The sequence below is a fragment of the Gopherus flavomarginatus genome, chromosome 3, assembly GCF_025201925.1.
Source record: "Gopherus flavomarginatus isolate rGopFla2 chromosome 3, rGopFla2.mat.asm, whole genome shotgun sequence".
NCBI classification, from domain to species: domain Eukaryota; kingdom Metazoa; phylum Chordata; order Testudines; family Testudinidae; genus Gopherus; species Gopherus flavomarginatus.
Window position 1 is genome coordinate 81,389,084 of NC_066619.1, and position 258,912 is coordinate 81,647,995.

Genomic DNA, 258,912 nt, shown 5'->3' on the forward strand with positions numbered 1-258,912 from the left:
GCTCTATGTTCCACTACCAATTTTCTGAGCCATCCACTCCTCTTAAACTGTGATACTGTTTACGTGGGGGCAGAATGGGAGAAGGAGGAAGATTCCCTTTCAGAAATTTTACACAGACAAGTCCTGTTGCAATGGTCACGTACCATTCAACAAGCTATGTTCATAGAAAAAAACCTCTTTGAAAGCAAGAGAAACAAAAGAAGCCAACAGATTCCTTCACAGATACCATGACAAAAATGATTTAATACTCATTGTGTAGCTTGGAGAAAGACAGAGCCTCAGCTCTCTCGAACACCCTTAACAAGAAGATTCTTATTGACACTAAACTGATAACACAGAAACATCAATAAAAACTTGATACATCCAGTCGCTAGCAAACTGGACTTGGGTTCATCATTTGGGTATCGACATATACAGCTGACATATATGAAAAATTGAAAATGAAATTCAAAAACTTTTAAAGTGGAGGTTTTCACATTCATTTCCATTCTTTGAAAATGGTCCAATCTTGTGTGAAATTTTGTGCTAGTCCAGATTCACTAAGAATTTTGTGAGTGTCAGTTGCTGCGTTTAGGGTAAGGGAGACTAGGATGTTGGTTCTAGGCCTCATTTTCTGTGCCTGAGTGGCACTGGCATATTGACAGTGCTACATTAATATGCTTAGTTTGACATGTACTGGCCTTGTGTATGTGAGTGTGTGGTGTTTGTCCCTCAATGGCTGGCCTGCAGAGAGTCTGCACCGCAAACTAAGCCCGGGTCTGTGGACCCAAGCTTCTGGACTCTGTCTCCAAGTCCATGCTTGAGCCACATCTCTCAGCCATGCTAACGTGTCCATGCTGTACTATATAGACCTTCTGACTCAGGCAGAGGTGGATTACAGTTTTGTGGGGCCCTGGACCAGAGCAAGTGGAGACCCCTTCCCCACCCCTTCCACCTGCAGTCCCCTCTGTCGCTCCTGCTGAGGAGCTGATGCTCAAGGCCCCATTGCCTGACCCCACTCCCCAGCAGGAGCACCGGGCGGGCAGAGCATATGGGGGTGCCCATTTTCCTGGGGCTCCCGAGCACATGGCCACATTGACCCAGTGGCTAATCCAACACTGGACTCAGGTCTGCAGCTTGACTTGCAGCCACACTGCAAAATGACGGGACTCAATTCTGAGTCACAGTGGGATTTGAGCTCTGACCCACTCATCTAGCAGGTGTGGATGGAAATGGGGCTTGGGCTCAAACCTGAGCCATAGCCAAAGCTTAATGTGCAGTGTAGACATACCCCATGAAGCTAATACTAGTAGTATATAAGGCCTGAGTTTTCTGGAGATGAAAGTGCAGGTTTTTAGTCCTCCTTTCCCCATGTGTGTAGATAGATGGAGTCAGAGGCTTAGCTTATGGGAATGCATGGAACATCTCATTTGTTAAAAATCTGCCCTTTCATTACAGACCAGACCCCAACATTTTTTTTAGTAGGGGAAGGAATCTGATAATGAAGATAATTGTATTAATTTAATAGAACATGGCAAGCTTACCAAGGTTCATTGGCTCTCTTGACCAGCAAGAGGAAACAGGAAATGGCCTGTGTAAAAATAAAGGGAGTATGTGTTTCAATGAGTGAAAATGTAAACTGATATAGGAAAGGATTGTACTGTACTTGAATTGTTTATTTTGGCAAATGTTGCAGAGAATATTTCAGTAGCAAAATCAAAGGTTAAGTGCAAGTGGCAGCAAGTTATAAAGGTGAATAACATAATATTGGGGTGAATAAAAGCAGTTTATGACTTTGTTGATTGCTGTTGATCACAGTGCTTTGATGTGTTATGTATGTATGAAAGAAGTACTACAATCATTTTATGGGGGTAACTGATCGGGTTTGGAAGACAGGTTTTTGTTTTGTTTAAGTATTGATAAAACTTAGAATGCAGCTTTACTTGTTTTTCATTTGGGAATATTGCATATTTGATTGACCTTATCTGCAGAACCAGGAGAGATAATGTGCCCTGCCTAGTGAAACATAAACACCTTTTGAAATTTATCTTCAACACATAACTGTGTTTCGAAGCTTAACTTAATCTATATGTGGCTAATCTTGTCCAAACACTCATTTACAGGGTGGCTGGCAGTTCTGCGGCATGGGGAAGCGTAGTGAGAGGAATATAGGCAGTTTGCACAATATATACACACCTGTTGCATCCTCTGGAGCATAGCTTCATGGGCAGTCCCTCCACTGCAGTATGTTGGGGATGTTGAAGGGGCTGGGTCATGGCTGGTGGGTCTGGTCTTAGCATGGCAGATGGGTCATAGCAGCCTCACCAAAGGCTCTTACGTAAATTAAGCTGTCATGGGATAAAAGGGAAGGTCCTTTCATGGATTGAGAACTGGTTAAAAGACAGGGAACAAAGGTAGGAATTAATGGTAAATTCTCAAAATGAAGAGGGGTAACTAGTGGTGTTCCCTAAGGGTCAGTCCTAGGACCAATTCTATACAATTTATTCATAAATGATCTGGAGAAAGGGGTAAACAGTGAGGTGGCAAAGTTTGCAGATGATACTAAACTACTCAAGACGGTTAAGACCAAAGCAGATTGTGAAGAACTTCAAAAAGATCTCACAAAACTAAGTGATTGAGCAACAAAATGGCAAATGAAATTTAATGTGAATAAATGTAAAGTAATGCATATTGGAAAAAATAACCCCAACTATACATACAATATGATGGGGGCTAATTTAGCTACGAGTCAGGAAAAAGATCTTGGCGTCATGTGGATAGTTCTCTGAAGACGTCCACGCAGTGCGCAGAGGCGGTCAAAAAAGCAAACAGGATGTTAGGAATCATTAAAAAGGGGATAGAGAGTAAGTCTAAGAATATATTATTGCCCTTATATAAATCCATGGTACGCCCACATCTCGAATACTGTGTACAGATGTGGTTTCCTCACTTCAAAAAAGATATTCTAGCACTAGAAAAGGTTCAGAAAAGGGCAACTAAAATGATTAGGGGTTTGGAGAGGGTCCCATATGAGGAAAGATTAAAGAGGCTAGGCCTCTTCAGCTTGGCAAAGAGGAGACTAAGGGGGGATATGATAGAGGTATATAAAATCATGAGTGATGTGGAGAAAGTGGATACGGAAAAGTTATTAACTTATTCCCATAATACAAGAACTAGGGATCACCAAATGAAATTAATAAGTAGCAGGTTTAAAACAAGTAAAAGGAAGTTCTTCTTCACACAGTGCACAGTCAATTTGTGGAACTCCTTACCTGAGGCGGTTGTGAAGGCTGGGACTATAACAATGTTTAAAAGGGAACTGGATAAATTCATGGTGGCTAAGTCCATAAATGGCTATTAGCCAGGAAGGGTAAAGAATGGTGTCCCTAGCCTCTGTTCATCAGAGGATGGAGATGGATGGCAGGAGAGAGATCACTTGATCTTTGCCTGTTAACTTCACTCCCTCTGGGGCACCTGGCATTGGCCACTGTCGGTAGACAGGATACTGGGCTAGATGGACCTTTGGTTTGACCCGGTACGGCCGTTCTTATGTTCTTATGAGTTCAAAAGATGTGAAACCTGTTGCAGCCCTGAAACTGCAATAGTGACTACAGAGTAGTCATGCTACTTTGTAGCTTGAGGCAGAAGATTCCGTCCAACTGTTACCATCACAGACCACCACCATTACCCTATGCATGGCCCATTTAATTCACCTATGCACTGTATATAGGATTTGCCCCTATGTAATATAAAGAACACTATGCATGAGTGTTGCATCTTTGCTTTTATTATGTAATTTCATTATGCAGTGTAAATACAGAATTATTATCAAGCTAGTATGAATTGATATGGGATAATTATTCAAACCTTTCAGACCAAAGGTATTCAAAGTGCTTTTAAAAATGAGTGAGATCCTGCTCTTAGAACTGAGAATCTTGCCAAATAGATACAAGAGAAATCTCACCTGCCGCTTAAATGCAGTTGCATCTGGTGTGGAACATAGCAGTTGTTTAACAGTTTAGAAGTGGAAGGAAGGATTACTCTATCTAGGTGAATCTGCATAGGGAATTTAGGTAAGCAAACTGTATATTAACTAAACTGAGATGTGGCTAGGATGTTGGAACTAACCCTTCTATTACCATGAAAAGTGCCATGGAATCTTCAGTCACTTCTAATTATTATTATTATTATTATTATTATTATTTATTATTTACTTAGGAGTCCCAATTGTAGACCAGGACCTTGTTGCAGTACTGGTCAGGATCTCAGATTTATGTCTCACTGAAAGCAGCAAAGAGTCCTGTGGCACCTTATAGACTAACAGACATATTGGAGCATGAGCTTTCGTGGGTGAATACCCGCTTCGTTGGCTCATGCTTCAATATGTCAGTTAGTCTGTAAGGTGCCAAAGGACTCTTTGCTGCTTTTACAGATCCAGACTAACACGGCTACCCCTCTGATACTAGTCTCATTGAAGGCATCTAGCATTGTGGTAGAACATTGGTTCAGTACTTCCTTAGATGAAAGGATATTCTCTATTGAATCACCATTACCAACATTGCTAGTACTGGGAAGTGGGGGAGAAGGGAGGTTGTAGATCCTCCATCTGAGTAATGCTTAGATTGGCCTCTTTTTGACTTGTGAGATCATAATCTGAGGTAGCATACTGGCCATGCAAATATTGAATTTCCTGGGCCATATGCTTTCATATTGTAATTCCATATTTAACCTAGAAATGAATTGGGCCCTCTGTGATCATAGGCATAGCCATGTTGTAATAAAGCAAAGCAAGTGAAATGACAAAATCAAACTGTTTTCAATATTTATACAACATAATTTGAAAATAACCACAATACAAGTTGCCATTTGTTTACTTGTAGAAAGGTAGTGATGTCTCACAAACAGCCAATTCAAGTTTTTTTTTATTCACAAAGATTCCAATACATACATTTAAACATGCTAGTTGTGTATTGTCTTTATAGTAAAAGGAATGAACCATAAGTAGGGCTTTGATTTAGTCATGGGTATTTTTAGTGAAAGTCATGAACAGGTCATGAGCAATAAACAAAAATTCACAGCCTGTAACCTGTCCATGACTTGTACTATATACCCCTGACTAAATCTTAGTGGGGAGGGGGGGACTGAGAGGGTGGGCACTGCTCTGGGGGGACCAGGGGGAGCAGCTCCTGGGGACGGGATGGGGGGCCAGCTGGCAGGGGTCACCGAGCAGAGGCTGCTCTGGCTGCCCGGAACTGTCCAAGCAGCGTCCAATGCAGCTGGCCCTGGGGTCAGCCACATCAGCCGCCGAAGAAGTCATGGAAAGTCACAGAATCCATGACTTCCACAACCTCTGTGACAGAAATGGAACCCTAACCACAAGTCATTTGGGGCCCAATCTTGTGAGGCTTCTGAGCACCTTCAATTTCCATTGAAATAGGCATGAAATCAGTAAGAATGAGGAAGCATAACACCCTATATAGGGACAGACTGAGATACCCTAACTGTCACTGAGTAGTGCCTTCCTCTTCTAGTAGGCCCTTGAAATGGTTAGGACTGTGCAAGGAATAAGGTTATACTCAATGTGAGTAAGGTTATTGCAGTCTGGCCATTAATCAGGCATTTATTTATAAATTTATAAATGGAACATGCACTGTTTGGGAAGATAACCTTATCTTTTTGTCCCTGTAAGGTAAAAGAAAACACAGTAAACCCCATGCTTAGCTTCTACAGAATGACCTTGCTAATGCTACTGACCAAGAGACCCATTGTGAATTAGTTGGTTTTGTGAATTAGTTTGTCACTAGTGTGGCTAACTTTTTAAAAAGAGGCTAACACATCACAAAATACAATTTGTTCATCTTTATTTTGACATAATTTAGTTTGTTGTTCATGGTCACTATACTGAGGTATATTTTGCAAACAAAAAACCTCTTGGTAATCTGAGAGCTCACTCTAGAGAATCCTCTGTTTATTAGATCTTAGCTAAGAAATATGAGGAGACCCTTTTTTTTTTTTTTTTTTTTAAGTGAGGGGAGGATTGTGTGTATGTGTGTGAATGATAAAGTACTCCAAGTTAAAGACATGATGGCTAAAATGCTGGTAACCGCGAACTTCTAGTCTATATTAACATTTCCACCATTGCTAACACTTGTAGACCTTTACACTAGCCACAATGGACAGAAATTTTAGGAAACTTGGCTAGCATAGACACAATCTATACATTGGTGATGCAGTAAAGTAGGTGGCACTATCTGATATCATGGAGATTGTCCTAATAAATATACATAAGTAGAACAGACCCTTTTGAATCAGTACTGAAATGTAGTCCCTATATTATGCAAGGAGGCATCACGATGCTAAATTTTGCTTTATAAAGTTCCTGGCCAGGTGTGGTTGTTAGAAATGGTGCTCTTCATAAAGTAAAGCTCTCAAACTCAATGTCGTGGACAAATTCCAAGTCTGGTCTGAGTTGCTTTATCACATTGCTATGAGCTGTAACAGCAGCCTGGATTCCTGCAAGGGGATCCTGCAGAGCTCTGAGCAGAACCAGGCTCTCAGGCATTTGCCATCTGGATGAAGCAATCATATATAGATTGTTAAGCACTCTGGGATTGAAAGGGCTACACAGTTAGTAAATAAATGATTTATTGTGTATCTGAAAACAGAACTTAGTAGTTTATCATGCTATAGTATAAGAGCAGAGTGCTTTTATAAAATATTTTTCATTATTGTCACTGAAGCTGGCCAAAACTCTGAATTTTGCAGGAAATCTCAATATTTTCAAATTTGATTTTGTTCCGATTTGGACCAAAATCAATTATTTCTTGTGAACCAAAAATTCCATGAAATTTTCCTTTTGGAAACACTGACACACAGTGTTTCTGAAACTATATATTCTCTGCTGGATCCCAGCAACTGCAGTCTGAAATTGACATGATGCTTTTCAATTTCACCGTAACTATTCATTCAATTTAACTTTGCAACTGCCAGTGCTTTCACTCCAGAGTTGTGCAACTCAGGAATCCAGCTGGCCTGGGAGACTGCAAGTCCTGGGGTCCCATGGCAATCCACGTGGCAGGGTGGCCCCAGTGTCACGGACCCCCCTAAGAGCCTGCCAGGAAACCAGGAAGTGTTCTACCATCCTCCTCATCTGTGATTTGAGAAAAGTTTTTGAAATTTAAGCTCTTTCTGTGAAACATTTCAGGTTCAAAGAATTGACATATTCTGTTGAAACTCTGTTTTGTCAGAAAATTCACAACCAGCTATAACAGGCACATTATGTGCATTCAAATCTTGTTTTCTTTCACCCTGTCACTCACTTAAGTTCACCTTTTGTGTGTTTGTTTTTTTTGGGGCAACTTATAACTCATGCTTATAAAGGCGGGGCTGGGAAACTGCAAAATTGCTTCATATAGCATTTCAGGTAGCTCTCTGCCCTAGGGAAAATGGAACTGGAGTGGAGAACAGCTTCCTAGCCACTCATTAAGCTGTGTCAGTGCACTGCTAACTCTAATATGAGCTGAGGCAGCTCTGGGATTTAGTTTTAGACTGCACCTAGCAACAGGATATGTTTCGAGCTACTGGCTAAATTCCTCTTATGTTTACAGACAAGAGTTTAAAAAAATCAAGTGAATTCTAAGTGAACTGCATTTGTGCTGCTCTCTACTTTTTCAGCCTTTTGGTGAGGAAAGGCTTTTTTAGATTTATTTATTTATTTTTTATATAGGACCTCATCCTGTTAGCTCTCTAACATATGGAACTCCTGTAGGACTGAGCCCCAATTGTTTATTCCGGAGTTTATTGTAGCTTGTGATACAAACCAATAGAAGCTAAGGCTCTGTGTCCCTCATATTATACACAGGGGACTGTGGCAAGACATATGACCATCCCACTGACAGCAAACCTAACCAGCATCTCTGCACTCAGGTAATGCCAATTAGGCATACCTGCAGAGCATACGCTGCTTGGAAAACAGGAGCTTAGAGGTGAAGCTGGCCACAGGTGATAATTAGACTCACAAAGAACCCTAAGAATGAGCCCAATTCCTGCAGGGAACAGTGAGTTTGCCCAGGAGGAAGGGTTTGGAGAAACCCAGGGGTAAGAGACATGAAGAGATGATGGCTGAGCTCAGGCTGAGAGCTGGCAGACTACAGGGACCTTCTGCACATGGATCTTGCAAACTCCAAGTGGAGGTCACTCACTTCCTTAGTGGCACCATTCCTTATGGCACATTTTTCCCTTTTCTGGGAACTCTCAGAGGTTTCTCTGTGAGTTGGGAACTGCATAGGAAGCAGGAGGCCCCAGACTGTATTACCTTCTCTGCAAATTTCAGAGGTTCAGATAGACTCAGGTATGAAACTGGAATTATTGCTCGTTGTCCATTCAGTTCAAGTTATCTGCATATTTCAAAGCAGCCAAATTGCACAGAATGGGTCTTTTATGTGTATTTTATGTTGATGGTTAGACTGGCCAAGTTCATGTTCAATTTTAATTCTATAACCATGGGCCTGATTCTCCTCTTATGCCAATTTTACACTGGTGTAAATCCATTTACCTCAATAGATTTACTCCTGATAAATACTAAGGTATTTTAAGAGGAGAATTTTGCAATAAGACCAAATGTGCTGAAGCACCAACAAAGTTCTTATTTTTTTTATACATATATTTTTAAATAATAATGAAGAGGAACCAAAAATTAAAAAGTAGCATCTTGTTTACAGTATGGTGATAAGACAAAATACAGAACTGAACGGAGTTGCACATTTGTTAAGCCACGAAAAGAAACCTAATCAAAGAAGATAATGCCACAAGGTTGCGATATAAGAGCAAAGAGGCAGAAGCTCCAGATACAACTCAACAATTCATTGTCACTCTAAATCTGTTGTTTATTTTCTTTGTTGTACCTATCCATGGAAGGCCCTTTTTATGATTTTCCACAGTGGAATTCCCTATCAAATCGGATTAGAAATATAGGATTTCCTACTCCCCACCTACGGATTTCCTGATTATCTGGCAATTCCAGATGCAGCAAAAGCTGTAATGGGGGAGTTTCATTTAGGGCATGAAGCCAGCATATATTTCCAAGTTTAGACAGTATGTTTTTGACCCTGATAGACTGTGTTGTTGTGATTACAGCTGGAGGACTAGTGACTGACAGCAATAATTATAGTGACAGCCATTGTCTGAGTATTTCCATTAGAACCATGGTTTTCAGACTCTCATAACTTTTCAAAACTTTCACCTTGGTCTCTGCTTGAAAGTAAACTTTTTGGAAAGTTTGAGCAAACTTTTATTTTTTTAATATGAGAAAGGAAAATAATATATTCTAGTGCTGAAGTAGCTGAGGGGTAGAAAATAGAAATTTGGCAGAGAAATATCTATCTTCTTCTTCATATGGCTGATGTTTTAATTAATGGAATAAGTTGTTCTACTAGTTATGCCAGTGCACCACGATAAAAAAATTTAGTAACCTTTTGTTGAAATCATTTGTTGCATGTGCTCAATAGCTTCTGTAATTCAATTAAAGCTTGTTTCCAATACACCAAAATTCCCTAATCAAGACTATGGAATGCAACACTTTAATTTTTTTTGAACAGTTGTTTCATATTTGTGAGAGCACAAAAATATTTTGTTGTCTTTTTTTAACAACACTGACATTGCTTAAAGCAACCAAACTTTTATTTGAGGTTTTTACCAGGTTTTTGCATGCAACTCACCATCTCTGGAAAAAATTTGAGTTGCTAAGGAAAAATGGTGGTAAATGCCTTAGCCCTGACAATTGTTTTGTCTCTTACTCATTTGGGGAAAGAAAATCTTTGAAAAACAAGTTAGGGGCTATAACTGACTTCAGAAGGACTAGTCCGATGAGTGAAGCAAGAAGAATGACTCCTAATACAAGCATTTATACCCAATACAATTGTTACGGTATTTTCTCCATTTTTTATAAATGACAGCCCTCAAAGAGTCTGCATGTTTTACACAAGCCTTTCTTCAGCCTCCTGAAGGTGCCCTTGCGTCTAAGTTGATGCTATTTGCAAATTGAACTGAACACAACTCTAATACCAGGTGTGTACTTTTTCTTTCCTCGGGGGTCTGTTTTTAATGCCATGTTTCTTCTTGCATTTACAGAAACCGAGAGATGCTAGAGAAGTGAAAAAGCTATGGGTTGACTTGGCACAAGCTAAGCAGGACGCTTCCATCACTGTTCTGGAATTAAAGGAGAAGATAAAGATTCTCTGTGATGGAAAGTTAAACCCCTAGAGGTCAGTATAACCATAAAAAGAACAGGAGTACTTGTGGCACCTTAGAGACTAACAAATTTATTTCAGCATGAGCTTTCGTGAGCTAGAGCTCACTTCTTCAGATGCATAGAATGGAACACACAGACCGGAGATATTTATACATACAGAGAACATGAAAAGGTGGAAGTATGCATACCAACAAGAAGAGTCTAATCAATTGAGGTGAGGTATCATCAGCAGGAGGAAAAAAAACTTTTGAAGTGATAATTAAGATGACCCATAGAAAGTGTGAGGAGAACTTAACATAGGGAAATAGATTCAATTAGTGTAATGACCCAACCATTCCCAGTCTCTGTTCAGGCCTGAGTTAATTGTATCTAATTTGCATATTAATTCGAATTCAGCAGTCTCTTTTTGGAGTCTGTTTTTGAAGTTTTTTTGTTGCAAAATTGCCACCTTCAAGTCTGTCACTGAGTAGTTAGAGAGGTTAAACCAGCTATAGCAAAGAAACTCCTAGTTAAACTACACTCTGTCTTTAATTAACCCCTACAGCAGGGGTGTCTGGAAGCCACAAATGTTTCTAGGTAGGAAAAGCGATCACTGTGTTATGACACAATGTGTTGTGAGGTTGCTAGGGTGGAAAGTGAACCCTGAGGTTTGGCTATGCGTGGAGGAAAATGCAGGAATGAAATGGACAGACTGACTCATGGAGGGAATGAAGTGCGCAAGAGCAGATCAGCTGGCACGACAGGGAGTGGAGTATAACACAGAGAAGTAAAGTGGGATGATAGGCCTTGTAAGGTACAAAAGCCAGTGTAGAGGGAGCCAGCCACTGAGATGGAAATAGACTGGTTACGGACAAAGTGGTGCTGGTGAGTAGAAGGAACTCGGGCCTATCAGAGTGGTTTGAACAGTTTGACAATGTTTGCTAAATAAAGTGGGCATCCTTCCCTATTAAATGGCTAAAACTCCATTCAAGCAGTGACAGCTGCTGAAGGGCTAGTCACTGTGTCTGGGTGTTGCTTACATAGTCTGCAAGTTAAGGGCAGCTCTCTCATATGTTTTAAATGAAAATGGGTTTCTCCTAGAAAATCTTTCATTCTGAAAGGAGTGAAGTGACTTGCATTTATTCCTCAGTACTCCTGTTATAGAAATGGAAGGTGAGCATTCATTGACAAACCTCAAAAAGAGCATAGGATCAAGAATCGTAGGACTGGAAGGGACCTCGAGAGGTGGTCTAGTCCAGTTACCTGCACTTGTGGCAGGACTTAGTATTATCTAGACAATCCCTGACAGGTGTTTGTCTAACCTACTATTAAAAATTCCCAATGATGGAGATTCTACAACCTTCCTAGGCAATTTATTCCAGTGTTAATTACCCTGACAGGAAGTTTTTCCTAATGTCCAAGCTAAGTTCCCCTTGCGGCAATTTAAGCTCATTGCTTCTTGTACTATCGTCAGAGGTTAACAAGAGCAATTTTTCTGCCTCCTCATTGTTACAACCTTTTATGTACTTGAAAACTGTTATCATGTCCCCTCTGTCTTCTCTTCTCCAGACTAAATAAAGCCATTTTTTTTAATCTTCCCTCACAGGTCATGTTTTTTATACCTTTAATCATTTTTGTTCTTCTCTGGACTTTCTCCATTTTGTCCACATCTTTCCTGAAATGTGGACACAATACTCCAGTTGAGGCCTAATCAGCATAGAGTAGAGCATAAGAATTACTTCTGGTGTCTTGCTTACAAGACCCCCTGCTAATACATCTCAGAATGACATTTACTTTTTTTGCAATAGTGTTACACTGTTGCCTCATAGTTTGCTTGTGGTCCACTATGATCCCCAGATCCCTTTCTGCAGTACACTTCCAGGCAGTCATTTCTCATTTTGTGTGTATGCAACTGATTGTTCCTTCCTAAGTGGAGTACTTTTCATGTGTCCATATTGAATTTCATCCTATTTACTTCAGACCATTTCTCCAGTTTGTCCAGATTATTTTTAATTTTAATCCTATCCTCCAAATACTTGCAACCCCTCCCAGCTTGGTGTTGTCCGGAAACTTTATAAGTGTACTCTCTATGCCATTATCTAAATCAGTGATGATGATATTGAACCGGTTCCTGTGGGATCCCACTCATTATGCCCTTCCAGCATGACTCTGAACCACTGATAACTATTCTTTGGGAATGGTTTTTCAATCAGTTTTTCACCCACCTTATAGTAGCTCCATCTAGGTTGTATTTCCATAGTTTATGAAAAGGTCATGCGAGAAAGTATCAAAAGCCTTATTAAAGTCAAGATATACCACATCTACCACTTCCCCCCCATCCACAAATATTGTTGCTCTGTCAGAGAAAGCTATTAGTTTGTTTGATGTGATTTGTTCTTGACAAATCCATGCTGAATGTTACTTATTGCCTTAATATCTTCTAGGTGTTTGGAATGCTCCATAACATTAATTGCATTCTACAGAATGTGCCCAATTTTCATTTATGACCACTCTGCAGTACACATTTCCAAGTTTGGGCTGTGAACTGTAATAGATTGATCCAAACCCTGTTATAAGCACTTTAAGGAACCATACAAAATCCTGGGTGAATTCACCATTATGTGAGTTGGGGCAGCTTCACTGAAGGACAAGGAGTTGTGCCTGGTTATGCCATTGATGAACTACACCCCTGGTCTTTACGTGGCTTTAGCAGCATTCATAACATGGTTATTACAGGATTTAGCCTCCTCCACATGGATGATGAAAACACATCATAACAAGTTTGAGGCACTCCTGTGTTACAATATGCTGCCCAACAGAGCAAACTTCATTGTGTACAAATGTCAGAACTTTACGATAGCCGTCTTCGCTTTGCAGACTGTGTGCAAAATTCATGTTGGATATGCTCACCCAAAGGCTATTTAAAATGTGATTGTAGGTGTACAATGAATTGACCAAAGTGCAGGGTTTATTTGGTTTGCAGTAGGTGAGGTGGTAGAGCACATAAGGTATTTGTAATCCCTTACTGTTCTGATACCACAGTAGTACTGAAGCTCACTGGGAGCAGGTTACAGTGAAAGTAATAAACAGCTTTCATCATCCTTCCTTTTGTTGGTGTGTGTCACAATCTTAAAGTTACCTAAACACATTGGGTCTCTGTGTTAACTTCATTTAGTTTTCAACCCTACTTTTGAAAACAAGGGAAAATAAAAAAAAACAGATGATGTAAGGGCATAGATAACAATGGGTCCAAGAGAGAACCTTGGTCAATGCCTCGCCCCAGGCACATCAATAACTTTCAAGAGGAGACAAACGGTTTTTGTTTTTGTTTTTGTTTTGTTTGTAACTTTTGCAGGAAGTTTGCTAATGGGCTCAAACCGCACTTCAGCCTGGAATGAACTTGCAGAGCAGAATTATAAAATCCTTACAACAGCAGCAGAAACGCACCACCACCAATCAAAAAAGCAACCAGGATAGGATTCTGATCTCATACAAGATTTACACTAGTGTAAAGCTATTGACTAAAATAGTTGCTCTGGTTCAACTCAGAGCAGAATCAGGCCCACTGAGTTGATACTGGGAACATAAAAACCCATTCACATCTCATGAAAATTTTTGAACATAATTCTGGTTATCCATCATACAACTTCTGTGTTGTTAGAAATTCTTACATAAGAAGGTCTTTGGTGCTTAGGAGTAGTAAGGAGTAAATTTCCTTATTTAAAGTGATAATCCTTTTTGTGATATCATAATCTTTTCCATGATAACATGTTGTGATGTCACAAAGTAATATTATCTCAGTTGAGGAACGAGCTGTAGGAATAGACAAGCACCAATCAAATACCCTCAAATATTATTTTTATGGACAATGCTGTTTTCACAAAGTAGGGGTTACTTTATATCATCTTATCAATAACAGTAAAATTGTGTTAATGATTAGAAACTCCTTAGGCTTTTAATCTAATTTTATTATCTTTCAATTTCCAAATCCAATGTTTTGCACACACACAATAAACCATTCAAGTAAAAATAGACTGTGCTAGACTGTGACATATCCTATTTAGTCAATGGGAGTTTTGTATGTGGCTTAAGTGCAATATATGACCCTTTGTAACAGCATATTATACAGAATAGTCCAACAACACAGTAATTCACATCTGCTGTCAACAGAGGCCACTTTCTATATACAGTGAAAGAGTTATTATTATGTTAGATCTTCTGACAGGATTATGTGGTAAAATGCAGAGTGGGAGAGAAAGTGAATTCAAATCTTTACTCAAACTCTATGGATGATTAAAGAGCCTATGAACTCAGGGTAAATCTCTTCCAATAAACTGCTGCTAACATTATATCAGTCAAACTATTCTGAGGAACATCTGAGATCTGTGGATCTAAGCCCCCTACAGGGCTTCTCTCCACTGGTAACCTCAACCCTTTCCACTAGCATCATCATTCATATATGGCTATTAAGAGAGGATTTAGAGCTAAATATGTATTTAGGGTGAAAATTAGAGAGTGGCTCAAATCAGAGGAGGCTAAATTGTGTAATTTGCACACAGTTCTGTGTAGGGGAGGTGAAGAGCCCTGCTGCTCCTGAGAGGGCAACAGGAAAGACTATGCCTCAGGATAGTGCAGACTGCTTCCCCAATATGCTGGCCCTGCATGAATTGGTTCTCCGAGAGAGGCAGGTCCAAGTAGTTCCTGCTTACAGCAACTGCTAATGTGAGCTGCCCTTGAGTCACACACATGTGAGAGGAGCCCTCCCCATAATCCTTGTGCACCTGTGCAGGAGTAAATCATCATCTGGCCCAGAAATTTAGATCCAGATTCTAATCTGAATCCAAACATCACCCAAGTATTGAAATGTGTGTTGGATGCTGGCTCTGGCCCCATTACTAGGATAAATGAGTGTATTATTGTTTCTAAAACAGCAATGATTCTTGTGCAACTTTGGAAAAGCCATTTGCCCTCTAGCTCATGCATGTTTCTCACTCTCCTTTTCTGCAAATTGTTTTACAACAGGCTTTGCCCTTAAAAGAAGTGACAAAACACAATTCTAAGCACTTTTGCTATACAAGAAATCATACAGCAAGCATTAGAGAATTACATACAATATGCACAGAATTGTTGTTATTCACAAGAAGAAAATCCTGGTTTGTGATTGACTGAGAACAGATATGTGACAAACTAGTAAATGTTACGTTGCTTGTCTCATCAGAGGTCAACAATATTGAAGGCCAGTGCCAGAGCCAAGAACAACACATAGCAGTGAAGATTCCCAGTCTAACCAGTAAGTGATTAAATCCTCTATGCACTTTGAGTAAACATGCTGGGAAAATTTTTCTGTGTATTAGGACAGTTAAGCTCTGGAATAGGTTTCCAAGGGAGGATTTTAAGAACAGGTTGAGTAAACACCTGTCAAGGACGGTCTAGGTTTACTTGGTCCTGCCTCAGTTCAGGGGGGCTGGACTTAAACACTTCTCGAGGTCCCTTCCAGACCTACATTTCCATGATTCTATGTCAACATTTTTGTCCTGCAGTTTGGGAAGCTGATCCAAAGACCACTGAAGTCAATGGGAAACTTTCAGTTGTCTACAAATGGGGGTTGGATGAGGCCATATGAGCCCAGAATATAAACCTTGAATTTATAGACTTAATAGAATAGCGCAGCACTCATGAGTCTCTTATGAATCTGTTCCCCAGCTTTGAGTAAGATGTAGTGGATTTTACTGATTCATCAGTGTTAATAGATCAAACATCTGACAAAGATAAGCCGTTGCATATGCTCCTCTTGCCAGCTTTTCTGAGCTATGTTTTGTGACCTGCTCAGACAAGGAGAGGTTTAATAGCCTCCTACTCTGTTTTCTCTTGCCTGCTCCTGTTTCATTTTCACTTCATCTCTTCTAACACACACAGAATGGTATGTTGGGGAATGGAGAAGTACTCCTGATCTTTGCTTCGGCTGAAGATTTGCAGTAACGCTGTAGATATAGACTAGCCACCTGCATTTTTACCACTTGTTTGTCCCCACTCTGAGCAAGGTGGGAAGGCATGGTGGTAAATACACCGTCAGCCCATCTGCACTAGCTCTCCAACCATCTTTAGCACTGATGGAGCCATGCTACTACTTGAGCAACAATGGGAAAATTTCAGAAAATCCACACTGTTGACAAGGCCTTGAATTTTAGAAATTGGGATTTTTCATTTGCACTGCACTGCAGCCAGTAGCAAAGGTCAGGGCCTATGAATTAGGCTGGGGATGAACTAGATAACCAAGGCAAGGAGAATTTTCAGTCTGATGTCTGAGTCCCAAGATGGGATGCATTAAGGTTTAATGTTGGTATGTCGGTCTCGTTGCTGTACTGAATTAAAGAAATGATGGAATAATCTCCTTTTATGTTCCTATGACATGACTGCTTTCAATCATATCTAGTTAGCTTCAGACTTTTGGCCCAAGAGCAATTTCTCAGGACTGGCTCCAAAATCTCAGGACTTTCAGTGAGGCCATGATAGTGACTGAAGTTAACTCAGGTGTGTAAGTGATGCTGAATAGCCTGGAGCAGTGGTTTTCAACCTTTGTTCATTTGAAGATCCCTACAAAATTTCAAATGGAGGTGCGGACCCCTTTGGAAATCTTAAACATAGTCCGCAGACTCCTACAGGTCTGCGGCCCACAGGTTGTAAACCACTGCCCCAGAGAAGGAAGACAGAGCCCAGGTTGGTTGCAGGGAGAACAGTTATTGAGATGTTGAACTAATTGTTGTCTGGATTTACTTAAAGTAAGAGAAATAGTATTTTCCTGATATATATTTTAATCTGAAAATTATTCATTATCTGGGGGCTTGGTTTTTGTTTTTCAAGCTTCGTGGAGAAGCCTGAAGGGGGAGGAGGGTTTGAGGTTGTGTCAGCTGAGGGGAAAATATCAGGATGCAATTTTCCATTATGTGGTAAACTGCTATGCTGTAAGTGTGCACGATGCTTAAAAATTCACACCCCCCCAAAAAATGTAGTGATGAAGCAAAATGATACGAACTATGCTCTTGCTGTTATGTTGCTTGCTTAAAGGAAGGGAATACTTCTTTTGGGCTATAACTTAAGTTGTGCGACAGAAGTGAGAAACAGTTCTCTCCCTGCAGTACCTGAATTTTCTCATGGTGCAGATGCAAGTAATGTGGCTTTCCTGTGCCCCAGCTGCAGTATAGGAGTTATATCAGACCTAGGGAATGAGATTGCTACATGGCCATCCTAGCCCTTTGCTCCTGAGTATGCTGCAGACTTGTCAGCCAAGGACCTGAATTAAGTTTGTCTAGAATCTTCCTATAACAAATTTTCAAAAATAAGACCTGGAAAAGAAGAACTCAGCATGGTAAGAGATTAGTGAATCCACCTCAAATAGATTATTTCCAACCTATCAGCAGCAAGCTGTGCTGGAAAGCTCACGGTGGTGAAGACCTGAAGAAAGGTCAAAGCATGACACTTGAGGACATGACCATCAGTTACTGGCAGATAGAAAACTAGTGGGATTGTCATCAGATATTACAGCACATAGAGGAGTAGGGGGCAAGAGCTTTCTCTGGTTTGGTTTGAATGACAGCTCTGACTGTCTTGGGGAGAGTCACTAGCCTTCTCCTTTTACAAACTTGCTCTTCACTTTAAATACTCTATGTATTTTCTAGTGAAATCACATTTCAGGAATTTGGGGAAACAGCATTTTAAAGTCCCAGTGCCCATTACTCTAGGCCTAAAGGAATGGACAATGAATGTTTAAAATCTTCCATTTAAAGAACTCCAGCAGTGTTAGGAAATAATCTTAGCTGACTTCAGTTCCAGTTGCTGAAAAATAATCTGAAAATTGGTGCTGGGCAGAATTCTACCAGTCCAGGATCTGGGCAGAAGTAGCAGCGCAGGGGTTCAGATGCTTATTGAATCCTTCTCCTAATGTGTCTGGTTTGGAAGCTGAGTTGGAACTCTCACAAGAGTAGAGTCTTATGAGATTTCCATGATTTCCTAGTTTCAGCTGTGAAAGAAGAAAAATAGGTAGTTCGGTATTTCCACATGCATACCCTGCTGAAGCTAATCAACGAAGAGGCACAGTTTTTTAAAAAAAGTTAACTGCACCCTTCTGAACTTGTTCTCATTCTTCTGCTATTCCGACTGCACATTATTTTGATGAATTCACAATTGGCATGTATTCTAAACAACACAAGGGAGGCTCCTGAAGGAGACTCAATGTGATTATTTTAATTAATCAGATCAGACCAGAATCCCAGTCTGAGATCAAGGTAACTTTAAAAAAAAGTGTGTTTTTATTTGCTATTTAATTAGTTTGCCATAAAATAAATGATTGGGAGGCAAACCTAGAGTATAAAACTGGCACAACAGGAAACTAACTGAAAGGCTCAGTTTTGTTTGTCAATTTCATTCTGTGCAAATAAGAAACAAGTGGTTTCTGTAAGGAACTCTTCTGCAGAGACATTTTAGAACCCTAAATGATCTATTTAAAACATGGCCCAGATTCACTGGGGAGCATCTAAAAATTCTCATAGATTTTTTTTGTTGAAAGGGACTAAGGAACTTCAGGATCAGATCTGTCCCTCCTCCATACATCCCCCCCCCCCCACTGCATAAGGTGGCTTAAGTGTCTCCATGGCACCCTCCCACCTCCTCCCTCAACCCCATGAACTCGCTCTGCATAGACCAGAATCAGTTCTGGAGAGGAGTTGGAGATGAGTGAGCCAGGGTAGAGGGAACAGGTCAGGGCTGGGAAATGTGTCCACTTTGTCCCCACTCTTTAACCCCACAGATATTACCTTGAAACATGGGTCCGGGATGTGCTAACTTATTTTGCATAGCCCTTCAGAGTCCTCAGGAGCTTCTGTGGTAATGAGGCTATATTGAAGCTGCAAAGCCATCACCTATCATGGATGCCCAAGGATCAACCAGATTTGGAAGGTGGCTTTTCCATGATGAGGAGAAGGAGGAGAAACACTCCAATCCCAAAATTGGATGATGTAGGCTAATCTCTGTGAGGGAATTCTCCTGGAGATTCTTTTGCAAAAAGTCCCCTCCTGTGGCTTTTAACATGGGAGGGCCCTTTGTCTCCTGCAGTGATCTTATAGTAAAGTTTGTGGGCTAAATTATTTGGCTGAGAGATGTGCAGTCATAGAGCTAGTGAAGTGAATGGGAGCTACATGCATACACCCTTAACAGTGTGGTTAGGACTATATTAATCTATACATAGGCTGTATTTGCATTCATTGAATATCTAAAGGGTATGATATAAAAACTGGAAAGAAATCACTATATATCAAATTTTTAGAATCCAGAGGAGCATTAATACAATGCTGTCTCTATATCAATAGGAAATCTGGAGCAACAGAGAAAGTCTTGCCTCCAGTACAAACTTTTGTTTAGGACAGAATGCCATTTGGGTGGGAGTTTGTAATAGGCTTTTTATTCCTAAAAATATTTATCCTCATAAACCCATACTCACCTGATTTTATTTTAGTTCTTTCCCATGGTACCTAATATACTGTTTAACTCTTCTTTGAAAAGAGAACCTGAGAAAAGACAGGCATAAAGTACTTATTTAAACTGACTAATAATAAAAAGGAGACCTGGCTAGTAATCAATCTGTGACTGATTCTTACAGTTTCTTACAAATGAGAGAAGTGGCACATATTGGCATAAAATTTTTCCAAGTATAGATTGGGGGGATTGGACTTACTTCCAGATGTCTTTTAACTGTAAATGCACAATATTTACAGATCTATCTAAAGTACTGCATATATATACAGAGCAAAGTTATGCAAAATAAGGTAGTTTTACACATTTCTTGAGAATATGAAATTGTTGGGGATTTCAGTTTCAGTGCAATGCAACCCAGAGCTAATTTACAAGAGGTGTGAAGGGCTTGCTTTCAGCTACATAATTTACATGGATCTGAGGTATGATACTGTGAGAGATGCTATTAAAATTATGTTTCAGTAAATTGGCTAGCATGGCTCCACCTAGTTTGTCCACATGAAAACTAGTAATATATGGATTAGCTGAGATAACTATAAAATAGATAATTATCTAAAGAAAAATTGAACACTGACAATTTCAGTAGTGCAGTGGCAGAGCTATACTTATGGTTGGGATGAAAAATCAGGAGTCCAATACTTTACACTGTTTCTTTAAAAAGTATACATGCTGTAAGACACCTTCATTTGCTAAGAATGTAGTGTCAGTGTCCTTGAGGACCCGATGCTGTTTGAATGTTACTCTATCACTGAAATCTTTTCACTGATTGCTGGAAAAATTTCACACTGCTTTTAAAGTACTGTTTATTACCTGTAAGGTTCTTAGAATATTTGTCTTTAGTTTATTTTCTTTGTATGTTACTAATTGCTCTGTCAGGCCACAACCTGATGATGTATTGACTAGTCCTCCACATAAATTGGAAAAAATTGGAACTATGGCATTTGGAATCTAGTCTCCTCGGTTATGGCCTGCCCTTCCATATATATTTCAATAAACACAAGCAACAGGTGATTTATTTGTGGAACAAAATCCACAGTAAGTATCAGTGTTTGAGCCACAGCATGTTTGATCATTGGAAACACTGATCAACCACTACTTAATGGCTTCTTACTGGATACAGATCTCAGGATACTGGGCACAAGTAAGGGATGCCCTAAAATATAGATTGTACAGGACAGGTGTTGTCCCTACCCACAATTATAGAACAAGCTTCCAATTCATGTTCAGAACTCATAATTTACTTTGATTCTGGAATAGGCTGTCAGTGTTTGTCTGAACCACCCCCCTGTTTGCACATGTTGATCCTGAGGAAAAGAATTAGGTGGGTTCTGCTGTCTGACTGAGCCAGGAGGTTTCTTTCCCCACCCAAATGTAAGGGAGGTGCCAGTGTCTAGGTGACAGAGAGGAATTATGCAATCTGAGCAGTTCTGAGATAAGAACCCTGAGGGCATACAGGCCTATGGAAAAGTTTGAACTGAACTCTTGTATTGTTGTTGAAGCCAAATCTCAGGAGAGGGAGGGGGTGAAGTGTTGACTACCTATTTTAAGACAGCCATTCTGGCTCCAATTCATGAAAGCACTTAAGCATGTGGCTCTCTCTCTGTCATTGACTTCACTGGGACTTAAGTATGTGCTTACATGCTTTCCTGAAGAGGGATGTTGTCTTGAATCAGGTCCTTTTGTCTCTGCCTTTCAGAAAATATGTGGGGAATCTCAAATGTTTCTGAAAAACATTATCTTTTAAAAAAATGAAAGGCAGATTTATTCCTGGGAACAAATGAAGTGCCTACGTTATTATCACTAAATTAATATTTGCTCCAAATTGTGTGTGTTTGGTTTGCCTTGCTTTGTTTTAAATATGAGGTCTGGAAAGGTTACCTTGGCCTTAAGAAGCAGAAATATCTGCTAGGATAATGAGTGGGTTGTTGATTGAGCTCAGCAGCACCCAGGGAGGATGTGGTCTGACCAGCTCTGCCCTAACCATCAGGCGTGATGGCACTCAGTGAAAATCTTTATACAGCAAGGAGTCGTCTCAGGTGACATGATGACTTGGAGGTAACTTGCTCTTTCCAAAGAGCATAAACAATCCAAAGAGATGCATCATTAATCAAGTGTTCACTTTAATTCACAAAAACATTGTCCTCAACCATGTCAGCAAAATGTCTTTGAGCCCTCTTTTTATTTAAATAATTTAAAAGTCTCAAATCCTAAGGCAGCTGAGATTCCCCTGGAAAGTGATAAGAAAATACTCAACTTTTTGCTAACATGAATGCAAATAAACAGCTTTCAGAAAATCTTCTGCCTCTCAGCTCATCTGTGAGAGTCTGGAGGTATTGCAAATATGCAGCACCTGTGATATCCCACTCATGATTGCACATCAGAAAAGTAGCAAACTTTATCAGTTAAAATAGTTTTTGTTCGGGGGAAAATTCTCATAACACTAAAGACTTAGGGGCTGTTTACCCGAACACCCCTGAGGATTGCTTTGTATACATGGATGAAGTCAGATAGCAGTGAACAGTAGTAAACAGACACTTCTAGACGTGTGTACTTGAGAGTTATGCTCTACAATGCTGTGATTGAAACTCTGCAAATGGCTATGTTGTTGCTAAAATAGTCCCTTTGACCATGGTGGGTAGGAATTTGTTTTTCCCCAAGACTTGCTAACCAACCTACACTTCAAGCTAACCTCTAGCCAAAAAAAGACCTGTCTATACTGTAACCATGCTAAAAGTTTTTGCTAGCTGAGTCTAACCATAATGTGGAGAGAGCCCTGTGGACAGATGCTTAGAAGCAGTTCTGTGAGCTACAAAATGGAAGACCAAAATCAGGTGGTCTTGCTGTCTGGATTGCTGGAGACCATCTGAGGAGTGGGGCCTACAGTACAGGTTGTAAGCAGCATTTTTTCCCCATGGAAGGCAGAGGGAAAGAGAAACCCAGCCATCAAAATAAAGAGAACATTGTAAAAATGTCTCCTAGGAGCTGAGAAAAAATTGTTCTGTGTGCCGTGTTATTGTTTTGCATTATGGTGGTGCCTTGGGGCCCCAGTCATTGTCGTTGTCTTAGTGTATGCGCAACATGCCTCAGGTGGCATGTGACCAGGATTCATCATGGATCATGACTCCATTGTACTAGACGCTGTACACAGGCTAATAACACAGAGATGATCCTTCCCCAGAAAACCTTTACTCAGTTCTTAGAACAGAATGGGAGTTGATGAGCTTTCCCTGCATAAGGAATAAAAAGTGAGTAAGGGTAACTTCAGAATTTGAGGTGAGATGGCAGTGGGTGCGTAAGCCTTAGGCTGATTCTCTGCACAGCAGTGAATTTCATTTGCCCTCCTTGCACAATGTCAATGTCAAGGGCAACGAAGTAAAATGAGGAAATATTTCTTGTTTCATGTTTTTTAAAAATAAAAGGTGGGATGAAATGACTTTGCTTTCCATCATTGCTGTGATTTCTAAACTTGGCACAGGAGCTTGTGAAAGAACAATTGGTCATTTTCTAAAGAACATAAACTTTCTTTCAAAAAAAAGAGAAATAAGGGGAAGTTTTAATCTCCAGTGATTTACAGAAGACATAATAGGGGGAAACGCTGTAAAAAGCCTGCATTCTTGAGTCTTGAACTTGAAGATCACAATGTGAAGGTAAAAAAAATTCTTCCCACCCTTCCTCAAACAGTGTTTGTGAAGTCCTCTTTGTAATCTGTTTACACAGACTCACCCTGTGAGAACCCTCTCTTTCAGTATTGATCCTTCCCCATTTATGAAATTTCACACTCTCTGAACATGCATCATACTTGGCAGTGAATGTTATATCAGGGGTATGGCTCATTTTTAAGCTGTCACTCTTGATACTATAATTATGTCTGTTGAAATTTTGCATACTGTCTATTCAGGGAGAAAAAGGAGACAAAGGTGATGAAACCAAATGCCCTTCAGTGGTGTCTGGTAAATTGTATTTTCCCTGTTTGTACAGTGTTCCAAGAAGTGGTCTGTCATGGTTTTATGTGAATTCAGATAATAATCCTTAGTCTTTGTAATGTTGTTTTCCTAATTGTTTACACTGAAGGCTCCAGACTATATCTAAACAATATTAGCTAGTATTTGGATCTTATACCAATTACATAATGAATCATCTGGCAAAATTTAGAGCCCAGAGTAAAGTTCTGAAGGAGATTGTCACAACTGATTATTGATTGGTCAATGACACAGTAGATATTAGTGCTCTTGCAGAATATAATACTTGTGTGAAAAACTGCAGCCAGGCACTGTTTATTCAGATAAACATATCCATCAAAGCCATCACAAAATATGTTTTTTGAAAAGCTATATAAAGCTTTAGCCTGGAGAAAGAAAACCAATATTTGTACACAAAAAAGAGAAGGTTTAACTCAGAAACAATGTTGTTGTTTTTCTTCTTCTTATTTCCCCAGATACCTGGAGGCATATTGTGGCATAGTTACCTTCACCACAGGGACTAACCACAGGGATAGTAATTTACACTATGGATTAAGGGCCTGCAGTTTTTAATTTTAGGAATAATACAAAGATGTGTAGAATTTTAGAACCAGAACCCTGATTCACTTTCTTCAAACTGCATGATTACAGGACAAATTATGCTACTGCTACATTGCAGAACACACTATAGGAGATTTTCCAAAATTTACAACAACAAAAAAAGTGTGTGAGTGTATGGGGCTAATTCTGTTCTACCTGAGTAAGAACAATTCCATTAAATTTAGTAGAAGGGCAGTTTTTCCCTGAGGAAGAACTGCAGCATCTCCTAGTTATGTGCTGAATAAATATTTACTAGATATGAATGATAAGAGTGAGGCAGTACTGTTAGAGCTCCAATATTGCTAACATTCAAGGCTTTATTTAGTCACCAAAGATGCCAAATATAGGACGCTGCCGTTAACTACAGATGGGAGCTGTTGAGGAGTGTTTAGATTTGAAATTCTTATAGAGCCCAAAGGCTTATGAATGGAACAGAGACCTATTGCAATTAACAGGTATTTATTTGTCTTTGGATCTGTGTGCAACATCGTAAGGGGTAAAATTAAACCACCACCATTCACACTCCCTCCTCCTTTCTCTATACAAAGCCTGAGTTAAAGGATGCATGAAACTACATGAGGGTTGTAGTGAATGGAATTCATCCTCCAATCTCCAGGCAGATGCAGTTTCAATGCTTTCTGTGGAGCAACAGACAGAATTTAAAACTGCCCTCCCTATCACCACTACAGCCCTTCCAGGAGATGAAGACCCTCCCCCAGCACAGGCTCTCCCCACTCCAAAAATTGAAATCCCTTGCAACTGCTAGGAAGAATCTGACCCATCGATTGAAAATTGCTTCTTGAATTTTGACAGCTGATTATGATATTCACTTTGTACTTTTAAAATGATGTATTATTCATAATGCTTTCAAACATGCCTTAATCTGCATTTCTGTAATAGAGTATAGCCAGCTGTGAATAGTCTTTAGTTCTGCTTCAAAAAATAGCCAGCTTGTGGCGACAGTTTTCAGCAGTGTATAGACACAGTTTATGGATGATTTTGATTCAGATAGGCTAGTTACTGACCAAACTTATCTGTTATTTTTCTGTACTATGTTGATTGTGTCCCCTCTTCATAGGATGTGTGGTAAATAAGAAGTGCAGTGTTTCTGATGTACTAGAGAGAGAAATAATTACCCATCTTTCCTTTTATCTTGTCTCCCACCCAATATGACCCCATTTGTTCTTTATGTGTGTGTTTGGTCTTGTCGCAATCCTAGATTGTGAGCATGTGGGGCAGGACTGTCTATTTAATTTGTTTATACAGTGCCTAGAGCAGTGTGATCCTAACCTCTGATTGAGGCTTCTTGGTGCTAACATAATCTACTAGAATTTAAGCAGTTTTTTTTTTTTCATTTTGCAAAATACTGTAGAAGTCAAGCAAACATCCCATTAATCTAAAATAACATTTGTTATGTTCTGTTTTTAGAAGCAGCAGTCTGCATTCCAGGGAGAATACTTAATGCATTATTTGTCTCTACTTGCGGATTTTTATCAAAAGTGTCAGTAATGCATGCACAAGTTTATTAGTGACTGGATACCATATTCATGTGAAATAATAGAAGATTTCCAAATAAGTTGGAGGAAAAGCCTTCAAAGAATAGAACAATTCAAAATTACTCAACACCGCCATCCTCTACCCTGCAGAGCATAACATTACTTGATCAAGCCCCCTGAATGTAATGAGCATCATCAATTTTTTCCATTTCCTAGATCTGTCCCTGTATTAGAGAACTGAATTTTTATTGATTTTTTTTTTGAGGCGTCATATACTAGTAGAAAGAAAATTTGTCTTGAGAAAATACCACAAAAACATACTGTGGCTGAATTTTTTGTGCTATATTTCCAATAAAAATAACACTGAGTTGTTCTTCTGAAAACCCAGAATACCAACATTGTCTTCAGCCTTTATAATTTGAAGTGTACTACTATGAAAATTTTTTTTAAATGGCAGCTTCTTTTTAAACTTGTGTAATGATTCATTTCTATTCACTTTAGGGCCAAAAATGTTTAGTAGAGCTGATTGAAATATTTCAATTGTAACTGTTTCTCAACAGCAAATTGGATTTTCAATTAATTATATATATTTTTTGGAAGAATTTTGTCTGGATTCCAAGGAAAATTCCAATTTCAAACTGAAAAAATTTCTGATTCTGAAATGCCACCACAGTGCCTCGCAGAAGCTGCAGTTCAGGTAACTCAGGCTCCTATTCTTCTTAATGTGCCAACCTTCCCACCTGGACTTAATCTCTTATGCTGCAGGGTGACCATATGACTGACATGGTGAACCACCTCCCATCACCAAGAGGGAGGACTGTGTTGCATGATGGAAGATGTAGTCCAACCAGCAAGCCCAGCCTTAAGAGGAGAATTGAAGCATGTGGCATTTGAAGTACAAGTCCCACAAAACATCATGGCAGCATTTCAGAATTGAAATATTTTGCTTTTCAATATTTTGCCAGAAACTCTAAACAATAAATCTCTACTTGTAAACTGAGCATATGTGAGACGGAACAATGAAAGACAATAAACAAGCTTATTTTTGCAGAGCTGTTGTTCAGAGCAAAGTCCCTCTTTGTTAGCTAGGTAATGCACACAGATAAGTAGTATACGACACTTTTGTGACTAGAACCTGATCATGAAATGAAAGAAAAAATGTTTCTCACTCATCCTCACACTATGCTTCTGAAGTTCTCTTTTAGAACACTGTTTCAGTATTTACACTCCCTGATTATCTGTGGCACAAATGTACTGGGGGAAGGGTGCAAGAAACCCTTTCTGTGCCCCACTCTTCCTGTTCCTGGACCTCTCACAAGGGCCAGGTGTAGTCTCAATTCTGACATTCAGTGGAGCAAAGGAACTATTCCCCTTTTGCACCCTTGCTAGTTCATCCTCTCCAAAGGAGAAGGTGGGACCATGTCTTCTGCACCAGCTAGAAGAGCTGAGAAGATGCAGCCTGCACACTTAACACATGTGTTCAGGTATTTGGAGAGAAATTATCCCTCATTCCCTCCATTTACTCCCCCTGGATTGGTCTGACTCTACCCTGTCTCCAAAATTGGCTGATTTTGTAATTTACATAATCTAACCTGTAATTATCTGAAAAACTAGATTTATTTACTAGTGTTGCCAGCTCTTATTATGAGTGTCATATTTGGGTTTTCCTTAAAAGCTGCAGCTCCTGAATCAAGTGGTTAGATGAGACTCCCAACTTTTATTTAAAAAATAAAATTAGCATCTAGCCCTCATGAAGCTAGATACTGTGGAGAAAAGTTTGAAAACATGACCCAAATGTACTGTAAAAGCTCAAAAACAAGAAGGCAAAGGGAAATATTGCAAAATGTGTTGCTTTTTTTAAAAAACTAATGACTTTTGAATGTTTGGGATTGGCAATACAGTTTCTAGGCATATCAGGGGTATATGGCCTTTTGGAGGTCATCTGGAAAGCATGTGCAGTAAATGGCAATCTGTGACTCTTCCTGACACTGTTGCTTACAGACACAAAAGAATAAAAATGATCAAGAAGTGCAAACAGATCATAAGAGCAAACTGTCTAAAGCCTTGTTTAAAAATCCTTTTTCCCAGAGTGACAAGGCCCTTTCACACTTCCTCTTGCCAAAAGCCTGGTTAAAAGAGCAGCCACTCCTCAGAAAAATACCCTATATTTTCCTTCCTTCGTTCATTATTAATGAAAATATTTGGATGAAAAAAGGATCTTTGTTTCTCAAGAGATTTTCTATTTATTCTCTACCTGTAATCATTGTCCTCTGCTTGCTGGCAGCACAATAATTTCCACAGGAGCCCTACAGCAATGTCACAAACAAAGGATTAGCATGTCAGATGGGTAATAAGTAGAAAAGGCAGATGAACCCTTAAGCAAAGATTCAATTTTCATAAAAATATCTTTAGTAATAGAGAATGAGAAGAAAAAAAGGAAATATAGAATAAAGAAGCAGAATTGTTTCAGAACAAAATAGGTTTGTTGTTTTTTTTTCAAACTTCTCCTATGCAGTAACAGCTGCTCTTGAAGAATTTCCACTGTGTTTTTTGTTCATTCTGTATTCTCCATTAAGGTCTTGATCCTGAAGTTCTGCCAGAAAGAAAACCCTCATCAAAGTCTTAAATTTCAAGGTATCAGTAGGACTTTTGCAAGGCTAAGGACTGCAGGAGCACACTCTGAAGTGCTAGGTTCTGGCCCCTGCATGTCATTCTGGCAGTGTACAAGGACCATAAAGGGGCTTCAGTGAGTTGGGGAGAATTCAGCCAATACAGGGGCAGTCTAAGTCCTATATAAAATCAGATTGGGAGATGCAGGGACCTGCTCATAGCTCTCAGTATTTCTTGGATTTGGGGTTGTACAGAATCTCACAAGTAGGTCCAGGGAAACTGCTCTAACTTATGCCAGAGGATGCACAGTTGAGTGCTGCCAACTGGCTTAAAGACATACTTAGAATCTAGTTAATAATGTTTTAATTAAGTTTATCATGGAGTAATTAGAGATGATGATAAATGGAAACCTTCAGGGTAGAGCTTATGTACTTCTGATATAAACTAGAATAACCATTAATGGCCTAATTTTTGCCCCAAAACTTTCCCTGAATAGTTGTTTATCCAGTGCATAGCCCCACTGAAAATAAGTATGAATAGGGATGGCAGAATCTGGCCCTAAACTGCCACCAGGAACTGACCAAATGGTAAGTTAGAACACTGAAATATTACGAGAAATATCTCCACATTATTTCCATGACTATGTCACAGCTGTGGAGTTGGATCATGCAACAGGGGCAAGAGAGGTGTATTTCATTATTACTAGAACATCCAAGTCCCAACATTTTACATGACCCCATAGACCAAAGGACTGTACTCTTCTGCCAAACTATAGCCCTTTGGGAACATGCACTTGTGGTTGATTAAAGTAGTGGCTTGCATGAGAGACAAACAGTAAATCAGGATCTAAGAAATTAAGTAGGGATCTGATCTACAGCCTGTTAAGTCAATGGGATTCTTACTATGGAACATGAGTGACATGGGATTTTCCTTTTACATATGCTGTGATGATTTAGTTTATTATAAGCTTGATTTAAAAGAATATAAGGATCCTGCTTAAATTAACTTAGCAGATAGGAACAATTCATGGGTACTGCAGTTGTGCATAAAACATCCTCTTTTCTCAAAAAGTGGTTCACGTACAATTCCCTATGCCAAAGTACCCATTTTCTTGAGAGTATACACTGTAGATAGATGCTTGGAGGCTGATTCTCCTCTTACTTATACTTGGGTAAATTGAGAATCAGAGGAGTTTTATCAATGTAAAATTGGCGTGAGAAGAAAATCAGGTACCCTACTATTTTGGTGCAGTACTGTGTGCAAGCAAGCTAACAAAGACAGCAACTGTTACGATAGCTTGCTGTGACCTCAGAGCTGCTTGCCTCAACATATTCTCTTATTCTGACTTAAACCCTCAGGGATTCATTTTTGTCCAGAGCTGGGGGTCATGCAGTACCATGTTGCTCCACCAGGAGCACTCTAGATGCCTTTTTCAGGCAGAAGCTTCCTGGAGCTTGCTGGTACAATGAGGATGTGCACATCACTTACCCTGAATTGTTTATCTGACTGCATTGGGTGTCTTTTTTTTTTTTTCTTATTTTGGCTTTAGAAGATAAGATATATATAGTGTTGCACACCTGATAACAGAATCTTTCTCTGGACAAAGTTCTAGGTTATCTAACAGAATTGGAAGCTAGCTTTGACCTTAACTATACAGACACTAGTGTCTGTACATGTTGACACATTTTCAAGACTATTTGTAGGTCTAATTTGGGCATGTAATTATCATGATTTTGTGCTCATTTGTGAATGCAAATAGCCAATTAATGTGTAACTGGTCACTGATGCATACACAATCATAGTAATTACATGTGCAAATTAGGCATGCATTCATGTATACATATTGTGTTATAATTGCGTGCAGTGTTCTGAATATTTATCTCATTAATTCTCTTATCTCATTAATTCTCTCAAATACTATCTCCTTATCTACCTGTCCAGTTTGTATAAGTCTTTTTCTAGGTGAGTACTTCATCTTGTACTATAAGCTCTCGAATCACCTTGGTTTGATCTACACTAAAAAATGTGTTTTCCTGCTCTGGGATGTCTATCAGCAGGGTTAGATGCAGGGCCAGTGCAAGGATGTTTCAAGCCCTAGGCGAAACTTCCACCTTGTGCCCCCCCCCCACATGTGCCCCTGCCATGAGGCACCCCCCTTGTGACAGCTCCCCACCTCTGCCCTGAGGCACCCCCCCTGCCCCAGCTCACCCCTGCTCTGTGCACAAGCATGAGCACCCTAGCATGCCATCACTGCTTCACTTCTCCTGCCTCCCAGGCTTGCGGTGGCTAAGCTGATTGGCGCCGCAAGCCTGGGAGGCAGGAGAAGTGAAGCTGCCACTGCATGCTCAGGGAGGAGGTGCGTCAGGGGTGGGAATTCCCCTATGTGCCCGCCCCCATACTTGCTGCAGGCGGCTCTCCCCACACTCTCCTGCCCCAGCTCCCTCCGCCTAAATGCTGGCTGCTACCAAGGCGGCCGAAGATCCGGCCACCGTGGTTGCTGCTGAAGAAAATGGCGCCCCCCAAATCCCAGTGCCCTAGGTGACCGCCTAGGTCACCTAAATGGTTGCATCGGCCCTGGCTAGATGACAGAGTAATAGCAAAACACTTGTGACTTCTCTCCACTACAGCCTCCATTGTTGATAGCACTCATGCAAAAAAACCAAAACACAAAAAACACTTAGATTACACTGTGCCTTGGAGACACAGCCCTGTTTTTTTTTTGGGGGGGGGGGGCAGTGCAGAAGTGCATTTCCCCAGAAGGAGCAATGGAGCCTTTCTGCCTCAGCAGCAGAATGCCTGCCAGAGGTCACCAATGCATGGTGATGGGACAAACCTCTGCACTTCTCTAATGGGTGCAGCATCCTCTCCTTGGCCTCACCTGGATGGCCAGCTTTCCCGGCTGGTGTAGGGATGATGTGGGGGTCAGAGCCCTTGCTTCACTGACTTTCCAATACTCCTGTTCCACTTCGGAGCAGCTTTGTGCCATGGAACAATGAGGCAACCCAGGATCCAGCCTAATACACTCCACTATTTTCAGTGTGTGTAAGGCCTTCAGGCGAAACCTTAAACACCAAGATTCAGTCTGCTCAGCTTGGATATTAAAGATATCATGGCATTTATCATAAGAGAAGGGATTTGTTCTAGTATCCATGCCAAAATTTTCCCTCCCCTGCTGTTGCGTTGGGTACATCTGCTGACCCCAGAAGTAACTGGATGTCAGTGGTGCTGTTTGTAGGTTTTAAAAGTACATTGGGATGAAAGTTGCCATATAAATGTTAAAATATTATCTTTTAAAAGCTGCTGAGACCCCCAGGGATAGGGAATAACAATAGGTCTATTAAACTGGAATCTGTCCGCAGCTTCTCTTGAGGAAGTAAGCTGAAATTCCTGCATGCTGGACAGTTCTCAAAACCTTCAGATGACTTAGAATAAGGAATAAAGCTGCAAGGCAGAAAGGAGTTATTACATCTGGCAAGTCCAGAATTTCTTTATTTCCTGACTGCCGAGTGAGTTGGTGGGCAACCACAGGAGTTGGATTTAGTTTAAGCATTCCTATATCAGCATGGCTGAGAGCTTGTTTTGGAGCACAGTCTTATATTTGTTTGTAACTAGATTAATCAGAAAAAACTTAAGGCCAGAGTAACAGTATCTGAGAACTCAGAGAGAGAGGATCCAGAAAAAGGGGAGGATTTCTCTGATGCTGAGACCTGATATGGAAGTATTTGAGCTGCAGGGCCCTCAGCTCTAGAGGACTACTTGAGCAGACTGGGTATAGTTGATTAAATTCTTACATTGTTTCACCATGTAACTCTTTTTTCCCTCCATGAAGTTATGTTATATTATTGTGACTCTCTCCAGAAGGGTCTCCTCTGTTCCTTTAGTGGTAGGTTTGTCTCTATGCCTCTCTGGTATTTGTGTGTCATGATTCTTTCCTGTAGTGGATCATTAGTTATGTCGCACTTCCAAGAGCAAGCATACGTAAAACAAGGAGACTTGTAGGATGTATAGTCCATGATTTCATTTTTTACTTTGAGGAAAATTTACATGATACTGGTGTCATAACATTTTTTCCTAGATCTGGACCTTAGCGTCCAAAATATGGGTGTTAGCATGAAAACCTCCAAGCTTAGTTACCAGCTTGGGCCTGGTACCGCTGCCACCAGCTAAGAATTATACAGTGTCTAGCTCACTGTGGTCTCTCCAAAACCTTCCCTGGGGGACCCCCCAGACTCAGATGCCTTGAGACTTACAACAAAGGGAAATAACCCCCTCCCCTTGTTTCCTTGTTACTTCCTCCCAGGCTCCCCTCCCTGGACGACCCTAGGAGATTCCCTGCTTCCAGTCCTGGAAACACAAAGTACTGAGAGATCTAATCTCTCCCCCTCACCCAGAGGGTATGCAAAGTCAGGCTTAGTGAATCTAACACAAAGAGATTTTCCCCTTGACTTCTTCCTCCCACCAATTCCCTGGTGAGCTGCAGACTCAATTCCCTGGAGTCCCCACTAAAGAAAAACTCCAACACTTCTTAAAAAGAAAGCTTTATATAAAAAGAATGAAAAAACGACATAAAATGGTCTCTGTAATAAGATGACAATATACAGAGTCAATTGCTTAAAGGAAAAAAATGAACAAACAGCCTTATCCAAAAAGAATACAATTTAAAACATTCCAGCAACTACACACATGTAAATACAAAAGAAAAACAATGTAAACCTATTGTCTTACTATCCTTGTACTTACAACTTGTAATTAGAAGATTAGAAAGCCTGGAGATAGAAAAATCACTCTCAGAGCCGAGAGGGTCAGACCCAAGACAAAGAACTCACACCCAAAACTTCCCTCCACCTCGATTTGAAAAAGTCTTGTTTCCTGATTGGTCCTCTGGTCAGGTGTTTCAGGTTCCCTGTGTTAACCCTTTTACAGGTAAAAGAACATTAATCCTTAGCTATGTGTTTAGGACAACTGGTGATCCAGTATGTTGTATCTTATCTGCTTTCTGGATGCTGGTTGAGGTACTTGGTGGAAGGCAGACTTGCATGACCAGTATGTTCGTTTATAGGAGGAACAGCCATCATTTTTAATTTTAATTTGTAGGAACTGCATAATCTTCTAATTTCTTGCCTTTTCCATAGGGATAAATAGTATGTGACTTGTAGCCACTGTCCAAATCTAGCTTCCATGGTTATTATTTAATAACTGACTGTATAGACCTCAGGCTGTCCTGAAAACTTATTAAAATGAGATAACAATCACTATGTGTTCTAACTCATATTGAAGCCCTTGGGGATCTCTTTCACTATCTTCAAGGGAGCTGGACTGGGCTAGTAGGATAAACCCTGAAAAGTGCTTAGCACCTGAATTTCTTCTTTTTTTTTTTTTAACTGGGATTTGTGGGTGATCAACACTTCTGAAATTTTGCCCTTACCAAGTACAGTCCTGATGTAGGGAGTGCTCCTGTTGGTAAGAGAGAGGTGCATATTCTGTGTTGCTTCATTTATAGAAATAAACTGATGAATCAATAGACTGTGACTGAAGATTCAAGTAAAAATGCAGGGTGTGCTTTCATACAGTGGCTTCCATTTGCAACTTTGAGCATGCAAATACATCTACACACACTCACATCTGCAAAATGCATGTCCCCATTTGGACAAATGGGTTTGCATGTGTAGATGTTAGTATTCATAAGGTTTATATAAAAGTGCTCACACAGATAAAGGCCCCATTGAGGCTCTTGAAATTTTTGGACCAGACTATGTTGCTTTTATAAGGCAGTACTATGGAAAGTATTAAGTGTACCTGTAAGTAATGCTCGCAAATACTTCAGTGTAATCATCTAGCAAATAGCATATAGTTATGGGGCTCTCAGTGTGATCTGCAGAAAAGCTTAATGCCTCTGAAACTAGTAATTTTGCACCATGGAAATAAGTAACTTTTTCAAAAGAAAACAGCAGGAAGACTGAGCCTCAAGGGATAATCTGATTTTAAGAAGGTGAGATGTGTATTTGAGTAATTTATTTCAGCAGCCTATAGTACTGAAATTTTCACGTGCTCATTATAAATTTGTATGGAAGTACTGTGGGGTTGGGCATGAGTTTTGCTACAAGAAATAAGAATGACCACTGCATGTGCTGACATCTCTTATCAAGAACGCTGTGATGAAAGATTAAACAAGACCTTGCCTAATATCCTCAGTAGCATTAGGAAACATCATACACAACAGTCTCACCAGTAACAGACATGCCAGGGTCATGCTTCAAGACCATTTTTTTCCTGCAGAAGTACAATGTTGTAGGAAGTTATGTGATTATTTAATGCCGAATCCAGCCTGTGTATTTGCAGCTTCAGAGCTCCCCCCTTTCAATGGTATTGGTGTGCTTCTACTACACAAGACAAGCTAGACTGGTTGGGCTGTGCAGGGATGTGTGAACCTTTCAGTCACTAGCTACTAGCTTTGCACAGCTCCCTGCGTGGCAGAGTCCAGGGCAAGGTGCAGAGAAGAGGTGTAGACTGTCAGCAGAAATAGAATGTTATATTGGAGGATTATTTTAGAAATATTAATCTATGGCTCATTGGGAGGATTCCTTCCTCCCCCACCACTACCAGAGACACCTAGACCAGTATTGTTTAGAGGACAAACAATGTTTCTGGGAAGCAGTTGTGAAGTTAAACATTGATTCAATCACATCATTAGGGAGAGTTCCATTTATTCTGTTCATTTCAATTGTCAACTCTTGGGGCAGGGACTGCCTTTTTGTTCTATGTTTGTTCAGCACCTAGCACAATGAGGTCCTGATCCATGACTGAGGTTTCAAGATCCAACTTCAATACAAAAATAAATAGCCATAAAAATTTACTAATTGGCTTCAAAAACAGAAAAGATCAAGGGCCCAGAAACTATTCAACTGCCACAGCTGACGAGTTACTCTCCTTTAGGTTATTAAAAGATTTTTACTCTTTTTATATTGAACAATCATGACTGTCTTACTATGCCATTAATGTTCCTCACAGCTAGGAAGGCAATATCTATGTAAGTACAGTATTGGTGCCAGAGGTGTCCACAATATCTCCAGCTCCATAATATTCTTGCCTCTTCATAGGTTTAGGGTGCAGCCAGCTTCTATTATGCAGCCCTTATTTGCTCTTCTACAATTTTGCTTTAGAAAATTAACCTAGCCTGAAAATTGCCAGACTTACTCTAAAGGCAAAGGAATTTTCTTCAGACTTTGCAGAAACAAAATTATAGACCATTTAAAAAAAATCTTATTTCTTTGACTCCATCTCATTTAAAATGGATGATTACTATCCCTTCATATTTTGCATATATTTAAATTTCCTTGAATATTTGTGTACCCACTATACTTGGAGATGTCCTAATCTTAGATTTTCCCCAGAGTATTAGCAATTTTTGGTGACAGTTTTGGGCCTGGTTCTGTTCCTATTGATGTCACTGGGAGTTATGGGCTGTAGAAGGTGCTACCATGGCACTTGCCCATTCCACCAGCCTTACAGCTTCTGTGTGCCTAGATACCAATGCAAAGCTGCCATAAAGGGTGTGGCAAAGTACCTGTTTCTCCTCAGCAGGCTCAGTCCTTTTTAGCCTTGGAAACACAGGCTTGGGCAAAGGCAAATCCTTCCAGGTAGCACAGGGTCTGGCTGATCCTTCCCTCAGTCAGTCCCTTGTGCTGTTTTTCTCCCCTTCTGGGGACAGAGTGCAGCCTTCCTTGCTGGACAAGATCAGAGCCTTACTGCCTCCTAACTTGCTGGCAGCTACTCTCCTTCTCTCTTTCCCTGCTTCCATGCCAGGGAGGGTTTAAAAAGGTCTCCAGCAGTTGGGGCCAGCTGAACCTAAGTAGTTCCCTGGTAACTCCTTTTCCAGCTGAACCTTATTTCCCCATGGTTGTCTCCCCTCAGTGGATAGGGAGAGGCCTTTTAACCCTCTGGGACTAATTACTACCCCTTCCTTTGTAGCCATTTGTCCTGGGTTGCCACATAGGCTAGAAAATGTTTCTTCATTTACTTATTCTTTCCTCCTCCCCAACACTCACTCACTCACTCAGAAGGTTGTTTTAAAATAAATAAGTAAATACAAACTTCAGAAATTCTAAAATCACAACACTTTGTTTAAAAAACTAGTTATAATCTCTAACGGCCAGATTTTTAAAGGCATTTAGACAGTTAAGGGTGCAGATAGGCACCTAGTGGCATTTACAAAAGCAGCTAGATTCCTAACTGCCATTAATTTAGGTGCCTAAATGCCTTTAAAATCTGTCCCTTAGTGATGATGATGTACTTGCCTATCGTATCACTTATGATAATCAAGCACTTAAGAACAAGGAAATGAATAGTCAAGGAGTTAATCAGTTTTAAATTTCCCACATAAGATAAGGACAGTGGCCAAAACTTTCAAAGTTAGGCTTTCAGATCCATATCAAGGCACCTAAGTAAAGGCCTGATTTTTTTTTTTCTCGGAGTTACTGAGTATCTATAAATCCCATTGTAGTCTGCGAGAACAGGAGGTTCTCAAGATCTTTGAAAATCAAGACTCATTTACTTTAAAGCTGAAATTCAGGAACCCAAGTTTGAAAATGTTGGCCATTAATCTTACCAAGTACAAATAAATCTATATTTCATCACAGTATCACAGCCTTAACTCTGTCCAAAATACATGTTGTTCTTCCAAAACAAGAAACCCTTTTGAAAAAGAAACATCATGTTATGTGTGTGCACATTAATGATATGCATTGATCTGACTCAGCTGGAAGTCCACATACAAAGTCTGCCACAAATGGATGGCTATATGCTTTGCTTGCCAAACTACAAATAGAGTATTATTCTCATGGAACATCCATTTAAGATATTTTACTCACAAAAAAGCCCCAAACCAAAAATCTCTCACTTTATACATACATTATATTAATGTAATAATTAATAATACAATAGCTCATAAACCACTATATTTAACTATATATTAATGTATTTATCAAAGATATAATCTATGGATATTCTATATGAAAAGGTGCCTCTCTTCCATGTGTGCCTTTGCAAGTCTCCCCCTTTACGTCCATTGGAGAAATTGACAAATCCTAGAATGATCAAATTTCATTCTACTGTACACATTAGGGATTGTTAGAGATCAATTACAAACATCTTCTTTTCAGCATCATTTTGGGGGTTAGCAGCGTGCAATAATAGTGATGATGTCTTCACATACTCACAGCCAAAATATTCAGTGGTAAATAATTATTAATCAATAAATAAACATCAGTCGAAATAGTTTGGTGTAAGTTTAGCTGCAGCAATGTGCCAGGAAGATTCTAAAACTGTCAGAGCCAGCTGTAACTAACCCATTTTTCACCTTTTTTAAGAATGTGAGAAATGTGGTGATTTGATGTAAAGGAAATGTCTGGGCTATGCCAAGTCAAATTAAAATTGATAAGACCCTTTTCTTTTTTCTTTTCTGCTTATTTTAGAAGAGGGCTCTGCGAAGGAGCTCTTTAGTGATCTCACACCAGTGGGAGAGGGTGGCTGTAGGCTTTGTTTGATTCTGGAGTTGTCTGCTCAAGTTTCACTGTAGCATGAAAAGATAAAGCAACTGGAACAAGCTTTAGACCACAGTGAAATAAAGATACAGCAGCTGGTAGCACAACTTAAGTCCTAATCTATTTTGGTTGCTAAAATCCCTCAAAAGTATTTAACAGAAGTACCAAATGACCATAATGTCAAGATAAAGGCTGCTGAGAAACTGGAGAGATTCCGTGACAAAGAAAGTTCACTACATGTTGTAAACTATGGGTGAGGGAGACAGGCAGGCTTAGTTAAGCAGTGAAAGAATGGCAGAGAAGAAGCTGCAAAATAAAGAGGAAAAATATTACAGGCTTGTAACTAAGCAGCTGCATTTTGAAAGAAAAAATGTCAGGCACTGTGGGAATTCTAATCAGGGAGTGCTAGCAGGTTACTTCAAAAGTCTGCAGGACTATTGTTAATCAATAAATAAGCATGGGCCCTTTCTTTTGATGTCCTCTCAAGTTTCTTTCTGGCATGCATTTTATTAATGTTTAGTAAACGTTTACAGCAATTAAAAAAGGCAAACAATCTGGACAAGCCACTGTGGGATAGTTACAGTTAAACAAGAAAAATTCCCCATGGACACTAAGACAGCAATCCATGGGAAAAAGCAAGATCCTTACTCTTTCACAGCTGGGGCTGAGTCAAAAAGGAAATGGAAAGATCCATTAATGCTCCACCTTGGACAGACAAGATGATGAAAATAATTGGATGAGGAAAGAGGAATTGTACAAAAAGAAAGAGAAATGGTTACAAATTTAGGGCCATATTGTGGTTGCCCTTTGCTCAAATTCATAAGAGGATCGTGAGAACGCTGAAGGGGCGTGGAAAGCTGTATGTGGTGTAGCCATAGTTGTTCAAGCACTTTCCTGGAGCGCAAGCACTGTGTCCTGGGCATGCAAGCCATGCCAAACAGAGCACAGCAGAGGCAATGATACCATTCCCATCAACCCACAGAGCTGGCCAACCACAGAGAAGAACATATGCCACACCTCGCTAAAAGAGAATGTATGCCACACTCTCCCTACATGCCGAGGAGCTCTGCTCCTCTAATATGGTACAATGCCATTAGTATAGGCTTGTGCCTTAATAGCACAACTTAGAACATATTAAGATACAAGGCCACACTTAATATAATGTAATCCATGAAAGTAATTCATTTCTTCGCGGGGAGAAAGCAATTCTTCCTAAGACTTGATGCAAGGCCCCTTGCTTACAAGGACACCAGGTCTACCATTTGAACCCTAGAAGAATCTGTATTCGCTACCATTCATAAATCCACCTCCAGCCACTAGTTGGTGAGCTGGAACATATTCCTTCACTTTACAAAGCACTTGACTACAGCACCCTGAAGAGTTATGTCAGCACAGTGCATACTTGCCAAGGGCCCCATTTTATTGTGCACATACAAGGCGACATCAGAAAACACATTGGGAATCAGACCATTAATGGGACGCCATTCACATGGGGCTCAATCCTGTAAGATGCTGACCACTCCAGTGAGGTGCTGAGCGTCTGCAGCTCCTACTGTCTTCTAGGGGAGTTGAGGCTGCTCACTACCTTGCAGTGTCACTGCATTGGGTACAACCTGTAAGCTCTGGCTGACCATTAGAATGACTTTTAAAGTCTTGTAAAACAGCCAGTTACTGTATTTTGTGACTCTCTGATGGTATGTCAGATATTCATGCCAGAATATAATAAAGTAATTACCATAAACCAAAAGCAAGGGCAGAGCCAGCAAGCGAATGCTTTCCCCTTTCCTGCCCACCCATCCCCTACCCACATCCAGCAAGGTACATCTGGAGCATCTTCAAAGCCAGTGTCAACATTTTAATTAGAATACTGCATAGCATATATGCAAAGTTACATGCACATGCTCTTACTAACAAACAACTGAATCCTGATGGCCTTATTCAGTCAGAACTTCCATCAGTTTCTCTGCAAGTTCTGATGGAGGAAGGCACCAGGATTGGGCCCAATGTGAACAAAAAGGCTTTGAGCAAATCAATCTTAACTGGTCTAAAAACACACCAGTAGAAAAATAAACAGAGTCAGAGTTAATATTCCTCAAAAGAGTGCTCTAGAAAAGGAAAATTTCAGTACAACTAAGCAGTAGTAACACTTTACATCAGGGCAATCAATTATTTTTTGTCAAGGTTCAAATTTCTTGGTCAAATATAGTCAAGGTCCAGACTCTAGAGAAAATCATTCAGAAACAGTAATGATAATAAGTAAAAAGATTTCATGGTCTGTGCAAAAGTGTCTGGTGGTCAGGATTTGGCCCATGCTCCACCTATCCCTGTTTTCCATACCTTTCCAAAGCCTTGCAGACATTGGGACCCCAGTCCTACTCCAGTGGACTTCAGCTGGTGTAGGATCAGGTCTTTTAACTAAATAATCTCCACAGCCCTCCTGTTAGGTATGTAAGAAAGAAAGACTTTTATATATATATATATATATTAAGCATCTAAATTCTCCTCAACTTCAGTCCTGTTTTTCTTTAAATAAAAGAAACGTTTGTTGGTTTTCTTGGGACATGTAAATGTTTGTCCTCCCAAATTAGCACATGGTCTAGTAGGATACTCCATATCAAATCTGGTTCTCATATCCTGCAAATAATATTGTTCATCCCAGGAGCTCTAAGTGCTTTACAAAGATAGTGCGGTAGTCGTACTTCCATTTTGCAGATGTGGTTCATAGGGGTTCCATGGCTTGCCCAAGGTTGCACAGCAAGTCAGTTCTAGCCCCCAGGTCTCCTAACGTGCATTCAAATCTCTCCTGAAAAATCCATTTCTACCACAGCAACTCCAAGAAATCAGCTGACTAATAATGACAGGGTTGAGCAGTCATCGGGGATAGACGCTGTTTGTGTACATTTGTACAAAACCTAAGTCTGTCATCTCAAACTATAGAAAATAGTGAATTATCAAGAGATGGCCAGTGATCAACTACACCTTGATCAAGCAAAGCACTTAAACAGGCTTTAAACCAGAAGCTTTTCTCATATGTGTGCTCCTTTCTCCTACCCTTTACTTTAAACGGGTTTCTGGATGGGAAACAGGATAAGAGCTGTCTAGATCATCTCCTCACATACTAAACACCACAATGGTGCATAACAGAAAGGTTTCTATAAGTATAGAGTTAGCCAGCAACACAGAGAAGCACATCATTTATTCAAAGAGTTCATAATACTGATCCAAAGTTGTACTCATATTGCAGTATCAGAGAGATAGCCGTGTTAGTCTGGATCTGTAAAAGCAGCAAAGAGCCCTGTGGCACCTTATAGACTAACAGATGTATTGGAGCATGAGCTTTCATGGGTGAATACCCACTTCGTCGGATGCATGTAGTTGAAATTTCCGGAGGCAGATATATATATTCAAGCAAGAATCAGGCTGGAGATAATGAAGTTAGTTCAATCAGGGAGGATGAGGCCCTCTTCTAGCAGTTGATGTGTGAACACCAAGGGAGGAGAAACTGCTTTTGTAGTTGGTTAGCCATTCACAGTCTTTGTTCAATCCTGAGCTGATGGTGTCAAATTTGCAGATGAACCGAAGCTCGGCAATTTCTCTTTGAAGTCTGGTCCTGAAGTTTTTTTGCTGCAGGATGGCTACCTTTAAATCTGCTATTGTGTGTCCAGGGAGATTGAAGTGTTCTCCTACAGGTTTTTGTATATTGCCATTCCTAATATCTGATTTGTGTCCATTTATCCTTTTCCATAGGGACTGTCCAGTTTGGCTGATGTACATAGCAGAGGGGCATTGTTGGCATATGATGGCGTATATTACATTGGTGGACATGCAGGTGAATGAACTTGTCATGATGTGGCTGATCTGGTTAGGTCCTGTGATGGTGTCACTGGTGTAGATATATGGGCAGAGTTGGCATCAAGGTTTGTTGCATGGATTGGTTCCTGAGCTAGAGTTACTATGGTGCGGTGTGCAGTTACTGGTGAGAATATGCTTCAGGTTGGCGGGTTGTCTGTGGGCGAGGACTGGCCTGCCACCTAAGGTCTGTGAAAGTTTGGGATCATTGTCCAGGATGGGTTGTAGATCCCTGATGATGCATTGGATTAGTTTTAGCTAGGGACTATATGTGATGGCCACTGGAGTTCTGTTGGTTTCTTTCCTGGGCTTGTCTTGCAGTAGGAGGCCTCTGGTTACACGTCTGGCGCTGTTGATCTGTTTCCTTATTTCCTTGTGTGGGTATCATAGCTTTGAGAATGCTTGGTGAAGATTTTGTAGGTGTTCGTCTCTGTCTGAGGGGTTGGAGCAGATGCAGTTGTAGTATATTGCAGTATTCATCAATCAGTATCCCATGTAAATAGTGCAATACACTTGATTGTCTGGTCCTGCAAGGGATGAAGTACCCTAAAATATCATTCTTCATTTGGAGCTAAAGGAGATGAACTCTTCTCAGATGTTCAGCACCTTAAAGGATAAGGCCTGGTAGAAATACCTTGCTTTTAAAAAATTAAAATCTTGTACCTACTATGAAATTTCTCACAATATTATAAAATCAGGTTACAAGATTCTATGTAAGAAGAGGAAATGTTTTGCTATTGAGATGGAAACTAGTGTCACATTTTGTAAAGTCTGAGAAAAGTTTAACAGGATAAGCTAAATGTTTAATCAAACATACACTGTTTAAAAAATGCATAGCAAGTGCTATACAGATATACTAAAAATGTGATTACAAACAAAAAGTGATGTTAAGCAAATCTAGAGAAAAATATTTACAGAGCAAGTGTGTAGCTTTCAGCTAAGCTCAACATTTCTTACAATCAAAAGTACTGAAACCACTCTTTTATTCCATTTACATTAACAGCTGAATATGTGCTCTGTGTGCCTCTCTCTCTCTATATATATATATTTAGAACAAATAAATGTGATGATTTAACACCAACCTTTGTCACTTAGTTCCATTTTTATATGTTGTTGCTTCAGAAACTTACATTGTGAGATGAGATCACCCAGTATGTGCAGACTTGCTAATAACTAATTTCAACACTGAAGGAAAGTAAATCAGAGGTGAAAATACTGCACAAACACAAAGGAGTTTGTGCATTTCATCTTTAATTATAGCAGTATAACTAGGAATAGATTCTGGGGGGGTACCTTGCTTTCCTGCAGCACTTGGCTTATTACCAGGATGTTTCCTCAGTTCAGTTTTATTCCACTTTGGATACAAGTGGATGAGAATGAACTGTGAACCAGGAAATAAATTAGAGTTTCATTGATTAATGTTTCAGGTGCATTAAAAATAATAAGCTTCATTTCTCAAAGAGGCAGGTAGGTAAACAATATACTTAGCTGTTTTTCCCACTACACACCCTAAAACACACAAGCAAGGGAGCATGAAATTAAAAATATGTTGGTTTACAACTCCCAGAAACTTAAACTATCACAAATGAAAAATGAGAGTGTTAGAAGGAATTTTCAAGTATCAAAGTAGTACAACAGTGTGGCAGATATGGAAAGACTGTAGAGAAAGTAAATGATTAAGCTTTTACTAGGCAGTGAATAAATAAATTTCTCTTTTGTGAAGATTATGTCGTCGGAAGGAGATGTTTATATAAGGGTGCTGATGACCTTGAACTAACTTGGCTATATTTTCGTTCCTTTTAAAGAAAAACAAAGTGAATAATTTCCTGGTGCTCCTCTCTGACCTGTCTAAAATACTAAATTCCGATTGGTGGGATTTATGGGTAACACTGTTCATTGAGTGTAATGGTTTTAACTGTTCAGGCTGCAGAATCAAGCACTCATAAATTAGGAAATGCCTGTATTAAGGGTGCCTCTATAATCTTAACTCTGCTCCCTTGTATACATACACTATGGTAGTCTTAAATTACCTGAGCACATACTGCTTTTTCTCTAGGCCCCTTGCTTCACTCAGTCTGCAGATGGATAAGTGAGAGAGGTAGTGAGTTGCAAGAGGAACAAGGAGTTCTCTTGGGGCTGGGGCACTGGACTGGAAACCAGAATAATTTATTATATTCCTGGCAGTACCACAAACTTCTTGTGTCATGTTAGGCTGGACTATTGTATCATAACAATGGCTTGGCTTTCAATCTCTTGTCACGTCACTAGTCCTTCAGTTACCATAGTCCTTCAGGGGAAACAACCTGAATTTCTAATGCAAGAAATGAGCAATAAATCTTTATTTTTATCCCCTTCCAGTCTGTCTATGTTGGAATGAAGTAAAAAGGGGCAGAAGCCCAGTATTTCTTTCCCTTTTGCAAATCACCTTTAACTCTCAGTCAGGCTGTCCCTCCCATACACAGCCCTCAGGAAGAATGCTCCAGGGAGTGCTGTCTCAAATATTGCCTGTTTACTTCCAATACCACAAATAACTCTCTATCTCAGCTAAGGCTCCCTGCACAAATTAAAGCTCTTACTGTCCAGTGAGGCTGCAGGCAGAGACCCGCCCACCAAGGTGTTCACTCTACATGTCACTTCTTCCTTTGAGTTAGTACATTACACTTCATCACAGGTCAGTGCATGCTACCTCTTGGAGCATGCAAGAAGGCAGTGCGTTCCTCAGAGGAACTGCTCTCCTGCCTGGTTAGGCAATGCCACATTTCTATGAAGCGACAAAGAGTCCCGTGGCACCTTATAGACTAACGTCTGTTAGTCTATAAGGTGCCACAGGATTCTTTGTCGCTTTTTACAGATCCATACTAACATGGCTACCCTCTGATTTCTATGAAGGTTCCCTTAGTGAGGAGAGGGCCTAAGAAGAAGTATGTAATGGTGGGCCAGGTGCTGCTATTCATCATCTCCCATGAGCCACAAGCAAGGCAGGCAGCATATTTAAAACTGTGCAGAGGAAATGCTTTTTCACACAATGCACAAGTGGCCTGTGGAACTAGCTGCCACAAGATATCACTGAAGACAAATGCTTAACAGGAGTTAAGAGGGATTAGACATTGAGATGGATAAGAAGACTATCCAATTAAACTTAATATTTTAAAAGCTCCTGTGGTGTTTGAAGGACTCTAAACCCTCCTGCCTCAGGGGATGAACCAGCCTCTAACTGCAGAGGCTGAGCTAAAGACTTTCCCTGAGTGGAGCTAGCTCAGAGCTGCCTGCACCTTCCTTTTGAAGCAGCTATTGCTGGCTACTGCTGGGCCCAGGCTATTGGGCAGGATGGACCTATGTCAGATCCAATGTTCTTTACACAGAAAAGGACAATCTGACAGAATGCTCCCTTAAAAACAGCTTCCTTCTGTCTGCTCCAGGGTTTTACATTGACACCCCTCCCTGTAGTGCCTCAGTGCCCTGAAATCCATTTCTTTAGGAATATACAGCAACAGCATGACCTCATTTTTACTGAGGATGGTAGGTCCATTTGAAAGAGAGGCTGAGAACTTCCTCCCACCTTCACTAAGAGCTGGGTATTATTATTTTAAACTGAATTGCTTATTTTTATTAAAGGAACTGGGACTTGATGCGATGCCCACTGACAGGGCCAGATTAAGGCAGGGGCTCTAGAGGCTGCAGTCCGGGGCCCTGCAGAAATAAATCACAGGCAGCGATCTCCAACTCCAGGCTGCTAAAAGTCCCACAGTGCAGCAGGGTGCTCAGGCAGTCTGCCTTCATGCTGTGGCCCCATGCTGCTCTCAGAAGCGCCTGGCTGCCAGCACGTCTCTGTGGCCCATGGTGGGAGGGAGGGAGAGGTGGCTCCGCACACTGCCCCTGCCCCCAGCACTGTCTCTGTAGCTTCAATTGGTCGGAAACCGACCAATGAGAGCTACGGGGCAGCAATTGTGGGTGCAGACAGTGCACAGAGATGCTGTCCCAATCCCTCCCACAGGCCACAGAGAGGTGCTAGCAGCCAGCCGCTTCCGGCAGCAGCATGGGGCTATGGCAGGCAACAGGCAGGCAGGTAGCCTGCCTGAGCCCTACTGCGCTGCTGTCCAAAAGCCCACCTGTGGTAAGCGTCTCCCAGCCAGAGCCTGCACCTTGCACCCTCTCCTCTACCTGAACCTCCTGCCCCAAATCAGAATCCCCTCCTGCACCCAAACTCCCTCTCAGACCCTGCACCCCTTCCTGCACCAAACTCCCTCCCAGGAAAAAGACTTGTATTCAGGGGTGCCACAAAATCTAACAGCCCCAGGCTCATAGGAGAATTAATCTGGCCATGCCCACTGAAATCAATGTATAGGCTCTTTCTTTTTACTTCAGTGGACGTTGGATCCGGCTCATAGAGGATATAAGAGCTAGTAATGGTAAACTCATGATACCATTTAGAACCTATGGCAAACAAAGGCTACTTCCTATGAAAGAAAAGCGTAGATTAAAATGATCCCTTCAGCCTATATACTTTATTGGCAAGATCCCTGTTTTGAAAGTGACACTTGGCAAACAAAGCTAAAGAACACATAAGAGAAAACATTTAGTCACACTGGATAGCATCGCAATCTTTTCTTCCAACTGTGGCTCAGTGATTGACTCATTACTATGTGTTAAATGAGAGCAAAATTTCTTTCTATAGGTGAACTATCAAGGTTTAGGTCTTGGGCATTGAGCCTTCACCTGATGATTGTGCATGAATTTAACTTTCCAGTCAAATAGCAAGCTAGCACAGATGTGTGACAGCTGGAAATTGAAATTTATATATGCTCCTGAAATAACAAGGAAGTTCTGAACTTCGTCATGCTTCATCCGAGAATGCTACCATGAAGCCTAATGCACTCCAGGTCAAACAGATTAGAATGCTGCATGCTTGTTCACAGTTAAATCACATTGCTTTTATTTCTCTCATTAAACAGATAGAGAAAATATAACATTTTCATTGTAACAAGATGAAACATTGATCTCATTTGTTTATGTCAAAATGCATTAGGATATGTTAACGCTTACTAGTGCTAGGGAAGTGAATTACACCTCTTTTAATTTTTTTTAAGTTAATGTAATTGCTTATGAAAGTTACTGGATTCACAGTGCAAAAGAACAAGGAGAAGGGCCAGAAGAGGAGCCTAGTGTATATGGCATAAGAGGAGTGTCACTATTTATTGTTTATTTCCTTGAGGTCAGGTAGTTCATTTTGCACACATATACGGTCTATGTCCCGTCTTTAGTGACTGCTGACAAAGGAGCCAATAATGCAGGAGTGGTCTAGATAACTAGTTGTATTAACTTGTGGCCACTATCAATCCAGGGTGGATTTCAAGCTAGGGCTGAGACCATAAAACTCCTCTTGCTTTGAAGTACCCAGTATTGCCAGCTCCAAGCATTCAAAAACAATGAATCAGAATCTAAAAAGTCATGTGATTGGTTTTGAATGATGCTATTTTAAAAAAAATAATAAATATTATGTTCTTTTGATTTTTGGCCTTTAGGATTCATGTTTTTGAGCTCTTTTCCTGCAGTCACCAAAACATGGGAAATTCCATGTAGCTTCCATTCTCAGGAAACCTCTCACCCGCAAGTGATGACAACAATTAATACATAACCATTGTGCACTTCATTATAAGGAATGGGGCCAAATGCTTTGACCTTTAGCTGATGAGTGTGCTGTTTGCTTTGACTCTGCAGAACTGCCAGTAAATGAAAAGCATATTGTCTGAAAGAGTCTATAAACCCTGATCAGGAGATGTACCTGAAAATATTTGCACAAATCTCCACGGTGACCTGGTACTGCCAAGTCACCCATTCGGGAATAACTCACAGACAGAAATTATCATAACAGAGGGCCCCCTCCACACTGTAACACTATGTCCCTGGTTGCTTGCAGCGTTAGAATGAATTACTGGAAGGTGCTTGTTTACACTACAACTAGGTCAGAGCTAAAAGGGGCAGCTCTTAAATGGACACTTAATATCTAAGGGATGTTTAAAAGGTCCCAAATCAGTGACTTCTGATATCCCTGGACTCACAGATTTTATATGGAGAGTGTAAGCCTCGGTAGACAGAACAGAGCAAAAGTTCATCTCCTCACTTCCAGCTATCAACTACTTTGCTCCTCCAATGGGAGCGGGAATTGCTAGCAAGATCATCGTTCCAAGAAGAGAGGCAATGAAGGAATCCAGCCCAGATGATCTTGAAATTCCTTATTAGCTATGGCCCTAATGATTAGTTCTGTAACTGAATAGCCTTTTAAATGGTCTTAAGTAGAGTTGAGTGAAAATTTTTGACTTAGGAAGTTTTTTTCAGCAATGTATACTCAATGACACCAAAATATTTTGCAAATTCATATTGATTTTGCCAAAATGTTTTGGTAAAAAAAAAAAGTTTCATTTTGATATTTTGTAAAAGAGAAACATTTCGCTTCTGGGTTGTAATGACTTTTCATTTCAAAATTTCCTTTAATTTTATTTTTTTTTAAATCAAAAACAATTTAAAAATGGTCAAAATCAAACAATACTTTGCTGGACCCTAAATAATATTGTTTATGACTTTTTGATTTCACTTAAAAATTCTTTCATTTTCAGTTCAACTCAACACAATTTTTTCCCATTGTTTTGGAATTGCTAGTGAATCAAAAAACCCATTATTCATCCAGCTCTAGTTGCAAGGATAGGGTTATGAGTCTCTCGAGCCAAACTGGAAGCAGAATATGCAGCCCATTGCTGGAGCTGCTTTAAGCTGACTGCCGAGCTGAGCCTAAACATAAGCCTGAATCACATGAAAACAGGTAGGCTGGGGAATTTCTGCACAGTGTGCTGCTAAAGGAAGCTCTGTGCTGATTTGGAGGTGGCACCAGGAGCTTCATAACTACACAGCTCCAGTGACCCCAACACCTTATGTGGATGAGCATGACTGTTATTCTCAGCCTGTGGAGACTGCTGTACTGTGGCCTGACTGTAAGGTTTGAGGAAGGGGGTGGAATTCACTCCGTTTCTTCACCTAATTGGGCTTTAAGGGACTGCTGTGAAGTAGTGTGTGCCATTGTATGTACGTTCCCTCAGAGGCCACTATTTCTTTTCTTCATGTATATCCCTTTTCACCCAATGAGAGAGCAGTCGACTTGTCTGATCACATCCTCATTTTGTTTCTCATTCCCGCATGCTTTCTGGATCCCCCAAGCGTATACAAAAGAGCCAAGTAGTTTAAACTGGAAAAGGGACCCATTTATTGCAACCTTTAGAGGCAACCCCAGAAAAGCATCTCTAAACATTTCACAAGGAGAATTAATTAAGCCTCACAACATCTGTGGGAGGGAAGTAAGTAGCATTATCCCTGTTTTACACACGAGAAAAGTATAAAGGGACAGAAAAACTTTCCCAAGACCACACAGCAAGTCAGTAGCAGAACTGAGAACAAAACCCAGGAGACCTGACTCCCAGTCCTCTGCTTTGACCAACAGGAAATATAGAAAAAATTCCAGATAATCAGGCTACCCTGCTGTTTTGGTAAATGAATGAAGTGATGCAATTTCCTGATGCTAAAAGTGGCTTTAACCGTACTAAACTAAGGACCTTTCCTAGAGATATGAGATAAGCAACGTTCCACTGGTCCCATCATAAAACTGCTTGTCTCGGAGTAACCTTATTTGATTAGAGGACATTTTCTCTCAGACATGCTATATAACTGAGCCACCCAATCATGGGAAACTGAGAGAAAAGCCCTCCCCCTAACTCACTGTGGGAAGTGTCCTTTTTGTTACTACCATGGCTACTGTATGTAAGCCAAGGTCATATTTTGTTTTGATTGTGGCTGTACTAAGCCTGTTTTTTTGAAACTGACAGCTGCTGCATATCAGTGAAGTTAAATCATATTTGTGGCAGACAAAGTATAGGCTTATACTAATTCAGGTACATCATGCCAAAAAGTGGTATCTCAGCCTGGTACAGAGATACTTCAGTCTTGTCTATGGACCAATCACTGATCTCCATTATTACACTGATGTAAATTCACAGAAATTCCTTTAATTCTTTCATGTAAATTTAACAGGATATTAATAATTTGAAATGAACTGGTGGCTATGGGAATAATTTAAGTGTGCGTGCAATTGCTAATTCTTTGCCTTATTTCAGAGATACATTTTCTAAAACTAATGACATTATTGCAGGCGATCTGTGCTTGTGATTTTTCTAAGTAATGTCAGTCTCTAAATTCATTAGACTCATACTGGATTGAACAGGTGTCGAACATCAGCATACAGTTTCCAATGTAACATCAGCAGGAAGTATGTGGCATATATAATTACCCTTCTCACCTTAATTATAGAATTTACTTGGCTAATTTCGTGTGTGAATTTTGCGTGTCATTTCTGTTGAAATTTCCTAACAAGAACAGAAAGATGCTCCCAAAGATATTTATGTTTCTGGATTACTAGAAAGTATTTGTTGTGTATTTTAATTGTAGCTTCTAAACCAAAGTCCAGATCCTTAGGTGTGGCTAAGCCTTAGCATACTACCCAAAAGGGTAGTACAGGTGGATTTGTGCCATTTTTCTGCATTCCATGCACAATCCTGGGGCCAGTGAAGTTCACAGTATTAGTTAAAGCAGCCTCAGCTTCTAATATATAGCAACTGCAAAAGCCCCCCAGGAGGCATTTCTACTAGCTTAGGATCACAGAAGCACAAAGCACTCCATCCCCATCCTCACATCACCTCTTTCTTCATCTGTGATATGGAGGAATAACATTTACCCACTTTTCTTTCACATTTGAGCTATATGAATAAAAAAGTAATATGTAACTGCGAAGTCTTAATTATTATGTATTTTATTTACTATCTGTTTTCAGAAGGTGCTCGTCAGATGTAGACTCTTGTAATCCATTATGATCGCCATACCTCTGCCAAAATGATCAGGAGTTCCTGTATATAAGAAATATTGCCAGCACATGTGCAATCTGCCGCAGAAAGATTTCAATAATACTTCTGCATTATGCCCTTCAGAGATTTTGAAAACTGTTTTTACCTTTGCAATTTACATAGTCATATTTCGCTTCAGCATGTATTTAATATCATTAAGCTCTAAATCTCTCCTTGTAAAAACAATTAGACACATATCAGTAAAAATATATATATCCACTGTGTCATATGGAGAAGCACTTCATAGATGTTCTTAAATGCTCCTATAACCTTACTTAAACATTAGAAATCAGACATTTCTTTTATTCTCTGTAATTTGCATTGACAGTGAGCCAAACAAGCAGAGGGAGAATCCCTATCTTGATATGATGTTGAAAGGTTTATTTAGCATATCATTTTTCCAGGACCATATTATCATGTTGGTTTTGGAAATGAGTGGAGTAGAATACTTGTAATTCCAAATGGTTTTCTGGGTATGAATCAATTTTGGCTCCAGAGTCATTGCACTCCATGATTTCCTTTCAATAATATTAATCTGTTAGTGGGATGAATACTTGATGACAATTCTTTGAAAATATTGCTCACAGGAAGATGGAAAATGAGTCAAAAAAATCTCAGGAAAAAAACCCAGTCATCTTCCAGGTATCTGATCCATTGTCCCAGTTTTTCCAATTTCAGGCAGACAAAGAAACAGGAAGTTTGTCAATGAGAGGGACAAGTAATACAAATTCTTTACTTTCCTCTTGCTTGTGTAGCAAGCAGTTTCTTCTTATACTCAGTACTGAGGGGAAGGGCAGGGGCCACAGAGGTCTGTTTGGCTTTCCTCAATGGAGCAAAGGTTCCTGGAGGACCAAACACTGAATGGAACTTGAATAAACAATTTGCTCTGTCTCTGGTGTGAAAAAACATCAGTAGTATTGGATTCTGCACCACTAGGAACACTGAATGCAGCCACAGCTTTTCATACACAGGTATATACAGTGACTCTATTTTTACTAGCAAGGAGAGAACCAGAAAGGTCCGTGATGATAATTACCTGTTTCTGCAGTTAGTCTTACTAGGAAAAATGCAGAAAAACGTAGGGGGCTGGGGGACAACAACTCAGACACTAAGAGCTTGTCTACACTTGAAATGCTGCAGTGGCACAGCTGCACCAATGCCGCTGCACAGTGCTGCTGTAGTGCTTCACTGAGGATGCTACCTACACCAATGGGAGGCTTCTCTCATTATCACAGATACTCCACCTCCCTGAGAGGTGGTAGCTGTGTTGATGGGAGAAACCCTCCCATCCACATAGCACTATCTGCACTGAGACTTTGGACAGTATAACTGCGTCACTCTGAGGTATGGAAAATCCACACCCCTGAACAACACAGTTACACTGACATAAAGTTACTCATATAGACCAAGCCCAAGTAAAGCAGAAGCAAGCTTAAGCTTAATTATTGATCTCTCATTTCTCCCATTCACTCAGATAGGAGGGACAAATATACGGATAAGGGAGACATTGTTTGGATGTAGATATTTTAAATAAACTGTTTTCACAGTTCTGGAAAATGTAGGAGCCCAGTATCTTCAGCCTCTGTTTTCCCTTGGCATGACTTAACAATATCATGTGTTGGTATTGAGATGATGTCCATCTAGGTTCTTGTCTGCTACCATCTCATTAGTATCTGAGTACTACCTCTAGTGAAATCTCATGCTGTTTCTACTTAGATTATAAGTACTTTGGGGGGAGTGACTGTCTTTTTGTTGTTTGCACAGCTCCTAACACAATGGGCTCCTGGGCACTATGATAATAATAATAAGGTCAAGAAGGCAACACTCTGGTTCCTGGTCAGGATCTTCCTGGGGGGTAAGGTGAAATATGAAGATATCTTTGTAAATGTGATTTATTACTTACCGAGAAATGAACAGAGTGAACAAGAAAATTGTTGGGTTTGTGTTTTTAGAAGGCGACTTAGGTTTGCATTTTTTCATGTGGGCGCAGCAGGGGTATTGTAGGTTAAGAGCTTGTCTAGCTTCGAAAGCAGAGCAATTGCTCCACTTTATTCTGGAATAGAGTATCCACACAAGAGAGTTCTGCCAGTATAACTATAGCAGAATAATTGTTCCACTGTAATGGCTGTCAATTTCCCCATATAGACAAACCCTAGGAAGCAGAGAGCAGTTTTAAGGCCTTGTCTTGATTAGGAAAAAGGGTATACCTCAATTGAGCTAGCTTAACTCTCTTGCAAACCCCACTTAACAGCAATGTAAACAGTTTGTAACACCTTTAGCTCAATTTTAGCAGCTCAAGTTACAGCCTGTCTATGCTGATGTTAAGAGGGGTTTCACTCAAGTTAAACCAGAGCTCAATGGAAAAAAGACTTTGTTCCTAGTCTAGATAAAGCCCATCAGGAGCTTTGCTAAAGCATCCAGAGGAAGCACTCAATCCTAAAACCCTACGCTTAACACAGCAAGCTGTTTGAAAAATGAATTGGTTTCTTGCATATAAAATTCTTGGGGGTGGGGGAAAGAGGGAAGAAGCTGATTGACTAGGAAGTTAGTTTAGTCAAACTATTTATGAGGAGTTTGACAGATGCTCAGAAAGGATAGAGCACATTAATCCTAAGGTTTCATATTTGCAGAAGGTCTCCTTCCCTTTTGCACCAATAACTAATTTTCATTGTAGCCTGGGTGTGCAGACATCAGCAGTGAAAGCAGTCGGCACAAAGGCCTTTCTAAAGGCCATTCTAAAGAACAATGCATGCCTTTATACCAAAAAATACGAACATGATCATGCCTAAATAAGGCATTTTGTGATATAGGTCAACACTATACTTTAATCTTTTGTTTAAGATTTTATATGATGTTATCCCTAAAACCAAAGTCAATAACTGGATCACACACATATATAAGTAACAGCTCCTCTCAGACTAAATCAGGATGATTATATGCTTAAAATCCCACACTTCTTTTATGAGATGATTTCAGAGGATAGGCAAATTAGTAAACAAAAAATTAACTTCATTATAAATATTCTGTGTTCTATTTTTCTACTCCTATTTTACTGTTCTTTTTTCAAAGAACACACACACATAACAATTTTGTAACAGATTTTAAAGTACACAGACACATATGCTTAAAAAGTACATTAAATGAATGTTTCAGTTTCAGAGTCACTCAAAAGTTAAGAAATGCCAGAACTAATATAGCCCATGCAACTTTAATTCGACCCCTTAGGGCCTGTGCATTACGATATAGCCTCTAATTATCTGATCACATGCCCTTCTCTTCCCCCCCGCACCCCCTTCCAGGACCCTTGCCTCATTCACTGCACAGGATAAAAGGTGTTCATTAAATGGGTTGCTATTCAATGTTTTTATCCTTATCATTAATGTGTGGTCCTGTGCACTATTTACAGCACACCATCCAAACTCTGCACTGAATACAGAATTACTCATTTCCCCATGGGCATTTTCTGTGGCACTGTCATTGTAGTGCCCCGGGGACAGAGTTTTAAAGTTATTTAGGCACCTAAAGATGCAGATAGGTGCCCAGTGGGATTTTTAAAAGCTCCTAGCTGCCTAACTTCCATTGATTTCACATGGGATTTTCAAAATTCCACTGGCCACCTATCTACATCTTTAGGTGCCTAAATACCTTTACAAGTTTGTCCTTTAGTTCTTTACAAGCATTAATGACTTTATCTTCACAACACCCCATGAGGTGAGGTGCTATTATTATCCCCATTTTACACATCAGGAACCGAGGCAGAGGTTAAAGCATTTTAGGTGCCTAATTTGGGATGACTAGGACTTGATTTTTCAAAATATTTTGCATTTTATAGCACTTTATACATTCAAAGCACAGCTTCCAGTGACCTCACTTGCATTTGTGAGCGCTCAGACTTTAATCAAATCAGACTCAAGTTGGGCACCCAGAAAATGAGAAACATATAGTGGTCATCTGTAAACAGTTTGTTTACCCTGACTTGCCCAGCATCACATCTGTGGCCGAAGCAGGGATAGGATCCAACGAGGCAGGGTGGCTTTCAACTGCCTTAAACCTGAGACCATCATTTTTCTTCCTGCATTTCCCTGCTTCATTCCCTACACACCTTCAAACTTCTGCCTCATAGTAGTTTAGTGACTGCACATCCTTGATTCATTCCCTGTTTGTAGAATGAGGCAAAAATCCTGGGGTAAATAATATGTAATATATGTATAAGCAAATATTAAAAGTAATATTTGATGAATGAACATTTTGGCATCTGTAGGCTTTGGGCAACATTCACAAACTAGTCTCACTCTTTGTTAACTTTTTCAGTATTGGACTATAACAAGCAAATAAATGATTGCCTATGGATTGGCAAGTGATGGCTATTTGAGCTGGAATGCCCATATTCAACCAAATCATGCAGACCTATTTCTAAGATATGTGAATTCATGAATACCAAAAGGCTTGTATGTCTTTGAATTGAATCAAAGCACTAGTATTCGTGTAATGTTTGCTATTTTAATTCAAATGTTCTACAGCTAATACTAAAATAACATTATGCTGTCTTCAGTAAGGTGGCCAATAGAATCATAGACTTTAAGATCAGAAGGGACCATTATGATCATCTAGTCTGACCTCTTTCACAACGCAGGCTACAGAATCTCACCCACCCACTTCTGTATCAAACCTGTGTCTGAGCCATTGAAGACCTCAAATCATGGTTTAAAGACTTCAAGATGCAGAGAATCTTCCAGCAAGTGACCCGTGCCTCATGTTGCAGAGGAAGGCGAAAAATCCCCAGGGCCTCTGGCAATCTGCCCTGGAGGAAAATTCCTTCTCAACTCCAACTATGGTGATCAGCTAAACCCTGAGCATGTGGGCAAGGCTCACCAGCCAGACACCCAGGAAAGAATTCTCTGTTGTAACTCAGGGCTTGTCTACATCACAAAGTTGCAGCGCTGGTGAGGGGGTTACAGCGCTGCAACTTAGGAGGTGTACACATCTGCAGGGCATCACCAGCGCTGCAACTCCCTGTTTGCAGCACTGGCCGTACTCCCGTTTTGTCTCGGGTGTAGAGGATCCAGCGCTGGTGATCCAGCACTGGTAATCAAGTGTAGACACTTACCAGCGCTTTTCTTGACTTCCATGGAATAAGCAGGTATCGCAGCATACCTGAGGAAGCCTCTCTGGTAATCAAGCAGGTCTCCTTCCCCGGTTTGCTCTCGCGTTCCCCGAACCCCCGAGCAAGCAGGTCTCCTTCCCTGCGGTTTGCAGGGGGGTTCGGGGAACGCGAGAGCAAACCGCGGGGAAGCAGGTCTCCTTCCCGGTTTGCTCTCGCGTTCCCCGAACCCCGTGCAAGCAGGTCTCCTTCCCCGGTTTGCTCTCGCGTTCCCCGAACCCCCGTGCAAGCAGGTCTCCTTCCCTGCGGTTTGCAGGGGGGTTCGGGGAATGCGAGAGCAAACCGCGGGGAAGCAGGTCTCCTTCCCCGGTTTGCTCTCGCGTTCCCCGAACCCCTGTGCAAGCAGGTCTCCTTCCCCGGTTTGCTCTCGCGTTCCCCGAACCCCCCTTGAAGCCGCCCAACAGCGCTGCAGTGTGGCCACATCTAACACCACTTGCAGCGCTGGTTGCTGTAAGTGTGGCCACTCTGCAGCGCTGGCCGTATACAGCTGTACTAATACAGCTGTAACAACCAGCGCTGCAAAATTGTAGATGTAGACATACCCTCAGATCCCACCCCATCTAACATTCCATCACAAGGCATTGGACATATTTACCGCTAATAGTCAAAGTTCAATCTTATTATACCATCCCCTCCATAAACTTATCAAGCTTAGTCGTGAAACCAGATATGTCTTTTGCCTCCACTACTCCCCTTGGAAGGCTGTTGCAGAACTTCACTCCTCTGATGGTTAGAAACCTTCATCTAACTTCAAGTCTAAACTTCCTGAAGACCAGTTTATATCCATTGGTTCTTGTGTCCACATTGGTACTGAGCTTAAATAATTCCTCTCCCTTCCTGATATTTATTTCTCTGATATATTTGTAGAGAGCAATAATATCTCCCTTAAGCCTTCTTTTGGTTAGGCTAAACAAGCTGAGCTCTTTGAATCTCCTTTCATAAGACAGGTTTTCCATTCCTCAGATCATCCTAGTAGCCCTTCTCTGTACCTGTTCCAGTTTGAATTCATCCTTCTTAAACATGGGAGACCAGAACTGCACACAGTATTCCAGATGAGATCTCACCAGTGCCTTGTATAAGGGTACTAACACCTTCTTATCTCTACTGGAAATACCTTTCCTGATGCATCCCAAGACTGCATTAGCTATTTTCACATTGGTGACTCATAGTCATCCTTGATCAACCAGTACTCTGAGGTCCTTCTCCTCCTCTGTTACTTCCAACTGATGCATCCCCAGTTTATAACAATAATTTTTGTTATTAATCCCTAAATGCATGACCTGCCACTTTTCACTATTAAATTTCATCCTATTACAATTACTCCAGTTTACAAGGTCATCCAGATCTTCCTGTATGATACCCCGGTCCTTCTCTGTATTGGCAATATCTCTCAGCTTTGTGTCATCCGCAAACTTTATTAGCACATTCCCACTTTTTGTGCGAAGATCAGTAATAAAAAGATTAAATAAGATTGGTCTCAAAACTGATCCCTGAGAAACTCCACTAGTAAACTCCTTCGAGCCTGACAGTTCCTTTAACCAGTTCCTTATCCACCTTTCAATTTTCATATTGATCCCCATCTTTTCCAATTTAGCTAATAATTCCCCATGTGAAACCATATTGAATGCCTTACTGAAATCGAGGAAAATTAGATCCAGTGCATTTCCTTTGTCTTAAAAATCTGTTACTTTCTTAAAGAAGGAGATCAGGTTGGTTTGCACGATCTACCTTTTGTAAAACCATGTTGTGTTTTGTCCCAATTACCATTGACCTCAATGTCTTTAACTACTTTCTCTTTCAAAAATTTTTCCAAGACCTTGCATACTACAGATGTCAAACTAACAGGCCTGTAGTTGCCCCGGATCACTTTTTCCCCCTTTCTTAAAGATAGGAACTATGTTAGCAATTCTCCAGTCATACGGTGCAATCCCTGAGTTTACAGATTCATTAAAAATTCTTGCTAATGGGCTTAAATTTCGTGTGCCAGTTCCTTTAATGTTCTTGGATGAAGATTATCTGGGCCCCCCAATTTAGTCCCATTAAGCTGTTTGAGTTTGGCTTCTACCTCGGATGTGGTAATATCTACCTCCATATCCTCATTCTCATTTGTCATCCTACCATTATCCCTAAGCTCCTCATTAGCCTCATTAAAGACTGAGGCAAAGTATTTGTTTAGATATTGGGCCATGCCTAGATTATCCTTAACCTCCACTCTATCCTGAGTGTTTAGCGGTCCCACTTCTTCTTTCATTGTTTTCTTCTTTTTTATATGGGATTTAGAACCCTTTACTATTGGTTTTAAATCCCTTTGCAAGGTCCAACTCTACATGGCTTTTGGCCTTTCTCACTTTATCCCTACATGTTCTGACCTCAATAAGGTAGCTTTCCTTGCTGATCACTCCCATCTTCCACTCCTTGTAGGCTTTCTGCTTTTTCTTAATCACCTCTCTGAGATGCGTGCTCATCCAGCTTGGTCTACAACTCTTGCCTATGAATTTTTTCCCCTGTCTTGGGATGCAGGCTTCTGACAGTTTCTGCAACTTTGACCTGAAGTAATTCCAGGCCTCCTCCACCTTTAGATCCCCAAGTTCTTCAGTCCAATCAACTTCCCTAACTAATTTCCTTAATTTTTTTAAGTTAGCCCTTTTGAAATCAAAAACCCTAGCCACAGATTTATTTTTGTTTATCCTTCCGTATAGTTTAAACTGAATTAGCTCATGATCGCTTAAATCAAGGTTGTCCCCTACAACCATTCCTTCTATGAGGTCCTCAATACTCACCAAAACCAAATCTAAAATAGCATCCCCTCTTGTTGGTTCAGCAACTACCTGGTGAAGGAATCCGTCAGCTATCGCATCCAGGAAAATCTGAGCACTATTATTATTACTAGCACTTGTCTTCCAGTCTATATCTGGGAAGTTAAAGTCTCCCATGATCACACAATTCCTATTAGTATTTACTTCATTACTCCAATGCAGCAGTAGGCCCAGCAAAGTTAGCTTTAATTTTTAAAATCAAAACAAAAACAGGGAAGTCACTTTATTTACAGATATATTTCAGTGTTTAATCACAAAAGAAGTGCTTATCACCAGGTGAACTTTCAGACTACTAGGCTGAGCACTATGGGTACAGCTTTCATTTTAAGGGTCAGTTGCTGTTATAACTCTTATTTCTCAGAGGTTACTTTGCCCTCTGAATTCACATCTGGCTGAAACTTGGCAGTCAGGTTCTTAATCCAGTGCATATCTTTCTTCCTTCTACGTCATTTTTAATTCTAGAATGAAGAGATGGAGTTCACTAGTTACTTTTTTATACTCTTCTACCTTAAAGTTCTTTTTAAAATCTGAGATTTTACATGTGCAATCTTATCTCAATTTTCCTTTTATAATCCTCATACTTTTACTTCCCTTATCTTTGACACTTCTGTTATCCCTTGATTTGTCATCTCTTGTTATATTGTTATGACTAATTTAGGGGCCAATCCTGAAATACTTGTTTCCATGTGAGTAGTGCTTATGTATGCAAACAGTACCCTTGACTTCTGCATATGAGTAAGGACTACTCATGTAAAGAAAGGTGTTCAGGACTGAGTCTATTATGTCATCATTATCATTATTTGTACAGTGGAACCACCTAAGAACTCCAGTCATGGACTAGGGCCCCGTTATGCTAGGCATTGTACAAACAGAACAAAAAGATGATCCCTCCCCCAAGAGGTATGTCAAGAGAGAATGGGTGGTTATCTGTTATAAATAATAAAAAGAAAAATAGTTTTGCTAAGGAACTGAACCAGGGCTCATAAGATCTGCATTCATTTCATAGCTTTGCCAGACATTTCCTGTGCGATCCAAACCCAAGTCACTTAATCTTTCCTTGCCTTATGTTCCCCATCTCTAAAATGGAGATTATAATCCCTTTCTCCTACCTTTCATCTGTCTTGTCTATTTAGATTTTAAGCAAGGACTGTCTTTTACTATATAGTTGTACAGTGCAGCCCGCATCTTGATTAGTGCCTCTTGGTGCTTTTGTGATGCATCTATTTAATAATAATAATGATTAATAAGGTACTCTGGTTACACTTAGACTGCCTCTTTCTCTAATTTTTAGAAAGTGGCTGTACTAATTTTTCATAATTGATAGTCACAAAGAGATTTATTTTTAAAGGATATTTTATTTTACTTTTATTGTGGGGCCTCTACTCCTTTTCTTACTGGTTGCAAAAACATCTTACTCTCTGCTGCTGCTGTCACAGAGAAAAATCTTGCTGTTTCCTGTAAGGAGCATTGCTATGGAAGTAGTGAGGGAAACAGTACATGCCTGAAGAAAGAAGACTTATGCAGCTGGATGACCCCCAGGGGTAACAAGCGTTAGGTGAGAAGCAATGCTGGTCCTTCCAAAAGACCAACAGCCATTCACAGGGAGTAGTCATGGGGAAATCAACTGATTTTACTCCAAGCATTCAATATTGCTGCCTAACTTTAAATTTACCCTGACGTACTTCTTCATGTCTGCTCCTTTTGTGCTGCTGTCTATCGCACCTATTGAATTTAAAAGGAACATTAAGATATTTCCCTAAAATAACATGCACAATGTCTCTGCAAATATCTCACATGGTCATATTAAGAGCTGTTATAACTTATGTCAATATAGTCTTATAGTAGAGATGCATGTACTTTTGGTCCAATTCATCTCACACACATCAAGGCATGAACTAGTGATACATCACCTGTGTTAACATTTTCCCTAACATGGATCAACAATTTCCATGAATAAACCAATGTTTCAATATTAGTTCCACATAACTACAGCAGCTCAGCCTCAAGATGGCAGCTATTTTCCTCTTTCCAAATGGTCCAGAAAAATCTGTGCATGCTTTTAAAATTATAAGGATATAGAAACTGACTGCAGCTCCCCAAGTCTCTCTCTGGCTTGGAGTCCATTTCAGGAAAAAAATAAGCCTGGTTACTTGGATTTCCTGCAAAATGAGGGCACCAAAATAAATACACTACATGGTTCACAAAAGTCCACTGCTTCATGCTTTATTGTGCCTTTTTCACCTTACAGGAGCACAGAGTCCACACAGAGAGATGACATTGTCCTTTTGAAATCAAGATGTTCTTGACTTAAAAGAGAAAATGTTTGATTCCTTCTGACCCTCTACAAATGAAGTTATTAAAAAAACATTAGTTTTCAGTGCTTGTGCACTGAGTTAAACCTGCTCTAGGTCAATAGAGCAAATCATCTGGTCAGGTTGAAAGTGTTTGGCCACAGGTTGTAAAGAACAAGGCACATTTCTAACACAGAAGAGTCTTGAATTGCATTAATTAATTCATGAACATGTCACATTTGAAGAGAATGTGTCTTGTTCATTATTCTTGGATGAGAATCAATGGCTTTGCTATTCTACCATATCAACTTTCTAAATATCAGCACTATGACTTTCATTACAGGGAACACAACAGAGTACATATAGCAGAGCAAAATATACCCAGGAAGCTATTCACCTAGAATAAATATATAATCCTTGAAGGAAAAGCTGGTCGTTAAGTAAGGCTAACTACAGAAAAGGCATGAAGGGCACACTCATAGACTCAGTTAAGAATCATGGTCTAAGTCTGACCTTGGACATTGAAGTTGTACTTAATTGGGGTGCAAAACTGAGACTGCAGTATGACAGGCTGCTTTAGTTTTGACTTTTTAAATATAGGTTGTAGGGAGAAACAGATAAGAGCTGTGCTCAAAAATAAGACAAATATAGAAATATGTTGTGCAAAGAGCATTTTGTTTACTACTTTTCTTCAATGAAAAATGACCTATTTTTGAAACTGGAAACTTCTGCAAAAAGCTACCATTTTACAAAAAATATGTTTTAACCAAACGGATTTCTGGTTTTGACAATATTATTTACCTTTTCTCCTGCTTTGTCTTTCAACCCCACAGAATAGAAGAAATATGTGACATACATTTAGTTTTCTTTCTTTGGGGTTTTTTTTTGTTTGTTTTTGCATTTCTCCCTTTGTAACTTTTCAGAAGTGAGGGCAATTCTGAAAAAGTGGCCAAATGATGAAAAAGAGTAAAAATAAAATTCAACCAAGACATCATTCATTCAGTTGTGTTCTGAAAAATAGGTGTGTTTTGGAAAGGAAATCAGTCAATTTTGAAAATTTTCCCAGCTCCCCCATCCCAACTAGCTCTACCTACTCAGAAGTGTGTATCTGAGCAGAGTACTGGAGTCTACAATAATGTAGGAGTGTTTTCTCACAGCCTTTCCATGCTTTTTCCTTACTTCTTGTTCAACTAATAATATTTTTCTAATGTAAAGGAAGCACTGGCAGTTTGCTCCCAATGGATTGAAGAGTACCAGAGTGACTGCACATGCACTATACATAGGGGCAACTCCTGGCCTCCTCACCTTGTGCAACACAGAAGACCCCAATTGTATCAGAAATAGCATAGTCCCTTTCTGCAAGGGACCAGGATGCAAGGGGTGCATTCTGGTGAAGCGTGCAGGGTTTCAGTATGTCCCAGCACACACACAGGTTTGGGAAGGGGCCTCTGACTCTGAAATAACCTAGTTTCATCAGCTATTTATCCCTGTTCCCAGTGAACAGGGCACAGCAGGTTCAGGAGCTGTAATCTGTAGGGGCAAGTATCCTCGTCACAGTCTCTGTGAAAATCCTAAGTGCACAGCAGATTTACTGGACTATGTACTAAGAGAATTATTTGGGCCTTCGAGGGCAGAAATAATTCTCTACATTCATGGGATGGGTCAAATTCCTTCTCATTTTCTATTGCATTCCACAGAGCTTTTCTTAAGGAAAACTCAGAGGATTTTAGTTCTCTTTGAAATTGTTTGGTTGTGTAGCAGATCGCTGACTCACCACCACAGAGTCTCCTGCTGGTTGTCCAGGAATTAGCTCAATTCCAGCACACAGAGCATCCCTGCTGGCTGATCTCTCCTGCCTCAGGCCCCATGTCCCTCCTGGACCCAGGTGCCCTTTACCTTGGGGTTCTGCCCACAGCAGTACCCCCACACTCTGGGTCTCCCCTCCAAGGGGAACCCCCAACCCTCTATGCCCACCTTGCCTCAGTGGCTACTGCCAGTCATCATCTAGCCCCCTTTCTCTGGGGCAGACTGCAGTCTGTAATGGTGACTCATCACTGGAAAGGGGGTTGGACTTGCTGCCTTTCTAGGCCCCGCTGTCTCCCTGCGGGCCCAGTACCTCCTTTGGCCTTCATCAAGGCCTCAGCCTGGGGACTTGCAGGCCAGAGCTCCCCAGCTCTGCCTGCCCTTCCCCAGCACTGTTCTGCTTCAGATACCCTGTCTCTCCCAAGCAGTTAGGTCCTTCTCACTCCAAAGCTGGAGTGAGACTGAGCCAACTCCTCCCTTAGCCCTTATATCAGGACCAGCTGTGGCCTGATTGGATGAGGCCACAGCTGTGTCTGCCTCCCCAATCAGCCTTTAACGTTCCCCCTCCCGCCCCAGGAAAGGGGTAACTGCCCTGCTACAGGTGACTTCAGATGGAGAGAATCTTTTTTCCGTATAGCTCATGCTACTTAAAAAGAAACAGTTGGCCTGTTGCTCAGATATGTAAAATGAGGTTTCAAAAGATAAGAAGCACTTCTCACCATGAATATCCTCATGAACTTACTGAAAAATCCATTTTATTTTATTTATTTATTTTTTACTTCAGATTCCTGGAATGAAAAAAAATGGATACTAAGGCCATGGCTACACTTACAGTTCTGCAGCGCTGGTAGTTACAGCTGTGTTCGTACAGCTGTGTAGGGCCAGCGCTGCAGTGTGGCCACACTGACAGCCACCAGCGCTGCAGTGTGGCCACATTTGCAGCACTTGCAGCGCTGTTGGGAATGGTGCATTGTGGGCAGCTATCCCACAGAGCACCTCGTCCCATTTTGGCGCTGTGGCTTGTGGGAAGGGGAAGGAAGTGTGCGGGTCTTTCCGCTTCCTGTTCCAACGCCCCCTGGTGCTTTGCTACACATTCCGAGCAGTTTGGCGGCATTGTGAGTCTGCAGCGCGATTTCTGTTACAAATGGAGCCTGAGCTGCTGAGGACCTTGCTGATGAATGTTGCCAGCACATCACGCATGGCAGTGGAGCTATTCCTTCAGCTGCAAAGTGACAGTGAGGAGTCAGACGATGATATTGAAATGCCTGACGCTCAAGACACTCAATTGCTTGTGGCAGTAACAGACGTGCTCAGCACCATGGAACGGCGCCTTTGGGCTCGGGAAACCAGCACTGAGTGGTGGGATCACATCGTCCTGCAAGCCTGGGATGACGAGCAGTGGCTGCAGAACTTTCAGATGAGAAAAGCCACTTTCATGGGACTGTGTGCTGAGCTTGCCCCTACCCTGCGGTGCAGGGACACGAGATTGAGAGCTGCCCTGCCAGTGGAGAAGCGGGTGGCTATTGCAATCTGGAAGCTGGCAACTCCAGACAGCTACCGATCGGTGGCGAACCAGTTTGGAGTGGGAAAGTCCACCGTTGAAATGGTGCTGATGCAAGTTTGCACAGCCATTAATCGCACCCCGCTAAGAAGAACTGTGACTCTGGGGAATGTGCAGGACATTGTGGATGGCTTTGCACAAATGGGTTTCCCTAACTGTGGAGGGGCAATAGATGGGACGCATATTCCTATTCTGTCACCACCCCACCTGGCATCAGAGTATGTTAATCGCAAGGGGTATTTCTCCGTGGTTCTGCAAGCACTTGTGGATCACTGTGGGCATTTCACTGTCATTTACTCAGGATGGCCCGGGAAGGTGCATGATGCACGCATCTTTTGGAACAGTGCCCTGTTCAGGAAGCTGAGGGCCGGGACTTTTTTCCCAGACCGCAAGATCACAGTAGGGGACGTCGAAATGCCCACTGTGATCCTTGAGACCCCGCTTACCCCTTAATGCCTTGGCTCATGAAACCGTATACAGGGAAGCTTGACAGGAGCAAGGACCGGTTCAACTACAGGCTGAGCCGGTGCAGAATGACTGTGGAGTGTGCTTTTGGCCGTTTGAAAGCCCGCTGGAGGTGTCTTTATGGGAAGCTAGATTTGGGGGAAAGCAGCATCTCCGTTGTTATATCCGCGTGCTGTACCCTCCATAATATTTGTGAAGGGAAAGGTGAAAGATTCAATGAGGAATGGACTTCCGAGGTTCGACTCCTAGAGGCTGAATTTGCACAGCCAGAGAGCAGGGCTAGTAGAGAGGCCCAGGAAAGGGCTTCAAGGATTAGGGATGCCTTAAGGGAGCAATTTGATACTGAGAGCCAACAATAATGTTTGGTGCCTTTGCTGTGCTCCTTTCTACCTTGAGATACAGTATTTACCACTTTCTGCAATAATAAAAAATATTGTAAAAGCCATAAAATCCTTTATTCAAAGTACAGTACATAAAAGGCCAGGGGGGTTAGGGTGGTGGACTGTACATTCAGAGGTCTGAATATGTCCTGTTTGGATTGCTGTTCAATGTCTGCTGCACTTCAAGATTACTATGCTGCAGAGTAATGGGGGTGGAGTGCACAGGGTAAGGATTGTAGTTATCAGGGCTGGTAGGTGATTGTACAGGTGTTGGGGGCAGCTGGGGGTAATAAGAAACTGGCTGCTGGAGAACGGTGTTTTGTGCAAATACTGGGGAACAAGAAAGAGAGCTTTGGGAGGGTTGTGGGTTACCACGGTACAGATCTGCCTGCATGGCTACGAGAGACTTGGAAGAGTCAGTTTGGCGAGCCAGGAGGCTTATCATGTGCTTTGATGTTTTTTTTGGTAGCCAATTCCTTTCTCCTGTTTTGTGTTTGCCTCCACTCATACATTTTCTCTCTTCATTCCTGCGTCTTCCTACTTTCTCTGTTGTAGTGATTCATAACTGCTTTGATCAATTCTTCTTTTGATTTTCGTGGATTTTTTCTCAAGTTCTGCAAGCAACGTGAGGCTGGTGATCCGGCTGCATTAGTCAAGGTCACTAAAAAAAACATAGATAGAAACATGTAATACACAGAGGCTACATTGTTTATTATCACACAGTGAAGGAGTTTGTAGACTTTTTGTAGCATCATTCCCACATACCTAACATAACACAGAGAGGCCAGGGAAGCGAAGGCATGGCGAGCAATGGGGTGAGTGTTTCTGCCCCGACTTCACCTGGGAGGGGGAACTGACTGATGGCTCACTGGGGTTTATCTGCACTGCTGGTGGCCTGCACAGGGGACAGTAGGGAACATGAAGCTGGAGAGCTGCTGGAGGGAGGGCGGTCCGCGGAACTGCCAGCCTGTTACGGGGGGGGGGAAACGCACCGCGGTGCTGGCTACCTGCTGCAAGGCGGGTGGGGAGACCGGAACGCACAGCGGTGCTGGCTACCTGCTGCAAGGGGGATGGGGAGACCGGAACGCAAAGCGGTGCTCGCGACCTGCTGGCGGGGGGAGGGGGGACCGCGAACCTGGTGCCCTGCACTGAAGTATCCCTAAATTCTCAACAGGATTTCCTACTGCCAGATATATCACTGCTGCGTGTTACCTGGGAAGAGAGGGAGGGTCTTCTACAGCAATGTGGATTCCGCCCTGGCCCCTATGCAGCTTGCCTGTGTGCAGCCATGGTACCCCCACCCCTCGCTGCACAGTGGATCGGACGAGTTAGCCTGACCGGGACAAGGACCACGGTGGCTCTCCCTATAAACTTGCGAAAGCACATTGCCCACGCTCTGGCTGAAACTTTTCAAGAGATTACCGAGGCCGATTACAGAGACGTGATAGAGCAAATCAATGGGCTATTCCACGTTTAGGCATGCATGCAGGCAGCCATAACCCAAACTGTCCTATCCCAAAACATTAAATCTGCTTACCCCGAGCACGCTTTTCTGCTTCTTCTTCACCAGCAACTTCCCGCTGCTGTGACTGGCTTGAGCTTGAGAAGAGCTCCTGGCTGCATGCCTCCTGGGACTCTGGGGTGTCTCCCTCCACCCCAGTAGCCTCACTCTCGGCTTCCTCTACACCCTCCCCCACTTCTCCCTGCTCTGAACTCTCCATCGTGCTCCTAGGATTGGCAGTGGGGTCACACCCACGTATGGCATCCAGCTCCTTGTAAAAACGGCAGGTCGTGGGGGCAGCTCCTGAGCGGCGATTTCCCTCACGGGCTTTGCAGTAAGCACTGCGCAGCTCCTTAATTTTTACCCTGCACTGCAACGCGTCCCGTTCATGGCCCCTTATCAAGAAGGACTGTGATATCTGCCCATAGGTATCATAATTTCTCCGGCTGGAGCGCAGCTGTGCTTGCACAGCTTCCTCACCCCAAACACTGATGAGGTCCTGCAGCTTGGAACTGTTCCATGCTGGGGCTCGTCTGGGGCGTGGAGGCATGGTCGCTGATTGATTGATTGATTGATTGCACCCCACACCTGGCTGAGCAAACAGGAAAGGGATTTTTAAAATTCCCGGGGCATTTAAAGGTGGGGTCAGCTGAGCCCAGGGCAGTGGAGTGTGCAGGATTACCAGAGAGGCTTAAAAGGTATGCTGGGATACCTCCTTATACCCCGGAGGTCAATAAAAGCGCTGGTGGGTGTCCACACTTGCTGACCAGCGCTGGATCACCAGCGCTGGAATCACTATACCCGAGGCTCGACCGGGTGTACAGCCAGCGCTGCAACCAGGGAGTTGCAGCACTGGCCATGCTTTGCAAGTGTGGCCACATCCTAAGTTGCAGTGCTGTAACCCCCTCACCAGCGCTGCAACTCTCTAGTGTAGCCATGGCCAGAGTTCTTTTAATTCTTTTAAAAGTCACTTTGTGAGAGGATCAGCATGGCAATTATTTATCTAAAATATGAAGAAGGGTTGCAAAATTCTGTCACATGCATATCAGTGAAGTGAAAGGCATATCACACACACTTGATTGTTGACATACCACCTCGGCAGCCTGTCAAAGGACAAGCTACAGTACCATGCATGTGCCGCTGCCTGTGAAGTATATCAGAACTGAAAACAAAGTACCAGGCCATTAACTTAATTGCTGTACTTACTGCAAAATATTAGTCACTAAGGTTTGCTTTATGAACTTATCAATCAAAGGAGGAGAAATTGGAAAGAAATGGAAAAAACCATAAGGCATACATTCCAACTACAACCTACCATTTCCTTCCAGCCTCCGGAAAAAGTCCCACTTTGAAACAAAGGGTCCAGCCTTGAGAATAGAGGGAGGAAGGGTGAGGTTGATTTTAGTGCTTTAAAACAAACTATTTTCTTATCAGCTGGGGAGTATTAGTTTATAAAAGGTAGTGCTGATAGTATAGACAGTCCCTTAGATGGACTATTCAAATGGTCCAATTTAACCCTTGGAGCTTATTAGCATTAAGGGGCCCGATTTCCAGTCTTAGGTACCTAGGATAGGATTTTCAAAAAGATATATGGGACTTTGAAGTGGGAGTTGGGCATCTAACTATGTTAGCAGCTTTTTAAAAATCCCACTTCTAATTTTTAATTCAAGGAAACTCATTTTATATTGTAGGCACTGATGGCTGAAAACTGGGCTCGTGGTGAATAGGGTGATGAGATATATTCATATCTTTACTATTGTTATTGTTAATCTGGAGACAATTTTCTGCAAGACGTGAAAAGGGAAGCAACTGATCAGTTAAATCATTGTTGCTACATCAATACATAAGACACATTAACTGAGAGTCCTATTAATAAATTACTTAAATAGCAATAGAATAAAATGTATTGTCTTCAGAACATTTGTATAATTTAGGACAAAGTAACAGAAAGGGTTACAAGGAACAGTAGAAGTCTCAAGAGAAGTATTTCCTTGTTACGATTATAATTTATATTTATGTCACTTAAATTGTCACTGACTCACAAAAGCCAGAGAGGTGAGTCATCCTGAATAATAGCCCGAATCTCCAATACACAACCTGAAAAAGATCATCTCTTATGGAATGTATATATATATATTAAACCTCCACTTTTTATTCATTTACCCAAAAAGTATTCTTTGACGTCCAGATGCTTTCATGCTGCAAGAGTCTAATTATGCAAGGTAAATAATATATAACATCCAGGTTTTCTCGTGTCAGCCTTTCAACACTATTAGCCTACAAGCCTTAAAAATGTAGTAGTCACATAATTTACAGTATGTAAGTGGCCCAATATACTCAAGATACAGCGAAAACTGCTGGATTGACAAATTAGTTAAACTTCATATATCATTCTTATCAACTAATCCCAGTAATTTTACCTATTTTAGTGTTAAATTAATGTTGGTACAGCCACAATAGAAGCTGTTTTATAAACTGGCCTGGTGTTGATGTACCATCAAGAAATTTATAGAAAGCCCAGAGTTTTGTTACATAATACACTAACACCATATCTCAGTAGACCTGAGTTCAAAATATAATTTTAATATGCTGTGAACAAGAGTTTAATGATCTCATATTAGTCTCTAAGTATTAATCTCTCATTGAAAAAAACTTGAAGGATTTCCAACTGCTGTCAATTACACAATGCAGTCCATCATCAAAATTATCGGAGATAGTTTAAAAGTGGTTTCACTGGTTATTAGCAGAAATAATGTGTTTAAGCCACATATCCGGGGTTTGGTAAAATGTTTGCCAGATTAGTAACAAAAGCTGCATTGTCAGCAGTATGTACCAAGTTCCACAGTCTGAATAAGCGAGGTGACGCTGGATCTAACTGACAATGGAGCATTGCAGTAAAACGAGCTTATGAACTACTGTATTCTTTTAGAGATTATATTGGCAAATATTTAAGTATGTAAAGTGCCCTTTCATTAACAGGCTGGCAAACAGGTTTCTAGAATCTCATAATCTTTTTTTTAATTACTGTATATTTATTGGATTTTCACACAGAATTGCAAAACATGTCTCTGATAAACTAAATACGATCAAACATATCTCCGGAGAACATAAGAACGGCCATACTGGTTCAGATCAGTGGTCCATCTAACCTAGTATTCTGTCTTCAAACAGTGGCCAATGCCAGATGCAGAATGAACAGAACAGTCACAGCTTCTGGAAGGCAGAGGCTTAAGGACATCCAGAGCATGAGGTTGCATCCCTGACCATCTTGGCTCATAGCTATTGATGGACCTATCCTCCATGTACTTATCTAATTCTTTTCTGAACACAGTTATAGTTTTGGCCTTCACAACATCTCTTGGCAACAAGTTCCACATTGTGTGAAGAAGTACTTCCTTTTGTTTATTTTAAGCCTGGTGCCTATTAATTTCATTGAGTGACCCCTGGTTCTTGCGTTATGCGAAGGGCTAAATAACACTTCCTTATTCACTTTCTCCAGACCATTCATGATTTTATAGACCCCTTTAGTCGTTTCTTTTCCAAACTGAAAAGTCATGGTCTTTTTAAATCTCCTAATATGGAATCTGTTCCATACCCCTAATCATTTTTGTTGCCCTTTGTTACTTTTTCCAATGCTAATAATATATCTTTTTTGAGATGGGGCAAGCAGAACTGCACACAGTGCTCATAGTGGGGGTGTACAATGGATTTAAATAGTGGCATTATGATATTTACTGTCTTATTATCTATCCCTTTCCTAATGATTTCTAACACTCTATTACCTTTTTTGACTGCCGTTGCACAGTGAGTGCATGTTTTCAGAGAACTATCCGCAATGACTCCAAGATCTTTCTTGAATGGCAACAGCTAATTTAGACCCCATCATTTTGTATGTGTCGCTTGGATTATGTTTTCCAATGTGCATTATTTTGCATTTATCAACACTAAATTTCATCTGCCATTTTGTTGCCCAGTCACCCAGTTTTGTAACTCTTTATGGTCTGTTTTGGTCTTAACTATCTTGAATAATATTTTATTTTCTGCAGGCTTTGCCACCTCACTGTGTACCCCCTTTTCCAGATAATTTATGAATATGTTGAACAGCACTGGTCCCAGTACTAGGGACTCCGCTATATACCTCTCTCAATTGTGAAAACTGACCATTTATTCCTACTCTTTGTTTCATCTTTTAAGCACCTGCCTTGAGCCATCAATAGTGTTAAAGCAGTATTTGTGTAAAAGAAAAGGAGACAAAAAGAGGAATTGTAAGCAAAAACAGTCAATGTCCTATTTTATACAAGAAAAATATACTAATTCAAAAATAAATGCCAGACATTCTAAAATAGCAGATAAACTCCAAGTAACATTTCAGCATTACTGTATCATCCATGAATGGTTCCTGCATAAAGGGGTATCTTGATCTAGAGGACTGAGTGTATAACAAGGAGACATGACACATGAGTTTTCATTTGTGTTATGAATGATGTGTTATTTTGGGCAAGTCTCTCCCGTAAAATAGGAATAATAATGCTTACTCATCTTTAAAATGTGCTTTGACATCTAGACAAGGAAAGTATTGTAAAAGTGAGAAATATCACTAGTTCAGTAGTTTTATAGTTCAACCACTGCCAAAAAAATCTATAAACTAGCACTTACCATAAAATCATCAGCATTTATGTTGCAACATGCTATGATATTGAGGGGGTGAGCCAATTCGTTGCATACTGTAACAGTACAAAATATGAAGTAGACACCAACTCTGCCAAGACGCAAACACAGAGAAACCAATAGAAATCAGGATTTAATGAAACTTGTGGTAGTTGTCACTAATCTGAGTTGAACAAAGCATTCCTTAATAAAAGTGATCAGAAAAGTATATGACTCCCCACATGACAACTTGAAAACTTACTCCTTCCCCCCATGTTCCAGCACTGCAGCTACTGTGGCATAGTAACTCAGAAAGTGAACACTGTGAGTTACATTTAAGAGTTAAGAATGCTAGCAAGGACTTATGATCTATGTGCAGTCTCCAGGGAGAATAAACAGACTACTCCATGCCAAAATACTCCTAAGATGTCCTGCCAATAAGCAGCGTTACAGGAAAAGTACCGGTGCTGGAAATGGAGAAGGAGCAGAGAACAGTGGAGGAATAGAGAAATGCTTCCCGTATTTCACCTGTTATATTTGTTTCTCACTCTTTCACTGGAATATCTTTTCTGTTTTACAATATAGACATCTGAGGAAAATTGTCTTAATTTAAATTATTACTAGGTTGAGTCTTCTGCAGGTAGAAGCCTTCCATGTAACTATGAATTTGGCAACATTCTGATAAAGACATTTTCTGTTTCTTTAGTACTACGAATGAGGAATCCAGGTCTGAGTTCATTTTCATAGTACCATCTTTGTTGTTGCTCTGTGACTGATAAACAAACAGTTTTGGTTACCTTTGCTCTTTCCTGCAGAATAGTGCTTGTCAGGCTGTAATTAAATACAAAAGTTAAATCTTTCTATGTGTGAAGATTTGTGAAAATGTTTGTCTGTTCTCTTTGCCCGGGTGGTAATCCAAAAACAAAGACCTCTGGGATATTTTTTCTTACAACAGGATGCAGATTGTGATAAAGTTGGTGCGATGTGCAAAGATTTACAAGATTACAAACTGATTCAAATCCAGATTCTCATAATCTACATCATTGGGATTAGCTATTTAGAAACTATTAATTAGTCATAATATCTGTTGCACACTAGTGTATTCAATAGGGGTCAACACAACCTTGAACATGAACGAGGTATTGTTTTTCATTGTACAGATCTTTCCCACGAGCAGTGAAGTAGAAGCATTTTGCCAACCTGAGGAACAGAGGAAAAGAATTCATGGGGGAGAGGATTTGATTGTATTGGCCTAGGGAAGGGCCATGACGACTTCATCCAAACAGCCTTTTCAAACATAGCAGTACATGTCCTCACTTGCGTAGCAATTGTTTGCATAAGGTGTGTGAATGAGATGTATCTTTGTTGAGAGATATGAGCATTTCTGAAGTGTTATGTAATAATGGCGTTAGTGTGCTCCTCTGCATGCATAATCTCAAGTAAAAGCAGAACTGAGTTTGAAGCCTAAGAACTGAAGTTGAGGGAGGATGGAAAGAGCTTAAAACTCAGCTATGATCAGCAAATTACATTAGTTAGTTGAAAAACTGCTTTGTAATATAACTCTTGACACTTCTGTAGTATCTTCCATCCAAGAATTTCCAAATATTTTCCAAATATGTATTAATTAAGCCTCCCAAGAGACATATTATTATCCCCATTCTACAGATCAGGCAGAGAGATGTTGAGTGACTTGCCAAAGATAAAATAAGAAGTCCATAGTGGAGTCAGACTTATATCTCCTGACTCCCTGTAGTTTAGCCACAAAACCATCTTTCCCCTCTCTTAAAAATATAGCTGTTCTCTTCTTTATACTTATGCCATCAGCAAAGAGATGCTGATAAAGCTTTCATTTCTAGTCTCCCCCTTAAGTACTGGGATCTTACAACAACCATGATTTAAAGATGCTCAAAATTAGATTTCCAACCTAATGCTGCAGAAAAATTATAAACATCCAAACATTTAGGGGATTATCTGAAATGATCCTATAGACTTTCTGTGGTTTTCTCATCAGTGATACAATCATGGCTTGGAATCCTCATCACTAAAATGGGTTAATTCTTCCTGCTAGTCTTATAACGCAGCACAATGCATAATGACTAGGTCAGGGGTAGGCAACCTATGGCACCTATGCCAAAGGCGGAACGCAAGCAGATTTTCAATGGCACTCACACTGCCTGGGTCCTGGCCACCAGTCCGGGCTGCTCTGCATTTTAATTTAATTTTAAATGAAGCTTCTTAAACATTTTAAAAACCTTATTTACTTTACATACAACAATAGTTTAGTTATATATTATAGACTTATAGAAAGAGACCTTCTAAAAACGTTAAAATGTATTCCTGGCACCCAAAACCTTAAATCAGAATGAATAAATGAAGACTCAACCACTTCTGAAAGGTTGCAGATCCCTGGACAAGATTAACCCATGATGCTTAAGAAAAGAGATGTTGCAGTCTACTGAATACTGTCGTTTCATAGCAATTCAAACACAAAGTTATTTAATGTACTGTAGGTGTTGCTGAAATTGTGACACACTGGGAAAATTCTGGGTTGAATGCTCCTCAGACTCACTCTTCTAGCTGTGCAGTTTAGTAGTACGGTGAGTGCAGAAACTCACTTAGCTCAAAGTCTGCTAAAGGTTTTTTTCTTCTGTCAGTTCTTAATCTAGGTCTGAGGCCTTGTTTTTGCATTTTAAAAATATCATATTTTTTAAAGAGGCAATATTAGTTTTATTGTTATTTATAATCTGGAAATACCTTACAATGTAACGTGGTGCATTGCTAATGAAGTTACATGCATATTCTATTATTAAGTAAGACTGAATCTGAATGTCAGAGTATATCTATAAATGTATGCAGTCTTGAATTTTGCTGAGTGTATTAAATATATTGATTCCAAACTGCAGCTTAGCATCTATTTATAAAATGCATTTTCTTTTTGTTTACTGGATGTATTAGGCAAATCATTAAACAAGGGAAATTAATAAGCAACTGTGAAATATCCAGGCAAAGAATGGTAACAAAGACATACTTGCTAGGAATTTTGCATATACAAAAGACCACTAGATGCTAACTACTGTTTGGACACCCAATATGTCTGAAATAAACCTGGCCAGAAAACAAGTTGAAAAATTTGGATGTTTCAACATTTGCTTTATGCAAACAAAACCTAGACCTTTTGAAATGGATGAAAAAACAGAGTCGGATCCACTCCAGTGGTTAAGGCACTCCCTTGAAAAGTGTGGTAGTTTGGTAGTGCCATTATTAGGTGGTGCTAACTTTCCTACACCCCCACTGAAGCCTACTATAGTTTTCCTGTTGTGCATCATCTCATATTATCTGTGATAATAACTTAAATGAAATTTATCACCTTGGCCTCACACTTGTTTGAAAAGGGCCTTCCTTTTCCTAGATGGAGGCATAGATCATTATTAAAGCTAATGTTCAAAAAATTATATAATATATAGGTTGAGAAAAGAGTGTCTGTACATCTGGGGAGAGTGCTTAGATTATCCACAAACATACAGTTTGTTTTAGAAGTCATATGATACATAGAGCAGCAAAGAATCTTGTGGCACCTTATAGACTAACAGACGTTTTGGAGCATGAGCTTTCGTGGGTGAATACCCACTTCTTCAGATGCATGTGGTGGAAATTTCCAGGGGCAGTATATATATGCTAGCAAGCAAGCTAGAGATAACGAGGTCAGTTCAATCAGGGAGGATGAGGCCCTGTTCTAGCAGTTGAGGTGTGAAAACCAACAGAGGAGAAACTGGTTCTGTAGTTGGCAAGCCATTCACAGTCTTTGTTCAATCCTGAACTGATGGTGTCAAATTTGCAGATGAACTGAAGCTCAGCAGTTTCTCTTTGAATCTGGTCCTGAAGTTTTTTTGCTGCAGGATGGCCAGCTTAAGGTCTGCAATAGTGTGGCCAGGGAGGTTGAAGTGCTCCCCTACAGGTTTTTGTATATTGCCATTCCTAATGTCTGATTTGTGTCCATTTATCCTTTTCCGTAGAGACTGTCCAGTTTGGCCAATGTACATAGCAGAGGGGCTCTAACCCCTCAGACAGAGACCAACACCTACAAAATCTCCACCAAGCATTCTCAAAACTACAATACCCGCACGAGGAAATAAGGAAACAGATCAACAGAGCCAGACGTGTACCCAGAAGCCTCCTACTGCAAGACAAACCCAAGAAAGAAACCAACAGGACTCCACTGGCCATCACATACAGCCCCCAGCTAAAACCCCTCCAACGCATCATCAAGGATCTACAACCCATCCTGGACAATGATCCCACACTTTCACAGGCCTTGGGTGGCAGGCCAGTCCTTGCCCACAGACAACCTGCCAACCTGAAACATATTCTCACCAGTAACTGCACACCGCACCATAATAACTCTAGCTCAGGAACCAATCCATGCAACAAACCTCGATGCCAACTCTGCCCACATATCTACACCAGCGACACCATCACAGGACCTAAACAGATCAGCCACACCATCACTGGTTCATTCACCTGCACATCCACCAATGTAATATACGCCATCATATGCCAGCAATGCCCCTCTGCTATGTACATTGGCCAAACTGGACAGTCTCTACGGAAAAGGATAAATGGACACAAATCAGACATTAGGAATGGCAATATACAAAAACCTGTAGGGGAGCACTTCAACCTCCTTGGCCACACTATTGCAGACCTTAAGGTGGCCATCCTGCAGCAAAAAAAACTTCAGGACCAGACTTCAAAGAGAAACTGCTGAGCTTCAGTTCATCTGCAAATTTGACACCATCAGCTCAGGATTGAACAAAGACTGTGAATGGCTTGCCAACTACAGAACCAGTTTCTCCTCTGTTGGTTTTCACACCTCAACTGCTAGAACAGGGCCTCATCCTCCCTGATTGAACTGACCTCGTTATCTCTAGCTTGCTTGCTAGCATATATATACTGCCCCTGGAAATTTCCACCACATGCATCTGAAGAAGTGGGTATTCACCCACGAAAGCTCATGCTCCAAAACGTCTGTTAGTCTATAAGGTGCCACAGGATTCTTTGCTGCTTTTACAGATCCAGACTAACACGGCTACCCCTCTGATACATGATACATAGAGTACATAATCAGCAATAACCCACATTTAGGTGAATAGATTTAACAATACAATTTAGATATTAGAATCCAAATACTTGGATATATCACTCATGAAAGGTTGTATGGAGATTTGGTTGTGGAAAGCAAAATATATCAATGAGTGGAGATTGTCCCTCAGTAATTGGTTGTTCATTTTAGAAAATGCAATCCACGAGGAAAGTATTCGTTACCTTCCTGTCTGCACTTCTCATCGGCACTCCAGCTCATCCCTCCTGGTATTGCCAATGTCCAGTGATATGTTCTATGTAGATGTCCCTCGACCACCTCATGGCGTTCGGCACCATGAGTTGCCACATCAGCCTAGTGTAATGTTGACTGATTTGGATTCTCTCAGCACTCGCTCGTTACTGGAGTCCCATGTGCCTAAGGCTCCGATAATCAGTTTGTGTGGCTGGACCTGGTAACCCTTAGCTTTTGGCGAGAGTTCAGGCATCGTGGAAGGCCAGGGTCCAGTTCTCAAATGGCACTGTGACATCCACTATGATGATCTTTTTCCGGTCCTTGTTGGTGATGACGATGTCCGGTCACAGTTGGCTGTCGGTTCCAGGGATGGCAAATTTTGCGGCAACCTTTCCCAAGGGTGGCTGGATGGCTCTGGCCAGGTGATCTTTGATGGTGTTGTGTCGTAGCTGCCAAGCTCTCGAATGCAGCTACACAGGACACGGGGTAGCGTCTCATTGGCGTAGCCACACTTCCTGCATTGCTTGTCCCGATTCCCATGGCGGACGGCTCTGTTCAATGGGATGTAGTTGAGCCAGGCCCTGTGGATGAACCTCCAGTCGGCAAATCGGGTGAAACTGTCCCTGGGGAGGAAGTGGTTGCTGGCAACCCACTTACACATCACGTTGAATGCTTTGCCCTGGTCCGGCTTCTGTTTCAGGTTTTCCACATATTGGGAATGGATGGCATCCTTCAGGGTCCTCTCCAGCTCCTGGTGTTCCTTGTACCATGTCCAGTGGCAGTCAGTATGCTTCCTCAGTCACGACGTAGCATTGCGGGCATGAGTCCAGAGCGAAGCAAAGTCTCCTGTGTCTCTTCCAAATTCACCTTTCAGTGAGCCACTCCACTAGGTGGTGGCATCTTGGTTGGAGGGGGTCCTGGCTATTTGCTTCTTGATGGCATCCTGCAGAGCACACTCTGCAATGTTCCTTACCGTGGCATCTGGGCATGTTGGAAGGTGTGAGTGATCATGGCAACTTTGCACAGATCACCCATTCAAAGGATTTTGATGCCACCCTGCCTATGCAAGATGTACACCAGGTCATTGCTGACCCCCTGGGGGAGAAACATCCACTTCTTCACCAGCTGCTGAATGGTGTTGTCTGCCTTCACCATGGCAGATCCCTTCAGGATGAATGAGATATGGGGATCAGGAAGGTGTTCAAGGCATTGATCTTCTGCCATGGTGCCAATAGGGAAGAGTTGAGATATACATTATAATTTATAGGAATAGGATTATTTACTTTTAAATAGTTTGTGAGCTCTGTTTTAGGAGTGGTGCTTAAGGCACTGTGTATTTTAGAAGAGTCCAGAGACTAGTCAGAGCAGCCTTGCATGTTTGTATATAGTTAATAAACATTGGTATTTAGAGCCCAGCTGTGCCTGCAGGGTTTCATAGACCATCAGGATTGGAAGGGACCTCAGGAGATCATCTAGTCCAACCCCCTGCTCAAAGCAGGATCAATCCCCAGACAGATTTTTGCCCCAGATCCCTAAATAGTCCCCTCAAGGATTGAACTTGCAGCCCTGGGTTTAGCAGGCCAATGCTCAAACCACTGAGCTATCCCTCACCCTCTTCGTATCCTTGTTGTTGGGTAAAAGGCAAAAGACACAACCTTCTGATTCATGGCTTGTGTTCCTAAAATCTCATATTTTAGGGCTTCAGTTGGTCTCCTGTAGGTGTTTGGAAGGGAATTGTGTATTCTGGAGGGTTTTTTTTCTCCTGCCTCTGAAGTATCAGTGATTCTTATGGTGGGACAGTGGACAGGGTGGGGTGGGGCTCTGAGGTGGCAGTGAAAATTCTCTTTCTCAGGTACTTGCCTGCTGAGTCTTGCTCACATGCTTAGGGTCTAACTGATCACCATATTCAGTTGGGATGGAATTTTCCCTAAAACCAGATGGACAGAGACATTGGGGGCAGAGATGGGTCCACCTTCCTCTGCAGCATAGATCATGGATCACTTGCTAGGAATATCAGAGTAGAGCTCACTAAATTAATTCCCTGACATTGGAAAGGCCTCAGGCATTGGTGCATCTTGGCCTTTCCTGTTCTTTGCCTGTGGCACATAATAGTCTAGTTTCCTGTAGGCTGTAATATTTTGGTCTAATTCTGGTTGCTGGGCTTGGTACAGGGGTGACTGGATGGTGGTTAGTGGCCTGTGATACACAGGAGATCAGAGTAGATGATCTGGTGGTCTCTTCTGGCCTTAAACTTTGACTCTGACATAGTTATTCTATGTACAAACTGAACGTCAGTCTTCAGGGGTGTCATAAATTCTTGATCACACAAGAAAAGCACAAGTTTTAAATGTTGATCTGATAAAATAAAATCCATTGACAAGTGAAGTTATACAAATGAAACTAAAAACGAATAGGCTCAGATTCACAAAATTAACTCCAGTAAATACAAGCTGACCTGTTTTATAAATATCGATATATTATGGTATAATAATATCAAGTTACCCAGCAATTAACGCTAGAATGACTGTGTAAATGGGTAACTTGTGCTGTGTTTCAAAATGCCTCTGTGAAAAACCTCTTTGCTAAGCACTACTTTCCAAATGTGCTTATGATAACATACTTTGTAGATCTTTAGAGGAAAATCATACAAGTGAAAAGTGTTTAACAAACAATAATTAAGCTTCATAACATCTCTCTGAAGTATCAGGAACATTTTGCAGATACATGTACTGAAGTATAGAGGGGATGATGCTAACATTGTCAAACATGTACATTAAATTTTGGTGACTGAACTTTTAGGGCTCTGCTTAAGATGCCTGGCATCTGACTTGCAAAGGTGCAGAACCGTGAAAGTCTTGTTGAAGTAGATGAGAGTTATGAGTTTTCCCCATCTGATAACAAGAGCCTAGGTGTCTCAAAATGGGCATGCTAGGTTAGTGGACACTTTTGAAAGTTTTGGCACAAGTGATTTGCTCAAGGTCAGACAGTGGCAGATCTGGGAATTGAGCCCAGGAGTCCTCATTCCCATCCCAGTCCTCTGTCTTAATTCCTCCCCACCCCCCCGGTTCTTAAAAACACCATTCTGCCGTATAACTGTAACTAACCTAATTACAAAGTACTTCACTTTATCATCACCATCTTGTTTCTTGATAAATTGTGACCATATGTCTCCCTTGATGCACACTGGGAACTCCCAAAGATGTCAATGGGAGCTCTACATATGGATCAAAAGCAGTCTGTGGCTCTATGTGCCACCATAGTTGTCTTTCTCTCATACATCCTGATTTGAAAGACTTAATTCCTTATCCATGTTGAAAGAAAACAGCATCCAGCTGGTCAGTGCAAAAGACTAAGGGCTAAATCATAGGCTTGCTAGTGCAGCAGCAAAAAGGTATAAGGAGGTACAAGGCTCTCACATAGGCTCATATCATGGGCAGCAAGAGGAGAAGGAAGTTCCACAAAGATACTGCTGCTGCTTCTCCTCCTCACAGGTGGCTGGCAGGGGTTGGAAACAGGGATGAACCTTAGTAACATGTTCAGCAGCATAGCTTTGCAATACATCAGAGAGCATAGGTTGCTCCAGGTATAGATACAGCACACTTTACTCCCTCTTTGGAAGAGTGGGCAAGCAAATCCCTGACTCAGAGTCTTCTTCCCAAGCTGACTGGGGACAGCAAGAAGTATGGGTAATAAGCAGGAAGAACTGGAAGTGCTAATAAATAAATACAACTATGACATTATTGGCATTACTGAAACTTGGTGGGATAATACACACGACTGGAATGTTGGTGTGGATGGGTATAGTTTGCTCAGGAAGGATAGACAGGGGAAAAAGGGAGGAGGTGTTGCCTTATATATTAAAAATGTACACACTTGGACTGAGGTGGAGATGGACATAGGAGACGGAAGGGTGGAGAGTCTCTGGGTTAGGCTAAAAGGGGTAAAAAACACAGGTGATGTCGTGCTGGGAGTCTACTACAGGCCACCTAATCAGGCGGAAGAGGTGGATGAGGCTTTTTTCAAACAACTAACAAAATCATCCAAAGCCCAAGATTTGGTGGTGATGGGGGACTTCAACTATCCAGATATATGTTGGGAGAATAATACCGCGGGGCACAGACTATCCAATAAGTTCCTGGACTGCATTGCAGACAACTTTTTATTTCAGAAAGTTGAAAAAGCTACTAGGGGGGAAGCTGTTCTAGACTTGATTTTAACAAATAGGGAGGAACTTGTTGAGAATTTGAAAGTAGAAGGAAGCTTGGGTGAAAGTGATCATGAAATCATAGAATTTGCAATTCTAAGGAAGGGTAGAAGGGAGTACAGCAGAATAGAGACAATGGATTTCAGGAAGGCGGATTTTGGTAAGCTCAGAGAGCTGATAGGCAAGGTCCCATGGGAATTAAGACTGAGGGGAAAAACAACTGAGGAAAGTTGGCAGTTTTTCAAAGGGACGCTATTAAGGGCCCAAAAGCAAGTTATTCCGATGGTTAGGAAAGATAGAAAATATGGCAAAAGACCACCTTGGCTTACCCTTGAGATCTTGCGTGACCTACAAAATAAAAAGGCGTCATATAAAAAATGGAAACTAGGTCAGATCACGAAGGATGAATATAGGCAAATAACACAGGAATGCAGAGGCAAGATTAGAAAAGCAAAGGCACAAAATGAACTCAAACTAGCTATGGGAATAAAGGGAAACAAGAAGACTTTTTATCAATACATTAGAAGCAAGAGGAAGACTAAGGACAGGGTAGGCCCACTGCTCAATGAGGAGGGGGTAACAGTAACGGGAGACTTGGAAATGGCAGAGATGCTTAATGACTTCTTTGTTTCGGTCTTCACTGAGAAGTCTGAAGGAATGTCTAGTATAGTGAATGCTTACGGGAAGAAGGTAGGTTTAGAAGAGAAAATAAGGAAAGAGCAAGTAAAAAATCACTTAGAAAAGTTAGATGCCTGCAAGTCACCAGGGCCTGATGAAATGCATCCTAGAATACTCAAGGAGTTAATAGAAGAGGTATCTGAGCCTCTAGCTATTATCTTTGGGAAATCATGGGAGACGGAGGAGATTCCAGAAGACTGGAAGGGGGCAAATATAGTGCCCATCTATAAAAAGGGAAATAAAAACAACCCAGGAAACTACAGACCAGTTAGTTTAACTTCTGTGCCAGGGAAGATAATGGAGCAGGTAATCAAAGAAATCATCTGCAAACACTTGGAAGGTGGTAAGGTGATAGGGAATAGCCAGCATGGATTTGTAAAGAACAAATCGTGTCAAACTAATCTGATAACATTCTTTGATAGGATAACGAGCCTTGTGGATAAGGGAGAAGCGGTGGATGTGATATATCTAGACTTCAGTAAGGCATTTGATACAGTCTCGCATGATATTCTTATAGATAAGCTAGGAAAGTACAATTTAGATGGGGCTACTATAAGGTGGGTGCATAACTGGCTGGATAACCATACTCAGAGAGTAGTTGTTAATGGCTCCCAATCCTGCTGGAAAGGTATAACAAGTGGGGTTCCGCAGGGGTCTGTTTTGGGACCGGCTCTGTTCAATATCTTCATCAACGATTTAGATGTTGGCATAGAAAGTACGCTTATTAAGTTTGCGGATGATACCAAACTGGGAGGGATTGCAACTGCTTTGGAGGACAGGGTCAAAATTCAAAATGATCTGGACAAGTTGGAGAAATGGTCTGAGGTAAACAGGATGAAGTTCAATAAAGATAAATGCAAAGTGCTCCACTTAGGAAGGAACAATCAGTTTTCACACATACAGAATGGGAAGAGACTGTCTAGGAAGGAGTATGGCAGAAAGAGATCTAGGGGTCATAGTGGACCACAAGCTTAATATGAGTCAACAGTGTGATACTGTTGCAAAAAAAAGCAAACGTGATTCTGGGATGCATTAACAGGTGTGTTGTAAACAAGACACGAGAAGTCATTCTTCCGCTTTACTCTGCGCTGGTTAGGCCTCAACTGGAGTATTGTGTCCAGTTCTGGGCACCGCATTTCAAGAAAGATGTGGAGAAATTGGAGAGGGTCCAGAGAAGAGCAACAAGAATGATTAAAGGTCTTGAGAACATGACCTATGAAGGAAGGCTGAAGGAATTGGGTTTGTTTAGTTTGGAAAAGAGAAGACTGAGAGGGGACATGATAGCAGTTTTCAGGTATCTAAAAGGGTGTCATCAGGAGGAGGGAGAAAACTTGTTCACCTTAGCCTCCAATGATAGAACAAGAAGCAATGGGCTTAAAACTGCAGCAAGGGAGATTTAGGTTGGACATTAGGAAAAAGTTCCTAACTGTCAGGGTAGTTAAACACTGGAACAGATTGCCTAGGGAAGTTGTGGAGTAGGTTAGATAAATGTCTATCAGGGATGGTCTAGACAGTATTTGGTCCTGCCATGAGGGCAGGGGACTGGACTCGATGACCTCTGGAGGTCCCTTCCAGTCCTAGAGTCTATGAGTCTCTGAGCACAGCAATGCACTGCCCCTTACACTAGGAGGATCTTAAAGTCACGATCTAGCCCTAAAAGTCCATGTGACAGGAAGCACTTTACAACATTTAGGAAATGTGAATTCTAGTGTTTCAAGTTTTTAATAGTGATGATTATTTCTTAGCCACCTGTCATCTTGCTTAAAAATGACCTCACCTGAGAAGCCTGCAGTATTGGAGTCTGATGTCAAAAAATGCAAATAATCAGACTACAAACTTAAATGTTTAATATTTACTTAGCAGTTTTAAATAGAACATCCATTCCAATTCGTGCAGGGTCAAGATGCAGCAGATAAACAAAAGGTGAACACATTTCCTGAGTGGAATCAGTGCTCTGGGCAACATGAAAGAGGTTTAATTTTTATTGTGTAGTACTTTGTATTCTGATTTTCAGTCTGAACGTCCATTGCTCAGTTTCAGTTCTATGTTACATACAATTGTGACTCTCTACAGGTACATATCACCTTACAGTCATATTATATTTGTAATAGACTTATTATTCCTTTTTCCAAACTGCTAGCCAAATGAAGGACATGGGGAAGTATGTGCAAAGTAATATGTCTACAGATTCCTAAGAGTTAAATAGGCTTCTGTTTATCTACTTCAGTAATTGTTTGTTTGGAAATGAACCAGGGTCAGTATGATTAAAATACAACTATCAGGAGTAGACACAGCCATGCATCCCAGTTTCCATCCTTTTCAGTTCTACAGTTTTCCTGTATAATTATTTTAAAAATTCAGATTGAGTTTGAACTTAATATCACTGTAGGTAATGGGATTAATGGATATTGGAATTCTCAACATTTTTCATCCTTCAGAGTACAAATATATGTTCCAAGATTTTCAAAAAATAGGAGCTTAAATCTAGGTACATCTGAATGGGAGCCTATAGATGTATTTTAAAATGTTGAAGGAAAAATAAATATATAGGCACCTAAATAAGCTGATTTTCAAAAGTGCCAAGTACTCCACAATTTCCTTTGAGGAAAAGCAGGCCACTAATTTAGGTGCTTAAATATAGATTTAGGATCCTTGCTTTAGGCTCTTATTTGGAAAATCTTAGCCACAAACATTAAAATAACTCTTACTAGTAGGTTAAATTAAATTAATCTGTTTTCCGTATTCTAGGAATATGGTTCAAACTAAAGTAGTTTAGTATTTGTGGATGAAAATGGAATGTGTAATTTCTATTATAATTTGCATGCCATCCCATATTCAGCATCTTATTATTAATAATCACAATCATCATAATGTTTATTAAAGTAGTGCCTAAAGATCAGACAAGAACAGGGCCCTGTACATACACAGTAGTAGTAGAAAGTCCCTGCATCACACAGTTTACAATCTTATTATTGCAAATTTTGATGCCTCTAAAATAGTGGCTGATAATTGTGAAGTCGTTATAAAAATGTATCAGAATAATTCATACAATTTTAAAAAGCTACATTATTATGCTTTAGCAATAAGAACTTTGCTGTTTAATAGTTATATAAATTATTTAATGTTTAGCATAAAATGTGATTCTTTTTTATAGTGCTTTTCACGCTGAATTGATTGCAAAGCATTCTCAGATAAATCATTTCAGGGCTGTGCACAGGCAACAAATTGAGCAACCAGTAGGTACTGCTCAGAATGACCATGCTTATATATCTTATATTTACATTGAACCTTTCACCTTGAAGGATCCCAAAGCACTTTACAAATATATAAAACTGGGCCTGATATTCCACCCTGTTGAAACCATATGGAACCATACCTGTGAAAAACTGTTATAAATAAAACCATATGGAACCATACCTGTGAAAAACTGTTATAAATATGATGGAGAATGAGACCAACAACTCTAAAGTGTGGGATTATTCCACCTAGTCACATGTAGGGTGAATTGAAGCAGCTGTTTGAAAGTGCACAGAAACCGTGTGGATCTCTATAGATTAGGGTGACCAGATGTCCCAATTTTATAGGGACAGTCTCAATTTTGGAATCTTTTTCTTATATAGGCACCTATTACCTCCCACCCCCAGTCCTAATTTTTGACACTTGCTGTCTGATCACTCTACTATAGATCCATGTCAGTTGGATTAAGTCCAGACACATCTAATTGACCCTTCTGAGATGGCTCCCACAACAGGAACTAAAAGTTTGCTCATTCCTGATCAATCAACCTTGCTGAATGCTTGCTATGACTTCTGATAGTGTGTGCCTTCTATGTGCTTCAGCTCTAGCTAACTGTCCCATTAAGCTAAAATAAGAGGATGCCAAGCATGTGTTCCTGTCTCTCAGGCTCCATGGCCATTTGACCTGCTTTGGATGCTTAGTGCCCCCATTACTGCTCTGGACATAACATCCTAGACCCAAAGCTAACAAAGGTTCCTTTACCTTCTCCCAGAATTGTTGTTTCTGAGTGATGATTCCAGCACTCATTATGATTTCCATTTGTTTTTCCAGCAGTGGCTTTTAGTGCTCACACTTGCAGATTTGTTCACTGTGCAGTCACACTGTGTCAACACTGTTAGAAAAGAAGCAAAAGTTAATTAACAGGTGGTTAGGAAATCACTGTGCAGCACCCTCACAAGGATCTGCAAAATTCCTCACAATTTGTTTTCAGTGTCTGGTAATAAAGGTGTAATTTAGTAATGTTGTCACAGTATGATAACATATGTTAAGAGAGAGCTATATCATCTATTTAAAAGAGAAGCCCCAGGCATAATGTCTATTAAAGTTCAGACAGGCTACAGCTTTGTATATGAAATTGAGTGTAGAAAATGTATTCCTGCCCTGTAGAATTTACAGACTCATGAAGCTATTTAAGATAAGGATTTTATTTTAGCTTGTAATATGAATTCTACTGTTAAAGAGGGTTATATAAGAATGCCCTCAGTATAGAAAGAAAGGATATATAAACTAGTTGTTCACATTTGGGTCATAGCAATAGGTTAAACTGACTTATGGTTCAGATACCAACAGAAGTTTAAAATACTGAAAATTCTGCGTGAAAGAGCTATTTGTAACTAACTTCTTCTGCATTTGTGATAGTTTGTCCTTTTCCTTACACATGGAAAATAAACCAAACAGAACCAAAACCCCAGAGGGTACAAATGCAAGACAGCAAATTTAGAGGTGTTTATTTACAGGTATTTACAGGTATAAATATGTGTGTGAAGGAGAGTATGGCATCTGTATTGGTAGTTGTGAAACAGGTATTGCAGTATTTAGCCATTTAGACATTGATTCAGCAAAGCTCTTAAGTACATGCATAATTTCATTGGTTCTTAAGCATGTGCTGAAGTGCTTTGCTGAATCAGGTTTCTTGGTTTACACTGAATTTTAAAAGCAGCGAAGAACAGCCACAAAAGCTCATGCTCCAAAACGTCTGTTAGTCTATAAGGTGCCACAGGATTCTTCGCTGCTTTTACAGATCCAGACTAACACGGCTACCCTCTGATACTGAATTTTAACATACTTGAATTAAAACTGCATCTTTTAGAAGGAAATGTGCTTCTTATTCCACTGTACTAGTTTTATTAATAGATCATTTTAGCACTGAATATTTATTTTTAAGTGCCTTATTCTACAGCGCTTAAAGGACTCGTTCTGCTTCCACTGGAGTCAATAGCATTGACGCTAGTGAGAGCAAGAATTATATCCTCCATCCAAGTTTGTAATGGAACTCAAGCTGTGTGCACTCTGACTTTAACAGTCATTTTCAAGCACCTTACTAAAATTGCTAAGAGCTCACAAACGTTGCACTATGGATAAAAAGTAAATGTTCCATATGGTGCATGGGGAAAGTAGGTCCAATTTTCAATAATATAATTGGGTTTTTATTCTTGTAGATTCCTAAAAATGTATTCCTAGCTGTAAGAAAACCCTGTCCCCAATGTGCTAATAATCAAAGTGCTTCAGTGCCAGAGACATACTGCTTCAGCTGTATTGGCTTACAAAGCAAATGACATCCGCTGGCTATTTATGATAATTACAGTTCTAAATTTCCGATGGCTACACCAGAGTATATATTTTATGCTCTGACTTCTATTTATAGATGGCTATCGGGGTAGTATCAAAACCCTGTCCTGTTTAGCACCTCTAATATGTATGATATTAAGCCTGGCTCTTTTGACCTGCAAGTCTAACTGCACTGCCACTGGCAATTTTTAAATTAAGACTGGATATTTTTCTAAAGGATGTGATCTGGTTCAAATAGGAACTAATTTAGAAAAGTTGTATGGCCTGTGTTATACAGGAGGTCAGACTAGATGATCACAGTGCCTCCTTCTGGCCTTATACATGCTGAATCTATTAAATTGGCTCACTCCGTTTGCATATTTGGAATACTAATATTACTGTAGAGTAGTAATTCATGTGCATTTTTTGTCAAGCCTCTTCTGAATGTGAAAGAAACATGCTAAATCCTGACTATTCTGGTTGCCATTCTAGATGAGTGCTGTATTCTACTCTACTCTTCCCCTGGACTTCGCTGTTCTAGAGTGCTTCATAAATATTTTGGAATAGTTCTTGCCCAACCTAAAAAAGGTTTTAAAATGTGAATTTCTTGTCCTTTTCTTGGTGAAGCATTCTGCCATTACATAAATATACTCAAGTCCGTTGATGTTACTAATAGTTATGCTGAAGCAGCTGAGGGTAGAATTTGGGCCTTGGAAACTACAATTTTCATTTTTGTCACAGTTAAAAAAATCAAGATGTTTCATTGGCTCATTGATAATCCTACACTGTATCATATGTAGATGCCAGTTTGATATTTACCTTGGAACTTGTTTCTCCATTTGTGTGTCCCAGGAGCACCATTTAAGGGATTTTTTCAAACTTGCAAAAGGAAAGAGAGGGTTTACATTAACATGTGCCAATCCTGGAAAGCCCCCTGACACTGATTGTAGAGTGCTCTGGGCATAACTAAGAAGCTGAATTGGGATTGTATTGAGGAAATGGTCATTTAGAATGAAAGGAAGCTTAATTAGTGATAGTGGTATATCAAACAGTTTTGTTCGCACTGGAAATCAACAGATGGTAAGCAGGGGTTTTCTCATGACTGGCAGCCCCTTTTGTCCTGCTCCACCCCCTTTTATAGCTTTGGCACAAGGCAGGTATCTTGTGTCTGTGCTTGTCCCCACCCCCACCTCATCAATGGAAAAGTACAAGGATTAAGATGGATTCCAGCATCATGTGACATGGTCACATGTCATTATAAGACCCCCTAGTCTCCATTCTTCCTGGGTTGGCCCACACATACACAGAAAGGTTTATAGGTAAATAAATCATTTACAACCAGTTGCCTGGGTCAATGGGAGCCATCAAGATTCTAAACCTCCATTAATGGCCCATACTTTGCATAATTACAGTAGGACTCAGAGTTATACATAGTATTTCTAGCTTCAGACAGAAGAATGATACATGCATATAAATAGGATGAACACACTCAGTAGATTTTAACCTTTGTTATGATACCTTACAAGAGACCTTTTGCCTAAAGCATATTCCAGTTACATCATATTCACACTCATAAGCATATTTCTATAAAACATATGGAGTGCAACGTCACAGTCTACACACTAGTTTTAGTCCTGCAGCGTATGTCCTGCATACCCAAGTCAGTTGACCCAGATTCTGAGGCTTACTGCCAAGGGTCTTTTTTTGCAGTGTAAACATATCCTTAACACTTAAATCATTGTTTGGGGGCTAAGTGCCTAAGTCCTGGTGCCTGTCTCATTTCACACAAAGTGGCCAGAGGAGGAGCAAGTGGTGCCCACCTTGTCACTGGAACTGCTTCAACAGGACAGAGTCAGGGAGCCCTGCCTTAGAATATTACACAGCTTGATGGTTAAGGCACTCTCCTGAGAGGTGAGAGATTCCTGTGCAAATCTTTTTTCTGCCAGTAAAAGGGGCAACTTGAACCTGAGTTTTCCACATCTCATGTGAGTGTTTTAACCAGTGGACAAAGTAGACATCAGCTCCACCATCTCCTCTTCCGCCTCCTGCAGAGCCTTTGGGGCTTAGATGAGAGATAGATGTCTGGATGCCCAGAGGGAGGAAACAGTGCTCATACCCAGAGGCACAAACATAGGTGCCTAAGGAACTTGTACTGTAGAGTGTGAATCTAGACATCTACAAAGTTAGGCAGGAGTTTTGTGGATCACAGTGGAGCCTATAACAGGGACTTAGACACTTCAACCCCAGAGTTAGGTGCCTCAGTAACTTTGTGGATCTAGACTAACATCACTCCCACTTGATCCAAGAATTGACCAAGGGGACAAACTCTGTGGACAGGATGTGATGTACTTGTTCCTACCAGGATCATCAAGTGAAAGATGGATAATTACATAATAAGCTAAACCCTGCATGTAAGCTGTTTATTGTTTTTAAGGTAGGCTTTCTCTGAAATGCTTTTGTTCTGAATAGATAATACTTTGCATTTATGAAGACTAGTTGGTCACTGGCTAACTCTGTCATTGCTCCTGGGCAAACAGGACTGCGAGTGCTAAACTAAATTCAGACTTGCTAATCTGAATACAGTGAATTTCAAGAGGAATTGCAGCCTAAATTCCCATGTCTAGAAAGAGAGATGTAAGACTCTGCCCCAATAAATATGATGGCAAGAGGCCTGAAACCTAAGTGAAGGCCACAAAGGGATCAGTTAGTTCAAGAACTGTGATGATATGCTCTTGGATGACTCTTTAAGAGATGATGTGTTGCCATGACAAAATTAAGGAACACGATACAAAAGGTGATAGTACTTGGAAGCTTGTGGTATTGGAAGACACTGTCTTCTTTGATTATTTAACAAGGAAATAGCCTCTTGAGCTGTTTTATTCTTTGTTTCAAGAATGTCCTTGAAAAGTGTTTACTCAGTGCAGAAGCAAATATTTATAAGGTATAACCCATGGTTTGTTAGTACAGATTTTAAGTCTGTAAAAACGTATTACGCACGTATTTGTGATCTTGATAAGAATATAGGGCCTGATCCATCAAAACATATCTACCACTTTTGGGGCTAGATAAGCTCAGTACAACACCTGACCTGTCTGGGTGAATGATTAGCTAGACATGAAAAGACAGAACAAACACTAAAAGCAAAACTTTGCCATGAGGACTTGTGGAGCTATACAATGTGGGAGTGAGGAGGATGGAGAATACCTGTTCAAATGAGCTCTCCATTTCCAGAGCTCCTCTGACCATTTTGCCTTTCTAGGGTTTATACAACCCATGCAAGTTAGGGCCAGAGTAACTCTGGTGCATTTCCTCAAGAAAGGGGAAGAATAAGGGTGAAATCCTGGTCCCACTGAAGTCAGTATCAAAACTCCCATTTTTGTGGTGGACCCTTGTCTGAAACATCTCTCTATTCTAACATGCAGCTCTCTGATGATCTCCAAAACCCAGTACAGTAATACTGAGCTCCTTTCTTAGAGGGCACACAGTTAACTAAATGGGTTATAGTAAACAAAGACTTTGGTAAACTGGTGCAGCTTCCTGAGAGAGGAGCAATAAAACTGAAGTACTCTTTGGGTATGTCTACACTGCGGGATTATTCCGATTTTACAGAAACCGATATTTGGAAATAGAATGTATAAAGTCGAGTGCATGCGGCCACACTAAGCACATTAATTCGGCAGTGTACATCCATGTACCGAGGCTAGCGTTGATTTCCGGAGTGTTGCACTGTGGGTAGCTATCCCATAGCTATCTCATAGTTCCCGCAGTCTCCCCCACCCATTGGAATTCTGGGTTGAGATCCCAGTGCCTGATAGGGCAAAAAACATTGTCGCTGGTGGTTCTGGGTACAGCCTCACCCCTCCCTCCACGAAAACAACGGCAGACAACTGTTTCACACCTTTTTTCCTGGGTGAACTGTGCAGACGCCATCCACAGCAAGCATGGAGCCTGCTCAGCTCAACACAGCAGTCATGGATGTTGTAAACATCTCACGCATTCTTGTGCAGTTTATACTGAACCAGGATCTGCAAAACCAGGTGAGGAGGAGGCGGCTATGGCAGCATGGTGACGAGAGCGATGAGGACATGGACATGAACACAGAATTCTCTCAAACTGCTGGCCCTAGCGCTTTGGAGATCATGCTGGTAATGGGGCAGGTTCTAGCCATTGAACACCGATTTTGGGCCTGGAAAACAAGCACAGACCGGTGGGACCACATAGTGTTGCAGGTGTGGGATGATTCCCAGTGGCCGCAAAACTTTCGCCTGCGTAAGGGCACTTTCATGGAACATTGTGACTTGCTTTCCCCTGCCCTGAAGCGCCAGAATACCAAAATGAGAGCAACCCTTACAGTTGAGAAGCGAGTGGTGATAGTCCTCTGGAAGCTTGCAACGCCAGACAGCTACCGGTCAGTCGGGATATCAATTTGGAGCGGGCAAATCTACTGTGGGGGCTGCTGTGATGCAAATAGCCAAAGCAATCACTAAGCTGCTGCTATGAAAGATAGTGACTCTGGGAAATGTGCAGGTCATAGTGAATGGCTTTGCTGAAATGGGATTCCCTAACTGTGGTGGAGCGATAGATGGAACCCATATTCCTATCTTGGCACCAGAGCACCCAGTACGTAAACCGCAAGGGGTACTTTTCAATGGTGCTGCAAGCACTGGTGGATCACATGCGACGTTTCACCAACATCAACGTGGGATGGCCGGGAAGGGTTCGTGACGCTCGCGTCTTCAGGAACACTAATCTGTTTAAACGGCTGCAGCAAGGAAATTACTTTCCAGACCAGAAAATAACAGTTGGGGATATTGAAATGCCGTATAGTTATCCTTGGGGACCCAGCCTATCCCTTAATGCCATGGCTCATGAAGCCATACACAGGCAGCCTGGACAGTAGTCAGAAGCTGTTCAACTACAGGCTGAGCAAGTCCAGAATGGTGGTAGAATGTGCATTTGGACATTTAAAGACGCACATTACTGACTTGCTCAGACCTCAGCCAAACCAATATCCCCATTGTTATTGCTGCTTGCTGTGTGCTCCACAATCTCTGTGAGAGTAAGGGGGAGACCTTTATGGCGGGATGAGAGGCTGAGGCAAATCACGTGGCTGCTGATTACACACAGCCAGACACCCGGGTGATTAGAAGAGCACACCAGGAAGCGGTGCGCATCAGAGAAGCTTTGAGAACCAGTTTCATCACTGGCCAGGGTATGGTGTGACTGTTGTGTTTGTTTCTCCTTGATGAAAACCCACCCCCTTGATTGACTCATTCCCTATAAGCAACCTACCCTCCCCCTTCGATCACAGCTTGCTTTCTAAGGAAATAAAGTCACTATCGTTTAAAAATCATGTATTCTTTATTAATTGATTATAAAAAGAGGGAGAGAACTGACAAGGTAGCCCAGGTGGGGTTTGGGAGGAGGATAGGAGGGAAGGAAAAGGTCACTAAAAAAGTTCAAAGTAATGACAGCCTTTTGGTTGGGCTGTCCACGGGGATGGAGTGGGCGGGTGCACGGAGCCTCCCCCCACGCATTCTTACACGTCTGGGTGTGGAGGGTATGGAACATGGTGAGGGATGAGGGTGGTTACACAGGGGCTGTAGCGGCACTCTGTGATCCGGCTGCCACTCCTGAAGTTCCACCAGATGCTGGAGTATGTCAGTTTGATCACGCAGCAGCCCCAGCGTTGCATCCCGCCCCCACTGATCTTCCTGCCGCCACCTCTGATCTCGAGCATCCTTCCTGTCCTCACATTCACTGGCATCTTTCCTGTACTTTGATACTGTGTCCTTCCACTCAGTCAGATGAGCTCTTTCATTGCAGGTCAATTCCATGATTTCAGTGAACATTTCATCTCGCGACCTTTTTTTCCGCTGCCTTATCTGAGACAGCCTTCGGGACGGAGGAGGGAGGCTTGAAAAATTTGCAGCTCTGGGAGGGAGGGAGGGAAAAAAGAGAGAGAAGTATTTAAAAAGATACATTTTACAGAACAATGCTTATACCCTTTCATGGTGAACAACAATATTCACATTACATAGCACATGTGATTTGAGTACAAGGTCGCATTTTGCATCTTAATATTGAGTGCCTGCGGCTTTGGTGTTAGAGATCACAGACACAGGTCCAGGCAATAGAATTCGTCTTGCATGCGGCCATGGTAAGCCATTGTCTTTTGGCTTCTGCAGCCTTCATATATCCAGCACCCTCCTTTCCCACACACATACCAAGCAAAGCCCGTTGAGTGCTGCAGCTTTCCTGTTAACGTGCAGCAGCAGAAACCAGACTACCCCCCACCTCCAATTTTCTGGGATGATCGCTTTACCCCTCCCCCCACCATGTAGCTGGTATCATGGATGATCCCTGCTATCCACCCCCCGACCACGTGGCTGGTATCATGGAAGATCCCTGCTAGCCACCCTCCCACTGCATGGCTGGTATCAGGGAGGATCCCTGTTAGCCAAACACGAAAAAGCTCAGAGCCAATCACACACACACACTGCCACCTGCGTGGCTAACTGCAGGGAAGGATTTCTTTTCAGCCATAGGCAAACAGCCCAGTAGGAATGGCCACCTCTGCCCCCTTAATTAAATTCCCGTATTTCAACCAGGTTACCATGAACAATATCACTCTCCTGAGGATAACACAGAGAGATAAAGAACGGATGTTGCTTCAATGCCAGCAAACACCGGGACCATACTCTGCCAGGCTTTGTCATGCAATGATACCAGATTACTTGCTACTAACATGGCGTGGTCAAGTGTCCTACCATGGAGGACGGAATAAGGCTGCACTGCCCAGAAACCTTCTGCAAAGGCTTTTGGAGTACCTCCAGGAGAGCTTCATGGAGAGGTCCCTGGAGGATTTCCACTCCATCCCCAGACATGTTAACAGACTTTTCCAGTAGCTGTACTGGCCGCAAATGCATCCCAAGTCCTCAGGGCAAATTAATCATTAAAAAACGCTTGCTTTTAAATCCATGTTTAATATTTACAAAGGTACACTCACCAGAGGTTCCTTCCATGGCTTCATTGTCCAGGATACCGCCTTGGGAGGGCTGGGAGGGTACTTCTGTCAGGCTGAGAAAAAGGTCCTGTCTGTTGGGGAGAACGGAATGCTGTTTGCTGTCCATAAGCTTGTCCTCCTCTTCCTCCTCATCTTCCCCATCTGCAGAATCTTCAGGCATGGCTGAGATTACCCCCTCCTCGGAATCCACAGTCAGGGGTGGGGTAGTGGTGACAGACCCCCCTAGAATTGCATGCAGCTCAGCGTAGAAGCGGCATATTTGCAACTCTGCCCCTGACCATCCATTTGCTTCTTTGGTTTTATGGTAGGCTTGTCTGAGCTCCTTAATTTTCACATGGCACTGTACTGAGTCCCTAGTGTGGCCTCTCTCCATCATGGCCTTGGAGACTTTTTCAAATGTTTTTTCATTTCATCTTTTGGAACATAGTTCAGCTAGCACAGAATCCTCTCCCCATATAGCAATCAGATCCAGTACCTCCTGTACAGTCCATGCTTGTGGTCTTTTTCGATTCTCAGACTGCATGGTTACCTGTGCTTATGAGCTCTGCGTGGTCACCTGTGCTGATCAGCTCTCCACGTTGGGCAAACAGGAAATGAAATTCAAAAGTTCATGGGGCTTTTCCTGTCTACTTGGCCAGTGCATCCGAGTTCAGATTGCTGTCCAGAGCGGTCACAATGGTGCACTGTGGGATAGCTCCCAGAGGCCAATACCATCGAATTGCGGCCACACTAACCCTAATCCAAAATGGCAATACCGATTTTAGCGCTACTCCCCTCGTCGGGGAGAGTACAGATATCAATATTAAGAGCCCTTTATATCGATATAAAGGGCTTAGTTGTGTGGATGGGTGCAGGGTTAATGCGATTTAACACTGCTAAATTCGATATAAACTCATAGTGTAGACCAGGCCTTTGAGTTAGCTTTTAACTAGTTTGGCTAATCCAGGTATTTTACCACCTTGGGATAGGGTAGTTACAATTGCAGCAAGTAGAGTGGGAGAGGGCTCTATGCAAGAAGTAGGGTATCAAAGATATTGGTATGGGTAGGTAGGTTCAGATCAGCATTCTTGATTGGCGTCTATTGTGACCTGCTGTGACACCTGCTGCTTGGACCTTACAAGCTTCTACTCCTTCTCCAGGATGCAGTACAGACTTGTCCATGTCCATGTAACATTCCTAGGGTATGGCTACACTTACAGTTGTACAGCGCTGGGAGTTACAGCTGTCTTCGTACAGCTGTGTAGGGAAAGCGGTGCAGTGTGGCCACACTGACAGCTACCAGTGCTGCAGTGTGGCCACATTTGCAGCATTTGCAGCGCTGTTGGGAGTGGTGCATTGTGGGCAGCTATCCCAGTGTTCAAGTGGCTGCAACGTGCTTTTCAAAAGAGGGAGGTGAGGGGGAATGTGGGGGAGAGAGAGAGAGAGTGTGTGTGTGTGGATTTTTGGATCTGTCAGCTCCCTACCTTGCAAGTTCTAAGGACTGGAACATACACATCACCAACCTGCAATCAATTTAAAAGTTTCGAGCCCTTCCCCAACCCCTCTCTTATTCACTAAATGCAAATTATGCACTCCTAAATAGCCTTCAGACCACATAAGCAGCTGCTCAACATGGACTCTTCAAGCAAACAGCTGTGAACCTTCCAAAGCAATTCCCCTACCTGCCTCCACTCGCTCCAGCAAACAGGAGCTGCGTTTGTTTTTTAGATAAGCAGCTTGGAGGAGCTCGGAGTTCAGCCATTCTTCCAGTTTGTTGTGAACAGGCATTCTGGGATACCTCCTAATACCCTGGAGGCCAATAACAGCTCTTTTGGTGGCCACACTTGATGAGCAGTGCTGCATCACCAGCGCTGCAATTATTACACCCCAAGCAGACCAAGTGTACAGCCAGCGCTGCAGTCAGAGAGTTGCAGTGCTGGATGTGCCTTGCAGGTGTGGACAGTTACTAAGTTGCAGGGCTGTAAACCCACCACCAGCGCTGCAACTCTCCAGTGTAGCCAAGCCCCCAGTTACAGATTTCAAACCACTTTCTCAGGCAGAATCCTGAAGCTTGGAAGCAGGTTACATCATAAAATGAGGCCATATTTAGAGAAGAATCACCATGGAACCAGCAGCAGATTGGTGCAGAGAAGTATGTGTGCAGAGAAGACTGCTCTCTGCCTGCTTGAGGTGTGTTTATGCAGGTGACTTGGTGTGTGGGCAAAAAGGAAAACGTGGCTTCTGTTGATTTTAGAGGAAAGAGAGGGAGGAAGTAAGAGGAGGGGTGGAAGCAGGGTTCATCCTGACAGGAAACGAGGAGGAAAGAGGGACTAGAAGAGTTGTCTCTGAATCTGTCCCTGAGGTGTAGGACAATTAAACTTTTTCTTACTGAAAATAGAAATCCCAAATACAGCTTCCTAAGTGAAGTTCAAACAGCAACAAAAGACTGACTGCTTCTTACTAAACTGGCTATAACTTTCTGCCAAGAAGTATACCAATGGTATACACTGTGGTAGTTTTCCAATACAGTACTACCCAAATCAATATTACAATATATATAATTAAGAAATGAAAGAGTAATTTCTAATAATATTTAGCTAAGGAATCCTGATTTTCTTTCAGTGTTCCCGTCTGTTAGTCATAAAAACCAAACATTCAAACTGTCCTTTAAATTGAATCCAGCCATCTGTGACTGGCAGGATGGTCACTCTGCTGTGGTGTCTTTAAGGGGGAAACAGTTTAGAGAGGAGAAAATCACTAACTCTCTCCCTTCCAAAAAAAGGCCCTTAAAGTCATATTTCTTAGGGAGATTTGTACTTGTGCTTTCTTTCCCCCTTTTAACAGTACTGTCTATTCAGTACCTGTATGTTTTTTGTTTGCTATATTTAGATGAACTTGCATTGGTATCTGAAAACTTGTTGGTGTGAAAAAAGTATATTCAAGTTTAGAGACAAGTCTCATGAACCCCAGAGGTACACAAAGCTGTAGACTTACGTAAATGTACCATTCAGATTCAGAATTAGATACAAGAATGCCTACTAACATGTAAGTCTATATATCTGAAGAACATTTGAATAGTTGTAATATTTCACATGTAGAGCTGGAGAAAAAAGATCAGCAACAGATTAAATGATCGCATATAGGTCTTACTTGATAAATTAATTAGAGAATTTAGCATTGGTCAATTATATCCACAAGATGAATAAAGCAGCACCCTCACAAATTGCAATATTGGTTAAAACTTAATGAGATTAAAGACAGAATGATAGAAAAATCAGCAGGTTGAGACAGTTTCTTCTCTTTATACTGTTCTCTTCCTAATATCCAGAGCATGGCTTGATTAATAAAAATAGCGCACAACTTTGACCCATCTCTAAGTTAAAATGCAGGTGATGATATCAAGACACTGTTCCCAACAGTGTATGAAATGTTTAATGTACAATCTGACATTTGCCAGATAAAAATGTGAATTTTGGTACATCTGGCTATTATATAAACAGGGACATCAGCAGCTGCAAAACTTCAAAAAAAAAACAACCTTTGAACCATGAATTTTCTTCATGGACTTCTTCACTTTCTGCCGTTGGCCCTAAGCTTTCCTTCCTGTACATATTGCACAAACATCAAAGATAAAGCATAGTTTGTACTGCAGAACTCTCAACAAATCATATTTGGATTTACAAGCAAAAGCTAACTTAAATGAACTTTGATACATAAAAAAGCTTTGTTCATTAGGAAGGTCACTTTGTTCACAAAGATAAAGATTAAAGGTGTTAAAATATTTGTAAAATTTTGCATTATTAAATGCAAAACAGCTTGAAAGACTTTATTAAATTTCATTAGAAATTCAACAATCACTTTAACAGAAATGTCATCACAGTACATTTCAGACAAAACTTGCCCCTAGTGAATAAGGGGCCAATTTTGGAGGAAAGGTGACTATTGTATTAAAAACAAAACAAAAAAGTAATCATAGACCTGAATGAAGCAACAAATGGATTGAAAATAGATGAAAAATTATCAAAAATGTTAATATTGTGAAACAAAAGGATTTGTGGGAACAAATGTTGTGAATTTCACACAGCATGAGTCAGGTCAGGTTTCAGACAACCCCATTATGGGATCATGCTTGTAGCAATTCCTTTTAATATTCATTATACATTTAATACTGCCTATGCTCTTGTTCCATTTGTGAAGATGACAGTGTAATCTTTCATGAATTGATAAGACCACTAATTTAGTACACGGTTGACAAATGTCAGACTTGTCACCTCATCAACTTATTGACATGGTGCCAAAGAAAGAGTGGAATGATGTGTTACCTTCCAAAAATGGTTAACAAATGCATTAACTCGTGATATTGTAAGAAAAGAAAACATCTATTATCTTGTAACACAGACATTGGCATATCAATATTATACCTAACTATAAACAATTTGCAAACTTAGAAAAAACGATGAATCAATCTTAGCAAATATGCCATTTTTTAATTTCTATTTTTATTTTTTGCTTGCTGTAATATTCTCAAAATGATATTTTACTGAAAAAGCAATCTTGGATATGTGTTCATATACTTAAGTCACCATGGTGTAATCATGTGCAGTAGCTGCTATTAGAATTCAACTGTTATCAATGTTCCCAGAAAACTGTTATGTTAATTTTTGCACCAATTTTTACCATTTTTTTTATTTTTAATAAACTGATAGATTCCCAGGAAGTCTTAAACAAAATAAAAAACTAAAATGAAGGACCTGGATTATAATTTCTGACTTATGTGGGCAATCATTGTACTTGTATGTAGAAATTGGGGATGTAGTTTCATACAGCCCTGAACTCCTGTTCTTTTAAAATAAGCTTTATAATATTTAAACAATAAAAGCATAGTACAAACCAAGTATAGCCTAAAGCAGTGTGTTATTGGTAGCAGAATTCCGTCAATGAAATACAACTCAAGTATTAAATTAAATCATGCAGTACCATAGCAAAATGTCTATTGATTTATTTTTCAATTTATAAAAATATCATACTATGTCTTTCATGGGCATTATACAATAAATAACTATAAAATTATGTGTGTGTGTTAATTGAATCAATATATCTAATGATTAAAGAAATCCCAGTTAAAGATTCCCTTAGATTCACCTCTCAAATGATTCATTCAGGAACAGCCTGAGTAGAAAAAATCAGTTTTGTAATGTACCTGAAGGTTAACAAACTTGGGCTGTGTCAGACCAAGAGGAGGAGTGAATTTCAGTGTTGAGCCATCACCGCTGGAGCATTCTGAGCCCACCCCTGGACATAACAATCCGGGGAATGTCAGCTTGTATACCCCTGCTGACTGCAACTTCCTGGTTGAATTTAATGCATAATTATATAAAAAATTAACCTCAGTGAAATAATTAAAGCATTGTCTGATGATCTCTGAAATGTCTTTTATACACCTGCTCATTTAATACCTTCGTCCCTTGCATCACATTAAGAAGTGTCCCAAATTGTAAAATACAGCGCTCACCAGGTCCCCTGTTTATCAGTCCATCCCATTCAGCAAAGCACATAAACATTTGCTAGACTCCAAAAGGTTTTATGAACATGTTTAAAGTTAAGCACATGTGTAAGTGCTTTGCTGAATAGAAGTGAAGTTAAGCATATATGCAAATATTTTGCTGAATTGGGCCTAGATTTGTAGAACACCACCTCTTATGTTCCAATTTATTTTAATACTGTTACCCCTTTTGACTTTAGCAGTTATCCAAAATTTGGGGTCCTATGGGTTGTTTCCATTAGGAGGAAAAAATGACAATGGAGTCAGGTATTTCTATTATACAATCCAGTTTATTTACAAAGAATGTACATAAAGTCCTGTTTCCCTGGTAGAGTAAGAATTGTTTCTTTGCTCACAGTTCCAAGCCTCTTTCCATTCAGCACTTTATCTAAAAGCTCTCTCCCTAAGCTTTTTCTCAAGATCATGCTAGAAGTCCTTCTCTGTCCGAAGCTTCTCTGTCCCTTCTTTCTCAGCTTCTCTGATGTTTCTGCTGCTTCTGTTCCACTCACACAGGCAGATTATCCAACAATACTTGGTCCTTAGTGAAACTCCTTTACCTACATAGTTCAGATTTCATCATGTTGCCTGCATTTTGGGCAGTGGCTCCTATAATTTTAGCTATTTATTCTATAAAGGAGATTAATTGTTTTTTCCATATTGATGCTGTATGAAGTTATGCCCACTAGCCACAAGATTTCACCCAACTCCGGGCATGACAATAAAGAGCGTTACATAGGTTCTTGACCCAGTAATCTGCAGCAATACTGAGGATCATATTGTGAGAATCACTACCTTTCAATCTGTCAAGACCCAAGTTGCAGGAACATTATGGAATAAAGGCCTAAAATGACAGACACAATCAAAATAACAATGCAGGAAATGTAACTTATCAACTGCTTTAGAATAAATAACCTTCTTATTATCATGGTTTGGGATTTAGAATTTATCATGCAAATTAATTACCATAACAATGAAATGGAATGGTGGTAAACTTGGTTGTAAAAATAAGGCTGCATCTTTTCAATATGGGACAGTTAGCTAGACAAAGAATGACATAGTAACATTTGTCATTATAGTGTCAATTAATAGTGCCATAATAGTTAAAATCAATTGTCATTTCCATTGCAAAAAAAAAATCAGATACTCTTCCTGGGGATATCTACAAAGAGACAAGAGGAAACCTATTTTTGTTGGCAGACACTGTTGACATCTGAAGAGAGAGCAGCAAGAAAGTGCTTTGCTGTGGAATAAGAGAAGTTCTTAGGTTAGGATAACCAGGATTAACAATCGGAGGATGTCCAGAGACAGCTGGAGGGAAGTATTTCTTACACATTTCCTTCCAGCCTATGTCTAGGAGAATTAAGGAGTGCCTGTAATATTTGTTCCTTTTGGCACAGATGGATGATAACAATAGACAGCAAAGTGAGGGGGAGACATTTGCCATATGTTTTTTTCAGACACAATTAAAGTATATATTTGTGAAACTGGATAAAACCAAAGCTATATGGCTTGATATATGAGATAAAAAAGAGTTGCAGTTAAAGTAATTTTCTACGTAGTGGTCTAAACAAAATGTTTACCGTATATGTTGTGAAGGTATCCTTGAACTATGACTCACATGAAGCAACTAATAGATGAAAGAAAGTTCAATGGTACAAAAGAGCAAATCGGTGTATATTTAGTGAGTTATCTACCCAGCTTTCAACAAGGGGGAAAATTAAGAATGTAGAACATATCCTGGCCATACTTACCAAAAGAATCTGTGGACCAGATCTTGAGCACTGTCCAGACTGCACCTGGACAGCTCTTGATAGCTTACACCCATATTCAGTGGTACTGGAACTAAAGGTGCTGAGGGTGCTGCCGCATCCCCTAGCTTGAAGTAGTAACAACAAACACCATGGTTTCTATGGTTTCCATCATCAGCATCCTCACAATAAAACTTGTTCCATATTTACATTGCCCCGTGGTTCCTGGATGCTGAGTCAATGTGGCACAAGATAGCAGAGTTTCAGGACTGCCTGCTTAACTTATGTCTGGCTGCATCAACCATTCCAGCAGATGAGCAGGTGGAGTTTGTGACTCTTTGGCCATACTTCCTTTTTCCTCAGCCATGTTCCCATGTGAGCAAAGGGTAGTATATTCAGATACTATGTAAAAAGTAAGATATTAAAAGTATTGTCTGGAAAACTAGTTTCTAACAGTGGCCAATGCTAGATGCTTCAATGGAAGGTACAAAAAACTTCGAAGTAGCAATTGGGAATAACCTGCCCTCTGGGGAAGATTTTTTCCTAATCTATGTCATTTAGAAATTGGCTTATATCCTGAAGCATAAAGGTTTGTATCCCTAATTTGTTATTCTGTCTAATGTAACTCTTGACATTTTCATTATCCATTTAAATGTCTAATACTTTTTTGCTTGATCTTATGGTAATGAGATCCACAGGTTAATTATGCATGAAGTGAAAAGCATTTTCTTTTATCAATTTTAAATTTTCTGCCTTTCAGTTCCATCAAATGCCCCATTCTTGTATTATGAGAAAGGATAAATAGGAGTTGCCCATTTTATCTTCTGCGCCCCTTCTTTATTTTGTATATACCTTCTACGTCCTCTCTAATTTCTCTCCTCTATATTAAAGAACTGCAATCTTTTCAACCTCTCATTTCCATGCCTCTATTTATTTTAGTCACCTATTACTTGAAACTCTTCTCTATTTCTGTTATTTCCTTTTGAGGCAGGATAACCAGAACTCAGAGTAGAATTCCAGGCAAGGATGTACCGTTCCTTAATTTAACGCTATTATAATATTAATATCAGTATTATTTTCTATCCAATTCTTTATTCACCCTACATGTTTTCTCTTTTAACCGTTGCTGCACATTGAGCAGAAGTTTTCATTAAGCTGTGCTCAGTGAACACTCAGGTCTTTTTTCTTGAGTGGTGACAGTTAACTTAGAATGCAGAAATGTGTAAGTGTAGTTCAAATTATTCCTTACAATATGCATTTGTTAACACTGAATTTCATCTGCCATAATGCTGACTGTTCACCTAGCTTTGTTAGGTCTCTCTGATAATCCTGAATTTATCCTAGAAAAGTTCAGTGAAACTTTTCATGAATGGAATGAAAATGGCTGCATACCTTATACAGTGGACGTTACTGGGTTTCTCTTGTTTGGACTGATTTGTCAGTGATTTCAGTACCCTAGCGTCCAATTCTTTGAATAGATACAAGTGAGTCACTACCTAAGCACTAAAATACTTCAAGAACTCATTTAAAAAAAAAAGAAATTAAAAAAAGCTCAACTATAATACTTAGCATTGTTCAAGAATTCAATAATTTACATAGCATCTTATCCTGCCAACATATCTTGAAAAGCCACACAAAAGACATACAATTAATACCGGTAATACAATCTGTATTCCCAAGATAAGGACTGAAAGCAAGGAGAAACAAATGCATTAGTACAAACTTATACTTTCAGCTTCTACTACTTATAAGATTATAATAGTTTTGATTGCCTTTAGTGTTAGTAATGTCCTGGGTAAGTCTGTGGGAGGAACACAAGTGTAAAATTGAAAACTGTGAGGCTATTGTATATTTTAAAATGTCCATCTCTAATTACACACAAGAATTTCAGCTCAAGCTGTTTTCTTTCACTCATTATTATGTAAAGTAAAAGCTCATTGTCCTTGCTTTGTGGAGCTGAGATCAGTGTAGGTATAGATTTGCATTATAATTCTGCTTTCAATTGCTTATAATGTTATTTTTTCCTTTTATGATTAAATTGTTTATGTTTCATTTCATCCAAAGGAATAGTTCCTGCAGCTGGAATTCACTGGGTTGTAAAAGAGTCCTGACCCTACTCCATTTTCATTGGCCATGCCCTCTATACCAGCTGCTGGAAGGCGTGGTAGTGTAGGAGGATATGGTGGCTCTTCTATATTACCCAGAGATTCTTTACTGCAGGGAGCTTTACAACTATTTTGTGCTGCCAGAGTTGTGCAAAGCTTCACCAATGCTCCAAAGCACTTTTTTTCCTCCCCACTCCTGAAGATAATTAAAGAGACTACATCTTAAAACTTCATACTTGGTATAATCTACGTGGTTCTTAGTGAGGAGTGCATGCTTTTCTAAGTTGGAAAGAACTTGTATGAGAAATAATGGCAGTAAGAAATTAGGCCATGTACAATACTTTATTTTCCATAATGAAGGTTCAAATCTTGGACCCAACACAAAGCTTTGGGAGTTAGGTAGAATCCAATTCCCCAGACTGCTCACCAAACTCCTCAGGACTACATAGCCTCCCTTCTCTCCTCCCACTCCACTCTGCTCTTTACCATCTCTTAGCAAGAATGGCCAGTGAGTTCGCATCTGATCCTCCTTCATGTCCCCCTCTCCCCCATGTATCCATGCTCCTAAATCTCCCTGCATGCGGGGGCATAGCACCCCTATGGACCTGTATTCAATGGTGTGCAAGGAGTTTAGACTCCCTGAATGGAATCTCAGAATCTTGACACTCCCCCCACCTCTCCCCCAGTACAACTGTTCAAGTCCCACAACACGCGGGGTCTTCCATCCTCAAAGAAGTCACATGCAGGGCTTCCATCCAAAACAAAATAATCCAAAATTTGATATATTTTAGTGACAAATAAAAGGACACTACTAACATATAATAAAAGCAGTGTGTGTTGCTTGTCCCTTGTGTTTACATTAATTTGAAAAATTCACCCCCTATTTTCAAATGCCTGGGAAAAATGCTGAGCCTTGCAGGAATCCCAGAAAGCCTATGCCAGACCAAGGGAGGGGCACAAATTCCATAGCTGCAGGGCCCCCACAGTCAGTGCCCTGCCAGCAGCCCCCTCTGATTAATATCATGGGGCTCCGCAATATACATGGAGACCTCTGTTGATCTCAAATGTGGTGGTATAGTAGGGGGAGAGAGATGGTCTTTTGGGTGCTAAGTCAGTTTCACTATAAAGGTAAAACCAGAAACCAGAACCTTTTCACCTGGAAACTCTCAGCCAGCCAGTGCAGAGCATGGAACACAGGTTGAATATACTCCCAGTCAGATACTCCATTTACCAAACATGAAGCCACATCTTGCATCAGCTTTGGTTTCCTGATGGATGTCAGGTGAAGCCCCTAAGTAGATTGCACTGCTATTATAGTAATTCCTGGGAGAGGACATTGCTAATGTCCCTTAAAGGATAACATTGAAACATAGAAGATTAATTCTGATAATACCCAGATTTTTTTTAATGGCACCCTGGAAAGCAGCCTGGTTGCAAAAAATGGCAAAAACAGAGTACATGTAGAAGAGTATGAGTTGGAGTAATGGAAGCCTGAATGTATACAAGGATACATCAAAAAGCTTCTAGAGAACAAGCAAGTACTCTGAAATAAATTGTTGTACCTTTACAGCTGGCTGGCAGTACAGCTTTCCCAAAGTTTTTCAGTCCAGAGGTCCTTAATAATGGGATTTGTCTGTCAATCTTTCAGAAGTGTGGTGCTATAATTAATATTTTTTGTGGTGGCTAGGATTAGTTTAATACAAATACAGGTAAGTTGCCGCATGACTATGTGAGAATTGCTCAGGAACTCATCCAGTAATATGGTAAGAGAAATACAGTATTACTTAATACGTTCATTTGGACAGACATCTGCAATAGATGTAAAGGACAAAGTAAAGAACACAGTACCAGAATACTATACTATGTGTACCTACCTTTGCAGTGTAATGGAAGGGCAAGTAGAGGGGTGAATGTAGGGATAAACACCTGTGCTCCATATTCAACATCCTCAAGTTCAGGATATCAGATGTGGCTGAAATATATATGAGCCTCAGTCTCCATTTCGTTATATCAGTCTTACACTGGTTGTGACTCCATTTACCACAGTGGTAAATGGAGTCACACCAATATAAAACTGATGTAGGGTTGGAAGATCAGGACCATATAAAATAATGTAACTGCAAATATTTATGTATTAGATCTTATGGTTTAATTATAATAATGAAAGTGGAATATGATTTCCTTGAATATTATAACTTTTGAAATAAAAAATGTATAAGAAATATAGCTGCTCATTTAGTTACATCCTCAAATAATGGATAAGCTTTGATATTTAGGTAAGTAACAGATATATCCATTCCTGAAGGCAGTTTCTGCATTTTTGAACTACTTCATACATAGTGAACCACATATTTCCCTCCACATGCTCAGTAGTTTATAGTATGGCATGTGAAACCTCATTTCCTTTTTCATGTCTTTTGCTAATAATCAGAGACACTTTAACTGTGAATGTGTTTCTGATTCCTGCCAAAAAAAAATGTCTAGTAATAAGAAGGCCCTCATCCAATAGTGTCCTATTATTTTTCCATGTGTGCATATTTTTGGCTCATTCCTTTCTTTTCCAACTTTCCAACCAAAGTCAGATTTTTCACTAGTTCTGTTTTTATAATCTTTGACAGGATTTTGAAGCGACACTCATACAAATCTTTAGTGCTGTGTCACATTTTGAGGAAATATTTTATATGTAATACTGTGATAAAATAATAATCTTTTCTAGAACTTTAATCATGCATTATGCCATTTTAATTTCATTGAGATGTTAACGTATTATATTATGCTTTGTTCACCAGTGATACCTGCAATTCATTATAGTAATAATGTAAGTGGAACTGTATTAGGAAACATTTAATTAACTATTTCAACTGGATATACCACTTTCTTCTCTGAATTATTGTGCAATGTTTCAGTACACTGTTACATAACTGCTGTATTCCACCCCAAGGGGTAGCTGCATTTCATCCATAATTAAATCCTTGCTATTTATGAATTAAGTCCTTGCTATATATTCCATGCAGTGTGTAAAGTGTGTCAAGTGCTTTAGAAAGAAATAAGCTACAGTAAAAATACTGTAAATGAAAAATGATGTATGTTAATATTTATTTGCAGTAGCTTATTAAATAAGTACTATGAAAACTCTTAGATTTCTAACATGAAAATTTGATTAATGATGAATTAATATATTGACGGGTTCATGAATAGTTCTGTATCATGACTAAAATATGATTTGAAGGGTTACCCCCTTTTTATATATATATGAAAATATTTGCTTATTAAACCAAAAATAGGTATTAAGATAGTTATAATCATAATTTCCAAATTGAAATAGCTTACAAATGCCTTAAGAACCTATAAGCAGTTATTTTGAGGTGATCGTGTTATATATATGCCTGTTTATACAATATGTGTGTGTGTGTGTGTGTGTGTGTGAGAGAGAGAGAGAGAGAGAGAGAATGAGATCCTTGCTGCTAAAAGGGAATGTCATGCTATTGGCTTGAACAATTTAAGGCAGCTATGCTGAAAAAAAAACCTGAGAAATTGCTCCTGCATTTTCTCCCAGACCTAGCCTGAGATTCTTTATTCTGACATTGTTCTCTGCATCATCCACAGTGTTTCTCAAGCTCTTGTCCATTGAACAATGTCAAAATTTCACTATAGTTTACCATATTTTTCAGCTCAATTACTCTCTCTTATGTTCACCCCATGGATTTTGGAAGAAATCTCCTGCGTTCTGTCTTTTATTATCTCTTCAAGAAGTACTGAGAAATGTATACACTAAGACAAAGATATGTGATGTAAACCAAGCTATGTGGATTAAGCCTAAAATATGTTTATTTACTAATCACAAGCTATGTGGACTAAACTCAAACTATGTTTAGGTTCACCTCCAGTAAAGTCCTCTGATGGATAGGAATTAAGAAAGGACCAGTATCCTCAGCTTTTGAATCCACTGTGGTCTCTCTTGCTCTCTCTCTATTACTACTAAAATTAGACATTTTTAAACCAGCAGGTCCAGCTAGCTTGCTTCCAAGAGTTTTAAAAGAGCTGGCTGAGGAGATCGCTGTACCATTAATATTGATTTTTCAATAAGTCTTGGAGCACGGGGGCAGTTCCAGAAGACTGGAAAAAGGTAATCTTGTACAAATTTTTAAAAAGGGTAAATCAAAATGACCCAGCTAATTATAGGCCTGTCATCCTGACATTGATCCCGGGCAAGCTAATGGAGCAGCTGATATGGGACTTGATTAATGAAGAATTAAAGGAGAGCAATGTAATTAATGCAAATCAATATGGGTTAATATCCTTTTTTGATGAGATTACAAATTTGGTTGATAAAGGTAATAGTGTGGATGTAATAAACTTCTGTAAGGCATTTTACTTGGGGTATGTCTACACTACGAAATTAGGTCGAATTTATAGAAGTCTTTTTTTAGAAATTGTTTTTATACAGTCGATTGTTTGTGTGTCCACACAACATGCTCTAAGTGCATTAACTCGGTGGACTGTGTCCACAGTACCATTGACTTCTGGAGTGTTGCGCTGTGGGTAGCTATCCCACAGTTCCCACTGTCTCCGCTGCCCATTGGAATTCTGGGTTGAGATCCCAATGCCTGATGGGGCAAAAACAGTGTCACGGGTGGTTCTGGGTACATGTCATCAGCCCCCACTTCCCCCTCCATGAAAGCAATGGCCGACAATTGTTTCGCGCCTTTTTTTCCTGGGTTACCTTTACAGACGCCATACCACAGCAAGCATGGAGCCTGCTCAGCTCACCGTTACCGTACGTTTCCTGGGTGCTGGCAGACGTGGGACTGCATTGCTACACAATAGCAGCTCAGCAGCAGACGGTGCATTACTACTGGTAGCCGTCGTCGTCGTACTCCTGGGTGCTCTTTTAACTGACCTCAGTGAGGTTGATCGGGGCGCCTGGGCAGACATGGGAGTGAATCTGCCAGGTCATTCCACAGTCATACAGTATCGTCTTCTGGTGAGCACTCACATGATAATGGGTGCATCTTCTGGCAAGCACCCAAGAGATGACGATGGCCAGCAGTCGTACTGCACTATCTGCTGCCAGCCTAAGATGTATAAGATAGATGGATCAAAACAAGAAATAGACCAGATTTGTTTTGTATTCATTTGTTCCCCATTCCCTCCATGAAATCAAGGGCCTGTTAATCCCAGGGTTTTGAGTTCAATCCTTGAGGGGGCCATTCTGTGTGACAGTTGTTTGCGTTTCTCCTTGATGCAAAGCCACCCCCTTCATTGATTTTAATTCCCTGTAAGCCATGTCATCAGTCGGTCCTCCCTCCGTCAGAGCAACGGCAGACAATTGTTTCGCACTTTTTTCAGTGCAGACACCATAGCACTGGGAACATGGAGCCCGCTCAGATCACTGCAGCAATTATGAGTACTGTAAACACTATACGCATTATCCTGCAGTATATGCAGAACCAGAACCTGCAAAAGCAAAACCAGGCGAGGAGGCGATAGCAGCGCGGTGATGAGAGTGATGCGGACATAGACATGGACATAGACTTCTCACAAAGTACGGGCCCCGGCAATGTGCACAGCATGGTGTTAATGGGGCAGGTTCATGGTGTGGAACGCCAATTCTGGGCCTGGGAAACAAGCACAGACTGGTGGGACCACGTTGCAGGTCTGGGACAATTCCCAGTGGCTGCGAAACTTTCACATGAGTAAGGGCACTTTCATGGAACTTTGTGACTTGCTTTCCCCTGCCCTAAAGCGTCAAAATACCAAGATGAGAGCAGCCCTCACAGTTGAGAAGCGAGTGGCAATATCCCTGTGGAAGCTTGCAATGTCAGACAGCTACCAGTCAGTTGGGCATCAATTTGGAGTGGGCAAATCTATAGTGGGGGCTGCTGTGAGCCAAGTAGCCAACACAATCAAAGAGCTGCTGAGATCAAGGGTAGTGACTCTGGGAAATGTGCAGGCCACAGTGGACGAGGGAAGCACCGGGTGTGGTGGGGGAGGAGGGAAGAACAAGGCCACACTGCATTTTAAAACTTTTTAAAACTTAAAAACTTTAAAATTTATTGAATGCCAGCCTTCTGTTGCTTGGGCAATCCTCTGGATGGGGGACTCTAACTTGGGAAGCAGTGACTCTGAAAAGGATTTGGAGGTTGTCATAAACAGATAGTTAAGAGTTAATGTCTCTTTTACCTGTAAAGGATTAAGAAGCTCAGTAAACCTGGCTGACACCTGACCAGAGAACCAATAGGGGGACAAGATACTTTCCAATCTTGGTGGAGGGAAGTCTTTTGTTTGTGCTCTTTGTTTTGGGGGTTATTCGCTCTTGGGACTAAGAGGGACCAAACGTCAATCCAGGCTCTCCAAATCTTTCTGAATCAGTCTCTCATGTTTCAAACTTGTAAGTAATAGCCAGGCAAGGCGTGTTAGTCTTATTTTTGTTTTCTCAACTTGTAAATGTTCCTTTTTTGCTGAGAGGATTTTACCTCTGTTTGCTGTAACTTTGAACTTAAGGCTAGAGGGGGTTCCTCTGGGTTATATGAATCTGATTACCCTGTAAAGTATTTTCCATCCTGATTTTACAGAGATGATTTTTACTTTTCTTTCTTTAATTAAAAGCTTTCTTTTTAAGAACCTGATTGATTTTTCCTTGTTTTTAGATCCAAGGGGATTGGATCTGGACTCACCAGGGATTAGTGGGGGGAAAGGCGGGGGGATGGTTAATTTCCCCTTGTTTTAAGATCCAAGGGGTTTGGATCTGTGTTCACCAGGGAATTGGTGAAGTCCCTCAAGGCAACCCAGGGATGGGAAAGTTTTGGGGGGACAGAGAGTGCTCCAGACACTAACTTATGGATAGTGGCAGTGTTACCAGATCTAAGCTAGTAATTAAGCTTAGAAGTGTCCATGCAGGTCCCCACATCTGTACCCTAAAGTTCAGAGTGGGGGAGGAACCTTGACAGGGGTCATGATGGGTAATCAGCTGAACATGAACTCCTAGTGTGTGACAATGTGCCAAAAAAAACAAATGCAATCCTGGGATAAGTAAACAGGGGAATCTTGAGGAGTAGAGAAGTTATTTTACTCTGTATTTGGCATTGCTGTGACCGTTCCTGGAATACTGTGTCCAATTCTGGTGCCCACAATTCAAAGATGTTGATAATTGAAGAGGGTTCAGCGAAGAGCCATGAGACGATTAAAAAAACACACCTTAGTGATAGACTCAAATAACTTAATCTGTTCATTTTAACAAAGAGAAGGTTAAGGGGTGACTTGATTACAGTTTATCAGTTCCTACATGGGGAACAAATATTTAATAATGGGCTCTTCAACCATAATACTATCCAATAGCTGAAACTTACAGCTAGACAAATTCAGACTGGAAATAAGGTGTAAATTTTACAGTGAGAACAATATACCAATGGTCATGGCACATTATCCATCACTGACTATTTTTAAATCAAGATTTCATATTTCTCTGAAAGATCTGCTCTAGGAATTATTTTGGGGAAGTTGTAGGCCTGTGTTATGCAGGATATCATACTAGAGGATCACAACCGGCCCTTCTGGCCTTGGATAGCCTGTTAGGTTGTCACCAAATTTGTTGCTGAGAAGTTAAATGCATCTAGAGGTGAAGGAGCTGAAAAATGAAGTTTGGTACCCTATAAACTTTGTGCACAAAGTAAAAACATTTTTTTTTATTTTAAAAATATAATTGGGTAGGAGGTTTGGACTATCATGCTCTGGAAATGAAGGCCTTGATTTTTCAATGAATTACATATAGACAGACCTTTTCATTCATTCAGAGCTCATTGCAGCATCTGGGCCTTTTATGATTATTATTTTAAAATAATATCAACAATTTACACATTTTGAAAAATTGAATAAAATGAACAGCAGCAGTCCTATTTCTCATTGCCCTTTAAAGAACATTTTGCATTTACAATGTCACAGATTGAATGTTGTGTCAAGCCATTTTCCAGGAGCTTCAAAACTGGCCAAAGATGTTATTTCCTACCCTCTTCTTTAAATTACTCAGTTCAGATGCTGCCTGTGAGACGCTGCAATGAGTCCTATCCTGAAAATAGTTTTCAAATGTGGGAATAATACATTTTGCCATCATCAGTTATCAAGAAAGTGTCTTAAACAGGTGTTAGGCTGACATTTTAAAAAACTGCGATATTTATTTTGGTGGCTATTGTTGTAATTCACACCTCTTTCTTTTGGGTCTATCAACCCAAATATAAACAGAAAAAAGCCATCTATTCATTCAGGTTTATAAACAGCTCTCATCACTCTAGATACTCCATTTATCAAACAGGCTGCCACGTTTCATCAGTTTCAGTTTCTAGATGGATGTAAGGTGTAGCCCCCAAATAGAATGCATTGTTATTATAGTATTATAAAAAAGAATTCCAAGTAGAGGACACCACCTAATCTCCATTATACAGGACACCCTTCAAACATAATAAACCATTTTTTGCCAACTTGCAAAAAATATCTATGTTTGAAGGTTGTCCTGTATAATGGAGATTAGGTGGTGTCCTCTACTTGGAATTCTTTTTTATAATACTATAATAACAATGCATTCTATTTGGGGGCTACACCTTACATCCATCTAGAAACTGAAACTGATGAAACATGTGGCAGCCTGTTTGATAAATGGAGTATCTGACTGAGCATATTCAACCTGTGTTCCATGCTCTTCTCTGGCTGGCTGTGAGTTTCCAGGTGATGTTTAAGGTTACGGTATTGACATTTAAGTTCAGCAAAACTATGTATCAATGACAACCAGTATCTTCAACCCAAAGAAACCACTAGGTTTAAAATTTGTGCTAGTGAGAGTTTGTAAAGGAAAATAAAAATATGAAAACCTTCATTATCTGGTTTTATTTTTTGACAATACAGAAGCAGAAAAAAATAATTTATGCCTGTCTCTCCTCCACCGTGTAAGTGGTAGTTAGCGACTGTGGTGGTGGGACATCCTGCTGTCTCCCCTCCATGTCTGAGGATAGGTTTGCCAGTTGGTCCTGCTTCATTCCTTCTGTGACATTATTGACATGAATTGTGACTGTATAGCCATGGCGCCCACGGGGGCATCTTAATGCACCCGCGTCCTGGCCCCCGGGAGAGCATCCGCCGGCATTTCAGCGGGGACGCCTCTCAATGACGCCATTTGTTGCCGACAAGTGATGTCTTCGAGAGGCATTGCCCACAAATTTCAGTGGGGACACTTCTCGCTGACGCCGCTTGCCGTCGACAAGTGACGTCATTGAGAGGCGTCGCCCACAAATTTCAGCGGCGACGCCTCTTGATGATGTCGCTTGTCGATGGCAAGCGGCGTCATCGAGAAGTGTCGCCACCGAAATGCCGCCAAAATTCGGCGGCATTTTGGCGGGTGCTCCACCGCCACAGTGGTCCTTCGGCTGAAGCCCACCAGCTAAAAAGGTTGGGGACCACTGGTATAGATCATTGTTGCAACCAAGGTCCTATAGTTGCACCAAATCTTGTACAAAGGAGGTCAAGTAAGATGTCAATGGAAAGGTTGTAATTTGCTGGTTATGATTATGCTGTCTCTAAGTGTGCAGGGGCGGCTCCAGGCACCAGCACCCAAGCGCGTGTCTGGGGCAGCAAGCCACAGGGGGCGCTCTGCCGGGCGCCGCGAGGGTGGCAGGCAGGTTGCCTTCAGTGGCACGCCTGCAGAGGATCCGCTGATCCTGCGGCTTCGGCGGACCTCCCACAGGCATGCCGCCAAATCTGCAGGACCAGGGACCTCCCGCAGGCAAGCTGCCGAAGGCAGCCTGCCTGTTGTGCTTGGGACGGCAAAATACCTAGAGCCGCCCCTGTATGTGTGTATCATTTTTGTATTTGAAGTTATGAATATTGGCTATGTACTTGTATATCAATGTGTTTGATTCTAAGTAGCATCAGTGACGCATTTGGTCAGCTTCTTGAGAAAGAACTATTCTGAGTAGGTGCCCAAGCAAGAAGCACTTTACTAACAATGAACTTTGGAAGATGCGAATCCACATCTGAGATTTCCTGGGAACATTCAAACTAACCTGTAAACAATGGCATTGGCCTGCAAAAAGCTGACTCATTCATGGACATGTAACTTGCCCAGTTGGCTATAAACTCCATCTTGTTGCTGTGATTATGCACGGAAGAACAAAGGGGTTTCCGCCCACAAGAGAGAGAATATAAAAGACCCTGGAAGCCCCTCCATTTTGTCTTCTACTGGCTCAAGAGATGGCCTCTCACCCCAAAGAGATGCCTGAAAGAAACTGGAACAAAGGATTGTAACTACGGGGGTGTGAGTGATTGCTGCACCCAGGCCATAAGCCACAACGTTGGTCTAAAAAGGATTGGGCCAAGACTAGGAAGGAGTCTAGTCTGTGAAATAAGCTTATTGGGACATCTCTGAGGGTGTGTATTCAGTTTCCTACTGTTTTAGGCTTAGACTTGCATGTTTTGTTTTATTCTGCTTGGTACCGTACTTTGTTCTGGCTGTTATTACTTGGAACCACTTAAATCCTACTTTTTATATTTAATAAAATCACTTTTGCTTATTAATTAACCCAGAGCAAGTAATTAATACCAGTGGGAGCAAACAGCTTTGCATATTTCTCTATCAGTGTTATAGAAGACAGACAATTTATGAGTTTACCCTGTATAAACTTTATACAGAGTAAAATGGATTCATTAGGGGTTTAGGCTCCCAGAAAGACTGAACATTGGGTGGTGGGAAAGTCTCTGTTAACTGATTTCAGAGTCGTAGCTGCGTTAGTCTGTATCAACAAAAACAACGAGGAGTCCTTATGGCACCTTAAAGACTAACAATTTGTTACTCTCTAGATGTCACAAGACTTTTTCTTGTTAACTGAGGGCTGGTCTACACTACGGGGGAAAATCGATCTTAGATACGCAACTTCAGCTACGTGAATAACGTAACTGAAGTCGAAGTATCTAAGATCGAATTACTCACCGTCCTCACGGTGCGGGATCGATGTCCGTGGCTCCCCCTGTCGATTCCGCAACTCCGTTCGGGTTGGTGGAGTTACGGAATCGATATAAGCACGTTCGGGGATCGATATATCGCGTCTAGATGAGACGCGATATATCGATCCCAGAGCAATCGATTGCTACCCACCGATACGGCGGGTAGTGAAGACATACCCTGACAAGCCCCGGGCTAAGTGAATCTTGGTTTCTGTAGAACTGCAGAGGGGCATGGCCCAACCTCTTGGTCTGTACTGGAGGGAAGCCTTCTCTGACAGGGGTTTTTGTTCTCAGTGGTATCCCAGCACATCTTATGACAGTGTTGAGGGAGTTTCTGTGACCAAACCCATAACACCTTCCATGGCTCAGGATGGTTGAGGAGGAGAAGAGAAATAGGATGACCAAACTTTCAAAATGAACAATTGGGCCACGCAGAGAGGGAAGAGAATGGGAACATCTGTAACATATAAAGGAAAGAGGTGTATCTGTCATACAGGGAAGGAGAGAATTTTACTGCATGCATAGAATGAATTTGGAACCTGACGTCCGGAAAATGATGCTCTCTTCACCCTCCTTAACCAGCTGCTCTCTCCTCCTCTCATCTCCAGGTACCCACTCATTCTCTACTCATTCACTGCAGTGATATTTATTTTCTTCCCCACCTGACAGGAGAGCAGGTATAGTGGGAAAGGGACACATCCTCAGCAGAAGAGAAAGGATACTTTTAGAGCTGCTCAAAAGAATTTTGTATGAAAAGTGTTTACATTACAAAAATGGCTTTTTTTTTAAAAAAATTGTGAATTATTGATATTGAAATGTTCCTTTTTTTGTGAAATTTCTGCCTTTTTTTTAACCAATTTTACTGAAATCATTTTTGAAAATTTTCATTTACCAACACCTTGTTTTTAGTAAAAGTCGCATGGAAAATTCCACAAAATGACAGGCCCATTTTAAGCCCTGTGTAATGGAAACTTTGCAAATTTTTGTGATATTGTTTTACTGTTTTTTAGCCATCTCTAGATACTTTAAAATCAGCGTTTAAGGGGTAGAATATAGAATCTTCCCTATGGGTGGAGCTTGTCTCTCTACTCAGAGGAAGACCTACACATATTGCATGGAGTTTCCCCTTGAAGAGAGAAATAACACACTAGCCTTTATGGAATATGGCTTCCCCCAAGTCCTGCTTTTAAAAGGCAGAGTCCAAGTCCAGTTAGCTTTGGTGTCAACAGGGCTCCTGTCCTGTAGACTGGAAGAAGAGCAATAACATCTAAAGATCTCAGAGCCCCTGAGGACTGGAAAAAGAAGAGAAGTGACCCTTTGGTAGTGCCTGAAGATTTAGAATGAGGGGTTATTTTACCAGACTACCGCAGCTAACTTTTTAAGGTATGAGGAGCCAGGGCCTGCGAGGCAGAGCTTGGAGAGACCCCATGTGGGCATTGGCATAGAAATGGAGACAACGGGCCATTGGGACAGCAAGGGAGGCTGGGGGCCAGCAGATATAGGGGTGGGGGAAAAGAGAACTGGAGCAGGTGACAGGGAGGGCAGACAGATGAGGGCAAAGTTGTAAATTGATGATTTGAGGGGGGTTGGAAGAAGCAAGTTGGAGTGAATTTGGTAAGCTGTGCCATGGTGCCTGGAGGAGCAGGCAGGCTGGTAACCCTCATGCTGACATGGGGTCAGGCCACGCTCTTCTCTTCAGGTGGACACCCTTGCGTACCTGCCAAGTGTCACACACCTGCATGACATCATGTCTCTAGGGACTCCCTCGCCCTTCACCTATCTCCCCAGCTCAGTCAGACTGTCAGGCAGAGAGCAAGACTTAGGCCTGGTCTACACTACAGAGTTACATTGACATAAGGCATCTTATGTCATCCTAATTATACCACTGAATACACAACAGCCTTGCTCCTGCTTATGTAAGTGCCCTACTACACTGACACAACTCCACCTGCATGAGAGGCATAGGGTTTATGATGGTGTAGTTAGGGTGATGCAGTGTCCCTATAGACCAGAGTAGACAAACTATGGCCTGCAGGCCAGATCCAACCCTTCAGGGCTTTGGATCCGGCCCGTGGAATTGCCACCCCCATGGCGCTACAGGCCCTGAACTGCTTCCAGAAGCAGCCGGCACTGCACCCCTGCAGCCCCTGGGGGTGAGGCAGGTACCCGCAGGCAGGGGAAGCGCATGGACCCTCTGTCCCTGCTCCCTCAGGGGCCACAGGGACGTGGTGCTGGCTGCTTCCAGGAGCAGTGTGGGACCAGGGCAGGTGGGGCATCTGCCTTGTCCCACTGCACACCTCTGCCACCCCAGAGCCGCTCCAGGTAAGTGGCACCGGGCCAGAGCCTGCACCCCAAGCCCCTGCCACACACCTGCCCTGATTCCCCATCCTGCATCCCGAACTCCTGCCCTGAGCCCTCTGCCATACCCCACCACCCCCTGCCCTGAGCCCCGTCCTACACTCCACAGACCTCCTGCACCCCAAACCCCTGCCCTGATCCCCTTCCTGCATCCCAAACCCATCCTGAGCCCCCTGCTGTACCCCACGCCCCTCCTGCACTACAATCCCCTGCCTCGAGCCCCCTCCAGTACTCTCCACTCCTCCCTGCAGCCCAACCACCTTTCGTGAGCCCCCTCCAGCACCGCAACCCCCTGCCCCAGCCTTATATCCGTGGCCCTGCATGCAATTTCCCCACCCAGATGTAGCCCTTGTGCCAAAAAGTTTGACCACCCCTGTTCTAGACACTGTGTTTCTTACATCTGCTGTTGGCTGTTATCCTTGTCAATTTCACAGATCTCTGTTGGAGCCTTGAAATTGACAAAAAAGGCTAGTAGGCTCCCTGCTGTGAACCCAGTGCCAGCTCACAGCTCTGGCTGTCACACCAGAGGGTACTTCACTTGGAGCTCGCTGCTCCCCCGGGCTCCTGGATCCCCGCTCCACACTGAGCCCAGCTGCACCAGTTTCCTGGTTCCCTGCTGGGAGCTGGAAGTCGAGAGCCTGGGGGGGCGGGGGGGGGGGACAGCCAGGCTTTGAGCCTGGGTGACAGTAGGGAGCCTGAGCAGTCTTCTAGTTCTCAGCAGCACAGAGCAGAGAGCTCTGGGGGTAGCTGTACTTCTAGCAGGGAGCAGAGCTGAGAGCCCTGGGGGGAGCTGGGCGCTCAGTGGGGACACAGGCATAGGAACTAAGGGTGCAGGGGGTGCTGGAGCATCCTCAGCCTGTGCCCAGAGTCCCAGCTGCTACTCACCTCCACCTGGAGTCCCAGCTGCTGGCCCCCTTACCTCTGTCAACATCCCCCCTCCCTCCCCAAGCCACAGCCCTGCTCCCAGACCCAGTTCTTGGGGGGGGGGCACAGACAAGGGGGGGGAGTTTGGGGCCCCTTGCTTTACAGTTTGGTTAGCTGGCTTTGATCATCCCCACTATAAAGTGTTCCAGCAGCATTGAGTCGGGAGCTGTGCAGGGAGGTGGGCGCCTGGGCTCTCAGCCCCCACACTGCCCCTCTGAAGTGGGTGGAAGCGCTCCTGGTGAGGACCCAGGAGCGGCTCTAGGGCCCAGCACGCCAGGCGCGTGCTTGGGGCGACTGCGAGACCAGCCTGCCTGCCGTGCTTGGGCCGGCAAAATCCCTAGAGCCGCCCCTGTGAGGACCCCTCCCGCCCCACAGGCGGAAGAAGGGTAGAGTGAACATGGAAAACCGCAGTAATTACCGTAACCCCCCAGCTCCTGCTGCTCAGCATCCCCCCAACGCCTCCAGCCCCCTCCCGCCTCGGGTAGCCCGCACCTCCCCGTCGCCCCAAGAGCTTCGCCTCCGGCTCTTCTCGCGAGATCTCCCACCGCGCCGCAGGCTGCAGACTCAGAGCCGGCGCGCTGATAACTTTCAAACCAGGGGAGCGGGCGAGCGTGACGCTAGGCCCAGGGTGCGGCAGCGCGATCGCAGCCTGCAGCCTCCCCACTCCCTCCGAGGCGGCGGCGGATGCAGCAGTAGCGGCGCTAGCATCCGCCCCAGAGCGGGGTGTCTCCTCCCGCCGCAACGCGGCCGGCAGGGCGGTGCAGGAGGAGCCTCTGAGACAGGCGGCGCCCCCCCGCTGCCGCACCCGCTCCGGGAAGGGAAGCGGAGCCAGGCTCGTTGGAGCCGAAGGCGAGCGAGTCCCAGTGAACGGGCCGCCAGCAGCCCCCGAGGGAAGGGACTGGAAAGGAGCCACTTCCGCCGCCAGCCCGGCCTCGTGTCGCTTTAAAGACCCAGCCCCGAGCCGCGGCGCGGTGCAGCGATTGGCTGAGCCCGGCCCGCTCTGCCGGCTGCTCGCAGCGCGGCGCTGTCAGTGCCTGGTATCTGAGCGAGCGCCGCTCCGCCTCCTGCTCGGGGTGTCAGTGCCGCGCGTGGGGCCCTTGCTCGGGTGTCGGGCTCGCCGGCGTCAGGGCGGCTCCGTGGGGAGCGGGCACCGCGCGTTTCCCCAGCCAGGACCCTGGTCGGGGACGGGGGTCGCTGGCCCCGCGCGGGGTGCCGGTGCGGAGCGCGCAGCAAAGCGGCGGTTACTGCCCCTCTCGCCGGGGTCAGGGGCTTGTTGCGGGCGGACGAGACAGAAGAGCCGCCTCGGCAGTAGCAGCATCAGCATCATCACCTGGCGCTGCGGCGGAGGGAGGGGAGAGGCGAAGAGGGGAGGCGGGCGCGGCGCGTTGCGTGCTCTGGGGGCAGCGCGGCTGGTGGTTGGACATTTAAAGCAGCTGAGCCGCCGCTCGGGTTTCAGAGGCAACCGGGACTGTCGCTCCTTTGCTGCAGCCTGAGCTGGAGAGATGGAGGGGAAACAGCCGCCGTCTAGCTCCAGCCGGCAGCAGCAGCAGGCGATAGCGGCTGGGGGAGGCGCTGAGGAAACGTCACGTTTGCCGGCTCGCGAAGGGGATGTGCCGGCTGCAGGCGCTGAGCCCGAAGCGGGGCTGTCTCCGGCGGCAGCGGCCGGGGATGCGCTGTGCAGACCGCTGGGTCCGAGCCAGAGCCGCTTCCAGGTGGACTTGGTGGCAGAGGGCTCTGGCCGGGCGGCGGCGGCGGACGAACCCCAGAAACCTGCCGGGCAGGGCGCCGCGGCGGCGAAGGGCAGTGAGGAAGCCAAGGGCAGGTTTCGGGTGAACTTTGTGGACCCATCGGCCGGTGATGAGAGCCCGGCCGAGCACGGCGGGGGCCTGGAGGGCGGCGGGGTCAACTTCCAGAACGGGGGCGACACGGTGCTGAGCGAGGGTAGCCTCCACTCCGGGGGCGGCGGGCATCACCACTACTACTATGATACTCACACCAACACCTACTACCTGCGCACCTTCGGCCACAACACCATGGACGCCGTGCCCAGGATAGACCACTACCGGCACACGGCCGCCGAGCTGGGCGAGAAGCTAATCCGGCCCAGCCTGGCCGAGCTGCACGATGAGTTGGACAAGGTAAGAGACTGCGGGCATCTCCATTCATCTACCTGGTGCTTCAGAGCCCTGATGGTGCCCGTGCTTAGAGTAGCTCCGCTTCCTTCCTCTTCCCACGTGGGGGCCAGATAACTCAGATCTGCCCTGAGCAGGGACCGCTGGGTTTAAATAGGAGGCCTTTTCCTCCCCCCCCCGTCTGAATTTGACCGACGGAAAAACAACTAGAAGACCCCCCCCACACACACACACTCCCCTGTGTCTGTTCCCGTTGTCCACAAGCCGGCTTGAGATAAATGTAGATTTGTATTGGGAGGAAAACGGAAACAGCAATAACTTGCCACTCAGCGATATAAAGGTGTGCAGGAATTGGGACACCGAGCAATAGGAACTAGTCACAGCTATACATGTAATGATTTTATTGCAACTGAGAGGATAATCTATGATCGGGTAGATCGGGAAAAGGTAAACAAGTAAGCGATTCACTTTCCCAAGTGGGAGTGGTAAAATCATCAAAGCTGCTTCTACTCTCCTTCCTTACACAAAAAATAGAAGAGCTTACCTGGAACACTCTTTACCCCTTATTTTGAATTTAACGGTGTTTGGCAGAGAAGGAGAAGTCAGTTTCATTATTGTAATTGAGTCTTCCTTGTCTATCTTCTTTGCAAGTTCCTTTAAATTCTATTGGGTACTAGATATAACAAGACTTAAACTCACTACTGTAAGCTTCTGCCACCTTTTGGAGTAGTCAGTGTGTTGCTGGAGACATAATAGTTAAAGCTTCTGCATAGTGTATAGATGTGCTCTTCTAAAAGAGATACTCCAGTTCAAACAGAAATCAAGGAAAGTTCTATGGTCTGGTCTGTACTGGGGTCAGACTAAATTATAGCAATGGCTCATTCTGGCTTTGTAATCTCTGAATATCTTCAGATGATGATATCTTGGTGAATGAAACTTGCTGCTTGGTTGGCGTGTGGACATGGGTTAGAGACTTTTTAAAAAAATTTAAATACTAATTAAAGACTTTCTGATCTAGGTAAAACTTGGCAAAAGTAGATTACTTTTTGTTAAGACTCTTTGGAGATTAAAAATAAAGAAACTTGTGTGTTCTGACCTCTTTTCATCCTAGCTCTCAATGCTTTGTATTAGCACTTGTGCTTAATAGCATTGTTTTGTCTTCAGTAACTTTTTCCCCTTTGTACTACTGATTACTGCATACCACAAAACTATTTCCTTTTCTCAAATATTTCTAATGGAATTTCACCTAAATTAATTTAGAGCTTAGCCTGTTTTAAATCCATGCTGCATTGTATTTGGCACTAGCTCATATCGTCTGCATCATTGATCTACTTCCTTCTGAATTCTAACTACTTAATTTAAAAATTCTCATTGCATGCACTACATAACTCCTGCTAAGATTAGTAGGAGTAACACACATTGTGAACAAATTATATGGTATAATTCTCAAGTCATAACATCATAAAAAATAGATAGGGTCAAACATTTTGACACAAGGCAGTGGGAAGAGGCAACTGCTGTGTTTCATGCAGTTCAGAGCAGGTTTGTTGAGTCCTATTGAAACCTTGAATTTAGAGCCACTTAAATAGACCACTGTATCACCAAAAGTGCTCAAGTTTCCATGTGTCAAATGTAAATGCTAACACACTTCTTTGAAATGTGATATTTTTCTGTTTCCTTCATAAAATTGAACTTTGTGTATTTTCTATCTAATCGGTAGCAATTAAACATTTCTGTTGTTCCTATCATCTTTCTTGTCTTATCTCATTCATGTTTCTCTCCCTTAGAATCCTGTTTATAAATTAATGTGGAACATGAGTGGCCATTTACCATTGTTTTTGTTTCTTTCAGGTATACAACATATAGAGTGTGTTTTTGTATGTGCGTGCAGTATCTGGCCTTGATCCAACATGGGTGGGAAAAAAACTTTTTGGGGGGGATGGGAAGAGGGATAGTGCTTAAATATTGTTTGCATCACAATCCAAGGTAATTTAAACCATAAAATTTAGAATTTGAACCTCAGAGGTTGGACAGGATTTCACAGCTTTGATTTACAGAATAGCAATTGAAGAAGGAATTTAATTCGAAGCCTGTGACTTCATGAGCTTTTCAACTTCTTTAAGCTACATTTTTGGGTGAAACTTTGCATGTTTGAGGGATCATGCTTGTTTAGAACAAACCCATTTATTAGGAAGCTTAGTAAAACTCTACCTGAGTTATCTTGGTCCGGGGTGGGAGACAGGGAGGCAGCAAGGGTATATGTGGGTAGATAGTACTTCACAACTTAACCACTTGTTATTTTGATGCTTTGCTTTTAAAAACCAAAAACAAAAACACAATAATTTTAAAACTTGTCATGGATATGTTCCTTGGTGTAGAGAAGTGTCTGTAAAGAAACTTGATACAGAAATAATAAGTTGTGTGTTTGAAAAAGTAAGTGTAATATGTGTGTTCCTCTAATTTTGAACAATCTGGTATTACAAATATATGAAAAGATTATTGTTATAATTGGAATGCTGCACATTGAATAATATTTAGCTCTTCAGTGTGCTTCACTCTCAAAGCACCTAATAGATAGTAGCAAGTAAATCCTCTCAACTCTCCCGTCAGGTAGGGCAGTATTCTTAGTTTTAGAGAGATGAAAAATGAAACGGTGAGGGTAAGTCTGACAGAAGTAGTTTGCCTGATAAAGGAATTTGGGCATTCTAAATACATGTGTGTGTTATGTATAACTGCATCTAGTGCCTCTGTCTTTACATCTCCTGAAGCATGTAGTTGTGGTATTTCTATTATATACCCATCTGGAGGCCACACAATGCTGCCATTTCTTAAATCATTGGGGTGTCGAGTTTAGAAACAGATGGCACAAATAGCCTTGTCAATTTCAGCTGTTGTCCATTTTTTTTTTAACCTTATGAAAATAAACAGCCTCCTCCTCCTCACTCTCCCTCCCCCCCCTTCAGGTGCTTCTGACTTCCAGTCATAGGTTCAGACTACTAGAGAATGCTTTTATTATATCTGCACATTTGAACATGCAGTCAGTGAAGGAAGTTTTCCAGCTTTTTTGTAATACAAAAGTTATATTAATCTAATACAGTTAAAAATTATAACTTGTGATTCTCACAATAACTGTAACTATTTTCATATACATATGGACATGGAAAAGACTTAGTAGTGTAGCTGATGTAAATTGTCATTGTGCCTTCTGGGTATGTCTACACTACAGCTGAGAGCAAGCCTCTTGGCTTGGATAAACAGACTTGCACTAGTGGGGCTTAAGCTAGTGTGTTAAGTGTTGACATTTGTTGCACTGGTGGAGATAGACCTAGGAGGTCAGGTGAGTCCAAGTTTAGGGGCTAGCTTGAGTGTCTGCCTGTGCATCAGTGTCCACACTGCTGTTTTTAGTGTGCAGGTTTGAACCATAATAGCATGAGTCTGTCTACTGCGCTGGTAGTCTTGCTGCCAGCTACAGTGTAGACATACTCATTGAGGCCAGTATTGGTGTGTTACTTCTAATTGAAAGATGAGGGGGAGAAATGGTCTTGTCTTAGTTTAGTTTATTGTATTTTACAATACTTTGTATCGTTTTCATTCTTTCCTTTATTGCTTGTGTGGGTCTGGTATAGATCACTCAGTGGGTGGAGGAAGACACATTTTAAAAGTCTTTTTTTGTGGTTTTTATAATTTGTGTGACTGAGGGAGGGGGGTAAAAATGTAGTACCTGAAACTGTTTGTTGTATAAAATTCATATGCTTTGTTTGAACAGTTGCACTGGTTTGGCATCTGGATGATACTTGAGTTGATCAGCATAACTTTCTACTAATGGAAACAGAGGCTTGATGTAATTTGGGGTGTTTGAAGTTGGAAACAGCTCATCCCTGGGGGAGTGAGTGCTAGGAATTAGTAAATTTCACATGGATGAGTTGCTTTCTGTTGTATTCCACAGGGATTTGGAGCAATCAAATTTTTTAATTGCTCTGCTCCAGCTCCGGGCATAAAACCTACTGGTCTGTGCTCTAGCTCCGGGCTCCGCTTCAAAACCCTGGTATTTGAGGTCTCATATTGAAATGAACGTATAGGGTGCCACATGCTGAATTTGTCAGACTTTTGTGCTCAGAAAGAGACCAGTCAGAGGGTGGGTGAGATAGCCTAGGTCAACTTTGGGTGGATCAGTCTGTCCTTTGCTGATCTGATTAGTGACTTGATCCTTTAAAACAGTTTCTTCCCCTTGAGTTACTACTGTAGGCTGTTACGTAGAGGGACAGGCATGAGAGCCCTGAAGTTATTTCTCCTATCGCTAAAATGCTACTTATCGTAAGTGCCAGTCCCTGTTGAACAGAGGTCTAGAATTGAAATGAGAGGTTATTTGGGGGTGGGGCGGGAAGAGTGAGAAGAAAACTGCAGAGAAGTTCTGTTCTGTGGATCCATTTGGTGTTGTCTGACTTTCTCTGTGGCTTTCTTTAAAACCATGTAAGAGCTAGTTCTGTTACGTATATGCCACTGGGGGGAGAAGGGGAGTGGGAGAGGGAGGGGAAGTTGGTTGTGAGAGATGTTCTAAATTCTAAGCTGAAGACTTATCATGCTTATAATACAGTTCTTGGTTACCCCTCTTCCAGAACTTGAACATCTCCAGTTAAGGGTACTCAAAACTAGATGATATTGCAGGTGACAGATTACCGTGACTGTACATAAATATATTTATAACTTCATCTAGGTATACATTCCATTGGCACAGCTGTGCCACTGTAGCACGATAGTGTAGATGCTTCTGCATCGATGGGTTTTTTCCATCCCTGTAGTTAAACTAACTCTGAGAGGTGGTAATTAGGTTGACAGAAGAATCCTTCCATCGACCTAGCCACGTCTCACTGGGGATTAGGTCAACCTAACTACAGTACTTACAGTGTGAAATTTTCCCGTACTCTGAGCAATGTAGCTATATTGATCTGACTTTTAAATGTAGATGAAGCAGTAGTGTAACATCCTAATAGTTAAAACTTTAAGAGAAATAACTTAGTTTTTAATGCAGCACGTGAAGTACTCCAGCTTCTTAGTGCCCCTTGTTTGACCCTTGAAGGCAGTAGTAACTGGGTAGCTTGTGAGCCAAACCTTCTTCTGATAGCCGTTCTCTACTCTCTAGCAAGTATAAATGCTGCTTTTTGAACATTCTATTCTGTTCCTTTGGCTAAGGGGCAAAGCTCTAAGGGGAAAGAATAAGTTAAAGATTATCAACAGAATAGCAAAATTATGCCTATAATGAAAATAGTGTGGGGAGAGGAGAAAGGAAACGCCTACAAATTCAGAGGGGCAGTTGGGTGGATAAGTGGGAATCTGGCATTGTAACAGTATCAGGGAAGCAGAATTGGACAATAACATTCCCCTCTTTACATAAGATTCACCAGCTTGGCCAAATTATTTTTGGTACGGATTTTGAAGTGGAGGCAAAAGTGACTTCCAGCCACATTCACCTGGAGGTGTCAGGTGCCAGCTTGGTCTCTGGTGTACACTAGAGCAGCCTGCTGGTTGCCCATATCCTGTTGGGGTCATTTTGACAATGGGATCTGCCAGATTCAGGGGCCTCTGGCTGTGGTGCCTCTTCCCCAGCCATACCTCTCTGTTGGGAATTATGGCAATAGCCACTACAGCAGCTCTATCCCACCTGAGGATTGTCTTATGCAGGGGGGAATCCTTGAGTGGCTGGATCTGCCAGTGTTAGGGCTGCTGTTCATTATTGCTTCTCAGTCTACACTGCAAACTTGTGTTGGTATAACTCTGTCAGTCAGGGATGTGGAAAATCCACCCCCCTCAAGTGATGCAGTTATACTGACCAAACTCCTGGTGTAGCAATGCTACATTGATGGGAGGGCTTCTCCCGTCAACATAGGTACTGCCTCTCAGGGAAATGGAGTACCTACACCAATGAGAGAAGCTCTTAGTGTCGTCAGTAAACGCTACAGCAGCACAAATATACTGGTGCAGCTGCAGCACTGTAAGAGTAGCATGCCATGAAAATCAGGGCCATTGTCTCTGTAGGATTCTCACTTCTGCATGGTAAGCATGAGGGATATCTCAAAAGAAAAATGAGCTTGAAACAAGATACCCTTCTGGAAGTCAAAGCCAACAATGCTCTAAATGCACTGAGAGGACCATTCAGCTAAACTTTAGAGACATTTATGTGGAAACATCTTTGAAACAATTCAAAGGGGCAGTTTTGCGTCAACTCACTGAGCCTTAACAATGGCCTTCTAGTTTCAGGCCAGCCGGATCCTTGCACTGTGAAGTACAATTAGACATCTGTTTAGAGATGGTCCTCTTAGGAATATCAATAGGATGGGTGTGGAAAGAATATTGACAAGACAGTAGGGTTATCGGGGCTTAACTGGTATGTAACACTACAGAATACAGGCAACTCTTTCATTCTCTTTTCTTGTTTTCCACACTCTAACTCTTTAACAAAAGGTCTCTCTCTGCTGTTATGGTCACTGAGATACACTTGGGTCACATTTAAGGCTAATGAATGAAGTCACATCTGTCTGTATTTGCAGAACCTGAAACAATAGTTCTAAGGTGTGCAAATTATTCCATTCATCTCATAGGTGCTAATGAGGATACCTCTCACAAAAAATGCTGTTACAGCATATTGTGCAGATCTTCATACCATGAACTTCCTGCATTTGCTACACACTCTTACAAGCAGGAATATCAACATTGTTGACTTCCTGCTTATCAGAGTGTGTAGCAAATGCGGGAAGTTCATGGTATGAAGATCTGCACAATATGCTGTAACAGCATTTTTTGGCACCACTGATTAGTGGGCTTGAGAGAGTACTTCCTTTCTTGAGTAGGGTTGGAAAAAAGGGGAGCCTAACACACTATGGCTACACCTCAATTAAACGCCTGTGGCTGGCTCAAGTTAGCCAACTTTCGCTAACCTTTGTGTGTTTAATTCTGGCCTAGACCTATCCACAGGGTCAAGTAGTGCATCTGAGCTCCCTCAAAGGGAAGTGAAACAGAAGAAGCTCAGTGGTTCATATGATGCCCTGAGGAAGACCACTCCATAAAGGCCATGCATGTATTTGGACTCCAGTGAAGGGAACCTGAGATAAGAGAACATGCATTTTTGGATATCCACTCGATCTTCTATGAGTGTTGTCTCACATTGGTAGAACTTACTTTGTTGGCAAAGCATGGAAGAAGTACCACTTTGGGTTTTTTGTTTTTTGTTTTTTTAAAACACGAGTTAATGTGTATTTCCAACACTACCTCTGGAGAGTCTTTTGGATGAGTCTGCAGCATTTTCTTATCCTATAATCTGGCATAACGTAAATTGGTAAATAGCTCTGATTGAGAGAAACTAAGACCCTAAAGTTTCTATCACCAGAAAACTGACCTTCATAGAAGAAACCTGAGTTTGAGGGACTGAATGGAGCAATATAAACTTTCATCAACTTTGTCAGGATCACATTAATAATCTGATGGCATAGGAAGTTTTTGTTTAAAAACAACAAAAATGTCAATCCGTGTATTAACTGGATGGCCGGGGTTGTTAAAGTGTTGGTCTATGTCTGGTTAATCTGTAATAGCCGTCGAACTAAGATGCAGTTAGACTTTCAGTTGGGATTGCAGGTAGAGAACCAGCAGTCTTTGTGAGCCAAGTAGAGCAGTCGTTCTCAACCTGGGTCCTGGGGGCTGTGAGCAGGTTTCAGGGGGTCTGGCAAGCAGGGCTGGCATTAGACTTGCTGGGTCCTAGATCAGAAAGCCAAAGCCCCATCACATGGGGCTGAAGCCTATGCAATTTAGCTTCACAGGGCTCCCTGTGTCATGGGCCTTGGGCAATTGCCCTGCTTGCTACCTCCCTAATGCTTGCCCTGGCTTTTATATGCAGAAAAACAGTTGTTTGTGGCACAGCTGGGCCTTGGAGTTTTTATAGCATATTAGGGTAGGGTGTTCAGAAAGAAAAAGGTTGAGAACCCCTGAAGTAGGAGTCCCCTTGGGCCTGATCGTATCTCCCTGCAAACCTTCTCTTTTTGGTGTTACAGGTTCATATGGAAGATGACCTTGAAAATGGCAGTAGTCTTGGAGTTGGCGGGTAACATTTTCAAAAGTACCTAAGTGCCACTGAAAATCAGTGAGAGAATTTAGGCTTCCAAGTTATTTAAACACTTTTGAAAATTAACGTATGATGATATACCTATCTCCTAGAACTGGAAGGGACCTTGAAGGTCATGGAGTCCAATCCCCTGCCTTCACTAGTGGGACCAAGTACTGATTTTTGCCCCAGATCCCTAAATGGCCCCTCAAGGATTGAGCTCAAAACCCTGGGTTTAGCAGGTCAATGCTCAAACCACTGAGCTATCTCTCCCCTTTATGCTTAATGATCTCTATCTTGTCATAGAGAGAGTCCCTGGGCTGGGCTAATACCCTAGTTGAGGGATCTGAGTCCACATTCTCAGGTTGATGGGATTGCCTTTAGCTGTCTGTAACAGTTGAAAATCTGTCTGGGCCTGTCAGTATACAGTCACTGAGGTTTTCTTTTATCTGCTGAGTATTTTAGGATCTATGCTGTGAGTTGGACCGGTGGAAAGGAAATATATAGGTGAAGACATTCTTTGCTAATGTGGTCTCCTTCATGCCGTGAGATGATTGACAACTGATAGCAATGAGTAGTAAAGAAACTCATCTCTGGTATCCCTGACTAGTCAAAGCTGTGCTGACTCTTTCTTATCTATGGACCACCAGTAAGAATCGGTAATATCAATTGCATGATGATCTTCTCTGCCATGTATGTGGCAGCTTGGAACATCTTATAAAATGAAGCTCTTTCCTGTGCCTGCAGGGCTGCCAAGAGATGCGACTTGATGTCTCTCTGTCTGTTTACTTGAACCAGGACCACCTTTTGTAATAGTAAGTCTCTAAAGGTTCTTAGACTGCTTGCATTTTCAGGACATCTGATGTGCAACTACTGTTTCTGGATAGACCATGTTCTCAGTGTGTGGCGTTCTGTATTCATAGTTCCTCTCATGATGGACAAATCTGTCATCACTACAGTCTGGACGAGAGGTGTGTTAAGAATGGATTTCAAATTAAATATTGCCTCTTGTCTCCTACCATGCTAACGAGGCTTAGAGTCTGTTAGCCAGATGTGGTGTGAAAGTCCTTGTACTGTTTTCTTCCATTAGGACCTCAAAGTCCACTTCAAAACCTTTTAATAGTGATCTGCCATAAAAACTACTTGGAAGGCTTTGTATTCCAATAATTAAGGCTACGATTTAGTCATGGGTATTTTTAATAAAAGCCCGTGACCTGACCATGACTTGTACTATAAAAATCCCTGACTAAATTTTAGCTGAGGGGGCCGCTACTCTGGGAGGTCTCTGGAGGGAGCTGTTGCTGAGAGAGATGCTGCTAGGGTTGAGAGGGGGAGGATGTGCCCTGGGGCCAACTTAGGCAGTCCCCAGGTCCAGGCACACCGGCTGCTGCTTGGGCAGTATCCAGGGCTGGCTGCCTGGGGCCACCTGAGCAGCTACTGGTGCGGCTGGTCCCATGACAGCTCCAGTAGCCACTGGTGTGGCTGTGTCTGGGGCTACCTGATGAGCTGGCCCCAGGGCCAGCCACACTGGCCACTGCAGATGTTATGGTGGTTGCAGAAAGTCACAGAATCCCATGACTTCCTCAGCCTCTGACAGACATGGAGCCCTATCAATAACTACCAGAATCCCAGCAGTCGGTCTTGAATTCTAACAACTCCAGCACCCCAGCGGAGACAGATTGATGTTTCAGCATTCACCAGAGTGTTGTCTCCAATTCCTCTATTGTCCAAGTATCTACACAGGATAAGAGTGCATCTAATAAAAAAAAAATGCAGAGCTTAAGCCACCTTAAAAGGCAAGACATAACTGGCAGTGCTGTTCTCCTTACAGCAAATCCTACTGTTTTAGGAAGTATCTCTATATGCTTGTAAGCATCTTCAAAGTCCAGAGGATGCACAGTCATTCTCTTATATCCAGAAGAGGGGTGATGGTTCTTTGGGGAATGACCTTGAACTTTTTTGACTAGATACTTGATGCAGTTTCCTGAGCTCTAATATCTAAAGTAAATCCCCTTTTGTCTTTCACCTGGTGGCACTGCCTTGATTTCTCTTTGCCAGGCCAGATTGGATTTCTCTGCACCAATTCTTCCTGGCATTGATAAACACAAAAACATTGTGGTTTGTTTGTTTGTTTTTGTGTTGAGAGGGAGATATGGTCGGGGAGAGGGGAGTGAAATGCATGCAGTCAGGATGGCTTTCTGAAACCTAAGGTCTGTGTGTCTGAGTTGAGTGAGGACTATCAGGAGTAAAAGGCTTATAGTCTGCTGCTGAGAATAAGGTCCAGGTAATGGTGTTGACTAAAGGCTCAGTAAATGCTGGAAGCCAGTTGATGCAAAACCTATCGTATCCTGCTCTGGAAGGAAGGACCTCTGGGGTGAGATGCAGGCCTTAGAAAATTCAATGCTGTGTTTGTCTTCCTCTTGTAAAAACACTACATGCTCCCCAAACAGCCTTTTTCTGATCTAAGGTGGATACCCAGTTTCTCTGGAACTTTTCTAGGGACCCAAGTGCTTGCAGACCTTTGAGCATTCAGTGGTGAGGGTGTGTCCATTGTCACCATATATAGTATCCAATATTGCCCATTCCTCAAGATGAGCCAGGCGTGTGCCTTTGAGAATGAGAGAACTGACCAGGATAGGGGTTTTCTTAAAAGCTCAGCCTGACTTTTGGCCACGTAGGCTTTATTTCTCTCCCCTCTGTCTGCCTTCAGGACTGAGGCAAATGTGGGAGAAGTCAGTCACACTTTCTCACCACCTGATTCAAAATGGGTGTAAGGGCACAATTAATATTTCATAGGGATTCCTGGGTCCCTCATTTATGGCCCTTATAGATTATTATGTTGGCGTCAACAATTATCTTGGGCAACTTTGGTAAGAATTTGGGGAGAGGTTTAGTGGAGGATGAGGTCCTCCCTTGTAAAGTCAAGGTCTCTGTTCCCCTACAGGTAGGGATGTATTTAACATCAGGATCCTCCGATTCATTTAAGTCCAAATAGGGTGAGTTACTATCTTCAACCTGGCCCTATTCAAGGGGGAGCCTTGAAAGTGGTTTGTGAAGCATCAGTGTAAGAGGGACTGGCATGTTGGGGCTGAGCTTTTTATGCTGAATTCTCCCCCCCCCCCCCACCGCAAAAAAAAACAACCTGTGAACATCAATGGAGGCAAAAAAGGGATTCTGACTGCATGTAGAGAGCCTAACTCTCCACTGGAACATCCAGTGAGACCTGAATTGTTTGTTCTCTTTTGCACTCCAAGCTTGAGAATGCAGGAGGCTGAAATTAGGATTCCTTGATGTGTGAGCCTCTTGTAAGAAGGCTGTGCTTCATTCGGTTATATTTAGTTTCTACCACAGACTCCAAGTGTCTAAGCAGATGCATAACGGAGTCCTTGAACTCCGTGTTAATGCTGGGCATTTCAGTGTGTCAGTTAGACAATTGGGATTATGGGGGCGTGGAAGGGAGGTCTGTGCTGATGTGGGCTTTACTGGAACTGAGTCCTGATGTGTCAGTTTCAGAGCTTTGGCCTTTGAAACTTTTCAGCCTCGCTGTATGCTGACTTACAAAAAAATCTCCCTTGGGTGCCTCAAGCAGGGCTTGGAGGTTTTGCTGATCGATCTCTCTCTCTCTCTCTCTCTCTCCCCCTTTCTCTAGTGCATTGGGTGATAAGGTTTGAAGCTTCTAAATCAGGGGTAGGCAACCTATGGCATGTGTGCCAAAGGCGGCACGCAAGCTGATTTTCAGTGGCACTCACACTGCCCAGGTCCTGGCCACCAGTCCGGGGAGTTCTGCATTTTAATTTAATTTTAAACTAAGCTTCTGAAACATTTTAAAACATGTAACCCTTCTGCCCCTCTGAGCTGGCAGCAACAAGGGCCGGGTTCAGTATCCAGGGGTTCCGTTTCAATAACACAATGCCAAACCAGCTCGAGCCCCCACCCAGTGACCTGGGAAAATCTTACACACACCCCTTGGCGCCTCAAAGAGGCAATGCTTCCCCTCTCGCAAGCACAGAGTCTCGGTGTAGCAGAAAAGGTTTAATTACATGAGATAAACAACAAGCACTAAATTGGGAAAATACCTCAACTAGAGTTCCTAGACCAAACCTTGAGCAAAAACCCACCCCAGGGAATTGGGCTGTGTCCTTTTTTCCCTGGGCTCTTGAGTCCAGCAACCCCCAAATCACCCACAGTCCCAAAAGTCCCACAATCCAAAAGTCTCTGTCCTGGGTCAGTGCAGCCCCAAAGTTCGAGAGTCTATCTGCAGAGGTCCCTCCCCCCAGTCTGGGTAGAAAAGGGCACCTTACGTGGTCTGGGGCCAACTGCCCTGCCTCTCCATGGGTTCTGCTTCCGCCTTCTCCACGAACTGCTCTGCTTTACTAGCCGCTCCACTCTGCTCCTCCAGCTGTCCTCACAAACTGCTCCGCTCCATCAGCTGCTCTGCTCAACCAGCTGTCCCGTGAGCTGCTTCAGTTGTCCCTGCAAACTGCTTGGCTCTGCTCGCTCTGTGGGCCGCTCTACCCTGTCCCACAGCTACTCCGCTCTGCTCCACCAGCTGTCCCATGATCCGCTCCAGCCGTCCCCACAAACTGCTCCACTCCGCCAGCTGCTCTGTTCCGCAGTATAGCTTCAGGCTCCCCCACCAGTTAGCACAGTGCTCAGTAATTTCAGCTCTTTAGTGATTTCAACTCTTAGTGATCTCAGCTCATAGTAGGGGAGCCCCAGTGCTAGTGCACCATTAGCCCAAAGTGAGTTCAGCTCAGTAACCTGTATCTAATTCTTAAGGGAATAAAAAATCAACTCTGACATTCCACAGTGGAGAGAGGAGGGGGTGGAACTGGTGCTTCTGGTTCCACAAGGAGACTGCACCACCAGGCACAGATACCTGTCCCCAGCCTCTCTCAATTCACTGTGTTTTGGAACCCATGTCCCTTGTCTAGCAAGTACCACCCAACTGAGGTTGAGTCATTTCTGTCACAAAGCAGTCCCACAGCTCGGCATCCTGGGATGGGGTAGGAGTGCCTATGCAAATACACTCTCTGAAATTCTTTCCACCAGATGTCAGGGTAGAGCTTATCCTGACTCTGCTTACACATACAACAATAGTTTAATTATATGTTATAGACTTTTATACAAAGAGACCTTCTAAAAACGTTCACATGTATTACTGGCACGCGAAACCTTAAATCAGAGTGAATAAATGAAGACTCAGCACACCATGCTGACCCCTGTTCTAAGCAGTCTTCCTTTTTTTTTTTTTTTTTAATGCTACACAGTACTTGCAAAAGAAGAGAAGTTACTCGTATACTGGACCATCCAGGAATTTTTGTGCCAAATGCTTTGATAGTTACTGAGCTTAAATAGGTGCTGAACCGAATAGCATACCTGATACTGGTGTACAGAGAACAGGTCAGGCTTTAATTAGGAGTAAGGGGAGTATATAGCAGTGTTGTATTTCACCGCCTCTTTTGAGCTGCCACTTTGTTCTCCCAGATCTAAGCTTTCATAGGGAAAAGTGTTTTGTGACTGTGGCTGTGAAAATTTACTCAGTTCCTGTTTTGAAGACTAAATAATGCAGTGATATCTGTCTGAGCCTGAAACAACAGCACTGAGAGGTCTGTTCTTGTATTCATCTTGACTCTGATGCCCAGTGATATGTCCGCATCAGCTATTTCACTGCTGATCAAAGCATGAAGGGAAGGATCATATCATGAAGATCAGCATAATTTACTGTGAGGGGGAACACTTGGGAGAGGACCACACTCTTTTCCCTTCCCTTTTCCCTTCCCGCCTCCAGTCCAAGAAGCCAAGTAGGGCATTTGAGGCCCCCTGATGGGAATCTGAGCTCAGCGGAGTATATGCGATTGTAGTTTGAACACTTGCACAATCTACTGTGAGTGGCAGCTCACTACTCCCTTGCTTTTGCCCTGCACTTGACCTCTGGGATGGGACTGATGTTGAAATATCCAAAAGAAAATGCATCTCATGAGGAAAATGCCAAAAAGAAAACCCAAAACAAAACCACAACCTGGTGTGTGTGTGTGTGTGTGTGTGTGTGTGTGTGTGTGTGGGAGGAGGAACACCCTGAAACAAGAAGTTAGGTGGAAAACAATAAAAATGTTTCTGTATTGTGTATTGAGGGGGAGAATAGGTGTCAAAACACGACCGTTATGAACTCAAAAGCTTTGGCCTCTGTTTAGTATAGCTGTTTGAGACTTGACTAGAAGGGATGATAAAAGACAGTTAAAAAATAACCGAGTTCACCTGGAACTCTGACAAGCTGGAGTAATGGCTGAAGAAGCACAGTCTCTAGTGAGAGCTCCTCTGCTGACTGTAATAAAGAAGAAATGTTCAGAGGGCATGGGAAGTGATGGCAAGCCAAACCATGACATTGGGTTTTGGTCATACTCTGCCACTGCACTCAAGAATCACATTCTAGAGTTTAGTGCATGAATGACAAACTTTTCGTAAGGCTCCAAGACCCAGGAGTAAGGAACTGGCAAAGATAGTATCTTCAGGTAAATAACATTTAATCTCACTTCCTTTTACTTTTTTGAAGGGCCATAGTCTAAGACCACCACCTCTGGATTCTTTCTCTGTTCAGCTGCCTGCCAGTCAGCTCCACATTCCTTATGAAATATATCTACCTCTTCTTCCCAACTCTTATTTTTTTAAACGTTGGGATGATCTCTTCTGGGTGTTTTGCTTTTTTTAAGCGCATAGTGCTTTCACAAGGAATTACAACAGGAGATATTCAGCTTCAGAATAACTTTTGATGAAGTGCCAGCAAGGAGGACAGACTTCTAAGTGTGTGCAGTCTTTGCTGCTGTTTCATATAAAAAGGTCAAGTAGAAAATGAATGATAATCTAGAATGAGAGAACTGTTAACATCCTTTTCTGTGTAGGAGAGAAACAGATGGTATCCAGACTGAAGGGAAAATCCTTTATCATCTTGGTTGGTTGGTTGGATCCGCTAATGAGCATTTAAATGGGCAGTTTTCCTTAGGTGCCTCCTATATTACTCTTCCTCACCATCAGCACTATCATCTTATAAGACCCAGTGTCTGAGTAGCAATTTGTCTGGATATCCCACTAGGATGAATAGCAACTGACTTAACATTTGAGCCAAGGTTCTTGAATAACTTTGTGGGACCACCATTTCAGCAGCTTGATGAAAACTTACTAAGTATCCATTTGCATTTTTTCCAGCAGGACTTCTAAAAACTGATCACTGTTTTTTCCTTTTAGAAATAATTAAATAAAAATGTCTACTAAGTGTAAAGTATCCTGTGTTTCTAAAACAAGAGGATCCTTAATACTCATCTTATTAAAAATGGCATTGAGTTGTGGGCCGAAAAATATTTGCTGATTACAGAGATGGTAGCTGGTTGATCCTTCGATTGACTTAAATTTGAAGTGTTAAATTTATAATTGCTCTTATGTCTCTGCCTATTTTAAAATCACTTCATTTTAGTCAAAGCAGTGTTTCCTGTCAGTTTAAAGTAGTGTTGTTCTTTATGTCACAAAGTTAATATCTTTAAATCAGTGGAAACTGAGGTCAAAAGATGAAGTAAAAAGTCTGCTAGTGTATTTTAAATAAGTGGTTGTAGGGAGGAAATTGTAGCCTAAAACCAAGATTTTGGTCCTATGGCTGCTAAACCTCATCTCGTAGTTAATATCCTAGATGAAAGGAAACCTTTTAATGTTCATTGAGCCAAATATGAAGAACAGTGTGAGCTCTTAAAAGATCACTTTTGTTTGGGTACCGTGTCCACTGTCACTGTAGACAACTCTTTGCATTTGCTTTTATCAGTTGGTGGATTTTGCTCTACTTCTTACTGACTGCTCAGGAGACTGAGACAATATTGTTATAATACCGCATTACACTTTCACTTAAAATGAAGAGAAACTAATCACAACTGAGACCAGCAAAATGAATTGTAATGTTTAGCAATGTTCCTAGTGCAAGTCATTTGGCTTAAAACCGATGTGTAAAGAACATATGTCAGGTGAAATCCTCTTAACTACACTCAGTAGTTTTGACTTTATAAAGCATTAAGTCACATGGTCAAACCATCCCAGTTTTATTTGTAGCTGTTGAGAATTGAGCTTTACCTTAACGCCTTTGGGTATTTAAAAGCATTGTTTAAGAAGAGGAGCTCAGATTCCTGTGAAACAATACTTTGTTTTGAAAGGATAGTTTGGTATTGGGGACTCTGTAAATAATGAAGCAATCACCAGAAGCATGATTAGGAAGTGTTGGTGGCTTTTGAAGGATGTAATTGGCCAGGAGCTTTTTGTACTGCTTCAATTTCTCAATAAAATAAGAATTCCTAGAGGCACCGATGAGTTTTAAAAGTCGGTGTTCTTGTTAGCACTCTTGGTTTTCGTAATATTGGTTCCTTCTCTGTTTCCCCCGTCCCCCCACACCCATTGATTGTTTCCATTGGTCATCAATCTCAGTGGCTACTAAAACTCTTGAGTGAAAGTTCTAGTCCTTCCACTTCTCTTTTTAACCAAAGAAGCCTTCTTTAGTGACACTGGAATTGTGGATTTATACAACTTCCTATTATCATGCACATTGTTTTATTTAAACTTTTATTCACAATTCCTTTCAGCATCAGGAAATTGGCCTTTTCAAACTGCCAAGTATAGAAAATACTGATTCAGACTATATTCTGTTGGCACATAAATGTAGTTAGGTTGTGATCGCTGGCTATTGCTACTTTATAATTTTGTATTTAGTTCATCATTCTCTATCACAGTGAAGTCTAATGAAGAATTACCCTGAGTTGGGTTTACTAACTTGTTAACTTTTTAAGCAACTCAAAGGAGTAGCAGCATGAAAACTCTAGCATGTGTACCCCAGGTTGAAATCCTCCATGATAATGTACATTAGTTTTTCTTTATACCGTTACAGAACTTGAAAGAGATGTTTGTCCTGTTCTCTATTCTGATCTGGTGGTCTGTAACTGACCCTAACATCAGTCTGTAAACATTTCAGGTCCTGTGCATCTGAACTGACACAATGATACCTTGAGACACTTGTGTTTTGTGTATTTTGCTCTGTTTAACACCTTCCTGACTAGTTTAGCTAGTCTGTCACTCAGAAGTTTAGTTTGCCTTCTACTGAAATGGAAGCCATATATAAGAGGCTCAATGGTCAATGAAACCAAAACTCTACTCTACAGTACTTGCATGACTAACAACCTACCTACAGTATCTCCTGGTGGTTTTTTTTGTTTTTGTTTTGATTTTGATAGGACAGGAAAGATATCAAAAATCTCTTGCACTTTGTTTTCTTCCAGCTCTTACAAAGTCCCTGAGATCTTGGAAAATCTTTCAAGTGTCGCCTGAAGCAAATGTCATTCATACCAAAATTTATCATAACCAGTGGAGCCTCAGCTTTCAATATTGGTTTGTTCCGCTATGATGGTTGGGATCCTTCCCATCCACTTACGAAGTAAGAATGCTTCTGGGTAGTGTGCCTCTTGCTGAAGTCATGTAAGCAGTCCTTTTGGGCGTTTGTTAGACTTAGACTGCTCTAAAAGCTACTGTTCATCAGGCAGTTTTGAATGTCTGAATCTACTGGACAGTCTTCAGATCATACTAGCAGGAGTTCAGGCTTCTCCCCAGAGGTTCAGGAACAGTTGTCTCGAGCAGAATTAGGTTAGACTGACATTTTGGTCAAAATGAAGAAAATAGGAACCGTTGCTAGATCTGTAGGATTAGCACTCCTAGCACCAGGATTGGCAAGTACAGAAGGAAATTGACATACTTTGCCAGGAATGCTACGGGCAGCATTACTAGCATGCTAGGAAGCTTGAGGGATAATTAATATTAAACCCAACTTTTGAAAAAGCAATACTTCTAAGGAGTTTAGAGGACATTCTCAAAAGCTTATAAATCTGCTCCGTCCCTGTAAGTTTCTGTCTACGTCTCTTAGAGAATTATAACAACTTCTTTGCATTTCTGGTTGCCTGTATGCTCAGCTAACTTTTATTTTGGAGACTCTGACCTACTTTTGGGGGGATTTGCTCTTACTGCTATTACAATTTTATTTTTTAAAAACAATCCCAGACTGTTGTGTCTACATGGAAATCTTTTGTTACTCTCAACTTTAAGATTTATACTCAACATCTAAATTAATAAAACTTGTAGAAAATGCCTTCTTTCTTTTCTTTTCTTTTTTTTTTCTTCTTTTTTTCTAGCATCTCTGTAGGTATTCAGTAATGGCTGTTCACTTCCACTTAGGTCTGCAGGTTGAAGCTATGTCTGGATAGTTTATAAAAGCCTGGTCCAAAGAAGCAACAGTGCCTTGGTACCTTTTTGCCAGATTTTCTTCAGTTTGGTTAGTCTCAGCTGTATAAAAACAATAATTAATGTTTGTAACACTGTACTTAATTCTATCAGGAAATCAGCTTTTTTCTTCACGGGGTTTAGTTCCAGAACATGATAGAGACAGTACAGTCTTTCTTTCTGATCAGACAGGTACATGTTGCACTATTTAGTCTCAAAAGGTGAAATATATCATATCATATATAGTGTTTGAGAACATCTTCAGACTTGAGGAATTATCCCAGGGAATTAGCTATCTGGGTTGACTGCTTGCAATATATATTTTAGACACAGACACAGACATAGACACAGACACACACACACAATTCCTTTAAAACAATTATGCCTTGCTATTTCATTGCAATAGATAGATATAGCCAACCTAGGATGGAAATTTTACTAATGAAGTGCACATGATTTTCAGGTTCTGGAAGCCTATTTTCATGTGCGCTGGTATTGCAGACCATATCTGGCTCTTGCTGGTTTCCCTCTGTCTGAAAAAAACAGATGTTGCTCTGACATAGGAATTTACTAATCCATTTCTTATACTCTTCTTAATCCTATTTCATGGCTGGAACAGAAGTATCCAAAATGAATTGGTAGAAGTCTCGAGCCAGTCATTTAAATACAGATTTTAAGTGGTAAATCTTTCTTTTAGGTGGTTGGGCAAATTTAGCCTTTTTATGCTATCCGCAGAGCGACATCTTTACAAGTTCCTAGCTAGACATATGACATAACTGAAAGCAGTATTCCCCACTATCTCGGATTCCCAGGGCCACCAGTTAGATGAGGGTCATTTAAATATAAAGCTAGTGCATTCCTCTTCAGTATAGATCAGACAATTACAACACTTGAATAAGTTCAAACATTAGTGTGGTGACAAAGCAATGCAAAGTATCTGACATCTGTTTGGTTTTACAATAGATTTCAGTGTTCTTTGGTGAACGTTTTAATAAATCACCCACAAACTGAGCATAGCCTTCCATTTAAAAATTCCTCCAGGTATTTCGTTTTATTTTACCCTCCCCCTAGGCCTTGGTTGGGAGGATGTTAATGTAGTGGTCACTATATCAGCAGGACTTTTTCGTATGTAAGATGAACACAGCTTCTAGCAGTAAACTTCTTCATGCTATTAGAAAAATTGCTTTACCAAAAGTCATTTTAGAATGTAAGCATGGAGGGGAAGATGAGAGGCTGTTACCCTACTGGGGAAGAGCTGTGGTTACTTGTATGCCTTAATTATGCCTTTCCATACTTTAAGAGGTTTGGATTTCAATTTAAGTTTAATCTCAACTCTGAAATTTTATTTTGGATTGTAATTGTGTTTTATAACTGACTAAAAAACTTCCAGTTCTGATCCGTACAATTAACCTAACTCTGTTTTAACAATGGTATAAAATATTCTAATCTCAAATTTTCTTACTAGTCACAATAGGATTTCTTACATGACAGCAGTTAATGTTTTGTTTTTTCTCACCCTCTCCTAAAATATTTTAGAAAGGACTTTCTTCCCCTTTATTCACAGTTAATGTCTCCTTCTGCTGTATATTGGAATTTTTGGCTATGTCTACACTACCACTTATGCTGGCAAAATTTATGCCGCTCAGGGGAGTGGGACACCCCCTCCCACACCATCCCAGCGACAAATTTAGCCAACGTAAGTGGTAGTGTTTTTTCTTCTGGTGACATAGCTACTGCTGCTTGTTGGGGGTGGTTTAATTATGTCACTGGGAGAGCTCTCTCCCATCTTCTTAGTGTCTACATGAGGGGGTCTTACAGTGGCACAGCTGTGCTGCTGTAGGGTCTCTAGTGTAGACAATAGCCTTTGTTCTTGGTTAAAAAAAAAAAGGTGGGAGGAGGAACAAATCAATCAAGAATTGTTCATTAATTTATTTTCATTGATAGCCACTTAGTTTCCTTGTAGAGGAGATATTCTCTGTCAGATGAATCCCTAAGACACTGCCTTAAAGAGGAAGTGTTTATTTTCTCTGAGGCCTAGTGTCTGCTTTGTGTTTCTTCTATCCTTGGTTCAGTACTGCTTGGTACTTATTTAATGAGAAATGAAGAAAGGTCTCAATATGTGTACTTCACTCTTCACTATGAGGCATATTTTTTTTATGCTGAATGCTTAGTTGTATTGTCAAAGCTGATGGGGCGGGAGGAAAGGCGAGAACTTGGCAGTGCATCCTGCAAAGCATACTAGGTGCTTGGAGGTGTTGTCACTTCCGAATAGTAGATTCTGGCAGTGTGGAGGCAGTGCATCTCTTCATCTCCAATCTGCAAAAAGTTAACTCTAAATATGGGTAAGTTTTGCAGAATTCTATTTTTATTTTTGTATAATTTTGACAGATAATATCAGTATTTATTTTAAGCATTTTTTTCTGTTTTTAGTGATTTAAATTTTCAGTTGTGGGCAATTATGGGAGGGCTAAAACAATTTATTTAATGACAGATGTTGAAATTCAAAGTTAAATCTTTATAACTGTTAAAATAAAAATTGTCAACATCACATGAAAATATACAAATATCCAGTAAATATCCTTAAATATATCTAAGTTCTCAAGCAGCGTTTTTCCCGCTTTGCCTATCCATAAATTGTGAATATTGATGAAATACTTTTTGTTGTATGTGTACAGTGAAATTGTTTACTGACATTTACTGTTAAAAATCTAATCCTTCTGAGTCGAAATGTGGAGTGGGCTTTAACTCTTAATTGATTTCCCTGATGCAAATTTAAATGTGACAATATTGTTAACCATTTGACTGAACGGATGCATTGGCAATAACTGAACTTTAGCGTTGGCATCCCATTAAGATAACAGAGATCTATATCATGCCTCTTAATCATTTATTTTGCACACATGGGAAAGACAATTTTGCATCTGCATAATCATAAGGTTAGGCCTTCTTAATCATAAGATTTAGAAATATAATGCACAAAAAACCCTTAGATTTTGCTGCAATGGGTAAACCAATGAAATGATATCTGCTGAAGTTTGCAGATAGTTCCACTGCTTTTGCTGATATTCTTAGTTTAGAATTCTGAGCAGCACTGAAACGGTCACAAACGTCAGTTTCATGCTATTGCTTGAGAAATCTGTGAAAAGTAGCAGAGATATGCACTGGTTAGGGTTTTCTACACTGTAACTGCACCACTGTAGCTCGTCACTGTTGACACTAACCTATGCTAACGGGTAGGTAATCCATCTCTCTGAGAGACTGCCTAGGTCTACAGAAGAATTCTTCCATCAACCTAGTGCTGTCTGGGGCTTAGTTCTGTATAACTATTTTTCTGTAATGTGGATTTCTCATGCTCCTGAGAGACATAGCTATACCAAAGTAAATTCCTACTGTAGACCAGGCCTCAGTCATTGGTTAGGAGGACCGAAAAAGCAGTTTGAGAAGGAAGCAGAATCGCTCTAAGAGACCTTTTCCTTCTTGCCTGCCTGGAAGCAGCCAGGAAGCTCTCCAGCAGTTGGGGCAGGGTACGTGAAGAAGACTCTCAAATTTGAGAGCTGATGGGAAAGACGGAGTCCCCATGTATGATTCAGGTCTGGTCTACACTAGGAAATTAGATTGGTACAACTGTCGCTCACGAGTGTGAAAAATCCCCACTCCTAAGTGACACAGTTAAACTGACCTAACCCCTCTATAGAATTCTCCCATTGACTTAGGTACAGCTTCTTGGGGAGGTGGAGTATCTGCACCAACAGGAGAACCCCTCCTGTTGGCATAGTTCCCTGGCATAGTTCCCTGAAGCACTGCAGGTGTTCCAAAATGCAGTTTTTTAAATGTAGATAAGCCCTCAGAGTAGAGATCTCTGCATATCCCCGTTTCCAGTAGCTTGTGTCAGTGGTGGAACTAAGCTTCTATAAAGACATTGCTGGTGGGGATCTAATGCCCTTTGTCCTTTTTGTTTCTGTTGCTGGGTAAAATGTTTAGTTATTTAGCTAAAGGGTGTCTGGTAACTCCTCTTTTTTTCAAATGCTTCTCTTACTCATACAATTTTTGTCCACTTATTGCTACGGATTCTCAAGATGAGAGGTGTTTGAAATAAAATAATCTTACCTTTCTTACAAGTTAGTGTTCCCTTTGTTTGTTCCATATTTCTTGTAAAATACCTAAGGCTCAAGAAGAATCTGTCTAGACATTTGCATATTCTTGATCATGGTAGTGTCTGTGGACTCCCCCCCTTTTTATTTAAACAATGTAGAAGTGCACGATCAGTGCAAACATTGGGACGTGCTAATTACTAAGGGAAAGCAAGTTGAAGAGACTAATTTTACATTTAATTCTGAAAGTGTTTGGTTGCTTGATCACTCTGGAGTTGCACAGTCTGGGTCCAGGTCTGTGAAGATGGTCTCCTTACTCTCAGGTAGTTAGGGTCAGTCTCAGGGAAGGTTCTGAATATTGGAATAGAGACATTGAAAGGGGAACCAGCATTGTAGAGTGGTGATGTGTTGCTGAGTAGAATGGCTAATGCAGCCATTTCAGCTCTATCTAGGCTGTGTGGCTTCCATCATGAATCCACAGGGCATGCTTAGCCTCTGACCTGTATACAGTCTTTCTTGTTTAGTGGTAGGCCTACACTTTGTAAAAAAAAAAAAAAAAAAAAAAAAAGTTGAGCCCTGCAGCTCCGCTATCCTGAGGCTGGGTTACTGACTTTAGCACCTCTGTTTCTTGCTGCTTCTCTAACAAGTCCCAATAAGTTTAGATACCTCTTGGAGACTTACTCCTCCTGGGAGTCATGCAGCCAGCAGATGTTTGCAGGACAGCATTTGCAAAACAACCCAGCCCACGTTCAGACTAACCCGCGGCATCGGCGGGTTAAAATCGATTGCTCGGGGATCGATATATCGCGTCTAATCTAGACGCGATATATTGATCCCCGAGCGCGCTTACATCGATTCCGGAACTCCATCAACCCAAACGGAGTTCCGGAATCGACACAGAGAGCCGCGGACATCGATGCCGCGCCGTCCAGACGGGTGAGTACCTCGATTTTAGAAATTCGACTTCAGCTATGTTGTTCATGTAGCTGAAGTTGCGTATCTAAAATAGATTTTAATACCCTAGTCTGGACGTGGCCCCAGCTTTGTTAGTCAACTGGAATACGGTATGGTTGGGGTCCCTCATTTAGAAAGTGAAAGCAAAGCTAGTATGCCTGAACAAGAGATTCAGGTAATTCTGCCAATATGGACAAAGCATCCAGGATTCTGCCTCTCCCACTGCATACACCTCCAGTCTTCAGGCAAGCTGTTTTCCCATGTTCTCCCTCCTTTGGCTGTCAGTTGTTAAAAGTTAATTTCTAGTCATTGATCTTCCTTTGTCTTGCTAGAGTTACTCCAAATGTTGACAATTCTTGACAATTCAGTTCATACTAATTGATGTGCCTACTGCCCTGGTACCAGGCCCCAGGAAAGATAAGAACATAACATAAAAGTGGCCATACTGGGTCAGATCAAAGGTCCATCTAACCCAGTATTCTGTCTTCAGGGGCACCTGGCATTGGCCACTGTTAGAGGGAATGACCAGAACAGGGAATCATCAAGTGATCCATCCCCTGTCGCCCATTCCCAGCTTCTGACAAACAGAGGCTAGGGACACCATCCCTGCCCATCCTGGCTAAAAGCCGTTGATTCACCTGTCTTCCATGAACTTATCTAGTTCTTTTTTGAACCCCGTTATAGTCTTGGCCTTCACAAGGTCCTCTGGCAAAGAGTTCCACAAACTAGGAAAGAAATTAACCAATTCAGTCCTAGTAGGTAACAATATAAAAGTGAGTAGGGAAACTGTCATACTTCTTAGTAAACGTATGTATTACAGAAATTTCCCACATTCTTCACAGCATCAGTATTAGAGTTGCAATCAAGCCTGGTGGTCATGAACGTGTGGATCATTCTGGCAAGGTCTGTGCTTGATAGAATGGGCGTTACAATTTCCTGGCCAGCCACAGATGGAGGTGGGTGTCTTTTTGATGCCAGAGCCGCCGTGCTCAGTAGCTATGAGGGGTGCCAATTTCTTTTCCTAAAAGATTTCTTCTCTCCCTCTCTTGTTTAAGAAAAATACTTGGTGCATCTAAAGCAACCTATTAGCAGTTGTAGCCTGTTAACATTTTCTTGCTGCTCTTTTTATGGAAAATAAACTAGTGACCAGTGTGGTAGCAACTTGGGGAACTGTAGTAAGATTTTATAAACAAATGGGAGATTTAGGATAAATAGCTAATCTTAATTTAAGAAGAGATCATCCCTGAATAATTAATTGTGATTATATAGTTGAATTTTAGATGTGTCAAAGGCCCTTCCTTCACTTACAGATAAATGGTCAACTTGAAAATTCTATTTGAAATTTTTTAGCTAATATTTATAAAACTGAAAGTTAATGGGAGGATAGTGGGGTTTTGTTTTTGTCCCATTCTCTCTTCCCCCCCTCCCCCCCCCACCCACAGCCACCCAGCTGGCTTGCTTTGCCCTTTTGATAGTAATGTCAGTTGAATAGCCTCTCTTTCATGCCTAAATATGATGATGCTCTTACACTGCTGTGAGGGAGTTGCTGTTACCCAGATACTACATGGGAATGTTTACCAGTAATGTATTAGGACATAACTGCTGCTGGTGGAGTTGAGATACCTTCCTTGTTCCCTTCCTTTGGGCCTCTCCCAAAGAGTGGAGGAACAACAGGTGCTGGGTGGGGTGAGAAGAGGAGCAACGGGTACCTGAAGAGATCAGACTAAAGGGATTCTTCATTGCCTGGGATGTTTCTTTGGGTCCTGAGTAGAGTCCAGAAGTTCCGAGACCTCATCTAATACTGTTGAAGTTGCAGGCAAGGATGTGCATTGGTGTGTGGAAAGTGGGCTCAAGCTTGTTTGCTGTTGTCCTCAAGCCTGCCTTCTCCCTCTCTGAAAAGACCTTCCATAAAACATCCAGGAAGCAGAATAAAAACCTTTACTTTAGGAAGAAGAAACATCATTTTGTAAAGACATACTGTGATCAAACTTCCTTTTGCTAGTACTCGGAGTTAAAACTTGTCATGGATTAAAATCTAGTTAAGGAATAAATTGTTCAATTTTTTGCACAATAAAAGCTTAATAGTGCTTCTATATTAGAAGCAGCTTTTAATATTGATATTTTGGAAAGGGACATAAGCCGCAAGGTGACAAAACTTGCAGATGAAGTTGGGGCCTTCAAGACTAGAGAAGGCCATGAAGAACTCCAGACACACACATCTGGGTGAATGGGCAGCACAACAGCAGACTGAATTCAGTGTTGCAAATGCAAAATAATACACAACTGATTAATGTACATTACTGAGTTCTAAATTAAATGTACCTACTCAAGGAAAAGACCCTGACTTTTCTCAGTAGGCAGCTCAGTGAAAACCTTTGTTTGTTGTGCAGTAATGGTCAAAAAGAATCCAAACAATGTTAAGATGTATAACTATTGTCGGAGAAAAATAGAGTTCTCTACTTCCACACTAGGGGACCACATTCATTGTCGTTTCAGTAGGCTGAGATCATTAAACATAATAGGGGCTCCTTACGTTTCTCCATCTCTTTCCCACCTCTGCTCAAGCTCTCCATGTGCCCTCCATTTCTCCCTCTCATACCTGGGCACCACATTGTACATCATGCCCAGGGCTGTATGCCTTCTATTCTTTACTTTACTTTTTCCTCATGCCTCCCTCCTTCCATACCTGGGTCCCTCCTTCCCCTGTAACTGGGACTGTGTGCCCCTACTCTGCCCTTCATCCATACCAGGGAACTCCAGACTGCCCTGCCCCTCTTCCCCCGCCCTCCATACCATGAGTTCTTTGTGGTTCCTCCTTCCATCCATTTCAGAATCCCCTATTATCCTCTCTTGACAGGGGCTCTGTGTGAACTCATTTATCCCCATCACCCCATGTGAGGAGCTCTGTGCTTACCTTTTTCCCCCTTCCCTATACAAGGGTCCCCCAATTACTTCTCACATATGGGGAGTTCTGTGTGCTCCATATCTACCTTCACATTGCAGGGACTGTGTCCACCTCCCCTGTATATTTCCTTTCCTGCCACAATTCTTTTTTCTGTCAGGGAGAGAAGTCATTTAATGTGTCAATGTTTTAAATTATTGGGATGAACAGAGGTCTTGTGCTGGGAAGTTTTGCTGGGTATCATCAACCAGTTCTTTGATCTATAAACAACTGAAGAGGTGCTTGAAGCTGTGGTTGTGCTCAAGAGCTTGCAGGGGATTTTTGTCCCTCATATTCCCCCTTTCTGTTTTTCCATTTTTTTTCAGTCCCAGATCAGTAGGGTTCTGTCCATTATGCCTTTAACAGTGATACTCAGACTGAGGCTCATGAGCCACAAGTGGCTCTTTAATGCGTCTCCTGCTGCTCTTTGCAGCACATATTAAAACACTGTGTGATTTTAATTATTAACCAATCAGAATGTTTTTACTATGTTATTAACCAATTGTAGTTGATAAAATAATAATACTTAGTCGTCTTGCTGTTAAGAGAATATAACTAAATATTCCCCTGTCATACTGTTTAAATATGAATATATAGTGAATGAAGCAATTAATTCATGCTACTTTTGGGTAGTGTTGATTGCTAATTTGGCTCCTGAACCACTTAGGTCTGAGTATCACTGGCCTAGAACATTCCCTGAAATCTTAGCTTTTGAACGTTGCACCCAGTCAATCCATATAGTTGCAGGAAGCCAGACAAAGATACCGTCAAGTTGAATATAAGCCCTTCTTGAGCTTGGCCAGTTGTAAATTGCATAATTAACCTATGTACCTCAGTGCTGCAAACAGTAAGATCTGAGCAGGTATAAAAACTTAGAATGGAGCCCCTGTTCTCACTTGATCCTTTGGTACTACAATAATTGTAACCCTTTAAAATAATAATTTGGAAGTATTGGAAAGAGACTTCCTTTGTGGGCAAGTTATTTGTAACTTTCCAAGACATGGGGCTCTTTATACCATCTTCTGAAGCAATACCATTGTTTGAGATGCGTGGTGGACTAGATAGACTAGCGAAACTGCTCTGGCATGGCAATCCAAGCTGCTGTGTAGAATAAGATATTTTTCTATTTAACTGATTTTTTTTATATGTAATCTTCTTTTTAAATATTTTCTCTAATCCAAGATTCTCTTCAGCAGCTAATTAGAATGATCAGCACCAAGAGCATGTCGGAGTACTTGCAGGATTTTGTATTGTCCTTAGTGTAATGCATCTGGGGCTCAATTGATGAAACAGTGTGCGCAGAGGAGATATGTTGAAAAAGGAAATATTAACTGTAGATGTTTCACTGAGTTGAGACTAAAGTCTTTTTTTTTACATCCTGATCACATGCCATCTGACGTATGTTGTACATATGCTAAGATTTCACCTGTGAAGCTGGTAAATAATGAGTAACTGTTCACTTCATAAGATCCTGTTTGAATGTGTACTGTTTCTAAAATAGTACTAATTACAGTGCATAAAGATGGAATGTTACCTTTTTAATAATTACTTCTGAGGGAATTCTGCACCAAAAAAAATTGTGTGGACAATACAAAATTTTGCCACTGACTGCAGGCGGAGGTGGGAGATCACCCTGCCATACCCCTCTTCCCTCTGCTCCCCACACCCCACACCAGGACAGGGACTTGGTGGTGAGGCTTCACCTGACCCTGACATAGAACAGGGGCCAGACCTCCCCCAGAAACACCCTTGGGCCCTGCCCCTCCGTGCCAGGCATACCCAGAGGATTCAGGGGGCTTGGGCCTGGGGTCTTTGGCGGCGGGTCCCGGGGTGGAAGGACTCTCCACCGCCGAATTGCCGCCAAAGACCTGAGCAGAAGAAGCAAATTGCTCCACTTGCCCCCGCCCTCCCCAGGTGGCCGAGGGCACACCAGGTACCGGCAGACGGGCTCAGCCTGGCAGATCCAGGTGTGGAGAAGCTTAGTGTGTGGGGATTCAGGTGTGGATTGAGAGGGTTCTGTGTGGGGAAATCTGGGTACGGGTAGTTCAGTGGGGGCTCCAGGTGCACTGTGGGTGCACAGGGGCTCATTAGGGGGTTTCAGGTGCAGGGGGAAGGGGACTCAGCAAGGGGTCCAGGTGAAGGTAGTTGAGGCTCAGGAGGATCGGGGAGTGGGCTTGACGGGGTTCTGGTTGGGGGGGTGGGTTCAGCAGAGAGGTCTAGGTGCTGAAAGAAAGGGGCTCAGTGAGGTGGAAGTCTGGTGCAGCTGGTTGGGGTAGGGGTCCGGGTATGGTTTGAGTTCAGTTGTGGGGAGTTCATTAGGGGGTGATCTGGATGCAGGTCCAGATGCTGGGGGTATGGGCTTGGTGGAGGTATGGGACTCACGAGCGACGGTCTAGGTGCACAGGGGTTGAGCAGCATCCTGTACAGTGACCCCCTCCCCCCATGGCTGAAGAGCAGTGGGGTCAGGAAGTGGGGGGTGGGGGGAAGGCAGAGCTTCCTGCAGCCAGGGAAGGTTTCTGGGGGTGAGTCTGATCCTGACTCAGCCCCAGCTGCTCCATGCAGGGGCTGAGGAAGCCCCTTCCATCCCCAGCCCAGTAGGGATGTTTGTCTACATGGTGAATTAATGCATGGTCAGCTGTTGCACTGTAGATGCACACCCTGGCTTGCTGCACACTAACTCCCCCTGTAAACAAGCCCTTAATCTGTACCATGAAAAATAGTAAGCCTAAGCTTGGCTTCTTAAACAGTTGAATTCTTTTGCACCCACAGACTTTCAGAATGTCTCGCTGTTCTCATTTGTGCATTATTAAAAAGGCACCCACTGGCACTGATAACCAGCAATAACCTTTAAACAATTCATGTACTTCCCTACAGAACATTACATAGTGGAGAAAGACAAGACATACAGGACACAACTTCCGTCTTTTATTCATAGTATACATAATTCAATGCTGACTTGAAAAGCTATCTGTGATCCTTTATGTACAACATAAAAAAATTAGAACCATAAAATTGGTTTAAAAGCTAGTAAATAGAGCCCTGCAGATATCCACGGACCATTTTTGCAAATAGTGTATTGGATGCGGATACAACCGCACAAAGCTCTACTTGCCGGCGATGCCTGTCCCGTGGCATCTGGCTTGGGCAACCTGGGGGCTGCAGCATGCTTGGGGCCAGTGGCTAGCAGCCAGTGGTTGGGCTGGGCTGCAGGCCAGAGTTGGGGCCGTCCAGCTTCCTGTCCAGCAGTTCGGGCTCCTTGGACATCGCCAGCATCCCCACCATGGCCAGGCATCACTGGCCATGCTTCTGGCTCCTGGGCAACATGGTCTGCCCTCCAGCTGCAGGGATTGAAGTGGGCAGGGCTCTGGTGCCCCACCTCTCCGCCCTGCTGTGATGTAACATGCTGCTACTGTTGCTTGTGAGCCCCCAGGAGCAGCACGCAATATGATGCCCCTTCTCCCTAGCGTGCCACCCTGCGCCACCCCTTCTCGAGACCCCGTCCCCTGCTCGCTCCTCTTCCCTCACCCACCCCCATCACTATCCCTTGTGAGATGTGGATGCAGATACAGGTAAAAGATGGCTAGTGGATCGTAGGTTGATTCTGGCAGCAGATCCAATTTTTGTATCCACACAGGGCTCTACTAAGTTTTCTAAATTCTTAAATGTTCAGCTGCTTGTAGAATCTACCAAAGAAAGATGAGAGCCGTGGTATTGCTGTAACCTACTTAGTTGTTTATTGCACATAATAGTGATGAAGGGTATTTATTAGTCTTAAAAGGGTACCGAGAATATAAATGTGTTCAGTAGATTAAATGTAAATTGTAATTCCTGTATGGTTTAAATATAAAACAAAGTAGTGGGGGTTTGATTAAAATTACACTATAAAAATAGGTCCACTGTAAAATCAGGGGAGTTGCTTGGTGATTTGAGCACCATGGAACACTTGAAAATTCTTTTTTTCTCCCCTCTTAGAATTCTCCCCGATCTTTTTCAATAACACTTTGTTCTTTGTTTCTTATTAGAAACATGACATTGTCTTTTTCGTGGAAGCAAAAGATGTTATCAAATGTTGATGGTCCTGTGTCAGCCAAAGCATAAAAACTGCTTGGGTAATATAAACACGTGGGTCTTTTTTTGTTTTGTTTTTTAAAATTAAATCAGTTGCAAGCAGTTTCATGCTTTTTTTATAACAAAAGACAACTTTTTTGGTTTGTTTTTGCACAAAGTATTTATCCATGGTAATTTTGGCAATTATGGATTTCAGAGCAATGATGAAGAGTTCATGTTTGTCTTGCTGGGTTATTAAAACATTGGTTCAGGAATCCTCTTAAGGTGTATAGGAAGCTTTCTGAGCTTCATATCTGAGAGTATTAAAATAGCAGTGAGATCACTGCCATTGCTCAAACTGCTCAGTGCCATGGTCACTCACTTCAGTTAAAGGGGCCCAAAAGAGGTCTGGGGGTGGGGGAACAGAGATTTTTGACATAGGAAATCTGGTGAGAACTGAGATTAGGGCAGATGGTGGCACCTTTCCGGGCCTCCTGTATTATAGGGGCCCATCCTCCCCATCACAAAGCACAAATCCAGAGGTGGATTACATCAGATAATGAGTTCATTAGTGTTGTCAGTGCAAAGTTTTCTGCTTTGAGGGAGTTTGCTCATGAATAGAGTATCAAATCTTTCCTCTTTGTAGGGCACTGAGGCATCCAGAGCCAATTTTGTAGTGGTCAAAAAGAGGGCCTGATTATTTATTTATTTATTTATTTATTTATTTATTTATTTATTTATTCAATGAGGGCCTCTCTCTACAGCTCTGGTAGTGTAAAGTGTTCTCAAAGTTGGCTTAAAGATCTGCACAGTATACACTGAGTGTCCTCAGGAAACTCAAAGCAGACACTGCCTCTGGTGCTAATCACTTTAGATGGATGTGAGTTATGGTATTTGGAGTTTGTGATCCTTCTGTTAGTGGACCCTTTCCTTTCAAATCTCCTCAGTTAAAGTCGTCTGCTTAAAAGTATCTAGGGGAAAAAATTCCTACTTAAAATCTTGGCTCTTAAATAGGCCCATGTTAGATAGATATTACTATCAATGGATGGTATAGTCATACTAAAATTCAGAAAGGGTTCTAATAAATAGAACCTACTAATATATTTTGGAAATTAGCATCTCTTGGCTTATCAGTAAATGTTAGCATTTGAGAGCTGGTTTCTGTTCACATCCTAGAACTTCAGAAGATGGAGACAGTCCTCTTTTTTCCAACAAAACACTCTTGGAAGAGGTAGGCAGTGTCAGCCACAGCCACAACTGTGGTTCCATCCCATAATCTCTAGGTTTTTCAGGGTTCCCCAGAATACTTGATCTAGACCACCCTTTACAGTTTGGAGCGTAAGGGCTTGTCTACACAGGGAAACTTACATGCAGTAAGTTAGTGAATTTATAGCACACTAGGCACTCTATCCTGCCTACCTGTGTAAGCCCTCTTACTGTGCTCTAAAAGCACCCTTTGAGGGAATGATTCTGTCTTGACTAGAAAGAGAATTTGCCTCTTTGGAAATAATATGCTATGCAGGCACTCTGGTAATTTATCTTCCCTTGTCAGGGCTGGCCAACAACATTTTGGAACCTGATGCTGCCCCCATGCCCCCTCACTTGGCCAAAACTTTGAAAGGTCTCAATTCTGCCTTCTTCCTGTTCTACTCCTCTCATGGTACTGCCCTGCCACCTACCCCAATAAAGGAGAACTAACAACTTAAAATGCCTTGTTCAAAAATTTTAAGTAACATTTAACTTTCAAATGCCTGAACAGCAAATGTAACTTTTCTTGTCTGAATAGTAAACACTGGCATTTTTATCTCTTTGAATAATCAAAGTGATGCTTTCTGTTGCTTCTTGGTTGCAAAGATTTGAACTGCTTCCTAAAGGTCCATAGTCTGGGCCAGCTCATGCTCTATTGAGATGGTTTGCAAGGCCAACCTGCCTCTCCTGTGTCATTGTAGAGCGTAGATGTGTTTTTATTAACTTCAGCAAGGAGAAGCTGCATTCTCCATTGGCAGGTATTACAGGAAGTGTTAGAAGTATGCACAGAGCAACAAAAGCATTTAGAAAGAGGGTGGTCATCTTATTTGTGTGCACATATTCCAGAACAGACGTTGGAGTTGATCCTGCTGAAATGTATCTCGAAAGGGCTTTCAGTCCCAATGTTGATGCACTCTATCTACACTGCCACTTTACAGCACTCAAAGTTGCAGCGCCCGGGGTGTTTTTTCGCACACCTGAGCGAGAAAGTTGCAGTGCTGCAAAGTGGCAGTGTAGAAAAGGCCTAACTGAGGATTCTGTTACTGTCATTTACAATAAGGGTATGTCTACATCTACAATTTTGCAGCGCTGGTTGTTACAGCTGTATTAGTACAGCTGTATAGGGCCAGCGCTGCAGAGTGGCCACACTTACAGCAACCAGCGCTGCAAGTGGTGTTAGATGTGGCCACACTGCAGCGCTGTTGGGCGGCTTCAAGGGGGGTTCGGGGAACGCGAGAGCAAACCGGGGAAGGAGACGAGCTTCCCCGCGGTTTGCTCTCGCGTTCCCCGAACCCCCCTGCAAACCGCAGGGAAGGAGACCTGCTTGCACGAGGGTTCGGGGAACGCAAGAGCAAACCGGGGAATGAGACCAGCTTCACCGCGGTTTGCTCTCACGTTCCCCGAACCCCCCTGCAAACCGCAGGGAAGGAGACCTGCTTGCACGGGGGTTCGGGGAACGCGAGAGCAAACCGGGGAAGGAGACCTGCTTGATTACCAGAGGCTTCCTCAGGTATGCTGGGATACCTGCTTATTCCACGGAGGTCAAGAAAAGCGCTGGTAAGTGTCTACACTTGATTACCAGCGCTGGATCCTCTACACCCGAGACAAAACGGGAGTACGGCCAGCGCTGCAAACAGGGAGTTGCAGCGCTGGTGATGCCCTGCAGATGTGTACACCTCCTAAGTTGCAGCGCTGTAACCCCCTCACCAGCGCTGCAACTTTGTGATGTAGACAAGCCCTATGTCTCCTTTATATCACTCTGGCAAGGTAAAGGATCCTTAATTGACTAAGAATGGGAACAATTAACTAAAAATGGGAACTTTAGCAGCCTGCCTGCTTAGTTGTTACATTTCTGCTCTGTCTCAGGGATAGCCTGCTTCACACAGCCCTACTCCTCCAAGCCCAGGATGCAGCAACAGTGAGTGAGAGGAACCGAGTGAGTCTCACTGAGGCCTTGGCTACACTGGCACTTTACAGCACTGCAACTTTCTCGCTCAGGGATGTGAAAAAACACCCCCCTGAGTGCAGCAGGCTACAGCGCTGCAAAGCGCCAGTGTAAACAGTGCCCCAGAGCTGGAAGCATGGCTCCCAGCACTTCAAGCTAATCCCTACGGGGAGGTGGAGTACCTGCAGCGCTGGGAGCGCTCCCGTGGCAGCACTGTACAGCTGCAAGTGTAGCCATACCCTGATTCCCATGCAGGCATCCTCCCAACTGTACCCCCTTAATGTCTCTCCATGGACACAAGCACATACATGCAGTTGACCGTCCCCCCCGCAGCAGAGTGCTGGGGGATGGGCTGCTGGGGAAGGGGTGTGTGTTCCACCACAGATTTCTTTGTTTCCCCATTTTTCTGCAGGGGTGCAGAATTCCCCCCCAGGAGTAGCGCCCCCCCATCTTCTCTTCTCCAGACTAAACAATCCCAGTTTTTTTTCAATTTTTCCTCATAGATCATGTTTTCTATACCTTTAATCATTTTTGTTGCTCTCCTCTGGACTTTCTGCAGTTTGTCCACATCTTTTCTGAAATGTACCCAGAATGGGACACACTAATCCAGTTAAGGCTGATCAGCGTGTTGTAGAGTGGAAGAATTACTTCCAGTGTCTTGCTTACAACACTTTTGCTAATAGATCTCAGAATGATGTGTGTTTTTTGAAACAATATTACATATTTAGCCTGTGATCCAGTATGACCCTCAGATCTTTTTCTGCAGTACTCCTTCCTAGGCAGTCATTTCCCATTTTGTATCTGTGCAATGAATTGTTCCTTCCTAAGTGGAGTACTTTGCATTTGTCTTCAGATCACGTCTCCAGTTTGTCCAATTCATTTTGAATTTTAATTCTATCCACAAAAACACTTGTAACCCCTCCCAGTTTGGTATCGTTAAGTGTACTCTTCATAAATTATTTAGATAATAGCATAAAGATATTGAACAGAACTGGACCCAGGACCGCTGTCTTGGGGTCCCCACTCAATATCCTCTTCTTCCTTAACTGTGAACCTCTGATAACTACTCTCTGGGAATGGTTTTCCAACCAGTTACACATTCACTTATAGTAGCTCCACCTAGGCTGGCAGTATTTCCATAGTTTGTCTATGATGAGGTCTTGCAGGACAGTTTCAAAAGCCTTACTGAAGTCAAGATACACCACATCTACTGCTTCCCCCTTATCCACAAGGCTTGTTACCCTGTCAAAGAAAACTATTTGGTCGGTTTGACATGATTTTTCCTTGACAAAACCATGTTTACTGTTTCTTATCCCCTTATTATCTTCTGGACACTTGCTTGATTATTTGCTCCATTGTCTTGGTATGTACAAATTGATTTATCTAGTTTGTGTATTTGAGTTTTTTGATTGCTATTTGAGGCTGAGGCATCTTCAACTGGAGTGGAGTAGTAGCATGCAGATGAGCCTCTCCTCCTAGCAGTCAAGAGCCTGATAACAGCCAAGGGGCAATCTATAGCCCAGCAGCACCCTAGATTTTTCACTAGTTTTTTTTTTTGTTCAAACACTATTTACAAGGTAGGACTATAGATTACCTGAGACCATTAACTTCCTGACTTATGTGTTTTTAAGTTCATAATGTTAAAGCCTTTGAAACTGAATGTGTTTTGCATATAATAGGGCCTATTCCTCCTGTTAAAGCAAAGGGAGTCTTGCTCTTGACTTCATTGAGAACAAGCCTGAGCCTATAGTTTGTAAAGTGCTTCTGGAGGTCACTGATGTTGCATAGTATTAAGGATCATTTCTGTAGTGGTCACCCTTAAACGTTATAGTTGTCTTAAGTTACTAATGTACCTCATATTTACAGTATTCCTTGGGTATTTCTTATAGCAAGCATAAGAAATATTGAAAGTAACATTTACCTAGTCATCTAAGGACTTGTCTACACTATGGAGCTGTGTTGATACAGCCTTGTCACTAAAAGTCAGTGAGTGTGAATGCTCTTTTGCAGTATTTTGTTGGCACTTTTGCCAACAAAATGCTTCAGCCCCGCGAGCGGCATAAACTTTGTTGGCAGGAGAACGCTCCTGCTGACAAAACTGTGTTCACGCTGCTGCTTGCATCAGCAAAACTTTTTTTTGTCTTTTGTGTGTGGGGGGTGCTTAAATACCCCCGAAAGACACAAGTTTTGGCGACAACTGCACAGTGTAGACATACCCTAAAGCAAAACCGCTTGGTTACTCAACATTCTTTTTGAATGCTAGGCAATAGTAAAGAACGTCTGCACTGTGGGTCTCGGAGTTAGATCTTCAGGGCATTCTGCAGTACCCATCTCTCTTTTTAGTTTAAAAAGGGGATTGAGTGTGACTTAAAGGGGAGTTGATTATTGTGGGGAAACTGTCTTGGTATGTGCTGCAATCTTTTTACAGTGTAGGTAATTGTCCACTGCACAGACTACCAAAGAAGTGATCAATTCATCTTCATTTTCTTAACTTTAAATCAAGTTCAGTTGTCTTTTCTGAAAGAGATCCTCTGAGTTCATTTACAAGTTTATTGGGCTCAGTCGTGTTCACTTATCTAGTAGGGAAGAATAATTGCCTCTGCTGCAAGACTATTTCACTGGGTGAAATATTATACCCTGTGTTTAGGCAAGAGGTCAGACTAAATGACGATAAAGGTCCCATTTGGTCCTTTTACGAGAGTGCTGTTTCTTAAACTTTTAAATCACATTGAAGACCTATGAAGACAGTTTATAAATCTAGGAAAAATATTTGAACAACTTTATTTCACTAATCTACACAGTAATAGATTGCATAGTTGCAATAAAAAAAAGTTTGATCCTAATTTGATTGTAACGACAGTGTTGGTGACAACTTAATTTTTGTAGGTACTGCTCAACTACTATGGCATGACTTAATCACTGCCTCAAGTAAAAACAGACTTTATTTTAAAAATCTTTTGTAGAGATTTCAAATATCTAAATTTAAAAATTACTAAAGTGTGAAAATATATACAATAGTCACATAAATTGTGACTAGAACACGCTACATGGATGTGGTATTTAAAAATTAATTTGTTGTCTGTGATCACTTTTACTAATGAACTGATAATGACGTCTGAGTCAAATTTAATTGAGTGTCCAGTTCTGAAACCACCTTTTGGACACTTGCTTAAGGATAATAGAGGTAAGGTGTTTTAATTTATTTTCCCACCCTCTCTGTAGGAACCTTTTGAGGATGGATATGCAAATGGAGAAGAAGGGACTCCTCCTGGGGAAGCTGATGCTACTTATGCTGCAGACAGTAAGGGAATAGTCAAGTTTGGCTGGATAAAAGGTGTATTGGTAAGTAAATATTTGGTATGTCAAGCCTTTTAATAGATGTGACCTTGCCAGTTACTCTACATATTTTGAGTGAGTGTATTTTTCAGCAAGAATTAAATGTCAGTTGCAGATCTGTTGTGCTAAAAATAATTAAATCAAAGGTTAAGAAACAGGTACAAAATGTACAGGGGAGATATTGAAAAGTAATCTTTGCTAGCTTTTTAGTGCTTCAGGATTTGAAGGGAATGTGACCATCTTCCTTTCACTGCTGTCCCATCACTGGCTTAGGATTTTGATACTGGCAATTATTTTCCCTTTTCTTCCTTCTGTAGATGTCTTCACTTCCTTAGAAATACTTACTGGGTGACTTAATTATGAATCACTCTTATATTGGGGCACTCAATCCTTACCTCAAAATTATACATCAGTTTGGGCCTGGGTAGATTATTTGGATTGAAATGGAAGAAAATTTAATTCTTTTGATATCAAGGGGTGGAAAAAAGCATTATTACACGAAGCAGGTTATTTACGTATATTAACTACAAGCATTCTCAGTTTCTGAAGTGGTTACAAAAATTTCATCCTCTCTCTCTCAAACTGTAATTTGCAGGAAAATTCAAAACAATAATCTCTTGACATATTCAGCTATATAGAAGTAATTTATTCATGTAGGGTGGGTATTTTTATTGGTTTTTTTTGTCTTGGATTTAATCAATGAACTTTGCCCTCCCTTCCTTTTCATTAGCTATAATTAAACGTTATCCATTTTCTTGCTGATATAAACTTGTTGAGAGAAATAGAGTTTAAAGCTGTCAGAGCTCATTTGATTTAAACTTTGTAAGACCAATTACCTGGTCTCCATTGACTTTGTGAGCGATAAACTTAAATCTTGGTCTTCAAAGTATGTAATGCATTTGTTTAAATCTTGACATGAAATTGGTGTAAACTCGCCCTCCCACAAATATATATATTCAAGAAATGCACACTTTTCCCCAAGAAACTTTTTTTAATTAAAAGCTTGCTGGAAGACCCACTTCTTTTGGGATTTGCTTTTTAATCTTGGGCAAAGTCCTCAGAACTGTTCTTTAGTGATTCTTGTCTACTTGAGATATGCTACTCACATGAATAGTTAGAGCCCAGCTATGCATCTGTGTTTCCACTCCAATTATGTCTCACTGAAGAGCCTTTGAATAGGCTTTCTGGATCTTGGCAAATCCCTAGACATGCTGCTTGTTCTTGGAGCTCCTGGGATTTGAAGAGAGGCACATGTCTCCCAGTCTATACCCACTTGTTAAATAAACATTTCACAACATTGCCAAAAGAGAACAATTTAATTATCAGTTTTAAGACTTGGTGCTAATTTTTATTACTTAAATTCTGTTGAGGAATAAAAACCCCAAAATCAAAATGCAAAAAGGCAATAATAAAAGCCGTTCTTTTTAAAAATTAAGTGCAGAAGAGTAGGGTTCAGAAACAAAATGTTCAGGACAGAGTTTTAGAAGAAGCAATATGGCCTGTCCCAGATGCCTTTCCAACTCTTCCTATAACTAAACTGTGCCTATCCTTGTTTGAAAACAAAGGAGGAACAAAGGGCACTACGTAGGATTGGGAACAGAAGCAGCAGAGGACTAGCACCAATGCTCTAATAGACCATTAGAAAGCTGGAATTGTCAGTTTTGCAGTGGTGTATACTCTAGCATGAATTTTGAACTCTAGCGAGGAAGAAAAACTTCTTGTTCTCTGTGACCAATTTGGCATTTTTTCTGGAATTGGTCTAGGATCAAAAATATTAAGTTTCTGTTCTTGAATTAGTGTAATTTTCCATCACTGATGAAGATAAAGTGGGTAAGAAACCTGTGATCAGAAAACAATTCCTAGTTCCCAAGGTATGAAAAATGAAAAACTCCATCCAACCAAACCAGTAACTCTTGTGTATTCCTAATAATGTCACTCAGTCATGGAACATTTTAGGAGGGAAAAGGGGCTTTGCTACAGCAACTAATCCATTCTAAATTTAAGTATGAATGTATTTGTAGGTTTAACACGTTGTTTGCAATATCTAGCTGAAATAACTCTATGTGTAAAAACCATGCAATTATGAGAAGATATGTTCTCCTAGGTACGATGTTTGTTGAATATTTGGGGTGTGATGCTCTTCATCAGACTGTCATGGATTGTAGGACAGGCTGGGATAGGTATGTATACAATCTTTAAAAATTTGACATCTTATTTAGTTTTAGCAAATGCAGTTATATATATATATGGAGACTGGGTAACTTCTAAATGAGTTATCAATGATCTATGATTTTAGAGCAATTGGGGAAAGGGGGCTGAATAATACAGATGTGTTGCCTGTTACACAGCATGATCATAAAATTCTTAAGAAGCTAAATGGAAAAACTTGCTAGAATGTCTAATCTGACTCCTCTCTTTCATAGTTCTTCAGAGTGAGTTACATATTTTTAGTTTAGGTCTGAAAAGTAGAGATTGATAGATATAGAGAGTATGTGGTAATACTTACACTTTAATTTAGCCTTGAAGGCTTACCCCGGAACTGGACTACAAAAAGCCTCACATCTGTAGCAAGTTCTAGGGAGCACAGCTGCTATGCTATTGATAAGAAGGTGCACTGTGTTCTCCTTACCAAATCTGATTAGTTCTCCCTGAATCCCACTGTGCCCAACTCTCTGGAGAAGAAGAGGGTAGTAGGAAAGGAGGTTTCTTCCATATCTGTATAAGAGCTCTGCCCAGCCTAATGTTATCCAAACCTGTTTGGAAAGTACACTCTCTCTCTCAATTTTGACACAATGAAGTACAAGGCACATGTACTTTTCTGAAGCTAGCTTTAATTTTTAATATATAACTATATATTTTTTTCTTTTCAAAGCTCTTTCTGTCTTGGTTATTGCAATGGCAACTGTTGTGACAACTATCACAGGATTGTCTACTTCAGCAATAGCTACCAATGGATTTGTAAGAGGAGGTAAAACTACTTTTGTAAATAGTTCTTTGTACTTTAACTGTGGCTAAAATTTTGTCCCTTTTATAAGATAAGGTTCTGATTTAAATCTGAGTTTCTTCTCCCTTCTCTTTAAGAATGATAAATAAGTGTTGATGGCATGAAGAGAAAATAGCTAAAAGGATTCCCTTTCTAGGAAATATCATCTGTTGTTCTGCAATGTCTCTTACCTCCTCCCACCCCCTCTTTTTAAAGAACAAATTAATTGAATAACTTGCATGGTGGTTCTAATTGGTAGCTCACCTTCCCAATTTCACAGAAATGCTGCCTTGTTTTCCTGCAGATTTTTTGGTACGGGGAGAGAGCTAGTCATTTCCTTGTTGTTTGTTATTGCTATTTAAGTCTTTTATAGTTTCAGAACCTAATTAGTGTTCTGTAGTAAGCAATTAGGTTGTTTTTTCTTCTTCTTTTTTTTTTGATGCAACAGGCACCTTGGAAATAAAATTGTTTAGGAATAAATCCATATGCTCATATAATTGCTCAATAATGATGTCTTTTTTTAAAAAAAAGACATCATTATTTTTTAAAAAATGAATGCTATTAAATAGTCCCCACTTCTGTTACATGGCTGGGTTTAAATTAAAAGAGTAATTTTAACTTTTTTTCCTATAGATGAATCCATTGGATGAAATTTATGTATTTCCTGGTAAAAACATATCTATTGTTTCAGAAACATCTGTTGTCCTGTAGTAGAATATATAGTTCTGAAGAAAATAAAACTGAAATATAAGTTCCTGGGTGCACACAATTTTATGATGGCAGACTCTTCCAAAAGAAGTTCAGTTGCTCTGAAAAGTTACCCTTTAGATAATGTTAATGCTTTTCTCTCCAGAAGGTATTGGTTTGAGACTAGCACTTTTGTTAGCATGCAGGCTTATGTCCTGTAGCCAGGAACTATGTATCTGCAAAATGAAATTAGTAAGAGCTTAAGGTGTAGGGATAGACTTTACTGTCATGAAATACTTTTGGAGCAGAGTAATCACTAGTATTCAGTCAGCCATTTTATTATAAAAACCAGTAACAAAGTAAAGCAATAGCAGTTACAAAAAGCTCCTTATGTGCCTATCCCACTCTTCACTATTAGACACGCAGACAAAAATGCCACTATTGCAGGGCAAATAAGACACAGCAGGAACACCAGCAACTAAGTGTTAGCCTTGTCACAAGCATAAAATTGTCATTTGGCATTTAGCTGTTAAATGTATCTATTCTAATTAACACTGTTCTTTTCTGTGTATTAAAGAGTAAAGTTATATTCTTGCGTCTCTTCTGGTAGACTCTAGGATTTATTTTTAAATCTATTCCTTCTCGTCCCCTGTCCCATCCTTTTATGCACACGTAATAAATATTTCCTAGTCTGAAACTGATCCGTTACTGGATTCAGAGTATGCTATCTTCAACTTATAACATCCATTATCTGCAACTCTATAGGGCGATACCATTAAGGAAATGTGTGTTGTTTGCCTGCAGATTTATTCTTAAACATTGAGAATTTTTTTTTTAAAAAAGAACATGCATTTCTATAGTGTCAAATAATTTCTTTAAATTTCTATTTTTTTTTCAGATGTTGTTCTTCCATTTAGCCTCCAATGCCCCATTTTCTCTTTAAAACATTTTTGTGCATGGAAATTAAGACAGAGAATATATTTCAAGTTGGATAATATAAAGAAACAGTTTTCAAATGGAATAGTTGTCTTCTGGTTGTCATGACGTTCGCAGTGCAGTACAGAAGACTCCCTTGACATCATTTGAAAGCTAAAGAAACTGCAAATCGTATAGACTAGAGATTTATCATAAGACAAAGGATTTTATCAGCTATAACTAGTTTCAGTGTTCATTCTTGTTGAATGCATATGTTAATATATTGTACTAGGATTTCTTGAATTGTGAGAATTGTTTTTCTATCCAGGTAACAGTTATAACCCAAGAAATAAGTCATTCTGCACAATTGGTTTGACTACTTTCTATCAAGTTATGAGCTATACCAGTCAATATTTATTTCCAGCATTTCATATAGATTACTTCCTGTTTAATACTGGAAAGGGCTTTCTGACTTTAAACAGATCTTTTAGAAAGTCTTTATTGCAAATTAGGAGATTTTCACTTAATGTCACATTTTGAAAATAGAGACAGATATGCCCAGACTTGTGGAGGCGAGTTATGGACCTGACAAAATTACAGCACTTACGTTTTGAGTAAAAAATGAAATTTCTGAGAATGTAGAAGTAAAGTTGACTTAGTTGACGTTAAAGTTGAAGGCCGGGGGATCAGGGCAGAGTGGGAAGGCCAAAAGAAATGTTGCACCATGTTTTTAGTCCCAAATGATCTTTATGATGAAGACTTTTCAAATTTTCATGTTGTACAAACTTGCTGAAATCTCATGCAATGATTACACCTGAAGAACTTTATTTAAGATTAATGATCTGCAGTTATACTTCCTAATTGAATTTTTTTTTTAGATATAATATTATACTGCAGAAAATTCCATGAAGATCTGTCCTTTTTTTTAAATGATTGTAACCTCCAGTTTTTGATAGGAATGAAGCTTCAGGGTGCTGTTAGTAGCCATTCTGAAAGAAGGAGTTTTGGCTATCTCTCGTTGTTCCCAATGGGCAAAAAGCCAAGCTGTTTTCAGGGAAACTCTGAACAGCTAGGGGGCAAGTACTTTGTAGCATAAGGTAATTGAAACAAAGTAGTATTTCTTGACTATATATGCATGTTTACGCTAATCTCAAATAATATACCTGATGGATTATTTAAAAAGAAAAAAATAAACAGAACACCAAATTCGTAGATTTACAGACAAGTCATAATTTTTTCAGTGCATGTCAGAGGCACAAGTCCTCACTGAGGAAAATTCTACTTCCATGTTATCTAGAGGTAAAAGTGTGTCTAAGTAACAAAGCATTCAGCCAGCCTCCATCCTTCAAAATTGTTTCGCCTGTTCAGACAGACAAGTATCTGTAAAATTCCAAATCAGTTGTGTACTTGAACCATAAAACTTGGGAAAGTATAATCTCTAGAAATAAATTGTCACTATCTATTACATACTGAGTTTTTAAACAGAAATAAGGAAAGTAGTTGAGATTTATTATTTGTATTATCATAGTGCCTAGGATTTAAAAATTTCCTTGATGCTTGTGACTTTGCTGCCCATATGAATAATTACAGCTCTGTTTGTGTCCAGAGTTCTAAAGCGTTTTCATACAATTTTTCTTTAGGAGGAGCATATTATTTAATTTCCAGAAGCCTGGGACCTGAATTCGGTGGTGCAATAGGCCTAATTTTCGCATTTGCTAATGCTGTTGCTGTAGCCATGTATGTGGTTGGTTTTGCAGAGACAGTTGTAGAACTGCTGCAGGTAAATAAATTGCATTTGCTAATCTGTATGACTACCCTGACTTTATGCTAATTTTTATTTTGGTTAACAGCAGCATGTATTGATACAGGTTTAGGATGTGCTGCAATATTACTTTTCATATTAATACACTGTTGAATTATGACAAATTCAGTTTATCAAGTTTTTTGAATTTTGCCTTTTTAGAGTGGGACTAAGCTAAAATTGTAATAAAAATCAAATTGACAGTTTAGAAAAAATATAATGAAATATGAGTTACTAATAAGCATTTTGTTGTTGTCAAGCAGTCCTTTTAAAGCTTAAAATGAATGGCTGTCTTGTAGAATGTTCCCAAGTTTCTTTTAAAGGATCTACAAAGATTTAAAAATGGGCAGAAAATAATAGAATGAACTTAGCTAAAAATTACAAGTACGATCTAATTTCCCTGGGGCAGAATTTGATTGAGAAAAATCTTAATTTACCCTTAGTGAAAAGAAAAGAACTTGGAACATGATAATGTAGGAAGAGACTTGGGAATAATACCAAAAATGTCTGTATAGCAATATGGCAGCAAGAGAAGGCCAGTGTATTTTCTGGGTTGTATACACAGAGGTGTCAGTACACATAATGATAAGGAGGTAATATCCCTCTCTATATCAATCCTATGGTATAACCACACCTGGCATATAATAGATTATTCAGTTTGGTGCAATACATTACCATAAAGCTATTGGTAAATAAGAGATAATTCAGATGAGTGACAGCAATGATTGAGGGTTTAAAGAGCTAAATATATATAATTTGACAAATGACTGCTAAAGATGCTGGGGTACATAAATCTACAAATATTTGAAAGGTGTAAACATTAAGGAAGAAGAGTAGTTATAGTAGTATGAGAGGAGTGGGCTGGGGATGTAAATGTTCCTTTTCTTAATGCCATCTGAATACCAGCAAGGATTTCCCAATTATAAATTGTATTAGCTTGTAGAATAGTCTTTGAAAGGAAGTAGTGTAGGTTCCTTTCTAGCGATATTTAAAACTAGTAAAGCGCACACGTGCCTAGATACTTCAGAACCTTTGTAAATGTAATACAGAGGATGATCTTGCATTGGTAGGAAGATGAGTTAAGGTTTTCCTTCATCTCTAGCTGCTGTTGTGTCACACAGGCTCTCATATATTTCTAAGTCGGGTGTAATATAGAGTTAAGTGATGGTAATTGAGTTCTTAAACATATTAGTAGGAAAAAAACTACTACTTAAGAGGTGCCAGAAGAAAAGCTTTAGAATCCGTGAACCCCCTATCTACAGAGCAGTTATAGCATGAAGAACAGTAGAGGCACAGCAATGTGGAAGGCTTTGTATTGTCATCAAGGAGCAGCTTGTGGATGTTAGTTCTGTGACTGGCTTCTTTATGGAGCCTGTCAATAATGTTGCTGGCTGATATCCCTTCTGTTGGTTGAAAGCAGTCAATCCTGTTTACTCATTTTCATGTGAATGGGACCACTAGCTATTTCATTTAATCCTCTGAACAATCCTCAGCTGGTCCTATTTTTTGTTCTGACATCAGCAGGTTTGAACCAATGGTGTAAAAGCAATCTATTTTTATTCAATTTCTAAACCACTACTCCCTCTATATCATGTAGTAGGAAAAATACATTCTGCACTGTATGTAATTGTCTTTAAAATTGTTCTCTTCTAGGAAAATGGTGCACTTATGTTGGATCGGATGAACGACATCAGAATTATAGGAGCCATCACAGTACTTGTATTGTTGGGTATCTCTGTAGCAGGAATGGAATGGGAAGCAAAAGTAAGTAACTATGATCTAAAATTTAAAATGGTGACGCTACTTATATGAAGACACTAGGGGAGCTCATATAGTCTTATTATGTATGTTCTGTTCCAGATTCTGTTGATACTTTTTAATATACATTTGTACTTAGTACACACCTCTCTCTGTCCATGTCGGAAAGAAAGAGAAGAGGCCATGGATGTGGTTTAAATAGGTCATAAATGTATTCAGTTATAATGTCTGAGAGTTCCTGGCAACAAATTGTAGTGTAGGAAAGAGGAGTTTGGCTCCCTGCTGTTTAATACGTAAAAATCTCAACCCCTTTCTTCAGTTCCTTTTAAGGGAGGCCAGGAAAAGGAGGGGAGCCAGCTCTCAGCGGATGAGATGTAGGAGCCCCAAGCCCCCTTTACTTAGCTCCCTGATGGGAAGCTGTACTTCCAATCCATTTTATCCAACAACTGTATCCCTTCTATCCATACTGAGTACCTGCACTGGACATCTGCCACAAGTTTTACATATTAATTGCGACATTAGAACCTAACCTCCCTATTCCACTGCTCTGAATCCTAGACCAGCTGTGGGGAAAGAAAAAAAAAAACAAAACCCAACCCATACCGTGCCAGCCAATCTGGGAGCCATGGAGGAAATTTTCCCTTCACTGCCACAGAAAAAGAGGCAACTAGCATAATGTTCACAGTGGGTCAAAATGGAACGCAGTCCTTTTGCCAAGTACAGAGTGGGTGCTGCCAGCGCAATCCTGGTACAGAGGGTATCTACCAGTCTGCATGGGGTAGAATATCTCCTCACTTTTCCAGACAGCACAAAGGGCAGTGCAGTGACCTAGTCCTAACCTGGCCCAAGCTGTTTCCTGGCCTTCCTGTGTACGTGCTTGTAATCTTTCCCCTATTTACCTACCTGCTGTAAAGCAGCCCTTAAAGGGGAAACACACTCACATGCATAAATGTTTAAAATCAGCATATAATATGGATACTGTCCACAACTTGGTGGATAATACAGTTAGGTGACCACATAAATTGTTCTCTTTCCTCTCACATTGGAGAGCTATTAATCAGGATGTTGTTCATGGGTTTAGACCTGCTCAGTCCACTACAATTAAATTTAGGTTCCCATCTCCCCCTTCTGCATGACTTCATATTCCTTGTGCTAGATTGCTATGCACTATACTCTGATCCTAGCTTACACTCCCTCCACCTAAAAGAGCAGCTTCAGACCCACTGATCTCCACAAACATTTCCATTGGAGTGAGAATTTTCTTTGACTGCTGGAAACCTCAAATGACCTAGATTTTTGGTAACTGGAAGACTGAGGTTTCCTTTTAAAGATAGATTGAGGATTCTGTATGCTGAATCTACTTTCATGCATGTGGTGGAGCAGTTGCTATGGCCTGCCCTAGCCCAGCTTGCCACTTTTACCACATCTTCCACTCAATATGCTCGCTTTATGGCTGAGTAGTTTAGCACACCTTCCACTTTGCTTGTTCCCAGTGTCCTTTCTTTATGCCTCCCCACAGTGTGAGTGCAACCTCCCATTTTAATATCTTCCCTGAATCACTCAAGAAATGGCTTGATCTACATTTTTAACCACAACAGATCTCAAAAATCATATCTTCCCTCTTATGGTAGATGGCAGTAATGATGATGATGACCTGATCATTTTCTGTAACTAAGAATTCACCAGAAACATTGTGTTGATGTACATATTATTTGGCATATCATCCTTCCTGACACTGTTATCCAAGCTGATTTGATCTTTATAGTCCAGATGAAGAAAGAAGGTATCCTTAGTACATTTTAAGTACATTTTTAGCAGTAAGTTATCCAGGGAAAGGGAATTTCTCTCCAGGTAATCCAGTAGCAGTGCCAGCAGCAATTCACAAATAACTTAAAAACAAAACAGAACCCAAGATTCTTAGTGTGTTCTCTGGATGTTGCCCATTTTGGAGCTAATTTTTTTTAAAGCACTTCATTTCAATTTCTATTGAAAAATATTTTTATTAATGTATATAAATGAAGTTTATAATCTTCATTTTCCAGTACTCTGCTCAGGTAGTCTCCAGTGTCTACTGTTTTATACTTATTCATGTTGGTGGAGTGCACATACAAGTCCAATGGACAATGCTGAACTCCTAAATCTTTACCATTAACTTGTTTCTGTCTCTGTTAGTGCCTCCAAAGTAATTGGCAAAACTTTTGAAGCCATCATACTAAAATCTGTAGCAATATTTTCACATTGCTCAGCAAAAATAACAACTGGACAACAGTGGCACATGGTATATGCTTGCCCACATAGTGCTTCTGTGCCAAGGAGAAACAAACTTGAACCACAAGACCACTAGAATATCTCTTTTCCTGGAGAAACAGAGCCCGCCTCTCAGAGCAACTTGCACCCTGGGAAAGACTTACCTTAAGGCCAATTGGCTCAGTTACCAGAAGGAAGCAGCAGACAGGTGGGAGATAAATTAAATATTTTGATAATGATCTACTCTCCAAACACTTTTCATCTACATTTATATGCAACTTAAAACAACAGCAAGGTACTAATATTTTGCTCTCAATAATGGCATTCTGGTGCACAGAAGACACTTGTGTTGGTGGACATCCATCTCCTAATTCACAAAATGGTTTGAAAAATGCTGTAAACCTGATCACACCATACTGATTTCACAGATTCTAGTTCCTTGGGCTAATAAACATAGCAGATAGAGATCCTGCAGTTTGCTATTTCTGAATGCTTCGCTTTACTGTGACCCCTAAATTCCTCTGATGATCACAGATTTGATATTTCAACTTGAGAGTCTAAGCCACAAGTATGGGTACCTTTGGGAGGTACTCTAACTTTCTTTTCAAATCTCTGAAATCTTCTAGAGCAGGGGTAGGCAAACTAGAGCATGCGTGCCGAAGGTGGCACGCGAGCTGACTTTCAGTGGCACTCGCACTGCCCAGGTCCTGGCCACTGGTCTAGGGGGCTCTGCATTGTAATTTTAAATGAAGCTTCTTAAACATTTTAAAAACCTTATTTACTTTACATACAACAATAGTTTAGTTATATATTATAGACTAATAGAGAGAGACCTTCTAAAAACATTAAAATGTATTACTGGCATGCAAAACCTTTAGAGTGAATAAATAAAAACTTGGCACACCACTTCTGAAAGATTGCCGACCCTTGTCCTAGAGCAAGCAAGAGCATTTGGGAAAAATCATTTACGTGTATGTAGACTTTTTGGCCTAAATCCCCTCAGACTCTGTTGGAGAAAATCTAACTTCTTGTAGATGGCCTCCTTGAGGGATTAAACCCTGTTTACCCAAAGATTCAATTCTCCATTATTGGGGTTGTTAATCAGAGTTGTGGCACCAGAGCCCCCCCACCCTCACCCCTGTCTGTTTGTCAGTCTTGCACAGGGGAGACTAATAGAAACATGGAACTGTAAACCTCTTTCTGCAGACCCTTTTTACATTCCCCTAGTGGATGCCTGGCCATGTTTCAGTATTGCAGGTCAGTTGTAAGAGTAAGTGACTTGGGAGCTCTGTCTTATAAAATCCCATCTTCAATTGTTCTGTGGAAGAAGAGGTTATTTGAGGGCATGACCTGACTGTGTGCATGGACAGACAAAAGAGTTGAAACGAAAGCCATCTTTTCCTTACACACTCAGGTCCAAATACACCCCTACCCCAATATAACGCTGTCTTCAGGAGCCAAAAAATCTTACTGCATTATAGGTGAAACTTATATCGAACTTGCTTTGATCCACCGGAGTGCGCAACCCCGCCCGCCCCGGAGCCCTGCTTTACCACGTTATATCTGAATTCGCATTATATCAGAGTAGAGGTCTGTCATGAATAAACTTTGAACATTGGATGTGAAGTGGACTCTTAAGTTTGAGACCCCTCTTCTTGGGGATAAGACTAAAATGACTATATGCTTTTCATGGTTGGTTTGTAAGACACCTCTTAGGGCTCGTCCAGACTAGGGGGGGAAAATCGATCTTAGATACGCAACTTCAGCTATGTGAATAACGTAGCTGAAGTCGAATATCTAAGATCGAATTACTCACCCGTCCAGACGGCGCGGGACCGATGTCCGCGGCTCTCCATGTCGATTCCGGAACTCCGTTCGGGTTGATGGAGTTCCGGAATCGATATAAGCGCGCTCGGGGATCGATATATCGCGTCTAGATTGACGCGATATATCGATCCCCGAGCAATCGATTTTAACCCGCCGATACGGCGGGGTAGTCTGGACGAGGGCTTAGATATGCTAAAGTGTATTCTGCAAAGAGTTTATTAAAGTTTTGGGCTGAAAAGCAAGACTTTGACCAATGAGACTAGCAGTCTGGCCACTTAAAATTTTCCAGTTCCATCATCAAGTACTACAGGATGGACATTTCTTTTTTAGTTCTTCGAGCTGTCCTAGATCTGAACAAAGCAAGCAAATAAAATTAAATCTGTTTTTTAAAAAAAGGGCATTTTTCATTCTTCGTAGAGGGATTTGTTGCTTTGTATTTGATTCTTCCTTCTATAGGATTTGGCTTTTTACTGCTTGCTGCTTCCCATGGATAATGGCAAGACCGGTGGATACCAGTGTACGAAAAGGAAAACTAGCGTCTATACCTGTAACTTCTATTTCTCATCATTGAACATATTGTTTGCTGTGGAGCAGGCCTTCTTTCTAGATCAGATTGTTTCTAGGACTGATCTCTACAAACCTGATTTTTTTTTTTTTTTTTTTTTTTTTTTTATGTAGTGGTCTTAATTTTTTCAACTTAGTTTCTATAGCTTCAGTTTAGGATGTAACCTTCTGAAGTCCTCTTATTTTGCTGCAACAATCCAGCTGAGGGGAGCCTAATGCTGTGGGGAATGAGTGGATCTTATTACACGACTGATTTCAAGCTCAGATAGTGTATTCTGTTATGAAAATTCAAAGGGCACAGCAAACTGTTTTTCCCCTTTGCAATTCAACTGTAAAATTCCAAAACAGCGTATTGCCGAAAACTTTCTCATTTTGTCTGTGGAATATTTTAAAAATATAATTATTTACACAATAGCAGTCATGATGCTATCAAGCAGTTTGTGCCCCGAAATTGACTTCTTAAAAATCAAGTTTGTTTGCAAAACTTTGTTAGAAAAATGAATGAACACTGTTTTGAATTCAAATCTTCCTCTGTACTTTTTGCAACCCAGTTATATTGCATGAGAATCAGAAAATCAGCTAGTCTGAATTGATTAAAACAACAAAAGTAAAACTGGTGTGATTAACTTTGATTTTTCAGTAATATCAAGTGTTGAAATCTCAAATAAAAAACATAATGTTTGTTAATTTTTGTAGTCACTTAATCACTATTTATATACATTGGCAGTTTGTAGGAGAATATGTGGAGAAACCAATTTTTATTGCTTCCACCTGGTTGTAGACATTAATAAAGATCATTACACCTTCCCAGAATTTTAGGACTTATCCTTTTTCATTCAAGGCCAGTTTAATTCTTAACTTCGTTATAATTCTCCTTTTTAGAAATCTGCTCACTTTCTCTTTTCTCCTCTTCCCTGTGTGTGGGTTGTTGTTTTTGTTTTGTTGGTCATGTTGTTTTCCACATGACTTATCTAAATCTAATAAGTGAAAATGGACTCACAAAGATTTAAAGTAACTTATTAGGACCACATCTTTTAGCTCACAGAGTATATGGTAGCTACCTGACTTTGATTGTAACTTTTAAAATTTCAGGCACAGATTGTTCTGCTGGTGATCCTGCTATTTGCTGTTGGTGACTTTATCATAGGAACATTTATTCCACTGGATAGCAAGAAGGTTAAAGGTTTCTTTGGTTATAAAGGTATGCTATAACACTTGAGTACAAACAACTTCACAGGAAAAATTCACGTTTTGCTGAAATGTAGTTCTATGTTGCTGTACTTTTTTGTATTTCAGTATTGCAAAGTGAGAGAGTTCTAACCGCAAAAAAGTTTCTTTGTGGGTAGCCCAGTTTTTCCTAATTCCTCCATACACTTTATGTATTCACATTCTTAAAGCTTCTTTAAACCTGGTAATTTTTATTATTAGCTTCATTTAGATTGTTTTCATGTCAGAACTAGGTATTTTATTTTTAGTATTACTTTAAGAGAGATTTCTGTTCTACTTTGCTGACTTTATTATTTTGAGGCTGGAAAGACATTCTAAGGGTTTCCAAGTGTAAAATATTGCCATTTTAGACACTTATGTAATTTATATGCAAATACTATGATCTCAGGCCATGGTTAGTTTGTCTGTTTTTAGTTGCTTTCACATAACTGCTTTAGGTGGAATTGATAAATATTGAGATTGTTTACAAACACAGTATAGGATAATACATTTTAACAAATTCCTTTCTCTAACAGCTGAAATATTTACTGAGAATTTTGGACCAGATTTCCGAGCGGATGAAACTTTCTTTTCTGTATTTGCTATTTTCTTTCCTGCTGCAACTGGCATTCTGGCTGGTGCAAATATCTCAGGTGATCTTGCAGTAAGTAGTATGTTTATCATATTACTGCTTAATGTACAGTTTGCATATTTACTTGTACTGCAAGTATTCATTAAAATGTTTCTTTCAGGATCCCCAATCAGCCATACCTAAAGGAACACTGTTGGCCATCTTAATTACCACAATGGTTTACATAGGAATTGCAGTATCTGTAGGTAAATGGTTGATTTTTACTTATTAATTCCTGAAGTATGCTTTGTTATGGTTACAACATGTTTTGCTGTAGCTATGTTTTTAGCTTTATAGGCAGAATGTATAGTGATACCTATAACTAATGTTTGTGGGGGGAAATTCACCCAGATTTGACTGAGGTTTGGGATAACCCCCAGAAAATCATTATTTCCACTTGCAGAGTAGAACTTGTCCTTAAAGCTTTGAACGGTCGATTTGCACTAGGCATGCTCCAAAGCCTCACTGAGATGCCACTCTTTATCCCCCCTTTTCTACCCCCACCCCCAATCTTTTAATCTAGAGAATGGTCCACTGGGCTGGGAGTCTGAGTTCAGTAGGAGACCATGAGTTCAAATGCCTGTTCTGTAGATTGGCCTTAATATTTGAGTATTTCACAACATTAAATATTAAGCTTATGGTCACTTCTGGCAGAAGAAAACCCAGGTTGCTCACATGGCAGACCCAAGTCTCATCTCCTTAGCTACGCTGTCTTTCAGAATAATGTATCAGATCTCTGGCTGCTGCTGCTCTAACCCTAAGACAACACTCCCTGCCCAGAGCTAGAAATCTTGGTATCCATCCATGTTACAGCCCTTTAAACTTCTATTCTCTGTACCTAACTAGTTCCGGTCTCCACTCTTTAGGATTCTTGTCCCATTTTAGTCAGGCTCTTGCCACCTCTTCATTTCAATCAGGCAGCTTTCTCCCACGTGCTGCCCGGGTGTCAGCAGAATGTCTATTGAGACTGCTGCAAATGCCCAGGTTTCAGTTCTGGTATCCAGGCCAGAGCTGCAAATGTGAGGAAGGTCCCAAGCCCTGGGCTTGGAGCATGTCCAGGGCAAATGAAATCTTTGGAGAAATCAACTGCGAACATCTAATATGTCTTTACTTAAATTGTGCAAACCTTTTCTTCTTTTTTCTTTTTTTAAAGGTTTATAACTTGGTGAACTTTTGGGTCCATTTTCCTTTTGGATAGCAAAAGAGGCACATCTCTGATACAAAAACCACCCCTTCCAAACTTTGAAGCCCTTATCCAAAGCACGGGGGCTCTAGAACTTTTTTCAAAGTAAAGATCAGTAAAAATTTTAATATGGGTAAAACAGTGTATTTTTCACTAATCTCATTCTCAACTTACTTAAGTGTTTTGGTTGACATCTTCCAAAAAAGTTAGCCTGAGGCAGATAATTGGCATGGAAAATTTCAGCCCAAATGGTTAAGATATGGCCATTTTTTTTATAAGCAGCTGAAAACAGAGATTTTAATAAAAAATGTTAGTTAACCTTAATATGCAGTGCTAACAATCCCCTCCATGATAGTTTTGTGTTGAAGTTTACTTACTTCATAGCTGCTTATAGCTGAATACAATGTGTGAATATTTAATATATATACAGAAATATTTCAACAGAAAAATTAAATTGAAATCACTGAGCGTCATTTTAGAAATTAAATCTCATTCTGATAACTTTCAGAGGTAATAAACTGGTGAAATATTTCCTTTTCAATGGAGAAGCTATCAGATATCCCATTCTATGTTTTCTTTTATTCCTAAAATGTTCTTGTCATTCTTTCCTTGAAGAAACTTGATCTGCAGATCAGCAAAGACTAAGAGAATTGGCTTAATTCAGTCTTTAAAACTCCTAATTAAATAAATCTGTTTCCCCTTAAATAGTAGATACTACTGGCCATTAGCCAAGCTCCATTTAACTTAATTTCAAGAATTAAAAGGTTAAACAATAACCATTTTACTAAAGATAAAAGAGCTAAAATGTCAAAGTAGTGATCTGCATGTTTTATATAGCAGGGTTTTTGAAACTGAGTTTATTGAATAGCTTAGTTTATTCTTGTTAAACAGGTGTAACTCCATTTATTACCTGGATGCTGATCTATTGTTACTACCCAAAAGAAAACCACTTAGTGAGCTGTGTGTGTGGGGGGGTTTTTTTTTTTTTTGGTCAGCTTTGTTATTCTTTAGTCCTACAAATTAGCTGGCCTGCACTGGACATCTTAACAAGCTACTTAATATTTACAGAATGTTATGGCTGACTTGAGTTATTGAGAAATGGAGAACTTGAATAATACATTTGTATTCAAAACAAGCAAATTTTGAAGTGAGCATATAAGAATGGCATTACATTTGGTGAAAGGAAATATTCTTTTTGAGCACCTGCCAGTATAGAATATCTGAGTGCGAGAATGAGTATATAGACATGGTTTATTTCATATCATGACATTAGTCTCAGACTTATGCAAGAGCCATAGTACCACAAACTAAGTTATAACTATTAGTGTATAGGGGAATGACAACACATTTTCAATAACATGACTAGACTGCCTTTTTAAAAAAAGAGTGTAAAACTTCTTGTAATTTAGAACAAAGATAGTCGTATAGATGTCTCTTTCTCTTTTCTATTACTGCTGTTTTTTGTTTTTGACAGTATTTTAAAACTTTAGCCCCAAAGCCACCCAACAGGTGGCACTTCCCACTCAGCCTACATCCCCTTTGCCCCCATCAGGCCAGTCTCAGTCATGAGTTTTTTAAAAAAAAAAACAAAACTATGTAGATGATAAAACAGCATTTTAAAACATTTTCTAGAAAACAGAATAAAATTGCAAATGTATTCAGAAAGATTTGAATGCCTGTGCAAAACGTGACTGAGCACTCATCATATGAAAACTAACAAATGTAGAACAGCAAGAGTGAAAACAGAACCAAACATAAGGATGTACAATACCAGTTGTAAATAAAAATTGCCCAAGAAATTGACATGCACAGCACAGGAAAACAATATGGACATTATAAAAATCACCAGTTTTAAAATCTAACTTTTCTCCATGTTTGTTGTTGCTTTACTTTTATTAATCATGGATCAAGTAAATCTTTTTGTAGAATTTCTCTGCTTATTTGAGATGGAGCTAAAAAAAGCAGATTGCTTATGTCAGTGTATTAAAAAGCAGTTTAAACATGTGTCAAATAATGTATAAGTGCTTTGTATTGATGATATTGCTAAAATATTATGCAGTAACTAATGCATGATGTTTTCTTGTTTACCTTTCCATCCAAGAAAACGAAGCATATGTGTGTTTGTTAAACATCAGGAGTAATTTAAAGGAAATGCTCTTGTTTTGTAATGCTGAACTGTTAGAATATACTTAAAAAAAAAAAAATTGGCATAGATTTTTTTTGAACAGACTGTTTACTGGCCACTGGACAACCTGTGTTTTTGTTTGGGTCCACACTAGGTGCTTGTGTTGTTCGGGATGCTACGGGTAACATCAATAGCACCATCATTACTGAACTGACAAATTGCACTACTGCCGCTTGCAAGTTAAATTTTGACTTCTCATCTTGTCAGAAGACAAAGTGTCACTATGGTCTTCTGAATAACTTCCAGGTGAGAGACGCTTTAAGGCTTGAGAGGGCATCAACTGAATGTTTTGCCGTTTGTTTGGTTTTTTTTTTTTGTTTTTTTTTGTTTGTTTTGTTTTTTTGGGAGGGGGGGTGTTTTATAGCAAATTTGTGAAATAAGCCTAGATTAAAATGTAGACCATCTACTGTAAATTTAGGTAAAGTCTGGAATATGTTTTGTTCTTTAGGAAACAAGTCTTTGGGTTGGTTCTTTTTTTTTGGTTTGTGGTTTTTGTAAATGTTTCATGTTTTGTTTCTTAAAGGCTTTCTTTAATGAGGCATTTTCGCTATACTGTATACAAGAATAGCAAGGTACATTTGTAGTAACGAATTTTACTTTTTATCTCCAGCAGGGGTGGCTCCAGGCACCAGCACGCTAAGCGCGTGCCTGGGGCAGCAAGCCACGAGGGGCACTCTGCCAGTCACCCCCTGTGGCTTGCCGCCCCAGGTATGCGCTTAGGCACGCGCCCTGAGGGCGGCAGGCAGGTTGCCTTCGGCGGCATTCCTGCAGAGGGTCCACTGGTCCCGTGGCTTCGGCGGACCTCCCGCAGGCGTGCCGCCGAATCTGCGGGACCAGGGACCTCCCTCAGGCAAGCCACTGAAGGCAGCCTGCCTGCCATGCTTGGGGCGGCAAAATACCTAGAGCCGACCCTGATCTCCAGATATAGTTATTGGATACAATCTCTGTTCTTTACATGAGCAAATTGTGTGGGTGATAGGTTGCAGAATGTTCATGGTTTAAAGCTCTGAGCCATTAAAAATTCCTAGCGAATTGGTATATGCAACCTAACAAGGCTTTTACAGTCATCAACTTTAACTATACCTTGCTTTTTTTATCTTCTTACAAGTGAAAAGCTTTTTGGTAATACTGCTGTTCATTCCCTCACTGTTCTAAGTAAATTTTCTTCTATCTTCATCCTTTTTCTTGGTTTAATTTAAGTTTATAATTTTTGTTACCATGCTGATATTCCCAGGATATGTTTGAGTTCAAGAAAAATTTAAAAATGTTTATTCAGGATTCCAAACTATTTTGTAAAAATTAAATCATATTCTCATATTTAAAGGGGAACCTATTAAATTGAAATTTAGCGTATGTGTTTAAGAGGCTAGTCCTGTGCTTCCTCCTTCCCTCCCACACACCAGTTTTTGTGACTTTACAATAATTTTTTGTATTTTTTGCTATATTTATTTCTCTCCCTTGTTCCTTTGTGAAAAACCCACAAACAGGTGAAACTGACTGTATGGAGGGGACAGTGGCCTATCTATAAGAGAAAACTGACTGGCATAACTATTTCAGAGTAACTTCTCTGTGTGAACATTGTATTTTGGAATACATGACTTTAATTCCTTGTGTGAGTGGAGTAGTTATTCTGGAATAAAGTCACTTTTCTTTATTCCAGAACATTGTCTGCATCGGGAGCTATTTTGGAGTAATATATTTGTATGCAAAACAATTAAACTTTGAAGTGAGCATATTAAAATAATTGTGCAGGTCATCTTCTCCATGTAGATAAATCCTAATGGAAAAACACAGTGCTATTTAAATACACACAATTGAAAATACAGGCAACTTTCATTCTGCCAATCTGTTTCAAACTAATTTTATTGCAGGTTACTTTTCAGACAGAAATATCACTTAAAATTTTAAGTAACGGTTTTAAAATGGTCAGTAATCGCTATAATGTGCCTGATAGAGCTCTAATTTCCTATGATTCAGTCATCAAAATTACTCTTATTCTACAACCTAATTCTCTCTCTTCCGCCACCCCGGCCTGTTGCCGAATTCAAAGGATAACAATGGGGAAAGTGAACTTCAGGGTCAAGGGCCTTGACAGAGAGTGACAAATTTTCAATCTGTCTGCTGCACATGGCACTTAACACATCTAAAAAGACCTGATATCTAAAATAGTTTTTAAAAACTTACCTGTAGCATCAGATCTATTCAAGATAGATCTCTGCCAATTTTTCTGTTCATTGAAATCTTGCTAAAATATTTTCTGTTAATAAAAAGAGTTGTACTGTCATAAATACATCAGAGGGACAAGGTGGGCGAGGTAATATCTTTTATTGGACCAACTTCTGTTGGTCAGAGAGCTCTGTGGAAACTTTCCTCTTCAGGATTAGGAAATGTACACAGAGTCCCTTGTTCTCCCTTTCCCCCGTGACTGGAGGGCTATTAATGGGCCACTTCACCTTGAATGTTTCCTTGAAAGATGTGTTTATTGCTTGTGCTAAACAATCTGTTCCACCTTGTATTTAGCTGTGACTCTGTGTATATTTCCTGGTCATGAAGAAGAGCTCTGTGTAAACTCAAAAGCATGTGTCTCTCACCAATAGAAGTTGGTCCAATAAAAGATATTACCTCACCCAATTTCTCTCTCTAGTATCCTGGGATTGACATGGCTACAACAATACAGATTAAATACAACTAGGTCACCTTGTGTTAAAAATGTATGAAAAGAAATTTAACTAAATGCATTCAAGGGGCATACAACCTGTGTGAAATGTCACACTAAAAATCCACCTAAATGTAGAAAATGTATAGCCTGTGTAAAGCCCACATGATAACCAGACCTCATCTTTGTAGTCAAAACTGGTACCTTCATTTTATTTTTAATATAAATACATGTTGCATCTAAAAAACTGTTAGAATAACATTACAGTTACAAAGTCAAGTACTCAAAAGTTAGGGAATGACAGTGTTAAGGTTGCCTGTGCAACTTTAATTTGGCCCCTTGTGCCGTATGGATTATAATTGTCTTTAATTACGTGATCACATACTGTTTTTTGTTTTTTTTTTTTCCAGAGGATCCCTGCCTCTTTCAGTGAACAGGTAGTTTACTGAATATTTCTCCACATTTAATGTGTGACCCTCTGGGCCTTATTACATACATTATCCAAAAATTTCACTGAATACAAAATTAATTTCCTCGAGCATTTCAGTGGTGCTTTCATCAGAGTATTTGATTGAGTGATTCACAAACATTAATTAATTTGTCTTTATAACATTCCTCTGAGAGGTAGTACTATTATCCCTATTGAGCAGGCTGGGATGTTAAGGCCAAAATTGTCAACTAACTTTGGGTGTCCAATTTGAGACAACTAAGATCTGATGGGTTTTTGTTTTTTTTTTTTTTTTTCAGCGTACTTGGCATTTTTATAGCACTTGTATATTCAAAGTTGTAATGTGAGTGCTCGGTACATGTGCAAATTTGGGCATCCAGAAAGTGAGCAGAACGCAATTAATGATCATTGATAAAAAGCTTAGATTAAAAGACTTATCTAGCATCACATAGGAGCTCTGTGGCAGAGGAAGGGATAGAATCCAATTCTTCAGGGCAGCATTCAACTTTGATTTGTTTACTTTGTATAATAGAGACTTTTACAAATCTAAGAAAAACAGAAATATTTTCATGAAAGTCTTTTACAATTCCAAATGTATAGCTTAAACCAGGAGTGGGCAAACTTTTTGGCCTGAGGGCCATATCAGGGTTGCAAAACTGTATGGAGGGCTTGGTAGGGAAGGCTATGCCTCCCTAAACAGCCTGGCCCCCATCCCCTATCTGCTCCCTCCCACTTCCCACCCCCTGACTGCCCACCTCAGACACTCCAACCCTCCCCCCCACTCCTTGTCCTCTGACCACTCCCCTGGGATCCCACCCCCTATCCAACCCCTCTCAAAAACCCCTTTCAGAATGCGGCCCTGCCAACATGGGTGGAGTACTCAGGAGGAGCAGGGGCAGTCATGCAGCTGGAGAGAAGCAGCGGTTTCCCCTTCAAAGCGCCGCTTCTCTCCGGCCGGCTGCGTGGCTGCCTGGTGCTCCTCCTGAGTCCTCCGGCCTGTATTTGCCACGCTCCCACCACCCGCACCTTCCACCTGCTCCCCTGAGGCTGCAGGTGAGCCTCCCTCCTTGCTCTCAACCTGTCCCCGCAGTGCAGCCCCTTCCCTGCCCTCCCCCCGCACGGCGGGTGTGCGGGTAGTGAGCTGCCTGAGTGCTTGGACCTGAGACTCCTTGTTGTGGGGACCCTTATGCCAGGGCACCCTGTATTTGCTGGTAAATCCATCCCTGAGCTGCACTGCCTGTCCAGAGCCAGCCACGCCGCTGCGCTACCTGGCAGGAACTCACAGCCCGACTGCCCACCGAGCTGAGGCTGCGGAGGATGGGGGGAAGCGGGGGAGGGGCTGGGGTTAGCCTCCCCAGCCAGGAGCTCAAGGGCTGGGCAGGACAGTCCCATGGGCTGTAGTTTGCCCACCTCTGGCTTAAGCGGTTCTCCTTGCTCTGTTGGCATCACACAGCATGTCCACTAGAAAATGAAACTGATGAGAATCTCAGTAAGAAAGTGAAACTGGCTAGTGTGTGGTGTTCATGCTGAAAAAGGCAACACTAAAACAAGCATCATATATTGTTTATAATAACTTTCTCTCTGAAATGAGGTTACTTTTAGAATTTAAAATTCTACTTGTATTGTTCTTCCATTTGATTTAATTTTACATTGAAGCACAAATATGTACAGAAAACTGTATTGAAAAGTAGACAGCTATCTCAGACACTAATCATACTTTCAGTTTCCCTTTCATATAAGTGCTTAGAAATAATATCAATTTATTAGATGTTTGTTCCAAGTACTTTTGTTTGGCTGTCTCTTCCATTAACTTAATCTTTGAATTTTGGATTTTTAAAAATGATTTTTGAATTGGACATTATCACTTTCAGATTTGGGATGGACTTCCGAATTCTTCTAGCATCAGAGTAACTTGAAGCATCTACTCTTGGCAAAGAAGCCTCACTTAGCCCTGGTCTACACTACAAACTTATATTGGTATACCAAAGTCTCTGAGGTGTGGAAAATCCACTTCTCTGAGTGATCTAGTTAGTGCTATCTACACCAAGGGTTAGGTCACTATATGTCGATGGGAGAGCTTCGCCTCCACAAGAGGCAGAAGCTATGTTGATGGGAGAAGTACCTACGCTGATAGGAGAAGTGTAGCTGTCCCACTGCAGTGCTGTAAGTGTAGACAAGCTCATAGTGTCTTCAATCCTAGGGTACAGATTACTCTATGGAACTACTCTTTCCATAATTATCCGGTAGATAAGTTATTTTAGGCTTTGGTACTTGGTGTCCTGTAAGAGTACTAATTCAAACAATTAGGTCATAGGTTTCTCTAATGTTTTTATTTTTTAAATTAGGAAGATCTTTCCCTTGCTTTGGCTTCCTTTGTGGATAGAGGCTGGGTACTGTCTCATAATGAATTCTTGTTATGCTAAATAGAAATTGAAATGTATTTTATTAGCTAGGTATTCTTCATCAGTCCCTTAACACTTTATGTGTTTGCAGTTATGTAATGCATGTAGCAGGGATTCTAACAGAGATTTTTTTAGCATTAAAATGAGAAAAAAATCTGTTGTGTCAATGTCTCTGAGAGTGAAAACTCCACACATTTGAGTAAGATATAAAATTTCCAATATTCAGAAGTAATAGTACTCTTGGGGGAAGTCTGCACATCTGTGGATGCGCAGAATTCATCTGTCTCAAATAATTTTGTATTTTCCTGCATAAAATACATTTTTGCCTAGGAAGTGTTACAGTTCTGCCTTTTGCCCACCTGAGGCTGCTGTGGCTCCAGAACAGCCAGCTGCGTTCATGCTGTGTTCTAGCGCCACCGCAGCCTCAAAGGCAGAACTGCAACACTTCTTAGGCAAAATGTATTTTATGCGGGAAAATACAAAATTCTATGCTCGGTGCTGCAGAGTTCCCCCGGGAGTAGAGTTCATCACAGCACCCTGCCCGCAGAACCAGGTTAGGACAGAGTGGGGCACACAGGGTTGCTGAGGGGGTCACAGACTGAGGTTCAGAATGGCTAGTGTGGGTGGAGACAGACTGGAGAATGGGCTCAAAGCGTTGAGCCTGGAGATGGGGGGTGGGGGAGTGGGGCTGCAGAGACCCATGGAATGGGGATGCGGTGATGGGCAGATGTGCCTGACTGAATGAGAGAGGCTTGGGGTCAGCCAGGGTCTGCATGGGGAAAGCTTCCCAACACCCTAACAATTCCCCCTCCCCCTCCCCCTCCAAAAAAGAAAAGAAGAAAACCTCTCGCCCACACCCAGCGCCCTCCAGGTTCACTCCCAGGCTCCTTCCCTCTCCGTCAACTCATCTGTTACCCCGACTCCCCGAAGCCTTTGCACTGCTTCTGACAGGTGCAGAAAATACAGTTCTGTATTGTAAATTAAATGAATTACACAACATTCTGTATTAATATGCCTAATAAGGAATCTATTTGTCCAAAAAAAATTACCTGCTGACAAATATTTTGAAATCATTTACCAAAATAATTGTAACCGGTGTGATTATATTGTGTTGTTTTGACAAATAAAATGTACAGAATATTGCAGAATTCTTAATTTTTTGGCAAAGAATCCCCCCCCCAGGAGTATAGTAGGCAGTACACAAATATAGGTAGATCACAACTTGGAAAGTGAACAGAAAATATAAATAGAAATTTAGAACAGAATTGTATTGAATGCATGCATGAAGATATGGTAGACTGAAGGCCCTTGAATGTCCAAAACAATTTAAACTGAATGGAAAGAAATATGAAGATAGAAGTGATCAGCCTTTGTTAGTAGATTCCCTCCCACATATAACCTCTGGATCAAGTTTAACCTTAATACTGACTATCCTGGGTTTGTGCAATGCTTGTTTCCTTGATGATTAAGCATTCTTATAAGTTCTTTTTTTGTCTCTAAAGTTACTTGGTATGTACCCTCAACCTTAACACCTGCTTAAAATAGTGACTTCCGAATGTGATTGTTTCAGTATTACATCTTTAGTTACTTTTGTGATGGTAAGAAACCCAAATCCCAATCACAGGTGGTGTACCGCTTCATTCCTTACTTACAAGAATTTGAATATTTCAAGACAGAGCAATTCAAAGTGCTTAGTAATACAGTAGGAAAATTAATAAATTGCTGATATATCAGCAATCATTTTTCAATATGTTTAAGATTTCTGTCATCCTTACCAGTAAATATATTGGAGTTTCATAAGTGATTTTTAATAAAATGATGATTTTAATCTTTTTTCTTGTAATGTAGAAACTCACATCGGTAAATCCTTTTTCTCTAACCCATTTACTGCAATATTTATTCCATCAACTTTATTTTCCATGAAATCCAATGCCTAAACTCCATTTTCTGAGATCAAGGCCTGGTCCACACTACAGCGTTAAATCGATTTAACCCTGTAACCGTCCACACTACAAGGCACTTTAAATTGATTTTAAGGGCTCTTAAAATCGATTTCTGTACTCCTCCCCAACGAGAGGAGTAACCCTAAAATCGATATTACTATATCGATTTAGGGTTAGTGTGGACGGAAATCGAAGTTAGTGGTCTCATTCTTTTACTGAGCTACCCAGAGTGCACCGCTCCGGAAATCGATGGTAGCCTAGGACCATGGACGCACACCACCGAATTAATGTGCCCTAGTGTGGACGCGTAAAATCGATTTTATAAAACCAGTTTTATAAAACCGGTTTTAATAATTTCGATTTTATGCTGTAGTGTAGACGTGGCCCAAGTGATAATTTTATGTTCTGGAACCAGGTTTTTCTAATTTCATAACTGCTAAAGTGTCTTCCGAAGCAAGTAATGACACTTACAGTAATCTTATGACTTGTGGGAGCATGGCAGTTTAATTATTTGTTAATCAAATTGCATTTGAACTTCAAGAATATATAGCTATAATTAACATATGCTTATATATAAAACATATCTGATAAGTGTACATTAAAATGTGCACAATGCATGAAGATGTTTTCTTGGTTTCACCTTGTTTTTCTATCTTTTGTGCTTTTATCTTTGGTGCACTGTAATAACAATCACATCTTTATTTTAATCTGAATAGCGTTTGCCTAACTAAAAACAAGTTCTGGTAATCTTCTAGTCTTCTGTTAGGTAACATCCTAGTAGCATCTCCTTACTTGTTTTCCTCATTAGTGAAATTTTTTTGTTATACATTTACCATCCTAGAATATAAGTTTTCTCCCAGTAAGCATTCTAGCTGAAGTGACTAGGAAACAAAGAGGTGCACATGCTCCTCGCTCTCTTGATAAAATTCCAGGCTTTATTATTGGAGGGAGGTTGGCCACCTTTCCTGAAAGTATAATCTTTGCTTGGTCCTCTACTACTTCTTTTTCTAGCTCTATTTCTGTGAAGAAAGATGGAAACGTTGAAAGACAAAAAGAAGGAAGATTAATTAGAGTCACTTACCAAAGGGCCCAATTCAAGAAGGATGTTTATAAATTGGAGAGGGTTCTGAGAAGAGTCATGAGACAGATTAAAAGAATTGGAAAATGTGCCATATGGTAGTCTGAAGAAACTCAATCTATTTAGTGTAATAAAAAGAAGGTTAAGGGGTGATTCAGTCTGTAAGTACCTATACGGGGAACAAATGTTTGAAGATGCAATCTAGTAGATGAAGGTATATGAAGATCTAATGGCTGGAAACTGAAGCTAGACAAATTCAGACTGTAAAATGCAAATTTTTAACAGTGAGGGTAATTAACCACTGGAAAAATACACAAAAGATTGTGGTGGATTCTCCATCACTGGCAATTTTTAAATCAAGATTGGATGGTTTTTTTTAAAACATAAATGCTCTAGTTCAAACAAGAAATGTTTTGAGGAAGTTTTATGCCCTGTGTTATGCAGGAGATCAGATTAGATAATCACAATGGTCCCTATGTGGTCTTTAGAATCTATGAAATTAATGTTTGCAAGAAAATGTTGAACCATCCACAGAGATTGCATGCTCTTGGTCCTAGGAGGGGAATACTTTTTGTCTCCTTTGTCAGACTGGACCTCATCATATCACTCCCTTTTGTGGCATATAGTTAAAACACCAGGTTGCTTAAGCTCTAATGCATACCAGCAACTGGGAATGGATCTCATGGCCACTATAGCACTGTTCTTTCATCCAGCAAACTAAGTATTAGATCCATTGACATTCAGGGATTATCTCATTTTCTCTTCCTTCCCTTTTCCACCAAATAACAGACCCAGAGCTCTAAGAAATCAGACCTTTGGGGAGTTTTTTGTTTTTTTCCTTCTCTATTCCTATTTCTCAGGCAATAGGGGAAGCCTGAATTTATACTTTCTCCTCCATCCAAGTCTAAGTACCACAGGACTAAAGCTTGTTCTTAGAGTTCTGCTTGGTTTTCTCTCTCAGGCCACATAAGTGGGTCTCTAATTCTTCTGCTCTTAATCAGTCAGACTTCCCTGTAATTTTTGGCTTTTTTTCTATTGGCCTTCCATATGTGGGGTGGGGGATGGGGATTGGTCTGCCTAATTTCTTGCTACTGCTGGTCATAAGTCCTCTATTAGCTGCTATGACAACTTGATTTCTTTCCCATACAGCATCTGGGGCCCTCCTTGCTTTTTTTTGTGTGTCTCCTCTGTTTCTGCTAATTGCTTGTTCCTCTAGCCTTAGGTGGAAAAGGCTGTTCGTAAGACTGAACAGACAGGTATCCTTCCACAAACAGACCTTCTTCTTCCTTTTAAAGAATTCTTCCCCTTAGCTTCTAGCAGTTGCGTAAGCTGGGATGATCTTCCTGAGAAAGGTGGGGTAATTTCCCTGAAGAAGAGTCTCATTGAAACAGTTTCCCTATTTATAAATTTTAAGAGGTTCAGTCTGCAGGATACTGGCCACCTTCCCGGTAGCGCTTCCACAGTCTAAAATCTGAGACTGATATTAGGGAGAGCTCTTCAACAATGTGACTTCCTTTTCCTCAGGATTTTAGGTATCGGAAATTTCTGTCAGACAGACACCATCTCTATGCCTGAAGCCACACCTTATAAAATACTGTATTTTGTCAGACAGCTAAAATTCTTCTCTTAAAACTAAATTCTCTTTTGACTTATTGCTCTTATCGCTGTAACTGACAGAAAAGTGAATTCTTTCCTTAGGCCATTAATGAGACATTTTTTGATGCACTTAAGATTGGTAGTTGCATTATGTTTTTTTACAAGTTTATGCCGTTAAATTTGGCCCACCAGATTCTCTAGCTGAAGAGCTCAGACTTGGTTGAACAGAGCAGCTAACAATCTGTTTTAAGAAATCATATATATGGCTTAAAAAAAGTTTGAGTTGGAATAAAAATGCCAGAGTTTACTGTGCTGAAATATTCTCCATACTTTGAATGGTAAATGGTATTTGGAAAAAAAAAAAACTAGGAGTTGTAGAAATGAAAAAACAGCAAGATTCTGCAGATAGTGTTGAGTGAATGCTATTGTAACAGTCCTGAAGGAGTTCAACTGAAACATTTGTCTACAGAATTCTAGTTTATTTTTATTAAAGTAATGGTTTTATTTGGAGGCAGATGTTTTTAAGTCCAAGAAATTAAAATGTTTATGTCCTGCTTTCAGGTAATGAGCATGGTATCAGGATTTGCACCACTGATTTCCGCTGGCATCTTTTCAGCCACCCTTTCTTCTGCATTGGCATCTTTAGTGAGTGCACCTAAGATTTTTCAGGTAAGCATATATAATGTCTTTGTTTCATAACAAAAGAACTTGAATCAGCTTTAAACTGGAATAATGGGAACAGGGAGCTTTTGTATACTGGTGTCTTGATTCATATCACTTGAGAGTCACACACTGATTCTCAGCTGTTCTACTTGGAAATAAAACACTAGCACCATTGCCTTCTAAAATGGAGCTGGTAGATGTAAATTTCAGATCAGCTCTTCTGACATACTGACCTTATATCTGGTATTGCTGTCTGTAGAGTTGAGATTCTGTAGTGTTTTGTTCTGGCATGGAGCTGGTTTGGTGCAAAGAGACTCAGCCAAATTTTCCTGAATTATCGGATTCCATTCTATCTGAATCTGGAGTCCTGGGCAAAAAGGGGCATGTTCCAGTACTAAGTACCACTACAGCCTTTGCCTTCAGCCTTCATGGCAGGCCTGTTGAGCCACGAGAAACGCCGACTCCAGTATTGGTTTCCTATGTGAGTGCTGAAGGAGGAGGAGGAAGTCTATCAGAGCCATGAGAACAATTCTTCAGTGCTGTCCCGTGAGGTCTTATTCCGTTGGTTATTGCTAGTACTTCAGTATCAGTGTCCAAGTAGTGACCATATGGCAGTGGCCTCTATGCGACTGGAACTGACTTTTGTGTTTAAACAAAACATTTTGGTGCTGAGATGTCTTCTCTTAACTTGACCCTCTTGCCCTCTTTCTTGATGCTGAGTAGGGAGGCATCTAATATTTCCCCTTCTCTCCCTCTCAGCCCCCTGGATTATATGATACTATGGCATTACTCAGTAGTGATTCATTTCAGTGCCCACCTCTGCTGGTGTCAAAGCTTTGCCAAGAAGCAACAGACTCAATTTGACTTCATTCGTAAGTTTCACTGTTCACTGGACTCTGAATACCAGCAGTTAAAACTGACAAGTGTGGTCATTTTCTACTCTGTTGTAGTGTGACCAAGTTATAAGTAAGGCTAAGTTGTCATGGATATTTTTAGTAAATGCCAGGGACAGGTCATGGGGAAATAACAGCCCATGACCTGTCCCTGACTTTTTTACTAAAAATATCCCTGACAAAAAGGGTACGTGGGTTCAGCACTCACTGCTGCTGGGGCTCCTGCATTCCCTTCTAATGCGGTGAATGTGAGCTCCAGTGTCCACCTACCCCGGGGGTGGGCTGCTGCAGGGTGCCCTTGCCTCAGGCAACTGGTAGCTGCAGGGTCCCCCAGCCACTGGCTGCTACTGCAGCAGCGGCTGAGCAGCTGCATGGGGTCCACCTGCTGGTGGCTGGGCAGCTGCGTGGGCAGGCCTAGCTGAGAGCTTCAGCCCCAGGGCAGAAAATGTCACAGAGGTCAGTGGAAGTTGTGGATTTTGTGACATAATCATAGGGTGACCAGATGTCCTGATTTTATAGGGACAGTCCTGATATTCAGGGCTTTTTCTTATGTACGTGCCTATTACCCCTTACCCCCGTCCCAATTTTTCACACTTTCTATCTGGTCACCCTACATAATCATAGCCTTAAGTTCTTCTTCGAGTGATTTGCTCATATGCATTCCAGTTAGGTGTGCGCGCGCTGCGTGCACGTTCGTCCGAAGACTTTTTTTTACCCTAGCAACACTCAGCGGGTCGGCTGGGCGCCCCCTGGAGTGGCGCTGCTATGGCACCGTATATATACCCCAGCCGACCCGGCCACCCTTCAGTTTCTTCTTACCGCCTGTGTCGATCGTTGGAACAGTGGAGTGCGGCTTAGCTGACCTCCACCTTCCCTAGCTACTCATAGTTCTCGTTGTTATCGTGTACATAGTTATTGTTCTTATATATAAAACTCAGTTATAAGTTCTTACTTAATAGTATAGTTAGTTTAGTATTACTTAGTGGGGTTCGGGGAGTAGCCCCTTCCTCACACCCGGCGCCAGAGCTCATGCCCGGCTCACTGGGTTTCAAACCATGATCGGCCTGTCACAGGCTGATGCCAACAGGAAACCCACACGACTCCTGTTAAAGTGCCTTGGGGAATCGCACTTAACAGCTACGTGCCCTATTTGCAAAGCTTTCAAGCCGCGCACTAAAAAGGAGCGGGACATCAGACTAAAACAGCTCCTCATGGAGGCGGCTTTGACACTGCCACCTTCGGCACCGAGCACCCCTATGGCACCGGATCGCACCGGTACACCTAAGGACTCTCGGCACTGGCCGACACCGGCACCGAAGTCGACTCTGCGTCGCTCCCTCTCCCCAAGGTCGAAGAAGGCCAAGACTCCTGCTGCCTTGGCGCCAACTACGCCGCAGCCAGAGAGCGCGCCCAGTTCGGACCGCCCGGCACCAATACCCGCCGCGGCACCGACTAAATCGGCACCGTTGATTCCAGTCCCGCAAGTAGAGCTCACCATGCCATCCACACCTGAGGCGTATTCGGCGGCGAGAGACTTAATCGCCTTGACGGACTCGGCACTGCCGGTGCGGGTAATCCAATCTCGGGGCAAGCCGACCCTGCCTAGACCACCGTCCGTCGGCACAGCGGACCGGCACCACTCAAGATCACGGTCTGTAGACGCTCCAGGTCGAGACAACGCTCCCGCTCTCGACGCCGCTCGCAGTCCTGGCACAGTTCCCCTACACGGCACTGGTTGGACTCGTGGCACCGGTCAGACTCCTGCTCTCCGCCTCACTATTCGCGGCACCGCTCCAGCTCTCGACGTCGATCCAGGCACCGTACCTCTTGGAGCCGTTCACACCACAGAGACTCGAGATCTCGGTCGACCTCCCGGCACCGGTCTGGTCGCAGGTCCCGATCTCAATCCAGGTACCGCTACGCATACCGGCACCAGTCCCCGTTAAAGAAGGGAGCGGGGTCTGTCGGAACCTCAGCCCAAGGTTTCTCTGCTCCTCCATGGCCGTCCAGGCAGTCGTCTGTGTCCTCCCACGTGGACAGTTACTACGACCAGGAATGAGATACGGAGATGCCTACCAGGGTCTTCCAGGAGGTCCGGTCTCAGGACCCGGGACCTCACCAGTGATCCTTTTGGACACCCTGGGCGTACCATCAGGCCCAGGGTGCCCCATTGCTCCAGACCCGCTCTGCTTCCTCAGAGCATCGAGCCCCAGAGGCCACCATTAGCCGTCCCCCTCCAGCTGGGACAGAGGAGCTGATATCCCATCCACCAGGTTCCCCGGTACCACTGCAGCAGGAACCAACCCAGGAGCAGGAGGCCATCCAGGACCCCCTCATTCCCGGTCTATCGTCCTCTTCCTCCCCAGACGAGGTGGTGGCAGGGACCTCATCATCAGGGGCCCCACCGATAGACCTCAGAGCCCATCAGGACCTACTTAGGAGAGTGGCGCTCAACATCAGTCTTCCCGTAGAGGAAGTCTCGGAGGTTGAGGACCCAGTTGTTAGCATCCTGTTGGCAGATACCCCCGCTAGGGTGGCTTTGCCTTTCATCAAAACCATCTAGGCCACTGCTGACACCTTATGGCAGTCCCCAGCCTCCATTCCACCTACGGCAAAGGGAGTTGAGAGAAAATACATGATGCCCTCTAGGGGGTACGAGTATCTATATGTTCACCCTCCTCCCTCCTCGTTAGTTGTCCAATCGGTCAACGAGAGGGAACGCCACGGCCAACGGGCACCAGCCCCCAAATCAAAGGAGGCTAGGCAGATGGACCTACTGGGCTGCAGGGTGTATTCGGCAGGTGCCCTGCAGCTCAGGGTAGCCAACCAGCAGGCCCTCCTGAGCCGTTACAGCTACAACACCTGGGCGGAGTTGGGTAGATTCACAGATCTTCTACCGCCGGACTCTCACCAGGAATTTGCCGCATTCCTTGAAGAAGGGAAGAAGGTGGCTAGAACCTCCCTCCAGGCTTCTCTCGATGCGGCCGACTCGGCAGCCAGAACTCTGGCCTCAGGTATCACCATGAGGCATATCTCATGGCTACAGGTCTCCAACCTGCCATCCGAGCTCCAACACACCATTCAGGACTTACCCTTTGATGTCAAGGGTCTGTTCTCTGAAAAGACTGACCCCAGGTTGTAGAGTTTTTAAAGGACAACAGGGTCATCATGCGCTCTTTGGGCATGCATACACATGTGACCCAACGCAGACCCTTCCAGCCCCAGCCTCACCGGCCTTACTCTGTGCCCCGGCAGAGACAAGACTTCAGCAGAAGGCGCGGGAGAGGTGGCCGTAGGTGCCAGTCTGGACCCCAGGGGGGGTCAGAACAACGGCCCCACAAAAGCACCTCCGGGTCCTAAGTCTACCTTTTGAAGATACGCACGAGGACGGCGTACCAGTTTCAGGACAGGATCTTTCTCCTCCCTTCTCCAACCACCTCTCCTACTTCATCCCGGCGTGGTCCCAATTGACCTCCAGACATATGGGTCCTACGGACAGTGAAACAAGGATACCGCCTCCAATTCGTTTCATCCCCGCCTTCCCACCCCCCAACCCAGTCCCTCTTCAGGGACCCCTCTCACGAGCAAGTCCTCTTACAAGAGGTGCAGTCTCTCCTCACCGCAGGAGCAATAGAGGAGGTACCACCAGACGAGAGGGGAAAAGGGTTTTACTCCCGCTACTTTCTGATCCCCAAGTCCAGGGGAGGCCTCAGGCCCATCCTAGACCTGCGAGGCCTCAACAAGTTTATGGTCAAGTTGAAGTTCCGCATGGTCTCCCTGGGGACTATTATCCCGTCCTTGGATCCTGGAGAGTGGTATGCCGCCCTCGATATGAAGGACACGTACTTCCATATAGCCATCTTCCCTCCACACAGGAGGTATCTTCGCTTTGTAGCCAGTCACCGGCACTTCCAATTCACGGTCCTCCCCTTCGGCCTCTCTGCGGCCCCGAGGGTGTTTACGAAGTGCATGGCTGTCATCGTTGCCGCCCACCTCCGCCGGCTGCAGATCCATGTATTCCCGTATCTGGACGACTGGCTCGTCAAGGGAACCTCCCAGACTCAGGTCAGTCAGCACGTAAACATAATCACGGACCTATTCTCTTGGTTGGGGCTGCTCCTCAATGCCGAAAAGTCCACACTGGTTCCCACACAAAGGCTGGACTTCATAGGGGCAACCCTGGACTCTACTTGAGCCAGAGCCTACCTACCTCAGCCACGCTTCCAGACACTGATGGCAATCATTCGAGGTCTGCAGAACTCCGCAGTCACCTCGGCTTGCACGTGCCTTGGCCTACTAGGCCACATGGCCGCCTGCACTTATGTGACCAAATGTGCCAGGCTCCGCCTCAGGCCCCTTCAAACGTGGCTCAACTCTGTCTACCGTCCGGGGAGGGACTCAGTAGACACTCTGGTGACCGTTCCTCCGAGCACCTTACACTCCCTTGACTGGTGGCTAACACCCTCCCTGGTGTGTGCAGGGCTACCGTTTCATCCACCACTGCCCTCGCTGTCCCTAACGACAGATGCGTCATTTCTTGGTTGGGGGGCTCACCTCGGTCACCTTCACACCCAAGGCCTTTGGACATCACAGGAGCTGTCACTCCACATAAACGTCCGGGAGCTGAGAGCAGTCCGCCTCGCATGCCAGACGTTTCAACAACGCCTTCGTGGCCGTTGTGTCTCAGTGTTTACGGACAACACAACGGCCATGTATTATATCAACAAACAGGGAGGGACTTGCTCTTCTCCCCTGTGTCAAGAGGCCATTCGACTCTGGGACTTCTGTATAGCCCATTCGATAGACCTGGTAGCATCCTTTCTCCCAGGGGTTCGGAACACTCTAGCGGATCAGCTGAGCAGATCCTTCCTCTGTCACGAATGGTCGATAAGACCGGACGTTATTCATTCGGTCTTCCGGAGGTGGGGCTTTCCCCTCATAGACCTGTTCGCCTCTCGCACGAACAGGAAATGCCAAGCATTCTGCTCCTTCCAGGGTCTTTCGCCAGGATCGATCACGGACGCATTCCTCCTGCCATGGGAGCACCATCTGCTCTACGCCTTTCCACCGTTCCCTCTGGTTCACAAGGTTCTAATAAAACTCCGCAGGGACAGGGCGCATCTGATCCTGATCGCGCCAGCGTGGCCCAGACAACACTGGTACACCACACTGCTCAACCTGTCCCTGGACAGCCCATTTACCCTACCTCTCCTTCCATACCTCATAACGCAGGACCACGGCAGTCTTCGCCACCCAGACCTGCAGGCCCTTCACCTCACGGCATGGCTCCTGCATGGCTAAACAGATTGGAGTTACGCTGTTCCACTCCGGTACAGCATGTTCCCCTAAGCAGCAGAAAGCCTTCCACTCAATCTACGTACCTGGCCAAGTGGAAACGTTTCTCCTGCTGGTGTGCAACGCAGAATGTTGGTCCCTCTGAGGTCTCGATCCCCGCTGTTTTAGACTACCTCTGATCTCTTAAGGAACAGGGCCTGGTGATATCTTCTCTGAGGGTGCACTTGGCGTCTATCTCTACATTCCATCCCGGAGAAAGTGGCCACTCCGTGTTTTCCCACCCCTTAGTTTTTAGATTTCTTAAGGGCCTGGAGTGCCTCTACCCCCCAGTACGCCGCCCTGCCCCCACCTGGGACCTCAACTTAGTCCTAAGCAGACTTATGCATCCGCCCTTTGAGCCATTGGCGACTTGCTTGCTCCTACACCTGCCGTGGAAGACAGTCTTCCTGGTGGCCATTACATTGGCCAGAAGGGTATCCGAACTCCGGGCGCTTACGATGGACCCACCGTATACTGTCTTCCACAAGGACAAGGTACAGTTGTGACCTCATCCGGCGTTCCTCCCTAAGGTAGTGTCAGCTTTCCATATCAACCAGGACATCTTCCTCCCGGTCTTCTTTCCGAAGCCCCACTCTTCTCGATGGGAGCAACAGTTACACTCCTTAGATGTCTGGAGGGCGCTCACTTTTTATATCGAGCGGACAAAGCCCTTCCGGAAATCCCCCCAGCTGTTCGTGGCAGTCGCTGAATGGATGAAAGGTCTACCCATCTCCTCCCAGAGGATCTCCTCCTGGGTAACGGCGTGCATACGCACATGGTATGACCTGGCTCATGTCCCCTCGGGCCATCTCACGGCGCATTCTACCAGAGCTCAGGCTTCGTCAGCTGCCTTCCTGGCCCACGTGCCTATCCAGGAGATATGTCGCACAGCGACCTGGTCATCAGTCCACACCTTTGCTTCGCACTGTGCTCTGGTCCAACAGTCTAGAGATGATGCAGCCTTTGGCTCAGCAGTTCTGCACGCTGCCACATCTCACTCTGACCCCTGCGCCTAGGTAAGGCTTGGGAATCACCTAACTGGAATGCATATGAGCAATCACTCGAAGAAAAAAAGACGGTTACTCACCTTGTGACTGTTGTTCTTCGAGATGTGTTGCTCATATTCATTCCAAACCCACCCTCCTTCCCCACTGTCGGAGTAGTTCCAAGAAGGAACTGAAGGGTGGCCGGTTCGGCTGGGATATATATACAGTGCCATAGTGGCGCCACTCCAGGGGGCGCCCAGCCGACCCGCCAAGTGTTGCTAGGGTAAAAAAGTCTTCCAACGAACGTGCACGCGGTGCGCACACACCTAACTGGAATGGATATGAGCAACGCATCTCGAAGAACAACAGCTACAAAGGTAAGTAACCATCTTTTATGAGCAGCAGCAGAGGCAGTGGACCTGTCTGCACAGACTCTCTGGAAGAAAGCACTACACAGAGCCTTCAAATGTGAACTGAAATCTTCTTAGCAACCAGATGAGCTAAAAAATAAAAAATGAAGGTTTAAATTCTGCAGAAGCTGTTGGTACTTGTTTGGGAAAGAATCCTGCTTGCCACAGCTTAGTGGTATATTCGAGGTCTGCTTAAGAAGTCCTGTGGTTGAAGAGCAAGGTAAACTGTTGGGAAGCAACCAAAGATTAATGTGTTTGATCTGGAATTTAAAGAAGAAGAAAATATTTCCACAATGAGACTGTGTATGCAAAGTTGTGCTGCTGCTGCATATGATCAGCAGCCTCTTCCATCTGAGTATAGGGCCCTTAAAGTTTTAGATTTAAAGATAAATTGGAAAGCTTTTATCTGCCAAGACTTAAGCCCAGAGTTGTTTACTATGCAGTAAGTGATGACATACTTACAAAACTCTGCACTGTTTAAATATTCAGTTTACTGCTTTAGGTGGTGATAATTTTGGCTGTCCTTGCATTGAGGCCATGGATTGAATTGGTTAAGAGATTGTCACTTGTTGAGGTGGTTCCTCTAGGTCAGAACTAAGGGAATGTTGCTTGGCAATATGATGTGGTTTACTCCACTCTTTGCAGTACCTTTTTCTGTGGCTAGAGAAGCTGATAGTTTGACTCCTTTTAGTGAGCACTAAATTAATTTTTAATGTTCTTGGTAGTCCATTGATCCGATGATGACAAATCTGTGCAGATCATCTATTGTTGGTCTCATGGTGTGCCCTCTGACTATACAAGCCAATTCTAGAGGTGCACATTTGGCTGCAGATGATGCATGGGAAGTTCGCAGTCAGTGGGTTGTGCGCTGCTGGTGCTCTGTGACGTCGTTCGCGTGCCTCTTGTAGACGCCGGCAGCGGCCTTCCTGAAAGGCGATGCAGGTATTTCTGACTGTTGCACGCCACTGTGTTCTGTCGCTGGCGGCGTCCTCAAGGTCCCTATGTTTGATACTGCTGTACAGCAGATTGGCTTTGATGGTGTCCTTGTAACGTTTCCGTGGACGACCTATATGCCGGATGCCCTGGGAGAGCTCGCCATACAGAAGCTGGCGGGGGATTCTGTTGGCATCCATGCGACTGACATGACTGGTCCAACGTAGCTGTGACTTCATGATCATCATTTCGGTGCTTGTCATCTGGGCTCTCTCGAGGACCTCAAGATTGGGCACTTTGTCTTGCCAGCAGATCTTCATGATGTTGCGGAGGCAGCGCATGTGGAATGCTTCGAGCTGCTTGATGTGATGCCTATATAGTGTCCATGTTTCGCACCCATTCAAAAGAGATGAAAGAACAGCTCTGTACACAAGCAGTTTTGTTGACATCTGGATGTTGTGGTGGTTTAAAACTTTGACACGCAGATAGCCAAGTGCCTGGCTTGCTTTGGATGTTCGTGCTTTGATCTCATTATCCAGTGATCCATCACTGGATATTACACTACCCAGGTGTTTAAAGTTCTCTACTACTTTAAGCTGAGTACCATCAATGGAGATACTCGGGATGGAGGCATTTGATCCAGGTGCAGGTTGATGGAAAACTTCTCTCTTTCTGAGGCTGATAGTTAGTCCGAAAAGTTGCGAGGCCTCGGCAAATTTGTTAACAATGTGCTGAAGATCATTTTCAGTGTGAGCCTTGAGGGCACAGTCGTTGGCAAAGAGTGCCTCAAGAAGGAGTTTCTGCACTGTCTTAGTCTTTGCATTCAGGTAACGGAGGTCAAAAAGTGAACCATCGTGCCAATATTTCAGATGTATACCTCGATCCAGATCTTTCATTGCACGGTTAAGGATGCATGCAAAGAACAAGTTAAATAAGACAGGAGAGAAAACACATCCTTGTTTCATGCTATTGGTGATGTTGAAGGGGGCTGATGTGGCTCCATCAGACAATACTTCGCCTGTCATGCTGTCATGAAAAAGGCGTATAGTTGAGAAATTTTCTTGGGCCACCACGTCGTGTTAGAATAGTCCAAAGGGCTTCCCTGTTGATGCCTTTGTCAGATCTATGAAGACAGCATACAGGTGCATATTCTGTTCAATGCACTTCTCTTGTATTTGGTAGTAGTAGTTGGATATCCTCCGTATCTACTGGTGATTCCTTTTTGGAGCTAATTCACTGCAGTTAGTTGCAATTCAGAATGCTTAAAGATATTCTAACAATGACTGAGTAAAATTGTAGAGTTTGTAAAACTTATTTCCCAAGGATCTTTTTATACCCATTTCATAGTCTTGCTATCATATATTCTTTATAAATGACTTCACACTTAGCTAGTTGCTGTAGCTGAAAGGTCCTGTTTTGTTACATGTTTTTTCCCCTCACTTGTGGAGTTGAGGTAAGTAATAAAGGGCTCTGTTTTTTCAGAGTTAAAGATAATGCCCCCACCTGGGGGGTGGGTGGGTGGGTAATAACTGCAGTTTAGTTACTGTGGGAATGCTTCATGTTTGAGGATCATGAGAGGATACCATACACTTAAAAACAAAAACAAACAAAAAACACCAACCCCACACCCAACAACCCTGCAGCAGGAAGTTAGATAGCGAAGGGGGATAAGAAAGATTTGACACACAAGCTCTAGAGTAAAGCAGAGAGAGTCGCTTTGAGAATATTTTCCATATCTTGATGAAAATCCTGGTTCAATATTAAAGAAAGTGATTGATTAATTTTGTGACTTTTTTTACTACTGTCACATGAAAAATGTCAGTGGTTTACAAAGAAGAGAAAGTATTATCCTCGTATTGGTAGAGGTGAAAACTCAAGAATGGGAAGGTGTCACTTGCTCTAAGATCACACAGTAATGCAAAGGCAGAGTAAGAAATAGTCAGCATGCCCTGACTCTCAATCCCGTGCTCTAACTAGACAACACTAGCCCTCATTGAATGCATTAGTGTGTATCTCATGCAAAATTTATCTTAATTAATTAAACCTTACTAACTTGTGTATTTTCTTTCTTAGGCTTTATGCAAGGACAATATCTATCCAGGTCTTCTAATGTTTGCTAAAGGCTATGGGAAGAACAATGAACCATTACGAGGATATATTCTAACTTTCTTGATTGCTCTTGGATTCATACTAATTGGTTAGTTAATTCAAAATTTTTACTCCAATTTAAATGTATTCTTTTTGTGCTATAAAATGCTGTACTGTCTTGTTTGGATGACAGGGTCCATGGAGTTTTGGGGATCGATTATTTTAAAAATTTTAGGTGTTGGCTTGTGTTTGGAAACATGTTCAAGTAATGGGGGTTTGAGGATTGTTCTCCCACATATTCAGAAGTTACTTCAGATTCATCTCAGGGCTTGTCTTCACTACCAGGGAGATCGATGCTACTGGTGGTGATTTAGTGGGTCTTCCACTAAATCGACAGTATAGTGCTCTCCGGTCGACTCCTGTACTCCAGCTCCCCAAGAAGAGTAAGGGAAGTCTATGGGAGAGCATCTCCAGTTGACGCAGTGAAGACACCACGGTAAGTCGGTCTAAGCTACATTGATTCCAGGTACATTATTCATGTAGCTGGAGTAGCGTAACTTAGGTCAACTTACCCTGGTAGTAGACAAGGCCTCAATCTGAATTAATGGGAGAAGGCAATAGTTAATATGCACAGACTTTAGCTAATCAGATTTTTTTAATCCTTTCCCAACTCTATCTGTATTATCTTCTTATCCATTAGCCTACTATAGAGAGCTGTTGTATGATGTGAAAGCCTTTTATATTTATTTACAGATTTTTTTAATACATACATACATACTAGACAATAAAACATCACTAATCTATGCTTCCAAGAGTGGCAAGCTTGCACAAATAGAGGACTTTAAAGTTTTGCTATCCACTGAACCACTGAAGTGCAAGATTCTCGTGCTGCCAGAGGTGAGGGCCAGCCCAGGTAATAATACGTTCCTTGCAGGCAGATAAAAGATCTTCACATCATCCTCTAGCCCCTTCCCAGGACTGCTTATGTTAAAAATTGTTGCTGTTACTCTTATCTCTTCCCCCATCTTGCTTATTCTGCATTTTTGAAGGCTGTTGGAGGAAGGAAAGACCAAGTTATCACTGCTGCCACATGTGGTCTGGAGGTTTCATTAGAATGAAGAGGGTCCTAGTGGATTAAAGTGTCATGTTCTTGAACTGCTGTATCTTTGATTTCAGTCCTTTGTGGTGATGGGAAATGACTAGTGAAGGCTACTACTACTGCTATCTATCCAGATGAAAAAGAGAGCCCTACGCTTTCCCACCTCCTAATCCTTTTAGGAAGGAAAGAAGGGGAAAATAAGTTTTTTCTTCTCTCTGCAGAGGAGGGCAGAGGCTGCACCCCTCTCTATCTGTCTGCAGTTGCATTGAGACTAGTTGCAGAGAGCCTAGATGCTGCATCTCAAATTCCAAACCTCTATGTGAATCTGCCAAGACCTTCTTTACTCTTGGGACAGCCTCAACTGCTGCAGAAGGAAGGATACCTCTCTCCCCCGTCACCCCGCCCCCCCACCCACGCACGTGCTCACGCACCTTCAAAGGGTCACATCAGCAATAACAGTAATAGCCTTGCTTCAGCCTTCTGTTAAGGTGGGAGTCAGGTGAATATGCTTCTCCATTTGCCACAAATCTCTATTAAACCGCAATGTCTCCCTCTCACATTCCAACACTATTGCAGACTAATGAAAACGTAATATTCATGGGCTAATTGTGTAATTCTGGAAAAAAATGTAAATAATCTGATTTAGCAAACAGTGTAGTCAGATAGCAAACATATCATACCAAACAACTTCGGTATTCCTTGAGTGCCTGCAAGTTGAATAGGGAATATTTTGAACAAATATCTGCTGCACATTAATTGATCACAAAGAATTGTAACTCCACATTGAAAGCTTTGAAACATTTAAATTCAACGTTTATTATGATTCTGTAAGAAAATAAAACGGAGACTAAACATATTTATTTGAGTGGGAAGGCACTCTTTTTTTTTTTTTTGAGTGTTTTTGGAGGAGGAGAAAAGTAAAGATTGCTGATTTAAGATAGACTAGACTTTATCAAGATATAATTGACCATATTAATATTTGGACTCTTGACCTGAGAACAGATTTTCCACAAATCTCTTTAAAAAATATCTTAGAGTGAATTTGGCTGGAGACATAAGGGTGATGGGATTTTGGTGGCAGAATAGGCTGTTTCTGAAGCAGATTTTAGTTTAATGTGTTTTTTTTCCCATAGTAGCTGAAATGATTGCAGGGAAATTGTTTAGAGGAGTTTATGGTATTAGACCATTATATAGATCTGATAAAATAAAATGTGTTACAAATTTACTGTTTCCACTAGAGAGAAGGAGGCCCTTGTAGCAAACTTTTGGCCCTTGGATTTTTAAAGCAGTTTGACAACAAGCTTAATAACTATTTGTTTTTCTTTGTGTTTTTACAGCTGAATTGAATGTCATTGCTCCAATAATCTCCAACTTCTTCTTGGCTTCATATGCCTTAATTAATTTCTCTGTATTCCATGCCTCACTTGCAAAATCTCCAGGTAGGAATTTCATATTTGGGAGTTTAACACATTTTAAAACTACTCTAGAAACAATATTTCTGCATAAAGTTATTAATTTACTAATTAAAAATATTAAAATAATCTTAGAAAAATTACTAGACTAGCCGAATCAAACCCCTACCGAAGGCTGACACTAAAGCAGCCTCTTTGGTAACTATGGGAGGCTTGTGATTGTAGCTGTCATAACTTGGGAACCTGAGTAAGACTCTCTTCCTCCTAATATGCCTTCCAACAACTAATTCTAAACCACGTGTGTGGGTGCAGTATTTAAAATGTGACTAGAGCTTTGATTTTTGTTTCTCAATTTGTTTTGGAAGCTCAACGGTATTTAAGCACTAAGGCCAGAATTTTCAAAAAATGGGTGCTTTAAGTTAGGAGCATAAGGGCTTGTTTATGTGGAGGATTTAGTCCACACTAACATTAGTGAGTACACACTCGAATGATCTATGTCCACATGATGCAAAGGTTTACGGCATACTAATTGGCCACTTAATATTTATTCTATAACCACTTTGAAAGTGTGTTAAATTCACTGCATATTGAGTTAGTGTGGACTAATGTTCACATGCACACATCGCTCATTCTCATTAGCTTGGCAGACTACCCACTAGTATCCCATGCTGCTTTGCATGATGCCAGGACTGACCATCTGTCTGTGTGTTCTCTATTGCTCATGTAGAACAGATGTCACCTTCCTGTTCAAATACTGGCACAAGGCCAAGACTTGTCCATTTACTCCTGGCGTTGTATACCTCAGCATTCCAGCAGTACTGTTGTTGCTGTCATTGCACAAAGTCCCAGCCACTAGACACTGATACATACTGAATCAAAACAATTGACAACTCTGTATATGCAGTCAGTGCATACTATGTAAAACACACCAGTTGGTGCACAAAAACACAATGCAAATTAAACTCTGTGTATAGACATGGCCTGTTTTCATGTTTAGGCACTTGAATAACTGGCTTGAATTTTCTAACGTTCTGAATACCCATCATCTCTCATTGACCTCTGAGAGTCCCCAGCTAATGAGATGTGTGTGCCTCATCCTAGCCTGAACTACAAAGGAGTAAAACTTCACTGGGTAAAGAGACTGAGACTCAGTCTCTAAGGGAACTGCCTTGAGGGTCACACTTGGTTGTTATGGGGTCGGAGGGGAGAGGGAGAGGGAGAGGGAGATATATAATATGAATGGAGCCAAGAGCCATGCGTCATGAACAAGGAAGCCATAAGAAAACTAAAAGAAGCCATAAGAAAACTAAAACTAAAGAGAGAAAGGTGCTCCTAGGAGGGAGTGATACTTTCTCCTAACAGAACATTGGACCAGGACTCGCTGTCCTTTTTATTTCCCTCCCATCGACACTGGATGTCACTGGGATTGTGTGGCGACACTGGTGGGAAGGGAGTTTTATTGTTCAGTTTTTACTTCAGCAATCCTGATGAAAAGGGGAGCTGTTTGTAGAGACTACTACTTGCCCCTCAGGCAAAGAATTCCTTATGGTGTTCTTATTTGTTTCCTTTGCCCCACTGCGTAAAAGTTGATGACCCTAATCGCAAGAAATGGGGCAGCAAAGTTGTTATGCTTCAGTTTTTTTTATTTTATCTGTAACAAAAGTATTGTTATGCCTATAAAAGAATTGCATTCAACATAAACAGGAATTATTTCTATTTCAATTTTTAGCCTACTGAGTTTAGGTGGAGCCCTTTTTTAAAAAAGTCATCTTCACTTTGTCTGGGGCCAAACTTATAAAGGTGCATTAAGTTGCCTTCGATTTGTGTTTACTCAACCTTGTGCGCATGTTTGTTTTATTCTATTGCTTATACACGCAAGCAATAAAACTAGTATGTTGAAAGCCCACATAGATATGTAAATCCTATTTCTATTTACAATTGAGCCTGCTCAATTGTATATGTAAATAAGCAGGCATATTTTGAATTTTCTGTATGTCAAGCTGTATGGGTATATTCACTTCTGGAAGAATATGTGTAGATCACAAATTATGATGCAGTATTTTCAGCTTAGCCATATTAAAAGACTAATATTCTTGGCAGAATTTGAGTTTTGTTTTCATAATTCATATGGATAACATCAGTGTTTATTTTTAAGCAACTTTTTCATGTTTAATTTTTAATTGTGCAAAATCGTGAGTTTTAAGCATTTTTCAATTTTATCAGTTCAGATTTTCAGTTGCAGGAACCTGGGGGTAGGGTCAGACTGTCAATTAGCGACAGTAGACACAGATTAAAAAAGGTAAAGCTTTGTAACCGTTAAAACACAAATGGTCGTCAACATGTCGAAATACACAAGACATGAATAGCCTTAAATCAAACTCTAAATTCTCAAGCAGTGTTTTTTTAATCTGTACATTTTGATTATCAGTGGAAATATTTTAGTCGGTTTGTGTATGTACAGTGATATAGATATTTACTGATTTAAAAACCTAATGCTTCAAGCCTAAATACACTCCATTAGTCATCGCTGTCTTTATCAGAATAGATGATCCTTATACCTCTTTCCGAACAGCCCTTCAGCAACTCATGGTGTCAAACTCTGGCAACCTCAGTTTTTCTCTTTAACAGTTACACTTTCTTCCTGAATGTCTCCAGCTATACTCAACATCTGATATTTGTCCTTTTTCTTTGAATGCTCAGGAGTTGCTCTTATCCAAATACACAAAAACATTAAAAATAGTTAGCTTAACTGGAGTGATAATGCTGAACTAAAAGAATAGCACCCACTAACATAGCATGCAGTCATTTGCATTGTGATTCATGCTGGACCATCTTCTAAAGGTATACTGCAAAACAAAAATCAAATCTGAGTAATGTATGGACCTCTATGCCAAATACTCCCACTCACCAGGCTGCTGGGAATATCTAGCACAGAAATAATGTCAAACTCCACTTTATAAAAAGTCACCTATACTTCTTGCCAATAAACATTTCTGCTCCTGTCCTTAATAACATAGATGCAGTTTTCTTTGAAATATTGCAAGAAGTTGTTGGATGAGCTCTAAGGAAAAATATGTGCCAGAATTTTTAATATATTCTCTCTCTCTCTCTCTCAAATTCTTTAACTTTTCCTATTTGTGCTTTGATTAGGTTGGCGTCCTGCTTTTAAGTACTACAATATGTGGGTTTCTCTTATTGGAGCGATTCTCTGCTGTATAGTGATGTTCGTCATTAACTGGTGGGCAGCATTGCTAACATATGTCATAGTCCTTGGACTCTATATTTATGTCACTTACAAGAAACCAGGTAGGTATGTGTTTTGAATGTAAAAAAAAAACTGGGCAAATTTGAGAAACTCTGATTACTTAATTTTGTTAAATGTTGTGTGTTTGTATTTTAAATTTACAGTTTTATTTGCATGGCTAGTTACAGAAAACTATATTCAAAATACAAGAAAAGCATCTCACATACATTAACTATATACATTCAAAAGGTAATGTACTCGATCTGTTAAAGAGCAATTTGAGAGATAGTAGTGTGTGCATTGCAGGTGCATTTGGGAGGAGTTATGAGTAAGGTACATTTTAGCCATGGGTATATTTAGTAAAAGTCATGGACTGGCGTGACCTTTACTACATACCCCTAAATAAAACTTGGGCCGGGAGGCCAGGAGTACTCTGTGGGGATGGGCCAAGACCCCTGCTGGCTCGGGGTGGGGGCAGGGTGGGGCTCACAGGGTAACTGCTCTCTTTGCACACTGCTCCCACCACAAGCGCTGACTCTGCAGCTCCCATTGGCCGGGAACAACAGCCAATGGGAGCTTTAGGGGTGGCACCTGTGTGTCTAGGCAGTGTGCGGAGCCCTCCGGCCCCTCCAGCTACAAGATATAGGGACATGCTGGTGGGAGCCCTGCACCACAACTCTAAGCCTCCTTCCACACACATCCTCCCCCACACTTGGGGCCTGGGAAGCCCCTGAGCCAGAACTGGCTGCTGCAGAAGTCATGAAAAGTTACAGAATCTGTGACCTCCGTGACAGACACAAAGCCTTAGTTATAAGCAGTATTTGGCCCAAGGGATCATGTAGGCTTGTTTCTGCAGAGAGGTAATAGAAACATAATGTGCCTTTTTGAGAGAGTATCCTCTACTGTTGTTCCAACCTGGAATAGTAAGAATTAGGGATGATGTCTTGGTAAACCATACCTACTGCTATGAATGACAAGACACATCACAGTAAGATATCAAAAACATTTTAAGAATAGTAGGGTTGAAGCTGTTTTTGCAACAAGAATGAGATGAAACAGAGCTGGGCTAAAGGGTTTTGTTAAAATTAGAAATAAGGAAGAAGTCATGAAGTATTGGGCTTGAAGGTAAGTGAAGTTCTTAAATAATAAAAGTTGAGTTTCCCCATTCAAAACAGCCTTTATGAAAGCTAAGTATGGGCACAAGTATGAGAAATAATTTTGTCTTACTTCGAAAATCAAAAGTGTATTGGAAGTGTTGAGCTATGTAAAATGAAGAGCTCAGAATAAGATACAGAAAGTACAAAGAATTTAATGAAAGCTTAAAAGAAAAATCTTCCAGTTAGCATATTGATCTAAACTATTAACACATAAGTAAAAAGCATTTGCTTTAATTCGGCAGAACCAAGCTTCAGACTGAGCTATCGCGTTACCTATTAAAGGGATCACATAGAGGAAATAGAAATTGTGAATGGTAATACCAAAAAGTGTAAAGTATTGTCTTTTACGTTGAAAATCTAAGCAGTAAAAGCATCTGCACCTGATACAGTTGTGCTATTGTGTTTATGTCCTGTTATTTGTGAGACCTGGAAAGGGTTGTGAAAGTCTACTAAGAAAACTTGCATCACTTTTTAAAAGTTTTGTTGATTTGGCTTTTTTGGTCAGAAGACGGTTTTAGCTACAAGCCAGGAACTTGGCTTAAAGTTAGCTGCTGATCTGCACTGACTGTCATCTGAAGAAAAATAATATATTGCCCTATTGCTAAATGTGAAATAGACCAGCATGCAAGGTGAAGTACACGCTCATCAAACCCTTTCTGGAAACAGAATTATTTATTTCTTTATGGGCTTTACTGTTGTGCTCATCACTAGAGTATCAGAGTGCTTCAGACACTAACTTAGAGGCTTGAGCATCCTCAGTGAGAATGTGATTTTCAAGATTTTAGCTGCTAAAATCTAAAAAGTCTCTACTGAGCATGTACAAACTAATTTTTTCCCCAAAGGCTTATGACTTGGTCAAATTTGGGCAGATTTTCGTGAGGACAGCAAAAACACATTCCTGACAAAAAAAAAAAAAAAAAAAAAAGCCACTTCCTGCCAAATTCCATGCCACTGCTCCAAAGCATCTGGGCACTAGAGATTTTCATAGAAAAGATAGGCAGAATTTTTTAACATGTGGAAAACCTATTTTTCCATAGTCTCATTTTGAAGCTAAACTATTTTGACTATAATTTCCCCAAAAAATTGGCCTGAGACATACTTCTGGCATGTAAAATTTCAGCCTAAATGGTTAAAGTTTTTGGCAAAATTTTATAAGCAACTGAAAAGAGGATCTTATAATTAGGGCCCTAACGGTCCATTTGGTCAATTTCACAGTCATAAGATATTAAAAATCATAGATTTCATGATTTCAGATATTTAAACCTGAAATTTCAGGGAGTTGTAACTGTAGGAGTCCTGACCCAAAAAGGGGATGTGGGGAGGTTGCAAGGTTATTGTAGGGGGGTTGCGGTATTGTCACCCTTACTTCTGCGCTGCTGCTGGTAGCAAACTTGCCTTCCGAGTTGGGCAGGCTGCTGGCTAGTAGCCCAGCTCTGAAGGTAGAGCCGCTGTCAGCAGCAACACAGAAGTAAGGGTGGCATGGTATAGCATTGCCACCCATGCTTCTGAGCTGCTGCTGCTGCTGGCAGGACGCTGCCTTCAAAGCTGGGTGCCTGGTCAGCAGCTGCCACTCTCCAGCCACGCAACTCGGGAGGCAGCACAGAAGTTAGGGTGTCAATACTATGTCCCCCCTACAATAACTTTCTGACCTCCCCCAAGAGCCCTTTTTGAGTCAGGACCCCCAGTTTGAGAAACACTGGTCTCCCCAATGAAATCTGTATAGAATATGGTAAAAGTACATAAAAGACCAGATTTCACAGTCCGTGATGTGTTTTTCACGGCCATGAATTTGGTAGGACACTACTTTATGATGAGGCGTGTCAGGCAATATAGGTGCCGACTCTATAGGTGCTCGGAGGCTGGAGCACCCATGGGGGAAAGTTGGTGGAGATTTGGGGAAGGGGTCCAATAGGAGTAGGGAGGGAGCAGAGCTGGGACGAGGACTTTGGAGAAGGGGTGGAATGGGGGGCGGGGCAGGGAGTGGGGGGGGCGTGTGAGCACCCACTGGTACTGGGGAAAGTTGGCGCATGTGTCAGGCAACCTTAAGAGATGGGATGACTTGCCCTGCCTATAATATAAACTTGAGAAAATTTCCTGTAATTGAAATTCTCCAACTGTAGTAGGCCTTACTTGCTTGTGAGAATTGAAATTCTTCTTCGAGTGATTACTCATATCCATTCCAGTTAGGTGTGTGTGCCGCGCATGCACATTCGTCGGAAAACTTTTACCCTAGCAACTCAGTGGGCCGGCAGGTCGCCCCCTAGAGTGGCGCCGTCATGGTGCTCGATATATACCCCTGCCGGCCCACCCGCTCCTCAGTTCCTTCTTACCGCCCGTGTCGGTCGTTGGAACAGTGGAGCGCGGCTTAGCTGACCTCCACTTCCCTAGCTACTCGTAGTTCTCGTATATAGTTATGCAGTTATAATCCTTTTTTATATATATTTGTATAGTTATACGTTTTTTCTTTGCTAACATAGTTAGTTTAGTAATAGTTAGCGGGGTTCAGGAAGTAGCCCCTTCCATGAACCCGGCACCGGAGCCCATGCACGGCTCACCGGGTTTTAAAATGGGCTCGGTCTGCCAGAAGCCGATGCCGAAGAGCCACACGACTCCTGTTTGAAGTGCCTCAGGGAATCACACTTGACAGCTAAGTGCCCCATTTGCAAGGCTTTTAAGCCGAGAACAAAAAGGAGCGGGACTTTCACTTACCCCTCCACCTTTGGCGCCGAGTGATGATCAAGCGGCTGGCAGAAGCGCCTCCTCGGCACCGGACCCCGCCGGTACCGCCAAGGCCTTTCGGCACCGGCCGTCGCCGGCACCGAAGTCGACTCGGCACCGCTCCCTTCCTCCGAGGTCGAAAAAGCCTATGATTCCTGCTGGTGCCGGATGGCTCCCCGGCACGCGCCGTGGTTGAGCCCCCTGCTCCTGCTGCTTCCGTGTCACCTGCATCGCAGCCAGAGAGCTTGTCTAAGTCGGATCGCCCGGCACCGACACCTGCAGAGGCACCGATGACATCGGCACCGTCGATTCCAGTCCCCCAGGGCCATTGAATCCAGTGCCTGACAGCTCCCCGGCACGCGCCGTGGTTGAGCTTATTGCTCCTGCTGCTTCCGTGCCAACTGCACCGCAGCCAGAGAGCTCGTCTAAGTCGGATCGCCCAGCACCAACACCTACCGAAGCTCTGACGACCTCGGTACCGTCGATCCCGGTCCCACGAGGGCCGTCGAATCCGGTGCCTGACAGCTCCCCAGTATGCACTGTGGTTGAGCCTCCTGTTCCCTCCACGCCGGAGACATTACCAACGGCGAGGGATCTCATTGCCATGACAGAGTCAATGCTGCCTGACCCCGGCACCGCCGGTGCGAGTAATACAGTCTTTTCATATGACCGTCCTCTGTCAGCACAGCAGAGCGGCACCGTTCATGATCACGGTCCCGCAGACACTCCAGGTCCCGTCGGCACACCCGACACCACTTGCAGTCCCGGTGCCGTTTTCCTCATCGGTACTGGTCGCACTTGCCGCACCGGTCGGTATCCCATTCGCCGACCCGCTATCGGCACCGTTCCGACTCCCGGCACCGCGACAGGTACCTTGACTCCTGTAGCCTCTCCCCGAGCCTCGAGATCTCGGTCAACCTCCCGGCACCGTTCTGGTTGCAGGTCTGGATCTCGTTCCAGGTACCGGTACGCCTCCCGGTGCCGGTCCCCGGTGCCAAGTTGGGCAAGGTCAACCTGAGGTGGAGGAGGTCCCAGAGGTAGAGGACCCGGTATGGGGCCCTCTAAGGGGTACGACTACTTGTCTGTCCGCTCTCCTCTCTGCTCACTTGTCTTTCAGTCTGTTAAGGAGAGGTATTGGCATGGCCAGCGGGCGCCAGCCCCGAAACCGAAGGAGGCTTGGCGAATGAACCTGCTGGGCCGCCAGGTGTACTCTGCAGAGGCCCTGCAGCTCTGAGTAGCAAAGCAACAAGCCTTGCTTGGCTCTATAATTATAGCACCTGGGTGAAGGTAGTTTAGTTTATGGAGTTTCTCCCTCAAAACTCCCGCCAAGAGTTCACTGCCCTCTTGGAGGACGGGGGAAAAAGGTACCCAGAGCTTCCTTCCAGGCCTCGTTGGACGCAGCAGACTCAGCAGCCAGGACTCTGGCCTTTGGTGTCGCCATGAGGTGCATCTCATGGCTTCAGGTTTCAAACCTCTGGCCGGAGCTGCAGTATGCCATTCAGGATTTACCCTTTGTTGGTAAAGGCCTCTTCGCGGCAAAGACAGCCCCAGGCTGCGAAGCCTGATGGACAGTAGGGTCCTAATGCGCTCTCTCAGCATGCATATGCCAGCGACCAAACGCAGGCCTTTCTGTCCCCAGCCGCCATACTCTGTGCCTAGCCAGAGACAGGACTTTGGCAAACGGCGAGGCCAAGGTGGTCGCAGACGAACGTCAGGACCCCTAAAGAGCCAAGGTCAAGGTCCCTCGCAATTACCACTCAGACCAAAGAAGAACCTTCCAAGGTGCGCCTGAGGGCGGTGTACCAGTCACAGGCCGGGATCCCAATCCCGCTTTCTCGTGGCGTGGCCCCAGTTAATTTCAGATCGCTGGGTCCTGCGCATGGTGGAGCATAGGTACCACCTCTAATTTGTTCCAGCCCTGTCCCCCTTCAGGGACCCCTCTCACGAGCAATTCCTCGTACAAGAGGTGCAGACGCCGACTGACGAAAGGGGCAAGGAGGTTTACTCCCGTTATGCCCTAGTCCTCCACTCGAACGGAGGTCTCAGACCTTCCTAGTCCTGCACGGACTCAACCAGTTTAGGATAAGGTTGAAGTTCCGCATGGTATCCCTGGCAACCATTATTCCATCCTTGCCTCCTGGGGGCTACTATGCCGCCCTCGATATGAAGGACGCGTACTTTCGCAACGCCATCTTCCCTCCGCACAGGAGATACCTCCGCTTTCTAGCCAACCGTCAGTACTTCTGGCTTACGGCCATAGTCGCTGCCTACCTTCGCTGATGTCGGATATGCGTTTTTCCGTATCTGGACGATTCGCTTATCCGAGGAGACTCCGAGACACAAACCACTCAGCACGTGGGCATCGTCACGGTCTTATTCACAGGTCTAGGCCTGATGATTACTATAGAGCAATCCACTCTGGTTCCCACGCAGAGGTTGGACTTCCTAGGGGCTATCCTGGTCTCCTACCTAGCCGGAGCCTGCTTATCACAACTGCGGTTTTAGGCGATGGCAACAATCATCCGAGGTCTGCAGGCTTTCCCAACGACCTCGGCTCGTACTTGTCTCAGTCTCCTGGGTAAATGGCTGCCCGCAAGTTTGTAACCAAACACGCCAAGCTCCGCCTCCGTCCTCTCCAAGTCCGGCTCACCTCGGCGTACCACCCGGACAGGGAGCCAATGGTCATGGTAGTCACCGTTCCCTCGAGCACCTTAGGCTCCCTAGAGTGGTGGCTAACTCCCTCCCTGGTGTGGGCAGGGATGCGGTTCCATCCGCCCCAGCCCTCACTGACCCTGACGACGGACGCGTCATCTCTCTGCTCGAGTGCTCATGGTCACCTCCGAGCTTAAGGCCTTTGGTCTTCTCGGGAGCCAGCATTCCACATCAATGCCCCAAAAATGAGAGTAGTCCACCTGGCGTGCCAGGGGTTCCAGCGGCAGCTGCGAGGCCGTGGTATCTCGGTGTTTACAGCCAACACAACGGCTATGTGCTTCATAAATAACCAGGGAGGGACATGGTCCTCCCCCCTTTTGTCAGGAGGCCATCCATTTCCGGGACTTTTGCATGGCCCACTCGATGGAGCTGGTGACGTCCTTTCTCCCAGGCGTTCGGAACGTCTTGGCGCTTTGACTCAGCAGGTCTTTCCTGTCTTACGAGTGATCACTCTGCCCCATGTGAGGCGTTCTGCTTTCCAGAAGTGGAGATGTTTCCTCGCATAGACCTGTTCGCTCACCGCGAGAGCAGAAAATGCCAGATGTTCTGCTCCTTCCAAGGTCTCTCCTCAGGATCGGTCTTGGATGCATTCCTGATGCCGTGGAAAGGCCAACTCCTTTATGCCTTCCCACTGTTCCCACTGGTTCATTAGGTCCTGCTCAAACTCCGCAGGGGCAGAGCGCGCATCATCATGATCATTCCAGAGTGGTCCAGGCAGCACTGATACACCATGTTGCTCGGCCTGTCAATAACCAACCCAATTACCCTGACAACCCACCCAAACCTCATCACTCAGGGCAACGACCAGCTTCGTCACCCGGACCTGCAGCCTCTTCGCCTCACGGTGTGGCCGCTGCGTAACTGAGCCGGGGTGACAGGAAGCCTTCCACCTGGTCAACGTACCAGGCCGAGTGGAAGCGTTTCTTCTACAGCTGCAATACGCTCGATCTTGCTCCTACTGAGGTCTCGATCCCCTCTATTTGGCCTGCCTCTGGCCTTCAGCGGCAGGACCTGGCGGTATCATCGCTGAGGGTACACTCGGCAGCCATCTCTACCTTCCAGCCAGGCTAAGGTGGACGTTCTGTGTTCTCACACTCTATGGGTTCGAGGTCCCTCAAGGGCTTGGAGCGCTTGCACCCTCGGGTGCGCCGCCCAGCCCCAACCTGGGACCTCAACCTAGTTTTAACTAGACTTATGTCTCCCCCATTCGAGCCATTCGCGACCGGCCCTCTGCTATACCTGTCTTGGACGACAACTTTCCTCGTAGCTGTTACATCGGCCAGACGCGTCTCCGAGCTCAGACCTCTTACGGTGGTTCTGCCGTACACTAGGTTTCACAAAGACAAGGTGCAGTTATGACCGCACCCGGCTTTCCTCCCTAAGGTGGTTTCGGCCTTTCATGTTACCCACAGCTCAACGCAATGGGCGCAACCATTGCACTCCCTGGACATCTGTGGAGTGCTCGTATTTATATTGCGCTAACAGAACCATTTCGTAAGGTGCCCCAGCTCTGTCACGGTAGCAGACCAAAGGGAGGGCTTGCTTGTTTTCCTCTCGGAGGATCTCATCTTGGGTGATGGCGTACATCCGCACTGGTTATGATTTGGCTCATATTTCCCCAAGCCACATCACCGTGCATTCTACCAGGGCTCAGGCTTCATCTGCCGCCTTGCTGGCTCGTGTTCCTACCCACGAGATCTGTCGCGCAGCTGCATTGGTCCTTGGTCCATACCTTTGCTTCGCAGTATGCCCTGGTTCAACAGTCAAGAGATGCTGTAGCCTCTGGCTCAGCAGTTTTCATTCTGCCACATTTCACTCCGACCCCACCGCCTACGTAAGGCTTGGGATTCACCTAACTGGAATGGATATGAGCAATCACTCGAAGAAGAAAAGACGGTTACTCACCTTTGTAACTGTTGTTCTTCGAGATGTGTTGCTCATATCCATTCCACACCCGCCCTCCTTCCCCACTGTCGGAGTAGCCGGCAAGAAGGAACTGAGGAGCAGGTGGGCCGGCAGGGGTATATATCGAGCACCATGAAGGCGCCACTCTAGGGGGCGACCTGCCGGCCCACTGAGTTGCTAGGGTAAAAGTTTTCCGACGAATGTGCACGCGCGGCGCACACACCTAACTGGAATGGATATGAGCAACACATCTCGAAGAACAACAGTTACAAAGGTGAGTAACCGTCTTATCTACTTCATTATTATTTTAGTTATAAAAATTGGACTGCTTGAATGGGAACATGGGAGACCAGACTCCTATAGCTATTTAATTTTAGTAAATGCATTATATGGTAGGCATTCAATTTCTCTTATATAGTGATAGTCTAAAAGGATCATTTCTTAGCCCAGTTTTTTCCATCATGATTTAGTTTGCCTGTTGATTTTAAAACTCATGCTTACCTTGATAAATTTTCCTTTGCTGTAGAGTAGCATAGCTACAAAACCTATTTGTACAAAGATTTCATAGCTTTTGGCAAACACTGTAGAATTCTTTGAAATAGATCAGCTTCAGTAACTTCTAAATTTGACCGTATACTATGAAACATCTAGTTATCTAGAAAACTTGATTTGATTACAGAATTATAAATTCTCTTTACAGTAGAGTTTAACTGGTTTTTCACCTAATATAAACACAAATTGGGTTTACTTTAGCCTTCTTTCAGTAGGAATGTACTCTGATTTTAATTGGATATTACCTAATTTTCAATTGATGTTGGAGCTAAACAATTAGACACTGAATTTTTAGTTTGCGAAAATGGTTATATTAGTCAAAATAACTTGTGGCATAATATTAAATTTTTTTAAACAAATCTTTCCATAGATGTGAACTGGGGATCCTCTACACAAGCCTTGACTTACCTAAGTGCATTGCAGAATACTGTTCGTCTTGCAGGCGTAGAAGACCATGTAAAAAACTTCAGGTAACAGATATGCTCATGCTGGAGGCCTAGTGTAGGAGTTAGAAAAATCTCTTTTTCACTAAACTGTGCTCTCAGCAAAGCAGGTTTTTGATACTTCCAATATCCACCACTCTCTTTATATGAAACTGTCTGGCTTTAAATCTCTAAGTCTATGGATAGTCTCACATATACTTGGATATTGGGACAGGAACATCCATCACAAGGCTGTGTTTTAGTTTCCCTTTACCCCTGCCTCTGGCAGCATGTCCATTCTTGGCAGAAACTGCAACAGCAACACAATCTTGGAGGATTTGCAGCCATGTGATGCACAATTCTTGCTAATTCCTTGGAAATCTGCCCATATGTGAAGGATGCATATCATAAGAAAATGCTCTGATTGCAGGGTGGTTAGATTAGGAAAACACTTTTGGACTCATCTAAATGGGAAAACTGACCAGAATAATTATTATAGAACAAGCTATTCTGAAATAGCTATTTTGGAATAGTTCCTTATGTTGACACTACTCTGGAATAATTAGTACGGTATATTTCCATAGTGGAGTAACTATTATGGATTAAAATGGGCAAAACAATATATATTTCGCTAACTTTTTTTCCTTGGAAATGACTCCACTGCTGTGGCTGAATTTTTTCAGAACAAATCAGTCTGACATGGAAGGTTTCCCTAGTCATGGCAATAGAAATCAGCCTTACATGGAAAATTTCAGCTCAGACAATTAATTTTACAAAGGTATAAACCACTGAAAAATTAAGTCTTTATAATGGGAAGTGTCAGGTAACCATACTAATAGGTAGTCCTGTTAGTCTCATGAACATGTTTTTATAAAATATTAAAATCACACTTCTCCCTGTGTGTTTTAAGTTTCTGGTTACTTCACTGAAACTCTGTCGTCACTGTTGAGCTAATATAGCTTAAAAAATACGCTGAGTGCTATTCTGCATTGTGTATAAACAACAAAATTGGCAGTTGAGTTTTGATGGTCCTTGTTACTGCTGAAGATGTAAGAGGCTTCTTAACTTAAAAAATTATCTTAGTTTATAACTGTCAGCAATATGTAAACTGGATGAATTTGGTAGTGGAATTTGACTTTATACATCAATTTAGTTATCACTTAACTGCCTAGATCAAATGTTTATTTTCAAAAGTGGTTTCCTGCTTATGTTAATGTAAGGAGTGAACATACTTCCACTTATGAGCGGTCCTTTAGGATTAGATTAGAAATACATTTCATGATTTTGTTTTCTAGGGTGGGAAAGAACTTTTCTTATTTTGAATGCTACTTATTTTTTGGTAAAGAATGTTTTGGTTTTTAGAACCATCAGTTATAAGACTAACTTTCCTTGGTATTAAAATGACTTGTACTGACAACTCTTGTTGGTTCTTTTAAACAAACAAACAAACAAAAAAACCAGAAATGTGTTGTCTTGGCAGGACTGAGACTTACTCACTTGTTTTGACTGGGGAAGCTTGCTGGTTTCTAGAGGTAGTGATTATATAAATATAGCTATCAAAATGAGGGCTAGCTAAATCTTTACATCAGGGTTTCAGTGTATGGGAGTTAGCGAAAATAAACATCTTTACTCTTATACTGTGCTCCTTTTTTCCCCACAGAAAGGAAAATGAAAGATGTTGACCCGTGATCTTATGACCCCTGTGCTGATAGGCATTCACATTTTTGTTGTTCAGTTACAATCCACTCTTCCTTATTCAGCAGATTTAGTACAGGCCAGGTCATATCACTCATGCCAGACACTTTGATAACTTGACAGAATGTTTGGCCTTAACGTCTGAACTTCTTTATTTTAACTTTTTTATTAAACATCTCGACTGTTTACGTAAAGAGATTATGAAAGTCGCACATAAACGGAGTGATTTTTCCTTATTAGTTTGAAGAATATTTTTTTTCTGTACTTATATACCAAATTCCGTTAAACTTCTAGAATCACAGGACTGCAAGGCACCTCGAGATGATCTAGCTGAGTCTTCTGCCTTACCTAGACCATCCCTGACAGGTGTTTGTCTAACTTGCTCTTAAAAATCTCCAGTGATGGAGATTCCACAGCCTCCCTAGGCAATTTATTCATGTGCTTAACCACCCTGACAGTTAGGAAGTTTTTCCTGATGTCCAAGTTAAACCACCCTTGCTGCAATTCAAGACCATTGCTTCTTGTCCTATCATCAGAGGTTAAAAAGAACAGTTTACCTCCCTCCTCCTTGTAACAATCTTCTATGTACTTGAAAACTGTTTATATCACCTCAGTTTTCACTTCTCCAGACTAAACAATTTTTTCAGTCTTCCCCCATAGGTCTTGTTTTCTAGACCTTGAATAATTTTTGTCACTCTTCTTTGGACTTTCTCCAGTTTGTCCACATCTTTCCCTGAAATGTGGCACCTAGAACTGGACACAATACTCTCGTTGAGACCTAATCAGCCCAGAGTAGAACGGAAGAATTACTTCTCGTGTGTTGCTTGCAAACATCATTTTGGGATGTTTTATCAGGAGTGTTGGAGTTTTTTTCGTTGGGGTTTTTTTTTTTTGTTCCTACAGTGTTACACTATTGACTCATATTTAACTTGTGATCCACTATGATCCCCAGAACCCTTTCTGCAGTACTCCTTCCTAGGCAGTCAACTGATTGTTTCTTCCTAAGTGGAGTACTTTGCATTTGTCCTTGTGTTGGATTTTTCTGAGTTAAGTCATTTAAATGCCTGTCAAAATTCGATTTATAGTTGGAGGTATTTTGTTGTTGTTGCAGTTCTCTGTTCATGACATAGAACACAGACTATCTGAGACAGTTTGAATAATATTTTGGGAGGGTAGAGTTTTTTCACCAGACTTTAGTGATGATAATATCAGTCCAATAGTGGATTTAGATAGCTATTGCCATTAACTGGTTTCTGATAAAATAAGCAGGCGGAGAAAAAGGATTGATGGTTTTTAAAGGTTGTTGATGCAATATAAATTCCCATGATGTAATTAATATCCCCCATTTCTCACTCCAATATAGGCATTTGCAATCCTGAGATCTGTGAAGATATTTATCTTCACAATTCTCAAGTCAGTTGCAAATTACAAAAGTTGTTTTTATCAATACAAAGGAAATAAGTGAATTCTAATTTTTCTTCTCTTAAATGTAAAACTCTAGGCCTCAATGCCTTGTTATGACAGGTGCTCCAAACTCACGTCCTGCTTTGGTTCATCTTGTCCATGCTTTCACAAAAAATGTGGGTTTGATGATCTGTGGTCATATACACATGGTAAGTATTTTTTCTGCATTTAAAAAAATAAGCTAACTTGGCTTCTTTCCATAACTGCTTTATTATTATCAAATGTATAGTGTCAAATTTCCCACTTCTCTGGAAGCTGAGATTTATTGATAACTTCTCATGGGATTGATCTTTCATAATAGCACAAAGTATATTGTAATTTTGTGCTAGCCTTAGATATGCTAGCATAGCAGATAACTTCAAAATGTTAATATGTACTCACCGTTACATTTTTCTCCTCCTCTGGAATAATTTTGTAACTTTATAAAATGAACAGTCTTGGACGCAAGATCCTCTAATGATATGTGTGTTGGATTTTTTTAAATGAGCACTGTGTACATCAATCCAATCAAAATTTAAGGGAGGCCCCTGCTCTGAAACATTTAGTAGCCCATCAAAGTGAACGTCTTCTCTTGCAGGCTGTAGGAAGTCTAGAGGTAAAAGGAGAGGTTTTTTTTGGGATATGAGGGCAGCCTGTGATGGAGGATTTTATCCATGCTGTACACATTAAGAACTTAGTTGTATATCTAGGAAGTTTTAAAGGTAGAAAATGTCAAAATTTTAATGGTGAATGTGGATTACAATCTCTGAGTTTCTCTGCCCTGTCCATGTCTCCTCCAATTCCCTGCACCTCCTCCATGCCTTGCTAGTCATTTTGACTACAAGTTCTCTGTCCCAAGTGCATCTAGCAAAGCTCTATGCCACTTAGTCCAGTGCCTTTTTCAACTAATAGCCTAATTCTTCTTTGCTTTGACCCTGTGGCATGAGTAGCCTGGGCAAGCACTTTCTCTGCTGCCCTTCACAGCCCCTCTTGCAGCATTCCATTGGCTGCCTTCATGAGGCTTTTCCCTCCCTACCTTACTGTGTGGGAATGCAAGAAGTTTTTTTTGTTGTAGAAAATTGTAATTTCTCCTATAACCTACTACCTCATTAAAAAACAGTAGTAAAAGGCACTTTTCTGAAAGGACAACAAAATAAATGTGAGGGTTTTTTAGGCCAAGCCATTTTCAAGGTACAAAATTTTTCACAAGTGAATTTCAGGTAAATTTTTGAAAACACCACAATGATAAAATTGCTTTCTGATTTTTTTTTATTTTTATTTTTATTTTTTTAATCCAAACTTCCCAGTTGAGATGCAGCATGAAAGGTTCAGATAGGTTTCTTTTGGCAAAATTAAGAGGGTGTTTGAAAATCAGGCTCCTAATGACAAGCAAACTACACCCTTAAGCATAGGGTGGCTTCTACTACTACATGAGCCATTCCACAATGATTGATATACCAATGGAGATGGTGGTGTATTTTTGATAAATCAAGTATATCTGGACCAACTTCTTCAGATCTTACCTTAAGGACCAACAAGGTACTAGATCTTGATTTGCTTAAAGATAAACAGTGTTCCAAGTGATGTATAAAACACATCTGATACTTATTAATCCTGGGGGATACAGCATGCTTGGTTAAATAAGTTTGATATTTGCTTTCCATGTTGTTCAGGTTGCTTTTACTTGTTTAGTGTAAAAAGAAAACTTAAGGCAAAAGCCTGGTTGGGGACAGTCATGTGGGCAACTGTGGGGAATCTGTGTGGAGTCGTGGACCCTCCACCTGCCCTCAGCTGGGCAGGGAGCCTGGGGGACAGTGTCTCAGCTCTCAGCCCCATTGCCCCCCGCACTGCCCCACCCTCCGGCACCACGGGCAGTGGAGGGTCTGCCGCGGGTCCCTGGTTGGGCTCCACGCTGGCCGCAGGGAGGCGGGAAAGCTGCCCACAGCTGCCTGCCTGGCTCTTACCATGGCCAGGCTGCGGCTCCAAGACACACCTTCCCCCTTTCCCTCAGCCGGAGATGGGTCGGGGAGAGCTGCGGTAGGAGCTGTGGAGGGCCCAAGCAGCCCCCTGCCCAGTGTCCCAGCACCCTGCCCAGGGCAGGTAAAGGGACCCAGATTCCCCACAGCTCAGAGCTGCAGCCTGTCCACGATAAGAGCTGGGCAGGTAGCTGTGGGGAGCTGCTGTGGACCCTCCATCTGCCCTGGGTGTGGGGCCCAAGCAGGCCCCCGCTCAGAATTTGTGTCTTCCAGGCCCCCCGCTCTGGGCAGGTGGAGGATCCATGCTGTGGTTCCTCACAGCTACCCACCCGGCTCTTAACGTCAGGCCCAAATTTTATAAGTTTTTGTTGCATTTCATAAAGATGATCAAAGTGAATGTGCTTAATCTTCTCTGGAAGCCCTTTTTTCCCCCCTCCCCTTTTTCCCCCACAGCTGGATCCTCTTGACTGAGACCACTTTGTCCCTTGCTCTCACACATTGATCCTAAATGTTGTGATCTCCATTGTCTCAGAGACATGCAGCTGTTGATGTTTGGTCTTTAATGTAGCTTTAACACTTTTTTCTTTGTCATGCATAGAGGAAACCAGTTGGGATTGGTTTTGTGAGGTGCTGTACACAAACAATCACATTCCTAATTCCATAGAAGTTATCCCCTAATAAATCCGTTTTGATTAGTAGTTAAAATCACTTATTTTATTTTGACTGTATATTCAGATCTAGTTCTTTAATACTGGGGTTTTCAAAGAAGCCAAAGGGACTTAAGCACCCAAATCCTACTGAATTTAATAGGAGCTGGGCACCTAACTCTCTTGAGTTTCCGTAAAAATACCAGTGTAAATTACCAACTTTAGATTATTTTCTTCAGATCTTTATTTTTAAACTTTGTTTTGTATTTGAAGCTTTTCTACAAAGCTAAAGATACCCACAATTTGGGTTAGTGCTCCCTTCAGATCACTGGAATAAAAATCTTCAAGCTCAAAGTTCTGCTACAGTGCTGTTTTTTAAACAGAACACTTTATTATCCTGATAAGGGCAGTGATTTTAAAAACTGGAGAATTAAGAGGGTTTGTTAGCAAGATGGAAGTTCAGTGGGTTTTGAAGGGGTTATGGTGATTGAGTCAAATTAACTCAACTACAAAAGACTGGTAAAGGGTGCAGCTAGTTGTAGATGTTAAGGGAGGATTCATTGGTTGGAAGGAGTATGTGTTTAAATCGTAGAAGCAGCAAAGAATCCTGTGGCACCTTATAGACTAACAGACATTTTGGAACATGAGCTTTTGTGGGTGAATACCCACTTCGTCAGATGCATGTATTCACCCACGAAAGCTCATGCTCCAAAACGTCTGTTAGTCTGTAAGGTGCCACAGGATTCTCTGCTGCTTTTACAGATCCAGACTAACACGGCTACCCCTCTGATACTTTAAATTGTAGGTAATTGTAAGAGTGGTTGATCCTCTTACCTCGCTGTTGCAATCTGAGGTGCTCCAGGATTAACTAACCAGATTCTGTTGTGAACTATGTCATGTATTATTGAATCTGGCAGGAAACAGCTGCATGCCACAGGACCCCATCAGAAGTGGCTGAGATCTGGGTTTATTTAAGGTAGTGGTTGCCATAGGGGAGAAGACTAGCAGCTTTATGTGGAAATTTAAAGCAGATCACCAATTTCTGTTAAACTTGCTGGGACACAAGCAACCACACAACACCTGTCTTGTACTTAGCCTATAGCTATGCCCATATCTATATTTTTTGCTACAAAAAAACAAAAACAAAACTACCCTTTTTCGTTTTTATGGCAGAGTTCAAGCCTGCTGGTGAACCAATTGAAGCTTGACAATTCTTGTTCCAGTAAAGCACAGGAAGCACGTATCTAAGAAAGGGAGACCTATTGTTGCGCTCTGAGTCAATTTTACTTTGTGTTGATAGGTCTCTTGTTTTGAAGTGACAAAAATATCTTTCGAACTTGAAGTGTATTAGATTTTATTTTGGGTTAATTATCAATGCACTCATGAGCCATACAAAGGAAATCTATTTTTCAGAAAATAACCTGTAGTGATTATTCTAAAATGCACTTTGGACTAATAGTAGTACATTTTTTAAAGGGCCCTCGCAGACAAGCCATGAAAGAATTGTCAACTGACTTGGCCAGATATCAGCGGTGGCTTATTAAAAACAAAATGAAGGCCTTTTATGCACCAGTACATGCAGAGGATTTGAGAGATGGGGGACAGTACTTGATGCAGGTACACTTCTCTTGCAATTTTGTTTGAGCTAATGGGAGATTTTCGTCAGTAAAGTACAAACATTTTTGCACTTTATAGTTTACACTTTCAAGCATGCATATTGAAATGAATTGTAATTATGCAATATTTCCACTATACTGCTAACTAATTTTTTAATAAAAGCTTTTTTAGTTCAAGTAAGAGCATTTTCTTATTCTATCTGCAGTTAATATAATACTTTTTAGTATTTTAAAAATGCTTGATTGGCTTTGTTCATAGGCTGCTGGTCTTGGTCGAATGAGACCAAACACTCTTGTTGTTGGATTTAAGAAAGATTGGAAACAAGCTGACATGAGGGATGTGGAAACCTATATCAATTTATTTCAGTGAGTACAAAATGCAGAACGTAGAAATACGTTTACCAAATACAGTAAACAAGAATATGTAACTGAAGAACTACTTGTACCTCTAGAAGAGTGTAATCAGTTTTTAAATGAATACTTGGAAATAGAGATGAACTGTTTCCAAGTATTCCCAAACGTATCATTTTCAAATAATTAATATTGAAATCTCCTCAGTAAATGTACAAAAATGGGTACATCTAGTGCTGTTTTTCAATGTGGATAGGTATTATTGATGGTCAGCTATTACTTTTGTCAACCCCAGGAGTGATATGAGGCCTCTGGTGGCTTTAATTTCAGCAGGTGGTGTTGATTCCTCTTCTATTTCTAACTTAGTGTTAGCATTTCTCTTTACCCTGTGTGTGCTCATTGGTTGTGAACAGTTTAATACAGAATGGAAATCATCTTTCCAGCCTCGAACTTTTTTGTCATGCATTTTCAGCATTTGTCCCCGGAGAGATCTCTGACAGTCTCTTTTTTTCCGGGGAAGTCTTTCACTATTGTGTAGAGCTGCTTGTACTCTCCCTTCTGTGCTGCTGCCTCTGCAGCCTGCTCCTGAACCCAGGCATTGTTGTTTTGCCTGCATCTCTTTTTATTTCCTTGTAGTTTTTCCTGTATCTGACATCAGCCCCAAAGACTTCTACTTGTCTTGCATTGTTATGTTTTTGCCTTCAAAGCTTTCTTTTCGTCCGTCACTGCCCATGTTCCAGATATAATCCATGAATCTTTCTTCTGCCTTCTTTTGGTGGCCCTTTATTTCCCCTGCCATCTTCTAATTTGACCATGTGTCTTCCAGACTTTTTATCAGTCTGGTCCTGTAAAACACTGGAACAGTTGCTAGGTGGAATCTGATCTGCATTGAACTGCTCTGTGTCTGTGATGCTCTTTTTTTCCATCTTCCTGATCTTTTTTGAGTTTAGGATGCAACATGGCCACTTAAAAATAATGATCTCAGCTAACTTCTGTTTCTTTTGCTAACTCTGACATCCCTCAAAGATGATGCCCATCTCTTAAATACACATACATGGTCTGTCTGGTTGATACTCACATTGTCTGATGATTTCCATGTGAGCTTGTGAATCCACTTGTTCTGGAAGAAATTGCCTTCTATTTAGGGTGTTTGTGCAACAGAGATTCAAGAAATGTTTGCCATAATTGGTTGGATGTCTTCCGATGCTGTGACACTTTGTTTTTATTTGACATTAATACTTAGTATATAATGTGCAGTATGGGTAAGTTCCTTTGTTATTGGAACTTTGATTTGGACGCTCCTGACTTACAGCCTAATTTTTCATTAACAAAGTTTGTCCTTCTAATTTCCTTGGTTTTTTAAGGAGAGAATTTTTCCTGTAAGTTACACATAATGGAAACCAAAGCTAGCTAGAACTTGTCTTGAAACCTGACTTCTTTATTATGAATGCTATAATTTGTAAAAATAGTTACCATCAAATTCCATACACACTGCATTCATTAATTGTTACTTTGTATATTTTTGAAACTTCTTTCAGTGCTTATAGTTTTCAGAGGCCTCTCTGGAATTTTTAGTTGTCAAGTTAGGGGATCTCTTATAAAATATTTTGGGACTTCTGGTGAAAAGAATTTTCCTGTATTACTCAAAAGGATTAAATTTCCCGCACATGCTTTCACCTTTCCCGTGGAGCTTAGAATGGATTGTTTGTATTTCATTTGATCACTGTTTGCAATACAGAAAGGAAGTGAAATTGAGACAGTTGCTGTCTGTTACACTTCAGCATATGGTATTCAGTCTTTTGAAGTGGCTTAATAGTTTGGGACTTGAAATCTGTGAAGTACAGTTTATGTACATGAAGCTTAAATCCAAGAGAAAAATCTCAATTGGAATTGTTAAGAAATAAAAATAGAACAAAACAAAAATGCAACTTTTTTACCTTTTTACAGTGATGCCTTCGACATTCAATATGGTGTAGTTGTCATCCGCCTAAAGGAAGGTTTGGATATTTCTCACCTTCAGGGACAAGGTATGCTTTATGTTGCCTCCTAGAAAAGAGAAAAATAGGACAGCCAAATTTTACACACCTTTTTCTGGATGTCAGTTCAATGAATAGTTAAGTATTTTATAAACTATTTGTTAAGCCTACAAGCGAAGTATAGAGATTTAATGTTTATAATTATTTCGATTATTTTGTCAACTTTAAAAATACTTTTGTTAACCTTGTACAAAAGCAAACTAGGTGGAGTAGGTATGACTTCTGTTACTGATGGGTTGCTTTTAATGATAAATGTTCTATATTTTGTATTTTAACAACTTTTAGAAACTGCACTACATACATTATTTTCTTCGCAGTTTGTAACCACCTACATACTTAAATTTCCCCAAGGATTTAATATTTTACTAATACATTCTCAAACTCAAATGAGGCCAGAAAATCAATACCATATTAGAAAAGTATCTGCAGTCTAGAAAATTAAACTTGATTTAACAAAAGGTGCATGACCAAAGACATTTTTGGATTCTTCCATGGCAATTTTTTTCCATTCTAGTGATATAAAAAGCCTGGAGATAGTACATCTGCATTGGACAAATAGGAAACAATAAAGATTATACATTTGTAATACAAAAAATTTGTGGTGATTCAAAGAAAGTAGTTTATAGACTTAGTTTTTGTTTTTATTAAACATTATGTTAAAAGAACATTATTAAGGTGGCAAAATCAAGTACTTTACTTATTAGATGATGTAATTAAAAACTGTTATCCCAGGGTTTCAATTTTAATTCAGGCATATATTGACTTTGTAACCTTAATTGTGTTGTTTTAATGTAGTTTTCCTGTGTGTAATTTCCTAGGTTTAAAAATTAAAAAAAAAAGATATTTTATCATGCGATGTCATACTGACACCAAATGGGCCATCAACAGAATTGGAACCTTTAAATCCACCACTAAGACCTCTTCCACTTGAGCTAACTGAGTGCCTAATAGCAGAAGTAGGTTGTCATATTCTGTGTGGACCAGTATTAGAGGGGAGATAAAATATTTTGCCAGAGAGTTTCACAGATATTTGCTGATAGGAGAAGACTGTTGAGACTCAGGATTCTTGGGTTCTGTTCTGAGCTCTGTAGTGGAGTTTGCTCTAGTAACCACAGAGCTTCTGCCCATTCCCACTGAGTGTGATCCCTTCTGCCCCATCCCCTCCAACCTGCCCTTGTCCTCTCTGTTCCACACCCCGGGTTTAATAGTCCAATCCTTTACTCCTAAAATAGCCAGTCCTAGTCTCCACTCCTCAGGTTTTTCATCCCAGTCTCTTCGATCAGCCAGTCCATGTTTTCACCCTCCAGGCTCCCAGTCTACTCCGCAAACACCCAGCTTATTGTCCCCAGTCTCCTTGCCTAGCCAGTCCTGCTCCTAGATGAGGACAGATTAAAAGATTGGGACTTTCCATCTTGGAAAAGAGATGACGGGGGTGGTGGTGGTGAGGGGAATATGATAGAGGTCTGGTATGGTATGGAGAAAGTTAATAAGGAAGTATTTACTCCTTCACACAACACATGAACCAGAGATCACTTAATGAAATTAATAGGCAGCAGGTTTAAAACAAACTAAAGGAAGTACTTTACACAATGCACAGTCAACCTTTGGAACTCATTGCCAGGGGATGTCATGAAGGCCAAAACTATAACTGGGTTCAGAAAAGAATTTGATAAGTTCATGGAGGCTGGTTCCATCAAGGGGTATTAGCCACACTGTTCAGGGATGCAACACCAGGGTCTGGGTGTCCCTAGGCCTCTGACTGCCAGATGCTAGGACTGGACAACGGGATGGATCACTTGATTGCCATATTCTGTTCATTTCCTTTGAAGTATCTGTCATTGGCTGCTGTCAGATCCTGGGCTAGATGGACTCTTGGTCTGACCCAGTATGGTCATTCTAATGTTCTGAATCTTCACTCTCACCACCATCAACCTCAGCCTGGACCAATCTACACGGGAAGTCCACATCCTAGACACCACGGTGCAAATAAGTGATGGTCACATTAACACCACCCTATACTGAAAACCTGCTGACCGCTATGCCTACCTTCATGCCTCCAGCTTCCATCACGGGCACATCACATGATCCATTGTCTACAGCCAAACACTGAGGTACAACCGCATCTGCTCTAACCCCTCAGACAGAGACCAGCCCTACAAAATCTCCACCAAGCAATCTCAAAACTACAATACCCGCACAAGGAAATAAGGAAACGGATCAACAGAGCCAGACGTGTACCCAGAAGCCTCCTACTGCAAGACAAACCAAGAAAGAAACCAACAGGACTCCACTGGCCATCACATACAGTCCCCAGCTAAAACCCCTCCAAAGCATCATCAGGGATCTACAACCCATCCTGGACAATGATCCCACACTTTCACAGGCCTTGGGTGGCAGGCCAGTCCTCGCCCACAGACAACCTGCCAACCTGAAACATATTCTCACCAGTAACTACACACCGCACAATAGTAACTCTAGCTCAGGAACCAATCCATGCAACAAACCTCGATGCCAACTCTGCCCACATATCCACACCAGCGACACCATCACAGGACCTAACCAGATCAGCCACACCATCACCGGATCATTCACCTACACGTCCACCAATGTAATATACGCCATCATACGCCAGCAATGCCCCTCTGCTATGTACATCGGCCAAACTGGACAGTCTCTACGGAAAAGGATAAATGGACACAAATCAGGTATTAGGAATGGCAATATACAAAAACCTGTAGGAGAATACTTCAGCCACCATGGCCACACTATAGCAGATCTTAAGGTGGCCATCCTGCAGCCAAAACACTTCAGGACCAGACTTCACAGAGAAACTGCTGAGCTTCAGTTCATCTGCAAATTTGACACCATCAGCTCAGGATTGAATAAAGACTGTGAATGGCTTGCCAACTACAGAACCAGTTTCTCCTCTCTTGGTTTTCACACCTCAACTGCTAGAAGAGGGCCTCATCCTCCCTGATTGAACTAACCTCGTTATCTCTAGCTTGCTTGCATATATATACCTACCCCTGGAAATTTCCACTACATGCATCTGACGAAGTGGGTATTCACCCACGAAAGCTCATGCTCCAGAATGTTTGTTAGTCTATAAGGTGCCACAGGATTCTTTGCTGCTTTTACAGATCCAGACTAACACGGCTACCCCTCTGATACTCTCACCACCTGGATTCATCCAATCTCAGTCTTGCCCACAACCTAGTGGGTTCCAGTCGAAAGCAGCCTAGAGCTGCAATTGTAGGGAAAATCCTTCTCATCCCTAGGCTGGAGCATGACCAATGCAGATTAAATCTTTATGGAATTTAGCTGCCATAATCTAAGAAGTATGCGTTGTGCAAACAGATTTTTCAAAACTTGACCATATTTGGGTGGATTTTTAGAGGACAGCAAAAACAGATCCCTGACAAAAAGGCCAGCCACCGCCAAACTTCAGGGCCACTCTAAAGCAGAGGGGCACTAGAGACTTTCAGCTAAAAGCTTGACAGAATTAACATGGGCAAAACAAACCATTTTTCCCCAGTGACATTCTTTTGAAGTGGCTGATCCATTTTGGCTAAAACTTTTCCAAAAAATTCAGTCTGAGGCAGACTATTAACATCGAAAACTTTAGCCCAAACAATTAGAATTTAATAAAGTTATAAGTGAGGCGATGCATTTGTCACAAGAGTCATGGATTCCATGACCTCCATGACTTCTGCAGCAGCCAGAGTGCCTGGCTCGGGGCAGCTATGTGCTAGTCACACCGGCCACTGCTGGGGCAGTCTTGGGCCACCGCGCCCCCTACGCAGCAGCAGAGTTAAAGTGTGTGAGGGGGTTGGGGTATGCAACGGGGCAAGGCGGGCTCTGAGTGGCGCTTACCTGGGGGCTCTCGCTCAGCTGCTAAGCAGAGGCATTGCCAGGCAGTTCGGCGCACTGCCTCCACCCAGAGCGCTGGCTTTGCAGCTCCCATTGGCCAGGAACTCCAGGTAAGCGCTGCCCAGAGCCCGCCTCGCCCCAACCCCCTCACACACCCAAACTCTGCTTCTGCTGGGCGGGGGAGGTGTGGAGCCAGACAGGGAACCTGCCAGCCCCGCCAATCCCCCCAGTACCTGCGGGAGTCCTGGGCTGCACGCTGCCACCCCTAGCACTTGCGGGGGTCCTAGGCAGCGTGCTGCCACCTGCGGCCCCCGCAAGCAGCCAATCTGCCCTCCCCAGCACCTGCGGGCCCCAGGCAGGCCCCCCCCATTTTTATTCACTGATATTTTTAGTATAAATCATAGACAGATCACAGGCAGTAAATTTTTGTTTACTGCCCATGACCTGTCCGTGACTTTTATTAAAAATACCCATGATTAAAATGTAGCTTTAGTTATAGTCGTCAGTTGCTTATGTCTTATAATGAGAAGTTTGAGGCATTCTTAATAATAGGCAGTTCTGCCACCCCTCACTAATGTAATACCTCATGGCAGGGATCATATGTTTCTGACAGCTTTACCAGTGGTCTCAAACTTAAGGCAGTCTCAACAGGCTGGATCCATTGCTTACTTAACTGATAACTTCTGGCTGAGAAATCAGTTTTTGACCAGGTTTTTTAACATTACTGTGCCTTTTTCTATTACAATCAATCAATAGTTAACTACCTCTGTTAGTGTCATCTGTTTAAAAATGGCCTTTGCCTGAGCTTGTCTGCTGAAAGGAGGTGTGTTCTTACTCACTAGATTTTGGACAAGCCACCTTCAGCAAGCATCTTTATGGAAATGTTGTATTGTGACTCTTAATATTTTTGGGAAAATGCTCAGCTTGAGATAGAAATTGATCAGAGATTTTTAGGATCTATTTTACACCAAAGGCCCCAAGTTTCAGTTTCCTTCTCATACTAACAATTTGACATAACATAAATGTGAGTATTTGAACTCCTTATTTTCTTCAGCTCCATACAGGTGAATTAGCTCTGTCTCTACAGAGTGACATAGTTCAATGCCTATAGAATTTGAAAAGAGATAATCAGGGACTAAACTAAAATAATTCCTTACTTTCAGAGGTTGAATTTATATGTATGTAGCATGTTACTGCTGTTCATTAAGTTGTACAAAACAGTTGATTTTCTCCAGTGCTATATCTTATAATCTATTACATCATTAATTATCCATAAAAGATAATTTTTACAAGCTAAAAGTATGTTTAATGGTTCAATCATAAATTATATCAATATTAATAATTTATCTCTTCACAGAAGAATTACTGTCCTCTCAAGAGAAATCTCCAAGTTCAAAGGATGTTGTAGTAAATGTGGACTATAGCAAAAAGACTGAGACAGACACATCTAAGGCTTTTTCTCCACCATCCAGTGAAAAAACTCCTGGTCTACATAAAGGTAACTTTCTAATGAGCTGTGAGATTGGACCATAGTTTTTGCAACGTTGAATTACAATAGTATTTTTTTTTCTCTTGGAGTTTCTGGGCATTTATGCTGTCTGCGTATTACTTGAGTAGTCACTTTAAAAGTGTAAGCAACATTTTTAAAACCTTGATGCATAAAGTAAGGCTCCAAGATCTTCGGCACCTAAATAAAAAGCTTGGGTTATTTTTTGTAGAGGTAATGGTAACTGAAGGCACTCAGTACTTGTTGAAAATTTGGCCAAATCTTTATATGCAAGCTTAACTTTAAGGCAATCAAGGTTAAGAAACATTGGCCTTTGTCATGGTATAATTCCCCACTCTGAACCTTAGCGTCCAAAAGATGGGGTACCAGCATGAATTCCTCTAAGCTCAATTACCAGCTTAGTACTTGTAGCACTGCCACCAACCAGGAATTCCAGTGCCTGGTACACACTGGTCCCCCTAAAACCTTGCCCGGGGACCCCCAAGACCCAGACCCTCTGGATCTTAACACAAGGAAAGTAAACCCTTTCCCTCACCATTGCCTCTCCCAGGCTTCCCCTCCCTGGGTTACCCTGGAAGATCACTGTGATTCAAACTCCTTGAATCTTAAAACAGAGGAGAATTCACCTTTCCCTCTTCTTCTCTCTCCCCCTCCCAGACGCTCCCTGAGAGAGAAAGTAATCCTAACACAGAGAGAAAATTAACCTTTCTCTCCCTCCTTTCTCCCCACCAATTCCCTGGTGGATACAGACCCAGTCCCCTGGGGTCTCACCAGAATAAAAAAACAATCAGGTTCTTAAACAAGAAAAGCTTTTAATTAAAGAAAGAAAAACATTAAAAATTATATTTGTAAATTTAAGATGGAATATGTTACAGGGTCTTTCAGATGTAGACACTGGGAATACCCTCCCAGCCTAAGTATACAAGTACAAATTAAAATCCTTCCAGCCAAATACACATTTGCAAATAAAGAAAACAAACATAAGTCTAACTCGCTTTATCTACCTAGTACTCACTATTCTGGACATATAAGAGACTGTATCAGGGAGATTGGAGAGAAACCTGGTTGCATATCTGGTCACTCTCAGAACCCAGAGAGAACAACAACCAAATTCTAACAGAGCACACACAAACTTCCCTCCCTCAAGATTTGAAAGTATCCTGTCCTCTGGTCAAGTGACAGCCAGGCTCACTGATCTTGTTAACCCTTTACAGGCAAAAGAGATATGAAGTACTTCTGTTCTATTAACTCTTACTTATCTGTTTATGACAGCCTTAAACTGGAACATTTAATTAAATGTACATTAAGAGAACATTTTTAAAATGATTCAAGACACCTTGCATTCTTATATGGAGGAAATATTTTTCTTGTCTTTTTTTAAAGACAAATGCTATGGCTATGTGAAGTATTAACACATTTGAAAGAGGTAATTCTTATTGCAGGATATGTTGGACCTCATCCATGTTGTGGTTATTTTCTCATGGTGTGCTGCTTCATTTTATGTCTCATTTTCTGAATGTGTACACTACTTTTATCTTCATTAACACCACAAAGGATATTAACCTTTTATTTTGTATTTTTTTTTAAACATCTTCCAGAGGAGGAAGAAGATGGCAAGACTCCAACACAACCACTGTTGAAAAAAGGCAGGCATTTCCATCTTTTTGTTACAATCCATTTTTTCCATACTGCTACCTTCAATTTTCTTTTTTTCTCACTCCTTTATGTATAGAGTATCAACCATGAGGTGGTATCCTGGATGTCTGTTTAACTTGGATTAGAAAATTCAGGGGTCAAATTGTGCTGGTAGAAAAAGGTGGTCGTACTCTAAGTCCTCCAACAAAATAAGCTTTCTTCACATGAATTGGCAGAAACAGTGTGCATACTAGATGTGTATATGTTCAAAATATGATTGATTGTGCATGTTTGTGAGGTTTCCTGAACTTGGTTCTGCCTCAGTGGGGTTTGAATGTGTCCATGAAGTCTGTTGGGTTCCTTGGTGGGGCTCACATGCCTCTCTGGGCTCCATTATTTGTGGTGGAGGGGAGGAATAAGTAATTGTACTCTCTGAAATGCTGCTCAGTCCTGGTGCCAAACTTCTGATTCATTCCTTTCTGTATAGATTTCAAGAAGATCATCATTATAATATCTGAGACATCACTCAGTAAACTATGCAGCTCACTTTATGCTTCCACAAGCAATGAAATGGTTAACAATGTTATACTTTATCACATTTGAGCATCTTAGTGAATACTTCAGTGAAATGAGTGGGGCTATTCACACTTTTCAGAGTTATTGTTCCAGGCTCTCCACAGATTCGGGCAAACATTGCTTAATCAGTTATCCTCAAATATGAAGGGAAAATTTCTTCAGAATTATCATCGCTAGAGAACTTACCTTTTTTAAATGAAAGCAGAGATTGTGAAGCACAAGATGGTGGCTTGGGAGAAGTGCCAGTGTGCTGTACCATTCTGTACTGACCTAATTCGAGCTCTGTATAAATGTATTTATTTAGTCAATTGTAGTTTACAACAGGAATATTTTTGGGTTTGTAAAATCAAATTCATACCGTTTGGCCTAGAACAGGGATAGGCAATCTATGGCACAGGTGCCGAAGGCAGCACGCGAGCTGATTTTTCAGTGGCACTCGTGCTGCCCAGGTCCTGGCCACTGGTCCAGGAGAGCTCTGCATTTTAATTTAATTTTAAATGAAGCTGCTTAAACATTTTTAAAATCTTATTTACTTTACATACAACAATAGTTTAGTTATATTATAGACTTCTAGAAGGAGACCTTCTAAAAACATTAAAACTATTACTGGCACACAAAACCTTCAATTAGAGTGAATTAATGAAGACTCGGCACACTGCTTCTGAAGAGCCGACCCCTGGCTTAGAAGCTAAATACCAAGTGAAGTGGCTGGCTGCTGTATCCAAATCTAAATTTGACTGAGAAGGAGGGGTTGTTTTTGTTTTGTTTTTTTAATCCGTCCATTTCACTTCTGAATAAACCTAATGGACACACACAGTCATTTTAGTTTCTTTCTCAGTTATATCTATAGCCTCATTATCTAACTAAAAATGCTACCTTTTTAATTACAGCAACTAAATGTTTTGTAAAATTTTTCTAAGCCCTGGAACCTACAAAACCACCTTATTCTGTACAAAGTACTATATAAATATTCAGCATCAAAATGGACTCTGTTTGCAGTCTTAACTTCCTTAATGCATTTAACTATATATTTCTTTTTTTAAATGTAAGACATTAAAATAATACTTCAGAAGCTGTAGTTTTCTAAGATTTTTGTCATGGTAAAAAAACTTGACAATATTAAAGAACCTACAGATGTGTTTTGGTGAAACGAGCAGCAGGTCCTTTCTCTTCAGTATGAGAGATGCATGGAGCAGCAACCGTACACCCACTGTTGCTCAGAAGTATGTTTTTTGATGTTTGGACCAGATTGTAGCTATAAGTGTGGGGAGAGAGAGAGGGTCTTGCAAACTGTGCTTATCCACCAAAGGTCTGCTTGTTGTTCCTGCTCAGTTTTTAATCTTTCAGAACAGCCAGTTTCATCAGCTGGTGAAGTCTTGATAACTCTTTAAACTTATCTCTGTGTGCATTTTTACAAGTCCATTTTAGCAAACTATAAAGTCTGGAGTTAAATATTTTTAAAGTTAGAATTTTTTTTAATAATGCAAATATTGAAAAATTTAGCAATACTACAATGCTGAGTTTGAGACTGAGGAGATTAAGCAACAGTTTTAAGAAAAACTTTTACAAATTCTCTTTTTCTCAATTTGCTAGACTCGAAAGGCCCACGTGCTCCTTTAAACTTGGCTGACCAAAGACTTCTTGATGCTAGCTCTCAGTTTCAGAAGAAACAAGGCAAAAATACTATTGATGTCTGGTGGCTTTTTGATGATGGGGGTAAGATAATTTGTGATGATGGGCTATGTTTTAGTCGTGAGTATTTTTAGTAAAAGTCATGGACAGTGCTGGGGAGGAGGGTTGGTGGGGCTTGGGCTGGCTCCCCTACACAGCAGCAACCCCAGCTCCTAGCTCCGTGTACTGCCTCCTCTCTGCCCCAAGCCCCGGATCTGCTGCTCCCATTGGCTGAGAACTGCTGCCAGTGGGAGCTACGGGGGTGGTGCCTGCAGGCAGTGGCAGCACTTGGAGCTATGAACTGAGGGAGAGGAGTTGCTATCACCCTTCCTGGGAGGCCCCCCCAAGTAAGCGGTACCCAACACCCCAGTGCTGAGCCCCCCACACACCTCCAAACTCCTGCTGCTGGGAGGTGGGGGGGGGAGGCTCCCAAGACTGCCTCAGCAGTGGCCAGTGCACTTGACCCAGGGCTGCCCAAGCTGCTCAGGCGGCCCCCAGGTCACGCGCACCGGCCTCTGCAGATGTCACGGAGGTCACAGAATCTGTGATCTCTGTGACAAACATGGAGCCTTCTTCATACCATATATAAATTGTGGATTTACGCTATTAAATAGAAAGATGGCATTGCATATTAACTACTCAATGTATTTCTAAATATTATGGTCTACTGCAGGTTTGACATTGTTGATTCCTTATCTTCTGACAACCAAGAAAAAATGGAAAGACTGTAAGATCAGAGTGTTTATTGGTGGAAAAATAAACAGGATTGATCATGATAGGAGAGCGTAAGTTAACCTTAAATTTTAAATGAAACATATGGTATTATGGAACTTGGTAATCATGCACAATAGATAAATGTTTTTCTTATTTAATAATGACCTTTTCCTGTTACACTTGAATTGGGAGGTACCTGAATGCTAATCAGTGTAGCACATGATCATGTTGTTTAAAATAACAAACAGCATTTGAAACATTTTAAGCTACTTTAAGCTTTTGAGATGTAATCATAAAGAAAATTTTGCCTTTACTACTGTTTTTTTTCCAATTTGGCAAATACTTTGTTTCTTGTTTTTAAAGGGAGTGTAAACTAATATGACCAACCACAATAGGTTATAAATGTTGACTTGCATCACAAAGCTAAGTCTAAGAACCATTATGATGTTATGTTAACTACCCCACTTCTGCAAAGTTAGAATAGTCTGTTAGGTTAGGGAAACATCTAGATACAAAACTGATAGGTGCCAGATATCCCATCTAATATGGTAAAGAAACAGGGACCCAAATTGGCAGCCGTAGCTCACCTTAGTAAGAAACGCCACAGAATTGGGCCTTAAGTTAAGACAGGTCTACTGAGCCCTGGAATATTTACAATTTTTTCTCATCCTTTCCCTAAAAGGTAATGCAGCACAGTTAAGGGTGACTACAGAAGAGTTTGACTATTTAGTTTAGGATGGGACATGCTTATTTAAAAAAAAAAAAGTGGCAAATTTTGCCCCTATACTGTACATATCCTTAAACAGAATGAGAAGGCATTCAAGAAACTGAAAGGTACGTTAGGGTCTTAAGATCGCTCTTGTCAGAATTACAGTGGCACTGATGGCATATCTCAATGTTTTCATCATAGATCTCTGCAAGGCTGCTGCCTGAAATTCTGTACACACTTTAACACATCACTAATCTCTTGATATGGCGTTTAGATTTTCTGATTACTTTTGGAGGGCAGTTCACCAGTCTTGGCTTAAACTTTTTAACAAGTGGGACTAGAAAGAGACCACTTGGAAGAAGAAGAAAATTATTCTAGTAACTACAGCTCCTCAAGCGTCTCTACATAATCACAATTCTCTCCCATCTTTTCCTTAGAGTTCTACTCTCTTAGGACTCTTGGGTTTAGCGGAAGGACTGAAGAGGTTGAGACTATGGTCTTTTTATAATCTCTGCTCCAAATATTTGGTGCCATGCAAAGGTTTTTGTATGGCCCCAATGCGTACTATGTTTCAGACAGTTCCAGATGCTCAGCTACATCCTGGTATGTTTTTCTGAAAACCCTAACACTTAAAGAAAATTAATGCTGCATTTCTGGTGATGAGAATTAAAAGTTTGGAAAGTCTGTTGGTTCTGTTCTGTAAAACAGCTGTCTGGTTTACAAATAATTTATGTTATATGAACCTTTTGGCATAACTAGAATGATCCCATTGTCCAAAAGTTATGTTGGCTTAAGTACATAAAACTGTGCTAAATCTCCTTCTGCATCCTCTGATGAAGCAGTATTTGTTTGAATTACTATTAAACATCTGGAGACTGCATTTAATTTTTATTGCAGGAAATCCGAACTGGTGATGATCAGATCACAAACTAAACATTTCTTTTGTGTTCAGGTGTCTCAATTTTTTATGGGCAGTTTTCAGTGAAGTGTTCAGTTCCTTAAAAACTTTAAATACCTTGTATTAAGCATACTTTGAAATGAGCCATCCAGACATGCAAATGTCTAAACAGAGTATTTGTATGATTTTTGTTGAAACCCTTGCCATGCCTCACTCTCTACTGTTTTTATGCTTACCTGGTGTAGTTCCAAATTTGTTTGTTTGTTTGTTTGTTTGTATGAACGTCCATGTCTCTCTGTGCTGTAAAAACAGCCCTATAAACATGTTAACTGACAAAATATATTATTTAACATATATCTATATTTCTTTAAATTTAGAATGGCTACTCTGCTCAGCAAATTTCGGATAGACTTCTCAGACATCATGGTACTTGGGGATATTAATACAAAGCCAAAGAAGGAAAAGTGAGTTGAAAATGTTCCAGAAAGATGCATCATCTACTAGTTGCATTCTTAATTTTCTATTGTAACATGAAAAGCAATATTTAATTCAGTACATATGTATTTTGATAACTAAACTAGATGGTTACAAAGACACAAGCGTTCAGAGAATAGTGCAGGTGGTGAGCTCCTCGTGCCAAGAATTCAATATCAGTTTAGAATCTCATAATTAGAGAGAGACTACGAAAGTGCTAGATTCTAATTTCAACAAAATGAGCAGTTAGCTACAGTAATTCTACCCTAATTGAAAGATGATAGAAACTAAGATAAAACTTGAATATACTTATCTTATCCATACTCATATACATCTCTAAACCCAAAATAATGATTATATAGCCGGATCTTTAAATCAATTGTGTGTCAGTATTAATCAGCTCAGTGAATGCATGAGAAAATCCAAGTCCTGCTGAAATTTTCTTATCCAAAGAATCATTAAATATTTCTACGTCTCAAGCTTGAACAATTTGGCTGACTGCATTTGATTCCTAATACTACTAGTGCCGTTTTATGATGGAATGTCCTATAAGACCTAAGAGGTCAGAAGATTGAGCATCATCTTCCACCTGAAATCTTGTCCAAAATATAAAATATGTGTCTTTGAAAATTCCTGTAGCAGAGTAATCTGAGCCAGTTGCTTTTCAACAAAGCCTGGCAGGTGATGGAAATATTTGTCTAGAATTCCTAAAATGAGTTGTACATATTTTTATTTTGATGGATAAGTATTAATCATCAGAAACTTTTTTATTAAAATATTTAAACTATATATTGTAGATGAGCAAACTAAATAGCTTCCTAGATTATCACTAGTGTTTGTCTTTTAAATATCCTAATTGATATGACAGCTGTTATGGGCAGATAAAGCATTTTGAGACACATGTATGTTATCTTCAGAGACTCACAGCAGAAAATGGCACAAAGTGATGCAGAATTTAACTCCAAAGGTGCCTAAAGTGCAGAGTCTTAAAATTCAGCCAGTGGAGGAACTGCTCAACCATTTTGAAAATCAGGCTATTGAGCTTTCTGTCTTTTTGGCTGTACAGTTAGGGACATTTTTGATCTCAGGTAAATTTTGATATGCACAGTAGGTATGAGCCTTGAGCACGTCTTGAGCAAATTCCCTAAATGTTCCCTGATGTGTCAGAATTCAGGCATCTCTGCAGTATGACCCATCCATGATAAATTTACTGAGCCAGGTTTTCTGCCCTGTGAAATCCCATTTGTGCCTGTCCAGTAGCACAAAAAGTGGATTTAAAGTTACTCTAAATGAGCTGCTGGGAATTCCCACAGAAATCTCTGAATAGTGTACATCTGTCTATCACCTTTTCATAGCCCCATTAGGTAAGAAGCATGCTTGGGGCAGGAGTGACTGTCCAGAGTGTGCTGAGTTCAAGTAGCCTAGATGTACTTATGATGCATGCTGCAGTGAAGTTTACTAAATTGTGAAGTATCTACAGAGAGCTGACTGCATGATAACAGAAGTAGATTTTTTGTTTTTCTTGTTTAATACTGGTGACCCATGGAGTTAGTTTCATTTCTTCTCTCTGAGATCATGTGTTGTGTGATCTACGCGGAATAATAAAATTGTAAAATGTATTTATCCAAAAGTTTTGTCATCAAAACTTAATTGAATTCCAATTTCTCTCATATCTACTTGAGTTAAATTGATGGCTGTTTTTCACTCTTCTTCATTTCCTTCTCATTACATTTCTAGAAGGATGATACTCTCCCTCTTGAAGCTTTTAATTTTTTTTTCCTTTTTCTTTTTCTTTAAAACTTTTTTTTCTTACATTTCTAAATGGAGTTGAAGCCAATGTGGCACTTTCTTCTCTGTTAATGATCTTCAGTCTAGATCACTGTTAGAAACATACAAAATTGATTTGTTTTAACTTTTGAAATCTAAAAGACAGTTCCCACAGTATTAAGTTTAAGATAGTTAACATCTGATTAAAATATTGATATTCATGGGTACTATTTATTTATCTTTCACAAACTAGCAGGTTTCTAGTATCAAAACAAAAGAATGAGAATTCCAGTTGACATTACTTCTGGTAATTAATCACAAAATATACAAGAATTGACTTATTTTTCTGTTTCACGGAAAATCACATACACTGAAAAGAGTAACAGTATCTATTTTTAATGTGAACATTGGTTAAAAAATCCTTCTAGTATTGCAGCTTTTGAAGAAATGGTTGAGCCATTCAGACTTCATGAAGACGATAAAGAACAAGACATTGCAGATAAAATGAAAGACGATGAGCCTTGGAGAATAACAGATAATGAACTTGAGCTTTACAAAACTAAGGTATCCCTTTATGCCTTTTAATTATTGTGTTGACTGATGTTGACAAAGAGTGGTGCTCCTACTGTGTCCCATGTACCCCATTTTAATGAGCTGCTCCATTACAAAGTGGGTATGGTGTGAGTAAGTTAGGTAGGAAAAGTTCACTTGCTCAGTCACCGTTGGACAGCAGGAAATGCTCCCCGAGGGACCTAAGTCATCAGTAATTGCAGAAATTAATTTTAAAAGGCATTTCTGACCCCTACAATTAAAAAGATAACCTGTATGGGTATATACCAATGCAGTGTTCTTTTCCTGAGTCTGCAGCCAGCTTGATTGCTTCTGCAAATATAAACACAGGGAGACTAACAGCTGTTACAGTCTACTGCTTCTGTTCAGAAGCAGAGCAAATACAATAATTAGGTAAACTTGACTTTTGAAGAAGCTGGAGCTGGGAAGAGGCTGAGGACCCAAAATGGTGCCTTGAGAAAGGGGTAGATTAGTACAAGAGACTTGGATAGTGGGCATAGGCCTTCACAGCACTATTTAGAATGCTGAGGGAGGGTAGAGTGGCGGAACCTCACAACAGGAGGTTCTAGGATATCGATGTGTGTGGAGCATGGGGAAATAGGAAGAATCTTCTTCTCCCTTCCGTCAGCCAGAAGTTCGCCAGGATGAGGACTTCAATTTTATAAGTTGCTAGCTAGAAACTTACATGAGTGTTCAAAAACAGAAACCTTGGAAGGAATCCAGCAACCTCTCTTGTTCTAGGCAGCTGAGGAGGTAGAAGTTTTGATAGAAGGGACATATGTTTACTTTATAAACCTGAGTGATTTATTAAAAGTTGGAGGGAAGGAGGCACTATTTTAACAATACAGCAATCCATTTTCACATCTTTTTTTTGCACATTTCTTGAGTAAATGAGAATTGTACTTGATTCTGGATTGTTGAAATAATGAATAGATCTCCCTAACAAGTTTTGGGTTGATTTTTATTGTTGTTTTTTCCTCCTTTTAAATTACAGAGCTACCGCCAGATTAGGCTAAATGAGTTGCTGAAAGAACATTCAAGCACAGCTAATGTAATTGTAATGTAAGTAAAGATTGACTGTTTTTATAGTTTTTATACTACTTTCACAGTGATACAGTAACAGAGTTACGGTATCTGTTTATAGGTAATACAACGTATTTTGTGTATTACCCTAGGTACTGTCTTTTAGAGTACAAGGTAGAATTAGAGAGAATGCTTTGTAATTTGCCTTGTAATTTGCCTTGTAACTCATACAGGCATTCTGCTGCTTGTATATTAACTGCTCTCCATCTCCTTCAAATGGCTGTTTAAAAACAAAAATCTTCCATGAAGCCTTCCATCTACAGTTACCACATATCCCATTTGCCTATATTGTACCTGTCTCTACATATTCTTTTGTACTGTTGTCCCCACTTACAGTACATTTGGATTACAAACTCTTCAGTGTAGAAATTCTTTTTAATTTCACACGTCCTGCTCTCTGTACAAAGCCATGTAAGGTTTCAGTGCTTTCTGAAGCAGTAAAAAGATGAAACTTGAGCAATAAAAAAAACGATTTAACTGGTTCCAGTGAGGCAAGAATTGAAGGATTCTGCCAGTACTCTGGAGGGGTTGGTGGGCAGAGTAATGTAACTATAGACTGTTGCAGTCTGAAGCAAAAACGTTATCTTGTAGCAAAACAGTCACTCTCCAAATCTTGGCCAAGTGAGGAGAACCATTCTGAATTAAGCCACGAGTGAAGTGCTGATTCCATCACCTCCCCAGTCCCACCCCCAGAAAATTCTTGATATGGAGCCTAAGATTTCAGGAGTGGGTAGAATTAAGGTGAACCTTGAGATGCTAAAAAAATAGATTACAACTGAGTTCATATAGCAGAGTATGGGGTTTGTTTGTTTATGGTGGTTTTTGGTTTGGTTGGGTTTTTTTGTTTAAGACAATTTTGGCTCAGAAGTAATTAATTTCTTTTCACTCAGGTTTGTGAACTGACTACATGTAGCCTAAAATAATGAAAATGTTATAAAAATGGGTTAGAATTAAACATTTAGTGATTTCTACCTTATTTCAAATTGTATTTTTGTATTTATGCAGTACTACTAGTACTCTGACTTGCTTTTTAAACCAGTCTTCATTTCCATTTCCTTTTTTTCTTTGTTCTTCAAATTGTAGGAGTTTGCCAGTTGCACGAAAAGGTGCAGTATCTAGTGCACTATACATGGCCTGGTTAGAAGCTCTGTCGAAAGACCTGCCACCAGTCCTCCTTGTTCGTGGGAATCATCAGAGTGTTCTTACCTTCTATTCCTAAACATACTGTGCAACATGCAACTGTTATGAAATGGTACTTCAGTGCCTGGAAGGGAGTGACTAAACGTAACATCACAAAGGCAAAAAGTGACTCTTCTTTCACTGTTCCACTGACTTGAAAGCACACAAGGAAAGTCACTGTATTTCTAAAGTTGTGAAATCTTCAGTTTTATTCAAATTCTTCTATAACTTAATCTTGCTTAATGAGGGAGGATTCCTTGTTAGACTGAAGAACAACAAAACAAGCTTTTTCTTTGCTACTTGAATAGCAGCAATAAAAGTGTTTATTATTTTTGATCAATGAAAGGATTATAGATTTATAAAAGCCTTTTAGCCTTGAGGTGCCTTCTGAAATTAACCAAACTGCATCCATACACCCGATTTTGTAAATTTATATAGAATGTCAAAATCTGCCTTCAACTAAGACTTTAGATCAATCCTCCTTTAGTTTCTAGTCTCTTCCATCTTACAATAAAATTAATGCTGCTTTTCAGTCTTCCATTAAGCTATTATTTTTAGTACTGTATGTTTTCTATTCAGAATTTTGTAATGATATCTGTTAGATTTGAAACAAAGGTAGGGCAAGTCAGTTGGAATAAAAAAACATAATGGTTTTGTGCAAGACGTAGTACTGCTGAACATGTACCGTTAAAAGTAATTGTGCTAGATAAATGATGGGAGGCCCCATTTCTCAGATTTGACATTGTGCTCCTCTTTCCATTCAAAATTTGAGATGCGTGTAACTTTGGCTACCTTGGTGAAGGTTAGTGTGTCAGCCTTTACTCCAGCTCTAATATGAAACTATTCCTGTTGTAGGCTGAAGATAGCTTTTTGGATTATTTTAGTTTTTTGAAAAGAGGATCTGTCTTAATTCTTGGCCTTCAGATCTTGGTGTCATTCACTTTATTTGAAGAAAGTGTTAACTTAGGGCTTGAAGGAACAAATATGAGCAATGTGATGCCATCTAAGAGAATACTGTAAACGCTATGTGGAATCTCGCTATGCCATCTAATATAAAATGTAAAAACTAAAATTCTGAATCTTTCATCAAATGGTGAAATGGACCACTAGTTATTAGGGGAGATTTTTTTAAGTCAGTTCATTCAGTTGTCAGACATTACATTTAGTCTTACTAAGTAAATACTCAGGCTTAATCTAGAAATTTAGATGATCATACATGATACTTTACACATTTTTCATGTTTGTTTAATAAAAACTGCCAATTTATGTGTCCTTCCAGTGTATGTTTTGACTACTTTCTAATTTAGTCTTCTAACACAAATAAAAACCTTCCCTTGAGCCTTTATACAAAGGCGGGTAATGTGAACTATTTTTAAAACTCCTATATATTTTTCAGAAAAGGATTGCCTAAAAACATTTCACAATGTCTAGATATTAGTATTGGGCATGTTACTGGGTCACATTGCTAGTGCTTCAATGATTTTCATTGACATTGATCCATAGAAAAGGTATATATTTTTATGCTTAAAGTAGCATTATATTAAATACTCAGTAATAGTTCCTTTTGAAGGACAAAGCTATTAGTCATTGTGAAGTATGATACAGCTTGAAGTAATTATAATTGGAGATGTGTTCTACGCTTTATCCACTGTGCATACTGTAGTCAGGTCATTGGTAAGTCACAAAATATCTCCATTTTTGCTGTTGGTTTCAACCAGTCTGGATCTGAATTGGTTAAATTGTTTCAGTTTTTTTAAAAGCAACATGTTTTGCTGCCAAGTACAAAGTAAATTAATGCTAACATGGGCCTGGTTAAGTCACAATTTATAATCAAACAAATTCTAATAAAAGTGCTGTTTAATTACAGAAAGAAAAAAAATAAGGTAACAGTCTTGTGTCTGTTACAGGTTTTGCAGTGCTTGTTGAGGTGGTAGGGATGTCTCATTCAGTGAACATGGAATTGTTGCCATGTTTTGGGGGTTTTTTGTTTGTTTTTAAACAGATGGACAATAAGGCATGAACTTAGTGCTGCTATCTTGAAAATGTGCACAGGTACACTTATTTAAAGTTTTGTCCATTCAGGAAATCATTGCTTGTTATCTGTAATGCAGGAACCAAATGAAGTGTGTGCATACATGCATATATGTGTATAAAATTATATAAAATATATCTAAATATGCATTTGGGAATGGGGAGGGAATTGTAGTCTGTGAAATAATGTAGGATGCTTTTCACATATGCACTCTCAAAACTTCACTAACACTAGACACCAGATCTACAATTTCAAGATTTATTGTAACACTCTAATAAACTTCAACAGTTATTAGTAATTGTGAGCAACCGATGTTAGCTAGTGACAGTCATTCCAATTTCTATTTAGTCTATAAGAACTTTGATTTTGAAGCCAATTTTTTTTAAGTTACAATCATTGTTAATGACTTGAAATATAAAATTTCTCATTGACACATGGCAATTGCATTATTTCTGTTGATGAAATTTCTTTTTATCGGTTTAGAAAGAGCAACCATAGCTGAAGAAATCAATTTATTTATTTTTTTGTTCATTTGTTTGACTGTATTTAGGTTTCTTTACTTTTACATACATTCTTTTTATATGCTTTTCTGACATGACATATTTAAAAATGAACGATGGAAATAATTTAAAGATTTAAGCTTGGTTGGGTATTTAGTTATCCACTGGGTTTGAAAATGTAATATTTTGATAATACTGTACTATAACTGTCACATGCTTTTCTAATGTTTTAACATTGAATATTGCAGTTACTACTTTGTACAAGGGGACACTGCAATAAAAGGAAGTGAATTCAATAAAATTGTCTAACATAGCCTATTTTTATTGAAAAAAATTGTTTGCAATATTTTTAGTCCTTTCCTGATGCATGACAAGCATGCTATATGATTACTGATATGTGAATTTGTGTCCTGCAGTTTTGTAATGATGTCACATGACCACTATTATACTAAATATTATTTCTAATTACCACACCGCCAGTGAATGATTTGGGGACACAACTGGTGGTGGTGACAAGTGGCAGACCTGTTCTCTACTAAGTTGTTAAAATGATGTTAATTGGCTTAGAAAGGAATAGCATCTATCCTTCCTTAGCTGAATGCAGAACCTTGGAAGGGAAGATATGTTTACACAGAATAACTCCTCTCCCTCCAAAAAACACTACTTTCCTCAAAGTCCACTAGAAAGAATGCAGACGTACCCTAGTATATAGAATGTTGATGATATATTTATTAAATGTTACATTAGATACATGAAAACGTACTCACAATAGGTATGTTGTTTGTTTCTTTGCCTCCAAATGTATTAGATGTAACTCCTAAATATTTTTTTTCTGACAAACTGGACATGTATATGGCATAGTGAGAAATAATCTTTAGGAGACTCCTTTGGGAATAACCCCCAATATTTCCATTTTACCCCTCTATATTGTGTATTAAGGCTACATTTTCATTGCTTTCTAGTGACAATATGGAGAGAGAAGAGTATTTATTACCTACTTGTGAGTTTTTTAATTTTATCTCTATCATTTAAATTGTCATGTTAATCTCCCAAGTTTCTAAGCTTCTAATTTGAAAACTAAGAAAGCATGAATAAGAATGAGAACTCTTATTTGAAAGAACCAGGCAAATAATTAGGTTCTCAAACAATGACTCCCCCAAGAGAGCTGGAGGACTTAGCCTCCTTAATTCATTTTGGAATTTTTCAGATTCCTAGTATGAATGATTGGATGAGAACAAGAATTCTTATTGCAAAAAGAATCCCTGGTGAATCCAGAATACCCCTATTCTTTGCCTTTGCTTTGTTGAAATAGTTCCTGACTGTTTAAAATAAAATACTTTTTTGATCCATTTTCAAGATCTATGCAATCAACCCATGCCCACACAAAGCGGTTGGCTGAGGTATGAGAACTGAGTTAAAGGTGAACTGCAAAGCAATATTTGTTTTGCCCTTTACAATTACTCCTCGGGGAATTCCGAGCCCCTATGGGGGCGCAGAATTCATACTGTCTGCAAATTTCTTTACTCCTCTGCAGAAAAATGTTAGATACCAAAGCTGTTGGATTCATAGGGCAGAGAACTGCTTTAAGGAGTTGTCATATGCAGGGGGAAAAAGTTTATCTGGGGAAAAGGAAGAGTATTGCTGTGACCCTTGCCTTCTGTAGGGACCAGTTGTGTGTTTAAAAAAAAAAAAATCCGAGAGAAAAAGGTATTTGCTTTTCTCGTATATAAAGAATACTAATGCTTCTGATAACTGGCTTACATTAGTGGTTTTTGAATGGTTGATACTTGGCTTACATTAGTGGTTGATACTGATACTTGATACTGATGCTTGGCTTACATTAGTGGTTTTTGAATGGTTAGGTTATCTTACTGCTTTTTTAAAAAAAAGGTTCTTTAAGAAAGAAAATAAATGTATTGCACATTTACAAAGAAATTTAGCTGTGAAGTGTCATTTTTCTGCAATCTCTCTTCATTGAAGATTATATAACCATTCAGCTGAACAAGTGTTCTCTTTTTTAGATGTTGTTGTATAGAAGAATTAATATAGACATTCCTAATTGTGCAGGTATTTAGGATTTTTTCTGGGTCCAGTCACAAGACAATCATACCACATGTTACCATTGCTAATATGTACAGAACGCAATTGAGGAACAGCTACTGTTAGATTTAGGTCCTTAGTAGAATTTTCTCTTGAGAAGATTTACCATTGACATCTACCTGTGAAAGTCACGCCAGACTTAAATTTTACCAGTATCTTCTCTGCTTATGGAGTCAGTAATGTCAGAGTTAAGATTCCAGGAATCATTCCATGCAAGTCTGTTTTATTCCTTTCTAATTTTAATAGACTTCCTTTTGGACCTGAAATAACTAATGCTTAGTCACAACTCACTTATGGAGTTGGTTTACAAGTTTTGACAAATTTGTGAGCATTTTAGAGTTATGCAGCTGTTAAAAATGTTAAATTTTATTGTTTTGATGGGCTAATACATGAAATGTCTGATTGTGATGCATTTAATCCTCAGTGAAAATACTTGCTTTTGAAAATCTAATATTTAATCATTTTACTATGTACATGAGCTCAGATGTGAGCTGAATGTTTGTTTTCTAGTGCCTACATCCTATGCAGTGTGCATATATATGATATATCCTTGAAGAACAGTTACTTGGTAGGTGACATTGACTTCAAATGGATCATTTTATATGAATAACTGCTCATCAATCTGCCCTCCCCACCCAGAATGTATAAATACAGTGTGCTGATCCTGATAGGACTTCCATGGAACACACTGGTTGGTACATTGAGACCTTAAGAGAGCATGGAATAGATGGGCCTGTGCCAGTAGCTGTACAGAGCTAGAACTGTTCCCTACCTGAGTAGTCTTCCCAGCTCACCACAGGAGGGTGATGCACACTTCAGGACAATTCCTGGTATTAGGAGAGAAGACCGTTCCTTAAGAGTGGGTCTATCTAATGTATGTACCATAGTATCAGTATACTTTGCAATCCTTAGCTTATTTATCTTCAATAACCCTGTGATGTAAGTGTCCCCATTGTACATCCAAGGAACTGAGGTGTAGGAGCAAATGTAGGGAGAGCACAACTGAAATAGGGGACCCCCAACAAGCACATTGGGTAAGAGATTGGTGAAACACAAGAGAACGCAATATAGGGAGGAAGGTAGGACCGGGAAGGGAGAGCTAGTGGGCTTAGAGCAAGCAAATGTGGCAGAGCACACAGAACTGAGATCAGGAGAGCCCAGGCCAGTCACTATGGTCAAGTTCAGAAGTGGTGGTGAGATAAGAATAATGAACAAGATTGAAGGAGATGAAAACTGGGAAGGGAGAGAATGGAAGATGTTTTAAGGAAAAATGGGTAAAATAAAGTTAAAAATAGACAGAAGTGCCTACCACAGTTGACACTACAGCCAACTAAACAGTAATTTACAGCACCAATCACTTCTGTAGGTATTTCACAAAGTATGCAAAGATGTCCCTGTCCCAAAGAGCTTATAACCTAAATTGTGGACTTTATTTATATGCATATTTTAAAAGTTTTTGACTGTAGAGAGGGAGAGGTGAGTAAGATTTTATTTTTAGAAGACAGGTTTGCTTGGGAGTGGGTGCTGTTTTACTGGAAATCTTTTTTTTTTTTTTTTTAAGTCTAGTAAGATATATCTGATATTTCAAACATTTTTCCTGAACTCAATTTAAATTGGTACCACTCCTCTACAAACTCCTTGCTTTTCTCCATCTAACTTAGCAGAACACTAGCTCCAAAAAGAGTGGAAAAATGCTCCAAGCTGTCCATAGTGCAAAGATTGAGGAAGTTTGGCACCAGCATGATTTTCATGGGGTATGTCTACACTACGAAATTAGGTTGAATTTATAGAAGTCGATTTTTTTAGAAATTGATTTTATACAGTTGATTGTCCCCACTTAAGACCATTACTCAGCAAAGTGCGTCCATAGCTACCAAGGCTAGCGTTGACTTCCGGAGCATTGCACTGTGCATAGCTATCCCACAGTTCACACAGTCTCCGCTGCCCATTGCAATTTTCGGTTGAGATCCCAATGCCTGATGGGGCAAAAACATTGCTGGCAGTTCTGGGTAAATGTCGTCGTCAGGCCTTCACTCACACTCTCCATGAAAGCAAAGGCAATAAATCATTTCTCGCCTTTTTTCCTGGGTTACCTGTGTAGGCAATATACCATGGCAAGTATGGAGCCCGTTCAGCTCCCTGTCACCGTATGTCTCCAGACATGGTACTGCATTGCTACACGGCAGCAGCTCATTGCCTTTTGGCAGCAGACGACCATCGTTGTCATCTCCTAGGTGCTCTTTTAGCCAACCTCTGGTGAGGTTGGTCGAAGGATCCTGGGCAGATATGTGTGTTCCTGGCTGGCCTTGGTGAGGGTGGCTGGGGGTGCATGGACATAAATGGGAGATGATGATAGACAGCAGTTGTACTGCATCTTCTAGCACGCAGCTAGGAGACGATGATGGCTAGCAATTGTACTGCATCGTCTACTGCCAGTGCAAGATGTATAAGAGAGATGGAGTGGATCAAAACAATAAAGAGACCAGATTTGTTTTGTATTCATTTGCTCCCCACTCCTACCCTCCATGAATAGGAGGGGGGAGAGAGGGATAGCTCAGTGGTTTGAGCATTGGCCTGCTAAACCGAGAGTTGTGAGTTCAGTCCTTGAGGGAGGCCATTCTGTGTGATAACACTGTAACCTGTGTCATTAGTCTCCCCTCCCTCTGTCAGAGCAACAGCAGACAATTATTTTGCGCCTTTTTTCAGCGCAAACACGATAGCACGGCAAGCATGGAGCCTGCTCAGACTGCCGCGGCAATTATGAACATTGTAAACACCACACGCATTATCCTGCAGTATATGCAGAAATAGAACCTGCAAAAGCAAAACCAGGCAAGGAGGTGATGGCAGCGCAGTGATAAGAGTGATGAGGGCATGGATACAGACTTCTCTCAAAGTACAGGCCCTGGCAATGTGGACATCATAGTGTTAATGGAGCAGCAAACTGGTGGGACGGCATAGTGTTGCAGGTCTGGGACGATTCCCAGTGGCTGCGAAACTTTTGCATGCATAAGGGCACTTTCAAGGAACTTTGTGACTTGCTTTCCCCTGCCCTGAAGCACAAGAATACCAAGATGAGAGCAGCCCTCACAGCTCACAAGTGAACTGCGATAGCCCTGTGGAAGCTTGCAATGCCAGACAGCTACTGGTCAGTCAGGCATCAATTTGGAGTGGGCAAAACTACTGTGGGAGCTGCTGTGATGCAAGTAACCAAAGCAATCAAAGAGCTGCTGATATCAAGGGTAGTGACTCTGGGAAATAGGGGATGGCTTTGCTGAAATGGGATTCCCTAACTCTGGTGGCATGATAGACGGAACCCATATCCCTATCGTGGCACCAGAGCACCAAGCCAGCGAGTACATAAACCCAAAGGGGTACATTTCAGTTGTGCTGCAAGCACTGGTGGATCACAAGGGACATTTCACCAACATCAACGTGGGATGGCCAGGAAAGGTACATGACGCTCGCATCTTCAGGATCTCTGGTCTGTTTCAAAAGCTGCAGCAAGGGACTTTCTTCCCAGACCAGAAAATAACCGTTAGGGACGTTGAAATGCCTATAGGTATCCTTGGGGACCCAGCCTACCCCTTAATGCCATGGCTCATGGAGCCATACACAAGCAGCCTGGACAGTAGTTAGGAGCTGTTCCACTAGAGGCTGAGCAAGTGCAGAATGGTGGTAGAATGTGCATTTGGATGTTTAAAAGCGCGCTGGCAGTTTACTGTCTTGGATAGACCTCAGTGAAACCAATATTCCCATTGTTATTACCACTTGCTGTGTGCTCCACTCTATCTGTGAGAGTACGAGGGAGATGTTTATGGTAGGGTTGGAGGTTGAGGCAAATGGCCTGGTCACTGATTACATGCAGCCTGACACCAGGGCAGTTAGCAGAGTACAGGAGAGCATGGTGCACCTCAGAGAAGCTTTGAAAACCAGTTTAGTAACTGGCCAGGTTACGGTGTGAAAGTTCTGTTTATTTCTCCTTGATGTTTCTCCTTTGTTTCCCCCTTGGTTCACTCTACTTCCCTGTAAGCTAACCACCTGCCCCTTCTCCCTTCGATCACCACTTGCAGAGGCAATGAAGTCACTGTTGCTTTACATTCATGCATTCTTAATTAATTCATCTCACAAATAAGGGGATAACTGCCAAGGTAGCCCAGGAGGGGTAGGGGAGAAGGGCAGGACAAGGCTGCACTGCACATTAAATCTTATTGAATACCAGCTTTCTGTTGCTTGGGCAGTCCTTTTGGGGTGGAGTGGTTGGGTGGGCGTTCTTGGGCATATGGGTGAGGAGGCTATGGAACTTGGGGAGGAGGGTGGTTGGTTACACTGGGGCTGTAGCAGTGGTCTGTGCTCAAGCTGCCTTTCCTGAACCTCAGCCATACACCAGAGCATATCAGTTTGTTCTTCTAGTAGCCTCAGCATTGCCTCTTACCTTCTGTCACCAAGCTGACGCCACTTATCATCTTCAGCCTGCCACCTGTCCTCGCATTCATATTGTGCTTTCCTGGACTCACATTGTCTGCCTCCACACATTCTGCTGGGCTCTTTCAGTGTGGGAGGACTGCATGAGCTCAGAGAACATTTCAGCGTGAGTGTGTTGTTGTTTTTTTTCTCCTTCTAATCTTTGCTGGCCTCTGGGAAGGAGAAGATAGTGTGAGCGTTGCACCATTTGCAGCTGGTGGAGGGGGAAAAAAGGGAGAGTGGTAGTTAAAAAGACACATTTTATAGAACAAAGGGTAGACTTTTTCATGGTAAACCTTGCTGTTAACATTACATAGCACATGTGTTTTCGGTACAAGGTTGCATTTTGCCTCTTATTAAGGGTATGCCAGTTTGGTGTGAGAGAGCTTTTATGCAGGGTCGGGCAACAGAATTTGGCTTTCAGGCAGCCATGGTAAGACAGAGTCTATTGGCTTCTTTAACCTTCACAACGTGGGAATGGTTTTAAACAGCAGCGCCCTCATTTCCCATACCAAGCAGCTGTTGTGTTGGCCATTTAAAAGGAGGAGGGGCTGCAGTTTTCGGGTTAACATGCAGCACAAACCCAACTAATCCCACACACACAAATCTCTGGGATGAGCGCTTCACCCCTCCCCCCATCATGTGGCTAACAGCAGGGAATATTTCTGTTCAGCCACTGGCGAACTGTCCAGCAGGAAGGGGCTTCTCTGAATGTCCCCCTAATAAAATCACCCTATTTCAACCAGGTATCCAAGAATATCATCACTCTCCTGAGAATAACAGAGACAGATAAAGAACGGATGCTGTTTGAATGCCAGCAAACACCGGGACCATATGCTGCCATGCTTTGTTATGCAGTGATTCCAGACTACGTGCTACTGGCCTGGCATGGTAAAGTGTCCTACCATGGAGGATGGAATAAGGCTGCCGTCCTCAAAACCTTTTGCAAAGGCTTTGGGAGTACATCCAGGAGAGCTTTATGGAGATGTCCCTGGAGGATTTCTGCTCCATCCCTACACACATTAATAGACTTTTCCAGTAGCTGTACTGGCCGCGAATGCCAAGGAAAATTTAATCATTAAATGCTTGCTTTTAAACCATGTCTCATATTTACAAAGGTACACTCCCCAGAGGTCCCTTCTGTGCCTGATGGGTCCGGGAGGCAGCCTTGGGTGGGTTTGAGGACTGAGTCCAGGTCCAGGGTGAGAAACAGTTCCTGGCTGTTGGGGAAACCAGTTTCTCCGCTTCCTTGCTGTGAACTATCTTCAACCTCCTCCTCATCTTCCTCATCCCCAAAACCCGCATCCCTGTTGTGTGCTACTCCATTGATGGGGTAGTGGTGGTTGCACCACCTAGAATGGCATGCAGCTCGTCATAGAAGCAGCATGTCTGGGGGTCTGACCCGGAGCAGCCGTTTGCCTCTGTTTTTTTTGGTAAGCTTGCCTCAACTCAAGTTTCATGTGGCACTGCTGCGAGTCCCTGTTATAGCCTCTGTCCTTCATGCCATTTGAGATTTTTTTCAAATGGTTGGGCATTTCGTCTTTTGGAACAGAGTTCTGATAGCATGGATTCGTCTCCCCATACAGCAATCAGATCCTGTACCTCCCATTCGGTCCATGCCGGGGCTCTTTTGTGATTCTTGGACTCCATCATGGTCATCTCTGCTGATGAGATCTGCACTCACCTACAGATCACCATACTGGCCAAACAGGAAATGAGATTCAAAAGTTCCTGGGCCTTTTCCTGTCTACCTGGCCAGTGCATCTGAGTTGAGAGCACTGTCCAGAGCGGTCACATTGGAGCACTCTGGGATAGTTGTCAGAGGCCAATACCGTCGAATTGCAACCCCACTACCCCAAATTTGACCTAGTAAGGTCGATTTCAGCGCTACTCCCATCATCGGGGGAGAGTACCAAAATCAATTTAAGCAGCCCTTTAAGTCAAAAATAATGGCTTTGTCGTGTGGATGAGTACATGGTTAAATTGATCTAAAGCTGCTAAATTGGACCTAAACTCATAGTGTAGACCAGGGCCCGGATTTCCTTTGGGTGGGCTCTAGGGAACCCAGTAGTGACAATGTGCTCTGGCCCTACCTTCATCCATGGCTGAGTAGCAGTGCTCTACTTCTTGTAGCAAAATGTGGTTTAGAAGTGATAGCATAGCACAAGTGTTTCCTGTCTCACCTCTAACATTAGTCTGCTGCTGCTGCTCCCAAGAGCAGTGTAATATATGTATTTATCAATGTAGTCCTAGGTGACTGTCCAGGGTAGTACATGACCAGTTAAAATTAAACTGAAGCTCTGCATTTACACTAGGAAAAAGGTCAAGTTCAGATCAAGTATAGTTTTTCACTAAGGCCAACCTAAACATGGACAACTTTTCCTAGTCAAGGCAAACCCTCAGGTGGACTGCTTATAGTTGCTCCTTTTAGGTACCAGGGGGTGCTTCAGCACTTCCTGAGCAGAGCCCCAGGCCTGCTGAATGACATCTAGCTCTGAAGGCATGGCCATTGCCAGCAGCAGCATGGCAGTAAGGGTGGCATGCCTTCAAAGCTGGGTGACCAAGGAGCAGAAGTTGATGGCTGGGAACCCAGAGGTGCTGGTGCTATGAATTGCTAAGCCTAGAGGTGCTAGGACTCAGTCCCTTGGCAAAAATTAATTACTGACAGTGCTTCCCTGACCACAGTGCCCTGAGTGGTGCCCTCCATAAGCCCAGCCCTGTCTACAACTGCCTAGTGTAGTTCAAACCTCTTCCTGCTTGGGGCAGTGAGTTGACCATAAACTAAATGTAGTGTTCTATGCAAGACCTGTAGTGGCATAAAGTGTCACACTGGTGGAGCTGTACAGATCGGGACAGTGGGCAATTCCTTCCCCCGCTGTCGTATGGCTAGCCAGATGCTGAGCAGGAGCACTCTGCTACTCCTGCTTGAGTCACTGAAAGCCTGCAATGCAAAGCACATGCTGGTGGCTGAGGACTAGGCAGTCTCTACAGCCTCAGTTTAAAAGTTGCTGAAAATCCTGCTAACAGCCTGGAGCTGAGGTCGGAAAAACCTTTCAGAAGTGGTGTGCCAAGTCTTCATTTATTCACTCTACTTTAAGGTTTTGTGTGCCAGTCATACATTTTAACATTTTTAAAAGGTCTCTTTCTATACGTCTATAATATATAACTAAACTATTGTTGTATGTAAAGTAAATAAGGTTTTTAAAACATTTAAGAAGCTTCATTTAAAATTAAATTAAAATGCAGAGCCCCCTGGACTGGCAGCCAGGACCCAGGCATTGAAAATCAGCTTGTGTGCTGTCTTTGAAACGTGTGCCATAGGTTGTCTACCCCTGGTCTGGAGGATGCAACTAGGTCACACAGCTGCACCCCCACCTCCAGGTTGGTGGCTTAGAGGAGTGCCCTGTTTCCTCCCTGGCCCCTACTGGGTGGGGTGAGGAATCCTAGCAGCCCCTTTAAACTCTTCTCAGGAGTGGCTTGGTACTGCCTCCCTTCTCAGGGATTTCCTCCCAGGTGCAGAAAGCATCGCCTCCAGCTTCTACCACGTGGGGAAGGAAGGCTGCAAGCTGGAGAAACAGGAGGTAGTGCAACCCCCGATAGGCCAAAGTACCACGCCTTCCCCTCCCACCAATGAGGAGCAGCAGCGGGGGGCGCTGCTGCTGGATTAACGCCCACGCCTCCTCCAGCCGGGGGAGGTGTTTGGGCGTGGCTGCGTTTGCAGGCTGAGGGGGGCTGGGGAGGTAGAACTGCTGGGGGCAGAACAAGTGCCCGGGGGTACCTGGGAGGGGGATGAGAATACAGTGCTCAGTAGTGGGGCTAAAAGGCAACGGGAGCTGTGGAGAAGGGGGCAGCGCTAATAACACAGCGCCCAGGAGAAGGCAGGACGGAGCAGCACGTGGCTTGCAGGGATAGGCTGCAAAGGGAAAGAAGTGACCGGAAGCAGCTGCCTTGGTGAGTAAACAGTGTGCGTGAATGGTCTAGTAGAGCACGTGGAAATGTTAGTAAAACGCCCTGGGGCAGCCCTGCCGCACGGAGGGCATGGGAAGCTGGCGACTCCCCTTCCTAATAGCTTAGAGCAGGTCTAGGCAGTGCAATGCCACCTGCTCCTGGCCCACAGCGGCATAGTGGGTGAGGCCATGGCGAGGAAGAGTGGTGGGAGACTCTGCTGTGCTGAGCAGTTCTAGCCAGGACCAGTTAAAGCAGCATTGAGGTTGCTTCAGATTGCACCAAGGACTAGTCTGTAGCCGCCCTCAGGTGCAGTGTTATCGAAAGCTCACTATGCCTTCCCCCACTCCCCTCATGTGCGCTGAGTGCAGCTGGAGTGTACCTGAGGATTTGCGTCCCTAAGGATCTTAGCAAGTTTGTGTGTGATGTGGGGGTGGTTCCCTAGCTCTGGTATAACTAATTATTGCCTAGGGATACTGCTCAATCAAATAATTCTTTCCTGGCTGACTTCAATCTGCAGACTTTATTTTTTTTAAATACTTTTCAAAAATTACTTGGAATGCACCAGATAAACTAAATAGTAATTGGTTGGTTAATTAACAGGAGAGTATACAACAAGTTCACTTCCCTACATAGGATCATTCTTTTTCCTTGTAAACAGTTCTGTTTTGTATGGTGTTCAAAAGGTAAAATGTAAGTAGCTATAAAATTTAGCGGGGAGAGAAAAGTTCTGAATTAAAAAAAACCCTGTGAGAGACCTCTCACCAAGAAAGATTAAAAACTTTTCATGTGGAAAACTGAGATAATTGTATTTACCCTCCTTTGTATAGTCCTTTGATAATTTCCTGTTCATGGTGCTGTACTCCGTAAGTGCAAAACGTTATATATTATTGCATGAGAGTTATACTTATTAAATTCCTAAAGAATTTAATATAACAAAAAATAACCTAGTAGCATCAATATATTGGGGGTAAACACATGGTGCTAACGAGCTTTTGTGGATAAAAAAACCTGCTTCTTTAGGAGTGAAAATTACAGAAATTATTTTTGTTTTGTTTTTTTTAACCCACAAAAGCTTATTCCCAAATAAATCTGCTAGTCTTTAAGGTGCCATCAGACTCCTCTTTCCCATGAAGAAGAATGGAGTCCAGGGCACATGAGAGTGGGCAAATATTAGGCTGTAAGCTCTTTGCTGGGACCTCTTCTTTGTAATACAATATTGACAATCAATAACTAAGTTTTTGATAACATCTTTGATTTTGCTGGAAGTAGTAGGAACCATGCTTCTTGGGTGAATTCAATTGCTAAAAGTAAGAGTATACTTTGGAACACCAGATGGCACTGTTGTGTTAAGGAGTTTTTTTTTTTTTAATTTAAGGCGTGAGGGTGAGACTGCAACACAGAATATTAAACTAGCTCACTTTGCAGTTCTTGAGTGCATGCATAGTTTCTCTGTCAACATAAGCTGGCTCTTCTGCATGTGAGGGAATAAATAATTTGTAATGTTTAGAATATATTTTAGACATACAGTAGTGTTCTAAACTGTAATAGGTGTGACTGCATATTCTTGGAGGAAAGGAATATATTAGATACTTTTTTTTTTTTAATCTTATTCCTCTTGGGGAGATACCACATTCAGCCATAAAGGATGGACAGGGCACTTCACATGGTTGAAACTTCTATTTTCTTCAAAGGGCTGCTTGGGCTAGGCAGTAACTACTGTTTCACAAGAGCAATTCTGTCTTGAATGGCTAATTCCAACCTCACTAATGTTAGAGAGCTGGTCTAAGAACACCTTTATAGAGCGAGGGAGAAGAAACCCTGAAACAGAATATTTGAGGGTTGTGGTGAATAATCAGCTGAACCCAGGGCCGCCCGGGGGGGGGCAAGAGGGGCAATTTGCCCCAGGCCCTGGGCTCCGCAGGGGCCCCCACGAGAGTTTTTTCGGGGCCCCTGGAGCGGGGTCCTTCACTTGGGGGCCCCAGAAAACTCTTGCAGGGCCGGACCCCGGAGCTGCTTCTGCTCCCAGTCTTCGCTGGCGGAGGAGTCGTTCCGCTCCGGGGGGAAGGACCCCCCGCCATTGCATTACCGCTGAAGCGGGACCTGCCGCCGAAGTGCAACCCGGTCTTCGGCAGTAATTTGGTGGCGGGGGGCCCTTCTGTTCAGGGACCCGCCGCCGAAGTGCCCCGAAGACCCGCGGCGGGGGCCCCCCGCCACCGAATTACCGCCGAAGAGTGGGCTGCACTTCGGCGGCAGGTCCTGCTTCGGCGGTAATTTGCCGGCGGGGGGTCCCTTCCGCGGGTCTTCGGGGCACTTCAGCAGCGGGTCCCAGAATGGAAGGGCACCCCACCGCCAAACAGGGCCGGCTCTAGACATTTCGCCGCGTGGGGGGCCCCCTGCCGCTTGCCGGTCCCATGGCTCCGGTGGGCCTCCCGCAGGTGTGCCTGCGGATGCTCCACCAGAGCCACGGGACCAGCGGACCCTCCTGCTGCCGATGGCCCCAGGCCCCTGGAATCCTCTGGGCTGCCCTGGCTGAACCCTGAGCTGGCAGTGCTAAACTGTGGCCAAAAGGGCTAGCTAATGCAATCCTGGGAGGCATAAACAGGACGCTTGACTAGGAGTAGAGAAGTTATTTTTCTTCTGTTTTGCATTGGTGCGACTGCTGGTGGAATACTGGTTCTGGTGCCTACAGTTCAAGAAGGGTGTTGATAAATTGGAGAGCATTCAGAGAAGGTTCATGAGAATGATTAAAGGATTAGTCTATAAGTACCTACATGGGGAACAAATATCTGATGATGGGCTCTAGCAAAGAAAAGTATAACACAACACACAGGTTGAAAGTTGAAACTAGAAAAAATTCAGACTGGAAATAGAGCATACATTATTTTACAGTGAGTGTAATTAATTGTTGGAATTAATATACCAATTTTAAAATCAGATTGGATGTTTTCCTAAAAGATCTACTCTAGAAATTATTTGGGAAAGTTCCATGGCTTGTGGTACAGAAGGGCTAATGAGATGATCAGAATGGTTCCTTCTGACCTTTCAGGCTACAAAAAGACTGTCAACCCCAGTCCTGGATTAATCTTAATTCCATTCTTTTGTGAAGCATTTTTACTTGAGAAACAATTAAGGAGGCAAATGGAAAATAAAATTATGAAAGCAGGAGATGTACATAAGGCTTTTCTCATTTCACCTGAAAGTGCTCCATGTTCTGATTAGGTGAAAATTTAAAAAACAAAGCAGAAGTCCTACAGCAGTTGAGTGAATATTTATTTATCCTGCTGTCAATCCTTTAAGCATGAGAGTAATTTTTAATCATGCAGTACTTGTATACCACTTTTTATTGTTAAGGGCTTTACAAATAACCATCTGTAAAAGTACAATGTATTATGCCTGTTTTACAGATGTGGAAATGGAGTCAGAGTGGTAAGAGACTTGGAGAGGGCCATATGGTAAATCAGTGGTACAGCTAGTATTAGAATTCAAGGATTCTTCTCTCCCAATCATGTATGTCTAATCCTCCTGATCATGCAGACTCCTGCGATATTTTAACCATGGTGATGCTAATTAAAAACTTTTCTGAACTGTTCCTTTGTAGATAATTTCTTTTAAGAATGGAGTTGGTCCAGTCTTAGTCTGTGTGTTTTATAAATATGTCACGCTTTTTTTAAATGTAATTAATCAAAGTAAAGCATCATTGGTTGTAGTGAAACAGTAATTTCAGCACTGGTAACCTAGAAATCAAAGCAGAACAAAATGCAGTTCTTGGCAACAATTCCTGTACCTCAAAGGAAATGACATTTTATGAAGTCAACCAACAACAGCCATTCACTGAATTATGTGAAATCAAGGCTAACCACAGAGGGAAGTGTGGGTTTCCCATGGGATTTTTGGTTAACCTTGTATAGAATTTCATTTTGCTTACTATTGGATGCTTGAGTGGTCATTCTGACAGTTTTTACTCTGATTAAAATCTCCTCATTTCTTCCAGCTATCAACAATATGCTCTTACATATAGTAAGGATTACCAGAAACACACTAACGTTTTGGCAGCTGGAGGCCAAACATCTGTTTACACCCACTTGTGTCTTGCATGAAATTAGACTGCAGGCTCCTTGGGGAAGGGACTTTTCTTTCCTATATGTTCATGCAGCACCAAGCTAAATAGGGCCCCATTCTTGGCTAGGGCCTGTGGGTGCCATGATACAAATAATTAATTGGAGTTGTGGGTGTCCTGGCAAGTCCAAGAACCAGGGCATCTCTGTTTAACCAGAAAACAGAGATTTGATTCTTTCAATACTGAGCTATTGGCTGACCTTGAAATCTTTAGATCATTAAACAAAACTAATTCTGTCCAAACACACAACTTCCTAGCATTCATCATGTTTTACTGTCTACTTTGCTAATATATCTGTTCTATGTGGCATCATTCCAAACACATCGTAAACAAATTTAACTTTCCCAGGATAAAACAGTATTAGCAAAACCATCTTGTATTACTATAATCTCAGCAATATGATAGTTAACAAACAGAATTGTGAAAGATATAGGCAATTGACCCTTCTATGGCTGTTTGCTGAGTTTGTATCTGTTTCCGTTTCTATAACAGGGGAATCTAACTTTAGCTACTAATAGTAATAAACCATTTTCTCTAACTGTTTACATCTCGGAGTCTTGGCATGCTTTAGAGATTAAATCAATGCTCACAATATCCCCGAGAAGGAGGTAGGTAAGTAGGCTTATACTAATTTTACTATGAGCCACAGAGAAATAAGATAATTGGGGGGCAGATTTTGGAACAACACTCAACAGTCTCCTGATGTAAATTCCAGGAATACATTCCCTTCCTTTGAATGGGATTTTTTTAAACTCATACTATTTTTTAAATAATTTACATTTTCTCTTAAAAATGGTTTAGAACTGTATTGTTATCCCATTAAAATGAGTCATTTCATGGGAAAGGTAAGACTCAAGCTGCGTAATTCCGAAGTCTGTCCAGGGAAAAGGAAATAATGTACTCATTAAGTTCAGTAAAATCTATTTAGAGATCTATAAAATCAGTGTAAATAAATCAGAGAATATTTCTCCATGTTAGAGGACAGTAGTGGGATGGAATAAATTAATTCTACATCTGAAATATGTTTTATATTGTTACCGCAGTGGCCAGCAGGCAGTTCTGTTGCACATAGTCTTGAAATTCTTTTGCTTTGCATTTAAGCAAGTTATTAAGCCTTGGAAGAAAATGCTGTGGTCTTGGTGAGTTTTCTTGGGAGAGCTGTGGCAAATAGCAAGGGAGTTTGCTCTCTGCCTTGATTTTTCTAACTAGTGTCAATTCTTCAGGTAAAATTGCTCCCTGCCTACTGGGCTTTAGTGTTTTGGCTGAAGGCGTGGACAGACGGGATTGCTGGTGTGCCATTAGTAACCACTTCTGTTTAAGGATCTGTAGATATGTGTGTGTGTGTATATAGTGTAAAATAAACACATTGTATAAGAATATATCCAGACTTCACATCGCTGATTTCTCTTCCGATGGCAATCTGACCCACAAGGCCCTATTGCTCTTTCTGTTTTGTGGCCTAGAAAAATGCATTCTTAATCCTCTGGAGACATTGGTATCTGCCCTGCTTGGCATTCATTGGGCTGGCAGCCTAGAAAATGCTGTTTTGTGTAACTGATGGAGCACTGCTGTGTGTAGTTCTTAGGAAGTGGTTAGTTGCTGGACTCTTTGAATGATGAAGGTCTTTGTAGTTTTGTTTAAATTTACCTCTTGGATTGGCAGAAAATCTCACCATGGAAGCAGTGTGCTGTTATCTCCTCCTCCATGGAGTTATTGCAGTCCAAAGTTTAGATCTAAATATCCCTTTCTTGGTAGTTTAGTCCATCAAATGAGAATTTTTTCTCTAACTGTACTTCATTTCAACAGAAATCTGAAATAAAAACTAGTCTATTGCCAGACATGTAACCAGTCTTATACATAAGGCTTTTATTTTACCTGATTCAGTAACTTGTTGTTATGGCTGATCTAGGGAATCCAGAGAAATGTGATTGACTGATTTCCCTCCTGTTTCTTTGGAAGTGAATAGGAGCATAGGAAATTGTTTTAGAGCTGACTGTAGGAGAGAGAATGTCTGTCTCCTGGAAGTCTGATTGCTATTACTTAAGCTCTTGCCAGAGTGGATAAAAATCAGTTATTAAAATACTGAGTTTATTTGATTTACCTTTTTAATATCCTTTAAATACACCTATTTACAAATGCATCTATTTGAAATTCACAAGCCCTGTTAAGGCCTAAATTTATTTATTCATTTACTCACTCTCTTTATAAAAAAAGAGCGTGGGTGTTTGTATGGAACCAGAGTTTGCTGAGTGCTAAACCAATTTTTGATAGCTGTAGTATCTTCTGCAGAGAGAATATTTTCTTCGTTTCAGTTTATTCAACTAGTTCATTACAATTTAAGAAAATAATGGGGAGTTGAAGAAGCAGGAAAAGCTTGTTTTCCTCTTCCAATCTATGAATAAAAACTAGAGTCGAGAGGATGAGATCTACTAGTTCTGAAATCTTGAAGCACATGGTGACCAGAAGCAATTAGTTCACTATACGACACTGTCTCTAATAAATCAGCTTACATGCAAAACATGTTTGATAAAAGCATTAGATACATAAGAAAAAATGTGGATAGTTTTTAAATAAAAATAAATTAAAATGCAATGTTTGTTTGTTTGAATTTCCATGGAAATAGAGATTAATATAAGTCACAAAAATTTATCATTTAGTAAATAAGAAATTTATCATTCACCATTTTCTAACATCATAAAAATTAAAAATCTGAATATATGTAAGGTAAGCTATATAATTGGTTAAATAAATGTGTATAGATGCAGTGTATCCTCCTGGTTAACAAAAAGAAGCACGAAGTTTAGTGCAAAGGCTGGTTGTAAATCAACATCTTAATAGTTACCAACCAATTAGAATAAACCTTTCCTTGGGAAAATAACTCAAGTACAAATACAAAACACAATTAAAATAGATATAAATCAAGGTTTCCTGCTTGCTGATTTAAATCCTTTGATTTAAATTAGTTTAGCCTGACTTCTATGTATGAAACTATATAATAGAATAAAGAATAAAAGAAGTAATATACCTGTTATAAAGAGGATTTAATTCTGAATTTATATTAAACAATATGCTCTGAAGGACTAGTATTTCATTAATGAAAGTCCTGTAGAAACTCAAGCCAAAAGAAGGGTCGAGGTATGGTGATAGGGAAGTGCACGCAGACTTACGCTACTGCTCCTTGTGATGTATCTGTTCTGTGGAGAAATAGATTAGCAGCTGTGGAAAGTGAAGTTTTCTAACCTTTCAAAGTGAATTCTGGGTTCATGAAAAAATGTAAAAAATAAAGGCATTGGACTTCAAAAGGCTACATACAGCTTGTTTCTCATTTTTTTCTAAACTGTTTGTTTTCTTTTTTTTTAGGGATTTAGTTGTGGAATCTTTGACATCTCTTGCATTGTAGAGGCTGCTGTTGTGGTTTTAATGAGCTTTTATCAGGTGCTTTTTCTCTCTTTTTTTTTTTTTTTTTTTCTTTTTTAAATGAGAGTCTTTTTATTCTGCTTTGAATCTTGCACATTGGAGAATTCTTGTTTTGTCCTTGGTCAGCTGCATTATCCTCTTCGCTGTTTATGATGTCTACATCAAACCGATGTGTATTTTGTGTCTGGACCTGTAGTCTTTCACTCTGAGGTGTGCCAAAAGAAACATAATAGACTCTCTTTCTGTATATTGCTTTGTGAGCTATTTCGGTGATGGCAGGCTGGATTAATTTTAAATCAGTAATGTAAATCACAAAGTTGAGAGCCTCGATTTAAATGATAAATTTTAATCAACTTTATCATTTGAACTTCAGTTTTTTCTAAAGAAAGGCACATTCTCATTG

At 41.6% G+C, this 258,912-nt stretch overlaps 1 protein-coding gene across 2 annotated transcripts; it reads left to right on the forward strand.

Annotated features, from left to right (window-relative positions):
* Nucleotides 1-118,833: 118,833 nt before the first annotated feature.
* On the forward strand, nt 118,834-240,764 carry SLC12A2 (solute carrier family 12 member 2). 2 transcript variants are annotated; one of them, XM_050945617.1, is made up of 27 exons: nt 118,835-119,938; nt 156,763-156,882; nt 158,981-159,056; nt 159,749-159,844; nt 163,102-163,241; nt 164,916-165,026; nt 170,751-170,859; nt 171,401-171,528; nt 171,617-171,701; nt 174,958-175,109; nt 185,548-185,655; nt 196,279-196,402; nt 198,730-198,831; nt 201,955-202,110; nt 211,463-211,562; nt 214,711-214,822; nt 218,752-218,892; nt 219,151-219,257; nt 221,190-221,269; nt 226,506-226,646; nt 228,254-228,301; nt 230,460-230,582; nt 231,211-231,322; nt 233,236-233,322; nt 235,528-235,663; nt 236,664-236,731; nt 237,836-240,764. In XM_050945617.1, the coding sequence occupies exons 1-27, from the start codon at nt 119,303-119,305 to the stop codon at nt 237,969-237,971; spliced, it is 3,534 nt and encodes a 1,177-aa protein (XP_050801574.1). In that variant the 5' UTR covers nt 118,835-119,302; the 3' UTR covers nt 237,972-240,764. The 2 variants fall into 2 exon arrangements, with proteins under 2 accessions (XP_050801575.1, XP_050801574.1); XM_050945618.1 differs by lacking the exon at nt 228,254-228,301 and having other exon boundaries at nt 118,834-119,938.
* Nucleotides 240,765-258,912: the final 18,148 nt, after the last annotated feature.

Bases quoted from the DNA above. Each gene is read 5' to 3' on its own strand.
- SLC12A2 (XM_050945617.1), top strand. From the start codon at position 119,303: ATGGAGGGGAAACAGCCGCCGTCTAGCTCCAGCCGGCAGCAGCAGCAG. The intron at 119,939-156,762 runs GTAAGAGACTGC...CCCTCTCTGTAG, and splicing joins TGCACGATGAGTTGGACAAG to GAACCTTTTGAGGATGGATA. The intron at 214,823-218,751 runs GTAAGTATTTTT...CATTTTTTAAAG, and splicing joins TCTGTGGTCATATACACATG to GGCCCTCGCAGACAAGCCAT.